We start from the raw sequence: 223,497 nt of genomic DNA on the forward strand, positions 1-223,497 counted from the left end.
GCGCACTGCCAAGCAAAGAAGTTGGTTTGTCGTTGACCTCGTACCGACGACCCTGACGTGAGTCAGAGTCTACGAATCGAGAGTCGAGAGCCGGAGAGTCGCGAGAGCCAGGAGTCGAGAACCGAGGGCAGCAACGGGAAGACGGGTCAAACGATGTCAATTCCGATATTTAACGACATACGTGAACGAACGAGCTCGAGGTTCCAAGCCCGCGCGCGTCGCGTTCAGGGCGACATCCGCGGCCGAATTCGATCGTTCGATCGCGTCCGTTCCGTGATGCGTTTCTCGCTTCGTTGGCGAACCAGTCGTCCCGTTGTTGGAAAACACGACGTAGCTACCTACCACGCACACACACACAAACGGAGACAGAGCGAGTGCGTTTAAATGCATGCGAGAAGAAAACAGAGAGAAGAGAAAGAGACAGAGTGAGAGAGAAAGAAAGAAGAGTGCGAGGGCGGTCGGTACACATGGTTTACCAACCAGATCGCGGGTCTCTGACCTTGCCAGCTGCGTAACCGATGCTGCGATCTCGTTGGAAGCACGTTGCGCGTCGCGTATCGAAACCTCGAACGCGACTTTGCCGTTTTCAGTTTCCCTCTCCGCCCTCGCCTAGCGATAGGCAAACCCGTGAAATTCGTTCGTTCGAACGAACGAAACCCGTCTACCGCGAGATTATCGACCGATGAAAGGATGTTTCCTCCGTTTTTTGACCGGTTAGCGAGACGACGGGATGTGACGGCGGTATGGTCAAGGTCGGTGAAACTCGTCCGTTTAACGTTTAACGCGAAATCCTTGGATATCGAGCCTGTGTGTCGAATAGATGGCACACGGAGCTGCGAGACCGTCTCTCTGGCATCGAGCAAGCGGAGAACGGCCGTGGAGACGCGAGAGGAACGCGCGAAAAACCACAACGAAGAAAAGAGCAAACGAACCGAAACGGTATGACTAAGAATCAGCCGCACTGGGAAAACCTCTGGCAATTGTATGCTAATGTCGACGATTCCGTTCCAAGCGAAGGTAGTAGCGTCGATCGAAATTCGTTTCAAACGCGATAACGCGTTTCTAGCCTGTTTCTATTATCCCGTCTGTGTTCTTACCGAATTCCGTAAAACGGAACGGAACGATGCCACGAGTTTATCGTTAAAGATGGACGATCGGACGAGGCGAACAACTTTCTACGGATAACCGTACGATCGCAGTTGTTAAAATCGAGAGGGACGTCGTTAGATTTTCGTCGAGGCAAATACAGATTACGCACGTACATATAGCGTGGCAGCATTCCCGAATCGAGAGATTCTCGATATTCGTATACTTGACATTCCGCGCGACGCGGCGTGTGGCGTGGCACAGCGATTCACCAAGGGCGCGTAGCGGTAAAGAGATTCGTTAACCTTCTATGTGTGCTGCGAATAAACGAGGTCCTCGGGGACGTCATTACGGTTCGGCGAGCGATTCACGCGGAGCTTGGTTATTAATAGAGTCAGCGATTCGCGCGTGCGATGAGAAACGAGAATCGACGATGACACTGCACGGGGGTAAAACGTTGACGAAAAGTTCGCTCGTACCGAAACGCGGTGGAATGGGAAACGCGTTCGCGGAAAACGTTTGATCGTCCGACCGTCGAACGTTGGCGGTCGATGCCAGAGGCGTTGCACGATGCAACGTACCTAGACTCGCCTCGCTTTTATTTTTTGAGTCATGCCGTTTTTTACCGCGGTCGAATGAATCAGCTTACACGTGAGGGACCAAAGTACCCGGTAGCTATATAGCGGGAGAAACACCGCCGTACGTATTATTTTTACGGCCTTAAAACGTCTGTCGTCATTACCATAATCTCCCTGCAGGATTCGGCTGGGAGTACCATCCTCGACTCTTTCGTTCTACACTTCTTTCTCTGACTCTCGAATTTATCTTTCTCGGTACGTCTCCTTCTCTCTCTCTCTCTCTCTTTCCTTTTTCCCCTTTCCCTTTTTCTCTTCTTCTTTCGTCTCGTTTCGTGTCGCGTTTGCTCGGTGTCGTCGAAGCAGCAGAGCGAGGTTAGCGCGCGCTCTCTTTCGACGGATGATTGCGAGCGCACGCGCGTTCGTCGCGGGATAAAGGAGCGAGCCACGGACACGGACACGGAGAGATGGATGGAACGATACGAAGAAAAGGACGGGACGAGAGAGCGTCGGAGGTCGAGGAAAACGGAGAAACAACGTCGACACCTTCCAAGAAGAGGAGCTGCGTTCTCGAGACTCGAAACGACGTAGAATCGCCGCGTTGCATCTGCGTTCTCGATTTAATTCGTGGAAAGATAAGGAAAAGATGGTGCGCGACGACGCGAACCCGATACGGCGGATCGGCCAAACGGAGGTTCCGTAGTCGCGCGCGATAACCAGCCGCGTCGACGGATCGTTTAACGTCACGCGGTTCGTTCGTTGCGCCCAAGAATGAGGAGACGCGATTTTTCCTACGACCAGACACCGTCGCGCGTTTACGAAACACGTCGTTCGATCACCGAGATCAAGAGACTCGAGAGGTTGATGCCTGCGCGGTCCTTGCTCCTTCGAGACCGTCTAAACGTATCCGTCACCGAGAGCAAAAACATATGTACGTACGTATTATGTACATACGTAGTGGGCGAAACGTGAAACGAAAAATGCAGAGAAAGAAAGGAAGAGAGAAGGAGAAAAAGAAAGAGGAGGGGGGAGAAAGAGAGAGAGAGAGATAACGTACGAGTACGTTCCTCCTCGCAAAAATACCAAACGTCGCGAATCACCGCGATATTCTCTCGAACCGTGAACGATATTTCGCATTCTCAACTTGTACGAAACGAGACACGTGTTGCTGGCACTTTCCAGCTCGTAATATAGTTTTATATAGGTTTTATAGTCTCGTAATTGTACACTCTGATTTCGCTATACTACCAGCTCTCGAGATACTCGGACACTCGATGCGATTCGCTCTTCTCGAGTCCTCTCTATCCTTATTACATAAATGGAAGGACCTCGTTGCCAAATCAATGAGGCAAAACTCCTCTGCCCTCCATTAACTGTTGATCTACGGTTCTGCGTGTGCGCGTATAGTACGCGGTATATAGTATAATTCGGCATCGTCTGTTCTGTCCAGGTATCTTTGGCAAGGCCGTGTTGCGAGCCGATATAGCAAATACTCGGTCTTTACGTACGTAATCGTAACGCGTTCCGTCGTAGAGTTCGAACACGAATATTCCATGGTGCGTGGATGGACAGAGAGGCGCCAAGAAGAACCCGGAAAAGGCGGAGACGCGATCGTTTTTGGATACGAGGAGTTACAATCACCCGCTCTCGAGGCTACGCTCTTCCCACGAAGCAGCAGCAGAGCATCGTCGGGGACCGCGAGAGTTTCGTTCCGGTTAGCGGTTCACCGCACAGATGAGGCAAACTTGGCCCCGCTGTTGCGGTCTTCCGACCGGGGACCCCTTTAAATTCTGGTTGTTTCGTGTTTCGGAAACTCTCGGGTCGATCGGATCGAAATGCGCGCGCGCGCGCACGCATGGCAATTATGGGAACCAGGTGATGGAGTTTGTTGTGCAACCGTAGCCGGGCGAGGCTCGAGTTCGTAGCAATCTCGGTGAAAGCCGACGATTCTAGCGATTCGAGCCGAGTGGATAACTGGAAAGGGACGAAATACGAAAGCATCGCGCACGAATTATACAGCACACAACAGATGTTGGGAAGATCGCGCAAGAGTCACTCGAACGATCTAATTATTGGCAATCGTTAATTAGTTAAACGGTATCACCGATTGTGCTTGCTTGTAAACCGAGTATTCGAAGGTAAGATTACTAGTACCGAGCTTAAGACTCTTGGATTTATCTTTAGAGCTTCCAAGTTCTTTAAGAATGCCCATACTCTTAGGCTGTTGTATCGTACTCCGGTAAGACCTCGCTTAGAGTACTGTTCTATCATCCGGGCACCTTCTTATCATCGTCATATACATAATACGAAAGCTACATAGGGCAAATTCCTACATTTTGCGGTACCCGCTTTGGTCTGTTCTCGGATCTTAAACTTTTTAGATCCGGGGACAAATACCAAATTTCTCGGTCTTTTACTCTTCCGTATTAAACATCGTCCGCTTCTGCGACAGGAATTAATCGTATCGATAAACTTATCACGAACGAAAAGTACCGCGACGAGATCAACTTCTGTTCTCTTTCCAACACTTCGGGCATAGTTTACTTTCTCTACTTTCATGCTGATTACTTCTTCTATTGTATGGATCGCTGTAGATCGTAGGCCGGCGCAGCCCGCAGACGAACGAAAACAAAAATAAAACAAAAGCTACGAGACACTGGGAAAATACCTACGTGTTGTTACTTGCAACACGACGAATCAATTGGTCGAACGCTTTTATATCGTACGAGCGAGTCGTAAACTGTGACCTGGAAAATGAAAAAAAAAAAAAAAAAAAAAATCACTCAGATGGCGGTCGTGTTTCTCATTGCCGCACTCCTACTCGCCTTATTTTCGCGTTAAATACCAGTATATTTAATCGTTTCGTCGAGATATCCATCTAACGAGACATTTCCCGTTATTACATCTTCTTACGTTATATCCTGTTTTGCGTTCGCGTTCAATTTTCACTCGCAACGATTTGCTCCAACAACTTTGTAAAACGCGTTTGCCACTCGTTTCCTGTCCTCGACAGAGATACAAGATGCTGGAAAGACGACGATATCGACGGACGATCGAATTTTATACCGCGAGATGGAACGGCTACTTTTTCCGCGTGCGTAGCGTCGTATCCTTGAAGAAATACGGCGCGTTCGAAAAAGCGAGCAAACGGACGTGCAGGTAAACGGACAATCGGACGGACAGGTAAGTTGGTTGGTAGGTAGGTGGGTAGATAGAAAGGTAAGTAGGTAGGCAGGTAGGTAAATAGGGAGGCAAACGGACAGAAAGGTAGGCAAGCTAAGCAGGCAGACAGGCAGGCAGGCAGACACATACACAGATAGGTAATCGAATAAAGTAGTAGGTATGTGTGGTATATGGTTTCATTAATTTTTGCATAAGGCGGACAAAAACGTCGGTAAAAGAAAATAGATAAAATTACGATCGCTGTAACTACAAAAGTACCGTTCATACGTTTACGTCTCTATCGGCAGCGATAACGCCGTTTGAAATTCGAAGCAACAGCGACGCAGGATCGCGTGATGCCGATCGATCACTTTGACTCGAATCTGTATACGTTCGAAGAAAGATTATGGTTCTGTAGGCTGGGGGTACGGGGGTCGTGGTACGCGAGATGGAACGAAGCAAAGTCGAGAGAAGGTAATTTTGTCGCGGACAGAGGGGAAATATCGACGCGGTGAGAAACATGGCAAAGCGATGGGAAGGCACGAGAATCCGCGCGTCGCGTCGGTGCGGCTCGGCCGCCACGATCCGAAAGGGGGTCCCGAACGATCGTAAATCTCGAGGCTTCTCCGACGGAACTGGTTCTACGAAATAGGCTTCGTCCTCGGCAGTTATACCTGCCGCTACGGCGAATGCAAAATTGTGCTTGGCAGACGGCGAAACCGCAAACACTGGTGGATGGCGGACGTCAACCATTTTCGGCGCGCGTGTGCGTGCAATACCATTCGTTGCCGCTTTCTGAACGTAAAACGTGCAAGTACACGCAACGACCACGAGCGACGAATCGAACGCGCGTATTCGACGTCGCATCTGCACGCACGCTGACGAAGCAGAGAGAGACGTTGGCATGGAAATGACACGAGGATCGCGCGCTCGCGCCATTTCCAACTTTACATTCGCGTATATCGAGTCGAACAGCGAGAACGGGTAGCGCACCGACTTTCGATTTACCATCTAAAAATATAATGGGGTGCGGTCGAGGTGTAACTCGTAAGGTCGCGAGTTCGATTCCCTCCGAGGGAAAATACACCGCTATTTCTAGAATCTCCGGACGAAATGTTCGGGTCACGTTGTAAACACCTACATAGCTTCGGAACCACGCGTCTTTCGTTTCGTTCCGTTTCGTTTTGGCAACCGAGTTTACCATTTATCGCGTATTACTGATTTATCGCGATTCCCACCCAATGGACATTTACCTTTATGGAAAGAAACGAAAAAGAAAGACGGAGGTCTGTGTAGAGTGGAACGAGGATTAAAGATGGAAAACCCAAAGCGATACGGCACTTCCGCGAAAGAGTGGGATACACAGGACCGAACGTAACTAGAATGAGGTAAATCTTTGGTAAGAGAACCGAAGGGGCTGCCGGTACTTTATGGGTTGCAAGTTTAATTGCAGAAGCGTAAAGGGATCGTCGCAACGAGAATCAGTTTTGGATTAACGGTACTTCGTGCCGATTAATTTGTCTGAAGGAGCACGACGAAATCCTTGGCACAATTTCGATCCGATTATTGGTAGGCACAGCCGAACGACTCGACGATCAAAACTACCCGAGTCTCGGACGAAAACATCGTCGTCGTCGTCGTCGTCGTCGTCGTATTCGAAGCGTAAAAGATAGGCGGCAAAGGCGAAGGAAAGAAGACTTAATCCGCCCTCCGCTCGATCGAGTATCGGAGAGGGAAGGAGAGACGTTATCGCGCGATTGAAATCACGGCGCAACGTGATCGATAGAATCGGCGGCGTGGCACCGAGTTACCGTCCCGGTTTTCGGGATCGTTAAATAAAGCCACGTTGAAACGGTTGCGACGCAGCTGCCGTCCAAGTACAATGGTACCCCTGTGTTCCGTAGCTGCGAGGCAAGCTCGAGAGGCATCGTAACGTCGAGACGCGCGTTTTTTCAGCCTAGTAAAGACGATCGTAAAGCGAACGCCACGTGTTCGAAAAGTGGGTCACTCGAGAAGCTGGGTAATCGGAGGAGCTCGCAAACGAATTTCCATCGGCACCCACGAGACCGTGAAAACTGTGCAGGACGTGGTATCTCGATGCGACGCGACGTGACGAAACTCCGGACGATTCGCGGCCGTTCGCTTCGAGAATTCGCGCCAGTTATATTTATCCGATCGTAGCGGGGAGTTTCCTCGCGACTCGAAAACACGGTATACGCTATATACGCATGCAGCCGCGATGCGCAAAAGGACGACCGACAAAGAAGGAAGAGGAGTTTCCCCGTGCGTCAACGTGCTCGCACGGACGTTGGTCCGATCGTCGTTTCCCTGAGAAAACGAACAAACTGACGCTCTTTCTCTATTTACTGCCTGAACGTTGTATTTCAGCAGCCTGGAGAAATTTATTTTCCACGTCGACCATCGTCGATGGTCTACTCGCGAGGCAGGATTTTCGTGGCCCTGTCGATCGGTCCAGCAGCTTATCCGGCCGCAGGTAGGTAACCAGTCTCCCTCGCAGCGAACGTCTGAACGAGTAAGTTGAATACCGCGCGCAGAAAGGACGCTCTTTTTTTCGATCCTCGGATCGAGATTCTCAGTCCCTGCTTCTTTTTAAAAGACGTTTCAACCTTATCGAGAGGAAGAAAGAGGGAGTCGAGACGCAGCACGGAACGTTGCGCGCTTTGAATAGACGACCGTCTCGCGAGGATCTCGAGTTTCAATAGCCGTGCCATGTCCGATTTCGTGACACCCGAAAGACGTGGAAGAAGAATACGAGACCGGGAGCTGCCTGACGCATAAAAGGAACGATGATTTTCAGCCGAGGACGTTTAGGAGAAGGTTGGGAAATCCTGCATCTGTCGCTTCGGAAACGACTAGGAAAATCTTTCCTTTTTCTTTGCGACCTTCGAGATACGAGCGCGAGACGTACGAGGACACCGATCGACACGCTCCAACGGTTAATATCGACTAATAATATGCTGTCGCTTATTTCGACGCTCGTCGGTCGATCGGACGGCCCGCGGAATGCAAAGCTCGCAGTTGCTCCGCTCGTAATTTACGAGCGAATGTTTTTCTCCTTTGGCTGGTCTCGTGGATTAACCAGGTTCCGGGAGCGTCGAGGTCCAAACGAGAAAGAAGAACGCGCGGCGCTGTGCCGATCGAGATGCCCGTCAAAGAAAAATCGATACGTTCGCGATTGAGAAAGGTCATGCGCGCGCGTGCCTTTCGATTCGATGGTTCGTCGGCGCGGTTCCGAATCGATCGCCGCTCATCGTTGCAATTCGAACGCGGTTGCTGTTGTTGCGACAGCGTTGGCGGCAACGGCGAAATCGGTGAATGCCGGGGCCAGGATAAAGGGAAAAAGATAGATGAGGGAGGGTAGGGGAAGGGTGCCGCAGGGTCAAGAAAGAAGGAAGGTGGAGCTGCGCGGCGGCCGAAGGGAAACGGCGGGAAACGGGAGAGGATCGGAGGGCGTTCACGATAATCCAGTCGATCCTCTTTCGAATTCTCCGTTACGAATAATAAACTCGCCGACAAAGTGGCCGACTATCCCGGCAGTCGAGCGAGGATCGAGCATAGACGCCTTCCACGAACCGCTTTTTTCCGTTTCGACCTTCCACGCCGTAAAAGGAGAACCGAGCTCTCGAGGAAGGACGACCGCGCGCGAGGTTTACGCGCCTCTACGTCGCTTACCCGCATAGGCCGCACTGGCTTTTATGCTTTTTCGATAAAGATAAAAGGTAGAACCATATTTTCCCCATCTAGCCGATCTAACCAAGATTCCCGATTTCGATTTTATTACGATAACGTGAAACGAGGCCGATCGCGATACAAACCTGTGCAATTTTCTACTTATACGATACTTTGGCATCACGGCATTGCTGCTAACAGTGACGTTGCATTGTCTCGATCTCGACTACTTCGTTTTTTCGTTCGTCCTATCGATACGAACCACCGATCGAAACTCTCGCACTTCGAGACTCTCGGTCGGTTTTCCGGTCGAACGAACATCGCCGCTTTACGCTAAAGCTTCGCTAAAAGTCATCAGGTTTTCGAAACGTAAACGTATTTATACCAGAAGACACTTTTGGATTTGACCACTCCGGCGAAAAAATACTAATCGTCGTCGTGCGGGTTAACCAAGTGCACGTGCACGATGAGCGAGGAGGAGATTTCGACCTCGTCGAAGAAATAGACTCTCGTTTCGTGAACGGCCGTGTATACACATGCTGCGCGACATCCCTGCTCTCCCGCGTCCGGTTCTCTTTGAAGAAGATAACTGGGATAAGTGTATCAACTCCGCCGCCGTCTCTTTTTAATCTCCTTACTGTTTCCTATCTTTTTTCTCGTGCTCTATTTTTACTTTGGCAGAATTTCGATTCTAAACGATTCGCTCCACGACGTTCTCGCAATCCGATTTGTCGTTCTATGAAAATGTAGAATGTAGACCGATCGAGCGCGTAGAAACGCGCTACCTATGCTGCTTCTTTTTGCAGCAACGGCGAGTGAAAAATGGCTACGCACGAATCTCCGACGCATGGGTATTTCCGCTTACCATTCGCTTCGAATCTCGTGTCGCGTTCGAGTTCGAACACGCAAGCTAGCTCGTGCGAAAAGATTTTTCATCGTGCATGTGTCGTCTGGTTTCGATCCCTTACAATCGACTACGTACAATTTCGTTCGATTATGACAACTTCTAACCTAGTAGTTGTAGCGGAAAAAAAACGATATAACAAAAGCAACGTTTGCTACGAGTAATTTTTCGAAAAAGAATCACGAATGTCTTCCGTTCGTGGAAACCAAAAGCGTCTAATCTTGGACTGGACGCGACGATGATGAATCGAGCGTACGGACCAAGGGCGATGCGAAATCGCATAAGCCTGCTCGTAGCTTATACGCACTATATATATATATATATGTATATGTAGCCTGTCGACGACGGACCGACCAATCAAATGTGACCAAAAGAGACCTGTCTGTGTTCTATATATATATTTATTAATGTCGATGTATATTAACGAAAGGCGATTACTTTTTCGCGTTTCAGGATTATGCTCCGTTGTAGTTTATTTAGTTGGTCGATTCGATTGAAAAATAGGGAACCATAACGGAAGAACGAAGGGTTCTGAGTACTCGCGGGAAACGCAATTAGAGCAGAACCGGTCGCTGCTACGAACAACTTCTAGGGGAGAAAAGAACGTTTCTGTGTGTATTGTAGCGTCTGCTTTCTGTTTGGCGTCTCCTTTCGTTCGACTGCTGCTGTTCGAGGATAGCTAAAACTTACGATGTTTATGTAAACTTTACGAGAAGGAAAAACGGAACACCGATCTCTGCGTTCGTGTTGTCAGACGCACCCATGAACGATGGAAGGAAGTTTGCCCAGTTTATAGTTTTTCGTGATTAAGTTTACCGAACGAAAGCTTACTATCTGAACGGTCAACGGTAAAAACTAACGCACGAAATGAATGTGTTTTCCGCGAACGATCGAAACTCGAAACATTAAGCTCGTATGTAGCGCCATCTGACGCAGAAACAGTAAACTACATCCAAAGTTTGTCCGATGCTTTACCGACGTTCGCTACAGCGAGATGCGTAAAAGTACACGTATAAAAATTACATGTATGTATGTATATGAGACGATAATTTGTTTCAGAATTATTAAAGAGAAGAAGACAAAGCTAATGACGCGTTGATTTACATGTTTTCGGTGACTGGACCGTAGATATTCACCGCAATGATTGCGTTTGCAGGTAATGCGATGCGCGAGATCGAAGCCCGCGAACTGAACATAAAGAGAAACGAATGTGCTGCTTGCGTGTTGTTCGGGCCAACGAACAACGATGGCCTCGGTTTCAGGGTCGTTTCGGCTATTATTCGCTTGCATCGACTGACTTACCTCGCCTTCTTGTTCATTCGCATCATTCCCCCACCTCCTCTTTCGCCAGATCCTGACTTGCACTGTCTCCCAACTAGCCATACATCCTTTCGCCTAGCCTCGACGCTCTTGCTCTTAACGCTCGACTCGTCTCATTTCATCTTGTCACGTTATTACCATCTTTTGTCTCGCATCGTTTACCCTTTCTTTACCTCGTTTCCTCTTATCTCGTATGGTTCTCGATTCTCTTTCGATTATTGCAGGCACGTCTCGTCAAATTTTCTTCCCTTTAAGATACGTCCAAATGAAAGTGCGTAACGCATCTTCTACTCGATTTTATAAAATGTACGAGTTCCCTATTGCGTTTTATACTCGAGTAGATTGTAGCGAGCCGATCGAAAACCAAATAGCGCTATTTTGAATTCCTAAGCGCGGTATCTTGCGAATACGTGCTTTGATACGAGGGCGCTACCTTCCAGACTTGTTACGATCGATGCTAGTGACATCTGCGAGAAAGTGAGAGAGAGAGAGAGAGAGAGAGAGAGAGAGAGAGAATCGATTGGTTGCGTTGAAAATTAGACCAATCGAAAAGTAACACATGTTCGAGATGTCGAACGTAGCAGTGCGTCGTTTTGTCCCTGGTGCGGATCAAGGAGTAAAACGCGTTGGGAAAAATTTGAGAGTATGTTGCGACTCGCTGTCTATCGAAAGGGATATTATTTGGTCGAGCATTTGGTAAAAACACGATGCTGCTGTCGCGTGAAAAGTTGTGTTACGCGTTCTACGACGAGAAGCTTGGATACGTAAAAGATAGAAGAACCGAAAAGCAGAATGCAAATGTCGCTATGAGCATGACGGCGAATCGCCTAGTCGTGCTTTTCGTTTTCGTATCAGGAATCGCTGTTGCTGTCATCGGCACCTTACTGTCTCAGTACATTCGTGGTTTCCTGAAATATTTACCGGGTAAGTTTGTCCCAAGTTTCCGTGGAACTTGCACGATTTGTGCCATCTAATAGACCCTTTCGTGGACTTTTTAACCCGAGAACTGACAGTTATGGCAGTTATTCTTTCAGATCACGACTATCGTCATGTATTTATACCGCTTCCGACGGAAGGTGAGTTAAACGTTTACGACGAAGGTACCTTGGATTTAGCGTTGCCAAGGACTGAGCTACGTCATCAATTGGAAATTGAGAATAGCGCGACATCCACCGCGGAAGCTTTAACCTCGCTGTATCTGGCATTGGAGATGAAATTGTCGGGCAAACAAAAGAAAGCGATCAAATTGTTTCAGCATGCCGTGGCTTTAGCACCCCGCCACCCAGATATCTTGAATCATTACGGCGAGTTTTTGGAGCACACGCAGAACGATGTTATCAAAGCAAACGAATATTATGTGCGTGCATTGAGTTTTCAACCGAACCACGAAGGTGCACTGATAAACAGTCAAAGAACGGCTCGAGTAGTTGAAGAGTTGGATCGGAGAATGCTCCGACGCATAGACGAAAAAAGAAACACACTGTCCACGATTCCTGATAACAATGCCGCCTTGATACGAGCAAAGAAGGAGGCTTATTTTCAGCATATTTATCATACAGTTGGCATCGAGGGGAACACAATGAATTTAGCTCAGACCCGGGCGATCGTTGAAACGCGTACCGCTGTTGCTGGTAAAAGCATCGATGAGCACAACGAGATTCTCGGCTTGGACGCTGCAATGAAATACATCAACGCGACCTTGGTCAACAGGATGGGATCGATTTCCATTAAGGATATATTAGAAATTCATATGCGTGTTTTAGGACACGTGGATCCCGTTCGAGGTGGTCAATTTCGACGTACTCAAGTGTACGTTGGTGGTCATGTACCTCCTGGTCCAGGAGATATCCATTATCTTATGGAAGAATTCGCGCTATGGTTAAACAGCGAAAGAGCTATTCGAATGCATCCAGTCAGGTATATAACTACTTGTTTCCTCGCTCATTTCCAATCTACACCATACCATCTGACCGAATATATCGCAAATAATCGTTGTTTACTTTCTTCTATTCTAGATACGCCGCTCTAGCGCATTACAAATTGGTACATATACATCCGTTTTCCGATGGTAATGGTAGAACATCTCGTTTGCTTATGAACATGATTCTTATGCAAGCTGGTTATCCTCCGGTTATTATCCACAAGCAGCATCGACACACGTATTATGAGAATCTCCAAATAGCGAATACCGGCGACGTCCGACCGTTTGTTCGATTCATAGCGGAATGCACGGAACAAACGTTGGACCTGTTCTTGTGGGCAACCAGCGAATTTTCTAGGCAGGTTCCCGCGCTTAGTCAAGATACCTTGTTCACCGAACGACGCGATACTATCATTTTGGAGGATGACATGGCGACGGATAGCGTTACCAATGCCTTTGACACTGGCTAATAGCCTCGGTCTGCTTTTCCAATTTACGCTACACGTTTCCAAGTATCGTTAACGTTCGTTAAACCAAAGATCTGAATTCGCTAAACTATTCGTTTACCTCTGTTCCGTCTGCAACAACGTTCTTTGTATTTAAGTCGGAAACTCGGTTTTGCGAGCCTCCAACTTATTCCTGGAATTGCGAATGTTTGTCCTCCTTTTGCCTTTTGTTCCCATGTAACGAATTGAACATTCAGCCCGTTTCTACAGTTTTGTTACCTATGTCATTAAGTGTACATGGCCGCACACACAATTTCCTCTTCGTTAACTAGGTCTTTTCTTGATTTGTTTTCCTCAACGATCCGTTGACGTACATGCGTTCGCGATTACCGACGCATTTTCCCCCACACGATCCGGTATGCTTCCATTTGTAATTTCTCTTGCTTTTTATCGTATGCGCCAAGACAGTCGAAAAACGGAAAATCGTGTGAAACCCAATCAAAGACTGTGATCTAATTTAGGAATATACGTAAGTTAATATTTAATTAGGCGAGTTTTAAACATCTATATGGAATGTATGTTGGAAACGTCGCGTATAAGTTTAAGGTCAGATGCGTAATCGCTACTCGCTGGACGAGCTACTTGCGATACGACGTAAATACGTACGCGACTTTTAATAAATCCATTATTTTCTAAATCTTTACGTTGATATATTCTTTTTACCATCATCTACGCAAAAACAATTAATGTAGTCAGTACGATAAACGAACTTGCCATTTGATCGGCTAGCTTTAAGTCGATTATAAATATACATATATATATATATAGTTTATTTATCAAACAACTGGGTTGGGTATTTCGTTTGATACGCATATGACAAAGAAAGTGAAAGATTAAGACAAATAGCGTATCATTTGTATCATTGTCTCTGTTCAATCCTTTGTTTAATTTCGTCGGCAGGTTTTTCTCTCTCTTTATAAAAAGTAGAGTATCACCGTTGTAGCCTGATACGTTTTATGCCGATCGTAACGATGTTCCTCCCACTATCGTATCAAAGTATCCAATCCACCGATTCGAACGTTTTCTTTCTTATCTCGCTATTCGATTCTATAGTGCGATTAATAATAAGGCAAAGAAGTATTGAACGCTCGATTGCTACGAAACTTTAATTTTTTTACGTCTAATAAAACATTATTGACGCTTTGTTGGCGAAAGAAACGATACAGAGATAATTCCCATCGTTTTTAAGCGTGTTCGATTCAAATATGTATCACGAGTGAACAAAATCTTTATACGCTAAACGTGCAAATCTCTCCTTTTTTCAATGCGATATAACGATGTAGTTTTATCTATATAAATACATTTCTATAAAAATCATATTTAGCCAACAACGTAAGTTGACGACCTATTGATTTCACACACATTCGTTCTTCCCTCTATCTTCTCGCGTTCGCTCATTCGCTCAATAGCATCATACATACACGCATACACTCGCTCGTGCACATGCACATTCGTTCTCTCTTCGTTCCTGCTTGCCTGCTATGTCGTACTCGGTCCCACTTTCGATTGAATCCATAAAAATCGGATCGATCGCAAAACGCGCTGGACATTGTCGTTTTGGCAAGAAAAGACGCGCGCATGCATTCGTAGGTTCGCGAAGCGTATCCGTGAAAATCCGCTTCTCCGTAAAATTTGAAAACGGTAGGAACGAAACCAAACGACGGCAAGTAAGATAGAAACTGTTACATGGATTTTAAGATTGTCAAGTTAAAAAAAAAAAAAAAAGAAAATAAATAAAAACAGGCAAAATTGTAAAAAAAAAAAAGAGTATTCAAAAGCGAACGACGAAATGGTATACCTTTTGAAATCGCGTCAACTTGACATCCCGAAATTTAGTAATTGTTGAGACTATGGTATACGCAGGAATTAACGTTGCGCGAAACTTGGTACTTACATTATAAAATTATTTCGCGAAACGCGTATACTAATCGCAAGGGTGGCTAAAGTTATCGCGATCGCTGACCATAGACGAGTTAACTTACAATTTCTGTCGAAACGTGGGTTTCTTTAAATAAACTGAGATTTTTTCATTAAGACAGGGACGATTACGATTAAACGATCTAGCAAAGTCAATGTTGAAAATACGCGTTTAACGAACCACGACCGTACAAATACACGAGAGATTAGACGAACACGCGTATGCAGTACAAGAACTCTTCTTTTTTTTATTTATTCCAACTTTTCGACGGAAAGAGAAAGTACTCTTTTAACAGATGTACATTTATATATTTCTTCTAAAATTCGATTCATCCGAAATCGGGCAATTAAAGTTTGGCAATATAAATTAGGCGATCAACCGAGAATCCTTGTCTAAAGTATCTCGGTGAGAAACGAATCGAAAAGTTTGTTAGAAGGAAGAGAAGGATATGCTGTCCTTAAAGGATATCTTGTTTAGCGTGTTTCTCTTCTTTTAGACGCATAGAGGTAACACAAAACAGCTCATCTTGGATAATCGTAGACGCGCGTGCATTGATTCATTAGGTTTTCCGTTATCGATTCGTACGTACGTACATACGATTGTCGATTTAATCGCATCCAGTGGTCTGCGTATGTGCGGATTTATCGTCCAACGAACGCAACAGCATCGTTCAAAATGAATGGTAAGGGGATTACGAGTAAAATAAAGCGCGCGCGGGGCACGGTCGATTCTGTACGTACGCCGATACGTGCTATGATTTAGGTGCGTGATGCTGCGTGTCATCATGAACAATTAGAAGAAAAAGCTAGTGATCGGAAAAGAGGAGAGAAGCAGAGGGAGAAAGATGGGCAAAAAGAGGAGAGGAAATACGGTAAACGATTTTGCGAAAGAGTATGGACGGACGATGATCGTCTGTCGGCTACAGTTCATTTTGTTACTCGATATCGCCGGTTCATTGTCGAGGTTCTCGTGCTTTCGAATCATCGATGATCGATCGCAAACCGAAGAGGAGAGGAAAAGGAACTTCGGTATCGTTAAACGGATTCGTTTGCAGTTAAAGGAACGCGAACGGAAAGCTGATGCGACGAAACATGGTAACAGCGATGCTCGGAAAATCAATGGTATTCGAACGCTTAGACGGTTTACTGGTATTTTCTTTCCTTTGATTACGCCATCCTCGCCCACTGCCATCCACCACCACCACCACCGCTACCACCATCACCTTATCGTTATCGTAATCGTAAGATGCTTCTTCGTGCCCTCGTCTTTCTGTCTTTCTCTCTCGCTCATTCACTCGCTCGCTTACTCATTCGTTCCTTCATTCACTCGCGTTTCTCTCTTCCCCTCTCTCTTCACCCTCTCTCTCTTTGTGGCGCGCGCGCGTAAACTAATCCACGTTAATTGTATCGTGAGTTACGAGTTCGCGTCATCTTCTGGCTGATCTGTTCTTCTTGCAACAATTGTCCACGAAACTGACTGACTTGATCGATTGCGGCGTTCAAGATATCACGCTGCTGCACCAATAGCTGTTCCCAGTTTTGGGCATATTCTGCAACAAACAACACGTTTTCAGTGGTCGATTTCAGTGATTTGCCCTTTTGCAAATAATAGCAAACGGAAAAGGATCTGGTGAGTTTGCGAATGAACGTAAGCACGACTCGGTATGAATTTGCCGTAGCGACGGGACGCAAACGTAAACACGTTTCATGCGTTTCGAAACGATCGGCGAAACATAACGATCGTCTGGAAATTTTCAGGCAAATTAGGCCACGCTACGAATCGATCTCGATCGATTACGTTAGCGTGTATTGAAAGCGTTCCGGTTACTCGGAAAATGCAAAAATCCACGTACAGATTTCGTTATGTATATCTCATCGAGCGAGGCGTGCCGCGTATTAGTCCATTTGTATCACAGGCCATAATAGTAAGTAGTTAATACGAAGAAAACAATGCCGTTATATCAAGATTCCATAAAACTAATATTTATTAACAGCTTAATGTGTATTGTACATGTAGAGGAATTTTCGCGCTAGAATCAAACGCTCGGTTACTATCGCGATATTTTCAAAGATACACGGAGATTCGTTAATCGGAGAAGATAGGGCCAGATAACAGAAGGAAGAATAGAGAGGATAGAGTAGAATCGACGCGTAAATCGATATCGCGGCTTACCAGTTCGATGAACGGAAGAAAAAAATACACGTTGCTCTGTATCCGATTGTATTTACTGGCGCAGTAGTTTCTCGATCCAGTGCGTTCCGTTCAGTTCCGTGCTCGGCTTAGTGTCGTTTACGCTTAGGTACTACTGCCGATACGTATTTGTATTATACATATATATTGCGATAGATTTATGGAAAATCGCGGCTTAAAAGCAAGCATTACTTATCGGAGACGTCGGTGATGTAGATGTAAATGTCGATGCGGTAATGATGCCTTCGCGAATCGTGAACCCTGAACGCGTAATTAGTACATATGTATATCTCTGGTGCGGTATTAAAGTAAGCAACTTTTGACAGGCGACTTTATATATGATTTTGAATCGAATAATTTCGTACCGTCGGAAAACTGTTTTCTCTCTATCAGACGTCTACGTAAATAGAACCTCCTCAGGTTGGGCGACTCAAACTTTGTTCTTTTCCGTCTCAAATCTGCAAGGGTTTGTGACGTTACGTTCAAACGTGTCATTGTTGTTGCTGCTGTTGTTGTTGTTGTCGCAGCTGCTGTTCGAGCCTTTGTATTCTTTTACACATAGCTAAAAAACAATGATTTTTGGGCGCCGAACGCGCCCAATGACAACGCGTATGCCTCGTTTCTTGTTCCTATATGTACATATTACGTGTATACATATTTCCTTAGATTTTAAGAAATTCGCTTCCGTATCGATTTCGTTCTCGGCCGAACAAAATTTCGCTGACTCGGCTTGTAAAAACAAACGTACTCGTTGCCAGCGGTTTGTCTAGTATCCGCGAATGAAATATCGGTTCATCTGATCGGTTGATTGATACTACAAACCGGTCTCTCGCTCCTTCGATTGCAACGTTAAAAGCTTCACGTTAAAGCGTAAAAGTAACGATATCATCGATAGGAATGTATAAAAAGAAAAATAAGGAGAAATAAACGGAAGAAGAAACATCGTTGGTCCCTCATAACGGATAAACGTGCGCGAAAACAAATAACTTATGGCTCCTCCGTTCTTTTCACGTAAATGAAAAAGATCATGTACAGGCTGGGTAAGAAGATAAAGAGGATAACATTTTTAAAAAACGACAAAAGAAGATTAAAAAATTTGAAGGTGGATCGATCGTCGATCGGCGTACGAGATTTACGAACGTAGACGGTGGAGAGAGTGATCTCATAGCGATCGATGATGGTCGATCGACTGTCGTCATCGTCGACGCGGTACGAGGATTCGGAAGAGCGTCGTGTTTCATCGAGGGTGGGTCGCTTGTTCTCTTCTTTGTGGTCGTTTCGTTGACTTCGTTTTGGCGAATTTACGTTTAGATTGCCTTGTTCGATAGACTCGTCTCGTTGATAACGATGATCTTCCTGCCCGTGTTCGCGAGTCAGCCAATTCCGCCGTGACATATTAAATCGCGTTGTATCGCGTTTGGAAAGATTCGCGAACGATCGACGATCCGGCCAACGTGTCGCGTCCTCGTTGCTGTCGCCGCTTTCATCATCGTCCAAGTTGAATTTATCGCCGTCGAACAGTTTCGTCTTCTTTGCTGTCTTTTCATCGTCGAAGGCATCCAAGTTGTAATTATAATTAGAGTCGGCCACGACGTTCATCTCGCCGAAACGACGCGTCTTGGCATCGCTCGTTTTCTCACCGAGAGGCGAAGAATATTTTTTGACGCCGTCTCGATTGAAAGTGCCAGACCAATGATATTTTTGTACGCTCTTTTTCTCACCGGCAGACCGTTTGTATCGTTGCGCACGGTTCACTGTCCGAGCCCAGTTGTTGCTGTATGCAACGGAATACGCGTGCAAACTGTTCTTCGAAACATTTTCGATGCGCGATACACGTGAATCGATACCGGCCGTGTTCGCCGCGACGCGCGTCGTTCGAGTAACGTTCAACGATTCGTAGTCGCTATCGCACGAACTCGTGTCATTTTGACATTCGACCTCGTCCTTCCAAGGAGATTTTAATGAATTCTTTGTCGTTGTATCGACGAGTTTATTTAGGTTGGACCACGCGTCACCACCGGCAGAGTCGCGGTTATCGTTGTCTACTGGCACAGCCATCATCATCGTTGTCGTTGACGTTGTCGTTGTCGTCGTCGTCGTTGTCCTCTCGTCCTCTAAGTTCGGTTCTAACGGGCAGCTTGCCTTTGCCTTATCTTTACCGCGTGAATCTGTCGCAAAATTCCACATACACAATAACGCTTGGTGCCCCAGCCTTTTTGCTCCTCGTGTTTCACCGTATTAGGTTCTGTCGCGGGGTATCGAGACATTGTTCGATCGATAAACGGGTACGAACGAGAGACCGAAAACAAAAGTACGGCAGCGCTCGTAGTATAGCTTTTTGGACAGACGGACGCGACGAGGCGAACAGGCATGCGTTATCGTGTCATCGAAAAATCGTTAAGAAATCGAGAATTAAAAGGAAAGAAAAAACAAAAAACAAAAAAAAAAAAAAAAAACAAAAATAAAAAAGAAAACGCAAAATTATAAACAAAGCAGAAAAGATCGATCCGCTTAAGAAACGAAACGAACGGAAGTATAGAGAGGAAAGATATTACGCATGCAAAAGAGAAGAGAAACATTTGCATGTCGGAACAAGAGGCGTAAACTGAAGTTGAAAAATTCTGAAAATAGAAACGATTACGCGTGCGTACATGCGTACGTAAATGCGTGTGTGCGTGCATTTGCGAGTGTGTGTGCGCGGACGCGGCCGGGAGAGCGAAGACACGCTCGAATACAAGGGTTCGGAGTCAGTTGAAACAAACGCGGAAACGCCGTCTTACCTTCTTGGTCATAATCTACTTCGTGAGTCGTACTGAACACATTACGCGCGCCATCCAGGAATCTGGTCGTATGGTCCATGACCATTTTGTGCGTGTCTAGGACTTCCTCCTCCAACATTTGCAGCGCGGATACAGCTTCGTGGAACGTGTAAAGGTCTTGTGAAATCTCACCCTCCTGTTAAAAAAAAGAGTCGACCGAGTAAGTGGAAGAACCGGTCCGTCTCGAAACTCGGAAGCCCGAGCTGACGCGGAAATTCTATTTTTTGTCTTACGTTCAGAGACCGAAGCTGTGCCAAATCGCTATCCGACAATACACTGTTGTTCGACTGTTCCTCGATCTTTAATTCCCGTTCGTCGTCCGTCGGGGAAGCTTTCATTTCCGTTGGATCAGTCGCGGCCAATTCCTTCACTCGATCCGCATATCTGAGCGTGTTCAACGAATGTTCGCAGGAACTCATTCCCGGACTGATCATAGCTATCTGCGAACAAGGGAAGAGCAGTGGTAAGGAGGTGCGCGGTTCGTTTAAATCGATCCGCTACGCGAGAAACGCAAATCTGTTACCATGCAAGTTTTCGACTTTTCACCGATGAAGCTGTCCCTTAATACTTGCGTCAACTTGCTGGCTCTGAATGGCAGGTGCGTTCCTTTGCGACTCAACGCGCGGATACATTCTTTTAACGCCAACAGTGACTTGTTGATCTCGGCACCCTCCATACCTGTGAACAACGCGATGATCTTTGCACGCGTTTCACCGATGGACCTTCATCCACAGATAGAGGAAATTACGCGAAACTCACGGGTTTGTCTGTTGGCGGAAGACGTGTCTGCTCCCCTCTCGTTACCAGCAAGATCGATCAGAGAAAATTTTCCATGAACCTTGAGCGTACCAGGTATCCGTGCTGTGATTTGGAAAACGGCATGGGATCGTGACGAGTTGGAATTTGCACTGGTTTGACCACTCGTTCTGGCACTGTTTCCGTGCTGTATCAACTTCAACACTTCGTCGCAAGTCTCCACCACCTTTTCCGTTAATCCGAGTATTTGCACCTATGGGACGGGAAAAGATAGGAACAAGCTAAACGGGAAAAGAGAACAAGTAAACGCGTATAAGCGTACCTGTTGCTTGCCATCTTCTAGAACGCGCAGCTTCTCTTTGTCCTTCAATAGATCGAACACCTTGCCAGAGTAGATTTCGAAAAAGCTCGCGGAAATGACCAGATTCAACGGACGATACTTAACAAGCTTGAGGCATTTAAACACATCCTTAGCTACCATCGCGTATATGCCTCTTTTGCAATCCTGTGTCTTTCCGTTAAAATCACCTCCCATGGTATGCGTTTTACCGCTTCCCGTTTGACCGTAAGCGAAACACGTGGCCATCCCACCTTCGAAAATGGTTTGCACCAGAGGTTTAGCAGTGTACTTGTAGACGATCTCGTTGTTGCAAGTTTCATCGAACGCGTAATCGAATCGAAAGATTTGGTTCTCCAAGTATTTGGTTAGATCGACTTTGGCTTTTGGCTCGTGAACCACCATCTGATCTTTGCTAGGCACGCTGATCACATCTACCTCTTTGCGCGCGATCTCCTTCTTGTTCAACGGGCGCTTTCTGACGCACACTGTAATTTGATGGTCTTCCACGCTATCCGTTTCTCGAAGGGGCCTGAACTCGATGCTGTTCTGGTATTCCCTGTCGACGGAAAGACGTCAACATCTTGTATAGTATCACGCGAGAAAAGAAAGAATCGGGACTGACCTTATCATAGCGAGAAATTCCCAATTCGGATTACCAGGATCCAAGTTCATCAGAGCTTCCTTCTCCTCCTTCAACTCCGCTTGCCTCTGTCTTCTTTCCTCGCGGTTCTTCTTCAGCCTCTCGACCTCTTTCACCACGTTCGACCGTCTAACTCGCCCGTTATCCGCTTGTACCTGTTGTTGTTGCTGCTGCTGCTGAGACTGTAGCTGTTGTTGCTTTTGCTTGGCTTGCGCTGCCATGGAGGTATTGAAGGAAGCGGCCGTTGACGTAGGTGTCGGTGGGATGTTCTCCAATTCCCGGCGGCTCGTTAATCCAGCCACGGAATCACCGTGCCCATTCACAGTGACACCGGGTGGCATTATATTGGTTGGCCGACCCGTTTGTCGCGACAATTGTCTGTTGGAACCCGCTGCAAAGTATACATCAGTCGCGTGATGTGTTCAAGTTTCGGGGTCGAATCGAACGAACGTGTTCGCGCAGTCTGCTCGGTGGACCGACTCTCGCGGGAAAATAAACAAAATTCAGACGCGATCGCGTGTATCGAGAGAATCGCGCGTGTGTGTGTTACCGTGTGCCGAGACCTGCTCCGAGATGGCTTCAACCAATTCCTCGGTCTTCCCATCCTCGGTGCCGTTGATCTTATTTTTTCTTCCGAAACAGTAGCCCAACGGATCGAACCTCATGGCGATGACCGCGGTGAACGAGGTGAATTCGTAGAATCGACAGAAAGAATAGACGGAAAGAAAGGAAGGAAGAAACGAGGAAGGAAGGAAGGAAAGACGCGTGTGTGTCTGTGAATGAGTGAGAAAGAGGGAGAGGGAGAGAGAGAGAGAGGAAGAGAAAGTAGACGAGAGTGTACAAGAATGGAAGAAACGTAGGCTCGAATCGCACGACCCGATTATATACTCTGTTCGTTTAATACGTAGCGCATCGTCCGTCGAGGTCCTTGCCCTTGCGTGCCTTTGCATACGGCGCAAGAGCATCGATAGTTTGGAGCGTGAACACTCGCGCACCGCCGCTCGTTGCCACTGGTGGTGCTTCTTTTACATGACGCTGACATCGCTGTTACACCACGCGTATTTCATTCGCCATCGCTTGGCAAATCGATCCGTCCAGAGTTAGTGACCACAACATAGTAAACGCGGCGCGAAACGATCGCAACACGACGATACGCGCGTGAGAACGTTACATCGATCGCCGTTGACCAATCGTGCAAATTAAACGACTTTTGCGTTCGCGCGACATCAACTCGATCGATTCGTCGGATTAACAAACGACAACGCGACTTTTCTTATTTGTGCAAACCATTATACGTATGTAATGTTTGCTCGCGTACGACATACCTTTTACTGGAATCGACGGCTTGGTTGAATGCTGAAAAAAGAAACAGAAAACATAACGTAACGTCGTCAAAGAAAATTTCAATACGAGTTATTCAAGTATTATATACAGTTTAATATTCTGTAATTCGATGGTGTTCGAAAATAACCAATAATAAGAAAGATAAGTAAATAAATAAATAAATGCAATGAAAGGAGATGGTATGTTAAATAAAACGTTGGTCGATAGTCGAGCGTGGGTACGATACGTCGTCTAAAAAACGTTGACGGAAAAGCGAGTGCAAAATGTACGAATCGTAATCGATAGAACGTAATTCCGTACGTACGTGCATACGTACAACGCCGTACACGGAACAGAATCGATGTTTCGCGGTAAAAAGCAAAGGAAACGTAAATCGAACGAACGTGGTAGAAAAGAAAGCGGGATGAGACATCGCAATTTGATGCACGTCAAACTCGTTGTTCGACGTCCGGCGTTCGATCGAACGAAAAGCACGGTAATGCGAGTACGCGAGAAGCGAGGAAATGATAGGAAGCGTGCGTGGGACGACGACGACAACGTCGTTTTAGAACGAATCGCAATGTTCCGACGAGAAACGAGCTTAAAAAGAAGGAAACGCAAAATAAGGCGAGGAAACCGGTATCAGGCGCGTGGTTGTTGGCGACAAAGGTGGCGCAGTGTATCGAGTGCGATCGATCCTCGAAACGTGGCAAAGTAGCATAGAGAGAAGGGAATGGAAAATAAATGGGGAGGGAGAGAAAAACGCTGACGTTAAAGCTGAGTTTACATCAATCCAGTTACTGGATCAAGCGATTACGTTCCAGTTCTTTAACTGAAAATCGGTTCATGTCTACGGTATTCCAGTCTCCTTTAAACAGACGAAGAACTGGAAAATCGTTGGTAAATCGTCGTGGCAACGAATGCATTGTACTACGCTTCAGACAGCACTGGTTATCGAGTCGTCTACGCGATTCCAGTAACGTTGGAATATTGCGTTCCCGATGGTGGGAATAAACGCCAGGAGTTGAACTGGATTGCTCGCTGGGATAACGACGTTGTACTGGAATCGAAACACTGTTTGCCTTATTAATACAATTACGATCCAGCGCTGGACTGAACTAGTGGACTGCAATGCTACTGGACCGATGTAAATCTAGCTTTACGGCAAAGAGAGAAGGAAGATAAAACAAAGTAAAGCCGAGCGTTTACGTGTAAGTGCGTGTGTTTTAAGGATAAACGAAATACAAAGGAGTATCAGGGTGGGAGGAAAGGAGCGTGGGTTTCGCGCGTTTACCGAAAGAGCAGTAACGACTCGTACAGGAAGCGTTGCGGATGCAAGGCCGTTTCTTGCGGTATGACCGCCGTGCCGTCCAAGGGAGCCCTCCTCTTGGTTCTCCGACTCATCCACCCCCTCGTCCTCTTCGCCCGAAGAATCCTGCTTTTCGTTCGAATTTGATGGCGCGCGCGATTTGAATCGGACACGTAATTCGAACCAGATACGATTCGAAGAGAAACTACGACCGCGACGATATTAGGAGGGGGCGGAGGAGGATCGACGAGCGTGAATCGTCGAGAAGAAGTGGTGCCGGTAGAGATTGCGGGAACGCGGGACGATGACACGACGATGCGAGGTCGTATTGGGGGATGCGATCGGTTTCGGACGGGAGAGACCCGATATCGGTGATGATCCATCGCAGACCCAAATCCGTGATAATGAGCAGCGTCCATGGAGGAAAAAAAGATGTAATCGTGTTAGTAGGAGGAACGACGCGAAAGTTGCGACGTTGAGCGTGGTCGCATGCTCGATCGGTAGCGATTCGACGCGAGCCGCGCCAAAGCTACGACACGTGTCTCTCACCGAAACAACGAACGCGGATGAGAGGTTGCCTAAAAACACTACGTACACGGAAATTGAAATTGCTCGATCACGTGCGACGTAATTCCATCGTGTACACGATGGAAACGCGATTTCGTCGTTTCTTTTCTTCTAACTGATGGTTCGTCTTCCGTGGTTGTCGCGCGCTGTTTGAAAGAGAAAGAGCGCTTGATAGATCGAAGGATCGCGCGATACGTACCCTTGCTTTGGAAATCAACACGTGATTGTTGATCTGCGAAGGTGGTTCCATGGTCTTTTGATTCGTCAGGTCGGGATTTAAGGCGACGATCGCGTCCATCTCGACCTAAAAGCGAAACAGAAAATGAAAACGTTAGAAACCTCGCGCGCACTTTATGTCTCGGTCGTTCTCGCGTGAAGTACCTCTTTCCCTTTGGTCTCTCCTCTTTCGAACCATTCTACGGTGACGGTACGCTGTTCCCAATTAATACCGGAAACGACTGCCGAGTGGACACGACCTGAAACAAACACGAATTCAGCGTAGTTTGTCGGCAATTCGAGAAACTTTCCGCTAAAGGGAATCGTAACGAGGGATTCGTACGAAGGACGCGCAAGTCGATCGAATTGAATTCGAGTATCGGTTTGCAGCGTTAAACGGAGAGTAAGAAACGAAGAATGCGGTTTTTCTCTGTTTCGGGACGATGCTCGTGTACGCGTGATCACGAGCTTTAAACTCGCGATGTTTTAAATCGATTAAGGCGAGGGAAATCGTTTCTTCTCGTTTCGCATGGTTATTCGATCGAGGACGCGCCGATCTCCAGACTCGCGGAGATATCCAGCGAGGTAACGTGTTCATAGATGACGTAAGAGCGGATAAAAGGTAAGGTTCGGCGAGGCGTAAGAATCTCGCGACAGGCGTCCTTATAAGGATGCAGCGCCCACGTGTGCGCGATTCGCTGCGAATCGACCACGCGTCGTCGTTCTATTCGCTTTTCATTTCGATTTCGAATTTCGGGCAAGGTCTGCACCGCGACCAAACGGCCTATTTCGGCGCCAAGCGCCAGTCATTCGTTGACTCGTCGACTCGCGAGTAGTTGCGAGGTATATACCCGTTAAAGACAAATCACGCCAAAGGCAAAGTCGTTATATCGCTCCATGCCGATGATTCTGGGGTAAGAAAGTAACGCGCCGTTCCTCACAGTCCGTTTAATATCAAAAGGTGTCGCTGTCTTTCCCACTTTGCGACCAGATTCTTTGAAGTTTCAACGATGTCTCTATTCTTTGGTAATACCGGCGATAAAACGATCTCCTAAATTACATAACAATAATAATAATACCCTGATGCATCCTCTAAACACCGTATCATCAGCACCGTATTGTTCGGCAACTTCGAGTCGCCTGCCGAGGTCGGTTCTTATTGAGCCCTCGACCCAGTCATAAATTATCGTAAGACTAAATAGCGACGACTATGTGCCATTATGTTGCCTCGAAAATGCGTCGTCGCTAACATACATATAATATACGCGACGACGGGGGACCTGGCCACTTGTTGCATCGCCATGCTGCGTCGAGCTGCGTTTCCATCGCGAATACATCCTACACGGTATCCGTTAAATACCTGTAGACAGCGTGTAATACTCTTAACGACTCGTAACGAGTCGTAATGTTGGATCACGATTGAAGATAATCGAATTTGCCTTTGGGAAATTGGCGAACCGCGCGAGAATCACAACGAATCGAAGATCGAAGATTCTTGTCGCGTGTATAGTCGTACGTGTATTCCTATTTATATGGACGGGTGCAAGCTATAAATATTATTACCGTGGCCGAGATTGGGTCACCGATCCGCTTTCTTCCTGCAACTGTACGGGCGCTTTTCCAACTATCGCTAACCGTTCTCGGCGGACACTGCTGCGACGTCGATCGTCGTTCCCGATCGCGTATTCCTCGATCGAACGTAACGACCAACGATCGTTTCTGGCCGCTGCGATGCGGCCAACCGACTCTCCTTTCTTGGCGAACGATCTGACTCATTCACCGAGAGAGCGCGAGTAAATAAAATAGCGCGTTGTTGGTTTGGCGTAAACCTTCTCGCGACCAGAGTATTCCTCGAAAACGTCGATTGCATTCGATCGAGGAAGCACCGTGTCGCGGAAGGATTCACGAAGAACCGATGCATCGTGGTGAACATATGTCTAGGGACAGCTGTAGAGTTGCAAAGCATTCAGAGTGCGTAAGGAGGGATGCAATTAACGATTCGAAAGAGACGACGGCATCTCTTGTTCTGGTCTCGTTGCATTACGAGTTACATCGGACGAGAGGAGTCCACCGCGTTCGCGGTGAAAGGATATCCGTTCATCTGCCAGCAGCGGAATCGCTGGTATCGAGAGGCGATCGTTGTCGCATGGGAAGGAACTAGAGGATCGGCGACCGAACGAAAGATACGACAACCGCGTGGTCTGTCGCATTGGTTCACACCGGCGCGGCGCGACGTGACTAACCCCGTACTCGAAGCAAGTTTAAAAAAGGAAAAAAGAAAACAAATATAGCGTGAAAAGGTCAGCAGTCGGAACGCAAGGGCAAGAACTTGCACTTATATAGACTAGCGTATCGCGACTATTCGCTCGTTTCTCGGTAGCTATCGTGTATGTGCAGCGCGATGCCCAATGCCCATCTACGTGAGTAGGCGACGTATGTATATCGATATATGTAGTTGGCCAACAGAAGGATGCGACGTAATATACGATGCGCGACATGCGGCGTGCAGCGGCTGCACGAGTAAGGGTAAGTTATCCGGTTCGTTTGCTAGATTCACTTGTATCAACGTACTATCAACGATTTTCGTCTCCGTGGGAATAGTTGATCGCTGTACCAACGTGCGAATCACGACGAATCGGTGTTTCACGGTAAAAACGTGTGCGCGGCGCGGAGCGGCGAAAACGGTTACACGATGACGACGACGACGACGACGACAACGACGATAAACGATGATAGAAGTGTCTCGCATATTCGTTGTATACGGGAAAAGAAGAGAAAACAAAAAAGGGGAAGCGGGTCAAGCGGTGTTCGATTTTCGTTGGCAGTAGATAACGAAAGTGCGAGGCATCGCGCACGCGATCGGCTGTCTGAAAATGTCTAAAAATAATTTGGCAAGATACGTTACTCACCGTCTGTCCTCTTGATATTTATACTGTTGCCGGTCTCAATGTTGTACATGCCGTGGTCCATGGTCATTTAGTCGTGTTCTCACGCCGTGGCTATGCTCGTAAGTCGGCCGGTTTTTCACCGGATCGAACACGACAACGATGGAGAAGACGACGACGACGATACGACGCGACGTCGATGATGTTGACGCGAGAAAAACGCAGCGATTCTCGAGCAACAGAAGCCTTACGAAGACCGTATAGTTTACGAGACTTCGAAATCCGACCGTTGACAGTTACGCCAGCGTTCGCGTTCAAAATCACGCGGCTGTGCTGCGTTCCTCTCCACCGTCGTAATTCGTACTTTTCCCTTTCCGTCACCGTTGCTGCTACCGCTGCTGTTATCGTTTTTCTGCCCTATTTTGCTGGTACACGGTGTCCCCGTGCTTTATCCTCGCTGCTGTTCGTTCTTCTCTTTGTCGCAATCTTAACCGCAGTCGCAGTCTCGCTGTCGTTGTCCACCACCTCTTGCCGTTGTGTATTTTCACGTCAGGGACGTCGCCGATTGTGTCCAAGGCACGCCCGTTTTGCGAATTCTCGTTTAAACGGTAGCTCGTGTAACCCGCGCGACAGCACGCTCTCTTTCCACGAATTTTTAACTACGCCAAAACGAAAACGCAACGACTCGAAATTACATTCGAAGATTCGTTGAATTTCACGAACGAGATGTTTCCGGGATTTTGTGCCGGGATACTGCCAGTGTCCGTTATTGACAACGGAAAGACTGCGAGCGCCAACTCTCGGTCGACCATTACCGCCGCGACATCTGTTACTGTGCACGTACTTCTTTTCGAGCAGCTGCATTCTCTCTCCATCTATTGGCAATTTCAGACATCGCTCCGTCAGCCATTTTCTCCGCCTGATCGTAACCACTTGAAAATATTTAAACACGATCAGGTCGGAGATAAAAACCAGACTCCGGACGTGAAATTGAAACGTAGCGATAAATATCGGTGGCCTGCTGTTGCGGAAGACCAGATATCTTAATTTTATCTCGAAATTCAACTCGTTTTATTTTCATTCGTTTACGTATAAAATACAAAGATGTTTTATTTATTTGTCACTGTAACGATTGGACTTCGTAGCAGACGACTACTTTATTCGAATCGAGGTGCCTGCGATTATTTCGGAAACACAGCTTGCCGCACTAATGTTTTTAGTTCCTCCAAATCTAAATCGTTGTCCCCTTTGAATCGATCGACGATACGTTTCATTCTAAAATCAAACACTCTCGATAGTTACATATTTTACGATGCTGCGCGTAGGAACTATTTTACCTATCGATACGACAATGAATACTCGATGGTAAATCGTGTTGTTTTATCTTCTGGAATACCTGCGATTGATCGAATTATAAGTATATTACTAAATGATTCGTATCCTACCAAACAATCGTTAAGTTAATCATGCTTAATTACCAACAATCCTCGCTTAACAACGTCTTCTTCCAGTTCCGCGATTCTCGCTACGTAATGCGCGAAACTGCGCTTTGTGCTACCGTTGATCAGACGGTAGAGAAAAGCCAGTGATTCATCTTGGTCGATCACGCATTCGAACGTCTATATTCCAAAGAAAGGAAAAAATGGAAAGGGAGAGAGGAGGAAAGGGAAGAGAAAGGGTACACAAGTACAAACTATCGACAAAGATGTTTTCTCTCACCTGAGTCTCGATTACAGGAGTTTGAGGCAGTAACGCAAGTACGTTATACGCGTGCGTCGCGGCAAACACGTGAGGACAGTCCGAACCTCTTTCGGCGAACGTGTTCAGTACGGCCGCAACCAGCGACAATCCGCTAATTTCGGACGTTCCTCTGTCTAATTCGTCCGATATTACGATCGAATCTGATGTAGATGCGCGTAGAGCCACGTTTATCTGAAATGTAAACTCGTTTTTTCGATTCGGTCCAGGCAAACGTACACCGCTTGCCTACCTGCCGAAGATTCTGTAGAAACGAACTCGCGTTCAGTCCGATGCTTTCTGTGTTCGACATTTGAGTCAGAACACGAGATATCGTTCCTATCGTCGCGGTTCTTGCAGGAACGTAACAACCTATATGAGCCATGAACACTACGAGTCCAATCTGTTTTAGGTATACGCTTTTGCCGCAAGAATTTGGCCCTGTTAAAACTTTGATTAAACTCGCACCTTCCCCCGAACGTATGTCGTTTGGCACGAACGTCGTCGCGCATTCCATTAGCGGATGCCGTCCTTCGACCACATTTATGATCTTTGACTCGGTCACGTTTGGTCTGACATAGTTATAATCGCGCGCCACTTTGTAAAACACCAATAAACTATAACGATCGAGCAGTGCGTGTTAACCATCGAATTGTTTGTACGACCTTTGGTTGCGATTACGGGTACTTACATGTCCAATTCGGCGCACAGTTGAATCGTGCGTAAAATTGTTCCTGTGTGTTTCTTTATGTATCGTATTAACTTTTGTACGATATGATTCTGCCGAACAGCTATTTTCAATATGATGTCACCCACGGTCTCGTCTAATTCTAGAATAAACCAGCCGAATAAGAACAAACAAGTGTAAAAGCTTGGTTCGTAAAAGCGAAACAATGAAACACCGACCTTTCGCCGAAGCACTTTTGTAATAATGCACCTGATTAATGCTGAATTTGAATTCCAAACCAGGGTAAGTAGCATCTTCCGTCGGCGGAGTCGGATTCCACTCGTTTATCGCTAAAACGTAGCCAATGTTTGGCAAATATAGCATGTTACAACCGGTGACGGAAGATGGAAGATGCTCTCGCATATCTTTCTCTCCCATTTGCGTAAGCAGTTCAGGCAAAGTACGTCGCACATGATTCACTGTGAATCAAGAGGCTCCGATTACGATTACGATTGACAATTCGTAGGAACAATCAAGATAAATCTTGCACGCACGTTCGTCCAGCAAGGGGTCGACATTCGGTTTAACCACGAGCTTGCCTTCGCGTCTGCTCTCGCCAAAATCCACTATGTATTCGATAAAGTACTTAACGTATTGCATCTCGCTTGTGATACTTTCGGCTATTTGCCTAAACAGTTCTATTCGTTCCGCGTATTCTTCGCATATGTCCGCGATACAAATTACGTGCGAAATGGTCTGAAAAGGCAAATGAAACCGTTTGACTGAACGAGCAAGGCCCAAGGATCGTTCGTATATCGTTTATAACTGGATTCAGCAACTAAAGGAATAGGAACAAAGAATCGAACCTTGTGCAATTTATACCAATTGGATGGCTTGGCTTGCGGTCCGGAACAACAGGCAAGCACGGTGTTGGTCAAACGATATACGTGCCTTAAGCAAGACGATAAATTCTCGACAACGCTATGGTTCTTCGAATTCAGAAAAAATTCGACAGCGTTTAATCGTTGCTCTAATACGGCGATGTTTCGCGTCGGATGGTGTAGCGTCTTCCTGTGGTTACAGATACAAACAAAAACAATAGGACAACTAGGTGTCTCCCGCGGACATACACAACTAACAGTAGATAAACTAGAAGTTACCACAGGAATTGAACTCCCGGTCTGGAATGGCAATAACGATTCAGTAACGAGAATAAACTGATTCCTTTCATCGTTGTACTTGTCTTGCCAAATTTAAAAAGGCTTGGGTGATCCCTGGCTTGGACGATATTCAGCGCCTTGTAAGTGTCTTCGTCCATTATGACCAAATCTCGGCTTGTCCGGCAAAAATATAAAACCGAATAGAATGGAAAAAATTGCGGATGATGGGAGAATGGAAGGAAAGTGATTTCGACTTACAGGTTGAGGTAATTAAGCGATACGAAGGACGGTTTTCCGGATGGATCCAACGCGATGTTGTTCCAGTGTTTGTCAATGAACAACAAAAGCGAACCCAACGCGTGTATCATAGCGCAACATTTAAAATTGAGTATAGTATTCAAAAAGGTCAGTCTGTCCACGTTATTGACGTTCTTCGGCTCCGAGTCGAGTCGAAGACATCTCACCCTGTGAGAACACCGTTCGTAGTTATGCTCCTTTTTGCAGGTTACTTTCAACACGGCGTTACACACGGTACTTCGCGAATCGAACGAATTCGTTTCCTCGTTCGATGCTTCCGTCGTCAATATCTTTTTTATAGCATTGGTAAAAGCAGCGGGTGCAGCAGCGTTCGTAATCACGTAACGCGGCAAACATTGCCTATACAGAGCATTCGTTACGTCGAAACGTTCAACGTCGTCCATCGTGTCTTCCAAAATGAATAGTTCGGACGTAACGATGTTATAGTAAGCGGCGCCAAGATGACTGTTGTTCCAAATCATCGATAAAATTATCTAAGGAAAGAAAGACGGAAGACAAGACGGTTTGTTTGATACGACATTTTCGAAAAAGGAAGAGAAGGTAGAATAGAAATTTCAGTGAGACGTGCCTCGTCCGTGTCTTCGAAAATGGCTGTGTCAGCCGGAGGGGGATCGGCTGTGTCTTTACCGGTTTTCGATCGCGTTGCTTTCTCCAGCTGGTCGATCGTTGCTTTTTCTTCTTCGTCGCTGCTATCCGATATCAAAGATTCGAATTCGCTACGTCTTTAGATAGAGATTAGAAAAATATGAGAGAACGTGTAAAGAATAGGAAAATACGATAATATAAATCAGTACATACATGAGTGCGCTCGACGGTGTCGACTTACGAATAGTTTTAGATCCTACGCTGGACAGACAGTTGAGTATATGTCGACGATTCGACGTCGACGAGTCAATGTCGTTGGATCGTCCTGTTTCATCAGAATAATCCATCATAGTAGGAAATATAAACGGATTTGAGCAACAGACAGAACGAGGTATGATTCTATCGGTTGTAGTTGCGATTAGTTTTCTGCGCATGCGCGACGAGTTCGACTAAACTCGATTGTAACCGCCGCAACATTCGAAATCGGAAAGCACGTTGTAAAAACAAGATAATATTTTATTCGATTATATATTACATATATACACCGCGTTATATACATAATAACAATATATATAGAATCGTAGTAAACGTAGAAAATGATATGTTTCGCAACATATTCTCGATACTGTCAGGAAAAATGTTGGTTAAAAAACGGGAGATTAGCTCGGAATGGGCGGAGGTGGACGAGGATTGAAGGAAATCGGCTTGTATGTTTTTCGCTTCGAAAACGGTTGCACTCCGGTTAGTATAAAATCGTGGGTAGGATTCCTTGGATGTCTCGTTGATTCTACCAGCAGCGACAAATCTTCCTCGGATGCGGTTGCTGCGGCCACGCTTCGTACTGGACTACCGGACCTGCTCTCAACGTTCGTTCGCTGTTTGTCTTCGTTCCAACTGTCTCGCTCTTGGCGTTTGACGAAAAAATTCGAGCGATTCGACGATTCGTGTCTTCGGTTAAGAGTTTTTCTGGTTTCGGGTTGCGAATCGACTCGTTTGGCCGTTGTTTAACGCGGTACAGTAGAATTCGAAAAAATACATGTATATCGATCGATCGTTCGAACGCTCTTTCTTCGAAACGAGTCGTCGATTCGCTAGACTCTGCTGTCGCGGATTCATGCACGATATTAACTTAGCTCTAATGAAGCGTTGTTAGATGACTAGAGGCGTTAGGATTATTTCTATATCATGCCCAGCTTAAAAATTCCACGAAACGATCAACGATCGTGAATGGAACACGAACGAAACAGCGTCCCGTTAAGAATCGTAAGCATAGGTACCGTCTAGGTACCGTATGCTACAGAGTCCATATAAAAGATCGATACCAACGCGATTGGACGCAAACGGCGAAGAAAGCGTTTTTATTTTCTAAGCTTTCGGTTCACCAGCAAATCGAGATTCCGTATGCTCGAACCTACCTAGGTCGATGGGGTTTGCTCTTGATTCTGTTTTGCCTGGAATGCGGCCTCGTGTTCGATTGGGACAGTTCGCTGTCGCTACTCGCGAAAGAGGTTTTAGTTGCCACGGTGCCGTGCGCGAAATCTTTCCTACGAGAGAAACGTAACGTCTCGAATGAAACAGAAGGAGAGGGAAGGAGAGAGAGAGAGAGAGAGAGGAAGAAAGGTATATTGTTTCAACAAATCAGGCTTACCTATAATTGTCCGACTTTGGAGTAGAATTGGACGCAATTGGTGGCTTGCCAGGTTGGACGTTAGCGTCGACGAAAACGTGCGAACTTTTCGGAATGTCGCAAACTATCTTTGGATGAACAGTTGTTTGTCTGTGATTGTCTAAATGATTACAGGTATCCGGTGACCAATCGTAATACTTTGGTCGATAGTCTTTTCGCTCGGCACGAAGTTGTTTAGTCGAATCCGAGTCACCGATAGAACGTTTGCCAGGTGCTATCGTGGACGAGTTCCCAGTTGGCAACGAAGTAGGAGAGGATGCGGTGGAGGAAGGAGCGCCGTCCGGATCGGCACGAGACAACTGCGAACCATCCCAGTCGGGGGTCGGCAGGCTACTGCAACAACGAACGATCTCGAGATATCGAGTTGTAGCACGATAGGTATGTATAGTTGCGTATGCAAGGCATGTTGACTCGTCGTTTTCAGCCCAGAGTCGGGTACATACTTACTTGAAATTCTCTTCCATTTCTTTGAAAAGACGCAACTGTTGTCTGATACTCGCTTTTTCTTTCGCGCGTTTTCGTTGAAACTCTTCCTCCACTTTGCGCATCGCTTCGAGTTCGCCCTTTCTTTGCCGTTCTTTCGCCTCGGCTTCCCTCGATAGCTTCTCGGCCAATCGACGTCTTTCTATCTGTCTAACCGTCGACTGAAAAGTAAACCTTCTGCTTCTCGAATTATTCTTCCTTTGCGGTTTCGATTCTCCGATCGCGTCGAAGTTGGAGGTCCGCGTTTCTTGGTCGTCGTTCGCAGAAGACAAGAACGTTCTCCTTTGCTTCGGCTGACTGACGTTCTCGCGTGGTTCGGGACAAGTCGAAAGCTCGTTAAGACCTCTGCAATCGTTGCCGTCAATGCGACTTTTCAATCTTTTACATCGTTGTTTCGATACGTTGCCGACCTTGTCCTCGTCTTCGTCCTCGTACTCGTTGTCGTCATCTTCTTCTATTTCCTCCTCCTCTTCATCCTCTTCCTCGCGCTCGTGCGCCTCCTCGACTCGGTCTTCCTTGTTATCGTCGTTGTCCACGTCGATGTTGCTGTTTCGATCGGCATTCTTGTACGCGTTTAATCGAAATGACGCGATTTCAGCCTGACATTCACCTTGTTCCTCGCTATTTTGCTCGCGATTGATCGTGCTGGTTTCCGTGTAATCGGTAGAACCGATTTTTCTACTCCTTAAATGCTGCGCTCGATGTTCCGTTTCGTTAGTCTCCGGTAGATACATAACGTGACCGCCAGGCATAAGATACGAAAAAGACGGAGGCTTCAGGATAACTGGAAAATCATTTTCTTTGACTTTAGCATCGCGGTCCATCGCCTGATTGATTCGCGAGTCTCGTTCGTCGTCGACGTCTTCTGTCAAATCATCATCAATGCCATTATCGCCGTCGTTGTTGTCTTCGTCTTCGTCATCGACGTCGTCGTCGTTATCGTCATCGTCGCTATCGCGCGACCGTTGAACGCGTCGAGCGACGCGATCTCGATACGGAAACGGCTGCCAAATCGAGGGCGAAATACGCGCCGCTTCGATGCGGCCGCGATTGTGCTGCAACGAGGTTGGCGCGCTGGTCGATAACAACCAGTTATCGTCGAGAACGTCGCGAGTACATTTTCTCTGATGTTCGTGCGAGCCTATACCGAAAGCTCCCGAAACCGATCTCTTCAGCTTCTGAAGCGAATTGAACGCAGATGCCTCCCTGGCCTTGGTTTCCGGAGCGTAGAGACACGTCGTCGTCCTGGCTTCGTCTCTGGGTAAGGAAAGGGAGAAGACGTGCGCTCGCGGAGAATGATATTTCAACGGAGTGGATAAAGGCGGCGGCGAATCGACGCCGGCGTCGCTGCTCGACTCCTCTCCCAAATCCTGTTGCGGCGTCCAAGTCGGCCTCGTCACGGTCGTTTTCATCCTGTTGATCGTACTAACGTCGAACGAGTCTTCGTTGCCGGCACCGGCATCCCCGGATATCCCGGAGTCCCCGGACTTGTCGTGCCAACTGCGGGGTCCCAAAGACAGCGGGAAAGGTGGTGGTGGCCTCGAGAGCCGCTCTATTCGCTCCTCGAACAGCACCTAAAAGAGAAACGAACGCCCGACGACATTCGCGGTTTCAACCGGAATCGAACCGGATCGAAACGGGGAAGGTGAGGATCGATCAACGAACAAAAACGTTACGGCTACGAACCGGGATTTCTTCGCTGGCGGTGCTCATACTCGGGCCCGGTGTTTCCAATGTCGAAAGCAATCTCCACGCAGCAGATGGCGAAAATCGCGGAATTTCCAACTGCTTCTTCGGCAAGGTGGGACGCAGCTTCAGCGAGATATTTTCCACCACGTTTCTTTCCTGAAAATGTTTCGCCGATCGGTTCGTGAAACGAACGAGAAGAAAAAGAGCAGATCGAGCGATCGACGACTCACATTATCGTCCATGTCATCAGTCGTATCCGTGACGAAGGAAGGTCGGCCGTCTGCTTGATCGCGATGCAGAAACTTGACCTCGGACTCGAACTTTCCCTCGATATCCTGGTCCTGGTGGGCTCGAGACTCTGCAGCCGAACCCTCGTTCATGCCGAAGTAAAAGGTCTTTGGCGTCGTCGAGGCAAATCTAACAGGCAACGAAGACAGGTGTAAGTTATCGCGTACGTTATCGAAAGAGGAAACCATCGACGATTGGAACCGTAAACGAGTCGCGAAAAGCAACTTACGATTGATTGTGTTCTCGATCCTCCGATCGTTCGTTCGGGGCGGAGTTGCCCGTTTCTCCCACGTACTCGTTGCCTAGCGATCGCGCTTCGGATTTCTCGGCTATCGCGACGTCTGGCCACTTTTGATCGGGCGGTTGTTTCGCCGAAACGATCTTCGACCGACGGTCATCGTCTCGTCTGCTGCCAGGATCCGAATTTTGCTGCTGATGTTGCCACGGTCGCCCTTCGGTCGACTTGGAACTATTGACAACGTCAACCGCGTCGTTCGCTGGCCGATCCCTCGATGCCGGACTTTCGTAGGTTCGACGACGTCGATTCGATTTAGCGATCGCATCGCGGTCGACGCCTCCTTCTGTTTCGCGATTGCCCGTTTCGATAACGTTGGCTGAATCCGAGGATCGACCGCGTTGATCCCGCTCCTTACCGTCGTCGCGATTCTCTCGCACATCTTCGATCTCGTTACGTCGACGACTCGATCGTTGATCGGCAAGGCCGACCGTTTCCGTGTCGAAACGGTCGCCCCGACGATCATGCGTGGATTCATCGAACGCAGTTCCGTTGGAATCTAACTTGTCGCGGACTCTCTTAGCCACTCGAATCAACTCCGCCTGAAACTCTGGGCTACTGATGCTTCTTTGAAGCGTGTTCTTTCCGTGATCGGACAGCCTGGAACGATGGTGGCGATGTTCGTCGACGTTCGGGCGATCGCGATCGTGCCGGTTAACAGGCACTGCATCCGCAACGACCTCGTCGTTGTCGGAATGCTGCGTCGACCGAGAAGGACGAGAAGCGCCGTTCCAATGGTTGGGCGCGTCTCGTTGCGTGGGTCGGGATCGTTCGCGATCACAGTCGGACGACGGTGACAGCTGCCAGGTGATTTGGGCTTTCTTCGATTCGGCGCGAGTTTTAAACAGGCGGGATCTTCGTGGAGGCGGTTGAACTTGAGAACGATGGTGATGGTGTTCGAATTGATGAGCATGAGAATGAGGATGGGAATGGAAATGCGCGTGCGGATAGAAACGGGAGTCGACATCTCGCGAGGAGTCTCCATGGAGAGTAGGAGAGGCGGGAGATGCCGGCGGAGCAGGAGCTTTGTACTTTTTCCTAGGTTTGTATGCGCTTTCGAGTCGTTCTTTGGATTCCTTGCCATAGCGGTAACAGCTGGATGATGGCGGAATTGTCTCTTGCCTGTCGATCGAGTTGCTCGATAAATCGGAGCGGCCCGGGGTCGGAGGATAGACCAGATGTTCTGGAGAACAACGAAGATCAGGCTCGCTGCCAAACTTCTTCAGATTACCGGCACTGGTGTTCGCATCTGGCCGACTCGAATCGGCTCGATAGCGACAGCAGTGCCGATCGATCCTTCTGGAACAGGGTTGGACGAGGTTCGATGCGGAACCGCTTCTCTCCCGAAACGAAGGATCGTTGGTACGCTGCAACAGAAAGACGGTCAAGGCAATGATGCATGATTTTCTAGGTCGCGTTCGTTTTCTACTAATTAACGACGAGTTTCACCTTGGTGAGGTCGCGAGATGACGCGAACGTCGGTGCTCTGCGACCACTGATCGTTCCACCGTTCTGTATGATACTTCCGTTGTCGGTGGCGCGTAACCTCTGATTCGGTGGCTCGGGGAGGACCTTGCGCGCAGCGGTTGGCTGCGACCGATGTCTCGTTAATTCCCGAGGGAAGGACTGAGACCAACCCCGATTTGCTCCATCCGGCACGGTCAGCCCGTTCGAACACACGGACGCAGCCTGCTGATCTCGAGAACTGCTCCCATTGTTGCCCATCTCGACGACCCTGCGGCGTCCTCGCTGCAGCTACGAGAACCGCGACCGATCCTCCATCGTCCGTGCATTCGGCGCTTCCTAAAATTCTTTGTAATTTCATCATCCTCGCTTTCTTCTGCCTCGTCTGCCTTCCCTGCCTTTCTTGCTTTCCATTCGTATTTCGTTCTACTTGGCACAACGTTGGTCGAGCCAACGAAATGCTTCTCGTTCGTGGAGACGAACTGAGCGAACCGAAGAGAAGACCAACCGTGCTCGATACCAGCGGTAACGGTTTTGCCTAACGGGTTCGAATTAGTGCAGGAGTCTCGATAAATCGACGGCCGGCGGGATATACTGCGTGCGCGTTGCTCGTCTTCTTCGAAAAATCGACTGGCTCGGTCTCAAGTAATCGCGCCACGCTCGAATAGACGCGACGATAAATACGATCACGGCGAGTAAATTTACACGCCTACTGCTTTTCCCCTAAACGAGTATTCGATCTTTCGAGCAACGTTCCCGACGTTGTTGCGTAAAAGCGAGGAGAAAGCTGTGCCGAGAGGCATCTTCGTCGTCGTCATCTTTGCCGTAACGCTTCCTCGACCTTCGGCTGGTCGCTTGTCTATCGCCGGAGCGATTGCCGCCAATAGCCCAATTAGTCCGATCGGTAGTAATCGGAAAATCGGGTGAGAGCGTTCCTGCATCGATGTATATATGGAAGGTGAAGAAGAAAAAGACAGCAAGAGAGAGAGAGAGAGAGAAAGAGAAATTGAAGTACGCCGTAGATGAAATCGGATCGAGGTCGCGGTCCACGTGTGAAAAAGAGAGTTTTCCAGGACAAGTTCGATCCAGTATATCCGGTGAGAGCGGACAAGCGATAACTGTCAGCCTGTTCTCATCTTGCGCATTCTCTCTTTGCTTTCGAAGTCGAGAACGCGTTTCATGACCGAAATTCGATCGATGAGAACGTAAACGGAAGAATCCGCGGAAGGAATCCGAAAGTTGATAAACCAGTCCGGAGAAGGGGAAGAATGGCGGGAGAATGCCGTCAGTTGTCGCGGTAGGACAAAACACGAATCGATGTCGATGTCGTGTTGCACTGGTGGCCTATTCCTAGCCGAATCAATGCAACGGAACAAGCGCAAGAAGAAAAGGGGAAAAACGACAGGAGGACAAGTGGAAAAAAGGAGAGAAGCGATCGTTTCGACTCTGACACGGCAAAGTCTACCGTACAGCGGGTACAGAGCGGCGATTAGTCGTGGATCGTTGGCTCGCTTCACGGGACGTGAGTCGTTGGCCGAATAGTTGCATGATCCCAGGCTCTAGACCGATGTTGCGCGTCGGACCTTCGCCTCGATTTCTCTCGTAACGGTTCGAATGCCGTATGTATTACGCGGCACCGTAATAGACCGTGTACGATTTCCGTATTTGCTCGTACGTGCCACTTCCTCTTCCGTCGTTTCGCGGCAAAATTTCTTACAACGACCGTTGCTCGTCATCCGTTTTCGTCATTTCGCGCTCGCTTATCGAGCACTGGCGTTAGCGTCGTAAGACGAGATCGATCAGAAAAACGACGAACGACGGAAAGAAATATAGAGGACAAAGAGAAGGGAAAGCAAAAGCGCCGAACACTATCCAGGAACGAAGGCGAGTTCCACGGAAGGAGAGCGAACGAAACGCATAACCGGTTATCGTTTAACTGCCCGATCGTTGTGGGTCTTGCCATTTGGTCTTTCGTTCTACGTTTCTAGTTCGGAGTTGCGTTCCCGTGCAAAAATCGCCTAGACAAAGCATATGCCCGACCGGATCGTTTGACGCATCAAACGCAAATGACAAACGACGACGACGGCAGCAACGACGAGTACGAGCGCGTAGCTCTTCCTTTTTGGAAACAGCGATTATCCCGCGGTTGTTGGATCTGGGCGCGAGCTAAAACGAAAAGGAGAGAAGGGCTGAGGTTTGGTCCTAGTGGGAAGTTTGCAGGCAGAAGGAGACAAGAAAAGGTAGGAAGAGGACGGGGTGCGGGAGTCGGAGAAAGATAGAAGAGAACGGCAGGATATCGAGAACGAGTACGGATGGGTTTTATTCGCGAGGCATCTGGGTCAGTCAGAGTCGCACAAGTGCACTGTGCCGCACCTATTCCGTTCGCCGCACCTGTGCGCATGCGTGTTGGCTAGCAGGAGCGTAAAATCTCGGTGGATCGGAGATTCGATCGAACGAACGAGCCAAACGAAACCAGAAAAGAAAGAACGCCGCAAAAGCGAAAAAAAAGAAGCGGCATCGTTCGGAATTATTTTCTCAGCATCGTTTCCCAGGAATTTTGGTATGCGGAAGGAAAGCTACGTAGCAAGGTTCGCAGAGCGATTGAGCGAAAGGCGGAGAAAAGAGAAGGGAGGGAACTACGTGTGTGCGTTATCTATATGACGGTGTTGGTGGTGGCAGCCGTCGAGCAATGTGTACCGGTAAAGAGAGAGCTAAGTATATGTATAGTTACATTCCGGTTAATAAAAGAGAGAAGGAAGAGAGAGAGAGAAGGGGCAGTATCGATGCGAGAATGAAAGAGAGCACGGAACATTTCGGACACGAAGCAGAGATAAATGCGATCGGTAATGGAGGGAACGACGCGGCCGATTCGATGTTCGGAGTTCGCGGAATATTCGGCGCCCGGGGAGGCCCTTCGATCGCTCACTCTCCCGTACCACCACTTTTTCCGAGCATTTCTTTCTCGTGCAGCGCGAGTCTACTAACAAGTATATAATATATAAGCAATATACGTCTATTTTGTCTTTTTGCCTTTCTTAGCTTCGACTTAACTCGCTGTTTGCCCTTGTGGCCATCACCACAGCGCTGTCATCGCTATTGCCATCGTAATCGTCGTCTTACCTATCGTTATTCTCTCGTCAACTTTCGACTACTGACCTCATTCGAACCACGATTCTCTCTGTTATTGCTGCGCGCGGTACTTTGACTGCTGTCGCATTACCGGGAAACTAGCATCGAAAATCCAGGTCAATCGCGCGCCCGCCCATACGTGCGATTCTTTCGTGAGATGAAGCGTTCGTTGCGAAACTTCCTGCGCGCGTTGCGCGGATCCACGATTCCTCGAAAGCAAATATGTACGCGGAGTCGGTCAAATTTCGCCATACTTTTCTTTCCCCAACAGATGTCGTCCGCGAACGAGATTCTACATATCGACTTTAACGAAAATAGAGTTACTACGAATGCTACTCATAATCCATAATCCACTGACTGATGAAGAATGGCATACCCAGCCGCGATAATTCAACGAGGATTGTGCCGTCCTCGACGCTGAAGGGCAAATGGCAAGAACCAGCGAGAAGTGAAAGCTGTGTTTGCGCAAAGAAGGAACAGCGATGCGTTCAAGATCCGAATGATTTTATTTGATATTCCGACACGGCTCTTTTAAATATATCCTTCGTTGAAAGAGAAGAAAGGAAAGAAGAAAAAGGAACGGCTCCATTAGCGATGAGCCTGCCAACAATGTTGATCGAGGAAAGAAGACGGTGTGAAACTGTGCGTCTAGTCGAACGGAATCGAAAGAAACGAAACGGATGGGAAGCGAAATGAAACGAAGCGAAACGAACCGTAATCATCCGCGCATTGAAGAAACTACGAGTGTTAGAAGAGAAAGGATGGAAGATCCGACAGTCCTCCGTGCGAGAAGTGAACCGCTTTTCTCAAGGAAGCGAGGAGAGTAATACGACCGTCGCTTTACGACTCGAGATTCGTTGTTCGTGAGATACCGTCTCGTTAATTGGAAACTACCGAGCGAAAGCTTCGTTAATGGGCAACAAATGAAAACTACGCTTAACGCGCTACCATAGACGTATACACAAAGTAGCCAAGTATACGCTTGCTTACGATTCGATGCAGCTGCGACTGCGCGAACAAACTTGACATCATATAGGGCGCGCGCAAACCAAATTTCCTTCTTCGAAACTTTCCTACGCGCCGATCGACCGTTTCAGCGCACGGCTTTCTCGTTCGTAGAACACGCAAGAAAACGCCGTCGATTAACCTTGGATAGCTCTGTATCGCATTATCTTTATGTAGTACCACGTCCGGACCTGAACTGTTGTTGCATGTGACACCCTGATAAAGTGTATCGGTAAGGAAAAATCAAGCGGCGAAACGTCCCCAGCGAAGCGGATCGATATTCTGACTCGACTTGCACGCGTTTTAATCGCGTCTAAGCTGTAACCTAAGCGGAAATTCAAGCCAGAATGGCTAGCGCGAAAAACGACCAACGCGCATTTGCAATCCCTCTCACCTGCGTCGCAGAACAAAAATTTAAGCTTCATGATTTAATGATTCCTCGTGTTTCGTTTTTTTCCAAAAGCTCCGTCGCGGTTATGGATTGAAAAAAAAGAGGAAAACGGATACGAGAAAGAGAAAACGTCGCGTTGCAGGAATCGTTAAAGAGTAAACAAAGCTAGTGGTCTCTCGGTAAGGCACATCGAGCGGGAAGCATCTAACGGGGCAACGTCACGGCGCGTTAATCTTCTTCCGATTTTGCCTATTCTTTCCGTATTTCTCCCATCTTTCGCGACAACAACCGACCGCGATCGTACGGATTCTTTCCACGATCGGCGATTCGAGAATCGTTCGAGAAATCAGCAAAGACAAATCTCTCGCGAGATTGTTTTCGCTGTTTGTTCGACCGATGCTAATATCTCTACCGCTTTCGTTTCGTGGCAATCAACGAAATTACACGCATTGTATTCGTGAACGGGAACAGGGACACGGTTTTTTCCACGAGTATTGTTCCTCATCTTAGAATCTGTCGTGCACATTTATCTCCTGAATGATGCTCCCACCGTGTTTCTTGGCCATTTCGAATACACGGCCTTTTAAAATTTCTGTTGCGTCGCGTCGCGCGAAAGGTCTTTGCGTTCGAAAGGAGGCCATCGATTCTTAAGCAGTCAGGATGCAAATTCGTACAACGTTCATTTTTTTAACCGATTTCGAAGTAATTTCATGGCTCCTGTTCTTTAAAATCCTGTCATCGTACGAAAAACTGGAAGCAATACACTCCTATTCGTCAATATAAGAATTGAAAATTTATCGATCCTACGATTGCGATAAATACACATTTCTCGACCATTTTCTCAGTGTTATTACATTTACATGTACATATATACTTGCCTTAATTATAGTTAGCGGTAGCGTAGAATAAACAGCAAACAACACGTAAAAGTCGAATTGTACGATATTATTCACTGTCGCGAGTATTTCCGTGCGGTACGACTTCTCTCTTCCTAGAGATCGACTGTTATCGTACGCTGTGGCACACGCGCAATTTCCCCGACGACTAGTTAAATTTCAAATGTCGAATTCGCGAGACTATAATCGTACTTTTGGTATGCGAACGTCTGCCACGAGATTAAGCGTGGCATTAGGCAACGATTAAGGATAAACGAAAATCGGCTGACGAGAAAGCGAATGAGAAAGTAGGTATGGCAGCAGGAAGAACAAGATATAAAGTAAGGATGAGAGAAGGATCAAAGTGAGGGAGAGGAGGGAAAATAGTTGCAAAAATGGGAAAAGAGGAAAAAGAGAAAGGAGGAAAGAAGAGAAAAGGAGAAGAAGAAAACAAAGAGCGAAATCGTCGAACTGCACGGTGCGTTTAGATGGTAAGACGACTCAAAAGAGAGTGCGATCCGCGCGGTCCTTATCCTCGAACGCGACGCGAAATCGGAACTGAGCGACGGTGGCGGCGGCGACGGCGGCCCTCGAATCCCCACCCCTGTGAACACTGGTTAAAACCGTTCTCCTACCATCGCTCGTCTTTCATCTATCTACCAACCTGCCTACTATCTCTCCATCCTTTTCACCTAACCATGTGACGCATAGCATTGTCCCTTCCCCTACCTATCTCATCCTTGCCGCATTCCTTTCAACGTATTCCTTCTATATGAATGTGTCATGTGACGTTTCTTCTAAAGTTCCAACAATTAAACGTAGCTGTTCAACATTTCGCCACCTTTTTTCGCTAAATGTTCGAATCGTGATATATCATCCGATTTTCTTCCTTCTGCGATCCTTTATCTCAATACCTCGTGTCTTTACGCATGTCAATATTAGCAACTATTTGCTTTAGGGAATACGTACTTGCTATCAACAATAAACACGATCGTTGACAATGCGTTGCTACGTGGAAGTATAATTTAATCTATGATTCTATTACATTAACCGATAAGCTATTCGCTTAGTACTATGTACAAATATTTGAAAGGTAATTAAAATTATTTGTGAGGGGGCCAAGTCCACTGATGCGGAGGAGCATTTTCCATCAATTTTTCCCATGGCTTGCGCTCAAGCATATCCTGTACCAAGTTCAGTTCGTTCTTCGCCTGAATTATTAGTTCCTCGACTTGTCCCTGGTTTATCTTTTCCTCTATAACAGGAATGCTTTCATTCTGCAACGTCAGATATGTACATATTATATCGGTAATTCGATTCGAAATAAAAATATCGTCCAAATATCGTTTTCATCTGATCTAGTATTTAAGAATCCTTAAGTGAGAAATAACCTGTAATATAATATCGTTCCTTTCCTTAACCAAACTTTCGACAGATTTCCTGTAAATATAGTCTTGTGGCAACTGACTCACGAGTCGTAAAATTCTGTCATACAATGTACGAAGTTCCACACGAGGATTTACAGATACAGCGAGTCCAGTTAAGTTTGTTGACTATGAATAAAAAGATATTATTATTGAACAGAACATGAAAAAAAGGTTTGGGATGTTTATTATAATCATACCGTTACGTTATCGGTATGGTTATGTTTTGAACGAAATGACGGAACCATTTCAAGAATGAAAGAGATATTATCCAATTATTTTAGCAAGTTACTAATTATATTATGTTATACACAGAGACGTTACCTTTTTCAATAATCCTGACATGATCGTACATGTACGACCTATTTCTCTGAAATAAAAACCAATTACGCGATCAACTTCCGATTTGACTCAACCTCTAAATTATACAATACGATATATTTTCTGTAGTGGTAACACTGCATCGCTACAACATCGCCATCTCGACAATAAATTGTCAACTATGCTTGGTATGTTCAAATTAAAGAATCATGCAATTTCTAAATATCGTTCATCTCCCATTCATCTTAATCGAATCATTCCCTGTTGATTTTGTTCACTTTTGCGTTAGCCTTCCAACAGAATTCGCTCGTTATTTCGTTAACGTACAAAATTATGAAATTGAAGATCAAATAATGGTTATTCGAATAACAATTCCATCTTTTTTTTTACCATGATGTATCCTTATACGTGTAGTATATGAAAGAAAAGGACGGAAAACATATAGAACAAGAATCACTTTAAAGATATATCATTTATTTTATGTTTTCACAAATAAACATGTTTATCTGTTAGATTTAGCAACACGTTCAAGTTCGTCTTTCTTTTTAATCGCGTAAGAATTAGACGAACCTTTGGCAGCATTGATGAGTTCATCCGCCAAACATTCGGCAATTGTCTTAATATTACGGAATGCGGCTTCCCTAGCACCGGTACATAATAACCAAATAGCCTGATTTACTCGTCGTAGCGGAGAAACATCCACCGCTTGTCTTCTAACTGTACCAGCACGACCAATACGCGTGGAATCTTCTCTTGGTCCTGAGTTAATGATAGCCGTCACAAGAACCTTCATACAAACGTAATAAACGTAAAGATAAACGTGTGTAAACGCATTTTCATTCTAATTTTACTTATTCATATATATATATGTACATATATAAAATAGAATGACCATAGTTAGTTACAAAAAAAAATGACTATAATATATGCATTACCTGTAAAGGATTATCACCCGTTAACAGGTGAATTATTTCAAAGGCATGTTTTACAATTCTTACTGCCATTAACTTTTTGCCATTATTTCTTCCGTGCATCATTAAAGAATTTGTAAGGCGTTCAACTATGGGACATTGAGCTTTCCGAAAACGTTTCGCAGCATAACGTCCAGCAGAATGTGGTAGATATTTTGCATTTTTCTCTTTTACAGCGATATAATCTTGTAATGACATATCGTTCACCTGTACATCATCGCAATTCCAACGACCAAATAATTTAATTTCTGGCAATTCAGCAGAAAGTGCCACTGGCAAAGTTGTAGTGGTAGGTACCACTATATCGTCATATGTTTCCATGTCAGCCATGATTTATCTGTAAAATAAAAGTTATCGTTAAAAACTTCTTATATATGTGTTATTTATATAAATTGTATATTAATAATGCAAAATCATAGATCGCCAATTTTTAGCACTATGTGGATAAATCACAGGGAGAATATATTCATTATTCTGCAAAATGAATATAAAAATTGAAAATTTGAAAAATATTCCATTTAACGGATTCAAATATTGCAAACGCTGTTTATTTTTGTTAAATGTCAATGAATGCGATACATTGATAGAAATGAGGGAAAAAAAGAAAGAAAACAAAAAAAAGAGAAAGAAATATGTATAAACATTGCTTAGTTGTATAACTACTAAAGTTTGACAGAAATTGTAACAGCGCGGAGTAGTTGAAACGATATAGACGTTCAACGCAATTTCTTTGAAATTAAATGTTTCCAACGTCCTCTCGTTGTTATCTATGAAGCACTACACTTTGTTGATATAAAAACTTGTATACGAATAACACGAAGACATGTGGCCATGTGGTCGCGTGCACGAATCGAAACATATTTAACTGGTAAATAGTAAAACGTATTATACGTTTTTAATCACCGATTATCGTTTGTACGTTGCCAATATAATGATATCACTTTTTTCAACACAACTGAACAGGTAAAGTTATCGAATCTTCGAATCCCTTACCATGCAAATTTCGTTCACGTCTTCTCTGGAGTGAGTGTGAACAGGAAAAGACCATGACACTAGTGGCGCTTCGACCTGTGACTGCCGGATTTCACATACCCTAGTCAATTTCAACATACAACATAACTATCTTTAATTTCCATATTATATATATTTATGATATAATATGGACTACTGTCATATGTAATTAATTTCCATCGTTTCCTTGATCGATTAATTTTTTGTTGTAATGAAGAAACATGACAAGTTTTCAATATTATAGTCGTTAATTTGACTACCAAGTGTTTACAGCAGTACTGGTAAACGCACAAGCAGAGACGATTGGTTCGTGAGTTGCCATTTTGTCCGTCTATTTATGAGTAATTCTACTTAAATAACATATTATTAGTGAATTTTTGTGATATTCTATTCAGTTGTCATAATTGTTTAAATGTGTGGATGTGAAACAGTTCGATAATAGTGTACGATCAAGTGTTTGGTTTCATGTTTGGGGTTAGTACCGGTTACCGCGAGTAAACCGGTACATGTCGAATAGATAAGTTCACATCAACTACGAAAGATGTCACTACTAAAAAATCTGGAACAACTTCCGGTCTTTAGAAGGAAACGGTAAGTGTTATTTGTATTTTTATATTTGTCTCTAATTTATCTTTGGACATGATACTACGCGTCGACAGTAAATGAATCTCATTTCTCCAAGAATTATGTATATCAGATAAATGTATTGCGCGACCTATCCATGTTCTTACAAAGTATGTAGTTACCCAGGTAGTAAGATATACGACATTGTACTTGTGAAAACAAGCAATTAATGTATCAGAGAGAGAGAGAGAGAGAGAGAGAGAGAGAGAGAGAGAGAGAGAGAGAGAGAGAGAGAGAGAGAGAGAGAGAGAGAGAGAGAGAGAGAGAGAGAGAGAGAGAGAGAGAGAGAGAGAGAGTGTGAGAGGGCGGGCGAGAATGAAGGGGGCGAGCGGTAAGAACAGCTAAGTACGAAACTTTAAATATTATATCAATTATTTCATATATTGCAAAAATATTGTGACCATTGCAATTCAATAAAAGTATTCGTAAAGATAGTTACAATTTTATACTTGAATGATAAATGAATTGGTTTGGTAGAGGAAATAAGTATCGCGAATAATTTGCAATGTCATGTTAATAACAATATCAATATTACAGTAAAGCAAAATAAAAGGAAAGAAACAAGAATGAGAACAGATTGTCGTCGAATAGTTGAATTTACCACCACGATTTAAGAATAAATTCGTATTGGAAGTTAGGTTTCTAAATCTGTTTGTTCTAAGATTTGATCTAGCTTTAAAGGTTCTGTCATTAAGGAAGGTTCCCGTCATTAGCGAAACGTATTCGTTCATTAAAGCCATAAAGTTCGTAAATTTGTTTGTTAATATACAGTTAACAGGATAAATTCAAAATCGAGGGACTATCAACAATAAATCAGAATGACGTGGAATTTAGCTCGGTTTGGATCTGCATCTAATTCAGCTGGTGTTTTTCTTTGAATGGAAGCAACGCGGTGAAAAGTAGAAGGGCACCGATAGCCGAATCGTGGGAGGGTTCGAACATGGGGTGTATCCTAGCAACTTACCGAACCGCTAGAGGGTAGTCGTTCAGTGACGTAGCTACAGATTTCCTACCTGCTGTATCGACTATTTTATAGATATTCTGTAATTGTTCTTCTTCATTTCCTCGATGTATAGAATTGACCATCTATTCGTTGGCAACGTTAACCTTTCGTTTACCGTTATCTTTTATTACCGTAACAAACTTGTGCCATAAAATGTACTAATATAATACACAGAACAACGAAGGGAAGCGGAGGGAGCTTTAATTTGCTTTCAAGCGTGTATGTGTATGCGCATGCGTACACAGTGCACACTTGTGTACATTCATTAGTATTATATGAAATGATCTGTGAAGAGAAGGTTTAAGGTAAAGTTGTAAATGGATTTCACAGAGAAGAAGGAAATTTATTAGGGGACAAGGGTATATGGAATGTTGGAAAAAGGCAAATAGGACAAAATGTGCCAAGTACGGATGAACAACCATTTCATCCTATGTAGTCGTATGACGAACCAGGTAGTTTATGTCTCTACTCTCTGCAGATTCGATGAGGTAATTTGTCCTAAAGCAAGAATTATGGAGCAATTTGTCAATTGATTCATTGAGTAAGGACGTGTAAAAATTTCCATAATTTAGAGTAATTATGCCGTAAGTGTAACAAACTAAAAAACCAGGAAAATACGCGAAGAATAAGAAAGGAAGGATAGGTAGATATTTACCTATAATTTCGCACACGAAAGAAAAAACGTTAAGTGGGTTTCGGACATTTGTATAGAGCAATTAGTATTTACAAAGCGGATAGACGAGGTAGAAACTAAACTTCGAACCTAGGGGGAATTTAACTGGTGTAACGGCAATGAAACTACGAAATCGGTGTGTGAAGTAGATGGAAGATACGAGCACAAAGGACACGCGAGGGGGTGAGAAAGATGAGTGAAAGAGAACCGTGCGCGCGAGGGGGTTGACAAGACCACATGCTGCGAATACTCTTCTCGCGTAGTACTGTCCCCTATCTTTTTCTCTCCTAGTTCTCCCCTCTCTTTCTTCTATGCTTCATACTCCACGCTCCCTTTTCCTTTACATTCCCCTTGCCTATTACCTTTCGTTCGCGCGTCCTTTCTCCCATCCACTTCTCCGCACACGCATCCACTGTCAGTCCTGTCCGATCTGCTCTCCGACGTTTCAACCAGGCTTCTGCTTTTACTTCTGCTTCTGCAACGCCCCACTCACGCTAAACTTGCATCGAATCTCTTCTACACCAAGCAAATTGTAATTTCAAGTCCTATCATGTTTATACACGACTTTAAGTATTTGTTGTAAAGATAAATAATTCATATTAATTTGGATATTAACAAAATTAAGCGTAATTCAATTAGCGAATGCGTTATATTTGAAGCAGTTGATCTCGATATTTTTTATCATGCTAAAATAGATTTCGAGAAACGCAAGATTCCACGTTTTTTATAGTTTAATGATTGTAGAAAATACTGAAAAGGGACTGAAGAATGAGACAGATGGAAAAGGTTATTAAATGAATGTTGAAGTTGGAACAAGATAGCGATGACACTACGCTCCTAGTTAATGTTGTAGAAAGTAAAAAAAAAAAAGAAACGTACAACAGTAAGATAAGCGTAGCTTTGGTAATGGTTCAACGAAACCCGGACGCGGTGTAACCAAATCAATGCAACGTCGATTTGAGTCGAATCGAATCGAGTTTACGAGAGACTAAATTTTTCGAATGGAAACGATCGCATCGAGAAATTCTACATTATAGCATCCGCGAGGATCGACAACGCCACGCCCATCCGGATATCGATTCGTTGACAACGTTGCTTTTCGCTCGTGGCTCGGACATACCAAACTTGGGACAGTGAACATTGTCGTCCTTTCTAATTCCCCTCTTTTCATTTTTTTCCTATTTTACTTCAAACCGCTGTCCTTGTGTCGTAAAGATTTCTCGCGAATCGATTGCAGAAAAAGACAAGAAGAATAAGGAGAAAAAACTGGAAAAAAATATCGAGCTAAGATCTACATTGGGAATCCTCTGAGAAAATTTGCCTTACTTCGTGCAAGCTTCGATGTTCGAAAAAAAAAATTGTTTTTCAGAAGTGCATTTCATAAGTCATCATCGACCACTCTTGCTATGTTGATATTGGTTTCGCTTATCGAAAGTAGCAATGTCACTGTGTTTCAAACGTCTCTTCTCTATCGAATACAAATATGTAACAACGGAATAAATCCTATTTTACGAAGTAACATAATTTCGTTCGATTTACGATGATTTCTTCGTTTCGTTGTGTAGCATTCAATCATTGACACTTTTACGAAGGACTAACTGTTGAGAGGTTATATACGAAAGAGGGGGAAGAGAAAGGGGAAAGAAAGGAATTGAATACAATTGCTTGGAAGCTTAATGAAAACTTTTATCTAAAAAGATATTGTTATTTGTTATTATTATTCTGATACTTTGTTTCTTCTGAGAAAAATTAATCTGTAAATGCTGTAAGCAAGGATATATATATACATATATATACCTGCAATGAACAGGATCAGTATATCGTAAAAAAGAGGCATTAAGATTTACCCCATAGCTCGTTTTTACCGCATTTATTATTGCTTCAAACTCAGTAAGTAATTATACGTAGATATATTATTTACCGTGATGTAGTGAAAGGATTATCGATCGTTTTGAGGGTTTGAACAAATTATGTTGTAAATTTTTGTATTTGTAATAATGCTCGGAAATATCGTGACATTTTAATAACACTATGCATAATAAAATCGAAATACGAACAAGTAGTAGTTTTCTTTTTTCTTCCTTTTTAATCGATCAAATCAAGTTACAATTAGATGTCTGTAACTGTCACGTAAATGATTTAAGACTCGAAATGTTTCAAACATGGGTATAATGAGATTGAAAGAATAGCAAAAAGAAGAATAAAGTAAGGGTGGGTTTTCGTGAACAGCATAATTACTCATAGAAGAATAATATTACGAAATGAATTTTGGTGGTAGATTTGTCTGGTAGCTTGAAAAGGTCAAGTTCCTTTAAAGCTATCATTAATGGAACTGCTACGTCCGTTTACTCTTAGCCACGATCCACGTCGTACGGTTCATTATGGGAACTAAGAATCGTCGACGAGAAAGAGATGGTACTCGAGAAGAACCAACCGAATGAGCGAACTTGAGTATGCACTATGCACGTGTGTGTGGATATATAGAAGGGGGGAGCAGAAAAAGTAAAGTGACGTGGTGTCGATGCTGAGTGGGGAAGTTCTGACGAGGAGAGACAATAGGGAAGAAAGAAGAGCAATGGAGCAACGGAGAGAAACAAAATGTTCTGTACCAGCTATGGATGGGATCTTGAAGAACATATATTACGAAACTGTCAAGGATCAAAGTCAATGCATATACAAGTTGATTCGATCGGTTTATCGCATACGTTATACAAAGTATCGTATAAATATCAACAATGAAGATGCACTTAAAAAAAAAGTAAAAGAAAACAGTATAATTGTTCTATGAAATTTACGATAATAATAAAATCTTTTGTAAAACCATTTTTTGGAAGAATGTAATGGCTGCGTCGAACAAGTTTGATTCGACTTATCTGAAGTTGAATTTTCTTATCGAGTAATATGTATGAAAGGCTCGTGTAAGAAAATACGTTGAGATTACATATAAAAGGAGCACTAAGAAGGGAGAAAGACAGGGAGAGAGAGATTTTTGTTTCGATGTACATATATATGTATGTACACTGCTAACAATCAGGGCTGCTTTTGACGAGGAAAACCAGGAGAAGATGGTGAAGAGAAGGAATAGGAGGTAAAGGAGGAGGAGAAGGAAGAGTAGGAGGAGGGTATCTAGCTCCTTCGGGCTCCTTCGTGTTCCTTCGTACTTCTCCACGCTCCTTCGGCTTCTTTTCTTCTTTCCGGGTTTTGCCACGCTCACCGTGACACCACACGGCCTTCGGTAGAAGACGACGGAGGACGCCTGTGCAGAACCCTCGCCCTGCTTCTAACGGTTGGCCAGCACCGGAAATCAACGACCAGGCACCCCTTTCCTTATCTTTCATTTTCTTTTTCTTTTCTGTTGCTTTAGTTTTCTTCCTTTTTTTTCTCGCCGCATATTCACATCTGTTTGTATGCAGTTAAAACCCTCGATGCATCTTCGAACAAGGAAAAACTATCTACATTTCTTAAGGTAACTTTTTGTTTCAAGCACCCAGAGTGTGTTACTTTTGATTAAGAAAAAGAAGAAAATTACGTACTTAGTAATGAATAAAATGACAATATACATAATAAAATACAATATGAATTGATAAAAATCAAACGGTACAACGTAATATTTATCGATGCAATATTAATCGGAAATTAGCAAGCCTATATATATAAACATGAAAGATATCCTGCAGATCGATACAACTTTTACCGCAAATAGCGCTCGTAAAGTATAAAACGAAGTGAAATTTTTTAATCTATTAGAAATTATTTGTATGGTGAGATAATGAAAAAAAGCATTGGTTCCTCGTTTGTAAGGGAAGAGAAGGGCAACTGAAGCGATAGATACGGTCCTATCCGAAGTTTGTCGAATAGAGTCGAGGATAGCCGATCTTGGTGGAGGCCCGTAGCCATGTGTTGCGGTCTGCCGTGAGTGCTTTCTGACAAGGGAGGTGCGGTGTCTGCGTTTTTTCTTTACTGATCGCAGGCCAGAAAACCGGGATTTTTCGAATAAACAGAAGAGGTACGTGCAATTACAGTATGTTGGGATATTATCGGTAAGATTGGAAAGTGCTCAAGTGGAGGAAAAACTGGATATTTGGAAAAGAAAGTGTGTATATTTCTCGCGCGGCGTCGGCCGAACGAAACGACGACGACGAAGGAGCTCTGCTTCGTCTCTCAATGTATACACGAGTCTACGGTCGGTATGTGTGTTTGTTTGTGAGAGTGCGCGATCGAAACGAATAGCACCGATCCGGAGCAGTTGAAGACCGGTAGACGTTCACGTACGCAGCCACTGAGAAACACGGAGGCATTGAGTGGAAACGAAGAAAGAGAGAGTGCGCATGATAATCGTATCCTCGATAGCTGCCAGATAAAGACGCACAGGGTGCTGCGTGCAACTTCTCTCTTTTACACGTACACGTATATATACAGGCACACGTATACTAAACACAAGAACGTGCGCGACCGCGCGCATACACACGCATATATACACGTATACAAACACGTACGACACGCACGCAAACTTATGCACGTATTATATTCTTTCATTCTCGCTCTCATGGATGCTCTGTTCTTTTCCTTCCTTTCCCTTTTTCATCCTGATGTTTCTATCTTTCTCGATAACTCCGTCTCTATGTCTGTTCTTGCGTGTGTAGCAGGGTGAGCACGCGAGCAAACGACAAACGAACGAATGCGCACGGGCATGTTCGTTCTGTGTTGGTATTAACATCCCGTTCGTTGTGTTTTGTGTATTCTGTTTGTAGCGAATGTCGCCCAGACATATCCTAACCATCGCAAGTATGGCTGGTTGATCGAACACGACGATGCCAGTTTTGTAATTTTTAGCTACACGGTATCTTTTTGTCTGTCCAGAAGTGAAAGAAGAGGAGGAGAAGGCAGTTATCGAATCTATTGGGGCCTGCGAATGTTGGTCGCGTAAAGGGGACTCGCGTACGATGTACGCGTCCTCGGACTTCGGGAAAGTGCTACGTATGTTCGTTCCTTCGTCGTGTGTACGTGTTTATCGTGTGTGACGAAAAGTAGTGCACTATCGCTATGTGTTAGCTTCTTAGATTGCTATGTGTTAAAGAGGATCTTAATAGAAGAATATAGTAACATCAGTGGAAAAAGAGAAAGAAAATAGAAAAGGAGATGCAAGGTGAAACAAGTGAGCGAGAGTGAAGGTGGACGGGGCACACGCATCGGTTAGTTAACGCTACTACCGAAAAAGAAGAGGAACGCGCGTAGCGTCGCATGGATAATCGAGCCTGTACACTGTACACTGTACACGATGCAAAGTGCGTACTACAGAGAGTATCTATGTGTCTGTGCGAGCGTGCGCGAACGCGACCGCCTGTGTATTTAAACGTATCGAGATCTGGTTGAGTGATTCGTCCCTAGTGTGTTCGCGTTTATGCGTGGGAACGAGGTCGCGAGGTGAATTTTCTACGCGCCACGAGACACTCGACAATACTGGAAAATTAATCATCTTTCTTCAAATTGGATTACCTATTGGGATACACCACTTTCGATGAATTCGTATGAACGATAACACGAGACAACATCGATGAAACAAAAGAAAAGAAAGAATGGATTTTTGAAACGATCAACGCGAATTTGTCCAGTCTTCGATACAAGCGCACGATGGTAAGAAGCTTGTAAAAGTATTTCCATCGATTTATACAACGTTGTATTTTTCATTCGTACGTCGTGTACACATTTTTATCGGGCGCGTATGTATTCACCACTTGCTGATGCGTGATGTGTCGCATTGTGTCGTATCGCTTCGTCTCGTCTCGTCTTGTCTCGTCTCGTCCCGTGTCGTTCCGTTTCGTCCCGTTTCGTCTCATCGCATCTCGTCTTGTTTCGTCTCGCCTCGTCTCATGTCGTATGGTATAGTGGCGTGGCATAGCGCGTGTGCGTACTCGCGTGTATACTTACTTTCGAGTGTGTGCAACTTGCGTGGAGTTGTTGCAAGCCAGAGCAAAGCCGGTACGCGACATATACATACATACATACATACATACATACATACATACATATATACATGCGTGTTACACGCACGTACGCACGTTCTTCAATTTCGAATCGCAGCAGTAGCATTTCTTTAGTTTGTCTTCTTCAGAATCGGTATCGTGTTGAATTGGATTCGTGGCTTATTTGTACACGCATAATGTACATTCTGACTACTTTCGATCGTTTTCGGCGTTTTTGATATGGTTAGGTGTAAAGTAATGTTTCGCGCAATACTATTATCACAAAGCACACGGTGTCATGCAACGATGCGACACGGTGGCTTACGATCGATTACGATCATAATGGATGCGGCCTCGTCTTTGCGTCTTTAATTCGAGAGTTTACTAGGTCGTCTTTACAAGTGGCTCAATTGGTTTTCGAAATTTCACACTCATTTTACAAATCCATTTTCTATTTAAACACAATTTAATTAACAGAAGATCCTATGTTTCAACGGATCCTATCCCCTGTATATCAATGTAAAAAATGAAATTTGATCTCAAAATTCGCATATAAAATACAAAGAAAGAGAATAAATTTGTCTTTGATCAACTTTTCGTTACGCAGAGATAGGACATAGGTAAATAAACGGAAGCAAACAAAAAGTTTCTATATTCCGTAAATAGATGTCCTATTGTATCTTTCTAACAAACTTTCGAATAAACACTGTTAGGTCTGTGATTATTTTCTTTTGGCTGAGTAATTTAGGTATTAGTGTAAGCTGCTTGATACGTAAACACAAGTTAAAAGATAAACAATGACCTTGTTTTGTTTTACGTAATAATACGACGAATTTAACGTATATCTTTGTTGCGATATCAAAAACTTAGACATTCATTTTATGAAAGCGAGACGAGTTTATTCGAAACGATAGTTTTTGTTAAGATTGATCGTTGAGATGGATCGATACGATAACGTACCGTCATAGCGATGTTTTTCATACAAATACCGATCACGGTTCATCCAAGAGCTATCTGTCCCCCATTACACACCGTTTCACTGTTTTATTTTTCGAAGAGTCGTTGAGCTAGCGATTAGAAAGGATGTCGTTGAATTCTACCGCGTGCCACTATATTCTATCTTCTATGATTGTATATGTGCAATATAATACTATATAAAGTATAATTAATCGGTGATCTTTAATGGATAAGTTGCCGTAGCAATTACATACTTCCATTTATCTCGTAACGGCTCTCGCTAACGGGTTCTTGCTAATGGCAACAGTGAGGTTTTCGAGTAAAACGACGTATGTAATTGCAATTCGTTCATTTGACCATCATGTGACAGTATAGAGGGGACAAAGGGAAGAAAAATACTGGGAGTTGAAAAGATTCTTGCAAAGACTACATAATTAGCAATTATCGTCGATAGACATCGTTGTTACAAACCTCGAAGCGTTGCTAATGAGCGAGTTAAATCATCGTTATGAAATAAAAAAATCAATGCTCGCAATCGTCCACGTGTCACTCGTGTTTTCACGGTTCATTCAATGTGTTTAATTACTCGTTTTAGTTTATTTTTAACTTGTTTATCCGATGCATTTTTTATGACAAACCTGCTCGTCAGTCGCATTTGCTTACTGGCGAATACAATATAGGTACATTTCTGAAACAAGGAGGTAGTGCATTTTATATTTGAATTTATAAATGGTTTTTAGAGTATGCATATTCTATTCGATAAGTTCGGAATGTTCTCCGATTAGCTATTATACGTAACACTGTGCTTTGCACCATTTAATTTTCTTTCTGTTTTTTCTATTTAATTACAACTACCGAATTTACAACAACATCGTGTCATCTGATATTTCGCTGGATATTTTCGTCATTCGATCTAGATTTATAATTTTCGCAGATAACGATAAAGACACTCTCCCTCTTTAGAAATAACAAAATATCGCGTTGCTTATAAACGATCGAGAAACAATGACAAGTATAAAGTTCATTTTAATTAGCGAGAAGTATGGTACATTGGTATAATCTTCGGTATTGATTAAATGGCTGACCTTAGACGACGGGTCATCAAACGGCCGTCGTGTTCTTAAAGATAACCTTTGTTTGAAAAAAAATCACTTTTTCTTAATATCGATATGTTATTGATAATTAAAGCGGTAAAAAGCGAAGTAGAATCGACGCTAAAGGCGGCCATAAGCAAACTTTTGATCAAAACTGTACTGGATGAACTACAGAACGACATCTGATATAGTATTGTCCCGATGTACAAATCATTCGATCGTTTAAACGCAACGGTATATTAAGAAGTTTACATTATGGGACAAGGTACATGTATTCTCACGTGTTTTCTTTTAGTTGATGCCTTTTTCATAAACTAAAAAGGCGTAATTGTACGAAGAAACGCGTGGGGTAAAGCGAATTACGGGCAATACTTTCCCAGGGTAGAATGTCGGGTCTACGGGCAAGCACAAAATGGCTGCCAGCAGGAACGATCGACCGTGCGTGCGTGCGAGCAAGCGAGTTAGGAGATGTTGTTTCTTCTCCTTTGCCCCCCTTTCCCATCCTCCGTTTCTTCCTACCTTTATATGTGTATACATATACAAAACGTGTGCGCTCGCACACACACACACGCGCGCGCGCGCACACATAGGGCTTGCATCTCTTCTCGTTTATGCTCGTTTACTACTACTCGTACATATCATCTCCTTGTTTTTCCCTTTAACCATGTAATATCTTTTTTCGTTCACAAGATATAGTACCATCCCCTGCGCTTCTTCTTTACCTTTGCTCTTTAGCTCTTTCTGGTATCTCCTTAGCTTCCCGATCGGGCTGTCCTTTCCTCTCATACGAATAACACGATAGCGCACATAGAAACGTGATTTTCTTGTTTGTGCAGTTTTACAGTCGAAGCTATTGGAACGGTATCGCGTTGTATACATTTCGTTCGATTCTTATGCGCAATAATTATGTACATACTTCGTCAGGTTGCCGTGTCGGATACGTCGAATAGATAAGAATTTGTCATCGGTGCTATTTTCAGTATTGTTTTGAAAGACGGTATATCGACGATACGGTCGTAGTCTCTTAGTTTTCCCCATTCTTGTTTTTCTTGTTCTACAAAATAGAGATATACGATTAAATGAATAATAACACGATAAAACAGAATAGATTGGAGTAAAACGGAAGGGTTGCAGGAAAGATTGATTGGAAAGATGGAAATAAAGGGAAATGGCAATATGTATCGTGAAACGGAAGTTGAGTCGCATAGTATGGCACGTGCATGTGTATGTCGATGGCAATGAAACTCGTATGGATATGTTAACGATGCCAGCACAGGGCTGCTTGTGGCTCTTACAACGTTCCACGATGACCACATATGTACTAATTACGAAGCGTAACCAGCAAAGTTACAGTATTCACGTCATGTATGTATATTAGCTACATGTATATTACATATAGGGATCACATATATCTCAGTTTTTTGGCAGTAGCGTATTTGTGTTTTCTATCGCGCTCGTGTCCTTCAAAGCTTTTTAACATTTATTTTACTTATTAATACGACAAGTCGATTCCTAATGCGCTTATAGTTTGTGAAGTATTTTCGTTCAATTTGTTCCAAGAAAGTTAAGTTTTGGAGCATAATATTTTATATCTATATTTTATTGTATTTATTTACTTCGTATATGTACGGAAATGAATCCCCAGTAGTGTACCGTAATAGTCAGTGTAAAGTATATAAAGAACGCCAGTTCAACAACAAGAAGTAGAAAGAAAAAGTAAGAAACAGCAGATGCAAAAGACATAAGAAGATAAGAGATGATGAGAAAAAAGGATGGAAGGAGAGACGTGTTTTGCAGGCATTACCTGCAAGATTCTGTAAATGCGAGATTTGGATGTATTGATAAAATCATAGAAAATGTCCAAAGCGTTGCCACATATGTTCGCGACATTGCATATACGGTTAACTGGATACAAGATGAAGAAATTTGAGCAATATCTATATGAAAGAAATGGTTGCGTTGATCATAGTGGTCTTATAGGTGCGTACAAGTTGATTAGTTTCAGGAGGATAACAGATGGTTCCATTAATAAGTCTAAAGAGGAAGAGACGGTCTGAAGCAACACTCACGAGTCACTTCAACTTTAGCTCATTATGTGCTTTATTACTCATACAGAAAATCTAAGAAAACTATGTTGAACGCATTAAATATAAGCTGCTGTTTGTGTTTAGCGCGGTGTAGCGACCAAATGACCGCAGAAAAACAAATTATTTTGAAAATAACTGTTCTGCCTTGTCAGCTCGTTGTCGCGCGTAACGCGAAACAAATTGTGAAAACGTTAAAATTTCAATATTGTTGGTACGATAAAGGTGCAGGTATTCGCTGGTTCTTTTCTTTTTTTTTTCTTTTTTTTTTTTTGCAGGAAAACATAGATACTGTAAATATGGCCAAACAGGACTAATCAACTAAGTGCTAACAGCGATCGTTTGAACGTACAGCGAAAGTTGCGCAGTTGTTAAATCAAACGGTTTGGTTTTTGTGGACGATCGAAAGAATAATTTCTTTTACCGTCTGCCCCAAATAACGCAAATTACCATCACGAACATCGATTAGCTCGTATCTCTTTTACGAATATTATTTTTATGGGTTTCGACTATTGCGACGACGTTTCGTTATCGGAGCGCTTAGAATATACGCAGATACGCGAGCGGTATACAAATATTACACGGAACGATTTTATTTATTGATGTAGACGAGAGGAAGTAATTGCTACGACGAAACGATCAAGGACAGCGAGGAATAACATTAACGCTTCGTATATAATGAATCAGTGGTTATAATCAAATAAGATAATTTCTAGAAAACATTCTGGTCTTTCCGTCGCGTTGATTAATAAATACGCATATCGGTATATCTCGTTGGTTATTTTATATGAAAGAAACGAGATTACTCTCGACAGTCTTCTAGCTTATTGGCATATAAAAACAAGACTGTATTAAAAGAGGTACATCGTGCAAATCGCATTTGATAAAAGCTTTTTACTTTAAACGATTATGATCAAAATTTCGGGACACGTTGTAAAAGTTTTTGTTATCATTGACTGCTGGCAAATTATTTTGTGTGAACTTGGCGATAGAAAATAAGTAATAAATTAAGAATCTTTCTCGAGAGGTAGAACGATCAAAGAACGATCGATTTAGCTTAATCGTCGATTGTAGCATATCTTTAGCGACGTGCAAGGAGAACGGAAAAGGAAAGAGGGAAGAAGAAAGCGATAAAAGATTGGCGTTTTTCCAAAGGATCCATCAGCAACGGTGCGGTATGGTCGATGATATTGGCGAGTTTTTGGAAACGAGCAAGTGACTGGTAGAGCGAAGCGATGGTAGCGTGATTCTTCGTCTTTGTCGTTTCTTCTTTATCTGTCCCTCTCGGTGCATTTCGTCTTACCTCGGCTCGCCCTGATTCACTGTAGCGTGGCAGACTTTCGGGCTAAAACATCACGTAGTCATCAGCCCTTCTCCTCGTGCAGTTCTTCGCCTGTTTCGTAGCTGTTTGCTTTCCTTGACTCGATAAACGTCAAACGCGTACGAGTCATATAGATTCCGTTGTCGAACTATTTTTCAGGCAATGCTATTGGACATTGGTACTAATATTTATTAGTCATAAATATTGCCTCTCCGCCCATGTGTAACAACGTTCATACTATACTTTTCTTTCAACTAACCCTTTTGTAGTTTTCGAACAAACTCGGACAACGAAGCGTTTAAAAATTGATACTGATCAAGGAAAGCCGTTTGTCTCGAATGTCCACAAGATTGACATTGGAAGTCGTCATTTTCCTTTACCGAGAAAATCCAGCTCTTCAAATATTAGATCTAGAGAGACGTCTATCGTTTTAACGCGTGTACAACGATATGGGACACACGTAATAAGTGCATCCTACAGAAACGTCAAACCGCTTTGTTCTACGTCATTGTTCTATGCCGTGTCTTCATTTTTCTTTTTTTTTTCTTTCCTTTTTCTCCCTGCTTGCCCGCCTATCTTTTCGCACTTTTTCGTTCTTCGTTATTCGTAACGATGGTTAGCTGTGAAATTGACCTTGCGAGACGGAAAATATAAAAGAAAATACACGTTTCGAATATATCGTCTTTATCGATTTAATTCATTTTACTCGACGCTGTGTTTGTTTATAAACTCGAAACTCGATAGTCCTACATCTGTAAAAAGAGTTTGATCAATATGTTGTAATAGATCAAGGTCTAATTTCGTGTTTGGTTACTTTTAGAATGTTTCACAAGACAAACATATTTTGTAGAAATCACATTTCTCATCATTGACAAATCACATACTTATGTAGTGGTTAACGTATAATGTCGCGGAACTGGTTTATTACGCAAGCGCAGTGATCTCTCTCTTTCAAAGTTCCCTTCTAACCGATTACAAGATGCCACTCAGGCGTGTTTGTCTCGCTCATTGTATATTCAAGTATACTGGGTGCTGCTACTGTTGTTGCTATTGTTGTTACGGTCATCGACTCGCTCCGTCGTAAAAAGATCGTCACGACCTTGTGTTTCCAAAATTTACATGGACGAACGAACACAGGAGCACTGGTTGCTGGTAGTATCGTTGCATAATTAAGAGTAGAGGAAAGAAACGTATTTACAATCTCTTTGACTTTTAATCTGCATTTTCAATGTCCAAGGATACAAAAAAGTAAATCACTTCTGTACGTATATCGCGACGTTTCTAGGAAATTATATGTACAGAAGAGCGTCCACCTCATCGATTTCAATGATCTTCAGATATGTTGTTAGTGGGATTTACTTTCGTTCGGCTTTACTTTCCGAGATATTCATAAAAATATCTTTTGCTATTTTTTATCCGAGCGTGGATCAGGCCTGAATTAGCTTTATACACGAATACGATGATATTATACGTGCATAGCTAAGCTAAGATGAATTCCTTTCTTATCTCCCTGTAGTTACAGATTGAAGCGCGAGACGCATGAACGCATCGTGGTACGAATACATCTATAATATTATTATGCATGTCCGTGCGTACAGCTAATCCAAATCTAATCCACGGCGTGATAAAAAGCGGCACAAACATTTTTACGAATACGTGGCAAACTAAAGCCGAGCGGCGGTTATAAGCATAGAAAAATGTAATTCAGAATGTTGATCTTAGTAACACATTTGAAAATCACTGTAGTCGGTAAGGTAGGCTTTCTTCTATATATAATTAAAAGTAGCCTGAAAGATGTTAAAGGCGCAGGAAAACGTAGAAGCGATGAATAGTGGGAAGGAAAAAGGAAGACGAGAAACCGGAGAATAAGCGTAAATATAGAATGCACGATAAGTATAGAAAATTCGATAAAATCGATCGGTCGACCAAGTATGACAGAAAACCTAATAGTAGTAATAATTTGTGACAAGTTATTGGAATAGTGGTATTATTGGATAGCTGCGGCGGCATTAGCGGTGGTGGTGGCAACAGCAGCGGTGGAGGTGGTGGTAGCGGCGGCGGCGGCGGCGGCGGCGGCAATGGTGGTAGCGATGCCTGTAGTGGCGTGCATAGAGGTGTACGATTGGGAAGGGGAAGCAGTCGATTCAGTGAGAGGCAGACGGTCAGAGCCGATGCAGTCAAAGGATACGTCGACGACGATGATCGTTCGACCGAAGTTGCCGTTGCCGTTGCTCTACTCGTCGAAGAATCGAATAGGAAAGTTATTAGGCGGTTTCGTGGCAAGTCGAAGTACGAAGAGAAAGGGATCCGGTGGAAATGGCTGTTGTCGTTGCCATTCCGACCACCAATTTCGTCGTCGGATGGTTTCCTTCGAACGGGAGACAGACGGGCCTGGTAGTAGTATTTACTTATCGTTTCGCCAAAGAGTGTTGTGACAAACGTATCATCTATCGACTATAATTACGAATGGTGGTAGCAATGCCGTTAGCATTTTTTAGAGACGGGGATAACAGTTTCGGAGGCTTTGTTTTCAATTCGATTTACCCGTACGTTATGGTACATGGTTTAGACGACAGCAGATTTAAGAAACGTGACGATCAGCTAACAAAACGATACGCGCGACGAGCAATTTAATAGATCGCCGTGCGCTGTCGTAATTGATCGTTCCAATTTGCTGCCAACGACCGTCGCGTTTCATATCGCGTTTTATGCCTTTACCTGGTAGATATCGCGAATCGTTATCTCGAATCGCGTAGCTTTATCGCGGAAACTTACCAGCGGATCATTGACCGACCAGATCAATGGAGTTGAACGAATTTCGCGACTTGATATTCGTTAGAACGAACATCTTAAAACGAGCAAATTAGCAGAAAAAGAGGAACGACATCGTTAAGGGATGATTTCATGCGACGAAACAATACGACGAATACACGAACGAAGATTTCTCATTCGCGAGATTACACGGTTCTTCGACTCGAGGTACGAGGAAACGTTCGTTGAAATCGTAAATAAACGAGTTCGTACGCTTTTTACGAGAAAGCGACACGCGCACGAGAATCCCATCGACTATGTTGCTCGTACTTGGTGAGAACCAACCCGCGATTCGTTCTGTCTGTTACAAGAATGGACGTCGTTGTCGTTGTCCGACGGCGGAGAAGAATCGCTGGTAGCGGTTCGATAGAGACGAGGCGATTGGGGAACGATCGAACTAGCAGGAACGAAAGGTCGTTCTGGTGGGTTCGTACTACTTATTGCTAGTTTGAGGGAAATGTGAGCGGTAAGGAGCGGAAGACCAGAGCGATCGAAACGGAAGTAACGAATGAACGACCAAGGAAACGCGTTCGTCGACGCTTCAACGCTCAAATTCGACGTTAGAGATCGTCGAGTAACGGCTTACTCGAGCGTTGCGAATGAGAACATTCGACGCACTATCGTGCTTCGTTTTCAACTTGAAAAACTTTGATCCCTTTTCTCTAGCGGTACCCGTGACATGCGTTTCTCATCGTCACAGTAGTTTTCCTGTCTAAAGTCATACAGTATCTATCCCATGAAAAATTTAACCGAACGTCTGTCAGATATATGGACGATGCGCGTATATGTACTTTGTAGATTTAGTTCGCCTGGCTGCGCGTCTCTCTATCATCGATCTCTCTAAATTATCAAAAAATACCGATTGCGTATCAGCGCGAATCGATTATCACGATCGATCTTTCACGTATCAGCGTCTGTTCGTCGTTGTCCTTCCGAGATTTTTCCGCTTCGCGATCACGATCCTTGTAGTTTCCGCGAACGGCGACTGATTGGCGTGGAAAAGGAGAAAGTAGAGGACGCGTAACGTGGGGAGAAGATAGGGGTTTGCAAATACCTCGGTGATTCTCATGCGGTTAATCGTCTCCAACATTGACCGAGAGAGACAGAGAGAGAGAGAAAGAGAGAGAGAGGGAAGCAAGGGGCCGAGGATGATGATTGGATCGGCGCCAAATGCCGCCGGTAAAATTAATCGTTCCCTGACACGAATTCCTCTCTAAGTGGGAATATCAATTTGCGGGCATGGAAGGACGATCGGAAGTACGGAACGCGCGCCGACGTCGTTGACAACGAGTCGATAAGAACCGTGGAAACGATGACGAGTAGGAAAGTTACTTTGCACGTCGCCTTCTTTCTCTTTTCCTTTCTCCAATCCATCTCCTTTCACTCATCCTATCGCGTTTCCGACGCGACACGCGTCGATTCGTATTGTCCGCGTTTTCATGAACTTTTACCGGTGTATCGACGCGAGAAGAACGGTCCGTCGAACACCGGTCAATTGGCGATTTCCCAAACGGTTCGTTCGCGAAGGATACGTTGAAAGAGAGCGATAAATAGACGCGCAGCGAGCGAGGAAATCGTGAAAGGAACGGATATATCTACGCACCGTGGCCAGTACACGCTTCAAAGAATCGTATTTGTTTTTTTATTACAGATCGAAATTTTGGCAAACGATGGAAGTACGATCACCGTTTTAGCGGCGAGTTGGAAAGAAAAATCACGGTCGGAATTCGCTCTTCGTAAAAGGATCAAAGGAAGATTTGTGCGGAGTGTCTAATTGAGCGGGATCGATTTTATAGAAAAATACCACGCGGAAACATAAAGGAGACGAGCGATCGTTCGACGCGACATGCGAGATAAAGGGACGTAAAAACACCGATAGACGACGACGACGACAACGACGAACATCGGACACCGGGATACGATACATCAAAGAACAGTGAAGAGCAATTCCTACCGGAACAACCCGTGTCTTTGAAACAACGGAGAAAGAGAAGAAAAATACGGAGGAGGAAGAAGAAGAAGAAGAGGAGGTGGTGGTGGTGGTGGTGGTGGCTGGAGAGAAGGGATCAACGATAAGGGAATACGGTGCACTGATAACGGGTCGAAGAAGGAGGGGAAGAAAAAGAGGAATCAAAGATAGAAGGTTCGGCCGAAGAAGGGGGGAAAAGGAAAGAAGGGGATAACGCAAGGAGAAAAAGAGAAGAAAGGTTGGGCCGCCTCCCATGACGAGATCGCGCGAATTGGTAAAAATCGGTAAACGAGGTATCGTAACAGTGTCATAGAGCGAACAAAAAAAGGAGGTAGAGAGGAAATTGCACCGGCCGCGAAGCTAGGGAATCAGAGAGAAAGAGAGAGCGTGAGAAATATAAGAGAGAAAGGGAGAACGGCGAAGAGATCGAGAGGCGGATATATCGAAAGAATCGGTAATATCGGTGTGTGGAGGGCAGCCGCGAGACGGTAAGTGATGTGTTCGATGAACGTGGCGCGTCTTGCGGGCGGTGGTCGGGGTAAAATTGACGCGTGTTGCGCGTGGTGCCATTGTTTGGAATCGGTGAGAACAGGCGGGCAGTTGGTGATCAGGCTGGCGGGCACCGGGGTAACGTTTCAAAGGGCATGGCGACCACGCCACTAGGCGGTCGCCTCCCTAACGTAAACCGCAAAGGACCATCTCCGTTCATCGGTGGTGGTGGTGGCAACAGCGTAAATTACGGCATCGGCAACGTCAACAATAACAACAACAACAACAGCGGCGCGAATAACGGCAATTACGTTATCAAAAACAGTCACCACGGTAACAACAACGGTGCCGGCAACAACAATAACAGTATCATCAAAAATAATAACAGCCGCAACAACAATAACAACAACAATATCAACAACAACGGCAGCCACTTTAATCATCGTAGCAACAGCCACGATAACGGTAGTGTCAACGGGTGTGGGTGCCACGTGGACAGCAGCCACGGGAAAAGCTGTTGTGCGATCGAGTGCGGAAACAACAACAACGGGCAGCACAACGGTGGCAACGGTGCTAACAGCATCGGCGGTGGCAAACACAACGGCGGACATATCGTTGGTGGCAACGTCGGAGGGGGAGGAGGAGGAGGAGGGGGAGGAGGAGGCGGAGGCGGTAGTGAACACTCGTCGAGAAAACGGGAACGCGGGCTAGCAGGAAGAGATCATCGGGAGCACCGACATCACCATCATCATCACCATCATCACCATCATCATCATCACCATCATCACCATCAAGGTCGAGAGAGATCGTCGTCGTCGTCGTCGTCGTCGTCATCGGGACAACAGCGCGAGTCTAAAGCAAGCACGGTGGCTGCAAACACCGATGAGCTGGATCCGGCCGCGACGAATGCGACCAATAACTTCGAATACGACGACAACGAATGGGACATCGGAATAGGAGATTTGATAATCGACCTTGATGCGGACATTGAGAAGACGAGGGACGAGAAATTGAGCTCAGGGACAGGCATGGCTTCTACGCCTGCCTCGGCAGCATCGGCATCGAATACCACGAATCATCATCATCATCATCATCATCATCAACTGCAAAGCACAGCGAACGGTTTAAGCTCGTCAAACTTGATCGTAGCTACGACAGCAAGTCCGAACGGTTGTGGTCAATCGTCAAACTCGTCGTCGTCGTCGTCGTCGTCTTCTTCTTCGACTTCTTCCGTCTCTTCTTCTTCGTCGTTATCTTCGTCATTATCGTCGTCGTCGTCGTCGTCATCCTCTTGTTTATCCTCATCGACCGTATCGTCGTCCGCCTTGTCGTCTGTGTCCGCGTCCTGCGTGTTAAACTCGACCGGACGATCGAACAGTCCCGCTAACGGGAACGCAAGTATCGTGAATAGCGTCGGTAGCAACGGTACCGGGAACGCGAACGGTTGCCCAACGATCGTCGCGGGCACCGCTTCAAAACAGAATAACGCCTTGGTGGTAGGTAGCGTTAACGTAGCGCACGGAAACTCTGGTAATCCGGGCAAAATGGCCGTTGAACACTCGGCCACCGTCGACAAAGGACTGAAAATGAAGATCAAACGTACGAAACCGGGTACGAAGAGCAGTGAGGCGAAACACGAGATCGTCAAGTCGAATGAAATAAATGGAACGATATCGTCGCAGGATAGTGGGAACGGAGGTGCCGGTACCCTGTCCTCGAGTGGTTCGTCGGTGTCCGATCGGTCGGGGGGCACGAGTTCCTCATCGTCGATCGGCTCGACTTCGATCGTCGTTCAGAACGCTCAAAACTCGGACTGCGCCGCGGGTGGAACCGGTGGGACCGGAACCGGTGCCGGCGGTAGTGGAGGTGTCGGTGTCGGTGGCAGTAGTGGTGGTGGTGGTGGTGGTGGTTGTAGCGGCGGTGGCGGTGCTGGTAGCGGCAACGGTACCGGTGTCGGTGGCGGTAGTGCCGGCGGCTGTGGCGTCGGTGTCGGCGGAACTGGTACCGTCACCGGGCCCGGATCCGGCGGCGGAGGTACCGGCGGTAGTGGAGGTGTCGGTGGTGGCAATAGTACCGGCGGTCAGTCATCGTCATCATCATCTTCGTCGTCGTCCTCGTCGTCGTCCTCGTCGTCTTCGTCGTCGTCGTCTTCGTCGAACAAATCGAAAACGAGTCATTCCGGAGGTTCCGCCGGTGGAACTGGAAGCGCATCTTCTTCGACCGCCGGATCAAAAAGAGGATCGAGCGGACATCGTCGAGACAAAGCACGGGACAAACACGAGAAGCCACAAACTAATCACACAGTCAATCAACAGAGCAAATCGGAAATGAACGGAACTGTAAGACTTGGAGGTGGTGGCGGCAGTGGCGGTGGCAGTGGCGGATCCAGCGGAGGCAGCGTTGGCGGCGGTAGCAGTGGCGGCGGTGGTGGCGGCGGCGGACAGGGTCAGACGTCGAACGGGCCGGGGCCGGGTCCGGGACCTGGACCAGGGTTGGGCGCCGGTGTCGTCGGGGTTGGAGCCGGTGCCGCGGCTGGCGCGGTCGCGCAATCTCAGGGACCGCCGGCAGCCGCGACCGCCCCTCAACAAAATCAGGGACCGCCGCCGAGTTCGCGGACGGGATTTTCGGTGTCCCAGGGGCCTGGTCAACCGACCAGTTCCGCTGCGGCGCCGTGCCCACCTCCGAGTCCGGCCAGCGCGACGGCCGCTGGTCCGGCTGCCAAACCCGAACAGACCAAACTCGCCACGGTACCCGGTACCGGACCTCCGATCACTACGACGCCCGACGACGCCATGGATACCGCGACCAGTCCTCCACCTCCGAAGAAACTGAAGACTTCCGCTTCCGAACCAAAGGTAACCCCCTTCGCGACAAATTCCTTGCGAGTGCTCAACGAGCACGCAAGTGCACCCGCGTGCACTTGCGCGCTTGTTCGTCCGATCTTTTCTCCTCTCCTCTCCTCTCTCTTTTTCTTTCTCTCTCTCTCTCTCTCTTTCTCTCTTTCCTACCCCTCTCTTTTATTCTCTTATCTCGAGTTTGATTCCCTTCGCGTTGTCCACTTTGTCCTCCGTCGACAGAAACATCGCAAACATTTTCAAACCTTCTCCAAACTTTCAGAGCTTTTCTCATCCTCTGACCCATGTTGCCCGCGCTGACAGTGGAGATCAGCAAGAGCGCGACGCTCATCGCGATTTCGTATCTCGGTTCGATGATTAGGGACTGTTCGATTGGGGAACGGAAACGGCTAGGGGTACGCAAAAGGGGTGAAATCAATACTCTGCGGTCTCCACCCCCGAGAGTACGCGAACGAATATATATTTATGTATATATGTATACAAAGAGAGAGGGGGGGAGGGACAAATACGAGTGACAACGAAACGACGCAATCCGTTCGTTCGAATTGCTTTTCTCGTTTCCGTTCTTCTAATGGCTTATCGATCGATTCGATTCTTTCTGTTCCAAAAACTGTCTCGCGATATCAACAACCTTGTTTTCCAATTGGAAGTCGATCTGTGATCGAAAACGTTGCGTAGAACTCTCCTCTCGGTTTAATCCGTGACGCTTAAACGTGCCCGAGTGGATCGGGAAAACGTAATCGTTGATTCGCGAGGAACGTGTTCTCGTTGTACGCGAAACTCGCCGTAACGTGCTGACAGATGGCGCGAAAGCCGTACGTGTGAATCAATATTACAGTATGCATCGATGTTTTGAGATGTAAGTACGTGTATGGTCGTATAGTAGAACGTCCGGTCAATCTAAACGGGTGTTAAACATTCGATCAATTGAGAGAAAGAGAGAGGGGAGCGAGAGATGTCAGAGGTAAAAAAACTCGAGCAGTGGTCCGGCCAAGATTGTCGAAACCGCGCTAACCAGAACACAGTAGTAGGAAGAACAGAGATCGTATTTTCGCGTTAAACGCAAACATCACCGTAGAATGTTGTTTTCCCGCCAGGAGAAAACCACGATCTTACTAAAGTGGTAACTTTTATAGCGCGAGCCAACGTTGCTAATATTTCCATACTTTGCCATTCGGTCGTCTCCATCGCGTCGAAAGTACCGATTGTAAAGCCTGAAAATTCCCTGTAGGTCGACTAGCTGTTCCAGCGGGAAAGTACACGCGGTATGCTTCCCTGTATCGTCTCATACTGCCAAGCAACGATCAGGCTGTTATGAAGCATATACCAGAGAAAACAATATACGCGTTAGTCGAGATAGAGTAGGTGGGTTAACGACCAGGGAGACGGTCAGATGAATGAACGGACGCATAGAACGGAGAGTAGAATGATGGGTACAGAAGAGAAAAAGAGAGAGAGTGTGTGTAAGTGTCATTGGATGGTCGTAAGGTTCGTCAAATGCGAATTCCTATCGGTCGTTACTTAACCAACGATCGAAAGACTCGATAGCATCTCTAGGTGTTCCTGATTTCTCCGTGTGGAAGATATTTGCCGTCGGTGTAGATGGCGCGTGATTGAAGGGAAGCCGATCGAGAGTAATCGATCGATCGAAGAAAGCGCAGCTCGCGTAAATTATTGTTATCGTAATGAACATAATGCGATACAAAATGCGTCGCGTGACAAGGCAACTCGGACGAGACACGGTTATCAGCTGGAGTACATGTATAAACAGACACGCGTCATACTTACGTCTCAGGAGCGGCGATTGCACGTATAGTCCAGCCGTGTATGCGGCAAACAGAGTAATTTGTGCTCGCACTCTGCGAAATCGTCCTCTGCTCTCTTCCGTTCTATTCTTTACTCCTCCCTCTCTCGTTAGTAAAAGTGAGATCGAAAAGAAGCAGAAATGACGGCCAAGGGGGGAAGGGGATAACGGGATGTACGTCCGAAGAAATTTCAATAGAATCAGGTTCAACCGGTCCCCTTGTGTCTATCGTAACAACTCATGGAACGGAATTCCGCTGTCTTCTTTGTTTTCTCTGTTTCTCTTTCTTCTCTGGCTCGAAGAAAGCATCTTCTGTGCTTTTTCCCGGAACGTTTGGAAACGAACGTCCGTTCGGGTAGAAACTAGTAACACTCGCAATGACATTTCCAACGATGTCTACGGTCGTTTACGATCATCGCGTTTCTAGATTCGTTCACGCGTCAAAGTAGTCGGCTATTAATTAAATCGAATTATAGAACAGCGGGTGGGTAGAGCGGGGACGGACTATAATTGTAAAACGTGTCAGCCACGAAATTTGCGTGTGACGAACGATCGATGTACCTACGAGTAAAGGAGGATGTTGCGTTGCAGGACATGTCCGATGTGTGTGTCGGTACCAGCGTGGGGACCATCACAGAGCCGGAATGTCTGGGACCTTGCGAGCCTGGGACGTCGGTGACTCTCGAAGGGATAGTTTGGCACGAAACGGAAGGAGGTAAATTTTTCGTTCGTTTCAAAATTGGACGAGAATTCGACTAATTCGCGTTACAGGTGTGCTGGTGGTGAACGTAACATGGCGGGGGAAAACGTACGTTGGTACCTTGCTAGATTGCACTCGTCATGATTGGGCGCCACCGAGATTCTGCGACTCTCCGACCAGTGATCTCGATGCAAGAACACCGAAGGGTCGTGGCAAGAGGGGGAGAGCCGCCGCGAACGCGACTCCGGGAAACGACCTGAGTAACTTCACGGAAACGAGGAGTTCGGTGCACAGTAAATTGCGAAATGGGGGCGCGAAGGGACGCCGTGGTGCGCAAGGTTCGCCAGCAGCAAGTCCGAGTCCGGCGGCCTTTGTTCCGCCTCGACCAGATCCAGCGGCCAAGAGGAAATCTCGAGGTCCTGAGGAAGAAGATAAAAATAAGAGGCGCGCTCCGCCACCCACACCGCCGAGCGGTTCGCCACCGGCTAGTCCAGTGTTGCTGGAATGCCCGGAACCGAACTGTAACAAAAAGTACAAACACATAAACGGGCTCAAGTATCATCAGAGTCACGCGCATGGTTCGGCGGACGACGATGATACCAAGGAAGGTATCACCAGCATGTCCGAGAACGACGAGAGCAATATCGAGGCACCGAGTCCGGCGACGCCGGTCAAATCGCCGGCGGACAAGCCCGAGGGAACACCACTCCGGCCGGCTAGCCCTGCTACGACAGGTCTACCGCCAGAAACACCACCACCTCCTCCGCGCGTTGCTTCTCCAAGTATAGAACCTCCACCTACGTCCGTGCTATCCTCGGAAAGCAGTAAAAGCATCGTGAAGCCAGGTGTGCTGAGATTCGGACAGGAGGATCTGCCCGCACCGTCGTCGACGATACCCACTTCGGCGAGGCAACAGCAACAGTCCGTGCAACAACAGCAGCAGCAGTCGAACCAGCTGGGCAGTTCGAACTCGCCTCAAAGTCCGAGTCCTCGAGCTAGTCAGTCGCCGAGATCGGTACCTTCGCCGCACCCGAGTGCAAACATTCCGGCTCCGTTAAATATTCCTCAGCCGCCCCAGCCGTCCCAAATGTCACAGCATTCGCAGCAACAGAATCCCCTTTTACAGCAAAGTCAACAATCGTTGCAGCCCGGTCAGCCGGGACCACTACCTCCGCCACAGCAGCAGCAGCTTCAATCCAGTCAACAACTGCAATCGTCTATACAACAGCAGCAGCAGCAACAACTGCCGACCGCTCACCAGCTGTCCGTGCAGCATTCGCTATCGGCGCAATTAGGTCAGCCGACGCAAGCTCACGTGGTGCAGCAAGCTGGATTGCAACAGCAACAACAGCCGTCGCAGTCGGGCGGGTTGCAGGGTATCGCGAGCCAGCATCCGGCACTTCAAAGCTTGTCCAGCCAAGTATCGCAGCAAGCGACGGGCTTACAGGCGGCCCCTCCTTCGCAGACTGGTCACCCTGGACAGGGTGTGCAACCACATTTGCAGCCCTACCAGAGTGTGTCGTTGCACGCGAAAATGCCACAATTTAAAGTTAAACCTACCGCGGCTCTGATGCCCGACCAGGATAAAAACAAAGACCCGAGGACGTCGTCGAAACCTCAGGGATACAAGAAAAAGTCGAGAAAATCGCCTGGCGGTAGCCCTCATCCGTCACCGTTGGAAGCACCGATCGTCGACGCGGCGCGAGAAGACGTTCAGAGTCCGGCCTACTCGGACATTTCCGATGACGCGGCACCGGTGCTCGAGGCGGAGCCGGCCGACAAGTCGAAACAGAGTCAGGAAAAGGACGGAAAAGCGGCCGCCAGCGCGCATCTACCGCCTCATTTCAACATGTACCCGTACTACGGCCAACCGCCTTACCTCGTCCCGAGTGTTCCCGAGAGCAAGCCGGTCGACCAAAAACCAAGCGATTTGACTCCGAAGCAAGAGATGAAGCCGCTCAACATACCGCAGATGCCAACGCTGGCAAGCCTACAGAGTGTTGTAGCGGAGAAGGAGAAGAAGGAATTGAGTCAATCGGTGCCGCAACCACAGCAACAGCCGCACTATTACGGTGGCTATGGCGGTTACATGCCGCCCGGTTATCCGTATCAGCCACCGCAGCCGGTATCGCAGCAACAGCAGCAACAGCAGCAGCAACAACAGCAGGCGCAAGAGCAAGAGATGCACGAGCAGAAGGCAAAGATCAAGCAGGAGCCGCAGACGCAGCAACAGCAGCAGCAGCAGCCTAGCTTGAAGGACAAGCAGCACGAAAATCATCAAATATTGAAGGAGAGTATCGAGATGAAGAGTCAAATGAGCCCGTATCACGTGTACCATGGTGGACAGAGTCAGAGGGCGGCACCTCCACCGCCACCGTCAGCACCGATACAAGATGATCGAAGGTATTACCTGTATCCGGGCGACCAGAGGCGAAAGGAGGAGGCGAGCAAGCAGAGTCAACAGGCGAAGCCACCTCCTCCGAGTCCAAAGCATCAACCGAAGCAGGAGAAGCCGCAAGACTTGGGAAAGAACGACGATTCCAAGAACAAGCAGGAGGGCGTGAAGCCAACAATGGAAACGCAAGGACCACCGCCACCGCCCACGTCGCAGTACGCCTACATCCATCCGGGTTACATGCAACCGCAACACTACAGCGCGTTGCCATTTGACCCTGGTCATCCGATGTATCGCGGGCTGAGCCCGATGCTGGTTCCCGGACCGTATTCCGGCAACCCGTATCTTCATCAACTACCGAGGTATCACGCGCCGGAGGATCTCAGTAGACCGCCCGGTGGCAAAGCCCTCGATCTGCTTCAACACCATGCCAATCAGTATTATTCGGCGCACAAGATACACGAGCTTCAGGAGCGTGCGCTCAAATCGCCTACCCCGAAAACGTCCGCGGCTTCTGCCAGTCCTTCGTCAGCAGGGCCGACGCCTTCGCGACCACCGAGCGGACCGCCTAGTTCGGTCGCCGGACCAGGTCCACCGCAATCGCAAGCCCAGCAAGCCCAAACGAAGCAGCAAAGTCAATCGGGAGGGCAACAGTCTCAGCAGCAACAACCGCCACCGGTCGACGCTGGTACCGGAACATTGACCAAGGACAATAGATCACCCCCACCCCAGCGGCACGTGCATACGCATCATCACACGCACGTTGGCCTAGGCTATCCCCTATTGACCGGACAATATCCCGCCCCTTACGGAGGTAAGCCTCTCGTCAGACCCTGACAATAAGTCGCGGTTCGAGCCGAACCGACCACTGTCGCCGCCGCTGTCGACTACGACCAAGATCGTCGCCACAACCACGATCCCGTCCCGATCTTCGATCCTCGTTCTTCCTTCTTTAGATAACGGAACGTTGTCCTCTCCGATATGTTCGAGAGACTCGTGTCGTTACCCCCTCGCTGTTCGTAGATCGGGGCACGAGTCTCGCGAACCGATACGCTTAGTACCTAGCTATTCGTTATGAAACACGCGTATGAGTAACTCGATCGATTCGTACGGGAATAGCACGATAATCGCGACGCGTCGTGTTGTTCACCGTGAACACGGCCGGGTACTAGACGAACGAATGTTTTTTACTGCGACTTGTGCTTGTATTAAATATACGTTAAGAGCGTTGGACTAAAGAGTTCAATCAGGAGACGCTTGGAGGCGCAGTTACGAATGTATAGTTCACACTGTGATAATCATTGACCGCGATCGTCGTATTGACGCGGGCATGTGACCCGTTGCGAAAATCTATAGCTGGCGATGATCGAATATCAAACTCTTTGAATTTCGGACATAAAGCGATTTCTTTTCGCTTTTTAGAAATACTATTTTGACTTGTGACAAACGCCCGTGGACGACTAATAGGACAAGCGAGCCTGTTTTAATTATTATCGCGGTTGTTTCTTATTTTTCCCTTCGCGTCTTTTACCTCTCTCTCTCTCTCTCTCTCTCTCTCTCTCTCTCTCTCTCTCTCTCTCTCTCTCTCTCTCTCTCACTCTCACTCTCTCTCTCTGTTTATTTCTTCGTATACTTCGATAAAGTTACACAAAACTTGTTACAACGTCCCCCACCCGCACACTTTTCTCGGAATTTATATATCGCGAATATCGCGAAGACGATTGAGAGACGCGCATCAATTTCGTTAAGCGTACCGACAAAGACAAACGCGCCATTCAACCCTGTTATATCTTCTTTGGCTGCTCGTATGTTCCTCGTTCTTATCCTTACTCCCGCTTATGCTCTCCTGTCCCGGCAATTAGCTTCGACGTACGATGTTCTGTGTATGCCTCGGCCTCCGATATCACTTTTCCAACCTAATTTGTCTTCGGTGATCGTTCGCTCGCTATACTTGGGCTGCGGAGTGATGCGAAATCGCTGAAAACTTGTGGCCGAAACGAACGAAGGAACAGCAGCAAACGCGAAAGGCTATCGGAGAATTTCGTCGTCGTCGTCGGTCTCCCGGTCGGAGGATCGTGGAATGCGCGTTATGAATAAGATAAGAACGCGAAATGACAAAAATAAAGAAAAAGGTAAAACTTTTTCCTTTCGGAAATTGTAAACCGGCGGCGAGAGTGGATTCGATTCGGCAGAAAATTTTACATGATTCTTTTCGATAAGTTACGATTAATTGAACGGTCGATGGTCGACGATCGGTCGATCGGTCGGTCGACGAACGACGAAAGACGTTTCTCGAAAAAGAGAAAAAATAAATTAACGAGCCTCGGTATCTATGTGTGTGTGTGTTGCAGCGGCGATGCTGGCGAGTCAGCAGGCCGCCGCGGTAGCCGCATCGGTGATCTCGCCATTCCCGCCCAAGTGACCCGCGGCCCCCGGTCCCGTACTAGCAGCCGGAACAACCGGACCCACCTCCGCACAAACTCACCACACGTCTCATCATCCACCGCCGGTTAGCGGCGCAACCGCAGCAGGACATCCGCACTCTGCTACCGCTGGCAGGCAACCTTAGGATCGTCCCAGCAATACCGCTAATTCGGCTCTGCTACCTCTTCTTCGTTAACGCGACCAGAGAGATACTCCATCGGAGAATGTACCAACTGTCGATCTGTTTGTCAACTCGTCAACAGCAGCAGCAGCAGCAGTGCATCTGCCTGTTAAGGCCGATGTCATCGTTATCGTTCACCATTTAACACCTTCGCCGAGAAGCATCTGGACTCGCGACGATCATCCGGTCATCGTGTATGGTTGCTACTGCTACCGCTGACGCTGATGCTGACGGTAACGCCGACGACAATGCTGACGACATACACTGTTCACAAGCCTTCTCTTTGTCTCTGTCGTCTTTGTTACTTCTGTGAAAAAGCGCGCCTGCCTTCCGAATTGTGTCGCCGTTCCATTTCCAAGGAAGAAATCATCTATACGTACTATGACGGGTCGACCCAAACGCGATCCATTGCTGGGTGTACCAACTAGTTTCAGAATCGATCGAATACCGAGAAACGACGGATTTACGACTGAGATTTCAGCGTCCTATCGTACGCACCTTATGTTTTTGGGACTTTTCGTACAAGAAAAATGCCAAAAATTTAACATTGCGTGGAGAAAACGAATAGATTCAGCATAGACTCTACGCACAGTTTATTCCAAATTTTAATAAAATTCTTCCTCCAAGATATGGTTGAAACGAACGCGATGAAGAAGTCTCAATTCACGTACCATTGATCTTCCAGTTCAAACGAAAAACAAACATTTTCTAGATTTTTATACAAGCTTCTTACCTATTAATCTTTTCTTGGATGCTGTTAACGGCGACGGCGATGATGAAAACGACAGTGACGCAGGCATTGCGAAACAACGTATGGGAATATGAGCAGTATTCGCGCGACCAACTCATAAACGAGACTTCGGATGCTGTTTGCTCGCAAGGAACAGGTGTCGCATATGAAAAGAATGGCTCGAAACGGTTCGACTCGGCATTGTATCTGCTTACTGGAAATGCTTAACGAAATTCGGCGATCCCAAAATAGTGAGGAATCGTTGCCCGCGAAAGCCGGCAAGTAATAAAGGGAAAAGTACGAGGAGAGTGAAGAGAGGAGAGAAAGGACACGAGGCAAGCGTGCGCGTAATGAGACCCCGTTGCGTTAGACCGAGGACCGAGGACTGTCGTAGACTCATTGGGCATCTTACGCATAGGAAAGACGATGGAAGTTACTACGGCCGTACCGCGAACCAATTGCCCGATTTTTCTCCGATGTAACAGACTGTGTGCCTCGAACTGCGTCGATTCACGTTCAGGCAACATTTTTATTGCACTTAGTAACGTAGAGATACGAATGTGCGAGAGTGAAAAGCGGGAACTTTACTGCGCGTGCTTATGCACTTTATGTGCGTCGCATATTTTCCGTAACTCGTTGTGTATAACGCGTACGTGCGAATGTTCGATTGAGAACTTTGTCTATAATGGTGAAATTGTAGATCGTTGTATTTTATTGTAAAAAGGAAAAAGATTGTTGAACAACAGACTCGACATTTTTCTAGAGAAATTACGTGATTCGCGAAAGACACGTTTTTTAGACGATTTGATTACCTACCTACCGAGTAGAATGTGCGTGGACGTTGGTTATACGATATCAAATAAATACGAAGGAAATACGTGTCGGCTAGGAGGTATAAACGTATAATAAATCACGATAATTCTAAATAACTATAACGTGACGATAAGTGATTGTACATTGAATTTGCTAGAATGCTATTTGTTTACTAAAAATAATGTAGTTAACGTTGCGTGAGTACAATAGACCGAGAACATGAGTGCGTGTGTGTGTATGATACGAATATGGATATAAGAGTGCGTGTGTGGAGGAAGAGAGAAAGAGAGAGAGAGAGAGAGAGAGAGAAAGACAGAACAAGCGAGCAAAACGTATAAGACTAAACGAGGAAAAACTATTAGATATGTATAGTATATATATACGCGTACATATACACCACAGTGATACGTACACGTATAATCTCCCGGCGGCTACCTAACATTAGTGCAGTAATGATTATCATTGTACCTTTTATTACAATTATTCATTAATAATTATCGGTTCTATTACTTTATTATTATACCGTCGATAAAAAAAAAAATAAGAACGTTGTACAGACAATTGGTAAATCTCGTTGCCAAGGATTCGAAATTAGTTTTATCGTGCCGTACGTAGTGTTGCAAATGCCAAATAAAAGAAAAGAGAATAAGGCGTGTTTTTTTTTTCATTCGAACATAATAACGGCGATATTCATTTAGCGGAGTACGTAAGGGAGAAAAAGATCGAGAGAGAAAGTATTGTCTGCGAGTGTGTGCGTGAATGAATGAAAGAGGGAGAGAGAAGGAGAGTGAGAACGGCGGAGAAACGCGCGGGGAATCGTCTCAGTTTTAATGAGACGCGTTCGAAGGAGAATCGGGCGGGCTTTAAAGTAAAAATGCTGGTGCTGTGCTGTGATTTTTATAAAAAATAAAAAGAAAAAAACAGAGAAGAACGATACGCGAATCATAGTAAGGAAAAGCCGAAGATCTTGACGAATTTTTATGAAAATATACAGATAGCCTAAGTACCTGGACCTGCCCTGCGCTCTCCACAAATTTAAATTCGAGTAGAGGATATTAAAAAAAAAAACGATTAAATGGAAAAAAGTGAAAAAAAAAAAGAAAAGAAAAATACTAAGAGAACAAAAGAGTGATGCAAAATCAACTTGTATGAATTGTATAGGCTGTAAAGTGTATTTGCTTTTAAACGAAAATTTAATATAGATTGTTAATCGCTAATTGCGCGAAAAAAGGAGCTGTCTCCAATGGTCGAATACACTATACAAGTTCGCGTATCGCAAATTCCTCGTGCAACACGTTTCTTACGTTGTCCGTTCGAATCGTACTGACGAAAAACCCCCATTTTGCAGGCAATAAATTTATCACGTATTACGCTCAACGATTACGTTTTAAACTTTTCTCCTGTTTTCGTTGAAACCGGCTCCTTCCTAGGTTCGATCGGTTATCGTTTCGATCTCCCGCGTAAAGATCGGCACTGCGCCGATCGATGTCGAACTTGTTGATACTTCCTCTCAACGCAAACGAGATACAAACGTTGTAATTAATAATTGGAGACAATCTCCGACTAAGGATATATTCTAGCGAGTACTACGTATTTGCCACGATGTTGCATAATCCATTGCGAAAATCCTCAAACGAATAAATTAAATGACAACATAAGATGGACTGACATATTAACGTAACGTAATAAACAAGGACCCGTATTCTTGTCTCCATTTTTTTAGAATGATAAAAATAGTGAGTCGTTACGCTTTATATATTATACACTTCGAATATATGAATATACGAGTAACATTACGTACAGAAGCAAATACAAAAACGCAGGCATCTTGTCGTTAAATTGTAAGATATTGTGTTCAAACTCCAGAATGTAATCTGACCCCTTCCTCAGACTACTATATATTAATTATATTGTGCACTATGCTCCAACTTGTCCATACGAATAAATATATTGAAAAATCTTACTATTATACAGTATCCTCGATCGGTACACTATCGTCCTTTAACGAGTTCGCGTCTTTTCGAAGTTCCCCCTTGTTATCGATTCAACCGACTTTTCGTACAATTTTCTTTCCTCCTTCTTTCGTTCTATCCTGTTAGTATTCGTATATGAATCATTGCTGTATATCTTCCTGTCAAATGGTATTTTTACAATTTTATCTATTTGCTTTTACTCACACATTGTCAAACAAAATTGTAATATAACGTTTAACATTATTTGAGAACCTCTGTGTGACCTAGCGGTAAAAGGGAATACGTCCATGGGTTTATGGCTGGCTTTAGTTTCGTATTATCCTTCGTGTAACAAAGAAGTAATCGTTACTTTTCCCATTTCTCTCCATAAACCTATATATATATATATACTATATTCTTCGTACAAATACGTTACTCTTATTTTCATAATTTTTACGATGAACGATGAACAGTGTATATTAACAGTGTACCGTTACAGATCTCAATATATTTTTAACGATGCACGCACAAGGTTATGTTCTATAACCTAAATATTTCGCTTCGTACACTCACGGCCCAAGTTTTATTTTGTCTACGCATTACCGTGATAGAGAGTACCGGATCACTGGCTGAATTGAATGACAATTAATATATAGGACAATTATTGGAATATTACGTCTACATGATGGATGAAATAGAATATAAATTAGAATCGACGAATCCTGTATTAATATCGCACGTGAGTTACTTCCTTTTTCATATATCGCAATTAAACGTTTATATTTTTCACTTGGTATTCTATTCCAACTGTATTATGTATTTTTCTACACAGGCAACGTCGAAACTTTTCGAATCCATTAAGAAAAAGAAATGCGATCGACAAACGGACCATATTTCCAAGGTAAAACACGTATTCGTTCGATTACTATATGATCCAATACATCGTTTTTACTTTTGCGTTAATCAGAGAGGAAATATTAATCTAATTCTGTTCATTCCGTTCATCAATTTATACAGATACCCGAGTTTAAGTTGCTATTAACAAAACGAGATAGTACAAATGTCACGCTCAGCATATCTGCCTGTCAAGCCCTAACTGCTCTGGTTGAAAATGGATTATGGGACATTAACGAGGCTCTAGCTACTTTCATCTCCAGTATCTCTTCTATAAAGTACAGAAATTCATTTAATCCATGAAAGATATTCTTTATCTATCTTTACTGTTCCTTAATATCGTTCTATGTCACATGTTTTAGAAATTATATGGTTGCTACTACAACCATAAGCCATTTACTAATATTAGACTTAAAACGCGATACAGGAAAAGAAAATATATATCCGTTTACATTACATATGCCACAACACCCTTTTATTACCATTTTAATTCAAGATAAACATAGCTGGCAGACTATATTAAGTCAGATGACATTTATTCTGAATCATCAGGATGCTCGGTATGTATAAAAATGTATATACAAATGTTATATATACATACATCATATACATCTATAATTATGCACACTCTTATATCTATATATATATATGTATGTATATTCAATTTCTCCAAATTTCAGAATTAGAGAAAATGGCGTGAAAATGTTACGACCGGTATTTTTGTATGTTTTATGCAATCCTTCATCAGATTCGTTGGATTACTGTATGCAACAAGTTTGGCAATTGTTAATTAGATCGAGACACAGTACATATGTACAGACAGAAATTTTACTTTGGATGTGCACAGCGGAAATCCATTGTTGTATAAATACAAACTATAGAATCTTAGAGCTTGCAGAAAAAGCTGCATCAGAAGGAAACAGAGAATATTGTACAGCTTTGTTGCCGATGATTGTATCCTTAGTTATACAATTACTAAAGCAAGGTTCTGATCCAACACCAAATTTTCATGTTATATTGTTTATCATAGACCACTGTGATAACTATATTGGGAATCTTGTGCTAACATTAATGGCAGAAGTAATTACTTTATGTCCAGCTATTTATTTGTATACTACTTTGCAAATATGTAAGTATTTTCCGGTATTTTCCACTATTTATAAGAATTTTCGATTTTTACCGATTTTTCGAAATATGCTTTTTATGATAAATTTATCACATTATAGGTACGATGATAGCAAAGAAAATGTCTTACAATGATATATTTTTCTACACTTTGATAGCATCTATTCTAAAATGGATTGCATATCCATCCGTATTGTGTTCTGAGGCACTAGACATGGCGAGAGATTTAGCCAGCGAGATGTTTACAAGAACGAAATTAACGTGCAATAATGAAACGATATTCTCAAATAAATTTTTTACAGTGTTTACTAATTCCGACCCATACATACAATTCTACACGGAGCTGGTGCATTGCTTGAATATCTGGAACCAAAATGATATTCTATCATGGTTGAACAACGTATCATGTGTACCAACTTACTTAAAAGATAAATGTAAACTATTGATATCTGGTCTCCTTCTACAGTCAAACGAGCCACAAATAGTTCAACTGTGCTGTAATATACTCGTTGATGTTAGCAGAGAAAGGACAAATTTTGGATCGCACGTGCTCTCATTGGTATTGCATAAATTAACCAAATGTAAAAGCAGTATAGAATCAAAATGTTTGTTACTGGTAATGCCTGAGCTTATGATTACGAAAGAAAATGTCCCAATCGTTAATCATACCTTGAACGGGTTGTTAAACGGTGACAAGCAACTGAAATATTTTATAATCGAATTATATTTGAAAGCATTGAAAAAAGAACCGAGATGTTACAGATTTCTCTTTGCCGCAATAATCAAAGTAATGGAAAGCGATCTCTCCTGGTATTCGGATGCAACTTGTGCAAGAGCTATGAAATATATTTGTGAAAATTATCCTGAACATGGGGAAAAATTGGTACCATTGATATTACAGATATTAAATCGTTCGACGGGTACGAACGGCGGAACCGCAAGCGCACTCGCGCTTGGATGTATTTCTGCTCTTTACAAAGCATCCGTAATAGACATTTGTTCGACATGGAGAATGCTATCCCCAAAAATGGAAAAAGAAAAGCGGTCTATTGTTTTAGAAAGCTTGTGCGAACTACTTGCTGATGTTGCATTCTATGCACCTCAATGCCTCGAAGAACACGACCATCAATTAATCGACGATATCGTATCGAAGTTGTGGAAATACACGACATGTAATGATGTAAAGGTAATCAAAGCTGCGCTTAAAGCTCTAGCTTCGTACCGTCTCGAACAATTATCCTTGAAAATATTACCAGTAGAATTTAGATATAATCTCGTACTACCAGCTACGTATGCGAAAATTCCAACCGACACGGTAAAAAAGCCAGAGGACGTGCTTCCGTATATACCTGGTATTTGTTGGATCCAAATGCTTCAAAATATAAATAAAATGACTTTGTCAGCAGCCGGAAACCTTTTAATTTCCTTCGTGATAGAAGAAGTAAATAGCTTCCGATCCGGCATGTACAACTGGCCTCAAGGGGAGCCGCAAAATTTTAAATATTTACCAGACAAAAGCGTAATCAGAGCGGTCGGTGAATATTTGAGGAAAACTAATAAGTTTGATTCGAATAATCATTGTATCGTTACGGAATGCCTACGAATATTCGCTCATAAATATCCGAAACCATTACCTAATATAAATTGGAGTTTTTTGAAGGATACTTTTCACCTATCAGCCGAAGCAAAGCAATATACTCTTTCTATCGCGTGTCATCATGCGACGGTATCTTTATCTGCTAAATCTTTTATAGAAGATTATCTATTGACGTATAAATCTGTAAACGATGCAGAAGATTTCATTTGGAAAGACAATGAACACCCGATATTGTATTCAAATCTCGAGTACTTGTGTCAAGCTGTACAACCAAATATCATTAAACGGTTCTTAGAAACTACTTTAGAATGTGCAATTAAAAAAATGAACGAAGATTCGATACAACCGTTTCATTGTATCATGTATTCATATGCTCAGGCATTAAGTAATCCAGAAATATGCCATGCTAACTCTACACTGCTTTCTACCATGCTGGAAGAACTTTTGGACAAAATAGATTTAACGTGCGACCGTTTCTACCCTTGTTTCACGGCAGCTTTGGAATTACCAGTGGAGCATTTAGAAAGAACTACATCTCCTAAAACGTGGTGGGAATCAATGGCCAGTAAATTAAAGAATGCGATCGCGATTAGAGCCGAATTGTCTTTAAAAAAGTCAAATTCCGAAGCCTCCTTAAAGTGGTTGAACGAAATCATCGGTGAAACTTTCGCTTCTACGTTAAGGTAACATTCTTGGTCATTATTGTAATTTTTCTGATACATCAAACATGTGAATAATCACGCGTCTTAATATTTTTTATTAAAGTGTGCAAACATATTTTTTCGAAATTATACAAAAACTACAAGCCAATATGCAATTCGAAAGATCCAGTTCAAATTGGATTCTGGAGCTTATGACACAGGTTCAAGGATTTTTAATGGACTCATCACAAAATCATAATAACAAAATACAATTCTATTGTAATGTTTTATTTATCTCTGTGATAAGCTTGTCTGGCATAGACTCCATTTTAATGAAACGAGATCTAGTGATTAAATCGCAAAATGTCAGAATAAAATTATTTCCTCAAGCTCTAACACTTCTTTCCGATAGAGAGAATTGGAAACATGCAATTCCACAGGTATTCACGATTACTTTTATTTCTATACAAAACGATCCAACTAGCGTCCGAATGATAATTTAACAATTTAATATTTTTTTTCTTCATTAGAAGTTATATAGTTATTCTAGAATTAACAGTCTATTAAAGATATAATATACCTCTTTCAGATGATGGAATGGTTAAATTATATGAGGATGAATCATATTTCTGATACATATAAATACACGTTTCATCGGGCATTAATTTCTTTAAGACATAATTCATATTATAAAAATGTATGGAGTAAATATTTATCGATTAAAACGGACATCGATATTTAACCGCAAGTTGGAACAAAAAACGTGTCCGTTACTGCAAATTTAAGGTATGAAGTTAAAGGGAGCAACATATTTGTGAAATACTATTAAAACAAAAGTTGAAAATGTATTTCACTTACTTTCAATCCCATGTGATGTAAAGACTGACAATTCTGAATAAACATATCGTCACATGTGTTGTATGTGACGACTTTCATAATGCTAAACAGATGTTTCGCTATTATCCAACATCATCACGGTTAATGTATTCGGACGTGATCCAGTCAATGTTTGATCTTCCAGTAATTTCATCTTGGGTTCTAATATATTCCGTTTCGTTTCGATGTTTTTTTTTATAGGGGTGCGACTTGGACTAGATTTCCTACTGCTTGGATATGATTTTAATAAACGAGCCCTATGGGAACATTTAAGGACACCATGTTTTTGTCTCATTATATTATAGCACAACATACTACAAACTTTAAATTTACATTCCATAATTTAAAAGAATCATACTTACGCGTCCATTAACTTAAGGAATAAACGGGTATATACTTGATATTCCTCATCACCAAATTCAGTCGGATCATGTCGTGCATGTTCATATAAATCGCAGAACTGATGAATTAATCGTTGTCCACTTCCATTTAATGGCGTTGCCAATATGGCAAGTAAATATGCCCGTAAATTTTCAGATGGATGTCTTTTTAAGCAATTATCATATTTAGTAATTTCAGCTTCTACAAAAAAGATTGAAAATGAGTCTGAACATAAAGAGTCTGTTTACCATAATAAATATAATTATACCCAAGGTCTTAACATCATCTACAGCTTTTAATCTGTAGTAATGAGGTGAAACCTGTCCTCGAGGAGTTAAAATAAATCTTGGATCGCTAATAAGTTGTGGCTCGTATTGAATTCTTGGTATTACTTCTATTCGTCTTTCAATCTCTTTCTTCAGTGACTAAAAGATTGAAAATATACTGTGTTTTGATATGTATATATGTATATGTGCATATAGACACATGTGTTCAAAATAGTGAATAATTGTATAGCATAATTAAAATATTTTGTTTTTAACTAAAAACAAGCATTAATTTTCAATGTAAATGTAATAGATATACATATTTGTAGATGTAAATAAACTTAACCTCTACAATTTCTCGTACCTTTCGTGCATCATGCCCGATAGGGATATGAGGGCCACGGCGTGATCGTAATGCAAATCTCATAATTTGTCGTTTTGCAAATATAAACAGTAATAATATTGTTAGTACTCCAGCCGCAATAAAAATAACGATTGTCACACCGGAAAGTTCTTCCGTCATGTTTTTCCCATTCGTACTTGTATAAAAATGTTAACTCTTATGCGCACGCGTTTCATATTTTGATTTTACATCTCCTATACCCCTAATTTTTAGATTGGAGAATAAATATAATTATAGAAAAAATAAAATTTATTATAATTTGTGGTTTGTAGTATTTACATAAGTTATATAGATTTTAGTACATTTTGAATAGGTTTTTTATACAATGTTTGATTAGTATTTGCTATTTCCCATAATGATTGTTTTTGTTCATCTGAAAATTTAATATTTGATTTTATAAGTGATAATACAAGCTTCCCAAAATTTTTATCCTTGGCAAAGTCAACCGTTTTCTCAAATAATAACTGTATAAGTTTGTCATTTGTGGTAATATCTGTCTTAGTATCAATCAAAGTACGTAGGAAAGAAAGATGCCATGATTTGAGTTCTTTCACATGTGATAAATATTCTCTGTAAAAATGATACCGCTCAATTGCTAACACTTTAGATTCTTTTGCAGTTTAATTGATTAATAATAAGATTAGTACCTACGTAATAAGAACAATACGTCTTTCAGGCTCAAAAGTATTTACTATAGCATCAATAATTGTTGTGTCTGTTAAATCAAGATTTAAAAGGGGAATAAAAATAAACTTCTGAATATCATCTGGAAATTTCTGAGTGCTCTCTATCAAAGCAGATAAAAGTAATCTGGAAGGTTCTTTCAAAGCAATAATCTGCAATGATATTCAAACATTATTAGCCATGTTCGTGAAAAAATTTATACAAGCAGTCTAATTCATTATAGATTAATATCATTCAAACTTCACCTTTGATAATAATAAATGGGTATAAAATGTTTCTGCGTATTTAACTCGTTGTTCCAAAGTCATATTATTCAAAGAACAACATAGATTATATGTACCCAGCATAGTTAGTTTCTTTTTTAAATCACAGATTATTTCTTGAAATTCTGCATCTGTTAAATTCTCTAATTGATTTAAATCCAATTTTCCATTAGCGCATTCCAATTCTTCAAAAAGATATTCTGTGATATCAAGTTTTGGTACACACTCCTGTTTAATATTTTTATCGCAGAGCTTATCAAGTTGTGTAAAATAAAACTGAGTAGATGAAAATTGATCCGACGTGTTGGATAAAATATCATTACAATCATTATTGCTTTCGTTTAAAGCTTCTTCTACATCTATATCTGTTACTCCTTTCTAAGTGAGATAATGCAAACTTCAATATTATTTTCCTTAAATATAATTATATTTCCTAATACAACTATTAATACTAACCTTCCTAGTTACTATTTGCCATAAAGGATCAGCTTGAATTATATCTTGTTTCAATTTCTCTTTAATTACTATTAACTTTTCCATGGTGTATTGGGATAATACATAATTTTTTAAAATATTTTCCGGATTCATATTTTTAATAATAAGTCAATTTAAAAAGAGATACTTTTATTGTATTATGTATTAAAGAAAATATAAGAAAATTTTACTTAAATAAAATAAATTATAATTGGAGAGAAAGGAAAAATTTTATTGCAAGTGAAAATATATTAAATCTCGTACATAATAAAATTATACATTTACGTCATATCCTAACGATACGTTTGTGTCAAGTAGTGTCAAGTAAACCATACCACCTGTTGAGTAGCTTCATGACAGTCAAGAGGTTAACAACGAAATAACAGTGTGCACGCTAATAAATTTTATTTAGAAGTGATAATATCATGTATACAAATGAACGCATATAACTTTTTGTGAAATAAAAAAAGGATATTCAAGTTGAAAAACGTACAGGAATCGAGATACTGTAAGTCTTGCAGGACTAAATTAATTTAAATATTTTAAACAAGGAAATTTATCTGAAATGTAGATCCTATACGCATGTAAATATTTTGTTTCAAAATATTTTACATTATTCAATTGTATTGCAATTAGCAAAAAGAGAATGCTGCTTTTAATATGAAACATAATTTTTTTAAAACTTTCGCGCTTTTATTGCTTTTGGATATTTATAAGTAATAAACGTTATTTGAAATGTTACACTTTTATTACGGACAATGTGTTTCTGAAATGATTCATACTGCATTTATATCAAGTTCCATGAGAATGAATTAGCATAAATTAAGCAATTAAAATAATGTTACAAACAATGAGAGGAAATCTTTGTCTATTTCAAATTCGGCTATTTAAGTTTTGTGTACTGATAACTACTACTCGCGATAACATCATTGCGACGAACTTTCACTTCTGGAAAATCCAGATTATCTTAAGGTTATTAAGAATCATATTCATATTCATATCATTAATATTTCTAATTAATGTTTTTAGTTTGTAACTATTTTTATAAATTTTGGTGTCTAGATATCGTCGGATCAGAACATAATGCATGAATAATAAGGAAATACAAATTTTATTAAAAATAACGATTTTTTGGGGAAAATTTCCTTAACTCAATATCCAAAAGGAAAGGTAAGGATACGAATGAAGAATATGCAAAGAAAATATTGTTAAATATCTGATATTTTAATTAAAATAAGGTAAATAATCCATTCCATCGAATTGATCTTTATATCGGTATAATATAAAGAATTGAAATATATGCGATTATAAAAGTTGTATAATTATGTAATAAAGAAATTAACAGATGGATATATGTAATTTGTTACGTCCATATTTTTCTTTTTTCGAATTGGCTTTATATTTATAAAATATATTTATTTCGTAGATTACTTTATCAGAAAATGTAGTATTCATTAAACATGATGGTAATGAAAATATAAAATTTATATTATGATACTTCTATCATAGAAAAAAAGATAGCGAAGAGATACTTCTTTTGAACGGCATTTGAATTTCGAGGAAAATGCCAATACTTTCAAATTTATCTCATCGTTTTCATATGTTAACAACCGATGCGAAACCTGATCCACCACGAATACCGATCGAAGGATATACTCACAATTTAGAACCAAATACAATAAACGGTGATGAAACGAAGACGACCAAATTCGAATCTGTTCCAATTACTACAGAACCGCAATTGGAATTAAAGAACGTAACGTCCCCGGACAAAGACGACGCAGTTCCTATTACGAATGCCAAGTCTTCTACCGAAAAACAAGATCTGAATGATACGAAAGGTGCCCAAGATGATGCAAAAGAACGTAGAAAACCGAATATTAAAACGAAAACAAAATCGAAACAACGCAAACATTGTACGCAAGTATTATTCACTCTTTAAACTTGGAAAAAATCAAATTTGTTAAATTTGTTTGTATTAAAGCGATCATGTTTTACTTTATAGCACAAGGAACACATGTAGTGAATTACAATATAATTAATTCAAACGGTGTAAAAATTGGCTCTAAAACTAGTTACATTTGTAATATTAATCAATTTGCTAAGAATAATTCTCATGCATCAGAAGAAACATGGACAAAAAATATTCGACAAATGCCAGCAGAAGTAGAACGTTTACGTACTTGTACTGACGAAATTAATCTAGATGATATATTTATAATTAAAACTTATATTGGACATGGTTGGAAAGATGTTGCTAGAAAATTGTTATATTCGGACGGTCAAATTGAACAATTTGAAGAAAATTACAAATTTAGGGGCATAAGTGAAGTAAATTTGATTCCAATATACTATTTCTTGTTTATATTCTTATCTGTATCATTACAAGTTTCTGTACTAATGACCATATTTCTAGGTAATTTATCAAATATTTCTGGACTGGAAACAAGCTAATACAAAAAATGCAGATATTGGTAATTTGATAAACATTTTATGGATTTGTAAAGAATACGATTGTGCAATACGATTAGCTGCTGCTCGCAGCCAGTCGACATAACGCTTTTTAACTGTATCTTTGTAACAGTAAATCTTTGAACAATTTATTTTTTAATCGAATATATTTTACAAGTAATTATCATATTTATTAGTCGGAAACGAAAATTATTTTTACTTGTATCCAACTTATATTAATTATAGTAAACTAGAGTAAAACTAGAGTAAACTAGAGTATAACTAGAGTAAAAAGTTAACTGCTGTTTTTATCTGTAATGTATATTGTATTAAAGAATCGTTTTAATAAATAAATTCTAACGAATTCAATATAATATTTATCGTAATACAATCCTATAATATAATCTTCTAATCTTATAATAAAATTAATCTTAATTATGCATGTAGTTATCGTAGAACAACATACAATTAATGCAAATATCACTATAAAGTAGCATAAGTGGGCGTTTCATGGGCAAGGAAAACTGAGGGCAAAGTCACGGATAGTACCGTGAGTCGCAACAGACACGGTTATGTAGATATATATTTTCCAGGATCAAATATCTTATTCTTAGGATATCCATTTGCCCACGAAAGCGTAGCTTATCATCCGCCGATTGCTGCTTTGCTTAAGATAACTGCAGTTTTGCATTAGCAACTATGTATAATCTTTCACTGTTTAGTGTTCAGAAATCCATCTTTTTCTTAAATGTAATTATTTAATATATATATTAAATGTACAATTATGCCATATTGTATAACCATTATAAAATGATTAACTTTATCTCTTTCCCTTTCTCTCTTTGTACATACAGATATACAGATACTTAAAATGATTATATTATATTTCTAGTATATATACAAATAGAAAATATATGCGATTAATGTACAATTAATATATATAAGCAATTCAAAGAAGTAATATAAATAAGAAATACAAAAAATGTTTTCAAATAATACATACATACATTTGTAACATATTTTTTTTTTCTTTCCTAATTTTTTTTTTCCCCTTTTTTACCAAAAATTAAATCTTTGCAATTTTCAAATTGTGCAACCATTTCTTGTAAACTTTTATTTCCATCTATTATTAAAACTGGTGCTGATACACTAAATAGTGTCTGATGATAAAGCCACTCATCGTGAATATTATGAATTTGCTGTAAATATTCTAATGATACACAATTTTCTTCTTTCCTCGCTCTTGTTTTCATTCTCTGATATACAACATCCGGTGATGTCCTCAAATAAACTGCATTAATATAAAAATAATAACTAATATTATTATCAATAAGAAACATATAATTTATGTTATGCCTTTATGATAACATACTTATTAAATCCGTTACTATATTAGCATTCTGTATACACCAGTCATACCAATCTTCTAAGACCATTACTTCCACATCTTGTAATAGTTTAGAACGTTTCATATTTTCTATAAAGCACCTCGAGCTAAATACTGATCTTTCCATAATTTTATAAGGCATTCCAGATTCGTAAGTATGAAGTTGCAGCATTGTTAATTGTACATAGGATTGGAATAAGAAACTATAGCGTTTAGGATTTGTGTACATTAATTCCTAAATATTTTAAGCGAATATTTATCAATGTTACATATATTTTTATATGAATAACAATAAATCTATATTCAATAAATAATCTTACCAATAAATTTGATCCAGCAACATTTCTCCAAAGTTCTACTGGTTCTTGTAAAACGGTTGTATTGTTAAATTGTTTAAAATGACTTAAGAATGTTGTCTTACCACTTCCTATATTACCCTCTATGCATACTGTAAATGGTCTCTTATACACTTTGCAAACAGAAGTAGTCATTTTTATTAGTAGAAACAAAGATTTCCCTTAAGAAAATACAAAAATGCGTTATCTTGTAGTAATGATGTTGTAGTAATGAATTGTTTTATTTTTATATGAAATATATGAAGTACTAATTATTAAAAATATCGTATTTATATTTAATATGATTACACGTAACTACTATGTCGCAGTGACATTGAAACATTGTTTGAGAAATTTCCCGCGTAAATTTTCTGTTCAGCTCTTTTACTGGTAAGTTCTTTTAAAGAGCGACGCACATGTAGATAGAAATAGTAGCTCTATAATTTGTCATTCTTCAAATTATCTTTGGTTGTTTTTTATGAAATTAATACTTACCTAATGAAGTCATGATTGAATAATTTTTTTAATCAACTTATGTTATTACATTATAGAAGAATAAAGGTTTTATTTATATTTTTAATCCTCGAGCATTTTACATTTTCATTTACCGCATAACCATTACGTAGTTGTATTAAAGATTGGTTCAAACTTTACTATTACGTGCACTATAATGAATTAAATGCTATATTGCGCAAGTTAAAGTATTATTTCATTATATACACGGATATGCAGTTGTATTATTTTTATTACAAAAAAAAATGTATCTGAAACAGTGAAAACTGTTAAACTGAAATATTTATTATAAGCTAGGGGAAATAAATATACTCTATTATTGACATGTATACAAAGTAAAATAAGATTTGGAATTTTGCATTTATAAGTTAATAAAAGCATGTATTAAATGATCAAAGTTGTTGAATAAAAAAATGGAATAATCAAACTAACGTATGTATTTATAAGGCATATATACATCGATGGCCATGATATATGTATATACATGTACATATGTATACATATAGTTTTTCTATCAACAGATATGAGTTTGTTATATCAGTTGGTTGTTAGGAAAATGCAAGTGACTTACATTTTAAATGATGATTTAACGAAATATTTTTAGATACTTTTCAATTATTAGTCAGAATATTATATTGTATTTTTTCTTACGGATTTTTGATGAATTCTATATCTTGTTTCTAAATAATTAATTTCTTAAAATGATTTAAATAACATTGTATATTAAACGTACGCACAACATGTAGTATATGTAGGGTAATCATAAAATATTTGATGTTGAAAAACAAAATTATGAAACAATCAGTTAATTCATAATCATTTATTTTTACTGAAATTCTATTATAATTGGAACAATGCGAAATTTTTTGGGCGATGCTATAATATGGTAAGTTTTAAATACGAAATTGTTGAAATAATGAAACTGCCATACATTAACATTATGATTCCCTTTTTATTTCTTTTCTTCTTTCTTTTCTTCTCTCTTCTAAAAAATATAGTACAAATAAATAAAATCCTTGGATGATATTTTTGACTTATTAATATAATTTTTTTTGCAGCATATTGTTACTACTTTCAGTAAGCCTTATATTTGGAGCTAGTGAAATTATTAAGTCTTTTGTGAATACTGGAGAAAATTTTTTAAAAACTTCCTCCTATAATTGGATTATTAAATTATGCTTAAATTTATTGAGTTATGCTACTGTATTATTGCCAGGTTGCCTCATATACAAATATGTTCGTCATACCAAATATATCCAAAGGGGAGGTAAGTGATAGGATATATTAATCAAATGAAAAGAATTTATGAACTTTTATTTAAAATTGTGATGCTTTTAAACAGGCAAAGGGTGCATACCCAAACTAGTACATTTATGTTTTGTGGGTCAGTATGAAACAGGATTACTGGATTCATCTTCTTATACATCTACGCCATCGAATCATAGCCAACGTACTTTTACACAAGATGCTTTGTTACTCCTATATTGTTTTTTTGGGTTGCAAATTAGTTATTTAACATGGGGTTACTTACAAGAAAAAATAATGACGCAGGTATAATCTGTTTAATAAAAACACACACACACACACATACACACATATGCATACATACCATACATTGATAAAGAAATTTATGAAATTACGAAGCAAGGAATGTTTTACAATGAATTATGTTTGAGAAATTATACATTTGGACAAATGTGAAATAACAACATTAACAATTTTCAAGTACATGTTAATATGGGATAATGCCCATCATGTACTAAAAAACATTCTTAACTTAGAGTTCGGTCATTGCTAGTCACTACTTTTAGGATATCCAAGGTTTGTGTGAAATAAAGATTTTTAAATTTGCAATTCTATTTTCTTGAATATAGACTTTTAATACTGTTTCGAGATGACGTTTAAAATGTAGGTTGCAAAATTCATAATATGTTATAAGTATGAATAGTCTAGTTTAATATTATACAATCATTAAAAATCTTTTATGAAAACATTTAATTTTTCAGGAATATGAAGACGTTGCTGGCAACAAGGATCATTTCCAAGATTCACAATTTCTAGTATTTGTAAATCGAATTCTTGCATTCTTAATGTCAGGGTTGTATTTAATAATTCAAAGACAACCACAACACAAAGCACCTCTTTATAAGTATGCATTTAGCTCCTTATCAAATATCATGAGCAGTTGGTGTCAATATGAAGCTCTAAAGTATGTTAGTTTCCCAACACAGGTATTCATCCGTTTAACATTTTGTTTTTTATTTCTTGGTTCGAGAATTTTGTTTGGTAATTACGTCTAATTAAATATGGTATGTACATTTCAGGTATTGGCAAAAGCTTCGAAAATAATCCCAGTAATGATAATGGGAAAAGTAGTTTCACATACCACATATGAATATTATGAATATGTTACAGCTGTACTCATTTCTATTGGAATGACATTGTTCATGTTAAATAGTTCAGATTACAAAGGCGGTGAGTGTTTTTTGTCATTTAGTGTAAATCTACTAATCTTTCTTTTCTCTAATTATTGTTTCAATGCTTTTAGATGGAGCTACAACTATATCTGGTATTATTCTCTTAGGAGGCTATTTATTATTAGATAGTTTTACAAGTACCTGGCAAAGTGCATTATTTGATGAGTATGGGGTAACGAGTGTGCAAATGATGTGTGTAGTTAATATGTTCTCTTGTTTATTAACTGCAATGTCTTTATTTCAACAATCAAGTTTCCCTCTTATATTTTCCTTTATGACAAAGGTAATTTTAATTAATTACGGTAATGATAGCAACAATCTCTGATACAACTTTAATATTTTTATTATTACACAGTATCCTAGGTTCATTGTGGATTGCTCACTTATATCAATTTGTTCAGCAAGCGGTCAATTGTATATCTTTTATACAATTTCTAAATTTGGTCCAGTGACGTTTGTCATTATGATGACTATAAGACAGGTAATTATTTTGTTAAATATATTGCTATTAATAAGATAAACAAGCTTAAGAGGTATCGTTTTCTTCCTTTTTCAGGGTTTGGCTATATTATTATCTTGTTTGGTATATCATCATCGTGTGACAGTCATTGGTATCATTGGCATTCTACTAGTATTTGGTTCGGTATTCTTACGAATGTATTGTAGCAATCGATTACGTGCAATAAGAAGACGTAGGGCTGCGCAAATAGTATAAAAGTTAATTATGGAAACAAAAAGGCATAGGTACAAATTTCATTAAATTTTGTACATTTCTTTTTTAAATGTACATAAGTTTTGTTAGATATAGTTAAAAAACAATGATTAATTCATATTGATTATACTATTTTGACAGTTTTCATATATATTTTACAAGCACTGGAGAAAACAATCAATTATTTTGAAACATCCAGTTTTCAAATCTGTTATTTGATAATATACTAATGTACTTTTAAGTAGAGTACTTTTAAATACACATACATACATATATATATATACACATATATATATATACGTATATACATATTAAAAATAATTAGACAGAAAAATGCATTATTTATTTAAGAAATATTTATTTTATTATAGACAAAAAATGTCATTTTTACAAGAAAAGTATTAATAAAAAACATATTGATTGTACGATTTATTGTCTACAAAGTTCATTTATATACAGGAATTTTGTAGGATATTAAAATTGGAGATTAAAAGCATACTCATTCATAGATCAGATCATTTTTAATTTTTATTAATATCCAGAAACATACAATATGATGCAATCAATTAAAACTCTTAAGTACTAATGAGGTTGTTTATTCTTCTGGAGATGAAGGTTTGTAAATAGCAATGAGGCACAAGATAGAAATGATTAACTCAGATGCTAGAAGTACCAATTGTATGCTACAAAGAATCACTTCTAGTCTGAGCACATAATTTTGCCAAATTAGAAAGTATAACGTTGCCAAGGAGCTGGGTACAGTTAAAATAACTCCGATAAGAATTGGTAATCCATGTTCTGTCAAATTCCCTTTCCTTCCAAAATAAATTCTGGCTCCTTCTGTGATTATAAGTAAGAACAAAAGCGCAAACTCTGCCAATGTTGTATTTGTGCCAGGTGAAGGTAGATTCGCAGCTTTAAAAAAGCCCATACCCAGTTCACATATAGCAAACATACCAAAATAAAACGAGTTTAGATACATAAGAATTTCGTATGTTAAAGATGAACTGGCTATTGTAGGCATTCTACAATGACTCTTTAACACTATGAGAAACCTTATGCTTATTAAGTTCTATCTAATATTAACTCATTCTGTTTTAATGTACCTAATTATGAAAAATATTGGTCCATATCCATTATAATTCGTACCTTCTCGATTAAGTATATACAATGCTTTTTCCGTTCATTTATTGAATATCTTTTATATTCTTCCTTTTTAACTTTAAAAATTCATTCTTAGTTTTCTATGCTACAAAGACGATGTCATTGGAGGTTACCTTCCGATTTTATTTTTGAATATGTCACAACATGCGTGCATATATGAATATTCAGATCTAGAATAACGTTTGTAGATTATTCTAGCGAATTGTCGATAGAAGGTGTTTTTAGTTAACTACTGATCATAAATACATAAAACGAAGATCATAAAGATCAAGTTTGGTTAAGAAGGTATAAATACAACCGAATTTTTTAGAAGTAAAGTAGTGTAGTAATCATTTCCACTGTTTTTTTTTTAAGCTTTTATCTTTCGTTACGTTTCCTTGACTATACATTTAGTATTTCAGTTAAGAAAGCTTATACATCGAAGAAAAGTTTAGCAGACACCCACTTTCACGAAAGGAATAACAACCGACTCGTGATTCACATATCGTGAATATACCGAGCAGTGCTACCAAATGAGGAAACAAGAAATGTACGTAATTTGATTACAAAATTTGAATAACATATGTATGTACTTTAACATGCATGTATAGATTTCGGAGGTACATTAACATGACTTCAGTATATAATATTGAATGTTAATATGTATTTTAACCTTTACAAATAGAAGTTGTTATGTCTAAAACGATATCTTTATCGAAATATATAATTTGAATGAACCCCTAAAGACTATGAAAGAATGGATTAATTCAAAAAATGAAAAGTTTATAGAAGTAATCGATGGGTAATCTATTATGACAGAGCCACCATCCGAGTGCGATGAATGATCTGCGATGGCTTTCTATTCGAACTTTTCAAGAGCATTTCGTTTCAACAAATTCCTTCAAAACCTTGGAGAAAAGTGGCAAAGAAAAAAATATGTAACCCCGATACGATTTCATCGATCGATAGCAAGAAACGTTAGCAATTTTGAAAGTTCGAAGCGAGTGGTTAAAGCTGTTCTCATCTTGTCTTACAAGCCTCAGCATCGAACGCAAATTTATGAAAACGATCTGTTGGCAAAGAATACGGAATACGAAAGTTTTTTTGATATAATCTTAATCGTGGCAAGAATTCTTGTGATAGGTTCTATTCTTACTGGATTGACTGTCATATATTTGATCACACGTTTTACACATGGACACGTGTTTCCGATAATCCTCCGGAAAGGTAATTATTCGTTAGTCAAAGGAAAACATATATCGATCGCAGGTTACAATTGCAGGTATCGAATTTCTCGGGCCAATTTTTATAAAATTCGGTCAATGGGCGTCAACAAGAAAAGATTTGTTTCCTGAAGATGTTTGTCGTACGCTGTCATTATTGCAACATAACGCTTCCGCACATTCTTGGATTTATACAAAGCAATTGCTTAAAGCCATATACGGCTCGAATTGGAGGAATATATTCGTAAAATTCGAACACGAGATGCCTATCGGATCAGGGTGTTGTGCTCAGGTATAACAATGAAATTGGATCGATCGAGTTTGATTGATAGATTGTATTTTGTCCGTTCATTCGATTTGATGAATCTGTCTGACCGGCAGGTGTACAAGGCATGGGTAGATTTGAATGCTCGAGTGGATGTAACGCGAAAACCTCAAATACCTGCATTTATTCAAAGTAAGCCATTTAAGTACGATCCTTTCTTTCGTCTTATCTAACACATTGCTACACGTGCCTCTGGTCAAACTTCAACGAAATTTCCAGTCACACGAAAAATAAAAGCTCTAATGCTTCCGTAATTCTTAATACGTATATATATAAATGTATAATATGTCGTGAATCTTGTTGCAGTTATCGAATATTTAAAATTTGGCTCGTTAATCAATTTCATTGGTAAATATACGAAAAAATTAGTTTTACTATATCGAATTGTAAACATTTCACACGATATAAAATAATTTCAGAGAAAACGTTGAATATCGATGAAACAGATAAGAACGTTAATGCATATGTAAGTCGGAAGCTACAACCAGTAGCGGTTAAAATTTTACATCCTGGAATTAAAGGACAACTAAGGTATGAGATATACCATGGTGTAATGGAAAATAATAACCAATCTTCCTGAATCTCTGGATCGTTTTTCTTTAATTCGTTTAATTTAGAAGAGATCTTTGCATAATGAGAGGGATTTGCAAATGCGCGACATATATCGTGCCCCAATTGCAATGGCTCAGTCTTAACGATTGCATCGATGAATTTTCACAAATAATGGAAAATCAAGCAAGCTTTACGTTCAAGTTTAATTGCTTAGATCTTATAGAGCTATTTAAAATATTTGTCCTTATACACTAACTGTTTTGTAAAGGTTGACATGAATTTGGAAGCACAGAATTTGATTCAATTTTCGAAAAATTTTTCGAGGAAAAAGGATGTCATATTCCCCCGGCCCTACACAGATTTTACTCAACGCGAAGTTCTCGTGGAAAGTTTTCACGAAGGTTTTCCAATTTCCGATTATCTCGAAGATCACGATACAACATTGCAAGGAAAGCTGGCTAAGATAGGGATTAAAACGATTTTAAAAATGGTATAGTGCGGTCTGTCAACACGATTGGTACCGTGTCGAGTAATTCTCATGGACTTCTTAATTAATTACAATGAAAGTTATCGGGAAAATGGCAGGTGTTTAAAGACAACTTCATTCACTGTGATTTGCATCCTGGTAATATCTTGGTACAGACAAGTCGCGAACCTATTGGAAAGATTAGCGCTTGGTTTTGGAAATTTATTGATCGGAAGTACTTACCGACTTATCCACGCTTGGTCATACTCGATTGTGGTTTGGTAGTGTCTCTGAACGATCGCTGTCGACAAAATCTTAAGAATGTCTTCCGATCGGTGCTCATGGGAAACGTACCTATATATATTTCTTACTTTTACCCTCTTTTTATACCTTTACTTTTTTTCCATTCACTTCTTCGTTTATTTATTTCAGGGTGAAATGGCAGCGGAATACATTCTGGAACATAGTTCGCGCGTATCCCCCGACCCAGACGGTTTTAAGAATACAATGAAAGATATCGTAAACTCGCATCTTCGAAGTAGAGTCAATGTAATCTTCAAACATTTTCAAAGACACGAGCGTATAACGCGAGAAATAATGGTCGAAATCGATCAAAACCCTTTCAGAGGAACGTTTGAAAATGTTACAGGTAGACGTGAGTACCGTTGTGACTGAATTGTTTTCCGCGATGGTTCGGCATCGTGTGAAGCAAGACGGAACCTTCAGCAGCGTGATTCTCAGTATGGTAGTGATCGAAGGCCTCGGTCGCAGTCTGGATCCAAATATCGATATCTTCACGGAGGTTGTGCCGTTCATTTTTACAAGTACAGCGTTGTACGACGATTAAATTGTGAAATATCGTTTCGAGTACGAAAACACGTCGGGAAATTTAGGAAACGAAAGAAACGTATCATCTGTTGTCAAGACGATCAAAAGAGGTTCTGGAATCCTAATCCCGAAAGAACTTGTTACTTTGCGATTGTAAAACGCGTTTGCGCGTTCGCATTGTTCCGTTTTTGAAAAATTATATAACACAAAGGACAGGATTGTATGTTACACGCATATAACACAAAGGATTGGAAGAGCAAAGCTACGAAGGAAGAATTTGGAAGGAATTTGTTTTATCGAATACACGCGCGACGATCTTCGTCACTGAATAAAGTCCCGCACGTGAAAATTCCCGTTTTAATAACATGTCATTATACGAATCCCGAGAGGAATTCCAATTTTAAAGCAGACTACACAGAAATTGCGTGTAATCGCAACGGACAGAATTCCGGCGAGTGACCAGTTGCTCGTGATCACTTCCTGGTTGGTCGACTACCTTTCGTACAACGATATACCACCCGTATGTGTGTATATGCGTACGTACACACATATATATATGGGTAAGTGTTCCGTACATGTTGCTCTCTTCGGATTACTTTTTTTATACCTTTCGTATGTATCTCGTATTTGCGAAAAATGTCTACTTTTGTCTGATCATTGGAGATCTTTGCAATAACATCGATTGTAAATATCGCAAATGATTTTTCCAATTGTATCTCTGTTTGTATAAAAACGTAAACTAAACTATAACATTTTTGTTACACGTCTTACATCTTTAAATATACATATTATTGCATATACTCTAGCAAATTTGACGATATTTCTTAGTTTTCTCGTCTCTCGCCGCCTTAAAACGATTTATACATCTGATCTTATAAAATGTAAGACGAGAATTTGCCTGCCACCTTTTTTATCGTAGGAAAATAGATTTATCAATATGATGAATTGCTTTTCATTTCGTCAACGTTGTCACGGTTACGGTTAATCTCATTGGGAGTAGCAAAATCACCATAGTCCATCACCATTATCACCATTACCATCATTACCACCATCACCACCACTACCACCGTTACCACCACCACAATCACCATTACCACCACCACTACTACCGCTACCGCCACCATCACAATCATCTCAACGACGACGACACGACGCGACGTTTGGCGTCTCTTTTTAACTGTACTTCAGACTACGCGCACCCTTCGTAAGTACAAGAACGTCTTGTTTTTATCCACTGGTTGATCATTACCCGTGACACGAATATGCGAATTTAAACAAATCCGTCGATTATCCGGGCACTAGCGGGTCATTGAAACACTCGTTGTATATCGTCTTTTTGCCTCTGCTTCATATTTATGTGAACAAAATCCATTTAAAGCGAGACAGTACACGTATTTAAAATAAATAGTGTGAATCGCATCGTGTGAGCATGTGGTTCTAGTGGTAGATCAGCGCTTATACCGTGGGAACGAATAATTGGTTTATACTCGTATTTCCTTAGATTAGATCAATGATCGTTATTTGAATGTAATAAAGCAAACGGGCTGAAATCGATTTGATCGTTATCCGTCTCTTTTAAATTGTTCATTTCTTTCATTTCGTCTTATCCAGTTTAGTTTTTCCATGGAATTTATTTACCATCGATTTACGCAAATAGACGTTACGACAGAATAAAATAATAAAATACTCGAATTCGGAGTGTTAACAAGCCAATCGTAGCATAGTTTCGTTTATAGTTCGTAGATAGACCGTAAAATTGTAAATTTAATAGTTAGATCACCCCTTTGCCCGCGCGACCGATACGCTATACGTATACATACGGCGCGATAAGAAATTTGGTTATTAATCAAAGCAATATACGTATCGTTCGATGCGATGTTACATAATTTTTGTCATTAATCGGTTTGTTACGTGTTTCTCGTCGATCTTAGAACGTTCAGAGTAGGTATGTATAAAATTAGAAGAACACGGGGGAACGTGTAGCGAGGAAACCTGTAACAAAGTGACGATGTTAGACATTTCGATTCGATGTTAGATTTAATTAGCCGCAACAGTACTCGTGCACCAACGAAATGTAAGAATCCCGTGTTTTCTTTTCTTTTCCTTTCTTCTTTTTTTTTTTTCTAAAATAATCTGCCGTATTTGTTCGACCTTACTATGTATTTCGAAAATTTTAATAATACGAGCATGGCAAGTTACGCATTTCGCAATGACAACAGGTCTTGGTTACGTGAAACGTACACAAACCGACGAGCGTGTCATCATGTATCGTATCGTTCACATGGCATCGGTGGGACGGGTATTTAGGCATTTTCTCTCCGATCCGTGTAACAGCTTTGAGATTAGCGAGTGAAAGAGAGAGCAGGGTCATCGTGACGACACGTGTTATCAGCCCACTGCAAATAGAAGAAACCGCCGGTCCGTAAATAACACTGGGACAGTCAGTCAACTTCGAATGGACTCGAAGCAGCGGTGGTGCGTCATTTTTTTTTTGCCAACGACTAGTTGGATTTATCGCGATCCGCGTTCCTTCCGCGAGCGGTACTAACACGCGCTTCGCTTCTCCTATATTCTCTCGAAGCGTAACAAACTCTCTCTCTATCAGTTTCCTGTTTCGCGATCGTTCTCCATAGACCGGTCGAACGAACCCCCTACCTATCTAGGATCGAACAGTTTTACACCGGGTCTCAACTGTATACATACCTACTCGTGTTTTACGCGACACGGTTGATCGTTATACCTCGTGGTTACAGTTCGTCGATTCGAATTTTTCGGCCGCGGCAGCCGATGTCACATGAAAATATATAAATAACCGCGATACATAGCGTTTGGTATGCGCGTGTCGAGTTTGCGACTGTTTTCTCGATATATCCCTTTATCGTCGAGATAACGAACGTCTATAAGAATAATAATTGTTTGTCAAGTCGCGTCACGTCACGTTGTGTCGCGTCGGGTTAAAGATTCGAGAGCCCGCGAGATAATAAGTACGCAATATGTACTTCTCGCTCAAAGATCGGTATCTCGTAACATGATAACCAAGCTTCCAAATATTTGCTTTCCCATTCGAATAGTCGCGATCGAACGACATTATTCGCAAGTGGGCGATTTTGTTCCTGCTTTTACAGGAGTGTCGAGATGTTACTCTCGAGCGCTTGGTTCGAAGTAATCGCGGTAGCTCTTTTGACGATATTGGTCTTCGCTACTAGCTATCGGCCAGCTTGGTGGTTTTGGAGCGGCGCGTCTCAAAAAAGCAATGGTAAGTTTCTCTGATAATAATAACCCTTTAATCGGGTTCGCGTTATGAAAATAAATTTGTACGTTTACACGGATCGTTAATCGCGCTAATCAAGTAGAAAAAGTACGAAGAATGTGCACGTACGTAATTGCCATCGTATTATAGAATAATGTCTAATTTCTTTTTTCCACGCGACGTCGTGTTCGAATAATATAGCTGTGTATAAATTTGAAAGGTCGAAGGAAAATGATATTTCGTGTATGGGCGACCTTCGATTCGAAGCGCTGCGCGTTTGCGTACAGCATACAATCACAATCCCCTTTCTAACTTTAAACCTCGTGGTTCGACGCGATCCTGTTGCTCGCTTGAGAAATTATTGCTCGCTGCTTGATACGCTCTATAGTACATAGATCGATTCGAACGTTTCGAGAAAATCGCTTTCTTCCCGCGCCATCGTTTATGTTTTTGTGCCATCTGTTCGCAGTACCATCCGGCGAGGAGAAGCACGATAAGAAGCGCGAAGCGGTAACCAAAGTACCGGGACCGTATCCTTTACCGATTCTCGGAACCAGATGGATCTTTTCTTGTATCGGCTACTATAAGCTGAGCAAGGTTCACGATGCTTACAAAGGTAAGAAATTTGGCCCTGGTATATTCGTCGCTTTCGTTACGACGAGAAACATCGAATGTTGTAGCGAACAACCGATTCCGATTTCCTATACCTACACATTTTAACATAGCTGATCGTTTCTGATTCAAGAATAGATTTGAACAAACGATATGGACCGTTGTGTAAAGAGGAAACATTATGGAATTTTCCTATGATCTCTGTATTCTCTCGTCAGGATATCGAAGCTATTCTCCGCCGAAATTCCAAGTATCCACTTCGGCCCCCACAAGAGGTCATATCCTATTATCGACGAACTCGTCGGGATCGTTACACGAATCTCGGTTTGGTCAACGAGTGAGTATCTCCTTTATCTCCTTCCTCTTTTTTTTTGATTTTTTTAACGACGAACTTTCTCTGTGTGTGTACACATACGTAATAAAAAAAAAAAAAAAAAAAAAAAAGGGGGGGAAGGATAAAGTTCTTCGTAGAAGCGTCTACAGTCGTAAAATATCTATAAGCTTAAAGCATTGGTAGGAGAAACGAGAAGGTTGCTATTAATTTAGATTTAAACGAACGAATAATTCGATAGACAGGGACAAACATGGCACGATCTTCGGTTAGCTCTTACGTCAGAACTGACGGGTGCTAATACCGTTCTTGGCTTCTTCCCGGCTTTGAACATCGCCACAGATTCATTCATCGAGTTGATTCGTCGACGAAGGACGGGATATGAAGTAATAGGTTTCGAGGAGCTTGCCTACAAAATGGGACTCGAAAGTAAGATATACTTTACCGCGGTAGTGGTTATCACACACGTAACGTGATCTTTCACTTGGATTCTGTATTCGCTTCGGTCTAGGCACCTGTACTTTGATCTTGGGTCGACATTTGGGTTTCTTAAAGCCAGATTCCAGCAGCGAGCTCGCTACGAGATTAGCGGAAGCCGTCAGGATACACTTTACGGCCTCGCGGGACGCCTTTTACGGATTACCGCTGTGGAAATTATTACCAACTTCCGCGTACAAACAACTGATAGAAAGCGAGGACGAGATATACAAGTACGTATTGGCTGGTTCGTGACGGTATCGTGCGAATAAATTGAAAATTCGATAGGCCTTATACAGATCGCTGGTTTTCAGTATCATTTCGGAGATCGTCGAAGCCACTATATTGGAGAAGCGAAACGATGCTAGAGACGAGTCGGTCGAGGCTGTTTTTCAATCCATTTTAAAGCAAAAGAGTCTCGATATATGCGATAAGAAGGCGGCTATCGTTGACTTCATAGCGGCTGGTATACACACGGTGAGAACGTTATCTTTTTACTGCATTTTGATGCAGTTCGTCTTTACAATAGTCTCTCATTTTTGCATGCTTACCGTCTCATGGTTGTGCACAGTTAGGAAACACCTTGGTGTTTCTATTCTACTTGATCGGCCGTAATCCAGATGTACAAGCTAAACTTTACGAAGAGGCCTATTCATTGGCACCGCCTGGCTGCGATTTGACGATCGATGATTTACGGCGCGCCAAGTATCTGCGCGCATGTATCACCGAATCATTCCGGTGCGTAACGCGCGACGCATTTCTTTTCTAAAAAGATTCTAACGTGTCTTAACGTGTGGCTGCATTATGTCGTTTCGCATTTAGAATGATTCCAACGACAACCTGTATCGCTCGCATTTTGGACGAACCCATCGAACTAAGTGGTTATCATCTTACTACTGGAGTGAGTAACGGCTGTGGTGCTTCTGTTTGTGTTAATCAGAAACCAGTTCTTTAGGGTTATCTCTTTTTTCTTCTTTTTATTTTCTTCTCTTTCGCTTCTCTTTTTCTTTCTCGTCGTTCGATCATCGTTTAATCATCGTTTTTCTTCTAGACAACGGTCCTGTTACACACTTGGATAGCTGGCATGGACGAAGAGAATTTTAAAGATGCCGGAAGATATTTGCCTGATAGATGGCTAACGTCTATCAATCCTCATTCACCGTTATTGGTTGCGCCTTTTGGAACTGGAAGAAGGATATGCCCAGGCAAGCGATTCGTGGATCTCGCGTTGCAGCTTATTTTGGCAAAGGTTCGTTTTTATGCGCGATACATTTTGAAACGCGTTTGGTGTTGCATCGTTGTACGTTCAATTATTTAATTTTGTCGCAGATCGTACGGGAGTTCGAGATCATCGCGGACGAAGAGCTTGATCTGCAATTTGAATTTATTCTCGCGCCAAAGGGTCCGGTCTCCCTTGGCTTCCGTGATCGATCTTAAGAAAATATAACGAACCGAATGCTTGTTTATATATTACCGAAATCTTGCATCGTTGGCATCGATCGTTATTTTATGTTCGTAGCCCATTCGTAGAATGATTTATTTGTTGTAAATAATTTTTGTTCGTCTAATTCGGAATACTTATCGTTACAGTATACGGATACATCATAATAGCTTTTTACATTTCATCGCGTGTACTTTGGAATCGTCTTATTCTTTAACTATCTAATTGTTTTCAACTACTTACGAATTTTCGCTATATCGTTGTGCATCCTGTGTAAGAATAAGACGATTCCGAATATAGCGCGAATATAGGACGTTGCCGTTTTCAGTCGGTATTAAAATCTCTTTTTTCAACATAGTTACATAATACATATTTATTTCTTTTTTGTTATCAACGACACTCGCGTGTGTACTGTGCGAGTTAATCGATTATTAGTGATTTCCTATGATACATGCGTGTATGTAATTGAATTCGAAAAGACTGAAAGTAATTATTCGATACATTAGCTAGTGTATACGATGGCTACAAACTCGCGTACATATAAGTTATTTTTTGCATTATCTCGTTAATCGGAACTTGACTGTTCAAATCCACATTGAGATAATTGCATTTCACGCGATGCGAATAACTTATATAATTCAGCAAACACTGTTTCCGCGATGTTTTAGTAAGTTTCTGTAAAGCGTAATGTCATATATGCATATTGTATCTCCGGAAATTTTTACATAACGGTTGGCGACATACGTACAGGGTATTTTACAATAGTCCTCGTACCTCTGAATTTTTCACATCGCAGCAATTGTATTTTATTTAATACCCGAAGGCATACCATAAATATTAGGTCATCGTTTAACTTTCCACGATCTTCCAATCTTTCACATTGAAACATTGTAATTTCATACTGTAATCTAATATCTTTCAAACGAGTGCCATTGTCTTCGATATATGTATATGCTTCTGAATGAACTGATATATAATGAATTTAAGGTGACTATGTGCCGTCATCCACGAACGATCTCGACATGACTTCGATGTTCTATGTCAAAGCGAACGATTTAAACTCCACGAGGAAACTCTGACGAGTGTTTAAAGATAATGTTTGTGTTACAAGAAAGCATATGTAGGGCATCGCCAACGGCTATCGATGCGTGTCAATCGGTATTGAGCGAATCTTTTTCCTTTTCTACAGAATTATTATTTGACCAAACCTTTGATGCTTCTGGGTAGATTCGGAATGGAACCTTTGTTCACACTTGCGGCTGTCGGTCTCATAAAACTGTGGTTTCTGGTTCCGGTTCTTGGGTGAATCAACTTACTTTTAGCGATGGACGATGGCACCTTTTCGACGTTTACACGATTTAATGGCAAAGACTGTGGACGCATGCTACTGCCGCTTCCGCTGCTGCTACTACGCGAGAAGAGCGCTCGTCCTTTGTTTGCTTTTTGCACATCGGTGGTTGACTGAAAACACGACGATTTATTTTGCACAAGCTGTCATCAAAATTAAAAGATAGCTGGCTAGCTGAATGCTTACCCCGAGAGATTTGCGAGCGGTTCTCGCGGTTGGGCCCACGCTGCTTCCGCTGCTACTGCTTCTGCTCGCTGGTATTCTAGTGACCGTCGCGCGTGGATTCGTTCGACGTTTTTCGTTGCTCTTCGGCGGCAACGGACTATGTGACGGACTTTTTCGCAAATCGTTGGTTAACGCGCAAATCGCTGACGTGTAAGTACGAAGAGGTGCGTGATTCGGAACTAAATTTCGTACGGTGTTCACCGACGTGGCGCTATTTAAGGAACTTCGCGAACTACGAAGACTGCTTCTCGATCCCGAACGTTCTACCTCGTTCCTCGTCTGACCGTTGTTCGATTGGAACGCCAGATTTGAATTTCGTTGCATCGACTCCGCCGCTTTTCTCACTGAAACGTCCCGCTTTAAGGCGTTTGTTCGTTTAGGAAGGAAGCTAGACTTCTCGCTGGTGTGTTTCATCGAGCCCGCTCGTTTCTCGAACCCTTTCGAGATCGGCGGTGACGGCGACGACATTGTTTTTAACGTCGCATCTCCGATCGATTTGCTCGGATCATGTTCGGTTACCTGGATGTGGTCGATGGTGGTGTGAACGGGAGGATGATTATCGGTTCCAGAATAGCGTAATTCGGCTGGAGAGCATCGCGTCGAATCGTGGGTATCCGTCTCGTAATTTCCGGAGGACGTTTCTTGACTGAGGGTTTCGGAAACTAGACTCTGCGTTTCCTCGAAACCTTCGTCGTTCATCTCTTGATCTCGAGCTTTCCCGGAAGCGGGCAACAAGGAAAAAGAGGAGGGAGTAGAAGCGGTGACATTTATATCAGGTGGCACGAATCTAGGATGAAAGACCGAACCCTCCGTGTTGGATTGTACGGATTGTACCTTGCTTTGGTTTCGCAGCGTCGATTCGGCTCGTTTGTCGTGGTAAATCTCGACGTCGGGATCTGCGTTTTCTTGGCAACGATTTGAATCGGTAACGGCTAGATCGATTTCATCGTTGGTGGATTCGTTTTTACCAAAAGATCGAGATTGCTTTCGTGATCGACACGTTGAGACGTTTTGACATTCGTTCACCTGACTCGGCGGATTGTTGGTCAGTCTGATCGCCTCTTTTACCTGACTAGGATCGATCATGGTCCTCTGTCGTTCGCGGCTAGTTACAGCTCTTTCCGCGAGAACGGTCAACGAGGATTCTCGAGGTCGAGATTCTTGCATCACCGGACTTAGAACGGTGTTGGTTACGGCGACGACGGCTGACGGTTGACTGACCGGCAGCCTCGAGGTTCGGTGCACCAATGGTCGCGACAATCGTTGAAGATCTTCACCGGAACGAGCGATCTCTGCCAATGCAGTGTCGATATCGAACGAACTCGAGGATTCCGCCTGCCGTTTCGATTTCTCTTGCCAAACGGATGGCACAGAATCCTCGCCGTGTCCTTCTTCTTCCGACAGTGGCAAAGAGTGCGGACGGTCAGCTGGTTTCGCTTCCAACGACTCGGCATCGACCATCGACTCTTGTTTCGAGTCTTTCTCTGCCGAGTCTTGATTTTTTTTGTATCTTCTTGTTCTCCTTGCCGCCGAGTAACGATCAAAATTGCCTGAAACGGATCAGCGATAATGACAACCGTAACGAAATTACTAGAAACCGTAACGCTTTACACCACTTACCTATTCCGAAGTCTGTGTTATTTACATTTTTCGACATTGGATTCTTAAAGTCTCTGCTTTGAAAAGAGCTGCTGCAACGTTCTCTTTTACACGGTTCTTTCTCAACTGGCTTCACCTCTTTCGGTGGGCTGAATAACTTTCTAGTTGCTGGAGGTGTTTCTATATTATCAGAATCGATCTCGATCTTATCGGTGATCTTCTCTTCGTCAGCGCCTTTCTTCAGTTTCGAAAATCTCCGTGATCCAGCGGTTTGAGAATCGCCGTAAGGTTGTCTTAGATAAATCGTTAACTCGTCTTGAGGGTTTGAATTCACGACGTCGGTAGTCTTATTCTTCTTCCTCTCCTCCTCTTTGATCGACTGCAATAAGAAGAGAAGCAGAAGACAAAACTTGCAATCGTTTCTTTTTGTTGGCAAGAGGGGAATCGGTACTCGATGATCGAATAAATGTATCAACCTGCAAAGTGCTGGATGTTAACACGTTTTCCGCGCTCAGTCGTGATCTTAGCCTGCGAGAATAACGCGGGTCAGTCTCTTCCATACTATTTGGTACGTTTAGGCTCGACTTTCGCCAAGGAGATTTATCCTTCTGCGACGGATGCGTCTCGGCTTCTGCAACGAAAACAAGTTCGTATTCGAATTCAATTCGTAATTAGAAACTAGAAAGAAATTTGGTAGAAATGGTAAAGATGGCCTGTGCAATATCAAGGAAAGAATAACCTTCGATAGCTTCCATCGTGCGCATCACATCTGTCTTCTCAACGGACGGACGCCAGTCGTAAACTTCCGAGTACGTATCGTGGGTGGAAGCAGCTTCGATTTGAATATTCGTCTTGCCTTCGCTCTCTACGCATTAAGTCAACGGGGTTTAAAACGTTTCGCAATGTACATATATGCTAGTACGTGTGTACACATGTACTCGATATTTACCAGAGTCTTCGTAGGAGCGTCGATTCGCATGGTGCAACTGTCTTGCTTTTTTCTGCAGCTCTTCGCCTGCACGGTCTTCCTTCTCGTTCTCCGATAACCATGCCTCGATCTTCTGCCGCCACGCTTTCCTATTTACGATTCGACGTAAACGCATATTTACAGAGCACACGCATCACGATTGATTCATTAGGAACGTTGCTTACCCTGCCGGTTTCGTTTCTTCCTCTTGCAAGAAAGGTTTGCTCTCGAGTAAAGGTGACGGAGAACTTGGCCTTTCGCGATCGATCGAGAAATCTGCGTTTAATAGATCGCTTCTGCGAGACTGGCCGCGTGCTCTTCTTGCCCACGACCGATCTGCGCTCGTTGATAAGGGAAAAAGATTATTATTACTATTATTGTTATTACTACTACTATTTTTAGACAAACGAAGAACAAATTTCTTAAAGTAAAAGAAGAGCGAACGATTTGGTTATACCTAAGCTACCCCACGATTTTCTCTCGCGAGTGCCGTCTTGACCCGACGTCCTTAAGAAGTCCATTAAATTACCGTCGTCATCCTCGCAGGGTATTCGACTTCTTCGACGACGAAGGGTACCGTTCGGGGTAACATCTGTGAACGTGAAAGAAGACGCGGAACAGTAGCGATGAAGGATAAGTGGCGTCCGATGGAAAGGTAACGCGCGTGATCGAGGAATAAAGTTGGAATACCTGGCGAGTAAGTTTCTTCTTTGGTAGATTGCTGGTCGACGATTCCGCCGGAACAAGAACCTAAACGTCGTCGAATATTAGGCGACCCGGTTATCGAGACATCTTCGTCGGAAGTGACAGCTCCGTTTTGCAGTCTTTTGATCTAAATCGAGGAGAAGTTGAACATGGTTATTTTCGTTGATTCGAAGGAGTAGCTGAGAAACGTATACCTTAACGTCGGGACGACCGTAATTCCTTTGAGGTAAACCGCTAGCAAGATCGAAAGGATCGTAACCAATTAAATTGCATTCAGATTCAGAGGTTGGCGCCTCGATTTGTTGTTGGTTATTGGTCACTGTAACATTTGGGTAAAACGGCGCGATTGTGATACGAAGTAACGACCGAAGAGAAAGGCTAATGCACGACTTGACGAAAAGAAAAGGGGACAAAGATTATACATATTTATATGACGTACGTAATCGTTTTCTAGCCAAAAGTTGTTCTTCTCGTTGTTTGCGCCTTGCCAATATCTGTTCCTCTTGAATTCTACGTCTCTCGTTTTCTGCGACAGCCTGATTAAACTTTTGGCAAAATTGATGGAATATCTTGAGGCATTCCTCGATCTTGAAAGTGTTGCTGTCTTCGCAGAAAAATTCGGCGAGCGATCGCCTTAACGTTTCGAGTTCTTCCATGTCTCGTTTCAATTGACTCATTTCTCGTTCCGCTATCTACGACAAAAGCGCGAGTTTAATCAGACTTTCTCGACACGTTCGATGATTTTCTAACGTTTTCCTCCTTTTTCCTTTTTCTTTGTTTTACCAACAACCAAGTAATCATTAAAGACGCGGTACCTGCAAAAATTGTGCCATCTGTTCCTGTATGTCGGTTTCCGTCGAAGGAAAATTAATCTGTGCCTTGATCTTTTTGATCTTTGTGTCGAGTGCGTTAAATTCGTTGTTTAATTGCTCCGTTGTGGTCCTGTGTACCACCAACACACACACACACGACAAAGGATAAAAGAGAGAACGTTTTAGCTGTTGTTTAAATCGAGTAGATTATTTTCGCGAAGGACTTACTTCGTAGCGGCTTCCAGAGTGGTCATACCCTTTGCGAAATCCAGCAAATCCTTCCTCTTCCTTTCGGCTTGCTACGGGTGCACGAAACGTTCGAACATAAACTAGAAACGATACGCGTAAACGAAGAAACACGAGGAATATACGTTACCAGAGCTACGTAATGTATAAGGTTCATTCCTGGTTTATTCGCCCGAATTTCAGTTATTTTTTGCAAAGAGGATAACTTTACTCCGGCGGCGTTCCCAGCGTAACCACCCTACGTACATAGACGACGATAATTTTAGTTACGTGTTCGCATTTGCGCGCGTCAATTTTCCAACGAACGCGAGTGGTTTCGTTCTATTTTCGTACCGAATTGAGGAAGTTTCCGGCCACCAGAACCATGTACAACACCTCTTGAAGTGGCTTGTTCGTCATTAAGTCTTCACCAGCTAGGATCATCGAATTGATGCTTGGTTCTAAATAGCTCATATTAGCGGCGAATTCTTCCTTCAGCAGCATGCATTCTATGCGTAGTTTGTAACTGGCAAGGCACACCGGGCGAATTTTATTTCCATTTCAATTTTTCCCCCATCTGTTATAATACACGCGATAAGAAACTACGTCGAAGATACTTACTTTGGTACTTGAATCAGTTGCAGAAAGAATTTCTCGGCATTTCCGAGCTTCGACTTGTCCCCGTCGAAGCTCTTGAGCATTTCCAGTTCGTCGACCTCCGGTAAAATTTTTAGAAGGCCGCGCAACTTCTCCGCCCCGATCTCGTCGTGACTGCCGTCCTTTATAAGCCGAATAATATCTTCGTTCGAACTGGAAATCATCGGCAACGTTTTCCATCTGTATCTCTACGTCTCGGATAGAAGATCGCGATAGATCGCTTACCTTCGAAACTGTTTTAGAAATATATTAACGTTCAAACTCCTCTTGCCATCGAGAAGCGCGATCTGAAATAAATTGGAAAGAAATTCGTGAAAGGAAATTCATCTGGCGATGCGGATCGAGTGAATGGCGCAAAAATCTAGCTAGTTACATAGCAAATACGTAAATACGTAGTACCTCGGTCGGTTCCCTACGTCGTCTCTCGGCATCGGAGTTTGCCCCGTAGGAGGAGCACGAGGCTGCTGGTAATACCGGCGGCACTTGTTGACAAAACAGCCCTTCCATCTCTGCCCAATCTATATCCGCCATGGGGGAATTCTGATGCTCATCGGCAACCAGAGACCAAATGTTGCGCTTCCCGATCACCTAGGAATCATGGTGTCCAAAACGATAAAACGATATCGATGGGCGCGGCGGAGATCGATAGATCGTTGAGCAAAGAAGCGAACCTTGTGATTTGGTATCTTGTTCCAATTGATGGTTTTCATTTTTGCCTTGGGGGTGGGTATTTCCTGTTGTGGCAGTAGTCTCGCGTGATTATTCTGCGGCTCGGGGGTGGGTACTCGTGTGACCGGTAATGCGTGCAACGGCGGCGGCATTGGCGGTGGATCCATCGATGCATCGGCGTACGTAACGTTGCCGGTAAGAAGCGGTGGAGGCGGAGGTGGTGGTAAAACGCGATTTTGTGTCGGCGAGCTTGTACCTGACGGATCAACGGGTACAGGAGGTGGAGGAGGAGGCGGTAAAGGTGGCAGAGGCGTCGTTGAATTGTTCACCGATAACGACGCTTTTCGGGAGGCTCCGCACGTCTGGTCGGTACCTCGACAGTGACAACAGAGATTCGTCTGGAAAATGAATTACTCGTTCATTTCTTAGTTGGTAAACGGATGGTAAAAGCGAAATAGACGGAACCATTGTAGGAGGAAATTCGATGGGAATGGAATTGTAAGGCAAGTCATTACCTGAAGACTAGGTGAGCGCAACAATTTGGTAGCGTCTTCTCGATTCTCCAACAGCGTGGCTCTATGAACCAACGTCTCTGCCGTATCCCATGCTAGATCGCTAGCAGCATCTTTCGGATCCAGCCGTAACAGATGCTGGAGAATACTCAAGAATGGTATTTCTTGCGGTGTATCAGCGATCTAGATAAAGTGGACGCGGAACAGAAGTTATCGATCGTATCTAATAACGCGAAGAGCAAACAGAACGTCTGCAAAGTTTCGTCTAACGATATCGAGTTCTTACTTGTCCAAAGATCGCGTAAAAGACATCCACATGGGAAGAAAGATCGATTCCAGGTGGTCCGTGATTCGATAATTCCTCGTCGGTTTCTCGTTGGTCGTCGAAAACATCGAGTTGCACTCTCAGATCCGGTGCGTGGCTTTTCCTGCAAGAACAATCGCGTCACCTTCCTGATCCGGGTACGTTTTAAGCCCTTACGTCGAGCTCTTCGCTCTATTTTCGTCTCGCTCGACACGAGCCTGTTTTCTCTACAATTTCTATTTCTTTATCCTACCGATTTTTCCTTCTCTCTGGTTTTCTTGCTTTCGCGATTCGATCCTATTTCTCCTACCCTCTTTCGTTTCGCCGATTTTTTATGCGAAACAAAGCGAGCTGACGCACACGGAGCAACCGATTTATCGTACCTTACGCTTTACGCTCCTGACATAGGTGCGATATGGTTACTGTATTTACGATCATCCAGAGGACTGACTCTTAAACGCAAAGAATCGTCTCGAATCAAAAGATAAAATTTAAAATATCACTTCGCACTAAACACTACATATCGTACGTGTATCGTCGAAACTGCGATAACAGGTTCGTTAAATTGTTTCGCTCGTAGTGAACGCGTAACTAAATGCGTGTATCTCGACGAAGGCCGTACGCGACATGTAAAAGGCGAAAGAAAACGCGAGACGACGACGAATTATGAGATTTCGAACGATCTCGACGAGCATTCAACGAGTATAAATATTCAAACGAATGAGAGGTATCACGGCGCGGCGGCGTTCCAGCCGAGTCCGTTGGTACCAGCTATAGCTACATCTCATCGCGGCTCGAGCATACTCGCGGAGAGTTAATTCGGTCTTTTCTCTCTCCCTTCGAGCCACGTATTTCGGTTCTTCTTTTTTCCCTTGCTCCTCTCCGTTTTGCGCGAACGTTCTTTCGCTTTCGCACGCGATTTCCATCTTCTCCTCGTTCTCTATCTTTCCTTCATTTTCACCTTCTCTGCGTTTTGGATCGCGCGCCGTTCCGATACGAGGAGAACGGTGAATTCTGCGAGGAATTCGGCGAAAAAGACAGGAACAGACAACGGGACGAACTAAATCGAACGATTTCCGAATACGCAGATACGCGCGATCGATAAACCGCTAACTTTCACGCGTAGTCGCATCGTTCTAACGTTCTTGTTACGGACACGACTTAACGAATCGAAAGATCGACAAGAATTTGTAGGGAAGTTGAGGCACGATCTCGTTCCGACGAAACGTTGACGATATCGGACGTGTCGGTCACGATTTCTTTTATCGTAAATCCTGACCGGTGATTTTCTCGATCGATATTTAAAGCAGCTTCCACGTGATTGGTTTTGCTCGATCAAGAATAGTTTGTTCGTCCGTCATCCCGCGGAGGAATGACAGATCGTACTATTCCTGTAGAGGGCTAAACAGAAAGGACAAAACTGCGAGTTCGCGATTCGACGCAAATAATTGTAGTTCCAATCATAGTTTCGTCCAGTTCGTCTTACTTCTGTTTCGCTTGCGCACCACAGCGAAGCGAAAGATATCCCGGTATGACGCGATGATCGTACGTATGGATGCATAAACGAGAATAAGTGGAAATGTGATCACCTGAAAACGAGAGAGGGAGAACGGAAATGCGAACACGATGATTGGATTAGTGCATGCAACTGTCGTACATCGCATAGGCTGAATGTATTCCTGCTTCGTTAGTCAACCAATCCTCGATGGAATCGTTTAATAATTCTGGCTAGTTGCGTACGATGCGACGCTCGATGCATGCGCGATATTAACGATGCATTAAGTGCAAATGAGAAGGTGTGGGTACAATAAAGCGCCCTTTCGTAACGTTCATTATTATTTATTATTCAACGATGTTAAGGTGTTAATCAGTTAATGTCATAAATCCAGGTCGTCGTACTGTACTCACCGCAGCTCGTTCAAAATCGGAAGGAGCTTCAAACCTGCAACCGAGATAAATCACGTGTTAGGTTATATTGCTCGTTTCTCTCCTCTCAGATACATCTATTCTAGACATCGTCAACGATATAAAAGCGATTGGGAAATTTCAACATCTGCCTACTAACCGATGAACTCGTTGCGAATTCTTATGCGATCCTTCAGCACTGGCGTAGAGATGACTAAACAGTTTATGAATGCCAATAGTGCGGTCCGATAATCTTCGGCAGTGGCGTTCTGCAACTCTTCCACCACGATTCGTAATCGATATCGTTCATTTTTCCTTTTCTGCAACGTGTCACCGATCGTTATTTTTCCGCTATCGAAACGAAGATGCAAAGGAAAAAAGAAACGTAAAAGACGTTAAACGTTCTCGTTCGCGTTTGTGACGAGTGCGCTCGCGCGAACACCAACTTCGGCGTTGCGACTTTCAAAATTTGTTTGCGATGCGATACAAAGAACGAATTGGCTTCCGATAAGAAAACGTGTCGCATAGAATCACCGTTTGTGTAGCGTGCAATAGCGTAGCCGTAGGCCTGGTGGTTCTCGCGAACGGAGATTCCAAGCAACATATATCTATTGTCCTTTGTTTGCCGGAGAGAGACCTTGAACTGTGATTTTTACGCAAACTTAGCACGCCACTTTGCGTTCTTTGTGTCTGCATCGAACAGATACGACAACCTTGCATTTAAACGCTACCTAATACCAACACGATAAAAATTGCGGTTCTTTGAGGTAATACTTCACTACTCTGCGAACGAACGAACGAACCGATCCATGCTCGAATTTGTTACTCAAGTTCGATCACCTGATACGCGTGAAGAGTATCGATAGCTCTCTGTCTTCCATCCTGGCTGTAAACACACAGCGCCGAAAGCAATTCTACCACTTGCTTCTTAACCGAGGGACACGCTGTGTCCAAGGCTGAAATTCAACGAGATATGCGATTAATAGGATGCAATCGGAGCTGGTTATCTGACATTCGAGCTATCGAGAACATTGAATAATTTTACCCGTGGCGAGCTTGACGCAGTAATCGGGATTATCCACGATATAGTCGAGACCAACGTGGGAATCCATATCGGCTGCATTTGAGAAACCTTCTGCTCCGAATCTGAAACAAACGAAAACACTTTTGATCGAGTTTCAAAAGTTACCGTCATTTAATTACGCGATAACTCGATAAGCTAACAAAGTAGCGCATAAATGTAATTACGTTACACAGAAGGAAGAATCTAATATACCGTGTCTAATAGCGTTTCGTAACGGCCAATCAACTTCTTTTACCATAATTTGCGAATCACGAGTTGATATATCGTCATACTTGTTACGGATTTACGGTTCGACGATCTAACGAGATTTCAATGAAGCTTGAAGTTTAACGTTACCGATCATCCTCTGAAAACATCTCGCTACTCTACGACTCCACGGAAACGCTTCAATTTCTATTAACAAAATAAACAAGATAAAACCAAGTTGAATTAGAACGAGGTCTAGATCGAGCGTCAACGTGACACGCTCTTCTTTATGCGTGTCTCGTACGAGGCCGCAACTTATAGTCCAATTATCGAACTCCGATAGAAAAGGGAAGAATCTGGTAAGTGACGACTGTCGAGGACTTTATTTTCGATTTTTAAAGCATATCGAAGTTATTTCGTTGGAGATTTCGATATTCATTCGGTATGCTGTGTCGGATGAATGGAGGAGCGAGAATAAGCAAGATCGAAATGAAGGAAGGTAGTGTCGCTGTACGAAAAATGAAGTCTCCCGCTTCGCAAGACCGTGAATGTAGAAATATGTACGTCGTCGAAGAATACATAAGTGTAAATACTTGCTTACGTTGGAGGACACGAGAAAAGAAAGAGAGACAATCGTACAGTGGAAGGGGAGAGAAAGAGAGAGAGAAGGAGGAAAGCAGCGGAAAGAAAAAGAGGGGTGAAGAGGCGCGAAAGAGTAAGAGTGAAAGGGAGAGAGAGAAAGAAGAGGGGAAAGGGAGAGAGGGAAATATAGGGGAAAGACCATAGGATTGCGTCACCGTATGCATGCGCATACCTCTAGTCACGTTTAAAAATAGATTCTTGAATATTATTAAGGGCCACGATTAAGGAGTACGTATTATATATACGTATAAGTAAATACTGGATGAATCGTTCTATATCGATCGCGTCGATAGAGCTAAGAGCAAATTTCTCGTCGATACATTGACTTTCGCTCGTGACGAAAGATCTGAAAATTGCAGTGCATATGTAATTTCGAGTAACGCGTTACGATTGCTCTCGAACACCGATGCAGACGATACTTGTTTCAAACGACGAGAACCAATAGACTACTAATCGTAAATAAGGGAGATTCGCGAGTACGTTTCCGAATATATCGGCAGCGCAGTAGAAGCTGGTAGAAATGATTCATGCTGGTACGCCTTGCTGCAGCCGTACTAAGTCATCGGTGCTTCCTGCAATCGTTCCTACCGACGACCTCCAAGTTCGCACTTGCGTGTCTGCATTTACGGTGGCACTGGCCATCTTAGGAAGGCCGCGCGATCCGATACATTGACACAAGAAAAAAAAAAAGAAAGAAAAAGAAAGAATGAAAAGAAAGATACGCTTCGATGTTGAGCTTCGTCCTCTATGGTGCCTTACCAAAATGAATCTTTCGGGTGAGGATATCGCTCGAAAACCGATCCGTCGAACGTATCGCCTTACAGGCGTTCCTATACGAAGATATGACGAATATACCAAATGACCTATACCAAAGATCGATGAAATTTGGTCGAACGAAAAGGAACGGTGATAAAAGCAATCGCAAAGCCGTGTATAATATTACATTTAGTAATTCAGTTGTGACGATTCCTAATACTTAGAGGCAAGCAGAGACGATCTTACGAACGCGTGTACGAATTTATGTGTGTATCGTGTATATTTAGGCATACATATACATGAAATAGCACTCTCGACGGACGTGGGATACCATATCGGGTACCTTGTTGACCTCGCCTCTCTTCTCTGTCTCTCATTCTTGTTCTCGTTCTCTTTCGCGTACGACAGCGCGAAGTTAAGCGTGTGTTCACTGTTCACCGACAATCTGCTCTCCTCTCTTCCCACGTCTTTCACTACCGACAAAAGAAGTTTCGACCATCGCCAATGTCGTTTCTCGGACGTTCGTCACCGAAAAGAGAATTCCATGCGAATCGCGATCACGTCATGTTCGCGATTCGAATTCACGGAAGATCGCGGTCTGTAGGTCCGCGTGGACGCGTTCACGTTTTGGCAAGATAGATTTTTCTATAGATCTTTACAGCTATAGACGAGAGTGGCACTTCGCTGTTCCAACTATCATTATTCGGCATTTTGATATTAGCTCCAGAAACAAGTGTGCGATCTACGGCGATATTTCCGAATCGTACCTTGATTACTTATTCCTTTAAAGAAAACGTATATCGAACAGAGACCATCTCCGTGTATAGACCCGCACCATAGGGCTATCCTGAATCTTTTCGTAACAAGCTACGAAGAGACCAATGGAATTATCGATGATCGATGCATCGTTCTATTATCTGATTATCATTATTATCATTTCAGGGTACGGATACTTAGGGTAACGTTTCTGATACAAAGTCTCGAACATCTTTTGCACTGATCTTCGTACTAAGATACGAGGATACGAGATTGCTAGTTTCGTCATGTTTGTCTTCGTGTGAAAGTTAGAATAGAATACTCTGAACGTCCTTGTGCGAAACAAAATGCCTATCTTTCCTTGAATTTTTCTGTCTTTTGCTTTTTGTCACGAATATAATAACAGAATTCTCAGGAAACATAAACATTTACATATGTCTACGACGAATCGCGTTTGGTGGATAGCACGTTTTGATTAATTCGCGTTAAATATACATATATGTACGTATATGTACCGTGTATCGTCTTAACTGTATTAACATATTTGCTATGGTTGTTCAACACGATTCGGAAACAGTTAGGATTTCGAATCGTTCGGTTAATACATCGATCCGAGTTAATTGCGGTTACCTTGTCGCAACGTGGTCATGGCCCTCAACTGGTTGTTGGATTATAGTGGTCAGGATCGCCCCCTCCCCCTCCACTACTTTTACTTTTGTATTTATAATGTTTCTTGATTTTTAAAATTGAAAATCTCAACATCTATAGTTTTTTTCCTTGTTACGAAAAATGTGCTTCTAAGGGAAAATACCTATTTTATGGCTTTTAATTACGCAATATTAGCAGCTATGCAAAATATCACTGTTTACGGTTTGCAGCTACCGACCAAAATCTAAGAAACATTATGTTTCATCACCAACGCTCGAAAAACATTATCGAGTGTTCATTTACTGTATGAGAAATCGAAGTGAGAAATCGACAAATAATACTGCATCACTTTTTAAAATGTTATACAACACGATTAGAATTCTTTCGTTATTTATTACGCAAGAGATTTTTTAGTATTGTGCAATACTCGTATTCGTTCGAAACTGGAAATAACGCGTGCGCTATTGAATTTGTCAAAACAACAGACCACTTTTATAAATTGGAAAAAGTAAAAAATACCCGGATAATAATTATTTTGAACCAATACTAACGAATCAAGCAAGTTTCATCGAGAACAGTGTTCCTCGCTAAAAAAAAAAAAAAAAGGGAACGCGACCAGGTTTGACAGGTGCTCATCTTCTAGATTAATGGAACTTGACAAAACGTGGAATAGTAGGAAAGAAAAGTCGCGTACATAGTTCGATATGTAAGATGTTTCTCACCTTTTATTTTCATTTAAACAACGAGCTGACTGGCGAATAAATGGACCGTAGTTTGATCGGCATCTCGATCGCAGTAACACGCGGTTCACGCACACTTTTTTCGTCAAGCACCGATTCACGGAAACTGCGTTTCAGGAGCGCGCGGCACGACGGACCGCCACCTTGCTGCGGAATGATTTACCGCGCATGCGTACTTTCCCTTCGCTCAATTCAACTTCACTCGTCTTCGTCATCCTCTGGATGAAGACTCCACATGTACTTTCCAATTTGCATTCTTTTCTCATTTCATTCGTCCCCCTTTTTAAACTCTACCTTTTTCGGGTTGATTTTGGCTACCATTTATTCTTCCCTTATCCTACCAATATAATATTTCGTTTGTTCGTTTGATTAGCAGTTAAACGTAAAGTAAACGCAAGGATATTTAGGAGCTGTATGATTTCTCAGATGTCTACATTCTTGAAATTACCAAAAATGTACTGATGTCGCTTATTAGGGGCAAGAAATCGATATATTGTTTTCAGTAATATTACTAACGTGTCGTAAATGTGATATTTCTGAAATTTGAAATGCATGTAAAGTCTAAAAAGTAGTTTGTAAGACATGTACATGTATACAATATATAAATAAAGTTATATTATCATACTGTGAATATACAGGAGTCGCTGGTCTGTTCATTGATACAGAAATTGATTAAATCAGTAAACTGATAATTTAATTGCTCTATCAATGAATTCAATCGTTCAAACGAAATCGTTTAAAAACGTTGATGAAAATTTGACGGTTGCGTTGGTTGTGCTGTAGAATAAACCATCCCTGGAGGCTGTTGATGGGTCATTGCGTGACTCTGATGTTGATGAAATTCTGGAGCCCCGTGAGGACCATTGAGTCTCACTCGCTTTGCGTTTTGTCCATGATTATGATCGCCATTCCCTTGTTGTTGTTGATTTTGCTGCTAAAATTTTACGAAATTCGTAAGAAGGGAACCCAATTACACGAATAAATCTGTATACACTCACAGTTTGTTGTTGATTTTGCCGTGCTTTGTTTTCAGTCTTTTCCTCTGTATCATCGTCCGTTAAGAATTCCCGTTTCGGATAAGGAATAGGGCAACCGGCAAATATACTACAACATTATTTAATTAGATTGACTCTAGATTTACCAGTAATCGATCGATATGATTGACACAACATCAAATAAATCGTTACAAACATACTCTTGCGTTGGCAATGGTTCTTCTTGGAAGTAAGCATCTTGCATAGAATGTTCGGAAGTTATTCGTTTATTTGGATCCATCATTAACAGTTTTTGAAGCTGAAATGTTTAAATCAATATTATTATTCGGAAAAATGGTTAAGGCTTAAAATATTTTACTTAGCCTCACCAGATTAAACGCTTTACTATCGGGTTTAATTTTATGTCGATCCATATATTTTGTAAGAGAACAATTTGCATAGCTGTAAAAAAATTTATATTTAAATTAAAATTAAGTTACAAATTTTAATTTTTCTGTAAGACAACTACTTTTACAAAAATACTAACTTTGATCTTTTAAAGTCTTTCAATAATGTAGGGTGTTCTGGCATTTTCTTAATATCTTCCCAATCCTTTTCCAAAGGAAATCCCATCACATTGAATATCCTGAACATCAAAGAAATTTGTTTCTTTCTGTGTTATTTTCTATGTTATGAACATAGTAATATATCAAACAAAATTTTTACCTATCTAATTGATCATGATGATACGGATTACTAGTCTTAATATCTTCTTGTCTACAATGAAATATAGGTTCAGAAGTTAAAAGCTCTGCAAATATACACCCAATTGCCCAGATATCTGAAATAATAGAATAAAAATACTTGGAAGCAACTGTGCACGAATAGCTAATTTTAATTTTTAAATATATACAAAATACCTATAGCTTTTGTGTAATGTCTAGCACCTAAAAGCAATTCTGGTGCTCTATACCAAAATGTCACTACAACTGGATCCAAGTCTGCAAGAGGCTTTAATGGGGCATTGAATAATCTAGCAAAACCCATGTCTGCAATTTTTACACGTCCCCTTTCATTTCCTTCTCCCATTACTAAGATATTTGCTGGTTTCTAAATTATAATATATCAAGTTAATCATACATAAAGTATTACACATATATGTATAGTGTTTGCAAATAATAATAAATTACCAAGTCTCTGTGAAGCACCCAATTGGAATGTAAATAATGAATACCATCTAGAATTTGATATAATAAAGATTTTACCATACCCTTTGGTACCATAACAGGTTTTTTATTAGCCTTTGCTGCTCTATGAAACTTTATTATATGCTATGGATTAAAATAAGAAACTATTAGTATTCTACAAGATAGAAAGTACTGTTTAATAAAATAGCTGTATTATTAGGAAGTATTTGTAATAAACATGAACATACCCATAGATCATGTTCAGCAAAGTCAAATAGTAACCATACTTTGCGATCAATGTGTGATAGAAAAACTCTAATTAGCGTAATCACATTTACATGTTTTAGTTCCCTAAGTAACTGTAGAAAGGAGTATATCAAAATATTTGTAATAAAATTATTATTATTATTACATATAATGCTAGAGTGTACATATAAAAAAAAGAATCGATACTTACTGCAATTTCTCGACATGCAGACATTGAAAGACCTGTACCTTCAATCTGCTTTAGGCCAAAATCCTTTGTGTCTGGCCGAGATTTTAATTCGCTATCTGGTACTCTATTCAAATGTCAAGTATATACGCATTATAATCAGAGAAAGTGAAAAGGACAAAATGAAAAGAATTCACACCTTGTATAAATATTTTATGTAATGTACTTAATGTCTAGAGTAATTAAAATAAATCATTATGTATATTATATGTAGATAATTCTAGAAACCATACAAAACATGTATAGGAATTAGTTTTATTTAAACATTGAGGTAAAAGCTACAATCTTCTAATAACAAAAAGATATTTCCTATAGATTTATACAATTTATGAAAAATTAAAGATTATTCTTATTCATGTAAAATATAATAGTAATAAATGCTACGCAATCTTCTATGTTAGGTTAGAAACACTAACCCTTCTTTTCTGCGAGCTTTATAGACATGCCCATAAGTTCCTCTTCCAACTTTACATCCTTCGAATTCAAAAAGATCTTCGACTTTCGTTCGATCTGTATCAGTTTTTAGTTTAAATTCATAATCCATGATTCTTAGTATTGTTAGGACGATTATCAACTATAAACAAACATTTTAAATGTGTATGTAGATAGACAAAGAGAGCGATCAACCTTTGCATATACTACCTTGATCAGTTCATTAGACTATTTACCATGAATACAATTGTACATGAATACGTCCTCTGGTGGCAGTATATTCATTTATAGTAGAAATCCACATTATAGTCAGTAGATGGATTAATAAATGATCAATTTGTACTTGCAACATATTAAAAACTAAGTAAACTACTTCTACTTAAATAGATTTCTTAAAAATATAATACAATACAATTAGAAAAGCCGTATAATATAAAAAAAGACTACTTATAGATATAGGTAACTCGTATTATTTTCTTTCTTGTATGTGTGAAAACTGGTGGAAACAAGCCTTGTTTGGTACAGTTGAGACGACATGAGTATAAGGATTACTGTTGTTGGTATTAAGTTATTGGCAGAAATTAATAATTCGTTATAATTTATAATACTAAAATGCCTGCAACCGCTTTACACAAATTTATAACGTTGATGGGACTATTGTCAATATTACATACAGCATATTCAGCTGCCCAACGTACGTACTGCAATTATAATTAAGAATTTTTTGATCGAATTACCTTTCCTTAATATGTGTTAGGTTAAATTGTTTTTATCTTAAATTGTCTTTGTGAAATGCAATTCACAGATCGTTCGTATTTACGGATAACTGAACAGGAATTCATTACCTTACCAATTGATGTATGTATAAAATTAGATTTACAAATTCTGGCATTATGTGCATATAAAAAGTATGGTGATACGTTTTTATTACAGATTTTAATACAAGGCATTATCAGTTTATTTATGGTTATGTATGGAGTAATGTATATTGCCGGTGATTTTAAGGAAATTCGAGCAGTGGTTGATTTAGAAAACAAATCATGGGAAACATTAAGAAATCTTCCATCATTTCAAATATTCAGTCATCGTGGAAGATCTTTATCTTCTTAATGCATGCAGTGAATCTTATGTTTTTATTATTAATTTTTGGAGGAGGCACAATAATATAATCATTCAATAAGTAGTATATTGTAATGTATGGAATTGTGTAATGTAAGTAATTATTTATTATTTGATCTTAATTTTATTACATGTATAACAAATACAAAAAGATATTTGTGGTAATATGAATTTTAAATCACATATTAAAATGTGTGAATGTACATATTGTTTCTAATAGATGTAACAATAGAATACAAATGAAATAAATATTAAAACTTTGTGTTTTCTTATTTATGTATTTTATATTTATTTTATGCAAAATACCAATGAACGAAGAATAAATGTAATTTCATGTAAAGATATCACTTCTTTTGCTTCTTCTTTTCAGCTTCTGCTTCTTTTTCTCTTTCAATTTCAGTAACATATTCTCCAATGGTATCTAAATCTAGCATCTACAGCATAAAAAATATGCGAAATGAACTGTTCAAAGAAAAGATGGAAAAAAGAATTTTAAAGTTTATATACCTGTAGAGGTTGACCGCGTCGCATTACGGCGATTTCTAAATTTTTTCTTCCTGATTGTACAACTTCTAGTAAAGCTCTAATAGCCAATTTTATCGTTCCTTTTTCTGTCGCTACTTCTTCTGGTGTATAATATTTTTGCAAAAATTCATGAACTGTTTTAGCATTTCGACCTGTCGCGTTTGCCTTTAAAAAGAAATTAATATTTTTTCTTTTGCAATTAACAAGAATAGTCTTTATGCAGGAGACATACCTTCCACTCATAATAAATGCCTGATGGTTCTGTTTGATATAAGTGTGGAACACCATCATAATCAAAACCAGCTAACAGGCATGATATTCCAAATGGTCTTCTACCATTACTTTGTGTATATTTCTGTTTCAAACCTAAGAGCAATGATCAAGTTATTTGTCTTATAAGCATAGACACAATTGAAATGTAACAAATAAAATATGTTTATTTACCTGCAATGTACCTAGTTATATATTCCAGTGTAACTGGATCTTCTACAGTTAATCTGTGACTCTGACATTCAACTTGTGCTCGATTAATTAGTACTCTTGCATCTGCTGTTAAACCTTAGAACATAAAAAAAAGATATACATTAGAATATAGTATGTTTGTAGATCATACTACAAATATTTAAAAGATCTATCTATAAACGAACCTGCAAATGCCATTACAACATGCTCATCTAAGAGACATATCTTACGAACTGTCCGTTCTTCTTGAAGTTTTGCAATGGATTTCTTTTCAACACCTAAAACGACTACGTCGTTACCACGAACGCCAACCTGATATAAATCAATTTAAAATATTTTCCTTTTAAAAAGATATACATTACAAAGCATAAAGACATACATCATACACATGAAAAGTATTTCAATTTACTTTCAATTCAATTTATTAACTATAAATATTTAAACGTATTTAAATATTATTATGCAAAATTTCATATAGAGAGAGAGATATACTTAATGCAAAAGATATACAGAAAGTTGAACAATTTAACCGCAAACACAAAAGAGGTTAGACAAAATATATCACCGTACCGCAGAAGAACCTTTTCTCACGGCTTCTTGTGCATATTCCACTTGTAGTAAATGCCCATCTGGTGAAAATACCGTGATAGCTCTATCGTACCTTGCTGTCATTGTTTCAAACTTTTTAAAAATACACCTCACTTACTTCGTCCACGAAATGACTTCGCCGTTTTTCGAACTGATCGCTACATTCGCTACTCATTCAGAGGCTTGATTCCATTTCTTACCGATAGAGGGTAATACAGCGGAACGTATTTCTTTCGACAATAGGAATAACGGGTTGAAACAGGGCGGTTGCGGGGTTGAAGCCATTTCCGGGGAAAAGGGAACAATGGTCACGTGGTACTTTGGTGCCGTATTGACGATTGGTTATGATCACGCAAGCGCAATCTTATTCTTATCGAGTAAAAGTGAGTTAGGTGAATTGACATATTCATCTAATAATGTCATAACAGTTTGCCATATATATGAAAAAACTATTAGAAATACGTAATGCAAAAGTAGCAGTACATATATGGGTAAGAAATTTCCAGTTACCGGCCTAACTAATGAAGTTCTAAGCAATTTTATTGGAGGTGAATTATTTTCGAAGTCAAAAAGTCATATTTCTAAGCAAAGCACGCTTAACAGTGATATTTAGATTATATCGCAAAACAAGCAATTAATACCTCAACAAATATACGACAGATCAATGTAAGCGACGCATCAACGAGTATCAAGCGTTACGTCAATAAATGTAATTGATGATAAAATCAATAAAAAAAAATTTTGTTTAAATGTATCTTAATCTCCTTATGCTATTGATATTGACGATTCAATTTATATAGTTGCACAATTTATCGAAGTTTCGATATTTAGGTAATTAGATTAACATTTCACAATAAAATTTTTAATATTTCATTCTAAATCTGTGACTAACATTTAATCGCTCGATGATAAATTATATACTGTTGTAAAATTCGCTGAATCATGTTGAATATGAATCATAATGCCTTGTTATGTGCAGAAAAATGAAAGATAATCTTCTAGTTATCTCTGTTCTTATATAATCTCATTAAATAATAATTTATTGAATTTATTGCATAATTATCTATGCCCATGGCAGTTGCAAAATTAGATACCAAACAAAAACAATAAAAATATTTTATATCTATAAAATTCTTACATCTCGATGATATGTATTAATAGAGCACCATTAACATGTCAATACACTGATATATAAAAAAACACTTTGTATCTCTGTTTTATGGAAAATGTTCTATCGTATATGTATAATTGTAAACTAAAGGTCTCATCTTGAAATTTCGCGCATTTGCGCTAAAACCAATCAGCAATGCTGCACCGAAGTACCACATGATCGTGTTTCCCTCCCCCCATTGCAACAAACTTCACTCCCCTCGCCTAAGTCTAAAGTAGTGGTTTATGCTTCATTCCGTTATTGCTATGTCCATGATCATTTTCTACCGGTTTTTACATACATATATCGATGGTGACATAACACATTTGCATAACACATTGTTTGTAATTGCTTGTTTTTTCAAAAATGTAAGAAACTTACATTTGCTTTCAAGAGAGAAAGAAAAAAATATTGTAGTCAATACTGTTGCTCGCTTAACACGTAGAATTACGACCCTGTCTTTCCATTAAGAAAAACTTACAAAAAATAGTATCATGTCGCGTTCTTGTAAAAACCATCAAGCTATCGTTCCTAGATTTTTAAAAACTTACGAAATGAGTGAAGCAGTATATGAGTATGCATGTATCTACCGCTGCAATAAGTTGCGTTCTTGGAAAACCATCATATGTTGGAGAACAAATAAAAAGGTATGTACGCGGTATCGAGAAAGATACAACAAATGAGGCAAATTTTTTAAAAACAACACAAGTGTTCCGAAGGTAATGCAACAGGTATTAAAGAAATATTTATAACATTAATTAATGAAACGTTTTGTCGCTTGGGGTACTGTATATTAAAAAAGATATTAACAACTTTGGAGGCTTTTTAAGTAAAATAAATTTTTAAGATAGATTTTTAAGTAAAATAATAGGATACCACTTTGTGAATGTATTGGTAGTAGTGGGGATGAATAAATAGAATCTGTATCACAGCTAGTACAAAAGGCGACGATCGGCTTGGTGAAACGTTCAGTCAAGGTTGAGAGCTCTCTTATGCCGTGTTTGTTCACGTAATATGATCGGGTTGGTAAAATATGTTTTATTTTTTACACTTCATTTATTATCCCTGTCTAACGATTTCTTTTTGGTAAAATCTTTCTTATGCAAATGTCCGTTAACTATTGTGAAATCAGTGTCCGAGTTTTAACATTTGTCCTCGATGAAAATTACTCGTGTACTTACGTATGTAGTCCTTAGATCGTTTTTAACACGGAGGAGTTGCTTCGATGGAAACTGACAGGAATTTAATTTTTTTACAGCTTTGACAAATTAAAAAAAAATCATTCTCAAGTGTTATTCATTTCGAATGTTTATCTTAAATAATTATATAGTGATGTTCTTCGCGCATTACACGATGTATGTGTGAATTAGTATGTAATACCGTACTCAAGTTTCATGAACCAAATCTTAATGATGAAGCAATTGCGCGAATATGTGAGTTTTAAAGAATATTTACATTTCTTATCGAGATTCTATCAGATGTGGCCGTATTATATTTCGTTAATTTTTTAAATGATTTTACATTTTCAAACTTTGTTCCATCATCGTTAAAATAGTTGAAGGAATAATACTATACATATAATATACATATTATACATATATTTATATATATAATATTACATACACGTATGTATGTATCAATAAGCTGAAATATGTGTGTATGTACTACTTCACGTGTACCACTAGTGATCATAGTAACGTTCATTAGTAGTACATTCGATAATATGGAAAAATAAAATAAAATTTTTTAATCGGATTTCATATTGATTCTTTTTACTTTTATTATTATCGAACAGATAACGTGAAATAATTAATACCATTCGTTGATATTCAACGTAAAAAAGAAGCATTCATAGATATTTTTATTATCTTTACGAAGTTTGTTATTATAAAAGGGTATATGTACATGTATATAATCACTCGATCACACATGTAAGTATGTATTTCTGCATTAGACGAATTTTGTTTTGCTGATTCGATCGAAACGGTCGATATCAGCACTCGAAGTAATCGTGCATCCTTCTTCCGCATATTTAAAATAAGAGACAAACGCGATCTGTTTCTATTGAGATTCGAAAATAAAGGCAAATAACTTATTTGAACCAATAAAGATGTTATCATCGAAATATTTTCTCTCCGAATTATTTTGCAAGATTAAGAAGACAATTCCTTTTCGTGCAGACTAAGCAGAAAGAGGGCTGTAACATTTGGGGTGAGCATCGCTGTAGTTCTAACTGTGATAGTAACGATAATAATCGTTTTACTCGTTGCTGGTACAGAAATTAAGAATTCAGAAAACGAAAGTGATACTTCGCATTTCGGAGTATATACAAAGGTAAAGTATGATGTAAGATAAACGATGTTACGTTCGCTCGTTGATTTGTCCAACTTTTTCATTCGCTTACTTACGAAAGTGTCGCTCGATTTACATACTTTCGTTCGGAGAAAGGAACGTCAATTATCATATTTACTAATCGCGATCGAAGCGATCTCTGACGTCGATTTGAACACATGTTTTCTGTTTGTAAGGGTGCAGTGTCTACGAACGGACAAGAATGCGCTCAGATAGGTGCCGGTATGTTGATGAGAGGTGGTTCTGCTGTCGATGCGGCTATAGCATCCCTCTTGTGCGAGGGCGTTGCATCATTACATAGGTAAATTAAACTTGGATTATACATGTACGCGTGATCTTTAGTCTTCGGACCCCTGTCTTATAACGTTGCATTCTTCGATGAATCGAAGCATGGGGCTGGGCGGTGGATTTTTAATGACCATTTGGGACTCTACTACCAAAACTGCCAATTATCTGGATGCGCGGGAAACTGCTCCATCTGACGCGCACGAGGATATGTTTCAAAGCAACCCTAATTTAGCGCTGTTCGGTAAGCTGTCTGATCTTTTTATTACATATCGTTATTACTTGCAAATATATTGTAGATACATTAATCTGATCGTGTAAACGAAAAAGGTGGATTAGCAATTGCTGTGCCGGGCGAACTACTCGGATATTGGGAAGCTCATCAAAAATATGGAAAATTGCCATGGCCCGATTTATTTGAGCCTACTATTTCTTTGTGCGCCACTGGATCTCGCGTAACTAAATACCTGGCCTCGTATTTGATCAGTAAAGAGCCGTTAATAAAAGCAGAGAAGTCTTTGGCGGAAATCCTCATAAATCCTATTACCAATTCAACATGGAAGGTGTCATTTATCATTTATCACGCTTGTTTTTCTTCCATAATCTCCGATTGAAACATTGGTCGTTATAAAATTTCGCTTCTTTTAGGTAAATGATAGAATAAAGAGGCCGCGTTTGGCAGAGACGTTAAAGTTGATCGCAAGTCACGGACCCCATATATTTTATAACGGAACTATAGCTGATAGCCTAGTCGAAGAAATCAAAACTTTCAACGGTATCATCAAGAAGGAGGATTTGCAAAAATACAGGTTTGTTTGGACCCTCGATGTACATGCTTAGTGGGGAAAAATTGGCAATGAATTTGCGAATGATATACTTATTATAGAGTAAAATGGATGAAACCGATAAAATCAACGATCGGGAACTTAACGATGTATACCGCGCCACCACCGGGTTCAGGTGCGATCCTAACTTTTATTATGAACGTTCTTCACGGCGTGGTTCCTCACCCCGACAACAGAATTATGTGGCAAACTATAATCGAAACGTTTAAATGGGCTTATGCTAAAAGAAGCGAATTGGCTGATCCTGAATTCGTCGATATCAGTGAGTTGGCAGTTTACATTATCTAATTGTCAGCCGCAATAATCATACGCAATGAAGAGCAATTGTGCTTTATGATATACCGTCAGAACTTTATTTTAAATCATGTTAGATAAGAAGATGCGATAAGCGCAAATTTAGAATCAAATGTGTCGGAATTAATAAACATACGATATTTGAAACGAGAAATTTTCGTTGACAAGTTTAAAATCTTATCATTAACATGCGATAACATTCCTATGTTTTTTCTTTATTTTACTTAAGCAATAATCCTTTCAGCTTCCGTGCTTGATAATCTGACATCCATCGATTATGCCAACAGTATTCGAAATAAAATTACAATTAATAAAACAAACAATGATCCGAAATATTATGGTGCTGTTATGACCACACCAGAGGATTCAGGGACATCTCACGTTTCTGTCTTAGCTCCAGACGGATCGGCTGTATCAGTCACATCCACGATAAATCAAGTGTATGTTGATTTTGTAAGCTTTCTACTTTTAAATGCAATTTTCAAAAGCACACCTACACCTATGAATAGGATAAAAGACATATCTTTTAATTCTATATATCAATTCGATAGCTTTGGCGCGATGAGACGTTCAAGATCGACTGGGATAATTTTTAACGATGAAATGGACGATTTTAGTTCTCCAAACATAACTAATGGTTTCGACTTACCACCTTCGCCAGCGAATTTCATTAGGCCTGGAAAAAGACCTATGAGTTCTATGAGTCCAACCATCGTTGTAAGTGTACTTTATGAATTAAGAGATAAATATCGAGTATTCTCATCTTATTGTTTTTCTTTCTTGTTCGTAAAGGTAGACAAGAATGGAGAAGTTCGTTTAGTAATTGGTGCTGCAGGCGGAACTAAAATCACCTCTGCAGTTGCAATAGCAATGGTATTAAATCTTTGGTCAGGGTATAACGTAAAACAAGCTATTGATGCGCTTAGAATTCATCATCAGGTAAAGCTCAACGTCAATTCGTCATTCAATATTGCGCATTTCCAACTATCAATAACGCTTTTTATGACACTCCAGCTCTTACCAATGGTTGTTCAAAATGAGAAAGGATTTTCCCCGGACGTGTTAAATTATTTATGGAGCATTGGACACAATGTTTCAACTTACTCAGGAATTGGAAGTGCAATTACAGCTATATCCAAACAAAACGGAGAAATAATTGCTAGCTCAGACTTTCGCAGGGAAGGAAGAACTGCTGGCTTTTAAATGATTATTTATGATAGAATATTCATTGATAAATAAGTGCGAGCACGCACATCACACACATACACACATGTGCCCACGCACTTATAGTAAGTTAGAGATAAGGGATAACAGGAAAATGTTTCGGTATGATTATACAGAAATATCTTTGCCAAGCTCTCCTTTTCTGTCATATAGTATCTCAAAAAGTATCGATAAACTACATATAACGCAAAAATGTTTTATATTTGCGACGAAATAAATTTTTAATCGTCCTTTTTAAGATTCTCAACAGATATAAGCATCTGATATATGTTATATAAGAAATAACATAAATTTTATTAGATACTTAACAATCACACGCGTAAATTTAATAATGCTAATTTTTACATATTTTTAAAGAACGTAACAGGCACCGTATAAAATAATAATTTATTTTAAAAAATGTACATGTATCGTTCATTAATTTACATTAGTTGCATTGATTTACATTAAATAATACTACGAACTACCACTATCACTTTCTGAAAGTTCAGCTTTTTCCTTTACTTTCCTTACACAACGCTTTATCTTTTTCGTCTTGTATAATCCTTGTTTCGACTTCCGAATTACTTCGATCGCGTGTAATTTTTTTTTTAAGGCATTTGCTTTATCACTTTCTCTTTGTGGTATGTATTCATCAACATTTTTCTCGTTACAAGCAGAAACAGTAAAAACTTTAGGTTTAGCATTATCAACTAAAGCTCGTTCATTTTTCAACTCTCCTCCTTTTTTTCGATTTTCAACCGAAGATTTCTTTTTCTTTATTGGTTGTTGCATGCTTTCTACACTTATGGAGTCTTCCTTATTTTCATTGCTTAATTTTTGCACAGCCTTCTGAACTCGTTTACTTAAATTCATTTCAATTGATTTCGGAATAGTTTGTAATTTAAAATATGCATTTATTTTCTGTTGGCTTTGTTTTTCTTGTAATCTTTTCAATACCGGTTCGATAATTTTATTATACTTATTTTTATCCCAACCAAATTTTTGCTTTACGTAATCGGCTAGAAGTATAATATTAGGTTTACCCCATGTGAAAGTCTCTTTTGATTCATCCACTTTAGGCGAAAGATACGCTTGTACAACAGCTTGACTCGGGAAACCTGTACGTAAAACAACAATGTATCATATGAACAGTGTGTAACGATAATGGGTATCATATACTTTTACCTTTTTGAATTTGTAAATTCTGTAATTTAGTTCGCAAATTCGCTTTTCCAGGACCAGCGGTTTTACCATTTTCGATCCAAGAAGAAAAGTTTGTTAAACCTTGCAATAAATCGTCGCCTTCTGAAGGGAAGGCTGCTAATATTTCTAACGCAGTAACAGGTCCAATACCAGTTAAACCTGTTGTATAATCGCTACCAACCAAGAGAGCAAGCCGTATCATTTCGTTTCGCGTTAATTCTAAGAAAGAGATAAATATTTTATAATTTGTACACGGATGCGTTTCTTTTTGTACTGAAAGTACAATAGGCTTACTGAAATAGTGTTGTATATCACAGGATCGAAATTCAAGAACCTTTTTATTGTTATCAAAAAAATTTTTGTAAACGCATTGTCCACCAAATAACCAAATATCTGAATCATCTGTAATCGTACCATCGATGAGATTAATTTGTTCCAAGTATGCGCATTGCGCCTCTGCTTCCATAGGTGCTATGACATATGGTATTCCGAATAATCGTAATAGTTCCTACAAATAAATAATTTCATTGATGTTATGTTAAATAAACAACACTGCAAAGAATTTACTAAATTTACACGGTGATACCTGTGCTTCGATTCGTATTTGGTCAGAAATATCGATACCTTGTCTTTCTAATTTACCAATATTTGCCATTAGTTCTGTTTGTTTGTCCTCTAATTGTGTCTGCAATTATACTAAAATATACTAAATATTCCAAAAATACTTCCGTGTATCCATTACCCGTATATGTATATCTAATCTGATATATGTACGTACTTGTAACGATAACAATTCCTCTTCGTTCGTAGGTATAGGGCTTATTCTTTTTGTATGATCAGTCAGCATGTTAACATTTATATTGTCTTTGATATTTGCAGCTTCTACATTATCCTTTACAGAATTGGTCAAATTTTCGATGCTATCTTTCATTTGATTTTCTTCTAATGGTATATTCGTGTTTAAAGTATTCGGGTCGATATCGATAGTGGTATGTACATTAAGATTATCAACTTCTTTTAAATTAAGCAGTTGTTTATCTTTAATTTGATCTTCCTTTGAATCTACTGTTTCTTTGAAAGTGCGTTCGTTTCCTGATATTTCTTGATCATAATGAAATATTTCCGCCGATTGTGTAAGATGTATACCTGTATTCAACTCGCTATTGTGTGTTTCAAATACGTCGGCAAACATATCATCCACTACTTTTTCATCAGACCTAAATGTTATTTCGATACCTTGTGGAACATATTTATTAGTAATAGTATCCATATCTGGTATCGGAATATCTTCTATTTCTATGAAATCGTCCGAATCTGACATTGAGTCTATTGAACTAACCGTTACTACATTTTTTGATTCAACTTGCGCTTTATCTGAAATGTTTGCAATTCTAGTAGGAGAGATATTAATGTTTGTCTCAGTATTTGATTCAGCTAAATCCGGCTTCGATACATCGATTGATTTTATAGTATTTGTATAATTATGTTTCGTATCTTCTTTGCTATCCTCAGATATTGAAGAATGCTTCGTATTTAATGAATTATTTTTACTTTCACAAGGCTGTATTGTTTTGAATGAATCGATTTGTTGTGATATTCTTGACATATTTTTGACATCTTTGTAAGTTTCTCTGTTATTTTGCTCGAGAAGGGTAACGATCTGTTTTTCCGTTAATCCACTATATTCTAACATATACGTTAATGCAGGATTCGTAATGTTTTGTTTGAAATATTTTTTTGGTAATACTCGCGACTCATTGGATTCTACTTCCGATTCTATTTCGCTATCTGTTTCTCGCCTAAATTTAAAATTAATCATATCTGTTATATCAGTATCACTGTCACAATCATCAAGTTCATATTCATTTATATCATCACAGATTTTTATATCTTTACTGGGTCCAGCAGTGGCTTCATCCATTCTATTTTCGTGCTGTATGGTCTTGCTATCTGAATTAACATCATCGTTGTCTTTTAGATACGCATTCTTATCTACAATATAAAGCATAAAGAATTAAGAAATGATCAGTTTCGGCTTGTATAGTAGAAGGCTATTACGTACCACTAATATATATTAATCTAGTTGTATTGTCCGCAGCGATACGATAAGTATAATTTTGAACGTTCGTCGGTATTCCCTGTTCTTTTAATAATTTATCTAGCTCGTCCAACGTAAGCGTTTTTCCACCCATTTCTTTCTCTGCAGATTCTAAACTTTGTTGTACTAATCGACGTTTTAATAAACGTTTCATTTGGAAACCAGAAAATTCATTTGATTCCTAAATAAAAACATGTTTCAGATAAACGACAAAATTAAATGTTTATACATATAATCCTCAAAATGAGCATGTACTTCAGGCATTTCATGCAAACGGCCCCATGAACTTTGTTTTCTTGTTTCTTTGAGATCTGTTAGAATTTCATAACGCACATCAGCTGGTAAAGTTTTAAATTCGGCGCTAGTTACATCCACACTATGAATATTGCCAGTCCATTTTGTTTGCTTTTTTGGACTTGGTTCATCAGATGAATCAGAATTACAATCATCACTATGACTTGATTCTGCTTTACTAGTGCTTGGCATATTTGGCAATTTGTACATATCATTCACAGTTTGCTTATTTTGCAAATTTATAACTATTTCAGAAGAGCCATTCGTAGTATCTTGCTTCTCTGTATTAAGAACTGCCTTTATTGTAGAGTGTTTTATCAAATTATTTATTAATTCTGTCCTCATCTGTTGGGCTTTATTCTTGGCCATAGATTTCTGTTTCCTGCGTAAAGCCTGTGAACACAAAAGAATAAGAACCTCTTTTCTCACTACCTGGTTCCCACAGCAAACTAATTATGTACAGACAATATTATAATCAAGATAAAAGTACAGTTTCATTAAACATGCATGCAACGTACCTAATATTAGGATGTATAATAGTTTAGACAATTAGAAAGTTAAACGAAACCAGCTAAATTATATTATATAAAGATCTATAGTTGATATTTTAGTTATAAAGTACACATTCTTAAAGTTTATACTTTAAAAAATGAAAGTGTAATAAAAAATATATTTACAATTGTGTTCTTCTTAAGCATTGGCACACCTCCATCAAAAACAAAAACTGGTTTAATTTTATAATACAATAATTTACATATTCTATGAAATAAGCCAATAAGATGAGCATTAGGTTTAGGATTGCCAAAGCGGTCCTGATATCCTTGTAGCACTTGATGTATCCAGATTGATATATCTAAAAAATCACAAAATTTTATTGTTTATATAAAGATAATTGATTTACAAATAAATTTATGTGCAATTATTAACATAATAAATGTACAAATACAACTTTTTAGGATATACCAATAGCTAAGATCTTTCCCTCTAATGTTTCCAGGGGTACTTGTTTTCCTGTTGCATCAAGTAAACGCCAAAGGCCATAAACACCCATTATTACAACTTAACAAGTCTCTAAAAAGTAATACATTTAATGACTTTAATAGATACCTTTACTACAATGCATCATAGTATATTTTATAATTTACCATGCAAAATTGTATATATATTGAAAGATATAATAAAAGCATAAGGACCAAATATATTTTTAACAATTTATAACCTAAATCCCAAATACATTATGAAAATATAGGAGGATAAAAAATAACATGAAACTATTTATTACTTGTAAAAAATAAATTTACGTGCGTATATTTTACATACACACGTACATACGTGTATTTATATTAATGTTAAAACATTAAATTATATGTTTTTGATATGATATTAGTATCTTGACGCGCAAAACTTATTCTTACAGACACCGCACTGGTGTCAGCTGATTACAAAAACAATGTGCTTATATATACTTACACATTAGACGCGCATTTAGATTGTATGGTGTAATATATTTAAAAAAAATAAGCAGAGATTGTCAGAATTGTATATTTTAATCATATTATTATCGTGAGAAAATTGGTAATTCACCAGATTTTCTGAATATCATTAATGGTATTTTATTTTCATCATATTATTATGTATTTACCAACTCCTTACATTCATGCTTTAAAGATAAGAGATGTAATCTTGCCGAATTATTTGTTCATATATTAAAATTATGAAATTTGTTCATACAAGTTTTATGTATAAAATAGAAAATATTGTATTAATATAAACATATTATGGTTTTGAAATATGTGAGTTTAATAACAGAATAAAATTTTTCATTGAGAAAAATGGCAAAATTTTCGAAAAATGTTTATGTATACACAGAAAATAAGTAAGTCATGTTTGTAATACGCAAAAACTAATCTTGTGTAACATACGTTTTCATCGATAAAGTTCGCCGGTCTAAAATTCATGTAAATTTTTTAGCCGTCCAAGAACTCGACTTTCGATGGAATAAAAGGTGAGCTTATATAGAACGTTAATTTGTCTATCCACGCGCACTCGTCCTATATTACGCAGTACCAGGCTATTGGCCGTTCGTGTGATTCGAATACAAGTACTCGTAACGTAATATGTGAAGTACAGTAGTGTGTAACTCGTCTAGTCCATGGGTATATACACACTTGTAGACATGATGTATATATCGTATCGTCATCATGAGAGAAGTGAAGTGAGGTAGAGGCCACCCACTCTTTCCCACAGCAGGTTTTTCCCACGCCCCCCAGGGTAACCCCAACATCCTTTTGCGGCAGCAATTCCACGGTATCTATGGAGTAGAGGGGAACAGCTCACGTCAGGTGGGGAACAAGAGGGGAAACTGGAGGCGCTTGGGTCGACCAGGCCATTGTACAACAGTAAAACAATAGAATCAGCAGCTCAGTAACGTAACTATTCAAACCCCTAAAAATTCTTACGCTTTCATTTCGATTTTATATGTATTAACGTGTGTGACCGTTATCAATATTTCTTACACAACTTAAAAATTATATAATACTTCCTATTCAGAAAGATATAACGTATAATTTTATAAAATATTTTGGTAAATTGTAATAGAACAGTATATCTAATTGTATCTTTTTTTTTCGTTATTCGATACTTCTTTGAAAATTTCTATCTTAAAAATTTTCGTTCTATACTCAGTATTAGACGATAAAAGAAGAAGGAAATGATTGAAATATTTAGACGAATGGCAGTGATCAGTTTTATATCGAGAGGCTCATGGATCCCTCTATAAATACGTACCTGTTAGAGCCACTTACGCGGGTAGTAATAACTCTACGTTGTCGTTTCGAACTTAGTTACTCGGCGAACACCGTCCGGGTAGGTTGTATATTTTCTAGTAGATTTGTCGAAATGTGTGTGTTTATCAGTCGCTATTAGCCTGGAAGTGACAAGATTGCAGAAAACCTAAATATAAGAAGGAAACCACAGAACGTATTCAAACAGTGTTTTGAAACAGTATGTTTGTATTTTGGATTTAAAGTGGCGCGCGCGCGGCTAAATCATTTCTAAGGGTTGGTAAGACTGTTCGGAAAATTCGGAAAGTGAACAGGTGTTTTTTGAATGGATTAGGGAGAATAGGTGACGAGGACGCAAAAGGATTTGCGAATGTTGAAGAATCAAGGAACAGTGTGACATTTGTGAATAACCGATCATTTTAAAAAATGCACTGGGATTTATGTTTCCATTGAACATATTACGAAAAATGAGGTGAGCCCCCAAAACGTAACCTGTTTTTGTTCGGTGTAATCTTTACATCAAGAAGGTAAATAGAAGATATTTTTAGTAGTTGAATAATTCTTTATTAAAACAATTATATAAGCTTGTTACTTTCAACATTTATCAATCTATCTATGAAATTAAAACAATCTACAATGATCAATTTCTATTATTATGGAATGTAAATTCTTCATATTCAGAAAGTATCTTTTAGCAAGAATATTTTTCTTCTTATAACGTTATATATAATTTTACATCTATAAACATTACAACACGCATAAAGTTTAGATCAGATTGTTATTTATGTACTAATATAAGTTCTATTATTACAATGTACCGCAATACATAAAGTTTAGTTCGTTGATTTCACACAGAAAAATGTATCTGTAATTCTATTCATGATGCATTTAATTAAGAGTTGTGAGTATATGTAGCTTGTGTCAGACAATTGGTATCACAAATTTTATTAGGAAGTACAAGCTTTTTTGCTTTTCCTAGAATATTATTTTGTTGATTCTCTGTAAAATGCATAGTAATATGTAACATGGATGAGCAATATTGTACTTTGTAACCAATATTGTGTTTGAAAATTAAGAAGATTTAGAGAAGTTACCTTAGTATATGTAAAATTAATCAGAGAACATCTTTATACTTAGAAGTACATGGATATGATTGTATAGACACGATGAACAAGGGTGATTTAATTCATGCAGGAAAAATGAGCTCAGCTTGGTTCCCACAGTATATATGTACATTTCCTCTTTCCTGTACTAAGACTAGCAATTCTTAGGAGCTCGTTTAAAGAAAGATACCTTACGTTAATTATATCTTGCATCGAGAAAAACAAAAATCTTTCCCACACTCTAGTCTTACACGAATAGAATGCTATGCATCTATGTCTATTCAAAGATATATAGTTAAAAAGACAACTGTTTTTTACAATTAGGGTAATATGTATAGATTTGGATATCTGCAATAACAAATTATGATCCCATTTATGTATATTTATTTCAATTTGATTTAATGATATATTTGTGTCTCTCTAATATCTACTTGACAAGAGAATATTTGAAAAAATAAGAACGATATCGAGTGTGAAAAACAATATTGGTTATAATTGGCCATGATGAAATGTATTTCAGGTAAAGAGGCAGTGGCAATTATGACATGCATAGATGACAAGGATAGTCTGCAAGCAACCTAACAACTCTGTTGTTTAGTCGAGAGAATCGAAGCGAAGATTAAATATGCCACACCAGTTTGGTTTGCCGACGATGGCACATGGAATGCAATCTCCTCCTTCACCGACTTCGGTCATGTCGGTTTACCCCCGATTTGGATCCGGTGTCTATAGACCGGATCATCAAGATCAAAGGTTGACACGCGAAGCAATGGAACGTTATTTGCGCGATAGAAGCGACATGGTTATTGTAATTCTTCATGCAAAGGTTGCGCAAAAGTCGTACGGCAATGAAAAAAGATTCTTCTGTCCTCCACCGTGTATCTATTTGTTCGGTGATGGGTGGAGAATGCGGCAAGAGCAGATGCTTCGTGAAGGAGAGAGCGAGCAGTCCGCTCAGCTTTGCGCATTTATCGGAATCGGGAATTCCGATCAAGACATGCAACAACTGGATTTGAACAATGGTAAACAGTATTGCGCGGCAAAGACACTTTATATTTCGGATTCGGATAAGAGGAAGCACTTTATGCTCTCGGTGAAAATGTTTTACGGTAGCGGACACGATATCGGTGTGTTTCATAGTAAAAGAATCAAAGTGATCTCGAAGCCGTCGAAGAAGAAACAATCGTTGAAAAACGCCGATTTGTGTATAGCGAGCGGAACAAAAGTTGCGCTGTTTAATCGGTTACGTTCTCAAACGGTTAGCACGCGTTATCTTCACGTGGAAAACGGAAATTTTCATGCCAGTTCGACGCAGTGGGGTGCGTTCACCATACACCTGTTGGACGATAATGAAAGCGAATCGGAAGAGTTTCAGGTTCGAGACGGCTACGTACATTACGGCAGTACAGTGAAATTGGTATGTTCGGTAACAGGAATGGCTCTTCCACGTTTAGTAATTCGGAAAGTGGACAAGCAAATGGCCAGTCTAGAGGCGGACGATCCAGTTTCGCAACTGCATAAATGCGCTTTCTATATGAAAGACACGGACCACATGTACCTCTGTTTGTCTCAAGAACGTATTATCCAATTTCAAGCTACTCCTTGCCCGAAGGAGGCAAATAAAGAGATGATAAACGACGGTGCCTGTTGGACGATAATCAGCACCGATAAGGCAGAGTATCAATTCTTCGAAGGCATGGGCCCGGTTAGATCGCCGGTAACGCCGGTACCATTGGTCCATAGCTTGCATTTGAATGGTGGCGGGGACGTGGCAATGCTCGAATTGACAGGAGATAATTTTACGCCTAATCTTCAGGTATGGTTCGGTGACGTGGAAGCGGAAACTATGTATAGATGTCAGGAAAGCATGCTTTGCGTGGTACCAGATATATCGCAATTTAGGGGTGAATGGCTCTGGGTGCGGCAACCGACTCAGGTGCCTGTCTCGTTGGTTCGCAACGATGGTATCATTTACGCGACCGGTCTGACGTTTACCTATACTCCAGAACCTGGTCCGCGGCCTCATTGTCCGCCAGCAGACGAAATTATGAGAGCACCACGCGGCATGCACAATCAACCGAACATGCCACCGGCGATCGCGGACGTACCTTGGAACACCCATCAACCCCCTCAATCGGGTCTCTGATGTTTCCTAGACAATTACAGTGCGCATCACCAAAGTTTACGAGTCAGTGAGACGAACGCTGTTGTTTCCGTTCATTCTTCGAACGATATTCCAGTTGTTTCTATCGATAACAACGAGCCAATCGGCGACGATGTTAACTCAGTGACTACCTACGCAGCGAAAGACCTATTGCTCCGAGTCGACAATGCGGCAACAAGTTTAGACAATACAAAAAGCAGCACGTAGCAACCATTTCGTTGCGTTGCGTTGCGTTGTGTCGCATTACGTTGCGTTTTATTGCGTTACGACGCTACGTTGAATATGTACAGTGTGCGGTACCGAGAATCGTTTCCCTATGTTCATAAATACGTAGGTACCTAGCTTTAAGTGTTGATACAGAATTACACACAGGGATTAGAATTTATAGCGACCTTAGAATTAAGAGCTTTTTACGAATGTGAATATATTTAGCTATTACTTGGTAAAAGGAATATGATGGGGAGGGGAGAATAAACTCGAAAATTTGTTCGCTCATTAAACGACGAAACAAACCACGCTATTAAATCTCTCCGTTGTATTAGATTAGCCATCGAGACTTAACGGCTTGGACCGTACAATTGCATATCGATCATTGGAAGTGGTTGTACATTTCTCATCGATTATTGCAGATTCGTTCTTCGAAAAATCAGATCTTGTTACCGAAGGAATCTATATTTGGTTTAAAATTGACCGAATTTCTACCACAATTATCGCAATACACATTGTATATAAAAACGTAGTTTTCAGAATGTTCTTGCTGATACTTTTTACATTTATAAAAATGTAGCATCAAATCATTTTTAAAGGCATTCATTTTTATTTATCGAGAAATATAAATGACTTGCGAATATCGGCCAAGATACGAGCTGCATATGCGATGCATATATTCGAAAGACTAATTCATCTTTTAAAAACCAATTGAAAATTTCCATCCATTCAGTTTCTTTCTTTTATATCATGAATATTTCAAACGTACATACATAGCATATGCATTAATGCAAAATTGAACATTATAATCGTATTTTTCTCGTGATACGTAATGTACGCAGACATTTTAGAATTTTATGAAACTTTATGTGCGACTTAGAAATTATTCTAGATTTAATCCGATTGAATAAAATCGTTAGTATCCTGCCGAAATTTTAATTTGCTATTTCGATTGATTTCGTGCGCTAACCAACTATCGCTATTTTATTTTATCGACGATTATTTATTTTCATAATTGTTATATTATTTCGTCAATGAAACCTTCGATTGCTTTTTTAACGTAGACGTAAACTATTGTGCACGCTTCCTATTAATCTCACTGATTATCGATATCTCGAGTTTTCTAACGAAATTCTTGGTATCATCCACAGAGAAGACAATATGCTTATTCGCGCGAAAATACGATATGTAACGGTGCATTTTAAATGGATGACACAAAAGAAAAATCTAAATATATACGTTTTTATGTCTCTCTATGTTTTACAATAAATTGGTCAGATTTATATAATAAAGTCTTTACTTCATGACCTACACGTTATTTCCAAATCCCAAGATTCGATAATAGAGACAATTGTATGCACATAACTGTTGCGGTGCGAAGCTGAGGTATACTTTGAAAAAGTAGTTGCATCTCGAAAGAATGGGCAAATCGTTTTACGTTTCATCGAAATTGTTTGAAATACCAATATAATATTATTGTATGCGAAACACGATAATACGTTTCGGCCAAAGCAACGAAATTTGTTGATATGAAAACTAAAAATTATTAGCTAGAAACAATTCGTTTTTTGACTCCTCGACTTGGTCGAAGCGATACAGGCTCTTTTCTAGATACCATCGAATATAATTATCTGCAACAGGAAGCGAGATAAAATCGCTTTGAGAATTGTCTTCCTGAAGAGATCCATTGTAAAAGAGGAATGTCGGTATACATGTATACCATGGGAATTTACCCACGATTAAAATTTGCACCAAGTACCTGAAGAATACGATTATCTTTATTCACAGTAATAAATTGCGAGTTAATAATAATTACATCCTTATACGTATCAGTGGACGGATAATCATTGAGTAATCATTACAATTCATTACATTGGAAAACTATTTTAAGTTACGTTCAAGCGTTACATTAAGTTGCCAATTTTTCAATAACTTTTCGCAGACGTGGAACTATTTTGGATCATATCCCAATATGTCAAACTACGTTTGAACCTGAAATTCTTTCATTGTATTTCTCTCTCACATACACACGCACACTTTCTTTCTCTCACTTACGAATTAAAACAATATTTTACAAAACTATATGAGAATCTTATTTGTAAATAAATCATATACAATCTTTTAAACTAATTACTTGTGTACACGTGCACTATGATTCCCTTTACGCTCTCAGTCGTTGCAACAATTGAACGACGATGGATATAAGAATATAGAGTATATATATATATATACATATACACGTACATATGTATGTGTAATATATATATATATTGGATATGTATATAATAAAAAATGTATAAAGAGAACACATGTATGAAACATTTGTTATTATATGAAGTTTGCTATTGTGCTTATCAATATTCTTTGTGTAAAAAATTGTATTTTTCGCGAGTGTCTATAGTTACAGAAATCATTGTTATATCGAAAAGGATTGCTATTTAAATAAATCTTCTATAAACAACATAGACCGGATCCATGTCGATCGTTTTTAATCACAATCGTTAAATTACCTGGTATTTCTTCTTTTTTTATATTTCACTTTACTGATTCTCTCATTTCGCGTATGTTTAATTTTACGAATAGCGATCACAAAGCGACATGGTCGAGTAGAATCGCTTTTACTTTATCCGTATCGTGCGTTGTTTATTCATATTTGTGAGCATTAACGAAATATATGAAGTTAATAGATCATCCATTTTGTATCCGAGTGAAGTTTCGCACAATAGTTTCGAACCTCTGACTAAATTTCCAATCGTCATATGAAAATAGGTATTACCCGACGACCAATTTGAGATTCTTGTAAATGGATGCGTTACTAGTATATCCTACGAATACAAATGTTCACAGGTAACATTTTTAGATATAACTTCTAAACAATTATAGATAAGACAAATGTGTTCACTTACTTTCGTTTGTGGATGTATAAGACTTACACCGTGCTTATTTATAGCGATTAACAATAATTCTGGATAATTTGGTTCTGTGCTTTGTTTGACTTCGAAAAAGGCTGAACCAAAGGTTGGCCATCGATAAACTATTTTCAAAAACGTTATTTTGGCATCTTCTGGACTCATACCTACGGAGGAATTAATTTATCTATCTACTTTGCAATTGCATGTAACATATAGAGAAAAAGTAAACAAGTATTGACTGTGCGCTCAAACACGATTGAAACAATATCTTACCAGCATCCTGATTGTACGCTGCTATTATCGATCTCTTCCAATCGTTAGAACTTTGTACCTTTACTAAATCTCCAGGTATAAGTTCTCTTAACATTTGCCTAGGGAAAATCTTACGTTATTACATTGTTCTTCTAAATATAAGCTTATACGTAACTACGTGCTACAACAAATTATAACGTGTATTCCACTTACGGAATAGCTTGAAGTTCCTGCTTGCTTTCACCAAAACGAACTCTGTACACTAGTGCTGCTAATCTGGATGCTTCTTCCTTGGTACATTTATGGTAACCTATAAGGAGAGATACATACGTAAATAGTATAATTGTGTAAAATGATCTAGCCGGGTAATAATTTGCGATACGACAAAATGCTTTAAAAGTGTTGGAACGCAACTTTTACCTCTTAATAATTTAGGAAGCTCCTGGTGAAAGTGGAAAATGAGGTCTGCGTTCCTGTCTTTACCAGGAACAGTGTTGGTCCACAATTTCTTCATGAAAAATACTTGATACGTAAATTGAGGCGATACACCTAAGTAAAATATATGAAAATCTTATTACGTTTTTTTATGTTGCATTTATGATTACCAAAAAATTATAACGAATATGTACCATCGCGAGAGGGTCGAGCTTTTCTTATCCAATCCGTCAAATGTCGTACAAAGTCGAAGAAGAAATCTCCTTCTGGAACCGAGATGACTTTATCGGCAATCTTCACAAACAGACTGAATCCTTCTGCAGAGCGTAAGTTCAGTCTTTGCGCTATATTTTGACAAAAATCTTTAGCTCTCGTTGACGAATCCACTTCGAACGCCTATGTATAGAAATAAATTCGAGAATGATCGCCGCAGGTTTGATAACTGTTCTTGAAATGGATAAAATTGAAATAAAATAGTCACTTAAAGCATACGCACTTCGTCCGTGTCGTCAGGAAAGTAAACTTTGTGAAATATTTGCGTTGTTTTGTGCTGTATAGCTTCTACTTCCACTTGGTGTGGAGGATACTTTCGTTGACCGTTACGTAAGGTTTTTTGTAGCCTTTGTAAAGAATCCTGAGATATGGGATGCCGTCTCGTGCGTAAAAACAGAGTCAATTCCTGGTAAAGAACAGAAACACATGTAAATTGAACGAATACATTCACGAATATATTATGTAGAGGCGATATTTTACTTTTAAAAGACTTTGGCTGCAAGTGAAGAGGCCGGTGGCAAGCCACATCAATTCCCAACCACGTTCTTCGCTCAGTCTATTTCGATTATCGGTTAGTTGTTTCATGATTTGACAATAAATTTCGTCTCGAAGAATTTCGTTTTTCAATGGTCCGTCAAAAATAAGATCCGTATACTCGTTGCCGATACGCGGTCTTTTCGTTGGCAAATCACCCATGTATTTCAAGATCGCGTTAAAAGCGAAACACGCTTCCTCGGCTAACTCTTCTTTCGATATCAACTTTTTTAAGAGAGGTTGTTTAATAGGATCTCTGGAATGATGCCACAATTCGTCGGTGTGTCCGCGTCGCGCTGTTGTTAGGGTCAACGCCTTTGACATAGTCCTCTTTGGCGGTGTTCTGTAACGAGCGTGAAACATCTCTCTATTATAATTCATAACGTGAAAGATTCTCATTGCGTATTTACGGACAAGCGTCATTTACCGGAAGTGATCAATAGCGTATTCTAATAGGGTATGAGGTTTGTCACGGGATTCTACTCCGTTTACTTGCTGTGGATATAATTTGCGGCCATTTTCCGTTCCTTCGATGCTGAATAGGGACTGAAAGAGGGATCGATTGACGAGATTCGTTTAATTCATATAAAAGAAAGAATAGATAATGAGAAAAACAAAGAGGTCGCGCGGAAAAGACACGCGTTAGCCTTACTAAAATATCGTTTGGTGGTTTCGTTAGCGAGGGCAAAACGTATACTGTCTCGGCTGGAAAATCGCCTTTTTCTCCGGTTCTTTCGCAAGTGCCGATGCACCATCCCGAATTAAGGACAGTTTCACCGGTACTCTCGTCCTCCAGAATAATAAGATCCCCCTTTTGAAAGGTCAAGAACGACGAACCTTCGCCTGGTGCCTTGTAATCTTGCAAAGCGATAACATATTTGCTACGTTTCTTCAAACCTTCTAAAAAGTATACCACCAGATCGCGAATGTCTTCGGCGTTAGGGCTTTGAAAAGTGAATTCCTCTCCTCGCACCGTTGACAAGTTGAACGTTTGCGTGAACATTTTATTCGTTCTGAAAGTTACGATAGAATCGACAGATAAAATAAGAGTGGAAAAGAGACGATCGTAAAGGGTACGTACTTTTGACTAGACACGGTGGTGATTTCGGGAAACGACAATTCGAGAAGTACTTGTTCTTGATCGTCGACGACGTACACTCCGGTCCAATTCACGGCTATGATAACGTCGTTCTTCGGCAAATTCGGCCCGGAATTTCTGTACGCTTCGTAGAAGCGAGAAAAGAGTAATGGCCACTTGAACTTTGCATAACCGACGATATCCTCTTTAACCCGCAAAGCAGGTACCTTCTCCTTTAAATAATAACTCTGCAAGAAGAAAAATCGTTTCGTCATTGTCGTCGATAGAAGAAACGTATACAGCGAAATGAAATGCGAGCGTCGAAATAAGTTTCAATATCGTAATGTAAGTACGGTCACCTTTTTATATGCCTGTAGAACCAGATGTCCCCATCTGTCGATCGCTTTGTCGATACCGGTCAGGCAATAGTCCGGTATGTAATTCGGCAAAAGAGTGTAAAGTCTGTCGACGTTCATGTCGGTGTGATATTCGATGTAATATTGTTGAGCAGCTATCATCGCTAAATCTTCTTCTTTATCGCAACGATATTCGCCGAATTTTACTCCCCTAACCACCTGTTGATAAATTAAATTGGTAGCGACTTGATCTTCGGTCGGTTCATGCCAAGGCGCGAATATCTCCTTTCTGAAGAACAATCTCCACGGAGCATTCCGTTCTTGAGCACCTTGTTCCTTGGCGTATTGCTCACACTGCGAGATGGCATCCATCACGTGGTCACCGCCGCTGCCGAGCGACGAGACTTTATCAAACAACGCGATATAAAGAGAAAATCCGAACTGATCGCGCAACGATATCTTATCGGAGAGCTGATTGCACAGTTCTCTGGCGGTGGTGGCGGAATCAGCGAGCAGCGTTTTGGTGTTACCATCCATAAACGTGATCGGCAACATAATTGGTTTCTTGGATTTGGTCGCTTGAAGCTCCAACCAGCTTGGCGGTTGGTTTCGCGTACCGTTGTTGAACGTTCTCTTGAGCCGATCCTCGCAGTACGGCGCATATCCGGGTGGTCCCTCCCTGATGAATGCTCGCAAGTAATTGACGAATTTCTCGGACGGAGCGAAACATCCGACGCAGAGCGATAGTAAGATCCAACCGCGAGCGTGCGACGACTTGGATGGGTTGTTGGTCAGTTGTTTGCATATTTGACAGTATATCTCGTCTCTTAATTCCGCACGCAATATTCCATGACCGATAATGAAATGAAGCTTCTCGAGGTTCGAGGTAGGTCTCGCTTCCAGCCAGGACTGATAACTATCCGCCGTGTATTCGTCCTCTTGTAGTTTCCGCCTGACATCCTCGCCCAATTTGTTTTTTCGTTTCAGCGTTAACGAGACCAACTTATGTCTTATCGATCGTGGCTTTTGTCTGAGAAACGTTTCCGGATCGACGCCCATCATTTGCGCCTCTTGGAACTCTTTGCTTCGTATAAAATTACGACCAAGAGTCGCTGTGACTTTCGACATGACCGAGGTCGTATCTCTGTCCATCGTGTGAAATCTAGGCTCGGGTAAGTCTCCGGTAAAACGAAGTATCGTGATCCAAAGTGCTTGGGCAGCCAGCTGATCTCCTTGAGTGTGCAAAGGCAGCAACGGGTGTTTCAGAGGCTTCCTCGAATACTGATGCGTAATATTCCCTTGAAAGTAAGTTGCCGCGAATTTTTGAAACTTGAATTCCGATAAATCTTCCTCGTCCTCCGATGCCGTTTGAACGGGGCTAATGATCTCCTGTTGGTCTGCCTTTGGCGCAGGTAGATCATTGAACACAGAGGTTTCCCTAGCAGGTGTTGGAGCCTCGCTGCTCGAATCCGGTAGAAAATCAAACATCGCCTCGACCAATTTACTATCGTCGACCGGTTCGTCTTGTTTTTTGGCTGCATCGTTTATTAGATTCTTCTTAATCTCCATTCTGCGCCGGTCTTCCAGTTCCATCTCTATCTCTTTTCTTTCCAATTCTTGCATTCGTTCTCTATAGTTCTGCTCGGCAATTTCTTTCGCCCGTTTATTCCCTTGGTCCTTCAACTCCCGCTCTTCTTTCTTTCGAAGCCTCAACGCTTCGACGTGCAACCGATACTCATACTTGATCTTTTTGTAGCGTCTTTGGGCGATCAATCTTCGAACGTGAGCTTGTATCTTCACGATCGCCCACAATTTCTTTTGGTACATTTTCCGTACCAGGTAGCCTCTGGCTCGGGCTTGAAGAGCGACTATGTGTCCCCTGAGATGCCTGAATCTGTGCGATAACACTCGCGATCTGATCAGCGCTTGAAGTCGCATATAGCCGATACGCATACGTTTGTATCGTTGTCGTTGCGCGTAGCCCCTCCAGTACTTTTCGACGACAGTTGCGGCTGCTCTCATGCGAAGGAATCTTCTTCTGTAAACCCAGCCACGTATGTTGCGTTGTAGGATTAGAATCTTCCGCGTTAAAACGCGATCGCGTTCCTGCTCCAAGAACAAGTCGTGAGCGTCTTTGAGAAACACTTTTGTATGCCCGAGTTGATAATCCGATCTTCCCAATACTATGTGACAGATTTTGGATGTAACCGCATGGCAGTCGACCTTATGCGCCGGAGGTATACCCGGAATGAGAAACCGATATCTCTCCACGAACTCCGGGAAGGAATGTCTGATAGGATAACCAGCTCTACGAATTCGAATCGTTTCCATCATACCGGAGTATCTCAATTGTCGACAACAAAGTCCTCTGTCGAACATCATCGGTTTCTTGTACTCGTTTGGTTTGATACATCTGATGAAGAAAGGTTGGCAACTGCACAATGTTTTCATCAGGGAGTCCAAGGATTTCTTGAACTGAGTGGACAGAGTAGGTGCTCGTTTCCTAGTCTCTGATCCCATACCGATGTCCTCGGCGAAACAGGCTTGCAAAAATTTATTCGACGATATATGAATCAGCTGCAATAAATCGGCGCTAAACGTGTCCCTGTTCTTCTCGAGGAAGCTTCTGGTATCGTAGAACACGACACCGGCGAAGTGATTAAGGCCGAACGACGTATTGATATCTGATTTTGGTTTTAAATAATTCCGATGACTGCCGTGCGTTTTGTGTATCTTAGCTAACATGGTTTGGTCCGTACCTTTCGGAAACTTTGATTCTTCGTCTATCAAGGCCATAATGTTCAACTGCTTGATAGCTATCAAATCGAGCGCATCCTGATTGTCGACGAACTCGATATGCTGCCAGTTGATACCTTCGTGATTGTATTCTTCTTGTTCCAGCTTAAAGATATGTTGCACGAAGAATTGTTGCAGATTTTCATTGGCATAGTTGATGCAAAACTGCTCGAAGCTATTGTGACTGAAATTTTCAAAGCCGAATATATCCAATACACCTATGGCGCTTCTGGACATGTTCTTGGGCCTATAGATCGCTTCGTTTATCTTTTTCACGATATGTACGAACAATCGTCCGTATATTCCCTTGACGAACGCGTCTCTGATATCCACCGATTGGTCCCTGGACAACGTAGACACCTGCGTGCACACGTTACAATTCGGCTCAACAAGAGGAAAGTATTTTCTACTGTAATTGTCGCAGTGTGACACTTCGTATTTATCGTCCCGTCTGTATAGGAACGTAACGCGAATTATTCCTTACTTACAACAGTCTCACCGTGAGCGAATATCGTTTTTCGAGTTAGAGCGTCTATCAAAGATTGAACGGGTACACCCAGTAAGTGCGCTACCCTCTGCACATTTGTCTGTTCAGGAATTTCAGTAGCGTCCAAATTATCTAGAAAGTAGATCGTACGTATTTAAATTAGGAAGACAAGCGAAACGCTTTAACGTTATACGAATTACGCTGCTTACCTACGACGGTGGCTCTGTATTTGACGTTTCCCATGTGCAATAGGGCAGCCAACAGCTTAAGTATCTCCCATATTTCCATGTCGGAAAACAGCAAAACTTTCATGGCTGATCTAATGTCGGCAAACTCCGCGGCATCGTCCCGCCCCTCGCACGTGATACTACCACCCTGAGAAGAAAAACCTTCGATTCTAGATTCGCAACATTCGATACTATAACGCTTGGACGAAATGAAAATATTACCCCCGTTAGATACTTGTACGAAGAGGCATCTTCCAGTTCCAGTTTCAACTTCTCTTCTTTCGAAAGACCAGCCAGCATACAATAGAATACATGATAATTTCTCTCGTCCAGGCTTTGCGAGACTATTCGCGATTTCTCCAAAAGATATTGCTCGATCTTTGCTCCTTCTATCACCCCTTGCTCGTTGAAATGAATGTCGATGTATTTTCCAAAGCGAGACGAATTGTCGTTTCGTACCGTCTTGGCATTGCCGAACGCTATGAACGCGAAACCATAGATAAGGTGAATAACGTCTGTGTCTTTGTCTATCGCGACGCGACGATCGAGAGAGCCGTTTACCTTCCAAGATGGGATTTGCTTCCAAAATTTGCTGTTCGATCCAAGAATGCTTGCCACTAATCGCTGCCAAATATTGCAAAATTAGTTTTGTACTTTCCGTTTTGCCGGCTCCGCTTTCCCCGCTAAGACACAAACATTCGTGCATTTGACAAATCATGTCTAAATAGAAAAATATAGAAGAAGAGGAGAGAGCCGCTCGAAATATTTCACGGAAGAAGAAATAAAGCGATGGTTGATACCTGATCACTATGCACTGATCTTGACCGTATCGATTCATATGCGCGTAACTATTATCTCCGATGGCAAATATGTGTGGCGGTAGCTCTCCGATTTTACGATCCTTGTACAGTTTGATTTGTTCAGCGGTATAAATTGGTAATATTTGATACGGATTCACGGCGACTAGAATGGAACCCGTATAGGTCTGCGCAAAAACGATAGCTTAAATGAAATTATAGTCGCATTAGGCCGTAAAACAAGGTTTACGTAAAAGCGATAGACCTTCGAGAGACTATCGCCTACCAACACTCGTTTACGTACATATATGAGATTCTCGTTGTAGCGAATCAACAAATTCCTTAGAATACCAGCTTCATGGAGGTCTCCTAAGCTGATCATGTCTTCTACACCTTGCACAGAAGTGGCGTGCATCGCCTTTATTCGCCTTTCCGGAGTCAGCCATTGTTCCTGCAAATTCCCGAATGATTTCATTGGCGAGACGAGTTCAAACACTTTCTCAACATCGATATCGTACTTATAATTTGCCGATAGGCAAGAAAAACGGGCAACAACTTTTCGACGGCACGTCGAGTCGAGTGGAGAAATTTGGTGAATGCGGAAAGTAGGTAACGATTACCTTGTTATCGTCGTCTTTCACTTGAATGCGTCTGCCTTCCGCGGAAATTACTCGTGCTCCGATCGCAACGTCAAATTCTCTTCCTGAGATTGGTTCGATCCATATGTAATCTCCCTGCAACGTAATTTCGTTCACCGGTAATTTCCTTCTTTTGTTTCGGACATGCCGCGGGAATATCGACGCTTACGAGCACACGTTCTAACAACAACCGATAAAATTGCTCGCGTCTTAACATTCGAACGTCGATAGACGCGCGTCTTCTTCTTTTCCTCTTTCTCTTTTTCTTTCTTCTCGCTTTATACAATTAACCCGGGCTCATGTTCGCGATCGCGAGGGATCGAGTTTCGAAAACATCACGCGCGACGCATCTATCGTCGTGAATTCTACGAATATAACCGAGTACGACCGTATATATAGCAAGTATAATGTAAAAGGGGCGGCCATTACAGATGAAAATAGTGCGTCTCCTTTTTCGATGGACACTCGAAAGTACACCACAGCCACTATCCTCGGCCAACGAATCGATTCGATCGAGTAGCGTACGCACGTACTATGTACAATTTCTCGTTTCCTTGGAACTCGATAGATTTTTCCTCGCTCCCTTCTTCCGCTGGCTCGCATAACCACCGATAATATAATTAGCCGAGTAAACGCGTATCGTTCCGGCTTCCAGCGACGCAATTTTACGCATAGTTCGATGCGATGCGATCGATCGCACTTCGAGCTTTCGTCTTGAACGCTTCGGCGCTTCAGCGAACGACGAAGTTTTCGCGAGTCACGCGACGCTGATTCCGTACAGGCGAATTCATCGAGCGTGTCGTCGGCCGAAAAAGCTTTTTTCGGTCCTTTCGTTTGGTTCGCGCTCCTACGCATAAACCGTCGCCAACGATCGGATAAATATCGATGATCGAGATTGGCGGTGATTGCGCACGTGCACCAAATTTTCACGAAACTCGTGCGGCGCTTCCACGGTTCCGCGTATAATCGTTTACATCGTTGGTTCGTGCATCCATGCATCCGTTTTGGTGCGTTTGTACGATGGTCGCGCAGTTATTCTCAAACCGCGGCTTCCTCTAATATCGCGAAAACGTTCATTTCTTGCGACGTATCTGCCACAGCGAAAAGTCGGAATCGGTATATTTTCTCTTAGAAGCAATCCGATCGATCGACGTCGTTCGAACGTTGGAAACGAAAACCATGTTCGTTCCAACCGAAAGGTAATTTGAGAACCTCTAAGTTAGCCTACGCTTTACGGATACGACTATACGAACGCACAGACTGTGCCTGATATTCGTATACGTTCCGATTGTTCACCTCACCGGAACCACATCGGAAGAGCTCGTCCGCTCGTTACCACGAAGCCAGTCTCCGTTCAATTTGGCTTTGCCAGTCGGTTTTACTTTCGGCCGGCCGAGTCTATGAAAAAGCCTGACTTGCGTTCTTCCCGTCTCGTACTCTCGCGTGAACAATTCGCAGTCGCGTATCTCTCTGACGGTATCCGAACATGGATTCCCCTTCGAGGTTAGGATCGAACGACACGGGAAATTCGAAAAAGGATCGTTCGTTCGCGGGCCGCTTGCCGTGGTAGAAGACGAGCCTGTATAACGCGATAGTATATAGACGCGTGCGCGTCCGCCACAGGGAAGGAATGGAATTACGATCGAGGGTACAAACGCGTGTCCGGCAAAACGATTCGCGTCCCGTTATACGACGGCTGGTTTGCTCGCGTGAAATGCTAAGCCGCTGTTCAGGGCATACGCCAAGTGACGAAGGACCGTTAACTATGCCTAATTAACCGACTATTCGTCTCATCCCACGTCGCGGCTGCGTCGACTGAGCATCGTCAACGATGCAGCGACATCGACTTTTTTCTTCAATCGATCAGGTCGAAACGCGGCCTCTGTTCTTTGCGAACAAGAGATTATCCACGGCAACGAACGTGACGGAAAGACGCGGGAAGCGATCTCGTTTCAAGCACGTATTCCCCTTTTCCGGATATATCTATGTATCGCGCTTGAGCGAACCTTTTCGGAAATTACAGGGAACCATAGATTCGCTTTTTATTCGCGATCGTTGAATATCGCTAAACGAACGGGTAAATTCTCCATCTCCGGTTCCTAAGACTCTCTGTTGATCTGCCGACAATCAAACCAACCAGTAACACACAGATTTACTTCGAGAGTTACTTGGACGTGTTCGCTCCGCGCATGATTTTTCATGCGAGGAAAGAATCTGAAGATGGTGGTCGATCTCCGTCATTTTCACTTGTCACAGATTCCTACTGACCGTCTTCGAAGAACGCGATAAAGAAAGCGGTAACATTACGCGCGAACGCTGGATCATCGTAGGTTTTTCGCATTCTTCGGTGTTGCGTGTTTGACACACTGATTTACTACTAATCATCCAGGACAAAGAAGAAGATGCGCGAAATGAAAACCTATTACGATGATACTTACCCGCGTGACGATGACCATCTCTCAAATCGTCGTTGTCGGCACTCCGCCTGAAAGAAAACAAAACTTTCTTCTTTCTCTCGTTCTCTCTTCTTTTATGTGCTCATTTTTTCCTTCAATTTTTCTTTCTTTTCTTTTCTTTTTTGTTGTGCTGGCGCAGTCGTGCAGCAAAACGAAAAGGGGAGCATCTCGAGCATAGATATTAGCGGATAGATAACATCGTTGATAATAAGACGGGCGAGCAAACATCAGCAAAAAAAGTATGAAATTCCGAGAACTGAATTGGACGAACGAACGGAAAGAACGACTACTGCAGCGGACTGACTCTACGTGCTGATAATCGAATCGAAGTCCCTTATGCGAATCTATACGGAGAAAAATCGTTCCAGCGTGCGACGATGATGTCCGGCTGATCACCGTTACAGTGGAAGCAGCACAAGCATAAACCTGTTCGCAAAAGTGGGTTAGGCAGTTTCTGCTGCTACCACTCAGCCGTACACCTTTCGAGAACATCCATCGAGGATTCTTACCATGAGATCGATCTCCCTTCTCTTACCGAGTAACTCCGTCGATTTGCAGCTCTTGTTCACAACGATACGACTTACCAAAGAAAATTAATCGAGAACGAGTCGACTCGAATGGAATCGCGTTAGACTCTTATGAAGCCGTATCGGGCGTCAGATTAAACCGAAGAGAGTTGAACCTTATAAGTTATAAACTCGAAGAAACTCGATCGAATGCAAAGAAATTGCAATTTACACGTTACTAGCATCGATTTCGTTCGTCAAAAGACGACACGGATGAATTTGCTTCTATTATGCTCGCACGAATAACTTTCGGGTCGACGAACCGTTCGGCATTCTTTACTTTTTCGTATTTCTTTCTTTTCTTCTCTTCTCTCATTACGACGAATCATCGACGTCCGACTCGTTTTAGAAATCGAGGAAAGTCCAAATATTTGTAACGCCGTGTTAAATTAAGAATGCGATAAAATACACCGCGACCTGATAAGTAGGGAAAAAGGTCCGGAAAGCGATATATACCCTTGAACTTGAGAGACGACACACGTGGAAAGACGTCGCAGTCGTTGACTTTGAAAATATCAGGAGAACAGAACGGAGGATGTATGCACCGCCTACGGGAGACTTTAATGGGCGATCGAACGACACGCGTTTCTATGTGCTACGTTACGAACCGTTGCGATTCGATTAAAAACCAGCAAAACTAATGCTTTCTATTCCAACACGTTACAGAACAAATAACTTTGATTTGCATTTCCTAACGACACCACTAAAATCCTACTTCCATAGTTTTTTTACTCGTAATCGCACTTGTTCAAAGATTTATTTCTTACGTCACGATCGTTTTCCACGTGTGCATCTTCGTTCTATTCCAATTCTCTTTGTATTCTGCGATTGTCTTCTGATTTCATGCAATGAAACGAACGTCCACACGATCTCCGAAAATGAACAACGTTTTCCTTTATGAGTTTCTTTACACTGATTCAACACAAATTTACGTTCTTTCCCGCGAAAGAGTGCACGCGAGTTTGAAACTCTGCCGATAGTGGAGAAAATGATTCGGTCCGGATTAATCAGATGTAAGTGTAGAGTACGCGATCTTTTGGTAAACATCTCAAGATTCAAGACGTGAAATATTACTTTTTTTTTTATCTGAATCCAAGTCTTATCTCATTTACTTATTACATGTCGTATTTTAACACTCGTTCTGTACACTTACACGTATGGACCGTAATTATACGGAATCATTGGTATTCTATTCTTCTTTTGATCCTTCTGACACTATTCTTTACGTAAAAAATTCATTTACAAAGACGAATACTTGATATTCGTGTGAAGTTTGAAAAATAAATGGCGATGGTAGTTAACTTGATATTTGAGAACTCGGTAGATATCAACGTCCGTTTCAAAGGCTGTAATAACGCGGTAATAAAATTATGTACATACATATAACGTCTATCGTAATCGTCTAATCTAGAGGTAAAAACGGACGCGACTCGGCAGTAACTTAAGAGTTTCGTTTCCGATCTGTGAAATATCTGCCAGAACAATTTTGTCATTCCGAATTGAATATTATCTACTTGCGGAAAATGGACGTTGATCTCGTGCAAAAAATGTTTCTCAGTAAACGAATAAATTCGAACGTACCTTATGCGAGTAACGAGAAACACGACGAAAGTGACTACACGATGTCGGCACACTCCATTAAGAGGCACTGCACTGCACTTCGAATACGACGTGAAGCGCGCTTTTCATGTCCGACGTGACTAGAGAAGCTCGTCGAAGCTTAGCGTTTGAAAAAACCGATGAACATGAAAAAAAGAAAGATCACGTACCGCACTATAAACTGGGACACGAAAAGCAACAGTAATTGTTTGAGAGAATAGGCCACAGCGGTGACCGGCACGTTAACTCGTCCACTCGGAGAGCTTCGGTTCGAATCGGGTGTGCCAGGTGGAAGCAACTGAAAGAGGTGGAAAAACTACCTTTGGCTAAACCACGATCGGCTTTGACTTCGGCTACGTGAAATCCCACCAATCGCCATACGTTGCCAATCACTCTACCCTATGTTTACCGAATACTGTCTTCTCGACAGCTCTTTAATTGTAGCTTTCTTTTTAAAGATCTCCGAATCTTCCTCGATACTTCCTTTATCTCGGACTCATCGTGACGTCATTTGCTATAAGGTATACCTGCTGCGTATCTGCAACCTGTTGCGTTGCGATTCCCCTCCATGGAACGATGTTCCCTTTACCGACCGAGAAGTTCACTTCCTCTTTGCAGCTTCGGCTGCGGAATGGCGGCAAAAACGAATTAACATTCGATCGTGCAATTTGAATTCCAATCTTCTTCCCTTAATTTCTTCGATTGATTCATCGGTTCGAATAATACGTTAGATACATGACATAAGGACAAACGAATCGTTTACATTGAAAATATATTTTCATTTCATATGAATTTCACATGAATGATATACATACATAAAATGTAATTTCTGTAACTTTTAACATATACATTAATATGCAAAGTACTGAAAACTTCTGCAACAATAACAACATCGACAATGTTATACTCGTTGCAAATTAACAGTTTCATAAAATCGTTCCTATATATAAACACGATCTTTTTTACGTAACGAGAACGGCACTTTCTCTCCAACGATATATTTTTCACGAGTACTGCAATCAATTCTGTACGAAAACTATAACAATGTACCACGTTGCGTTGTTATTGATGTTGTTTATCTTAACAGTAACGACACATTCATTGCTAAGTAACAATTTTGATATCGATCGCTCATACGTCACGTAGACGATCGATGTCTTCCAATGGACGACAATGCATTACGAATACAGCAAATTATTTTCTAAGATTAAAAAGCTATTATCACTCGATGTAACGAAGCAATGGTAGATCCTATAATATACATTTGGAGTATTGCTTCTTGACAAATATACATATACATGTATGATCAACACTTCGCGCGTGGACATTGTAATAGTATTAATTATATAGCAAAGTATATTTCACGCGTAGCATATAGAAACTGATTCGAAAATATATGTCTAATTCTGTATAAAACAATAATATTAAATAATTTCCTGTATGAATCCATACATGATAAAAATATACGACATAATAGTAGATCAAAGGAAAAGGCGTATTTAATGCCATACGTTTGCCCAAATTGTATTCGTATGAGTACACTGCTTGATTTTTAACGTACTTCTACAATAAATATAATTTTTCCTTCCTCAAATGCTTTTATCACTTATTACAATAGAGAAATCAATATTATGCTAATCTGATAATGGAAATTGCATCCAGGTACAAGGTATGCATCCTATTATTAAATGGAATGATTGAATAATTACAAACACAAATTTCATTAAACAAATTAAATAGTCTATAAAGAGAAGACTTGTTTCCCATTTTAATTATACATACTTGTTTGCAGAATTCGTAACATACCTATAACTTTGATCATATATTGTTTAATCAAATTTTTATTTTTCATCATTTCTGTAATAGTATGCATAAATCTAATTAATAGTATTAGTAGTAGTATTATCATTATTATATAATTAGTATATTTGCATAACCTGTACCTAGTTTAAGTGTTTGGAGAATCATAATGAATGTCTAGAGACAAATCAGGTTTCGGGATAAAGCACCTCGTATAATTGCTTGTAAGAAACTATAATATAAATAATTAGGAATGCAACAAAAGAAAAAAAGAAACGACTAGGAACAACATTGACAGTCATCGACAATGTTTTAACGAATTACTATTGTTTAAATGAATACGCAGTTTAGAGTAATTCCTCAAAATTGTCAATCTGTATATTAGATTATTAATATAATTTCACACTATACATACTAATGAAAAATTTGATATAGACCAAGAAGTGTTAAAAATTTTCGAGTATATATGGATCAGATGGAAATGTAATTCAGCTTAATTTTGTACTTCAAAATGTAAAATTTCTTACAACTTCACCTGATATAATGTATTTTTGAATAATCATACTTTGTTCATTTAAAATAAAAATTATTTATTTATAGTTACTGCATTAAACGTGTAATGAAACAGTAACATTACTTTTTGTAATGAATTTGACTAAAAATCCAAATCTATTGATTAGTGCTTTGGTCGTTTGTAGATATGATTGCACTAAATAAGATTAAAAAATATACTATTTTCTACCATTTGCTGAATAAGTTATGGAGTTACTTTTTCTCTGTTGGAAGAGTACTTGCAAGTATATATATATATATATTTTTTTTTTTCGCAGTTATATAGATATCCTATTTTGGTGTTGCAGAATATTTCACGAATCCAGGATTTTCTTATGCAAGAAGCAAATTGTAATATGTAGAAACGTAATTGTCTTTATCATCAAATAAACGGATTTTAAAATGATTTCATAATCGTAAAAATAGGCTCTGGATATTATACTTTTACATTGAAATAAGACAGTAGTTTTCTGTTATGCCTTACGATTTGATTAATTTTGTTATTTGTAGATAAATATAGTTGGAAGTTCACTGAAGAAGTGCAGAAATATCCCAAATCTTAATAAGACGATCTTGACCGATAGTTAATAATCGTCGCCTAGGAGCATCAAGATCCATTCCAACGACATTATGCTTTGCGTCATGGAACGATGCTAGAGATGTTTGGCTATGTAACAGATGCATAATATCATTTAAACATCCACCTTGTTTGTCAATCTTAGTGATAAATCTAATCTCATTGTCCCTACTTACTTCGCAGCTTTAAGTTGAATATGACACTGATCGCACACTCTAACTTCAAATTCAAAACCCATTGCTGGTATTGGTATTCGTTGAGATGTACATCGTGCGCATAATGCACGACCGCAATGACGGCAATGATGCTGTCTTAGACCTAATTGTCGTTGATCCATCATAGCTTTAATATTCCAAAAGAATGGTCTTCCACAAGCCTATATTTATCATAATATTTATATATATAATAAAATGTTGTTTAATGTAGGATCATAATTAGCATAAAAAACCGAACTGGTTATAGCCTTAAATTTCAGAATCAAGTTAATTATAATTTTACAATTACATACTTGGCACGTATCGGATTCTATCCAGGCTGCAGTTTCTTTTCTATTTGCAGCCATATCCCAGCATACTATTACACCATCTTCCCCTCCGGACAACAACACACGCTCTGCGCTTGCATAACACAGTGCCGTTACTTTGTTGCTGTAAAATATGTTTAATTGTGATTACAAAAAATGTAAACTGGAAACTAATTTGGAAAGAATTTCTTAGTAGGCTGAATAACTTACTGATGTCCTTGGAGTTCATAGGCTGTACCTTGCCGACCTCCAATATCCCATACTATGATACTTTGATCAAAACTTCCAGAAAACAGAAGCTGCTTTTCAAAATCCCATGCTAATGTATGAATGCTTCCTGTATGTGCCTTTAAAGTAGTGATTAGTGTAACACCATTAGTATCTAACTTCAACATTGCTATTTGTCCAGAATAATCACCAACAAAGGCATGTTTTGATTGCGCGTCAAATCTGAATAAGTTAAGGAGATGTGTGTAGTTTTAAAGAAAACTTCTTTCAATGTAATATACATATCTAATAATTAAGAAATCCGTTAGAAATTATTTCTCACAAAAGGATACTGCAGAGCTGTATACCATGCATCAGTTTGATATGATCCTAATTTTTGTCCTGTTTCTGAACAATGTAATTGAAACATCTTATCTCGACCTATACTTAAAACCCATTCGCAATTTGATGCAAATATAACACCTGTAACTCTTGCTTGATGTGCAGCATATTCACGCATGGCAGTCATTTGATTATAATCTTGCTCCAAAATGAATTCCTGAAAATAACGAAAGTGCATTGAAATAAAGAAAGAAATTGATAATTTTTCATAGAAAATTCTTTTAATACATACATTTATAGTTCCATTCTCCAAACCAACAAATAATTGTCTAGTTTGTACACAATAATGCATTGATGTTGCACCAGCAGCCATATATTGACAGACACTTGGCCAATATTGGCCAGAATCTCGTTTCAACCAAACTCTAACAGTCCTGTAAAAGACATTTCCTTAAGAACATGAATAGCTGAAGAAGACAAATTTTCGACTAATTATTGTAACAAACAATCAAGAAATTCAATTTTAATATTATAACTCGAATATAATACTCATCTACCTGTCATCGCAAACACTAATTACACCATCTTCCCGCGGTATAATGATAGCCGCATTAACATCGTCATTACATCCTTCTAATTTCGATAAAAGTATAGGTTTTCGGCTTGTGCTGAATTTATCATGATTTACTCCCGGTGCGGGCTTTATCTCTGCTGCCATTTCAATCTTTAAAACGTAATATTTGAAGCAGACTTGTCATTTGACAGTTGTCAGACTTCAATGATAATCAGAGTTTATATGCGTTATGAAGACGGAAAGTCGGATTTTTTAACAGATTGTGGAGAACCTATCGGCGCTATTCGTGTTATTCCTCGTGAATTTTTCTTTCCTTCCTTTTCGAGTTCCTCTTTATCGACTGTTACAACTTTCGTGGAAGTTTCTATTTGCGTGCATTATGTAATAGAAATGTATGCACACACGATTTATGTTAAGAATGTAAACAAAAAATGATGACCAATTGATCTCTCTAACAGGACTATTATCTATAGCAGAGCTTGTTACCAACTTCCTTGCAGACACAGCAAATCAATTATTTTTCGGATTACTTTCTTTTTATTAAATAATTATGTTGCGAGACGAAAATTTTCCAATGTTTTTACAAAAATAATTTTCGAATAATTCTTTGAATAACCAGTGCTTGATTACTTAAAGTTCTTATTGATATTTATCGGCTTCTATTGTTGGTAAACGTTATTTCTTAGACAAGATGCAGCCATAGACGAAGTAAATATAGTATGGACGTGACATGCAATGCTTTTTCATGCCCCATGTTTTGGTGGACGATTGAATCCATTACCATTTTTGTATCACATGCAACTGTATCAATTAATATATAGTATAGAATTGGCACAAATAAGTACTTACTGGTTTGACTAATTGTTAAAACCATCGTTGCAGAAAATAATCTTAGCATGTGTTACAAAATAAAGATTTTATAATTTACACATCAATTAATTACGACGTAAACAATGATAATAAATTATTTTCAATTAAAGAAATTTCTTTTTTATTATAGATATATATCAATTCTCAAAGACTATTTTAAATTGCTAATTATTAATCATTTTTAAGAATGACATTTATTTTTAATAAAGGCATTCATAAAACTGTTTCATTCTCTCTCATTTATTGAAATATTTGAATTATTCAAATATATTTATTAATAATAGTATGAATAATTAAATAATATACCGTTATAGCATTTTCACATATAAAAACTTTTCATCAAGAACATAATTTTATTACTGTTAATGGACATTGCCTTAAAAATATATTTCCTATTCATTAATTTCATTAATTTGACTGAATTGAATAGCGCGCGCTTGTACATAGAGAAATCGGGTGCTTCTATTGACGCAGAATATTGCAAAATCAAATCAGGCGTCTCTATTGGTGAAAAATATTGTAAAGTCAAATCGAGCATTTCTATTGGCTAAGAATGTTGCATCGCTCGTAATTTGTGGAGAACGTTTGGCGCGGGGTGGGATTCTCTGTTGAAATCTGTGGAGCGAGAATTCGTCGCATTAGCACGTAATTATTAGTACTTTTATTCCAATTTTATCATTATTTCTGCACTTCTATCTGCTTCATTTAAATAGTACGTTCTTATTTAATCACTTATTAATCATCATTTGAGTAAGATTAAATAGTTTTCCAAAACTTTTTCTGTACTTTTCTTGTTGACTGCATATCTGACGGTTAGCGTTATCGATATCTCATATTATCGACCTTTGAAATAGAATTTGGACTCTATTATTGGTTTATTTTATTATAATTTGTTCTGACATTGTAAATTATTGGTTTTGTCATACGTTTATTTGAAATTGTTGATTTCCTTCTGTACAGATTATCGGTACGTGATCGAAAGAATGGGGATTTACGGAATAATGGACGCCATAGGTGATTAATACAATTCGTTGATTTTTCATGCAGATTTGGTAATGATTGAGCTATTATATCAAAGCAAATACATGTATATGTTTATTTTCCCTTTTTGTTGGATCAATGGTAATTAATATTTGCTACATAATTGTTACACAGCTTACGATCGATATGTAATAACATTATTTTATAAATAGTCGCATAATCTTTTGAAAATGTTAAAATGAAAGAAAAAGAGGTTATAGAAATCATTTTTAAAAAATATTTCGGTTATATAGATCGACATCAATAATTGCATATATTATTAAGTAATTAATGTTTTCATGTCAATATGTAGCAAATTATACGAATTATTTAATTGTTATTAGAAGATGATTTATCACGAATAAAACTTGTTGAGACACGAGCAGGATTATATGTATATACGCTATAATCACTTCAGGCATATTTAGTTAAAAAAGTCTAATTTATTAGAAGCATTGTCGAATCTTCATAAAGTGCAACGTAATATATTAGTAAAAATCATATTTCAAACTCCGATGGCGAACATTTACAATTGAATTCTTCTTGTAGAGCTGATTTTATATTTTATATTTGGAAATATGTTAGAAAATATCTTACAATACATAAACAGTGTTTGAAATACTACATGTATATATAAGCTTCTAGAAGCAGCGATATCTCCAAAACAAACTCTCACCCCCCCTCCCACCTCTGTATCTCCTGCTAATACAATCTGTTTTCAGAGAATGTTTGCGTTCGCGCGCAATGCGGTCGGTAGAGTCAGTGTTTGCTGCGTAATAACATTTGTATTTTTTTAGAGCAGAATAGCTCTTAATAATTACAAATTTAATTATTATAGTTGTACGCGAAATTAGAGTCAGTGTATTCGCCGATTGTTAACTACGGACGCGTTAATAGCCCTTTTTTTCTCTTTCTTTATACATCATTTTAAACATTCGCTATCGGTAATAGAGTCGCAGGTTTCGCAAGAGGATACAGCTTCTCCTGGGACTTGAGAATGCAAGTATGCTAAATTATTTTATTATTCGTATTTTAAATGAACTATTATCAATTTTTATTGACATAATATTTTTATATTTTTACAATTTACACAATGTTAAAATCGTAATATTGAAATACATAATAAAAATGTTTATTATGTTTCAAAAATGATTAAATTTTCGTCATTTTTAGTTTAAAAATTGTAATTTTGGCGTTTGAATTTTTATAATAATTAGATTTTAACAGAATTTCGATTTCTATTGTTATTAAAATTTCAAGTTTGAATAGAGTTTTATTTTTCATTGGCTTTTTAAATAATGAATAGTATATTTTTAAGAATAAATTACAATATTTTACTTGTTTTTTCTCAGGTACTTCACAACTTCCAGCTTTTCTTGTGTTTTTGGAAGGATGCAGTGGTGCTTGAAAACTAAGCATGTAGGAGTCTGTGCATATCGTATTCCAATTAATTTTATTCTTTGTATTTTGCTTTAATTATTATTGATTAAAAATTAAGGTCTAACCTTAAACTTTAATATCAAAATTCCACTTGTTGTAATAATTAGAGTTTACTAGCAATTTAACTTTTTTATTATCATTAGTTTATTATCAAAGTTTTCATAAACTGTTTCATATAATAGTTCATACTTTACTTAAAGGTTTATCATTCCTTCCTCTTCTTCGTGTTTGCTGAAAAGGACCTAGTGGTGCTTCAAAAGCCAAGAATGTAAGTAATTTTGTAATCTGTACTTAATTTTATTCCTTATTATCTAAATTTGTCATTCTTGAATTGAATATTGGCATTATAATTTTAATAGAGATCAATATTTTACTATTTCAAATTTTTCAAATAATTAACATTTTCCTTAAGTACAAATTATAATATCCTATGTTTCGTTACAGTTTTCTTCTATGGCATTATATGGCCCCTCCTTGATGATGATCTACACCATGACTTTCCCTGGTGTGCCACAGCATCGATGACCACATCCTTCACATCATATCGTAAGTCGCATGTATTTTTGTTCCTCCGGTCACTCAATCATGTCGTAGGACGAAAGGTCCAAATCGACACGGGTGATTGGTTGTAATTTACGTAGAATTTTTTGCGAGTACAGTGACCGCGGATATTTATTATATGCGTGAGTAGTAACATTTCTTCTGTGTATTATTTATTAGTTCAGGATAGGTCTTCTTGCACATCGCGTTTTTTTTATATCAGTTACATGATACTGACGAATTTTATATTAATAATATCGATAATGATACTAACTGATACAAATACGATATATTAACAATTCATTTGAATTTTGTGATTGAAGATATGTTCACTATAATTACTTTTGAAGTTGGAATGTGTAATTAAATATATCGTAGTACTGAAGTTGGATACCCTCCGACTTCGTTGCGTTAAAAATTGCTATTATTGCATATCTAATGATAATGATAATAATAAGTCGCTTTTATTTCACCTCCTGTTTTCTGATGACATTATTCCAAAGGATTTAATTGCTCGCCTTTCATTTTCGAGTTTGGGTATTGATTTAAAATATAAATATAGAGATATTAAAGCTCAATCCTGCCGTTAAAAATGTATTGAATTTTATGTGCAAGAAGAAATTTCGCGACAGGCAAATTTTGGAATCAAAGCAACAAATTTTGAACACTGTTTTCATACTTTCGAATATGTGCTTTGACGAAGGGATTGCCTGAGGCTGTTTGTATTAATATTTAACTTTGAGTCAAGTATTAAATAAATTTCTTATTCAGTGTCAGTTTGTCTTTTTGTAATGTAATTTCAATAATTCATAGTGTCAATTATTTGAACGAATCATTATATTGCATTGATGCTATTTGTACTGTTTACTATAAATAAGTTCAATATTGACATTTTGGTAATTTATTAAATTAATAAAGTAGAGCATAGAGTGTTAATAATTGAGATAAAATACGAAAATGCAAAATGAAAAAAGGTCAGCCCGCTAAAGACGAAATAGATGCACTAATACCTTTTTTTAAATTAGGATTTTTAGGTTTTACCCTTTCCGTGTTTATTGCCAGGACCTCACTCACGTGCCCAGGTGCTACTTGGGTGAAAGAAAGGCAATGGGTACGATGATCATTGATTTTATAATAATTTGTAAGCGACTGACGATGCGTTAGTGTATCGTGCACGACGCACTTTCCACATAGTGTGTGTGGTTAGGCTGTGGAATTGCGTCGTTATAAAACATATATTCACACAAATATCATTTCAATTACAATCTGTAAAAACAAAGATTCGTTATTAAATACGGCGAATCACAGGTGTTAGTATTATTAATTTTCTTGTTAAATTATAATATATGGTACCAAATTTCGTACCATCTATAATTTCTTTGAGAAATAGATACATTCTTTGAATTATGAATATTTTTAATTAAAACTGAGATTTACTTTTATTGCGTTGTACGCAATGGTCGCTAGCCTTCGTCAGTCGATTTCAGGAAAATGGTACGTAATATTAGAGTGTGCATGTTGTGTGCCAAACTCGGGTGTCGGAGGCGTCCCGGGACGTTCTCTCTAGTGTAGGTCCTTGCGCCCGAGTGTTATGTGTGAGAATCGTGGAGTGAGTGTGTTGGGGTGCCTGTTTTGCCATTTTTAAATATAGGGCTAGGTAGGTCAGGTAGCATACTTTCTGGCGTGCCTGTTAAATATAAGTAGGTAGGGCCGGGCAGGTTGGCACAGTCTCTGGTCGGGTAGGCGCGTTTTCGCGTGTCCAACCTGTTTCAGGAAATTTCATTCGAAAAATCGACGGTGAAGCTGGCACGAATGGAACATGCCATCGTCTTTGGTTTTGCCCATCGATTTTTTGAATTTCGCGGTCGTGATCGCGATTGGGTTTCGACACGAACGTTAATATTACTCGAGCATGCACATGCGAACGGACAGCGATCTCTATATGATCGTTGTTCATCCATGTGTGTTTGGATCAGCTTTCGCGATTTATGTTTTTATTTCACCTTTGTACGTTATTTTTTGGTTTGCGATTTAGAAAGTCTCGAGCTTAGATGTAAGTTTCAGCGGGCATCGCGCCCGAAGAAAGAAAAGGCTACGAGCCGAAGAGGCCCGGCAAATTGTCATGCAAGAGGGCAACTACTAATGGCTTTTCATCTTCTGGATCATCCAGAGGATGGAAAGTCATTCTCGTTACTACTTTGTCACTGTACTCGCTTTTAGTATTTGTAGTAGTATTAGTTGTGATTTGTTTGTTTGCCGACGTACATGTCGGCCCATCGTCATATTGGGCTAATCGCGGTTTTTCAATTAGAGTTGCGAGTGATTAATTACGGTTTGAATTACGGTAGCGAATCTAAATTTCGCGTTAACAATTAGAGTTGCGAGAAAGTATACACTTCGGTTTGAATTAGTGTTGCGATGAAAAGACGATCTCGTTTGCCTTACTGTTGTGAAGTATAAGATGTCGCGATTGTACTCAGTATTTTCTATTGTTAATAATTATTAGAATTTATTAAAGAGTAAAATTTGAATTTGTTGCGGTTTATTTTATCTTAAGTTGAGTTAAAATGACGTTAATTTTAAATTAATTTCGTAGTGCTGCGATTTGTGATCATCGCGCATAGTTAAAATAATTAGTTATTGAAATTCTCTACAGATAACTAGGGGAAATACTATTCTGAATCCATGATTCCTTTTGAAATACTTTTTTTGAAACTCTGGTCTTTGATCTTTTCGCTACACGTGATTGTGCTCTCAATTGTTCGTTATAGAGTCTCTTTCTCTTTTTCTTTTTTATCTCTATCTTCTTTACACCTACTCTGGATCCATAACTGGGATTAATCAATCAAATGTGTAGGTGTAAAAGAAAAAGTATAGATGTATTTAGTATATTAAAATAATAATACAATTATTATTATACACGTATATATATACACAAGCCAAGTTACTACATGTTCTTTGAACTGAACACACTCTGAGATCAAGCTCTGTCCCCTAGTTCACTATCCCTTTTTTGGTCAACATATGTCTTATATTATGTTAGTTAGTTCGGATTCCAACAAATGCATGTCTATTTCAACCAAGGAATCTCGCTGCAGTAGCTCTGATTAAGATGACAGAGGCTCTTTTGAGAATATAAAGTCGAATTTACACTGTTCCTTTAAAGTGAAATATTGTAGATTCAGCTTGACAAATGAAGATCTTTCTATAGCTATATACATGTGTATTGAATCATTGAGTACTGTAGCTGTATACTTATGTATGCATTGACTTTATTGCCTTCGATGATCTCGATTATTCAGTTGAATATTAATTCCTATGTTGGCCGCAATAAATCGCAGAGGGCGTAAAAAACACTGATTTTTTCCAGGTCGGTATTTCAGAACCTGAGATACGAAGACCTATGTAATGTCAGATCTATCCTGTCCTTAATTAATGATACAGTATAGACCTAATATTCTGTAGAACTGATAAGAAGATATTTATTCTTATTTTAGATTAGATAATAAAAAATAAAATAAAGAGCATTAGTTGATATATTAGTTAATCATGTAAGATCTATGTCTTCCTTCGTTTATGGTTGTTCACATATAGCGTGAGATGGAATATTTAGGAGAAGATGATGGTAATCGGAAATACAACAGAATAGCCAGTTATCTGATAAAATTTGTGAAATAATGGAACATATTTTTATTATTTAAAATCTTAAACGTTGATTATATTTGAGACATAATTCTACTCTTTTTCTCTTAATTACATCAGTATGTCAGGAACAAAGGTAATAAACAAAATAAGAGTAATTAAATGTTTCCTTCTAATCTGGAAGATAAATAGAAACATTTGAAAATAATAACTAATTTTATATGATATTAGGATGATGGTAATAAGAACGATAACCTAAAAAGACAAGGTTCATTCAGGAAATTATTACCTTTGAATACAAATGGAGATTCTCAATTGAGCATGTCTGTGAAAATGATTGATAGGCCAACTGTGTCACAAACTAACAAAGAATATATCATATATTTACAAGAATACAATATTTTATCAGAATAGTAAGTTAATTTTGCAAATCAATGTATAAATGTCTGCAGTGAATGAAAATCTCTTAGTTCTTTTGTTATTACTTTTTAAACAGTAATATGCTATGTGCGCAAGATCTGAAGGGTATTTATGTCATACCATCTGCCCAAAATTCCTTGTGTAAGTAGTATGAGCAAACAAATATTATTTTCTTTTTTTTTCAATGCATCTTATGTATGAGAAAAATTGCATTCAAGTTATTTAAGTCAAATATGAATTGATTCTTAGGTCTTGCTTATCCTGACTTGGTCTTGTATAATGGTTTACATGTAAATATGTGCATGATTTATTGTTTGCCACATTTTCTTGTACACATTTATTAGACATTCCTGGACATTTATCAAACTGTAATAAATACATTTTGTTTTAGTATGGTTTGGAGTACAATTTGTGAGGCAAGGAATATATCAAGGAGGAATCTTCAGATTTAATATTACGCTACCACAAAATTTTCCAGATGGAGGATGTCCTGTAAGACTGTACTTCCTAATACATTAGAATTTAGTTATAAAATTGTCTCCATTTGTTTAATGTTTGTGTACTTAATTGTTATTGTGTACTGAACAAATTGTAGAAAGTCACATTTCAAACTCCAGTTTTTCATCCTTTGATTGATTCTGAATCTGGAGAACTATATACATCATGGGGGTTTCCTGAGTGGAGAAAAAGTAATCGAATTTGGCAATTGGTACAATTTATAACAAAAATTTTCACAAAAGTAGATATTAAAATGAATTCTGTAAATCATGAAGCGTCTAATTTGTAAGTATTTAGGAAAAAATATTTGATCAATGAATGTTGTAGTTGTCAGTTAATATTTAAATTTTACGCATATTATGTTTGTATTACAGATTAGAGAATAATTTCGAAACATTTCGAGATCGCGTAAGAAAATGTGTGAGAGAAAGCTTAAACAAAGTCTATAGTTCACCTATGGTGGATGATCCTCACTATATTACTTTTAGTCCATATGTCGATGAGCTTCATAATTCCATTAAGAGAGAAATCTATGAACCTAAGGTAAAGAAATATATATCTAAATATTTTTTAATTACTAAAATCGTTTTCATTTATACGTGTTACTGCTTGAAACTTCCAAATGTAAACCATGGAGATATTTTTTCCCAGATATTTAGCTATTAATGTAGATTAATATTATATTAAATATTTATTATGTATTTATTGTATTAGATATTAATTTAGATACTAACATATTATTTGAAGCTTAATGAAAATAACTTACAATGTTTTGATCTACTTTTTCATTAATTATGATTATAATGTGATGGAATACAGGAAGAAGAAGAAAATAAAGCAGTTGGATTATCGTGGGTACAACCCGGATCATTACAACCATTCTCTAAACCGGAAGCAAGATAATAAGTAATTATACTGTATACAAAATGTAATAACAAAACTAAAAGCTGCAGTCCTTAGGAGATAAGAGAATTGTAAATTTTTATGTATTTTTATATTAGCAAAAATGAAAATTATTTTTTACTTATGTTCAACATGTATGTATAAAATTGTTATAATAACCGTTTATAATACTCTTATATTTAACTGAAGTAAGAATATACAATTGTTGATTTATTATTAAATGTAGTGCTAATATTTCTTAAAATAAACATTTGGACGGAGCAACAATTTACAATCAGACACTTTTTATGTATTGATCTAGTACCAACTAGTGCTTTGTTATGATAGTGATTCTAGTATTTTTTTTTAATTGTAAATTTTTTAAGTCATATAAGAAACAATATTTAATAATAATTTTATTATTATCAAATATATTATTTGCTTTTATATTGTTATAAACTTTAATATTAGATATTTTTATATTCATGATCATGTGTAACGGGTGCTAGACGTGTGCAACAAGCAGTTGTGAATGAACGATCGTTAAAAGAAATGCATATTTCGTGATAAATATAAAGTGCGGTGGGATATATTGCGCTTGATGGCGTTGAAGTGCTAGATGTTGTATTTATACTTTTTTACGTTTACCAATATATTTCAAGTTGTATAATTGTTCATTGTGATTTAAGATTATGAGTTACGATTTTAACCTTTAATGACAGACGTACAATCGTAGGTAATCGTCTTTACTTTTACGTTCGATAAGTTAACACGATTTTCCTTTTATAAGTTCATGTTATAGGTATTACAAAATGTAAATATAGGAAGTAATAGTTACTATTGTGAAGAGTAATAGGAAGTAATTTAATATAATTTAGTTTTTATATTGGAATTCGGTTATATGTTTGAAGGTTAAGGACAGGCCGACTTTGTGTGTGATTCATCCGAGAGGTTTCATTAAATTCGTATATTTCATATAACGTCAAATATAAACAATTTAGATGAATTTATCAATTACTAATAAAGCGTTAAAGAATTTTAATAGTGATTTGTATTTTGTTTATTGTTATTAAAGTCGAATTGACATATTGTACACAATATTCCCAGAAGTGTCGTGTGATTCGTTTGTTGTATTAATTTTAATATGTATTTAATACAGCTATTTTAGATAATACAAGAAATATCAGCATGCAGACAATAAAATGTGTTGTGGTAGGGGATGGAGCTGTGGGTAAAACTTGCCTTTTGATATCATATACAACCAATAAATTTCCATCCGAATATGTACCTACTGTTTTTGACAACTATGCAGTGACAGTAATGATCGGTGGTGATCCATATACATTGGGATTGTTTGATACTGCTGGTAAATTTCTAATAATATTAAGATTTATTTAGAAATATAGCATATAAATACTATGTTATGTTACAGGCCAGGAGGATTATGATAGACTTAGGCCTCTGAGTTATCCACAAACAGATGTATTTCTTGTTTGTTTTTCAGTAGTGTCACCATCATCATTTGAAAATGTTAAAGAGAAGGTTATGTTTAATCCAATTTATTTATCATTAGGATACTATTGAAATGAAATGTACTATGCAACAAAGAAAAGAAATGTCAATCATATACACATTTTACTTTAGTGGGTACCTGAGATAACGCATCACTGTCCAAGAACTCCGTTTTTGTTGGTTGGTACTCAAATTGATCTGAGAGATGACGTTGCCACTATCGAAAAATTGGCAAAAAATAAGCAAAAACCGATATCAGCAGAGCAAGGAGAAAAACTTGCCAAGGAATTGAAAGCAGTAAAATATGTAGAATGTAGTGCTCTTACGCAAGTAAGTATGCATCTGTTAAATAGGCAGACATATTCACGCTGTTGTAATCTTTTGGTAATAATAAGAGAGTTCTCAATGTTGCAGAAAGGTTTGAAGAATGTATTTGATGAAGCTATTTTAGCTGCATTGGAACCCCCAGAACCAGTAAAGAAGAGGAAGTGTACACTCTTGTAAAAAGAGTAACAGTTTTAAAAGGAGTGTGTATTCAGAAGTGAAACAAAGTTACACGTAATAATAACGAGCGGCAAATTTCATGCGTAGTATAAAGCACTGTTAGAAAATTCGAGGCCGTGCGTATATGGTTCCTTCTCAAAAAAAAAAAATATTAATCTTTTGAAATTAATCAACAGCCGCTAATATTACAACGCGACAATTTCGATCCAATTTTTTCATCAGTATCATATCATAATGTCGGCCACATTCCATGCAACGTGAAATATTGACTAAAAACTTGATTAGTTTCATGGGATTTATCAATTTCATCTAAAAGCAAATATATTTCGTAATATATATTGCACGAATATTTTTTGGTTACTCAAGCTTTACCTTGAAAACTAATTATGTTGTTTAAAATTGCTTTGATATTTTTATTAGAATAATTGGTGCTATTGATTATTATTTTTCGTGTTTTATTCATTTATCGATAAGGCGAGGTATAACGTAGAACAAAGCATTTTCAGGAATATATAGAGAATCAGAAGGATTTTGAAAAAAATAAAACAAAGCATTAGTTTTCAGTATACAGAATGAAATTACACGTTTGTAGTGAGATCTAAGTCAGAGATTTCGCAATGAATGTATAAACGTACAATATATCAAAGCTATGTATGTATATTATTTAGACACCTCTGATCGCATGCGACGAAAGACATGGAAATATTATTTTCCTTTGACATATTCATTTTTGGTACATTTTCGAAATTAGGCAGCTAAATCACGCAAATTGTTTTTGTAGGAGCGCATTTGGTTTGGCAAAACTTTCTACATCTAATTTTGTACATATCAGCGTTACAGATGCACACTGATACGATGTATTAAAACGACGAACAAGAGGTTAGTAATAACAGGCATTTATATTTTATAAGATTTCAATGAATAAATTTGCTAGTAATATTGGCTGCAGTATATCAAACGCGGTATAAAGCTCTTGTAAAAAATAGTTATACATGTATACATATAACTTTTCATGAAAATACATACATGTACGATTGTATGGACGAAGATCATAGCTGGTCGAAAGCATTGAGCTTATTTCCCAGCAAAATTGCGTGTTTACGTATTATTTATTTCAACGAATATTATATTGTTTGATAAATAAAAAATCAATGCCTATTGTTTTTTCTAAAAACTTCTTATACAATACGTGAACTGGATACATGTGAGACAGATTTCTAAAGTATAATGAATTTTTGTGCGATCGAAAAGTTTTTCAAGGAATTCGATCGACCATGATATTATGTGTGGGACGGTGCATGAGTGAGCATTATAAAGAGATCATCGATCGATTTTTACATTCTGTATCCAGTTAAGAGGTGGCATTTATTAGCATTATACGTGTCACGATATGTAGACGCAATTGCATTATAAAATATCTATATAAATATATTTATACTATGCATAACAAATTATTTTCCCGTTTGTTCTGTATTTTTTAAATCGAAAGTATTTTTTTTTTTTCGTTATTCGTTATTTGATATTATTATTCATATGTGATTTCCATTTTAAGAGTAAAGAATCGTTGAGTGCGCTTAGCATTCCGTACTGTTCGAAGCTCGAAATGCTACGTCTAAATGGAAATACTAGACGTCGAAAGACAAGCGGCAGATGGTTATTCGTCGACCTAACGGAGAGAAAATCGTACCGTGGACGTATAGTACTAATATTACTTATCCATCATGGATTATTGGGACTTTTCTCCCTTCGTCCTCGCGTCTTCTTCGAACCGGGTCCTCCCATTTTCTCTCTCTCTCCTTTTATTTCTCCTTCTCTCTCTCTCTCCTTCATCCTCTTTCTGTACCTGTGGCAGGTCTGTCTACCTTTGCCTGGCTCGATTGCATTGCCGTATAACGTAGCGCGTTGCGCCTTGTGGTTACTTCAATTAGGTGGATTCGTGGTTACGTATTGGCGTACTGGAGCAACTTAACCACGTCGGCACAGAAGGTACGCCAGTCACGGACTCATCACGGACGTGCCTCTGAACTCCCTTGACATTATCGCTAATCATTTCAAATCGATTCTCGCATCCATGAGAAAGCGAATTCTGACAGGCGGCATATGCGCGTTTCCCTCCTGAATTTTGTTGGTCGATTAATTGCAACCCAATTGAATCCATGAATAAGATTCGATGATCGGTTGGCCGTATACGTAACTCCAAAACACCTGGAACAAGGTAAACACGTACAAGTTTATGCAATACGAGGCACGCATTGTAAATAAAACAAATTGACCGCACGATGGTAATCATTTTTCGAGCCGCATATTGGCGCAACTCAGTTTTAGGCGTATCTGCTCATCTCTGTCGGTGCCGGAATCGCTTCCTTTCACTCTTTATATCGCTCTGTACCGTTGCATGTTTCGTGTCATCGTTAAGCCGAATAAAACCGCGAGATCTACATATTTCGTAGTCATTGAGAAGATATTTCTCTCTGTTGAGATACCATCGACCTTTTTAATATACCGTTTCGTTCGATATCTTCTTCGATACGGATGAGTGTTAATTCGTCGTATATGCATACTGGTCTGGTAGAAGAAAAATAACGTAGGTTATCATTTTGTGATTATCGTGAACCGTTTTTCACATTCAATGCGGTATTATTAAGTTCAGAGAAGAAAGAACCACGCGAAATGAAGATACTCATCTGCATAAAATGATACACTCTGTAAAGATAGAAGAATAACCCGACGATTCTACGCACGGACTCACCTTCCGCCACTACTAAACGTAACTTCATAACTTCACAAACCTGTCATTCACCATGCTGGGCCTCATAGAACGTCGAGAGAGTAGAACTTGTCAAAAGCATCTCTAAGTTTCTCCTTTAGTTACTTTTCCTTTTCTAAACCCTCTACGGGGGATTCACGACTATTTAAAAGAGAAGAAAAAGAAAAAGAAAGTGCAACGTCGGTCCATTTTCCGCGAAGGAAGAAATAACGCGTGCTAGGGGTTCGCACGTACAGTAAGGGACGGTGTTGTCTTACATCGTAAAAAATGTTGCTCCTTGAATCCAAATAAGAAATGTTTCGTTTCGTAGAAGTAATAAACAAAGATAGGAAGATATAACGCTTTTAATGGCGCAGTTAGTTAATAGCGCGGTGCCGAGCGATCTTGAAAAATCTCCACGGCTCGCTTAAAAACGGATGAAAAGCCGACTCAAGAGACGAACGCAACGATCGCGATACGCGTGTATGCGTACATACGCAGCCGAAAATCATCCCGACGTATATACATACTCGAGTGTTCAGCTTCTGGTATCTATAGTCAGCCATGAGTCGTACGATAACACGGTGGATAAGTGGCACGTGTCTCTTACTCTTCTTCCTAACCGACGGACAATGTTGCTCTCAAAAGAATCAACGTCTAAGATCTAGTTTTAAACTAAACCAGACATTCGGTCGATTCGACTTAGGGACAGCTTTTAGCCTGTCACTTATCGCGAGAAATTATGCAGAGCTCGAATATTTTGATACGTCGGCAACGGCTGTTTCTAGCTGCAGTAGCATCGAGATTACGCGTCTGTGTTATCTGTTTGGATCGCTTGCTTTCCGAGGGAAACTTTTTAGTTTCTTTTCCGTTTTTTCTTTTTGGATATCGAATACGAGATGATTGCAGAGGGGTATAAACGACGTTGCGCACGGTTTCTTCCTTTTCTCGTCGCGATCCGATCGATCCGATAACGCGTATTCGTTTCTACCTTTACGATGGCCGTTCTTTTCCTTGAAAGCTGATCGGCGGAAATCTTGAAAATTCGGTTTCCGATTCGCGATTCTCCATTCTAACAGGATTATCTCTCTCGAAACTAGTCGTATCAAACGGAGAAGGGTAAGTCTCACGGGAGCGTTTTCCACGTATTTATATCAGTTTATTGGAAGTTGAGATTTTCGATCGGTCGTATCAACGCGATTTACGAGCATCGCGGACCAGGTACGATGGCCGATTACATTAGTTGGAAACCGCTTAAAAGCATTATCGAGTGGTTAGATCGTAGAGGCAGAAAGGAATAGTCGATAGCCGGTCGAAAAAAAAGAAGCACCTCTATACGTATTGGGTTTGCGAAGGATGCGGAGAGAGGAGGGTGCAGCAATCAGGAGTATTGGATCTTTTGGGGTTTTGGCAAACGAGAGACGGTCGTGGTCGTTAGAGAGAGCGGTAAGCAGAAGTCGAGAGACAACGTGGGTGGCAACAATAGCTCTCTCAAGCGGCCAGATTCTGGTGGCACGACACGCATTGTACGAGCACAGTTTGAAGGTGATTGATCACCGTTGGTGATCGCGCGCGTACACGCGCGCATCGCGTTTCGACTCTTTTCTCTTCTATCTTTAACAAGGGACCCGTACTCGTTTAACATGTCCGGTTGACAACGAACTGGTCGTCGTAGTCGTCACCAATCAGATCTGGATTTTCGATGGAAGCGAACCACGGGGGGCAAGCATACCTCGATGAGTCCGATCTCGATGGATCGAGGAGCGAGGGAGAGCAAACGACCGCCGTCGCTGAAACCAGACGAATCATTTTGTATCGCGTCTGGTTTTTCTCGCGAGGACAAGGATCGCTCGTGGTAAGCCTTGTAAATGACACGCGACTGTAAACGGTGGAAAGTCAAACCGCTTTTCTTTGCGCGTATCTGCCACGATCGATAAGAGATCATTCGTCTTCGGTGCATATTATAAACGTATGTACGTAGCTGTCGCTTACCGTTACGCCAGGCTCATCGATGTTCCAATAGATCATCCAGCACTCGAGACCTCCTACTCACGTCGCTAACTTTCGCACTGCGTTTGAAACGATACTTCTGTACGCGCTCTTTATTTCCGCGAGATAAAACAAAATGAGAGGTTGCGAATTACATGGTGTTTCGATAGAGGGGAACGGAGAAAAAGAGAGAAAGACAAAGATTGGATTTGTATCCGTTTAGCCCGCTGGTAGCGGTCGTTGCTTTTTTTAAAAAATCGTTTTTATAAAATCGCTCGCCGTTGCGAGGGTAGCTCGCTCATTTTAATACAAATTGTTTGGTCTCCGTCTATACGATGGTACCGCATGTCGCAGAGGCAACATTGCGTCCCCTACGCCATCGTTACCAGACCCTCGTGAGCGAGCTTACTCGATCGGTAGCGTCATATGGTAAAACTTTGAGTAGACATTTAACTTAAGCGGCGTTGTTACGTTTTCCGCGACTGGAACGCGCGGTCCACTCGTAATCTCGTCTCTGTTTTCTTAAACTCGTAACTACGCGCGATACTCATCGATTCGAATTACATTACGAATTTGTTTGGCGGCAAGAATCGTAAGGTCGTGATCGTGCTAAATAAGTACTTAAGTGTATAGAGGAAGGGGAATGGCCAGTGATAAAGTTTCTCAACCCTCACGATGCGAGCTGTCCGATGATGCGGTTGCGTGCAAGGGACACGGACACGGATACGAACACGTACGCGAACCGAGCACTGACGGAGATCCAGAGGAAGTGGAAAAGGGTAAGAGGGTAGGAAATAGGGGAAGTAGGAGGAAGCGAGAGAAACAGCGAGCGAGAGGGATTCGAAGGGAAAAGGTCGGCGAGTGGTTCGTCAGACTGATAACCCAAAAGAGGAAAAGAGAGGAAAGGAAAAGATGGGTGAAGAGGTGAAGAGGTGAAGAGAAGAGAAGAGAAGAGAAGAGAAGATCGGAGAAACGTAGAGAAGAGAAGCGCGCGTCGCCCACTCATGGTGATTGCTGCCACCAGGTTTGTTCCTCGACTCCTTTGGCACCCCTCCTGCGTCACTCACCGCGGTGTTCATCGGCATCCCCACCGCGACAGCTATCCCCGCTCTGGATAGAATCGCGCTCCCACCAAAGTCTGCTTCATCCCTCCTATTCTCGAGCACGATCGCTCGACCGTGCCTCCGTGGCCTCCGTATCACCTTCTGCTCTCGAGAGAACCCGGATTGTCCACCCACGCTGCTCGCTCATCTTCTTCCTCCTTCCTTTCCCTTCGTTTCACCCTTCTGTTTGCTTTCACGCCCAGTCCCGTCTTTCGGACGAAGGGAACGAAGAAGAAGCGGTGTTGTCGCTCGATCGGAAGCTGATGCGCGAAGGGCAGCTACGTTTCGATCGTCGACAAACCATTAAAACCGACAGATCGTACAGACATGGTACGACGACACTGAACCACCGCTAGGTTGAGCGATCGTATTCCGAAGGAATAATTCTGACCACCGCTGCGCTCTTCGAGCTACCGACCGTCTAAAGTTTGCCGCTTATGTCGCCCGACACTTTGATTCTACTCGTCGAATTTCCACCTCTTGCTTGTACGAATCATTCCGATTGAGATCGAGCGTAGCCGTATACCTAATTCGAATTTACCAAAAGTCGCAAGATGGAAACAGAAAGAGGGAACAAACGCGAACGACGGACGTATTGTATCGGTATCGACAGATCGGCCGTTAATCGAACCAGACGATAATTAAAAGGTAATCAATCTTGGTTGTTACCTGAACGTGGAAAAGAAACGTCGAGAGAAATAGAATCGAAAGATCGGAGAGGGTAGCAAATTGCAGAACGAGGTCGCCAATCGGGAACGTGATGCGTTTTTTTAAGAGAGAACGATTACTGTTCCCGGAGGACGTTCGATCTCGTCATCTTAAAAGCGATTGGTCGTGGTTGGTTTGCGTGCGATTAAAACGTGCGTGTTCGACTCGCGTTCGCGGTTCGATCGATGCTTCGCGTTTCTTCTTTTAGCAATTTGTCCAGATGACGGCCGTGGCAAAATTGTGTCCATTGACACAGCGAACGGGCGAAAGGAAAGAAGGGATGGGAAGAGCGCTGATGGCGTTGAGCGTTCGTTTGTAGTTTTCGCGGTTCGTTCTAGGACGGAATCGAGTTGGGCCCGGTGGTGGTGGCACGTAAGAAGTGCAGAGGTCGCGGCTGGAAGCTCGGTATCCGTAGCTCGGAGCTGAAAACGTAAGGGAGTTAAAACGCGATCCAATTTCTCAGGCCATTGAGTGCAGCGACTGCCATCTGTCTAACGGCTGGCCCCGTGCTTTTTACAGGCGAACCGTGAAATGCGCAAACAGAAGGTCCGGACCTCCTTTACATTTTAATCAAATCATTTCTCTATTACGTGGCTCGGCCACCTTAAGAGAGATCCTCGCGAGACCGAAGGGTTTAATTCCTTTCTTCTTCTTCTTTCTCACAGAGATCGTTGTTCCTTTCCCTCTTAGATAGAACCGTCTGCCCGCCTTAATTTTCTCGTCCTTTCAGGTCGGTTCGATAGAACGACAAAGTCCGTCCTCGGTGCTTTCCACGCGCGCAATTGTACGAGGATCGAACGGACATGGAACGAGACGTGATGGGACGAGACGCGATGCGATGCGATGCGATGCGGAACGAGCAGGGAGCACGTGGTAGAGGGAGGCGACGAGAGCCGATCCGTAACGCGTCGATCTCCAACCTCGCCGGGATCAATTTAATTTTGTTACAAATAGCTACAACCCTTTGGTTCCCGACTCCCGTGGCGGGCACGTACGCTTCCAATCGGTTAATGACTGTTTCGAGGATCGATCGTTCGCCGAGCGAAAGCCTCGAAATAATCATCATGGTTTCACCGTAATTGCTCCGCGGGAAATGAGAAATAGCTTCGTACGCCGGCAAGGTGCAATTACGCAAAAATTAGTTAATTGTTCGTGAGTACATGGCCTCCGTTGAAAGCAGCACCGGTGGCGGGTAATCGAGGTTCGCGTAACGCAAATCCGATAACGATAACTATAAATTTCTATCCACGACGAATCGTTGTTCCGGTAATTACGGTGAACTCGTAAAACGAACTTTCTTCTTCTTCGGACGACCGCAACGAAGATGAGAAGAGCTTTCCTTCTCACGTCGCCTAGTTGAAAAGTCTTGGCGAAACGGAAGACAAAAAAAAAAGGAGCGCCGTTGTTCGTCGTACGTTGCTTTGTCCTATCCCTTGGTGTCCAAGCAGAGACGCTTAGGTAGAAAACGAAGTGTACGCTCTCGTCAAATATTTTTTCGAATGAGCCGATATATGTCTAGCGCAGATTGATATATGCCTATCCGTGACGTTCGTATGTATGGATTTTGCGGCGCGTATCCGTCTGACACGGATGCTTGATGGCGATCGTGCAAGTAGATTCATCTTTAGTGTGAATTGGTCAGGGTTAAATAAAGCTGCTCCGACGAGTCTCAGCGGGACCCTCGCCGCTCGATATACTTGCTTTTCATAGATATATAATTTACCTAGCACGAAATCACATCGAAGATTGATGCGACTACTTAGTGCGAACGGGTGGTGCGCGCGAATCTTGTCAGTCGAATCATTGGCGATAATGTTACTGAAACGACAGTTTCCTCTCTCTGGCAATCGGTCGAATCGAACGTTTACGTCTAAATCGAGTTCGGTCGCATAAATTTTCCGATTCGCTCGAAATAGCTGAGGTCTGTGTTTCGCGGACGCTCGCCATCGTCACGGCACCAACTTTCATAAAAACCTTTGTAAAAATAATCGTTTCGACGACGCCGGAACATTTTCACAACGAAATCCGGGAACAGGCCGATAACTCGTTTTCATTCGTTCTCGAAACGTTGAAACTCCCCTTCTTTCCTGATTTTTTCTCGTCGTCGTCGTCGTCGCTATCCCGATCCTATAGCTAGTCGATGTTTTTCGGTTGTTCGTTTAGAAACGAGGGTCGGAGATCGTTGCGCAAAAAAGACAAAAGATTCGTCAGAATGAGACGGTAGAGTAGAGTGGAGAGCTGAAAGATAAAGTTCGAAGGTGATAGGTTGGTTTCGAGAGAGAGGTGCCGATCTACGACAGAGAGAAACAGAGAATAAGGGGTTGGATGCGATGGAGGGAACGGGGTAGGCATAAGGGGGTCGATAAAGTAGCGATCGCGCACGGGACTCAATTACACGCTCCGCCGCGCTCTCTCTGTCTCTCTCTCTCTCTTTCTCCCCCTCTCGCTCGATTTCTACCATCGTTTGCCCCCTCTTCCTCATCCTTTTCCTCTCTCGACCACAGCACCCACACCCTTCACTTCGCTTCTCTTCTCTTCTCTTCTCTTCTCTTCTCTTCTCTTCTCTTCTCTTCTCTTCTTGTTTCATCTCTTCTTCTCTCCTCTCCTCTGCTCTCTTCTCTTCTCGCTCGACCACCATCAGCACTCCCAACCCCCAAAGCAAACCCCTTCCGCTATTCGGTTTTCCAGGCACCGTTCACAACCGGCTCATCCCTAACCTCCCACTATCCCCTGGGAATCTCCGAAGGGACGACTCGAAGCAGGAAATCAGCCAGACAATTCGACGGCAACGCTGTTCCTGTCGCGAGTTTCTCGCGTGCTTCGCTGTTTCTACCAATTTCGATTCACCCTTCGCATTTGGCTATCGCTCGCGATCGTTCTCGAATATCTTTTCCCTCTTGCCACCCTTTGGCGTTTCTCGTTTTTCCAATAAATTCGTGGAAACTTCTTCTCGTCGAAACGCGTAGCATTGGAAAGTCGTTCAAAAATCGTTTTGAAACACGATTGTTTGTAATGGATTCTTCTCCGTGTCCATAATACGTTTCGATGCTCTCGACTCTCCACCACTGATCCATCATGTCTGGAAAATGTTAAGGAGCGTTCAGGCTGTTCGTATTATTGTCAATATTATTGTCAATATTTCAGGGTTCTCGATATTGTATTGACAGTATATATTGATCGTCTAGAGGATCTCTTACGTACGATAATATTGAGAACCTTAAATATTGACAACAATATTGACCGTCTGAACGCTCCTTTAAACGAGCGACAAGTTTCACGCTCGTTCGTACGTTCCGTCTTTGTATTTATATAACACGAAGAAAAGCGTCGTTGGGTCGTCGAAACTGCTCTTAATTTGCTGAACGAAACGCGTAACCGAGGACACATCGATACGTGGGTATTTCTGCTTGACTGTTGGGACGAGAGTCTGCGGTTTCGACCGCGTCTCGACGAACGCGAACAGTCGTCGTTCGTCGAAATTACGAGCGTCTAGCCGATATTTTATTAATCCATCTCGGTTACCCGATCGATCGATTGACGGAAGTTGACGTTTCTAGTGACTGTACTTCATGCGGCGTAATCGATGACCAAGACGGTCTTCTGGAGAATAAACATATCCGTATCATCAACGCTTATGATTATTCGAGTAATTAAACGGTTCGTGACTAAAGGCTTTTAGTTTTGTTTGGATCGCTTCCATCCGGGGGAATCGCGATCGTTTCAATTATCGTGAATGCGTTAAAGAAATCCTCCCGTGACCGATACCGCTTGGAATTCCCTCGACGATCCGTTTGTTCCGACGTCGTAACGAGCTTCGGACGCGCACTACAACGGAAGGAACGTTCGTTCATTGGCAGAAAGCTAGCGCGATGGCGAAAGCATGAGCGACGATAGGTGCGACGACGGAACTGCGACGCACCGATGGATCGAAGGAAAGCTCGTTTAGTGGAGTAGCGAGCGTGATCGCTGGCAGGCCAGCCTGTTAATTCCGCGACAAGGCCGAGAGAAAGAGATTGGTGGAAAAACGAGGAACTAACGGGCTGGAGACGATCGCTGGAGAACGAGAATCGCGTCGGAAGTGTTCGGGGTCGAAAAGCGTGTGCGAGCTGGCGAAGAGGTATGAAAAGCCATGCGAAAGATAGGAGACAGAGAGGCAGAGGGCGATGGGAGGGAGATCGGGTTCGAGAAGTAGAAGCGTGAAAGAGGAAAGGGGGAATGATTCAGTAGTGAAATATGTTAGGAGGTCGGCGTAATGCCTTTCTTTCTCCCCTTTTAAAAATCGAGTGTATGAAACGAGCCAGACAATAATATTTCACATGCCGCGAGGCTAATTGAATGCTACCACGGTAGTTCTGGTCCTTAGCAGGCCCTCGGGAGTTCTCGGCCCCCTCTCTCTCTCTCTCTGGTCCCCGACCCCCGGTAGACCTTTTTGCTCTCTCCACCGGCAGATCTTCCTACACCGCCCCTCGTCCCCACTTCCGTTCCATTTCATTCCATTCCGTTCCGTTTCGTTTCATTCGTTCGGTAGCACCGATTGACCGTCGCGTTACGCGGGTCCTTCCTTCCTTTTCTACTTTTTCCTCCCCTTCCCTGGTGCACGCAGACGCGCGCGGACCTGCGATTCCGGGCCCGCCGTGCGAAAGGACAATAATTAACCGGCGGTTAGTTTACGTCGCCCCCCGTGGTTTCAGGCTTCTATACGCGCCTACCTACGCTCCGAAGGTTCCCAACTTTCAACTCGTTTCAAACTTGTCAACCACGTTCGTCTTCTTTCTTCTCCCGTCGTTCCTTGTCCTCGACCGATCCTTCGAGCGGAAAATTGTCTCGAATACGTTCCGAAAACGATTTGCGAGAACGTACAAATTGGTCGGATGTCCCGTCCATACAACGATCGTCGACTCTAGTTGCGATCGGCAAAGGCTCGCCCGTTTGCCGGTTGGGAACGTTTTACCAGCGGATCGCGCTAGCAGCCCGAGATTCATAAATATGCTTGTCCGTAGGTGTAGCGAGCCAGGCAGAGTCACACCTTCTTATAATTATTAACGGGACAAATGAGCCAGGTCCGTAGCTCGTATACAATGCGAGATTGGGTACGGCGATTCGATTCGCTCGTTTCGCGATTCACTCACGCTCGGCTTTCGTTCCTTTCTCCTTTTTTCGACCGTTGACACGAACGCCAGAGCGAGAAAAAACATGGAGCGTTTTATTCGATCGTTTGGCGAATCTCGAGAGAGAGGAAAAGAAAATATTTGTTGGATGTCGTTGGTACGTCGAACGAACTAATTCACGCGCTCGTTCTCGTTAGCAGTATCATCGCCGAACGGTCGTGCGTCGGCGGCACCGCTCTTTTTTCCCCTCTCTCCTTTTCCCGTTAAATTCTTTGCCAAGGAGAGCGATGTTCGTCTAATGCTCGATTCCCGACGAATATCCTCCGATACATAGTTTGTCGTTGGTCGATAGATTTGTGAGCAGCGAAACATAGGCGTGGCCTGGGTCTTGGAGCGATAAATACCTAGGCGAGATTTTCATCTGTCGGAGTTGGAAGACACCTGCTGCCCGAAATCTTTTCACACGCTAGAGCTGACATACGCGTCGAATCTCCGAGAGTTTCTCCTTTTCTTCTCTTCCCCGTCGTTGAAGAGGGACGCGTAGGTTGTCGGCATAGCTTGTCACAATCGGATTCGAATCGCTCGAAGCTTTTTTTGATGACGACGACGACGACGACGACGACGATGATGATGATGATCGCAACAACGGCAACGTGTACACGATGGAGAAACGCGACTGAAACGAAACGGAAGGAAACGGAACGAGCGTTGGGAAGAGAAAGAGACGGTAAAAGGAGCAAAGATGCGAAGATGGTAGGAGAGTGGCGGTGTCTCTCGTTCCGCGTTGTTTTGTTATCGGCAGCGAACGGGCCGATTATAATTGTAAATGCTACCATAAAGCAAGGCTAATGCCGGCAGGAGAGGAAATGAATTGGCACGTTGGGGTTAAGCTCCGTGCGGAATCCGCGGGGGGTCGCCGGATGAGCGCAGGGTCGGCGAGTGTTGTGAATGGTTCGGAAGAATAACGTCGAGGCCCTCGGGCCCAACTCGGTCATTAAGTTACGCGCGGCATTAAATCATCGTTGCTGTCATCATCCTCGTTATCTACCGCCTCCGCCGATTCTTAGCATCGGCTATTTGTAGCTGCTCGTTTTTCGCTCCGCGAATCGCATCTTAATGCTCCATCGATCCTCTATTCGATCCTCTGTTCGAAACGGGCGACCAGTCGATCGGCGTATCGATCGAGAAGGACGAGGAGGGGAGCGATAGATCGATCCGCGTTGCCTCCTAATATATCTGTCGGAGGATAGCTGGCCGACCGAATCGATTACGTCGACGCGTGTACGACTAACGACGGATGTCTCGTTAATGGAGCTTTCTCGCGATCTATCTTCACAGCTCGGCTCGGCTCGGTTCAACTCGGCTTGGCTCGGTTCGATGCGACGAGAACGTACATGGTTCGCCGGATAGACAGAGGTTCCATTGTTGGTGAAATAGCGGCTCGCTGGCCTCGAAGTGGAAGGTGGAGAGTTGCGAGGGGCGCGAGAGGGTGGTCCGAAAGGCGAGATACGGGTACGCGTATGGATACGGATACGGATACCGGTAGGATCGCGGCCCGTATTTCGTATAGGTGCGAGATCCGATGGATGTATGCGCGGCTGGCGCGTTCCTCCGCGGGGGGCACGTCAGTGTCCCCCGGTGTTAGCCGGCTAACATAAGGTTAGGCCATTCGTTCCAATCGTTTTCTTTCTTGGCCCGTCTGGTTCGAGCGCGCCGCGTGGAAGGCTTCTTCGCAGCCTGCCGGTCACCGCATTCCAATCTCTCTACCCATCATCCTCTTCCTCTCTTTCTCCTTCTTCCGCGGAGTCGAGCCGAGGAGTCGAGTCACCACCCTTCTCCACCCTTCTTCGTGTCCATTCGTACCGAGCATACGTTGCAGGCCTTCTTCGAGGCTTCGAGTGTCTTCTGACACTCTCGTATACCGGTGGTATCATCGTAGTTGGCTGCAGCCTTTAAGCTTTTATCCCTCTCCAGCGGTGAAGATAACATCAGCTCGGTCCTCTTCTCGGCTCGCCAGCATTTAGAATAAGAGAGGAGACCCCACTGAGCGAAGCACCGCGGTGGGTATTCCGGGTACAACCTGCCACTCGTCAGCCCACCCTCCTTAGCGCGCGAGACCGCTCCCTCTCGTTTTCTTTCTCTTTCGCACTCACCCGCGCGCTCGCCTCCTTTACCTGCCTGTCTAGCTATCGAATCGCTCTACCTGCTTCTACGCGAACTCTATCTTCTTTCTTTTTCTCCTTCTCGCGCCTTCGTTTTCGGTCGCTTGCTCGTTCGCTCGTACCTTGCCCACCTATACGATCCCGTGTCCTTTCGATCACGAGCACTCCGAACGAACAGATTCGTCCGCGCTGGAAACTCTTTCGCTACCAGTCTCCAGCCAGAGCCGGAGAATGGAAGGATGATCGGCGAAGCGAACAGAGTCCACGATCCACGCAGTCGATAACGACCACGCGGTATCGATGGAAAAAAGGCTCTGCCTTGTCCGACGATCGTCGCGAGTCTCCCGAAGGACGCGTGATTTGCCAACGACGGCCGAGCCACGTTATCGGAGCATCGTTGTAGTTTGTCACGTTGTTCTTTTCCCTTCTCTTGAACGGTTTTCCGCGGCGCGCAATCGATGCGATGCGACGCACGACGTCTGCGAAGATTAAAAATATCGTTTCTCAGAGAAGCCGATCATCGAGCGCCGATCGCGATTAACGACGTAACTGCTAGGCTTAGCGCACCGATGACTACCGGAGGACGTCCTCGAGCTATAGCATCGCTGACTACCGAGTAAAAGGAGCACTCGCGAAACCATCATTTCCACGATATCCGTCGTTGTCGTTTCCTACCGATACGTAATGAGAAAACTGAGTCGATCTCTTGTCGCGAAGCGCATGTTCTCGAACGATATTCATTCGCAAACGTTGTCTTCGTCATTTGTCCAACGTTCCATTTTTCCGAAAGCTTGTCTTTTATTCGTCCTCTATGTTGCCGGGAGCCGAAGGAGTAGGGCACCCATCGACTCGTCAGGATAGTTTTCCATCGAAAAACGAGCTAAAATATCTTGCGTTCTTCGAGACGCCGACGACGACGCGGAGAATGGACGCGTCATCGTTTGTCAGCGTTCGAACGTAGTTTTTTCAAGTAGTTACGCGTTAATGTTGTTTTCGGTGCTACCGTATAATCGTCGCGGCTGCTGTGCCGCCACGAGGAAACCTTTTTCGGGCGACGACGTCGAGGGTATTCGTGATATTTGAAGAGGCTTACGACTGGGATAGGTCGAGTGGATACGAAACACTTGCCGGGCCCCGTGGAGCCAGGAAAACACTCGACCGTTCACCGTAACGAAAACACTAATTTGCCTTTCTCGGCACCGTGCTCACGGTCCATGTCTCGGAACTCGTATGCAACTCGATTCCTTTCGACCGTTCGATAATTACTTCTATTATTCATCGAGTAGAACGAAACGTCGATCGATGACGGTCGTTGAGCTTGGAATTGCCGACGCGCGAACGCTGCGACGCGTCGATCGAACTTCACGTTGCTAGAAAACGTTGTTCTAGGGGGAACGCAAGAGCAGAAATCGAGGAAGAGAAATATGAAGAAGAAGGCGAACGTTGGTCGCGTTTAATCTCGACGTTTGTCTCGACCGATTCATCGCGTGCAATTTCTGGAACGTTACGTGGCACTGCGTACGCCGCGCGTGATGGTTCACCCGGTATGCAGCCAATAATTCTGACGTTATATCACCTATCGACCTAAGTATTAGGCGGCGACCGATATAATGACGTATCTAAGGCGAAATGGGAGGGTATAGAGACGCCGCGGGAACCCGCGTTATTACATGCTATTGGGAACTAATTTGAATCAATTTACTTTAGGTGGTCTCCCAGCGCACTTTCTTAACTCGACTTTGCGTTTAACGTGGACGTGATACGGCCGGTACCGCGAGATATTCAAAGGATACACGTTATCGACCTACAAACTTCTTCGCCAGCTGCTCTTTCCGACGTCGAAAGCGATTTGGAAGGGTAAGAGCGAGCGATTTCGCGACGCGCGTCCCTAAATACCGGTCGAACGTATTGTGCCGATTTTTCGTCCACCTTGTAAATAGGTAAGTACATATCGGTATACGGTATCGATGGTAATCGGTGGGCGGATTTAAAAAAGCTAAAATAGTCGCGAATCGAGGTGGCAGAGAATTTTTTAACGATGTTATCACGACAGGGAAACAAGCGGCGCGTGTACTTACACGCGATAAAAGTGCAGTTCGAGAAGGAACACGTACTTGGTACGAACATCGTAAAGTTTCGATTTTGCATGGACGTCGATCCCATCTCTAATCCGTGGATCAGAGGCACCGCGCTAGAAAAAATCGCGACAGCGATTTCATTAAATTCTTCACGGCTCCCTCTTCGTTCCCGCTTCTTGCTTTCTCTCCTCTCCTCTCCTCTCCTCTCCTCTTTCCTTCCCTTCTCTCCTCGCGCCTCTCCAATCGTAAATCTCGCTATCGAAAGATTTATTGGCATCGAATCGCGTTCGCTATCGCGTTGAACGACTTATCGCTATTGCTCGCGTGCTCGCGCGGTAAACGTATCCGTCGATGTGCAACGCGAGACATCTCGTAGCCTTTACAACACGCCGAGTGTACAAATCGCTTAAAACGTACTGCGAATGTTTTTTCCATGCTTCTAGAGAATTCTTTCGAATATCGTGTAATCGCTGTCGGGTTACGCGGTAGTTGAAAACGAGCGAAGCGAAAGAGGAGGTCGTTGGGACGTAAAACACGAACGAAGAGATAAGGCTGACGTTTGCACGGGTGCGTCACGTTGGCGAAAAGGTCGTGAAAGTGGTGGGTCCATGGTGGCACGAGTCAAGGGTGCATTCGACTCGGGCTCCGTCCACGATTCGATTTTTCACGGGGATCGGGATCGGGACCAGGATCGAGATCAGTCGGGTTGTTTCCCCCTCTGTCGCGTTCCCTCGCTCGTAAATCAAGGATTAAATCGGATGCGTATAATTCGCAGCAGTTTTAACCGTAAACAGTTTAATCTCGGTCACGAGTCGAAATCGGTCACGTCAAAACAATAGATTCTTCACGGCGTGACACACTGTCGGCGCACCGCCGATGACGCGCCGGGATCCTCTTTGCGCAAGGGACGAAGCGAGAGAAAAATCTCCGCTAATAAGCGAAGCAGTTTAACGCACCCTCCGAAACGGAGTATCACGAACGATGCGATTTCATCTTCCTTTGGTTTATCGAATTTTAAGCCATCGAATCGCCGAGCCATCGAGAGTCGATCTATAATCGTAGAATCAACGCGATATTACGTAGGTACGAGTTAAGGCAGTTGGCTGAAAACTCGAGTATCGAAGCCGTGTTCCGTGAGCGATACGGCTGACGAAAAATTTCGATCGACCCATGCAAGCTTAGAAAAGAGACGATGGAAGACGACTCGACTCCTATCGACGAAATTTTTACGAGCCGCGTCATCTGTACGAACAGCTGAAACCATGCAGTAGCGGTTATCCCATAAAGTAGCTCGTAAGTTTATTACGATCGTTATTAGGCCGATGCGTAATATTTCTGGCATTTATAGCGGCGATATCGGAATCGATATCGTTGGAAGAAAAATGTATTCGTTATTCGATTCGTAGGATCGAAGGAATAGCCGGCGCGAACTTTCTCAGGCCGAAGCTAAACACAGGAAAGTGGGTCGAGTCGAATGGAGTCGAGTAGAACCGAGCTCGACTCTCCGCTTTCGAACGCTCGTCTCGTTGTCCCGTTCCGTTACCGTTTTGTTTTTCTCGTCTCTTGAACAATGTCGCATCCGCACCCATGTCCCGACTTTTCTAACGAATTCCGTGGAACAATTCCAATACGTACGGTTTCCAAAGTTTATTCGGCCATATAAAGCACGTGATACAGCTACTTGGAAGGCACAATGGCTCGTCGGCGAAGCAGCCGAGCTCTCTGGACCCGAGTCTCTACCCCTTACGAAGGATATTCGGCGACATATGCGTACGTGCGCGAAAGCAATATGCAGGGTGAGAGGAGGGACGGGGGTGGGTCGAAGGAGAAGCAGAGCAAAGCGGAAGGCACGTGGAAGAGGGTAGCAGGAGGGCAGGCCAGCCTTTGAAACGGGATAGTCCGGCCACAGCTTGCGGGGATGCGAGCTTTCGAGCGCACCCCACGAATGTTAACGCGCCGCATTAACTTCGTATTGGTTGGAGAAACGCGAGCTCCAGCAATAATTCTGATAACGCAGCATGTTGTCGCGTTGCCCGGCATACCAAACGGTCACGGTACCCTTTATACGAACAACGCCTTCGACTTTACCCTCTCGTTCTCCATCGTGTCGCGTCTTTCTCTCCTCTCTGCTCTCCTTTTCTTCCTCCTTTTCTTCCTCCTTTCTTCTCTTCTTCTTTCGTTTTTCGAACGTACTGCTCTCGAAAGAACCGATCGTCGCGACGAGATTGTACCGAGCGAGATCCGCTCGAGCGGATCGCGATTCTACTTCGGGAATCGCATTCTAACCGTAAATAGCGCGCGTTCGATACACGTAAAAGTTTCATGGGTCTTCTTGTCGAACGCGACGAGTTAACCTCGCGGCGTCGAAGGTAGGAAAAATTTCTAGAATGAGAAGCACTCACAGTCGTCGTCGTTGTCGTCGTTCGGTAGCCATAAGGTATAAGTACCTTTTACTCGGGACGAAGGCTCCTTAAGCAAGCCATGCACCGTAAAAATTTGCAAGCGTACTTTGCCGAATAAACGAGACGTCGAAGACGAACGATTTCACGGAGCTTCGCCGCCCTCTCGAATCTCTTTAACCTTCTTTCCGTTTTGGTCGATTCTCTTTCGCTCGCGATATCGATGGAAAACGGTGGGAAGACGGATGAAGATTTCCGCCGGATACGATGCCGACAGGATAAAGTTATCGAGAAGGATACCGACGAAGGAAGAAACGACGAGCGGAGGTCCGCGATGCCGCGCGAAACGATCGCAACGAATAAAGGGAGGAGCGAAGTTTGGTCGGCAAAGTGCGGAAAATCGGTACGAAGGAGATAGAATTGCAAGATGCAGCGTGTAGGTTGTCACGTAGGCGGTTAACGTTGTACGTGGAAATCTGACGGTGACTCGTATTTAGCTGTCGTGCGAGTAGCGAACGTCGCGTCGAAGGGAATAGGCGAGAACGGGTGGGTGTAGTTCAATAGGTAGAGTACTGGTGCTCGTACTCTGGGTAAGTGGAAGCCGAACGTATGGGTTAGGGTACGGCGGCGCATGAGTGTGCGGTCGGTGACCACATGCACGGTTTTGAAGTTGCGCGCGCGCGTGCGGAGGGACGCGAACGCGTTAGGAAGGTAAGTAAGAAGGTAGCTCGTAGCCAGCCAGGAAATCTATCCCGCATCGGCTCCCTCCTCCAGCGCCAGGACCTTTGCTCACCGCCCTGTAATCATCGCGAGTCAGTGGCGGCGGCCGCTAATTATGTTTCATAACACTTCTTACCCCCACTCTAATATCCACTCCCTTAGGGGCAGCTCATCATTTATTTACATCATATTCGTCCCGAGGGATAGCGCAACGGCCTCCGCGGCCACGGTTCCTTCTTTTCCATTCGGTTTCGCTCCGTTTCGTTTACGAGCTTCCATCGCACCGCCGATTCCAAGCGATTTTTCGCACGAATCTCGACGATTTTCGCGCAACAAACCCGACGACAGCGACCATTGTGAAAATTAAATCGAGTTCGTCTAATCTCTGTCTAATCTAATCTCACTGTCCAGGAGATGTTATCCGTTTCAGTTTCCTCCTACCTACTACATAGGCATCTGCATACATGGCACAACGTACGTAGTATATCGTTGCTCGGAGAGCAACGCGGAAAATCCGTTAAGAAAGGTCTGTTAGTTCCGAGACGAATCCGGATTTGGCAAACCACCGTCTAATGGAGGTTCTTGTCTGCCGATTGATTTTAGGATTATTCGACGGGATTCTGGCTAGCAACTGCGATCCTTTTGTTCCTTTCGACTGTGTCCGTTTTCTTCCGCCTCTTCCTCGTCGCGCTTTCGGGAATCTCGAAGGAATCTCGGCCCTGTAGCTACGCTCGATGTAGCCGGCAGATTGGTGGCACTTTTGCGGTCGAGCGATTAAGTGGTTTCAAGCGATATCCTCCAAGAAAATTGGCGGGGCTTCGAGAACAGACCGAGTTTTAATTAACCTCTGTCTTTCTACGAGCATTTTACAGGGTCGTGAGGTCCGGTAGCCGCGGTACTCTTTTCACGAGATCTTTTCACGTGCCTCCCAAATTACGCGTAAACCATCTCTAGCGTAACTCGCATGCACAAGCTCCTCCTTCCCTTTTTCCCCTGATTTCGAGCGACGCAAATGCACGGTTCGCGTCTCTGCGAGATGAATTCGTCGAAGAAAAGGACCGGCATCTTGGGATCGTGACGAGTCGGATCGGCACCATCATCGATCAGATCAGATTCGTACGACAAAACGTAGAACCGGAGAGAGTGCTCGCGTCGCGAGCATCGAGAGACGAGAATAAGTGCCGCGTAACCGCGCGGCGATTTGTCCGGATCAGCGTCAGACTAAGCAGATTACGAGTTCTCCCCAAACGAACCGGCAGTTGGAGAAGCAACCGCGCGGAGACCGAGCGGCAATGTCGCTCGATCTCTCGGGAGGTCCGTCGATGGCCCATCTATTTGTCCAAGTCCTGCTAACGACGATGAAAATGCGCGAAATTTTCGCTCGCAAAGAACCATTCGATTTGCACGCGTAGCTCCGTCATTCGAACGATCGTTCGTTCGTTCGTTTGTCCGCTCGTTCGTCAGGGACTCGGTCATCGTCGGTATCATCGATAGTTGGCCCGTGCTTTTGACGACTAAATATATCTCGACGCAAGGCGCACTCGCGGCAATAAAGAGTCAGAGGGCGTACCGGTCGAACGAATTTAAAGATACATACATAAAGTTAGGTCGGTCGAAAGCAGTTTCTGCTTTGACGCGAGATCCTTTGAAGTGGTTTTCGTTGGATCGTGAGTATCAAACGGATTCACCTGATCATAACGTGGATCGTAGCCGCTTGGGCGTGAACAACCGCGAGACGTTCGTCTAGAAAAAGGAAGGCTCGAAACGACCGGAAACGATATCGTAACAGCTTCTGCTCTGCTTTGAGTCGTCGAAGCGGTAACAAAACGACGCGTCGTCGCCGCTCGATCTCTATTTCTTCGATCTTGAGGAAAAAGGACGGTCGAGTGTAACGCGAGCGTTGCCAGCCTCCGCCGCGTAATAACCAGTGGAGACGCCGCCACATCGGGATTCGCCTAACGAAGTCGTTACGTTTAATTATCGCGCGTCTGCCAGAGCGTACCGATTCCTGGGGCAATTAACGTATTTGTGCCGTGCACCGCGTTACGAGCGAGATCGCGTGTTACGAACAACGGTAATTAGAAACAACCGTCCGTCGATGGCCGATTTCTCGCTTCGCTGAGCGACCGCTCGACCGCCCGACCGCCCGACCGCTCTACACCGAGATAAGAATACGACGAACGTCGTATTTTTTAGCGTAACGAAAAGATTTCACGGATAAGAGAGAGAGAGAGAGAGAGAGAGAGAGAGGAGGAGGAAAATCGGCGGAGGAAGCACGGTTTCGTTCGATCGCAGAACCGATGGCACCATCTCACCGTTGCCGCGGTTCGCTCCAGAATTATAATATTTATCTTTCGCGGATAATAACGGAATTGAATCGCGTGAAATTTCTAACTCGTAATGATATCGCGGTCCGTTTTTTCTACACGTTAAACCGTATAATTACAATAATCCGCCGATGATATCGCGCGCGATACACGTATCGCTACCTACGTATTTAGCGCGCAAGGCAATTTCCTGCTTTATTATAATAATATCCGGAGCAATCTGCTCCCTTCCCACCACCCGGAGCGTAGCTTCGTTCTTTTGCAGCAGCTTCTTATTTTCAAACGCGCCGCGTCTTCGTTAGCCGCGCGCATCTCGCACCGATCCTCGTCTCGTCGAATCCGTTTAACCCGACATTCGGTAGGATTGTCGCGATAGTTGGGTATCGACGAGGCGGCCTTCTTCGCGCTTCGAGTCGGAACGTGCGACATGTCGCCGCAGGCATAGCGGATGAATTACGGATGGCCGATGAGTTTTCCAAGGCGCTTCCGCCCAACGGCGATCGACCCCGTGTAGAATCATCGTCCACAGGACCGTGGAAGGACGAGCGACGAAACAACGGTGTACCTAACCAGCCGGCTAGGTTACCGCGGTTAGCGAGCTCCGACCGAGGAGCAGCTAACCACCCACCGGCGTTACCGGTCGCTCGCGTTTAAAGCTCCGCCAGTAAAACGATAAATTGCAGGACTCGACGGAACCGCGCAAAGAACTAGGGAGCCACGGGGGAGGAGAGAAAGGGAGAAGAAGAGCGGTGGCGGAAAGAGAGGGAACGGGGAATGGCAGAACGAAGAGAGGAAAACGGTGGTCCCTGTCAGCAATTGCCCCCTCTCGTAAGAAAAAATGGCAGCTGTTGTGGCTAGATGCCGCGTACCGAACCATAATGCCGTACCACCCTCCTCGCTTACTCGTCCGCACGGAGCTCGCGCGAGAGGGCATTCGGAGCTCGAGGAGAAACGGGAGGCCGACCGTGCCGAAAGTACCAACCTGGACGGGAGAAAAGAGGACGATCGAACGAAACGGCTCGGCAGCTGAACAAGGAGGAACGATCGGTCGAGGTAAGAGGAACAACGAAGAACCGCAAAAGAGGAGGGAGGCACGTAGGTACGGTTCGCGACGACCACCACCATCTCTGTCGCTGTCGCCGCCGCCGCCACCGCCGCCGCCGGATCCGCCACCCACCACCACCACCGCCACCACCACCACCACCATCACCACCACCACCATCACCACCACCACTACTACCACCACCATCGCAGCCACCGCCACCGTCGCTGCTGCCTCCATCGTCGTAGCTACATAGAATCCTACTATCACCGCTACAAACGACTCTACCAGAGGACCATTACGAGCACCGTTGGCATCACCGGCGTGGTACTATACTCGTGACGATCGTCGCCACGAGGAGGCTGGTAACGCGATCGGTAACGTTTCAACGACGCGGGAACCAAGGGAAAGGAAGGGAAAGCGTCGAAAGGGGAAGCGGAGGAGCGGAGAGAGCGCGCGAGAAGAAGAGAAAACGCGGTTCGCGGGTGTACGCGCGTGGAAAGACAGCTGGCTGCCGGTTGGCGATCGCGCGCGCGCTCGTGCAGCTCGACACGAAGAAGAAGGACGGAAGCGTTAATAAGGTGGTCGCAAACCTCTCGGCGAATTCCTAGGAGGAGAGAGACCACGGGCGGAGCCGGGTGCTGATCGCTCGGGCGGAGCTTCGCTCGAGGGAACCGCCTACCGAGCTAGGGTCGCCTTTTCTCCCTGTTGAACAGGCCGCCCCATCGTCGTCTCACACCCCGAGAGAGTCGAGTGGCGCGCGTTCTCTCCCGCCACCCCGTGTCTCGCCGCGCGTCGCGGACGATCGAGCTCGAGCGAGCCGCGAAGCGCCGGGGGTGGGGGCCGAAACGAGAAGCCGGCCGCCGGTGGCGCGGGTCAGTCTGTCGGGCAACCGGTCGCTCTCTCGTTTCTCGCTCTGTCCGCGCTCTCCGCTCGACTCGACCGCGTTCTCCACGCTCCGAGACTCGATACAAGTCGTCGATATCGTGCGACACGTTCTACTCAAATTGAAATTCAAACTAAAATCGCCCTCGACCTCTCTCTTCCTCGCCTGTTCGGGCTAGTGTCGTCGTCGTCGTCGTCATCGTCGTCGTCGTCGTCATCGTCGTCGTCGTCGTCGTCGTCGTCGTTATCGTCGTTGTCGTTGTCGTCGTTGTCGTTGTCGTCGTTGTTGTTGTTGTTGTCGTTCCGCGAAAAGTGTGTCGGAACAGTTTGCCCGCCGTTTTTCACACCTGGAGACTCGACGCATCCTGGTGACCGTGGCGATGCGCGCGCCTCGTCGCGCACTTCGACGATCGACTTAACCCCGGTCCGCGAGCACCGAGTCGCGCGAGTCGACGACCCTCGCGAGGCGCGGTTTCTCTCCGTCAAAAACGATCGTCGATTGTTGGCGCTCGATCGAAAGATTCGAACGTTCGATCGCTGGGACGCAGGCGAGGCGACGCGATCGTCGCATCGCCGCCCGGGAGAATGTGGAAAATTTCTGTTGGGTGGATCGGCGGGCAGGTAACGACTGTTTCCGGAGCGAACCAAAGACCGATCTTCTCTCGATAATAGTTGACAGACGAGCGAGGTTCGAGACGCAGAGCGTGAGGTGATGTTGCTGGAGTCGCGAGGTCTCAGCGGCAGGAAGAGAAACGGATTGACGCTGTCTTCGTTCGGTGGTGGAGGTGGCGGTGGCAGTGGCGGTGGCGGCTGCGGCGGTGGAGGCGGAGGCGGAGGAGGAGGAGGCGGCTGCGGTGCCGGCAGCGAGGAGGACGACGAGGAATCTCGACATCTGTTTCTTGGAAGAAAAATGCAGACCGAGGGTGCCGCCGCCTCCGCGGTTTCCACCGGTTTGTCACCCGGCTGCACGCGCGACGACGGCGACGAGAGTTCCAGCCCTTCGCCGAACAGCAGCCTCTTGAACAATCTCAACAACAACTGCAACTCGAATCGCCAATGCGCCACCGACTTTAGCATCGCGGCCATCATGGCCCGAGATTCTAGGCAGCAGCAGCAGCAACAACAGCAGCAGCAACAGACGCAACAGCAATCGCAGACCTCGCCATTGCAGCAGCAGCAGCAGCAACAGCAATCGGTTCAGCAACAAACTCAGCCTCAGCTGCAACAATCTCATCATAATCGACAGTTGCAGCAACAGGCCGTCGGCGGAGGGAAATTGCATCAACACGGTGAGCTCTTTCCTTCCTCATTCTCGACGTAGAAATCCGATCGTAGCTGTCTCGTTATCGGGTCGAGCCACTCACCGCAGTTTTTTCTAAGCTTCGGTTCGGGCAATGAAATCGTTTTTCTTCGCGTTCCATATACGTACGTACGTTAATAATGAAACCACGGTTCTCCGTCGTTTTTCTCGGCGAGCAAAAAAGGCGACCAACGAAAGAGCGATCCTATCGATCGTTGGTTATCGGCTATCGGTTATCGGTTATTCGTGGCCGGTTGGTTGTTGTCGGTTTCTTCGAGCAACCTGCGACTAACGCGAGCGAGAACGGCGACCACGATGTTGACCACGACTACGATCGCCGTCGAGACGAGTAGCGTTTGTCTTAATCGCGAAGGGCGTTATTTTTGAAAGGTTACCTGTCGTGGCAGAGAGGCAGAGAGTGGCAAAGTAAGAGGGAAGGAAGGAGGGAAAGCGGGGAGATAAGAAAAAAAGAAGAAAAGTAGAGAACGACGGCGCGCTGGTGCGTGGTTAATGAATTATTTAGCGGCGAAGATTGTGAATGAACCGGCATGTAGCCGGGTTTGTGCTCGGGCGCGCGTTAATTCGCCAGGCGAGAAACGGCCGTTTCGCGCAGCCAGGTGAGGTGTCTCATCGGAATTCTGGAAACGATCGTGGCTGCTTTGCTCAGCCAGACGTCCGAACGAGACTCGACGGTGTTTGGTTTCATCATCGCGTATCTTGGACGCCCGCGGCGAATAATCGCCCACGAAGATTCTACGCGGTCGAAATTTACGGTTGGCCACGGTGCAATTCACCCACGGAAACGGACCGTCGTTCCCAAATAAACTTGGGTAAACGGTGCGATGAATCGACCAAACTCTCGTGTGCGTGCACGTGTGTTGGACACGCGCGAATACTCTCCTCCTCTTCCTCCTCCTCCTTCCCCTCCTTCTCCTTTCATGTTCGCCAGCCACCTAGTTCGAATAAATCGCTAATCCCAAACTCAGGAACCTCGTGACTCGTTAACCGGCGACGAATTATGCCTCTCGGAGACTCGCGTTTCCGAGGTAGCGTGTCCCTGCATGTCCGTTCGCCGATGAATTTCGTTCAATCGTTTGAAAGCGTTTCGTTTTGCAAAGTAACGAGACGAACGACACGATGCCGCTTATCGAGCGACGAACGATAGACCGTTGTCGCCGACGTATACGACTCGATGCCAACGTCATCCGTATAAAAGTAATCAGTGACTTGCTCGAGCAACGAGCTTGCATGCCTGCTTGAACGCCTACTTGGACCCCCGCAGCCCTCGCTCGGCGAACGCCTGCCTCGATCCATGACGATCGTCCGGATTTTGTTGTCTCTTCACGACCAAACACATCGGACAACGATAGTCAACGATCGATTTCCAGATGGGATCCAGACGACTCGTCGTCTGTGACGCGTAAATGTCGAATCTCGGAGCGAAAATCACGCGGCCGATAGACGTTTTATACGCGTCGAACCATCTGCAATTTGGTGGACGCCCACTTGAATCGGTTTACCGTTCGGGCAATCGCCAGGGCTACCGTTGCGCCGGTAGTTACGATATCGCACTCTATTTTCCTCGTGTTCTTTTTTTCTTTTTCTTTCCTCTTTCCAAGAATCGGAGCTCTTTGTGTCCCAAGTTTGCGACAAACGAGATTTCTTGCCACGATAGATGATAAGTGATAAGCGATATCGATAAGGGAGAACGATTATCGCGTTCCACCGCTACGCGGATGATTTTTAGTCGGACAAACGCAGAAGATGTTAATTACGATAATTTGCAACGAATACGGTGTTGGAGACGATTTCGGGGAAATCCTCGCGGCTCATTTTATAGCACACGTTAACGATTCAAGATGTATACCGTGTCTCTGCGTGTCGATCTACCCTGTAATCTATCGACGATCGGTTCGCAAACGTGTGGTCCGTTCGAAACGAACGGACGATACGGTCGGCGAAACGAGGCGATACGGTTCGTTCAGCCGGAATATTGCATCGCACGTCGTTGCTCGACTAAAACCTTTTGATCGTTATGCGTAGCTGTAGTCAGGGGCAAAGCTAGAAAGCACGGAGAAATTACGGTGATTTTCGTTTCGATCAACGTCGCGTCGTTGATTCGAGTTGTTTAGCGACCACGTTAACTGACAGGCTGTCGGTGACGCGGTGTCGATCTTGCCGAATCGTTTCGGTGTTCCGTTGGCGCTGTCTCGAGACGAGTCTGCGCGTGTGAAGCACGTTGTTTGCAAAATACGAGGAGAAAACTTGTCTGCCGGGTGACGAAATTGCTTCGCGTTGCGATAGAAACGAGAGTTTCGAAGGATAGAAGGTCGTGTGGGAATTCCGTCGGACATGATCCAAAGAGCACGTACTTCGTTACAACCGGATTAATTTATGTTTCGCGAACAAACAAAATGCTTCTTTTAATTACCTGTCGACAGATTGATCGATTGCTCCGAGTCTCTCTCTCTCTCTCTCTTTCTCTCTTTCTCTCTCTCGATCAGATAGCGCGTAACAGGCTGACTACACTCGAGAAAACCGAGATACGCGAGTTTTTGAAGAAACGCCGAGAATCGAACGCTGTCGCGATAGCTCGCTTTTCGATGAGATCTCCTATTGTGACTCGCGTTTTCGATAATCGAGAAGATCAGAGAGCAATTTGTAGATTTCGTGGATTCGCGGCGGCCGAACGACCGATAAGAGAGAAAACCCGTCGATTATCGTTGTCGATACGCGAACTTGCTTGTTTGTTAAGCAATCGCGTCACGTTGACCGCGAGAGCTTTCGTAACGAAGGACAAAGAAAGACAGCGCGATCGATTTCGAGACTCCGCACCTTGATCGAATCGAGCGGTGCGATCGATTAAAAATAGCCGGCGGAATACGAAATCGGCGATCCGCGAAGAAAATCGTGGCGTAACGTAGAAATATGGAAAGAGAAGTGTCTGGGTCGCGAGTCGCGAGGCAAGTTTAAGGCTCGATGCGAGCCAGCGGTTTGCGGCAAATCGCTGCAGCGGCAACGAGTTGAAAGGACAAGGAGATACGTGTGTACGTGTGCTTCTTTCGCGAAATAGACGACTTTGAAACAAATACCTGGTTTCTCTGTTCTACCAACGCCACCGCAACGGTGTCGTACGGTAGAACGTCGGTCGTCTGGACCGAGCCTAAAACGACGTGGTGGAAAGCGAGGCGAGAAGCTCGTGACGCGCGAACGAAGAAGAAGGCGGGAAGAGCTGAAGTTCTCGTAGATCTCGTGGGAGGACATTAGCAGTGGGACGCGTTTCAATCTGTCCTCCTTTGCGTCTTTGATCCGGCGGCACTGGTGCGCCGTGCACTCGCAACCGTAACTCACTTGACGAGGTCGCTCGTAAACTCGAACGAAACTCGTGCTCAGTCGGCAGACGCGCAGCCACGAACCGTTCTGGCGACTCGTCATCCGTTTCGTCAGTCGTTTAACACCGCCGTTCGCCGTGTCGAATAAAAATACGCGGATGACAGACCACACATCGCGCCAACCTTCTCTGACCGGCCAATTAGCCGAGGCTACGGCCTCGCGAAAATTCCCGTTTAAACAGTTATTCGCGTTTCGCGCGACGACACCTTCGCTACCGCCTACGCCACTTCCGCCACCGTCGCTGCCCTCGTGCCCTCGTGTCGCGTCTTTTTGCCCTGCGTGCAACTCGAGTGCCGCTCCGACTTTAGCCTGGGAATGTCGGATCGTCGATGTTGCGACCACGGTGGAAAATCACCGGCTTTCCCTGCGACTCGAGCGACCCTCCCGATCCCTGCCACGCCGGAAGTGTCGCTGATTTTTGTCGCGTCAAGCTCGGTCGCTCGTTCCTTCGCGATGCTACGATAAAGAAACTCGTTGATTTGCAAAAACCGGGTAAGCATAAACGGGAGAGAGGGGAAAATGAAAATAGACAGAGAGGGAGAGAGAGAGAGTGAGAGAGAGGGGGGGGCAAGAGACGCAACGATTGGTTTTTCTCTCCCTTGAGAGCGAGGAGAATCAGTTTAACGAGCGAAAGTAATTTTTAAGCGTGCCGCGTTAAGTGAAATACACGGTTGTAAAGTTATCGACGTAGAAAATCTGCTGCGAAAATAGTTGGCAGAGCGGATAGTGTTTATTGTTAATTTATTCGCGATAACTCGAATTTATCGAGTGTCGGAAGTTAATCGTTCGGCCGATCGAGAGGAATTGTTTGTTAGTCGGTGATACTCGATTTGATTTGCGTTCGGTCGTCGTTCGATCGATTGGAAAAAACGGCCGAACGAATGAAACACTCCGAGTGGAACCCGCGGACGCGTTTCTCTCGTCCCATCACGGATCGTTCGGAACGGATTTCGCGAACACTCGTCCGTGGGGGGTTTCTTCTACCGCGTTACCACGCGTTTCTTGCCTCTCGAAAGCTCTTGGACGAGCGAGCGTCCCTAACTCTGCACGGTTGTTTCAAAGACGGAGGGAATGGCGGAGGAGCCGCGTTCGATGGCGGCTATCGTTGAAAAAACTCGCGCGAGAATTTCATCGCCCAGCCGCGACCTAACGAATTTCGAACGTCCTACAGCTTGATCGTAACGAGCGGTTTGCGATCGAACGACCCCTCGGGATCGAACGCGTTTACGCGCGCCGTTTTAGGCGATGGCACGCTATCCAATTTCCGAAATTGCAATCGGCAAGAGACAAATTGAAAACCGATGCGAGAGAGAGGTATCTGTGCGCGAGGGCAAACAAGAGCGTTCGTCGCCGTTTTACCTTGGCCGGAAAGATTGTAATTTCACGAACCGCTGCCACTTGGTCGGCATTGGTCGGGATAATAACGTTAAACTAAAGTAACCTCCGTCGTAAGTGGATAATTATCCTTTAGCAGCCGCTACCGCGGCGTCGTTATTGTCTCGGCCGGGAAGACGCTCTAACGAATGCCGAGGGAGACGAAGAGAGGAAGAGAGAAAAAGTGGGAGAATGAGCCGCGCGCGTTCGATTACGCCGGTCTAGAGCCTATCGGCGTCGTGCAAAACACGGAACGAACGATCCTTGAAAATCGCAAACTATCGATTAATTATAGGAACGAGCGCGCGGTAGATTGCGATCTGCTGTCGCTTTCGGGTTATTCGTGGTATGGATGGTTGGCTGGTTCGTCGATACGTTGGTTGGTTGCGACGCTCGGCTCGAGAATTCGGTCGACCGATCGAGTGGGTCGCGTGATTGCGTTTACGCAACTGCGAAACCGACGATCGAGACGACTACTAATTATCGAGAGAATGAGTGTCATTGTGTCGCGGAACACGGTTCTCGCAACAACAGACGGTGGATGCCTCGTGGCGGTTCGCATCATTCCGCGCCTTACCCCACCTCGTCGCATCGCGTCACAAGACATTAGCTACGAATTACTACTTGGGATAACGGCAATTTTCTTTCGCGGTGCCTGCTTTAGCCGCAAAACGTGTTCGTGGTTGTTCGTGACCCACGCTGCAGCTGGGAACCTTTCCATGTACACGGAGGGAGAGGCGCGAGATTATCCGCATCCGAGTCGAGGTTTCTATATGCCTGTTGCCGATAGCCACGATGCAACCGATTAATCAATTATCCGTCGTCGTAGCTAACGCCTTTTTATTAGCGCGACCCGTGCGCGGTATCTCGATACACGCGTTTCTTTCATCGACAAACGATTCGATCGGTTTTTCCCTTTCCGGTTGTCGCGGTAATTTCATCCTCTCTTTCGATCCGTGGCATACTTTAAACCTACATCTTCATTATCCCTCGCGTGCTTTTCAGAAAGGGAACCGAGCGTTTCTGGAGTGGTCCGCGGCGCTCCACCGATTCAGGAGGCGATGGTCGCGGAAGACGATCCAGAGACGGATGACGCCGGAAGCACCAGCGGCAAAGCAGCTTCACCCGTGAATCCTCTCCTTCAGGAACGGTCCAACTGCGAAGAGCTTAGGCACGTGGTGTGTCACCTTGAGACGAAAGACTTATGGGATAAATTCAACGAACTAGGCACCGAGATGATCATCACGAAAACTGGCAGGTAAGGTTCCCCCCGATTTGCGTCTCTAGAGAGGGCGAATGGAAAACCAATTCAAATATTCGCGTAAAGACGATGTAGGGCGCGCAGCGTGTAAGCGGACTTGATTAAATGGTTCCCCTCGATTACGATTATCGCCGATCTACGGTACGTGACGAACTGGCGGGCGAGTAAAATTGGACGAAGAACGCGATCGAACAGTCGGCAAACGTCGAGACGACGTTATCGAGAGACGGCGAGAAGAAGAGGACGATGGGAAGGGAGGCGAATACCGGAGAAAGGACGAGAGCGACGCGACGCGGCGGACGCGCGCCTAATTGCCCGCCACGACGGCAACATCCGTGCTGCTGCTGTTGCTGCTCCCGCTCCTTCTCGTTGTTCGCTGACTCCCAAAGGGGTTCCACTACCCTACTGCGCGTTTACTCGCGCGTTGGTAATTAGATCTGCGCCGCGATGTTGCTCGTCGCAACCTCCACCCGCGTCAACTTATCGTCCCTCACCCGGTCGACTTTCTACCACGCCACCCTCCACCGCCTTCGCCACCGCTCCTCTGTCTCTGTCTCCGTCTCTGTCTCTGCCTCCGCCTCTACCTCCGCCTTTGCCTCCTCCGCCTTTGCCACCGCTTCCGCCTCCGCCTCCGCCTCCGCCTCCTACGTCGTATCCCGGTCTTTACCCTCTCTCCCTCGTTTCCCGTTATTTGCAGAGACTTAAAGGACAAAACTCGAGAGACCTTCCCCTTCGTTCCTCTCGGCCAGAAAATTCTCCCTTCTCGCACGACCGTGTCCTTAGACCCCTGTCTTCGAAGCGCGGCACCAGCGTTTCCAAGCAGCAGCTCGGGTGTTGCGTTCGCCAAGTGGGCGTGAACGTTTCCGAAGGAGGAAATTTGCCAAGCTTTTCGAGAAGTTTTAACGACGACGGCGACCCGTCGACGAAAGAATCGTCGCCGTGGTTTCGATCGACGCGAGAAACAGGGTGGAGGGCGTGGGAGCGGGTCTGGGAAGGAAAAGCGACGTCCCGGGATGAGAGGAAGTCGGGGGTTAGAGGTTCGATCGTGGGTGAGGAGGTCGTGTACAGGGGGTAGGCAGAAGGTGGAATCGAAGAGGCTAGCTTCTCTCGCGAGGCGAGTTCAATTCATTAACAAAGGACGGGTTGATAAATAAAAGCATTACTCACGCTCGTGGCGCTGGCGGGATGAATGCATACCGAGTCGACAAGGACCGAGGAGAAGACGTAGATAAGATCGGCGGGTGTCCCCGCGTTTTAGTGGTCGAGCAGCGGGGGGCCCGACACGGTATTAATGTTTGGCCTCCGAGGCAAAACATTCACGCCAGGCTTCATCCTCTGCCCCCTCGATTCTGACCCTCCGCCCCCTCTGCCTGCTGGTTCTTCTGGTACCCAGCGAACCTGCCACCACCTCGGTGTCCGCTTCGGTGTTGGCGCGTTAACCCTGAAATCGGCGTGGACGGTTTTCGACCACCGATAATCCTCTCTCTCCCTCTCTCTCTCTCTGTCTGTTGCTCAGCTATCGTTTATTTCACAGGAGAATGTTTCCAACGTGCAGAGTGTCGTTCAACGGATTGAAGGCGGATAGTCGATACGCGGTTCTGATGGACATCGTTCCTGTGGATAACAAGAGGTATCGATACGCGTATCACAGGAGCTCTTGGCTGGTAGCTGGGAAGGCCGATCCTCCGGCGCCCGCTCGTCTCTACGTGCACCCGGACTCACCTTTTACGGGCGAGCAGCTTCGAAAGCAAGTCGTCTCGTTCGAAAAAGTGAAGCTTACCAACAACGACATGGATAGGCACGGCCACGTGAGTAGCTTTGCGGCAAGCTCAAGCTCGTAGTTCGGTCGATCGGTATTTGTTTTCGTTTGCGATTCGTTTCGATTCGTTTCGATTCGTTTCGTCCGATTCGCGGGAGAACGAGAACGCATCTAACGCGTCGCTTCGGTCGGTGAGTTCGTGGCTGTATCGTGGCCTGGTATTCGATTTCTCTCCGACAACGACAGCGGCAGCGGCAGCCAGCAGCGGACTCCTTAATTCATCGGATGACTGACGTAAATAGGAACCCCGATCGTGGCTACGGTTCTTCACGGTACTCATTTTGTATTCAGGATGTTACACGGTGCCGGACGAAGGCAAAGTGATTCTTTTGAATGGTAAGCGGGGAACGTTCGGGACCAGCAAAGTGCTCCTAATTCATACGCTTTTTCTCCCGTCGAGATCCTCTCGTATCGTCCATCTATCGTTTCCCGAGGCGATAGACGAATCGAAGAAGGTCGAGAGACGAAGAACGGGACGGACCGGGGCGAAGTCGAGAAACGCGACGAATCGGTGCACCGAATACGGTCGAATCGATGCCAGTCGAGGGGGGTGAGACGCAACGTTCGCGAAGATTACGCGATGGTAGTGGTAACAGACTCTCGTTCGATTTAAACGCGGTACGATCGTTTATTTTCAAACGCGTCGATAAAGATACCACGCGCTGCGAATCTTCTGACCGACTCGTAACGATTTCCAGCTGGTGTTGAACTCGATGCACAAATATCAACCGAGGATTCACCTGGTGAAGCGACCGGAGTCGGGCACCGCCAAGCCGATAACAGACCTCGAAAAGGAACCTCACAAGACCTTCATATTCCCAGAGGCGATATTCACCGCTGTCACCGCCTATCAGAATCAACTCGTAAGTCTCGCTTTGTTTCTCGCTACCGTTACACGCTTTTATTCGTTCCACCTTCCTTCCCCAGTTCCCTTTCTCCTCCTTTTTTCCCTCTTTTATCCTTGCTTTCTCTCCTTGGCTCTTTTCGCTTTTTTCTCACGCGATCCTCGACGCGTCGGTCGAGATCTGCCCTGCCGCGCCACGCCGTGACGCATCGCGCGTCTTCCACGTGCCCCCGGGAACGGTGCTCTCTCTTTCTCTCTCTCTCTCTCTCGCTCTCTTCCTCTCTCGCCTGCTCGTCGCTCGGCCCTTCGCTTCGGATAATCGTTTCCTCTCTACCGATTGAAACGTACAAATTGTCCTACCCCCGGGCTGCCACATTTTCTTCTCGCAGTCAGCGGATTCGGTCGCCATCGCGAATTTTCGACTTGGCTGCGCGACATTTAAATTAACGGTGAGCGCGGGACGTTCCAGTGACTCCAGGCGGTGGTTTTCCGCTTTGAATTGTTAGCGGACGCTCGCGTTGGAACGCGACGACTTAGCCGGAGACCGGTCGTACATTTAACCTCGCGACGATTCTTCTTGCGCGCGTCCAACTACGGATTCCTTGGTTCGGAGCGCGAGAAGGGCGACAGCGCAATCGTATTTTACGATAGTCGTTTAGCAGCGACCGCCTGGTGTGTGGTCTGACTCGCGGTCGTTCGCATTCCACGGGCGTCGCGATGCCCGCGGCACGACGCGAGATCCGATTTTCGAGCCAGGAAAGACGCGCGACGTCTATTCTCTCCTCTTCCATTTCTCTTCGAACAACGCGATCGGAATCCTCCGCCTGTTTCTGTTCCTTCCAAACTAACCAGAATCGTCGTTGTCGTTATCGTCGTCGTAGTTGTTGGAGCAACGCGGTCTTCGAACAACGCGCCAGACGAAAGACGGAGCAAAGTCGCGAACCGTACGTTCTGCGATTCCTTAGATTCGCGCATCTCCGCGTAGTTTGTCTCTAATAAAGGAAGAAAAGTGCAAGATCCGCGAGAGCTGCGGTCGTTTCGACGAAGAGAGAGAGAGAAGGATGAAACCGAGGCAATCGAGCGGCTTCAAAGCGCTAACGGGTGGTCCGCGTTGGACGACCCACCCTCGTCGTCCGCGACAACCACGAGAACGTCGGAGCCGTTGATGACGATGATGAGGTGCGAAGAGATGCCCCGGCAATTACCTCGACCCGGCTCTCCTTCCCTTTCCTTTCCTTTCCTTTCCTTTCCTTCCGTCCCCTTCCCCCTCCTACGTCCAATTTCCAACGTCCGTTCCCACTGTTCTCCTCGGCCACGCACGCTCTTCTTCGTAACTCTCTTTTTCCTATCTCCGGCGTGCTTTGTCCTCGCTTCTGGTCGTTATCGCCGTATTCGACCGCGCTTTTCACCGTCACAGCCGCAACGACGAAGGCAAAAGCGAAGGCGGAGATTCGCGGTCGCGATCGCCGCTCGATACTTCCGATCGCGTGTCACGAGAAAAAAAGCGAAGCGGTGGAGCGAGGACAAGAGGATTTCCGTGGCGTAGAGACATTGGCTCGTTTAGCCGGCCGTCGCGCCGCGCTGTCTCGAAATTGATTCGTCGCGGTTCGCGGCTCTCCCATCGGTCGGTCGGTCGGTCGTCGTTATCGTGCTCTCGGTGTTGTCTTTCGTCTTGTTCGCTGGCTCCGTTGCTCTTCTCGTGCTCGTCATCGTCGAGGGGTAGGCTCGTTTAGCAGGGACCAACTTTTTTTTCCCTGCCAGCCACTTCCCGTGTACGAACTACGTATCGTTGCGGACGGTTTTTGTCTTCCTCTTGTCTTTCCAAGCCGACTCTTTCTCGTAACGACCTCTAACACCGACTCGATTCGTCTTTCTCGCTCGCACGCGTCATAATTCATAACCTAACTGCCGTTCTTCTTCCCTCTGGCCACGCTCGCCGTTGGTATTCCTCTCCATCCGTTCTGCCGGCTCCTTATCGCCAGCTGATGTCTCCTCGCTTTCTCTCGTTCGCTGCCTCTTCTCTTTCGCTCGGGACTCGACCGCCCCGCTCTCCGCGACCCATGTTCTGTTCCGCTCCTAATCGTCCCGCTCGTGGTGGTCGTCGTGGACGGGCCGTCGTTATCCAAAGTCGACGTTTACGCTTCTGGAATAGATGCGTAGATACATAAGCATGTAAATACTTACTACCGTATAGCTACGGGCAGGCTGCCACGTTCCACGCACTATTCGGAGGTTTCCCTGCTCGACCACCATTGGAATTATCGGCTCGAATCGGCTGCGGTTCTCCGATTTCGTTCGATGTCATGACGAAGATAACGACGTTGGCTCGAGAGATAACGTTCGTTGGAAGCGTAAGAAACTCTACCGGAGAATAGGACTCGAAGAGAGACGCGAGTTAAACGTATTCGTCGTGTTTCGTTTAACGATTTCGGAGTTTGTAGAGATAATCGAGAAAAACGACGACGTATCGCCGGAAGGTGTTTTAAGATAAACGCGGTTTCAACGCGGTGCCTCGTAATAATTGCGGAGTAATCGTGATCGCGATCATCGCAGTGGAAAATTCTCGTGGTAATAAATCGCGCGTCGCTATCTTTTTATACCTTGTGCCTCTATACTTTGGCTAATTAGCTGCTCGACGCTGAAACGGGGGGCAACTGCCTGCTAAGTCGTTTCACGTTTCGTGAATTCCGAGAAAAACCGTGAAAAAAGCGAAGAAGCGGAGAGAAACGAAACGAAGAAGGAGAGGGAACGAAGCGAGAAGTAAGGACGCGCTAACGTAAAAAGAAGACGGGGCCGAGCGCGTCGCGGAACAAGGTAGAGCGGGTGCAAAAGCAGAAGCAGAAGAAGGTGGAGAAGAGGAGGAAACAGCGAAGGAGATGAAGAGGAGATGAAAGAAAAGAAAGAGACGAAGGAGGAGGAGGAAGAAGAGGAAGAAGAGGAAGAAGAAGAAGAAGAAGAAGAAGAAGCAGTCGATGGTTTTAGTGGCTGCAGGCGTCGGCGTCGGCATGCACGAACGAAAGAAAACATAAATAATCGCGTTCAAATGAGACAGAGGCGGGAGAGAGGAAGAGGAGGAGGCCCCTCTGGAAACCACACACGGCGGCTGTACGCGTTGGCGGCTGGTCGGTTGGCACACACGCGTGTACTTACTTACGGCCACCGGGACACACACGGCCACGCTTCGATTTCGTCGTGCGCGCGTCGAACGCCAAACCACGAACATTTCGCTTCGTTCGCGAAGTTTGTTCGCGACAACGCGAATTCTCGACGAGACGCCGCGCCGTGAAGAAGACAGAGAACGCCAGGAACAGAAAAAAAAGAGAAAGAGAGAGAGAGCGAAAGAAATAGTAAGTTTAGGGAGCATGACAGCGCGCAACCGGCACTAAATAGCGGCCGTGGTGCGCGCCGAGCTTCCAAGCCGAGCGAGCGCGGGACCCCTTCTTCGATGAGCGCGTCTCTATTAAATCTATTATTAGTAGCGGACCGGGTGCGAAAGCATCCCTTTCAATTACCTACGGCTTCATTTTGCGGAGCTTCTGTGGAGGGAGCGACCGAAGCAGAATCGGACCATGTAGCGAGGGAATACTCCTCTACGTCTCTCTTACTCTCCCTCTCTTTCTCTTCGGTCGAAACGCGAAAAAATTCATATGGTTGGACGATCGATCGGTGCTGGCGTTAGCAGATCGAATCGCTTTCTTTCGCGACTAGCGGTTCGTGAATGGAAACGGTCGAAACTCCCCCGAGTCCGAAGAACCGATCGGTCCCAACAGAGAGAAACGCAAGCCCGCTCACCGCGTTCGCAAATTCTCTCTCAATTTTCATCGGCGCTTCGCAGCTGGACGTAATTGGCTACCTGTCGTTCGATGAACAAACGTTGTTCGATCGGTCCTCGAGCTACCGACTACGATCGAACCGCGCCTTTGTTCAGCTTTCGTTGAAAATTATGTACTTCGTGTCCTGAAAACCGCGCCCCTTTCTTTCCTTCTTTGGCCCAGCCGAGTACGAGGTTTACGCTCGCGAATATCGCGTGACGGATCGCCGTGGACTTTGTTTCGTGCATCGTCGATCGCGTCGGCCTGTCGTTGGCAGCGGCGAATTCGCGAGTCGGTCCTGCAGAATCGCACGGCGATCCGACGAAACCAGAGGACATCGACCTTCGCTCGCGCATCGACCGATACCGGCGACGACAAAAATCTCCGGTATTTTTTTCGCGATTCCCGCTATCCCGGCCGATATAGAGTAAAATATCTGGCAGGAGAGTGCGCCGCTGGCTGCTACGATTTATACGTTCCGACGATGGTTTGGCATCGAGAGAGCGAGGAAATATATCATGGCGTAGCACTCGCCGCGCGTCCACCGTGGACGCTGTAAATCGGTCTGGGAAGTGGTCCAACCGTTTGGTCGGATCGTGTCAGTGAAATCGTATAACTTGATCACCGTTTGCTGGGATAGCCGCGCGTACGATCGACCAGCGAATTTCGTTTTTCATCCGGATAAAGCGCGAAATCTTCGTGGCCTCGCATTCCTTGGAAACTGGCGTTCGGTGTCGGTGTCGATAGACGGACGCAGGCGAAAAGCGGTGGCCGCGCGGCGCGCGCCTCTCGATTTGCCTGAAAGGAGAAGGCGTAGCCGCGTGCGCGTCGAGTTGCTAAATTAATCGGTGCTCGTCGCGAGACCGCCGACGCGATAGACGCGTGGCGGCGAGTCCAGTCCGTCACCGGTTCGAATCCGGCAAAAGGAGCTGCACGATATCAAAGCGAACGGTTCGCGCAAAGTAGCGGCCGTGCTGGTCGATTTCAAAGATAGGCGTATGGTCGCGAGGCGAGTGAACTATAGCTGGCCGGCTGATCGTAAAACGAACACAGCCGAAAGAGAACGACGCCGCGCGCAGACCGAAGCGGAACGACGCGCGCGGTCCAAGTAAGTAGCTAGACGACGAGGACGACGCTGACGGCGGAGGTGGGCCAGATGTTTGGCTAATGATGTCAGCGGAATCGTAACTAAAACCGAGGCAGCTCCGGGCTTAGCGCGGCTTAGCCTCGGCTTTGAACGAAAGAGTCTTATTACCAGGCTGCACGTGCTGCTCCTGAGCGCGAAACCGTAGGGTAATTGGACCACCCACTCGACACCGACTCTAGCTCCCGACCCTCTCTCTCCCTCCCTCTCCCTCTCTCTCTCTTTCCCTCTCTGTCTCTCTCTCTTTCTCTCTCTCGCTCACAAACACGCGCAGTTGCTTGCTCTCTCTTACATCCCGCCTCTCCCTCTCTCTCTCTCTCTCTCTCTCTCTCTTCTAACCTTTCCATCTCGACCTTCCCTTCCGAGGGATTTTCGGAGAGAAACGAACGAGGACGAGTCGAAGGACGGTTTTTTTCGTCGAAAGCGAGAAAACAAGTCGGCCGCCCCGCGAAATCGTACCGTTTTCCTTTTTCGAGCGCGACCGATCGTTTCGGTATTTGGATACGACAAAGGTGCGGGGAAGAGGAATCTTTCGTCCGTCGAGGGTTTACGGAAGCATGAGACGGGAAGAATCTCGTCACCCCGAGCTAATTCGACTTTGACCGATGCCACCTGCTCCGTCCGCATCGTGGGTGGCCGGATGGCGACGGTAACGCGAAACGACCGAACGCTGCCCTCGCGAAGGCCAATTGGGGTAGATTTCTAGCTGGCAACTTTCTCCAGCGAATTTCGAAAGATCGCGAACCCGAATGACCGCTCCTCGTTCTCGCTGTCACCGTGATCCTTCGTTCTCCGGTTCTGTACCTTCTCCTATCTGGAATGCAACGCCGCGTCGTTTTTCCCGGCTTCTTCTAATTTTACGAGCCGTTGATTCTCGATCGATGGAACGAACCGTTTCGAAACGGTCGACCGTTTTCCGATACGCGTCGTTGGCGGCCGACGATGACGTAACTTCCGACTGGAGAAAAGTCGTCGTAGGTAACGAGATGGGGAAATCGACGGCGGCTGACGAAAATCGACGGCGGCTGACGAAAATCGACGACCAAGATTGACTTTTCTGTTTCAGATCACAAAGCTCAAGATCGACAGCAATCCGTTCGCTAAGGGGTTTCGGGACTCGTCTCGTCTGACCGATTTCGAGAGGTAAATCTTAGGAACGTGTTTACGGACGCGGCGCGATGAACTCTAATCACCGCGAGAGCGAATACGCGCGTAATCGAGCAGCTTCCCTTTCAGGGAGACGATGGAGTCGATGTTGGCCGAGCAGCAATCGTTGAGGTTTCCCCATCGGCTTCCGTTCGAGATGGATCAACTTCAGGCCGGAGCGGTGGGTAACCTCAGCCTGGAGGAGAAGGCGCTGTGGGCGGCGCGGTCGCAGATGCTGCTTCGGGCCGCGGCGGCGGTCGCGGTCAGCCCGTACGCTCAGCTGGTCGGGCCCGCGGCTCTCGTCTACCCCGGCGCCTCGTCCGCTGGCACCAGCCATCAGCAGCAACAGCAGCAGCAACACCAGCAGCAACAACAACAGCAACAGCTCGGCCATCTGTGGTGGGCTTCGTCGATCGGGCCGACGCTGTTCGCGGCCGCGCATCATCAGCAACAGCAGCAGCAACAACAACAACAACAACAGCAACTGGCAGGGTCCAGCACGCAGAGTCCGAGCACGGGGCCAGCGGCTCCTCGGCCTCTCTATCCATCGGCCTTGGCTCTAGCGCACCATCGTTTCTCTCCGTACCACGTGGCCACCGCCCCCAAGTCCTCCACCCCGGTCGGGCCATCGCTCTCTCCCTCGCCCTCGCGAAGAGCGACACCTTCTCCGACAGACAGTCTCGGAAGAGACGCCCAGGATATGTCGCCGTCGTAGTCGACGTCCTCCCCTCGGCGCCGCCGTATCGCGCGCGCGCGCGCACTCTTCCACGACCTCGGGACCACTCGACTTCTCCCCGCACGAGACCCGCTGCCACGCTTCTCGTCGTTTCTTCCGTGTGTCTGATCCTCACCGGGAATCGTCACTGGCAACAACCACGTCGTCGCAGAATTCGCGTTTTCGATCGGAGCAACGTAACGGGAAGAAGCGGAAGAAAAAGAAGAGGAAGAAGAAGAAGACGAAGACGTAGACGAAAACGAAGACGAAGACGAAGCACTGTATATACGGTACGGTCGTTGTTGGATCCCCTGGCCGCACGTATGTGCATTCTTAAGCGATCAATCGTATGACGACCTTTACTGTATATAGCTATACATATATACGTACGAATTCACGAGACCTAGGTAATATCGACTTCGTTCGTGTAACATAAGTTGTATATTTCGTATCACGACTTATCGTTATCGTTATCGTTATTTATGTTCCAACTCCGTACTCGACGTGGAGAAACGCAGAGCGGAACGTTGCGCGTTCGTGTCCGAAGAGAACGCGCTCTGCGTCTTTTCCACGCAAAATAGCTTAAGCGACGATTCATTGTCGCCGGTATCGGCGATTAGCGTTAGCATAGAGCGTTATATCGTTGATGCTTGTGTTGTGAAGATGCATAAAATATCGCTGTGCAAGCTGTTCCCTTGTAAATAAACCCTAATAAACTCTTGTACCAAGCCTACAGCAGCAACTACCAACTACCAACTACCAACCAGCAGCTACTTATTCGTTCCGCTCCTATCTCCATCCGGACCCGGTTTCTTCGCTCCAAAGCGTGGCAACGACGAATTGCCACGTAGCACCGCGTCTACCGAAGTATCGATCCGTCGCCTCGGTAATGACACACGAGTTGTACCGTTCAACTCCTCCCTTCCGGTGAAAACGGAATTTTTCCTCGGTTTCCTGGTTCGTCGAGAGATGGTCGCCAGACCGTCGAGATACTGGCGGCACGCGCGGACATCGAGAGGGAATCCGACGGATTGCGCAGGATAGGCGATTTCAATTCCCTCGGTTAACCGAGTACCGGAGATCGTAGGATGGCCGGACAAAGCGCCGGATTTGTCCCTCGAACCTCTCGACGACGCGCCTTGGAAATTTGAATCCACGGGATCGCCGAAGAAAACGACTCGACTAGCACGAGAGATTATCGTCGGTCGATCTGCCTGTTCGGGAGGTGCGGAAAAGAAAGGCGTCCGGGCGAGAAATCTTTCTGGCAAGAGGAGGCGGCATACATATCGCCGCGAATCGGAGGCGAGCACCGTTGTGGCGTTTTAATGCGAAACGAAGGCATTATAAAGCCATTAACCGTTGAACGAGTCGGCTCGACTCTGGCCGACACAGGTCGAGGCCGGTTGCGTGCGAATGCGCGCATCGACGCTCTTTATTTGAATACACAAAACATTAACGGCTCTGCTCGGACGCTCACCCTCTTCTCCAGCCATAGAGAGAGAGGCGGCTTTGCTTGTTCGGGACAAGAAACACCGCCGAACATTCTTCACCGAGTTTTTCCTATCCTATCGTATCCTTCGACCGTATCGCATCTCGAACTCGCCATTTTTCCTTTTACTTTTCATTCCTTAACGCTAGTCGCGCACGCTTTTAACAACAATCTGCTCGTACGGTTCGAGACGAACGTTCGAGATCAACGAACGCGTCGAATCGTCGATTCTCCTCGTGGAAACGAGGAAAGCGAGGCGAAAGAGGACGGAATCGAGAAAGAGAGAGAGAGAGAGAGGAAGAGGGAAAATCTGTAAAAGAGAAAGAGCAACGTAGACGATGATAGCCGTATAGCGTATTTTTCTCTTTTCACTTTACTCGTTCTCATTCTTGTTTTTTGCTCTCGTTTTTGTCCTTCTTCTTCTTCCTTTTCTACTGGCTCTCGCAAGTCGACGCGGTGGAACGCCCACTTCCTGACCGATTCTTGGCCACTTCATTCCGCGTGTTTCGGGACCGAAAGCCGGCGAAAAACGCGTACCAGTGTGCGTGTCTAACGAAGACAACGAGGGAACGAAGAAAAGGCAAAAGCGCGCGCGTCGCCGACGATGACGGAGAAACGAGCGAGAGAAGGAGACTTGGCTCGTCTAATTTGCTCGGTAATGTCCCGCCGGGAATTAACGAGCGGGACTAGGACGGGGAGAGGGGCAGCCGGTAGCACCTAGCCGACATTAATTATGTCCGCTGCCACAGGTGCCAACAACTCGATTATCAGATCTCGATCGGATCCCGATCGCTCGTTTAGATTACGCTGCCTGCCGCGGACCGTCCTTCTCCACCTTCGTCTCCTGCTTCTCACCCTCTCCTTTTCTTCGCCTTTCAGCTTTTCCTCGCGCTTTTTCCACGACTCTGAACGCTGCACGTTCCGTCTCTTTCACTCAACGGCGGATGTTGGAAGAGAGACGTGTATCTGAACGAATCCATCGCTCCGCGTTGGACGAAACGCAGTTATCGTTGGGAAAAAGTGGGATCGCGAAGGGAAGTGGAGGGAGAGAGTCGGAGGGCGATGGTCGAAGCGATCGTTAGATTCCGTTTCCGTCTAAAAATTGCCGCGGTCGAGGTTTGGCGGTGGTGTCGGCGGCGGCGGCGGCGGCAGTAGGGGTAAAAAAGGGCTTGCCGCGAAATAAAATGGCGGTGGCGAGGATGGCACCGGTATCGATTGGCTCTCGAAAAGCGGCGGTAGCGTAGGTACGCGCGGTTGCACGTAGGTGCGAACCACAGGGCATCGTTTCGCGTGGGTGGCTCCGGAACAGTGCGGTAGCTGGCTCGGGCAGCCCGTGCCTCCGAATTGGCCGCTCGTTGCCAGCGTGCTGCGCTGCGCGCTCGCCGAAGCGCCTATTAATTCATCGAATTAATTTGCCAATGCGCTGCCAACGACCGTGCCGGGGATACGGGGCCTGGGGTGTATTCGCCATCCCCGATAGCAAAGTCCCCGCTGCACGTTCTCCTGCGATCGTGGCAAAATTACCCCGGTGCTCCCGTCGAAATTCAATCTTCTGTGCGTTCTCTTCGATTCGATGTCAAGATCCGCTCTCAATCTTTCAACGATCGAGCTACATGCTTATATCCGTTGGCGAGATTGGCGAACGTCGCGCGGTAGGTCGTGCACGCGAACGAACGTACGAGCGAGCGAATAGAGCTGCCTCTGTCCGAGAGGAACGCGCGAACCGCGAAGAAGGCGAGAAAGGGACAAAGAGAGAGAGAGGAAGCAGCGCCGGCTCGTATTTCGCCCTTCGAGGATTCGGTTTTCTTTTGTGCCGTGGTTCTTGGTTGGGTGGCACGCCACTCTCCGGCAGACGGCCCTTCTCCAGGCCCCTAGCTCGAATGTCGCTTAAGTCCGAACTAACGAGATTCTTCGTTTCCCGTCCCCGCCTTGCCGATCGAACTCGGCTACGAGAAGTTGGGTCGGCCGATGAAATTCCTGCGACTCGTTGCGATTCATCGCGATTTCATCCCTGTCGTCAGAAAAGGTCCGGTAGTCGGTCGAGCCGGGCTGATGTTTTTCTTCGACTTTTCAACGACCGGTTTACGCACAACAGAAAGACCTCTTGACTTTAGTCGTGATCGATCGCGATCGAACTGGTCTTTCGGTGCACGACACATTAGAGAACTCCGAAGGATTTTTGAAAAAAGCAAACGTCAAAGTCAATCGGATCGATCGACGACAATAGGCATCGTTTCGCGGTTAGGCTTGTCTAAATATTTGGAATCGACTCCGATTTGGGTGTCACTGAGGAAAATGCACGACGACGAATCCGTGACGAAACGCTCGACTGCAGGTGGTCTACAGATGCCAGGGGATTACGGGGTTTATCCCCCAGCGGGATATCGATCCTATTGTAGCTTGGCTAGAAAGCGAGCGAGTGAAGCAAAGCGGAGTCGAGTTGTCTCGCGCGTCGATGCGGCCGATATACGTATTCTCCGAATCTTCGTCCACCCTCTCCCTTTCCAGCCTCGATACGCTGGTCCACACGCGCCAAGAAAATGCGCCACGTTAACAGGACGAGTTCTTCGTTTCTCCGTTTTCTCGTCTAATTCGAGCGAGTGGCAAGGTAACAGGCAAATGAAGTCGAACGTAACTTTATTAGCGGGCAGGCAGCGAACGCGCTACAGAGGGGAGCACCGTGGCATTTCTTTTGGGAAATAAGCTGTCACGTATCGTTGGTAAACGCGCGAGGGGAGCTGCGTCACGCTCGGAGGGGGAATAACAGATTAGACCTCGGTTATTTCTCTCAAATCGAAATATTATTCCCGCGTTTGGCTGGTCCCTCGTTCGACCAGCTCCACTCCCGTATTCGGGGTTAATTTATTTGCTCGGTGCGTTGTAAAGCGTCTCGACAAGAGGCGAACCGTGCACGAACGAGGACGCGCTGCCCCGTAATTATCCGGCCGTAAATCCGAAAAAACTTAATTAAATTAAAGCGTTTATCCCCGGCGGCGATTTTCGCTCGGCGTCGCGTTGCCAAATCCGTTACAAGCGAGTCGCGCGAACAGCCGCGATTCGCCGATAAAACGATCGAGCCGAACGAGAACGAGAACGGGAACGCGAGGGCTTTCGTGAGGAGGAAAGAGCGGCGCGGTTCGAGAATTTCCGCTCGTTACAGTTGGAAAGGCGGCAAACTATATCAGGAAGCGCGGCAATTGTCTTGTCGCGAGGAGACGAGCCGTTCGCCCGAGGTGTGCGAGACTCGGCACGCAACTAACAGGAACCCGATAATTCACGGGCCCACGAGCGTCGCTCGACACGGACTCTCCTCGCTCTCGGACGATCTCCGGTGTCGAACTCTCGAACTCGCCGCTGAGTTTGCTTGCTCGCGCGTATCTCTCCGCACGCGAAAAAATCGAGTTTTCTTTTTGCGTTTCGAGCGATTTTCACCCTACGTTTATTCTCCACTCGACGCTCGTACATACTTAATTGACCGTTGTAGTTGGAGCGGAATGCTCGATGCCAACAACGACGACGACGACGATGCTATAGAGAAGCTCAATCACGGGTAGCTCCACGGCGATTCCTTCTTCCAGCGAACAACACCTCTGTCCGCGTTTCGATTCTCGACTCGGATTCCTTTCCTCTCGTTGGCGAGTAAAACCCCCAGAACGGGTTCACGGGAGAGAAAGCACGTCGGAGCGAAGAGTAAATTGGCACGATCGACACGCCGGTTAAACGCAGAGGCTGCTCGAGCACCGTGGCGTTTCCCTGGCGTTTCCGTGGCGTTTCGTGCGCGGCACATCGCGTCGCGAGGACACGCAGCCGAGCCTCGAGGTTCAGCGGTAACCTCCGTGCGCGCACCTCTCCGCATCGTCGATCGGATGTACGTAATCGTGTCCGTTGTTTCGCTATCGAGCCAAATCAACGCGCATCACGCAACGTTAATTCGTCTTCGATTGCCCCGTCGAGGTTCGTGGCGTGGGAGACCTCTCTCCGTATCTCTTCCTCTCGGTCCGTTCGATTATCTTACTCCGCTAGCTGCGTCCTCGTCTCCTTCGACCACCTGATCGTTTTCCGACCGTATCCAGCGGCGATCAACGTCGCAACGGTATGCACCGTGTGCGCGTCGTCTCCCAAGCGTCTTTCCTCTCGGTACGAGTTCCATTCCCGAAAAGAATCCCGAAAAGAAGAAAGGAAGAGGAGAGCCCGTGCTCGGAATGAGTCTCGCTAGCGAAACGAGTATCGAGGGTCATCATCGCTAGACCGCTCGGTAACGATACCGTGTCATAAATAACGTTCGTTTCAATGTTAATCTGTTGCTCGGATCGAATCTAATAAGCACGGAGGCGACGCGTGGTTTGTTCCACCTTCCGAAGGTGGAATCGAATCGAAGAAAGAGAATCAAAGCGGAGATCGGCGAGCGAGAAAACTCGTATCGACATGACGAACAAGTGGAAGATGAACAAGATGAACAAGAAGAGGAAGAAGAAGAAGAAGAAGATGGCGAAGGAGACGAAGAGGGGGAGGCAGGAACGAGATAGAGCGGAAGGAGGGTAGTAAAGGAAAGCGGACGAAGAAAGAGAGAAGAAGCAGACGAAGACGGGTCTCTCGGCATTGTTCGCGGCCGCTCGCTCGTGACTCGTGACTCTTGCGACCCGGATGACCCCTAGCCTCGATTACCTCGGACATATCCGCCCGCTTACCCCCTCGCGCCACTCTCCTCTCTTCCTCCTCTTCCCGTCGAACTCTCTTTCCTCACCGCCAAACTACCCAACGAACGTCCAGCTATCCGTCCGTCGCTCGTCTTCGTCGCGTTCGCGCACATCCGCGACACTGATGCGCGACCACGACGCGACGCGCCAATCGAGCAAAGAGAAGAGCATCGAGCATCGACAAGAATCGAGTAAAGACGAGACGGATCATCGACGATTGTATGTCGTCTTTCCATCGTCGTGCTAAATTCTCCGTGGGATTCGCGCTCTCCGTATCGACGATATATTCCCCCTTTGCACGACCCAGAGAGTTACCACGATGTCTCTTGATGCGAGATACGCGGACTTCGTTCGATATTAGAGAAGCGTTTTACGCGGAACGAATGGGAGGGTGGAGAGAAGAGGAGGTTGTCGACTCGATGCTGTGGCCGAAATTTTGTTGGTGTCCCGGAAAGAGCAGGGACGGAAAGGCTGGTGGAGCGTTTCGATAATTAGCCGAGTTATCGGTCTACCTGACGCTATCCCGCTACCATCTACAAGTGTTCGGAATCTAAATAGTCGGTAGCCGTGTCGTCGTAAAAACCATACACCCTTCGTGACGAGTGTAGCCACGCGTGTCCACCGGTAACTTTATCGCCTCGGATAAGGATCTTAAAGAGGCCGGTAAACGAAAGAACGGATGGGCCGAGCGTTTCCTGGCGAATCTCTCGATAGCTACGTCGCGAAACGACCGTTCGAAAGCGAGAGCGAGCAACTACACGATCACGATCGAACTTCTCGTTTCGTCGAACGGGTTTTCGCTCGCTCGCTCTCTCGCGACGTTAAGCGCTCGTCCAGATGACGCCGACGATACTTTGCAGAATCATTATCACCGCCAACGCTGTTAACGAGGAAAGAGAGAGAGCGCGCGAATCGACGACGGCAACGAAAACTAATCCTCGGAAAAGATGCCGAGCGGTCTTTGTACCGCGGCAAGATCCGCCCACGATGCACGCCAGACGAGAATCCACGACGCGTCCAGTGGGAGAAACTCGCAGAGGTTAGAGGAAGCGGAGTCCGTGGAATTTCGGGGTCAAAGGGCATACCCACCACCGGCATTCGGTGCTCGAGATGTCGGAGATATCGGGAGACTACGCGTCGTTACGTTCGCCCTCTCGTTGAACCGAGCGGTCCACGCGTTCCTTCCTTCCAATTAGGAATAATTTCCTAAGCTAACGATTCTCCTAAGGTGTTTAAATTCCTATTTAAACGGACAAAATCAACGAGCCACGTCAAGAAACACACAGCCTATCTCGAACAATGCGTGTATCCTTCGGCGTTCCCCAGGGATCTCACCTTGGCCCGTTGTTGCTCTTATTGATGTTCATCGGCGATGTTCAACTACCGTGTACATCGTAAGAATCGATTCTTACTCTACTACAGACGACCTTAAGATTTATAAGGCCATTTCATCCCTTTCTGGCGCTCTTGATCTTCAGTCCGACCTTGACAGACTGAATAAGTGGTGCACACTTGATCGAACGTAGCTTAATATACCTAAATATGTGCCACGCTGTGAGATTTACCCGCTGTACGAATCCAGCTCGTTTTCCTTACTCACTAGCCAGCCAGCTGCACTCTGTCTGAAATTAGTTCAGTGTATGATCTTGGAGTGCAATAAAATTCTACCTTCTCCTTCGCCGAGCATATTAACAACATTAACGTATCGGATAACAAAGTTCTGCTTTCCCTCTTAAGATCCTCTGATATATTTCAAAATTCTAATGCCTCGCTGTGTACCTGTGCTTTGCTCCTTCGCGACCACGCCTTCAGCGCTTCTCGATGATCTGGTCGCCAGTCCCGCGTAAACATAAACTGCCACTTCAAAGGATCCAACGCGGAATTTTGAGTTTTCTTCCTTTCAAGATCGGACAACCGATGGATAGATTGAAGAAACATAATAACCAAGGCCGCATAACGAACAGATTCAACGTACATGCTCCGCACTCTAAATCCATGGTCACCGATTCTTCTAATCATATCAATTCCGATGCGATCTGCAGAATCTATTCGTTACCATTGACAAGATCAGATTAACCGATGTTTTAACTGCGGTCTACCCAATGAACTAAAGAAGTTTGAAATTTCGTACGTTTGAGAATTCCGAAGACGCACGGTTTGACGAACTCAAAGGATTTCAAGGATTTGTTGACAACGTTGGAGCAATGTTTCGAAAGATTCAAGTTAGATTAAATATCTCGCAACCTGACATTTAGAATAACGATGATAATGGTAATGATTACCGAAGAAAAGAACCGAGAAAGAACGTAGGAGGTATTTGAGGTGGTGGTACATGTCTGTGATAGTTGTTGCGGGCTGTCGTCCGGAGTAATTGTTGCTAGGGGCTGTAGATGTCGCTGCTGGGTTACTGCTGATTTTCCTCCTAATTTTGTTGCGTAGAAGAAAAATCGGACTCCGGTCGCCGGGATTCGAACCCGGTTATCAAACGTTCGTAACTAAGGCGCTAACCACTGCGCTGTCGTCGTCGGACACCACTTAGTGTCGAGTGGTGGTATTTGGCTCGTCGAGTGCCGCCACATATTCGTTTCGGAATGTACGTTCGAAGAATCGCTGGGTGAAAATTAACGAGCAGGATCGTTCGCGGAGCGTGCCGGTGTCGCTTCCTAGGAGAGTCGCGATTCCCGAGTCCCCGAAGCGAATAACCCTTATACCTAAGCGAGGTATAATTGAGGTGGCTGGAAGCGGGGGCCACTCACTGGGAATATTCACCTCTGGAACAGCGACGATCGAGTGTACAGCATGGATGATCGAGTTCGAGCGTGGTTCG

At 42.8% G+C, this 223,497-nt stretch overlaps 27 protein-coding genes across 92 annotated transcripts; 13 read left to right on the plus strand and 14 right to left on the minus strand.

Moving 5' to 3' along the window:
* The first annotated feature begins 11,266 nt into the window (after positions 1 to 11,266).
* Positions 11,267 to 13,801, plus strand: LOC126921827 (protein adenylyltransferase Fic). Of its 2 annotated transcripts, none has more exons than XM_050733722.1 (3): positions 11,267 to 11,661; positions 11,760 to 12,654; positions 12,753 to 13,801. In XM_050733722.1, exons 1-3 carry the CDS (start codon positions 11,445 to 11,447, stop codon positions 13,126 to 13,128), a joined length of 1,488 nt encoding a protein of 495 aa, XP_050589679.1. In that variant the 5' UTR covers positions 11,267 to 11,444; the 3' UTR covers positions 13,129 to 13,801. The 2 variants fall into 2 exon arrangements, with proteins under 2 accessions (XP_050589679.1, XP_050589680.1); XM_050733723.1 differs by having other exon boundaries at positions 11,269 to 11,661; positions 11,772 to 12,654.
* Positions 13,802 to 14,242: 441 nt separating this feature from the next.
* On the minus strand, positions 14,243 to 28,925 carry LOC126921820 (kinesin-like protein KIF2A). Of its 7 annotated transcripts, XM_050733708.1 has the most exons (13): positions 28,152 to 28,923; positions 25,408 to 25,502; positions 25,226 to 25,330; positions 24,445 to 24,585; positions 23,153 to 23,183; positions 21,810 to 22,218; positions 21,170 to 21,743; positions 20,851 to 21,100; positions 20,615 to 20,769; positions 20,325 to 20,531; positions 20,053 to 20,227; positions 17,638 to 17,730; positions 14,243 to 16,631 (listed from the first exon to the last, which is right to left on the minus strand). In XM_050733708.1, the coding sequence occupies exons 1-13, from the start codon at positions 28,216 to 28,218 to the stop codon at positions 16,480 to 16,482; spliced, it is 2,454 nt and encodes an 817-aa protein (XP_050589665.1). In that variant the 5' UTR covers positions 28,219 to 28,923; the 3' UTR covers positions 14,243 to 16,479. The 7 variants fall into 7 exon arrangements, with proteins under 7 accessions (XP_050589665.1, XP_050589666.1, XP_050589667.1 ...); XM_050733709.1 differs by lacking the exon at positions 17,638 to 17,730 and having other exon boundaries at positions 28,152 to 28,922; XM_050733705.1 differs by lacking the exons at positions 14,243 to 16,631; positions 17,638 to 17,730 and adding an exon at positions 17,737 to 19,440 and having other exon boundaries at positions 24,469 to 24,585; positions 28,152 to 28,925.
* A 249-nt stretch (positions 28,926 to 29,174) lies between these two features.
* LOC126921821 (mutS protein homolog 5-like) lies at positions 29,175 to 32,979 on the minus strand. 5 transcript variants are annotated; one of them, XR_007712573.1, is made up of 11 exons: positions 32,808 to 32,979; positions 31,950 to 32,731; positions 31,692 to 31,865; positions 31,398 to 31,602; positions 31,086 to 31,287; positions 30,771 to 31,010; positions 30,556 to 30,694; positions 30,118 to 30,481; positions 29,606 to 30,059; positions 29,465 to 29,523; positions 29,175 to 29,402 (listed from the first exon to the last, which is right to left on the minus strand). XR_007712573.1 is itself a non-coding variant. In XM_050733713.1 (10 exons), exons 2-10 carry the CDS (start codon positions 32,468 to 32,470, stop codon positions 29,280 to 29,282), a joined length of 2,181 nt encoding a protein of 726 aa, XP_050589670.1. In that variant the 5' UTR covers positions 32,471 to 32,731; positions 32,808 to 32,979; the 3' UTR covers positions 29,175 to 29,279. The 5 variants fall into 5 exon arrangements, 2 of the variants coding, with proteins under 2 accessions (XP_050589670.1, XP_050589668.1); XR_007712572.1 differs by having other exon boundaries at positions 29,175 to 29,523; XR_007712574.1 differs by having other exon boundaries at positions 29,465 to 30,059.
* A 106-nt stretch (positions 32,980 to 33,085) lies between these two features.
* On the minus strand, positions 33,086 to 44,761 carry LOC126921816 (uncharacterized). Of its 3 annotated transcripts, none has more exons than XM_050733693.1 (9): positions 43,900 to 44,761; positions 38,486 to 38,835; positions 36,971 to 38,403; positions 36,684 to 36,870; positions 36,451 to 36,609; positions 34,729 to 36,338; positions 34,243 to 34,614; positions 34,010 to 34,138; positions 33,086 to 33,449 (listed from the first exon to the last, which is right to left on the minus strand). In XM_050733693.1, exons 2-9 carry the CDS (start codon positions 38,759 to 38,761, stop codon positions 33,254 to 33,256), a joined length of 4,362 nt encoding a protein of 1,453 aa, XP_050589650.1. In that variant the 5' UTR covers positions 38,762 to 38,835; positions 43,900 to 44,761; the 3' UTR covers positions 33,086 to 33,253. The 3 variants fall into 3 exon arrangements, with proteins under 3 accessions (XP_050589650.1, XP_050589651.1, XP_050589649.1); XM_050733694.1 differs by having other exon boundaries at positions 34,243 to 34,611; positions 38,486 to 38,839; positions 41,657 to 44,761; XM_050733692.1 differs by having other exon boundaries at positions 38,486 to 38,839; positions 41,657 to 44,761.
* A 148-nt stretch (positions 44,762 to 44,909) lies between these two features.
* LOC126921837 (NADH dehydrogenase [ubiquinone] 1 alpha subcomplex subunit 5) lies at positions 44,910 to 45,814 on the minus strand. The gene is made up of 3 exons (XM_050733752.1): positions 45,649 to 45,814; positions 45,292 to 45,453; positions 44,910 to 45,177 (listed from the first exon to the last, which is right to left on the minus strand). Exons 1-3 carry the CDS (start codon positions 45,667 to 45,669, stop codon positions 45,004 to 45,006), a joined length of 357 nt encoding a protein of 118 aa, XP_050589709.1. The 5' UTR covers positions 45,670 to 45,814; the 3' UTR covers positions 44,910 to 45,003.
* A 284-nt stretch (positions 45,815 to 46,098) lies between these two features.
* On the minus strand, positions 46,099 to 47,727 carry LOC126921835 (40S ribosomal protein S5). 2 transcript variants are annotated; one of them, XM_050733749.1, is made up of 3 exons: positions 47,610 to 47,727; positions 46,581 to 46,953; positions 46,099 to 46,432 (listed from the first exon to the last, which is right to left on the minus strand). In XM_050733749.1, exons 2-3 carry the CDS (start codon positions 46,944 to 46,946, stop codon positions 46,148 to 46,150), a joined length of 651 nt encoding a protein of 216 aa, XP_050589706.1. In that variant the 5' UTR covers positions 46,947 to 46,953; positions 47,610 to 47,727; the 3' UTR covers positions 46,099 to 46,147. The 2 variants fall into 2 exon arrangements, with proteins under 2 accessions (XP_050589706.1, XP_050589707.1); XM_050733750.1 differs by having other exon boundaries at positions 47,520 to 47,662.
* Positions 47,728 to 47,905: 178 nt separating this feature from the next.
* Positions 47,906 to 81,090, plus strand: LOC126921813 (zinc finger protein 608-like). Of its 13 annotated transcripts, none has more exons than XM_050733678.1 (6): positions 47,906 to 48,218; positions 54,788 to 55,561; positions 65,809 to 69,470; positions 71,866 to 71,989; positions 72,046 to 75,183; positions 76,721 to 80,480. In XM_050733678.1, exons 3-6 carry the CDS (start codon positions 66,771 to 66,773, stop codon positions 76,789 to 76,791), a joined length of 6,033 nt encoding a protein of 2,010 aa, XP_050589635.1. In that variant the 5' UTR covers positions 47,906 to 48,218; positions 54,788 to 55,561; positions 65,809 to 66,770; the 3' UTR covers positions 76,792 to 80,480. The 13 variants fall into 13 exon arrangements, with proteins under 13 accessions (XP_050589635.1, XP_050589638.1, XP_050589642.1 ...); XM_050733685.1 differs by lacking the exons at positions 47,906 to 48,218; positions 54,788 to 55,561 and adding exons at positions 52,959 to 53,213; positions 53,292 to 53,393; XM_050733676.1 differs by lacking the exon at positions 47,906 to 48,218 and adding an exon at positions 53,749 to 54,299.
* On the plus strand, positions 81,062 to 86,603 carry LOC126921817 (uncharacterized). 2 transcript variants are annotated; one of them, XM_050733696.1, is made up of 9 exons: positions 81,062 to 81,208; positions 81,302 to 81,370; positions 81,487 to 81,641; positions 81,726 to 81,923; positions 82,044 to 82,492; positions 82,590 to 84,768; positions 84,851 to 85,166; positions 85,316 to 85,512; positions 85,804 to 86,603. In XM_050733696.1, the coding sequence occupies exons 1-8, from the start codon at positions 81,152 to 81,154 to the stop codon at positions 85,466 to 85,468; spliced, it is 3,576 nt and encodes a 1,191-aa protein (XP_050589653.1). In that variant the 5' UTR covers positions 81,062 to 81,151; the 3' UTR covers positions 85,469 to 85,512; positions 85,804 to 86,603. The 2 variants fall into 2 exon arrangements, with proteins under 2 accessions (XP_050589653.1, XP_050589652.1); XM_050733695.1 differs by lacking the exon at positions 85,804 to 86,603 and having other exon boundaries at positions 85,316 to 85,671.
* LOC126921833 (protein C1orf43 homolog) lies at positions 82,777 to 86,772 on the minus strand. 3 transcript variants are annotated; one of them, XR_007712576.1, is made up of 5 exons: positions 86,614 to 86,772; positions 86,252 to 86,408; positions 85,965 to 86,184; positions 85,585 to 85,859; positions 82,777 to 82,851 (listed from the first exon to the last, which is right to left on the minus strand). XR_007712576.1 is itself a non-coding variant. In XM_050733743.1 (4 exons), the coding sequence occupies exons 1-4, from the start codon at positions 86,770 to 86,772 to the stop codon at positions 85,667 to 85,669; spliced, it is 729 nt and encodes a 242-aa protein (XP_050589700.1). In that variant the 3' UTR covers positions 84,994 to 85,666. The 3 variants fall into 3 exon arrangements, 1 of the variants encoding a protein (XP_050589700.1); XR_007712575.1 differs by lacking the exon at positions 82,777 to 82,851 and adding an exon at positions 84,994 to 85,499; XM_050733743.1 differs by lacking the exon at positions 82,777 to 82,851 and having other exon boundaries at positions 84,994 to 85,859.
* LOC126921830 (uncharacterized) lies at positions 86,614 to 88,302 on the minus strand. 3 transcript variants are annotated; one of them, XM_050733728.1, is made up of 5 exons: positions 88,056 to 88,302; positions 87,582 to 87,977; positions 87,304 to 87,488; positions 86,955 to 87,222; positions 86,614 to 86,854 (listed from the first exon to the last, which is right to left on the minus strand). In XM_050733728.1, exons 1-5 carry the CDS (start codon positions 88,185 to 88,187, stop codon positions 86,825 to 86,827), a joined length of 1,011 nt encoding a protein of 336 aa, XP_050589685.1. In that variant the 5' UTR covers positions 88,188 to 88,302; the 3' UTR covers positions 86,614 to 86,824. The 3 variants fall into 3 exon arrangements, with proteins under 3 accessions (XP_050589685.1, XP_050589687.1, XP_050589686.1); XM_050733730.1 differs by having other exon boundaries at positions 86,686 to 86,854; positions 86,932 to 87,222; XM_050733729.1 differs by lacking the exon at positions 86,614 to 86,854 and having other exon boundaries at positions 86,884 to 87,222.
* Positions 88,303 to 88,431: 129 nt separating this feature from the next.
* LOC126921831 (protein immune deficiency) lies at positions 88,432 to 90,773 on the plus strand. 10 transcript variants are annotated; one of them, XM_050733732.1, is made up of 5 exons: positions 88,432 to 88,581; positions 89,136 to 89,311; positions 89,500 to 89,989; positions 90,079 to 90,404; positions 90,490 to 90,773. In XM_050733732.1, exons 3-5 carry the CDS (start codon positions 89,638 to 89,640, stop codon positions 90,628 to 90,630), a joined length of 819 nt encoding a protein of 272 aa, XP_050589689.1. In that variant the 5' UTR covers positions 88,432 to 88,581; positions 89,136 to 89,311; positions 89,500 to 89,637; the 3' UTR covers positions 90,631 to 90,773. The 10 variants fall into 10 exon arrangements, with proteins under 10 accessions (XP_050589689.1, XP_050589688.1, XP_050589698.1 ...); XM_050733731.1 differs by having other exon boundaries at positions 89,136 to 89,243; XM_050733741.1 differs by having other exon boundaries at positions 89,136 to 89,243; positions 90,079 to 90,399.
* A 54-nt stretch (positions 90,774 to 90,827) lies between these two features.
* LOC126921834 (deoxynucleoside kinase) lies at positions 90,828 to 92,998 on the minus strand. 4 transcript variants are annotated; one of them, XM_050733747.1, is made up of 5 exons: positions 92,742 to 92,998; positions 92,232 to 92,428; positions 91,897 to 92,146; positions 91,532 to 91,815; positions 90,828 to 91,412 (listed from the first exon to the last, which is right to left on the minus strand). In XM_050733747.1, the coding sequence occupies exons 1-4, from the start codon at positions 92,752 to 92,754 to the stop codon at positions 91,559 to 91,561; spliced, it is 717 nt and encodes a 238-aa protein (XP_050589704.1). In that variant the 5' UTR covers positions 92,755 to 92,998; the 3' UTR covers positions 90,828 to 91,412; positions 91,532 to 91,558. The 4 variants fall into 4 exon arrangements, with proteins under 4 accessions (XP_050589704.1, XP_050589705.1, XP_050589703.1 ...); XM_050733748.1 differs by having other exon boundaries at positions 90,828 to 91,362; positions 91,528 to 91,815; XM_050733746.1 differs by having other exon boundaries at positions 91,528 to 91,815.
* A 276-nt stretch (positions 92,999 to 93,274) lies between these two features.
* LOC126921828 (adenosine 3'-phospho 5'-phosphosulfate transporter 1) lies at positions 93,275 to 96,376 on the plus strand. Its single transcript, XM_050733726.1, has 8 exons — positions 93,275 to 93,645; positions 93,818 to 94,026; positions 94,102 to 94,310; positions 94,766 to 94,990; positions 95,084 to 95,234; positions 95,308 to 95,519; positions 95,592 to 95,717; positions 95,793 to 96,376. The coding sequence occupies exons 1-8, from the start codon at positions 93,614 to 93,616 to the stop codon at positions 95,949 to 95,951; spliced, it is 1,323 nt and encodes a 440-aa protein (XP_050589683.1). The 5' UTR covers positions 93,275 to 93,613; the 3' UTR covers positions 95,952 to 96,376.
* Positions 96,377 to 96,454: 78 nt separating this feature from the next.
* LOC126921836 (transmembrane protein 216-like) lies at positions 96,455 to 97,874 on the minus strand. The gene has a single exon (XM_050733751.1). The coding sequence runs from the start codon at positions 96,970 to 96,972 to the stop codon at positions 96,544 to 96,546; it is 429 nt and encodes a 142-aa protein (XP_050589708.1). The 5' UTR covers positions 96,973 to 97,874; the 3' UTR covers positions 96,455 to 96,543.
* LOC126921840 (uncharacterized aarF domain-containing protein kinase 2-like) lies at positions 97,856 to 100,411 on the plus strand. The gene is given in 9 exon segments (XM_050733754.1): positions 97,856 to 98,318; positions 98,374 to 98,606; positions 98,696 to 98,771; positions 98,946 to 98,987; positions 99,059 to 99,170; positions 99,257 to 99,374; positions 99,460 to 99,753; positions 99,756 to 100,007; positions 100,090 to 100,411. Coding segments are annotated over 9 exon segments (1,746 nt in total). The 5' UTR covers positions 97,856 to 97,942; the 3' UTR covers positions 100,333 to 100,411.
* A 120-nt stretch (positions 100,412 to 100,531) lies between these two features.
* On the plus strand, positions 100,532 to 107,577 carry LOC126921824 (ecdysone 20-monooxygenase). 2 transcript variants are annotated; one of them, XM_050733717.1, is made up of 11 exons: positions 100,532 to 101,045; positions 103,611 to 103,741; positions 104,205 to 104,351; positions 104,486 to 104,684; positions 104,920 to 105,107; positions 105,190 to 105,388; positions 105,470 to 105,632; positions 105,727 to 105,893; positions 105,978 to 106,056; positions 106,207 to 106,404; positions 106,485 to 107,577. In XM_050733717.1, exons 1-11 carry the CDS (start codon positions 101,008 to 101,010, stop codon positions 106,590 to 106,592), a joined length of 1,617 nt encoding a protein of 538 aa, XP_050589674.1. In that variant the 5' UTR covers positions 100,532 to 101,007; the 3' UTR covers positions 106,593 to 107,577. The 2 variants fall into 2 exon arrangements, with proteins under 2 accessions (XP_050589674.1, XP_050589675.1); XM_050733718.1 differs by lacking the exon at positions 100,532 to 101,045 and adding an exon at positions 102,842 to 102,960.
* Positions 106,955 to 124,873, minus strand: LOC126921815 (inverted formin-2). Of its 7 annotated transcripts, XM_050733688.1 has the most exons (25): positions 117,570 to 117,670; positions 117,365 to 117,480; positions 116,685 to 116,844; positions 116,528 to 116,561; positions 114,602 to 114,743; positions 114,319 to 114,498; positions 113,806 to 114,201; positions 113,534 to 113,722; positions 113,360 to 113,421; positions 113,099 to 113,287; positions 112,832 to 113,003; positions 112,629 to 112,736; positions 112,481 to 112,551; positions 112,256 to 112,382; positions 111,880 to 112,132; positions 111,635 to 111,759; positions 111,426 to 111,567; positions 111,193 to 111,327; positions 110,921 to 111,071; positions 110,718 to 110,845; positions 110,508 to 110,633; positions 110,245 to 110,399; positions 109,790 to 110,147; positions 108,131 to 109,719; positions 106,955 to 108,057 (listed from the first exon to the last, which is right to left on the minus strand). In XM_050733688.1, the coding sequence occupies exons 1-25, from the start codon at positions 117,634 to 117,636 to the stop codon at positions 107,791 to 107,793; spliced, it is 5,442 nt and encodes a 1,813-aa protein (XP_050589645.1). In that variant the 5' UTR covers positions 117,637 to 117,670; the 3' UTR covers positions 106,955 to 107,790. The 7 variants fall into 7 exon arrangements, 3 of the variants coding, with proteins under 3 accessions (XP_050589645.1, XP_050589646.1, XP_050589648.1); XM_050733691.1 differs by lacking the exons at positions 106,955 to 108,057; positions 108,131 to 109,719; positions 109,790 to 110,147; ... (6 more) ...; positions 111,635 to 111,759; positions 112,256 to 112,382 and having other exon boundaries at positions 111,987 to 112,132; XR_007712571.1 differs by lacking the exons at positions 106,955 to 108,057; positions 108,131 to 109,719; positions 109,790 to 110,147; ... (18 more) ...; positions 116,528 to 116,561; positions 116,685 to 116,844 and adding exons at positions 121,319 to 122,270; positions 122,335 to 122,440; positions 122,532 to 122,629; ... (7 more) ...; positions 124,407 to 124,564; positions 124,633 to 124,873.
* A 57-nt stretch (positions 124,874 to 124,930) lies between these two features.
* Positions 124,931 to 125,813, plus strand: LOC126921839 (ER membrane protein complex subunit 5). Its single transcript, XM_050733753.1, has 3 exons — positions 124,931 to 125,116; positions 125,228 to 125,280; positions 125,356 to 125,813. Exons 1-3 carry the CDS (start codon positions 125,035 to 125,037, stop codon positions 125,530 to 125,532), a joined length of 312 nt encoding a protein of 103 aa, XP_050589710.1. The 5' UTR covers positions 124,931 to 125,034; the 3' UTR covers positions 125,533 to 125,813.
* On the minus strand, positions 125,626 to 127,341 carry LOC126921832 (proteasome subunit alpha type-7-1). The gene is made up of 6 exons (XM_050733742.1): positions 127,099 to 127,341; positions 126,714 to 126,840; positions 126,511 to 126,624; positions 126,299 to 126,432; positions 126,049 to 126,231; positions 125,626 to 125,975 (listed from the first exon to the last, which is right to left on the minus strand). Exons 1-6 carry the CDS (start codon positions 127,198 to 127,200, stop codon positions 125,886 to 125,888), a joined length of 750 nt encoding a protein of 249 aa, XP_050589699.1. The 5' UTR covers positions 127,201 to 127,341; the 3' UTR covers positions 125,626 to 125,885.
* Positions 127,342 to 129,155: 1,814 nt separating this feature from the next.
* Positions 129,156 to 133,741, plus strand: LOC126921823 (glutathione hydrolase 1 proenzyme-like). Of its 2 annotated transcripts, XM_050733715.1 has the most exons (11): positions 129,156 to 129,288; positions 130,447 to 130,600; positions 130,795 to 130,919; positions 131,008 to 131,147; positions 131,234 to 131,466; positions 131,552 to 131,712; positions 131,790 to 132,010; positions 132,287 to 132,482; positions 132,594 to 132,759; positions 132,835 to 132,981; positions 133,057 to 133,741. In XM_050733715.1, the coding sequence occupies exons 1-11, from the start codon at positions 129,281 to 129,283 to the stop codon at positions 133,243 to 133,245; spliced, it is 1,740 nt and encodes a 579-aa protein (XP_050589672.1). In that variant the 5' UTR covers positions 129,156 to 129,280; the 3' UTR covers positions 133,246 to 133,741. The 2 variants fall into 2 exon arrangements, with proteins under 2 accessions (XP_050589672.1, XP_050589673.1); XM_050733716.1 differs by lacking the exon at positions 130,447 to 130,600 and having other exon boundaries at positions 129,268 to 129,288.
* On the minus strand, positions 133,640 to 138,922 carry LOC126921818 (DNA excision repair protein ERCC-5). 6 transcript variants are annotated; one of them, XM_050733702.1, is made up of 10 exons: positions 138,766 to 138,921; positions 137,807 to 137,914; positions 137,521 to 137,696; positions 136,805 to 137,236; positions 136,514 to 136,730; positions 135,230 to 136,443; positions 135,038 to 135,136; positions 134,746 to 134,959; positions 134,434 to 134,670; positions 133,640 to 134,366 (listed from the first exon to the last, which is right to left on the minus strand). In XM_050733702.1, the coding sequence occupies exons 2-10, from the start codon at positions 137,892 to 137,894 to the stop codon at positions 133,723 to 133,725; spliced, it is 3,321 nt and encodes a 1,106-aa protein (XP_050589659.1). In that variant the 5' UTR covers positions 137,895 to 137,914; positions 138,766 to 138,921; the 3' UTR covers positions 133,640 to 133,722. The 6 variants fall into 6 exon arrangements, with proteins under 6 accessions (XP_050589659.1, XP_050589657.1, XP_050589654.1 ...); XM_050733700.1 differs by lacking the exon at positions 138,766 to 138,921 and adding exons at positions 137,989 to 138,062; positions 138,176 to 138,260 and having other exon boundaries at positions 134,434 to 134,959; XM_050733697.1 differs by having other exon boundaries at positions 134,434 to 134,959; positions 138,766 to 138,922.
* Positions 138,923 to 139,138: 216 nt separating this feature from the next.
* Positions 139,139 to 145,230, plus strand: LOC126921825 (suppressor of hairless protein). 3 transcript variants are annotated; one of them, XM_050733721.1, is made up of 2 exons: positions 139,139 to 139,272; positions 141,250 to 145,230. In XM_050733721.1, exon 2 carries the CDS (start codon positions 141,355 to 141,357, stop codon positions 142,873 to 142,875), a length of 1,521 nt encoding a protein of 506 aa, XP_050589678.1. In that variant the 5' UTR covers positions 139,139 to 139,272; positions 141,250 to 141,354; the 3' UTR covers positions 142,876 to 145,230. The 3 variants fall into 3 exon arrangements, with proteins under 3 accessions (XP_050589678.1, XP_050589677.1, XP_050589676.1); XM_050733720.1 differs by lacking the exon at positions 139,139 to 139,272 and adding an exon at positions 139,490 to 140,153; XM_050733719.1 differs by lacking the exon at positions 139,139 to 139,272 and adding an exon at positions 139,494 to 140,098.
* Positions 144,857 to 159,161, minus strand: LOC126921812 (myosin-VIIa). Of its 6 annotated transcripts, none has more exons than XM_050733671.1 (21): positions 158,827 to 159,161; positions 156,324 to 156,370; positions 153,868 to 153,981; positions 153,552 to 153,698; positions 153,251 to 153,435; positions 153,012 to 153,133; positions 152,673 to 152,929; positions 152,433 to 152,598; positions 152,225 to 152,355; positions 148,944 to 152,096; positions 148,588 to 148,832; positions 148,159 to 148,519; positions 147,934 to 148,052; positions 147,453 to 147,849; positions 147,196 to 147,378; positions 146,894 to 147,095; positions 146,685 to 146,813; positions 146,478 to 146,574; positions 146,286 to 146,383; positions 146,007 to 146,176; positions 144,857 to 145,925 (listed from the first exon to the last, which is right to left on the minus strand). In XM_050733671.1, exons 2-21 carry the CDS (start codon positions 156,339 to 156,341, stop codon positions 145,719 to 145,721), a joined length of 6,501 nt encoding a protein of 2,166 aa, XP_050589628.1. In that variant the 5' UTR covers positions 156,342 to 156,370; positions 158,827 to 159,161; the 3' UTR covers positions 144,857 to 145,718. The 6 variants fall into 6 exon arrangements, with proteins under 6 accessions (XP_050589628.1, XP_050589627.1, XP_050589629.1 ...); XM_050733670.1 differs by having other exon boundaries at positions 158,489 to 159,161; XM_050733672.1 differs by lacking the exon at positions 156,324 to 156,370 and having other exon boundaries at positions 158,489 to 159,161.
* Positions 159,162 to 159,261: 100 nt separating this feature from the next.
* Positions 159,262 to 163,692, minus strand: LOC126921829 (WD repeat and FYVE domain-containing protein 2). Its single transcript, XM_050733727.1, has 7 exons — positions 163,065 to 163,692; positions 162,800 to 162,941; positions 162,519 to 162,724; positions 162,169 to 162,408; positions 161,944 to 162,082; positions 161,612 to 161,811; positions 159,262 to 161,525 (listed from the first exon to the last, which is right to left on the minus strand). The coding sequence occupies exons 1-7, from the start codon at positions 163,223 to 163,225 to the stop codon at positions 161,387 to 161,389; spliced, it is 1,227 nt and encodes a 408-aa protein (XP_050589684.1). The 5' UTR covers positions 163,226 to 163,692; the 3' UTR covers positions 159,262 to 161,386.
* Positions 163,693 to 170,370: 6,678 nt separating this feature from the next.
* LOC126921929 (AKT-interacting protein-like) lies at positions 170,371 to 172,688 on the plus strand. Its single transcript, XM_050734005.1, has 7 exons — positions 170,371 to 170,729; positions 170,825 to 171,006; positions 171,090 to 171,154; positions 171,405 to 171,505; positions 171,609 to 171,796; positions 171,886 to 172,054; positions 172,331 to 172,688. Exons 1-7 carry the CDS (start codon positions 170,715 to 170,717, stop codon positions 172,412 to 172,414), a joined length of 804 nt encoding a protein of 267 aa, XP_050589962.1. The 5' UTR covers positions 170,371 to 170,714; the 3' UTR covers positions 172,415 to 172,688.
* Positions 172,689 to 172,847: 159 nt separating this feature from the next.
* Positions 172,848 to 175,863, plus strand: LOC126921934 (cdc42 homolog). 2 transcript variants are annotated; one of them, XM_050734019.1, is made up of 5 exons: positions 172,848 to 173,125; positions 173,553 to 173,759; positions 173,826 to 173,935; positions 174,038 to 174,235; positions 174,320 to 175,863. In XM_050734019.1, exons 2-5 carry the CDS (start codon positions 173,582 to 173,584, stop codon positions 174,407 to 174,409), a joined length of 576 nt encoding a protein of 191 aa, XP_050589976.1. In that variant the 5' UTR covers positions 172,848 to 173,125; positions 173,553 to 173,581; the 3' UTR covers positions 174,410 to 175,863. The 2 variants fall into 2 exon arrangements, with proteins under 2 accessions (XP_050589976.1, XP_050589975.1); XM_050734018.1 differs by having other exon boundaries at positions 172,857 to 173,129.
* Positions 175,864 to 197,195: 21,332 nt separating this feature from the next.
* Positions 197,196 to 215,222, plus strand: LOC126921907 (T-box protein H15-like). 2 transcript variants are annotated; one of them, XM_050733940.1, is made up of 6 exons: positions 197,196 to 198,965; positions 204,749 to 205,001; positions 206,539 to 206,812; positions 207,522 to 207,686; positions 213,690 to 213,766; positions 213,848 to 215,222. In XM_050733940.1, exons 1-6 carry the CDS (start codon positions 198,389 to 198,391, stop codon positions 214,482 to 214,484), a joined length of 1,983 nt encoding a protein of 660 aa, XP_050589897.1. In that variant the 5' UTR covers positions 197,196 to 198,388; the 3' UTR covers positions 214,485 to 215,222. The 2 variants fall into 2 exon arrangements, with proteins under 2 accessions (XP_050589897.1, XP_050589898.1); XM_050733941.1 differs by having other exon boundaries at positions 213,860 to 215,222.
* Positions 215,223 to 223,497: the final 8,275 nt, after the last annotated feature.

Source organism: Bombus affinis, chromosome 11 (assembly GCF_024516045.1).
Source record: "Bombus affinis isolate iyBomAffi1 chromosome 11, iyBomAffi1.2, whole genome shotgun sequence".
Taxonomy (NCBI): domain Eukaryota; kingdom Metazoa; phylum Arthropoda; class Insecta; order Hymenoptera; family Apidae; genus Bombus; species Bombus affinis.

Bases quoted from the DNA above. Each gene is read 5' to 3' on its own strand.
- LOC126921827 (XM_050733722.1), top strand. From the start codon at position 11,445: ATGCTGCTGTCGCGTGAAAAGTTGTGTTACGCGTTCTACGACGAGAAG. The intron at 11,662-11,759 runs GTAAGTTTGTCC...CAGTTATGGCAG, and splicing joins TTTCCTGAAATATTTACCGG to TTATTCTTTCAGATCACGAC. The intron at 12,655-12,752 runs GTATATAACTAC...CTTCTATTCTAG, and splicing joins ATTCGAATGCATCCAGTCAG to ATACGCCGCTCTAGCGCATT.
- LOC126921820 (XM_050733704.1), bottom strand. From the start codon at position 28,218: ATGACCATGGACCACGGCATGTACAACATTGAGACCGGCAACAGTATA. The intron at 23,184-24,444 runs GTAAACGCGCGA...TTCTTTTTTCAG, and splicing joins GAGTCGTTACTGCTCTTTCG to CATTCAACCAAGCCGTCGAT. The intron at 21,101-21,169 runs GTACGCTTATAC...CCCGTCCCATAG, and splicing joins TAGAAGATGGCAAGCAACAG to GTGCAAATACTCGGATTAAC.
- LOC126921821 (XM_050733711.1), bottom strand. From the start codon at position 32,470: ATGATTTGGAACAACAGTCATCTTGGCGCCGCTTACTATAACATCGTT. The intron at 31,288-31,397 runs GTTCGATTCTTT...TTGCCTTTTCAG, and splicing joins ATTGGTATAAATTGCACAAG to ACCATTTCGCACGTAATTTG. The intron at 30,060-30,117 runs GTAGGCAAGCGG...TTTACATTTCAG, and splicing joins TTCTACAGAATCTTCGGCAG to ATAAACGTGGCTCTACGCGC.
- LOC126921816 (XM_050733693.1), bottom strand. From the start codon at position 38,761: ATGGGCAACAATGGGAGCAGTTCTCGAGATCAGCAGGCTGCGTCCGTG. The intron at 34,139-34,242 runs GTAAGCCTGATT...TTTCTCTCGTAG, and splicing joins CCAAAGTCGGACAATTATAG to GAAAGATTTCGCGCACGGCA. The intron at 33,450-34,009 runs GTAGGTTCGAGC...CGTTGAGAGCAG, and splicing joins AGCAAACCCCATCGACCTAG to GTCCGGTAGTCCAGTACGAA.
- LOC126921837 (XM_050733752.1), bottom strand. From the start codon at position 45,669: ATGTCAGGATTATTGAAAAAG. The intron at 45,454-45,648 runs GTAACGTCTCTG...TTTTATTCATAG, and splicing joins TGTCAGGATTATTGAAAAAG to TCAACAAACTTAACTGGACT. The intron at 45,178-45,291 runs GTTATTTCTCAC...CTGACGTTGCAG, and splicing joins GGAACGATATTATATTACAG to AATGAAAGCATTCCTGTTAT.
- LOC126921835 (XM_050733749.1), bottom strand. From the start codon at position 46,946: ATGGCTGACATGGAAACATATGACGATATAGTGGTACCTACCACTACA. The intron at 46,433-46,580 runs GTAATGCATATA...GTTTGTATGAAG, and splicing joins CGGGTGATAATCCTTTACAG to GTTCTTGTGACGGCTATCAT.
- LOC126921813 (XM_050733678.1), top strand. From the start codon at position 66,771: ATGGCGACCACGCCACTAGGCGGTCGCCTCCCTAACGTAAACCGCAAA. The intron at 69,471-71,865 runs GTAACCCCCTTC...GTTGCGTTGCAG, and splicing joins CTTCCGCTTCCGAACCAAAG to GACATGTCCGATGTGTGTGT. The intron at 75,184-76,720 runs GTAAGCCTCTCG...TGTGTGTTGCAG, and splicing joins ATATCCCGCCCCTTACGGAG to CGGCGATGCTGGCGAGTCAG.
- LOC126921817 (XM_050733696.1), top strand. From the start codon at position 81,152: ATGATGGATGAAATAGAATATAAATTAGAATCGACGAATCCTGTATTA. The intron at 81,642-81,725 runs GTACAGAAATTC...CACATGTTTTAG, and splicing joins TCCAGTATCTCTTCTATAAA to AAATTATATGGTTGCTACTA. The intron at 82,493-82,589 runs GTAAGTATTTTC...ATCACATTATAG, and splicing joins GTATACTACTTTGCAAATAT to GTACGATGATAGCAAAGAAA.
- LOC126921833 (XM_050733743.1), bottom strand. From the start codon at position 86,772: ATGACGGAAGAACTTTCCGGTGTGACAATCGTTATTTTTATTGCGGCT. The intron at 86,409-86,613 runs GTACGAGAAATT...TCAATCTTTTAG, and splicing joins TCGGGCATGATGCACGAAAG to TCACTGAAGAAAGAGATTGA. The intron at 86,185-86,251 runs GTATAATTATAT...TCTTTTTTGTAG, and splicing joins AGATGATGTTAAGACCTTGG to AAGCTGAAATTACTAAATAT.
- LOC126921830 (XM_050733728.1), bottom strand. From the start codon at position 88,187: ATGAATCCGGAAAATATTTTAAAAAATTATGTATTATCCCAATACACC. The intron at 87,489-87,581 runs GTGAAGTTTGAA...ATATCATTGCAG, and splicing joins CCCATTTATTATTATCAAAG to ATTATTGCTTTGAAAGAACC. The intron at 86,855-86,954 runs GTACTAAAATCT...TCTAAAAATTAG, and splicing joins ATAAAAAACCTATTCAAAAT to GGGTATAGGAGATGTAAAAT.
- LOC126921831 (XM_050733732.1), top strand. From the start codon at position 89,638: ATGCCAATACTTTCAAATTTATCTCATCGTTTTCATATGTTAACAACC. The intron at 89,990-90,078 runs GTACGCAAGTAT...TTTACTTTATAG, and splicing joins ATCGAAACAACGCAAACATT to CACAAGGAACACATGTAGTG. The intron at 90,405-90,489 runs GTAAATTTGATT...CCATATTTCTAG, and splicing joins AATTTAGGGGCATAAGTGAA to GTAATTTATCAAATATTTCT.
- LOC126921834 (XM_050733747.1), bottom strand. The intron at 92,147-92,231 runs GTAAGATTATTT...TAAAATATTTAG, and splicing joins TTGCTGGATCAAATTTATTG to GAATTAATGTACACAAATCC. The intron at 91,816-91,896 runs GTATGTTATCAT...ATATTAATGCAG, and splicing joins TATAGTAACGGATTTAATAA to TTTATTTGAGGACATCACCG.
- LOC126921828 (XM_050733726.1), top strand. From the start codon at position 93,614: ATGCGAAATTTTTTGGGCGATGCTATAATATG. The intron at 95,520-95,591 runs GTAATTTTAATT...ATTATTACACAG, and splicing joins TATTTTCCTTTATGACAAAG to TATCCTAGGTTCATTGTGGA. The intron at 95,718-95,792 runs GTAATTATTTTG...TTCCTTTTTCAG, and splicing joins TTATGATGACTATAAGACAG to GGTTTGGCTATATTATTATC.
- LOC126921836 (XM_050733751.1), bottom strand. From the start codon at position 96,972: ATGCCTACAATAGCCAGTTCATCTTTAACATACGAAATTCTTATGTAT.
- LOC126921824 (XM_050733717.1), top strand. From the start codon at position 101,008: ATGTGTGTATATGCGTACGTACACACATATATATATGG. The intron at 105,633-105,726 runs GTGAGAACGTTA...GGTTGTGCACAG, and splicing joins TAGCGGCTGGTATACACACG to TTAGGAAACACCTTGGTGTT. The intron at 106,405-106,484 runs GTTCGTTTTTAT...ATTTTGTCGCAG, and splicing joins TGCAGCTTATTTTGGCAAAG to ATCGTACGGGAGTTCGAGAT.
- LOC126921815 (XM_050733688.1), bottom strand. From the start codon at position 117,636: ATGGATTCCCACGTTGGTCTCGACTATATCGTGGATAATCCCGATTAC. The intron at 113,422-113,533 runs GTACTACGTATT...AATTTATTTCAG, and splicing joins GACGTAGGGAACCGACCGAG to ATCGCGCTTCTCGATGGCAA. The intron at 111,760-111,879 runs GTACGTCATATA...CAAATGTTACAG, and splicing joins TTTGGCTAGAAAACGATTAC to TGACCAATAACCAACAACAA.
- LOC126921839 (XM_050733753.1), top strand. From the start codon at position 125,035: ATGCCTGCAACCGCTTTACACAAATTTATAACGTTGATGGGACTATTG. The intron at 125,117-125,227 runs GTACGTACTGCA...TGCAATTCACAG, and splicing joins AGCATATTCAGCTGCCCAAC to ATCGTTCGTATTTACGGATA. The intron at 125,281-125,355 runs GTATGTATAAAA...TTTTTATTACAG, and splicing joins TCATTACCTTACCAATTGAT to ATTTTAATACAAGGCATTAT.
- LOC126921832 (XM_050733742.1), bottom strand. From the start codon at position 127,200: ATGACAGCAAGGTACGATAGAGCTATCACGGTATTTTCACCAGATGGG. The intron at 126,625-126,713 runs GTTCGTTTATAG...TTATGTTCTAAG, and splicing joins TGTTGTAATGGCATTTGCAG to GTTTAACAGCAGATGCAAGA. The intron at 126,433-126,510 runs GTAAATAAACAT...CATTGCTCTTAG, and splicing joins TATAACTAGGTACATTGCAG to GTTTGAAACAGAAATATACA.
- LOC126921823 (XM_050733715.1), top strand. The intron at 132,011-132,286 runs GTGAGTTGGCAG...TAATCCTTTCAG, and splicing joins TCCTGAATTCGTCGATATCA to CTTCCGTGCTTGATAATCTG. The intron at 132,483-132,593 runs GTATGTTGATTT...TCAATTCGATAG, and splicing joins ACATCCACGATAAATCAAGT to CTTTGGCGCGATGAGACGTT.
- LOC126921818 (XM_050733697.1), bottom strand. From the start codon at position 137,894: ATGGGTGTTTATGGCCTTTGGCGTTTACTTGATGCAACAGGAAAACAA. The intron at 137,697-137,806 runs GTATATCCTAAA...GTGATTTTTTAG, and splicing joins GGGAAAGATCTTAGCTATTG to ATATATCAATCTGGATACAT. The intron at 136,444-136,513 runs GTACGTAATAGC...TTTATATTGTAG, and splicing joins TAGATTAATATATATTAGTG to ATAAGAATGCGTATCTAAAA.
- LOC126921825 (XM_050733721.1), top strand. From the start codon at position 141,355: ATGCCACACCAGTTTGGTTTGCCGACGATGGCACATGGAATGCAATCT.
- LOC126921812 (XM_050733667.1), bottom strand. From the start codon at position 154,884: ATGCATGGATGCACGAACCAACGATGTAAACGATTATACGCGGAACCG. The intron at 153,134-153,250 runs GTATCAACCATC...TTTGTGTCTTAG, and splicing joins GATCAGTGCATAGTGATCAG to CGGGGAAAGCGGAGCCGGCA. The intron at 147,379-147,452 runs GTAAAATATCGC...GTTCTTTACCAG, and splicing joins GCAGCCAAAGTCTTTTAAAA to GAATTGACTCTGTTTTTACG.
- LOC126921829 (XM_050733727.1), bottom strand. From the start codon at position 163,225: ATGGCAGCAGAGATAAAGCCCGCACCGGGAGTAAATCATGATAAATTC. The intron at 162,725-162,799 runs GTATGTATTAAA...CGTTATTTTCAG, and splicing joins TGGAGAATGGAACTATAAAT to GAATTCATTTTGGAGCAAGA. The intron at 162,083-162,168 runs GTAAGTTATTCA...CATATTTTACAG, and splicing joins TATGAACTCCAAGGACATCA to CAACAAAGTAACGGCACTGT.
- LOC126921929 (XM_050734005.1), top strand. The intron at 171,007-171,089 runs GTAAGTTAATTT...CTTTTTAAACAG, and splicing joins TACAATATTTTATCAGAATA to TAATATGCTATGTGCGCAAG. The intron at 171,506-171,608 runs GTAAGACTGTAC...AACAAATTGTAG, and splicing joins TTCCAGATGGAGGATGTCCT to AAAGTCACATTTCAAACTCC.
- LOC126921934 (XM_050734019.1), top strand. From the start codon at position 173,582: ATGCAGACAATAAAATGTGTTGTGGTAGGGGATGGAGCTGTGGGTAAA. The intron at 173,760-173,825 runs GTAAATTTCTAA...GTTATGTTACAG, and splicing joins GGGATTGTTTGATACTGCTG to GCCAGGAGGATTATGATAGA. The intron at 173,936-174,037 runs GTTATGTTTAAT...ATTTTACTTTAG, and splicing joins TTGAAAATGTTAAAGAGAAG to TGGGTACCTGAGATAACGCA.
- LOC126921907 (XM_050733940.1), top strand. From the start codon at position 198,389: ATGTTGCTGGAGTCGCGAGGTCTCAGCGGCAGGAAGAGAAACGGATTG. The intron at 198,966-204,748 runs GTGAGCTCTTTC...CGTGCTTTTCAG, and splicing joins AGGGAAATTGCATCAACACG to AAAGGGAACCGAGCGTTTCT. The intron at 205,002-206,538 runs GTAAGGTTCCCC...TTTATTTCACAG, and splicing joins ATCATCACGAAAACTGGCAG to GAGAATGTTTCCAACGTGCA.